Genomic DNA, 225,013 nt, shown 5'->3' with positions numbered 1-225,013 from the left:
GGTTGAAGCTGGCATGAAAACAAAAGCAGATACAAGTCACATCCTATTTTTTTTCCCCTTGAACCAAAGCAGAATCAAAACATCCTTTTGCTTTGGTCAAATTAAAACAAAATAGTCAAACAAAATACTGCTGTGAGTAAACAGAGCTGTTGACTTGTCACTGCAGCCCTCAACATCATCAGCTCTGTGTGAGCTGCAGGAGAGCTGTGACACTGGCATGGTGCAGCAAACCCCTCCTTGCCCATGGGCCACCACGTCCATGCCTGGGAGGGAAATTTAAGCAGAAAGAGTGTAGCCCTCAACCCTGAGTGTGCAAACCACACAACCCTGAGTGTGTAACCCACAACCCTGAGTGTGTAAATCACAACCCTGAGTGTGCAAACCACACAACCCTGAGTGTGTAACCCACAACGCTGAGTGTGTAACCACACAACCCTGAGTGTGTAACCCACAACCCTGAGTGTGTAAACCACACAACCCTGAGTGTGTAAATCACAATCCTGAGGGTGTAACCACACAATGCTGAGTGTGTAACCACACAACCCTGAGTGTGTAACCACACAACCCTGAGGGTGTAAATCACACAACCCTGAGTGTGTAAATCACAACCCTGAGTGTGTAAATCACAATCCTGCATGTGTAACCACACAACGCTGAGTGTGTAACCACACAACCCTGAGTGCGTAAACCACACAACCCTGAGTGTGTAACCACACAATCCTGAGGGTGTAACCCACAACCCTGAGGGTGTAAATCACAACTCAGAGTGTGTGGTTATTGTGTAAAGCCTGAGAGAGCACTGCTCTGATGTGTGGATTTTGCCAGAGCCCTGAAGAGGGGCTGCACTGGCCCAGCCCTCCGCGCTGCTGAGCCGTGCTGGGCCATGGATGAACGCAGGGTTAGGAAAGGCTGGAATTGCTTTCTCCTCCTTTCCACAGCTTCCAACCGTGCGGAGCCACCGTCCCACCTGGCGGACGGGGACCCGCACGGGCCGGGGATGCTCCCGGGGCACAGGGGACAGGGCACAGGGGTCATCCCCCGGAGGGTGGCACGGGGGGAGCCCGAGCAGGGCCAGCCCCTGGGCTCGGTGCTGCAGCGGAGCCCGGCCCACGGCCGGAGCCGGGGCTGGGGCCGCCCCCGGGGCCGGGGCCGGGGCCGGGGCCGGGGCGGGGAGAGGCGGCCGGGGCGGCGGCGGAGCGGAGCGGAGCGGAGCGGGGATGGCAGCGCCGCTGCGGGCGGCCCTGGCGCTGGGGCTGCTGGCGGCCGCTCAGCCCGCACCGGCCCCGGGACAGCGGCGGCAGGCGGAGGTACGGGCGGCACCGGCACCGGCACCGGCAGCGGCACCGGCACCGGCAGCGGGGAGGGCGGGAGCGTGTCCGGGCTCTGCGTCCCCAGCGGGTGCGCGTGTCCCGGGTGGCCGTGGAGGGGTGTGCGTGTCCCCCGGTGTGCGTGTCCCTGCTATGTGTGTCCCTGGTGTGCGTGTCCCTGCTGTGCCCACGTCCCCGTGCCCCGGCTGTGTCCCGTGTGGCCGTGTCCCCCGGTGTGCCTGTCCCTGGTCTGTGTGTCCCCGGTGTGCCCACATCCCCGTCCCCGTGCCCCAGCTGTGCCTGTCCCCACTGAGTCCATGCCCTCGGCATGCCCATGTCCCCGTTCCTGTGCCATAGGTGTGCCCAGGCTCTAGATGTGACTGTCCCTGGTGTGCCCGTGTCCTGCCAGGGGTATGCATATCCCTGTGTGCCCGTGCCATGGGTGTGTCTTTGCCCTGGGTGTGCATGTCCCTGGTGTGCCAGTGTCATAGGTGTGGCCGTGCCCCAGGTGTCACTGTGCCCCTGGTGTGCCCATGTCCCTGGTGTGCCCATATCCCTGTTGTACCCGTGCCAAAGGTATGAGTGTGTCCCCCAGGTCCATCCCCAGCACAGGTGAGTGTCCTGAGCTCCTGACCCCTGTTCCTGCCCGTGTGCAGCAGTGTGTGTGCCACAGGTGTGTGGCTGTGCCAGCTGGAGGTGGATGGGGCTGTGCCACAGGCTGGTGTTGGGATGCCAGGGTGTGTGTGTGGCCACCTGTGCTTGAGGAGCTGTGGCAGAGAGTCACAGGCTGGTTTGGGTTAGAATGGACCTAAAACTCATCCTATTTCACCCCCTGCAAGGGCAGGGACACTTCCACTACCCCAGGTTGCTCCATGCCCTGGCCTTGGGCACTGCCAGGGATGCAGGGACAGCCACAGCTGCTCTGGCACCCTGTGCCAGGGCCTGCCCACCCTCACAGAGAAGAATCTAATCTAAGTCTGCCCTATTTCAGCTTAAAGCCATTCCTCCTTGTCCTATCTGTCCTTGCTCTTGCCTAAAATCCCTCTCCAGCTCCCTGGGAGCCCCTTAGGCACCGGATGGGCTCTGTGTGTCCCTGGAGCCTTCTCTTGTCCAGGATGAACAGCCCCAGCTCTCCCAGCCCGTGTCCAGGTGTCCCCACAGGTGATGTGCACCTGCAAACCTCCCCATCTCCCAGCATTTGGTGCCCAGGAGGGGACAAAATCCAGCCCTTCCCCTGCCTGCCTCTCCCCAGGGCTGTCCCCATCACCTCTGCTTGGATTTCTCTGCTTGTCCTGCTGTCATTGTCACCCTGTGCCACCATCCATTCCTGTTTGTTTTGGGAGGACAAGGTAGGAGATCTGGCTGGTGAACAAAGGCTCATATTGGGGATTTCTTCTCATTTAGGCCTCGATGCAGTGTACATTTGTACAAATGCTTAATTTTCAACCCCAGCCAGCAAGTCCTGGTGAATTAATTGGGATTTTGAGCACATGCTCTGAGAGGAAAAGGGCACAGGAATGCTCAGAGGCTTGTTTTGAGGTGCAGGCTCCTTCTGCAGGGAGATGCTGCTTCAGAGAGCTCATTAATAGCTGTGCTTTTCCCACTGTGCACAAACCTCAGCCCAGCCCCTCGTGACACCTGCAGAAAATAAATCTGCACAGATTTTAATGCTCAGGAAACCAATAATTTAAAATTCACTTTAAAAGGGAACCAACTGATTGGGGAAAACTGGTTTAACAACCCAAACTGCCTTTCCAGCCCTCCTTGGTGACTTCTGAGCTGTTTTCCCTTGAAGCTTCAGAACAGATCCCAGGATTGTGGCAGATCCCTCCCGAGGGAGTTCTGGGCAAGGCACTTTCCTGTCTCCCTGCCTCAGTTTCCCCAAGGGGATGTGCTGTGCTGCCCAGGGACCTGGGGACAGCACACACACAATGGAAATGCTGGGACTGGGGAGTGGAACTTGTCTAAATAAACTGAGCCGTTAATTTTCTTTCGGGAGGAAGCTGAAATTCTCACATAACATCAAATAGTTCTGGTGATTTGTGGCTTTCAGAGCACTTCCAGGCTTTGCTTCTAAAGCTTGCTTTTGCTTTTTTTTTTTTTAATTTTTTTTAAAAAGCCACAGTTAGCAACAATATGTTGTGTAAACTTAGATGCATAAGACTGTCAAATGTCCAGTTATGTGCTTTTCCTGGCTGGTTTCCATGTTTTCACTGCATCTGTACCAATTGCAGTTAAAAAAAAAAAAAAAACCAACAAAAAAAAAACCAACAAAACCACTTTAAAAAATAAGGAAAAATCGAAAATTTAATTTGAAGCATTTCTATGTGAAATCACCTTATCATCTCCAGATAGGAGAGGGCCCAGTGTAAGAGAGCACATGGTTTGGCAGAGCTGTGTCTGGCTGGGCTGTGCTCAGACAGCAGCTGGGGGGTGGTAATGCCCAAAATTCCCTGATCCTGAGGGAATTGTGTAAAACACCCGGGGCATGTGAGATCTCAGCCTGTGGCGGGAGTGAGGAGCTGGACAAAGAAGCCCCAGATTTGTGTGAGAAGCTCCAGGTGACATAAAAGCTGAGGAGGAATTTGAGAAAAACGGGGAATGGGAACAGAGAGCTGGGCTAACAGACTGAATAATTCTAATTTTGGATTTTTTTTTCCAATTTTTTCCCCCTGTACTGCTGTTCTCCTCCCCATCTTGCAGTATGGGAATGCTTCCAGATATGTTTTGATATATTTGATATTCTCCCCCTTACCAAACCAAGGTCTTCAGATTTCTCAGATTTTGGGCTGGGAGATGCTCCAGCATTTCTGAGCTGCTTTGGGAGCAGGATGCTGTTGGGATGGACGCAGGATGCTGAGCACAGCTGGGTGGAGGGAGGCTCCTGGTACCACACAGACCCTGTGGGGCTGGGAGCTCAGCCCCTTGGGGCACGGAGCATCCCACATCTTCCTTCTGACACAAGGCAGAGAAATCCTCGTTCCTCCTCCCTGCTCTTCAGCCTCAGCACGATGGAGGGAGAGGAGGAGGAGGAGGAGGAGGAATTCCCCCTCTGCAGCATGGCTGGGCTCTGCATCGCCCCCATCCCGCGTCTCGGAGCCGCCGGCGCGGATGTGGCGAGCGGCCCCGGGTGCCCCGGCCATCCCCGGTGTGATTTCCACGCCGTGAGTCACCGCAGCACGAACAGCTCGCCTTTCTTCCTGCTTCTGCCCCAAACAATCCCCGCTTGTTCGGGCAAACCTCGCCCGCCGGGCAGGGGCCGGGGCCGGCGCCTTCTCCCGCTCCCAGACGGTGGAGGGCAGGACTCCTTCTCCTTCTCCTTTCTTTCCCTTTCCTTTCCTTTCTTTCCTTTTCCCTTTCCTTTCCTTTCCTTTCTTTCCCTTTCCTTTCCTTTCCTTTCCTTTCCTTTCCTTTCCTTTCCTTTCCTTTCCTTTCCTTTCCTTTCCTTTCCTTTCCTTTCCTTTCCTTTCCTTTCCTTTCCTTTCCTTTCCTTTCCTTTCCTTTCCTTTCCTTTCCTTTCCTTTCCTTTCCTTTCCTTTCCTTTCCTTCCCTTTCCTTTCCCCTTTCCCTGCTCAGACACCACAACACAACCAGGCTGTGTGACCAAACTGGTTTGTCAGCCCCTCTGGTATTCACAGGGGAAGCTTTGGCCAAGCCCAATGTTCTTCCCTGGTTTCCCCAAGAGTTTTGGGTCACATTCAGCAGTTTTGGTGCTGCAGCCCATCAGGGTGCTGAGGGCAAAGCTGCTTCCCAACGAGTTAGCACTGATCCATGGGTTGGTTTGGGTTGGAAGGACCTTAAATCTCCTCTCATTGCACCCCCTGCCACACCTTCCACTAGACCAAGTTGCACATCCAAACGATTAGTGAAACCAAGGAGGGGTTTTAGCTAGGCCAGGCTTACTGCTTCTCAGCTTTACAAGATGGAGTGTGAAAATAAAAGGAGTTTAGAGGACCCCAACTCCACATCTTTAGTGGCAAGTGGATTATTTGCTGCTAAAAAGTAGATTTTAGGAGTGGTTGGCAGGACAGGAGGTTCCTCCAGGGCACAACAGAGGAATCCCAGCGGGATGGGATGGGATGGGATGGGATGGGATGGGATGGGATGGGATGGGATGGGATGGGATGGGATGGGATGCTTGGGGCTTTCACCACACTCCATCCCCAGTGCAGGGAATCAGCTGAGGCTTCCCTGCCTTTCCACTGGGAGCACAGCCAGGCTCTGTGCTCGCTAATGCCCCTGCTCGTGTGTCCATAGATGCAATATTTATAGAGATACTTACACACACACTTAAACAAAGGCGGCGCGGGCTCTGCCTGAGGCTTTGCAGGGATGAGCGGCAGCAAATGAGCGTTTTTAATTGCTGTGCCATCTTCTGGAGGCAGCAGGGAGCCGATGGGCAGGAGGAGCCGCTGCTCCCTCTGTGACCACGCCAAAACACGCCCGGGGCCAGCTCTGCTGGTATGTGTGCTGGGGGAAACTGAGGCTGAAAGGCGGGAGGCTCTGTGCCCAGTTTGGCCGTGAGATGATGTGGGATGAGCCTGGGGATGCTGGAACCAGGGTTTAGGATCCTCTTGGGCTGTCTCATGGTTTCAAACAAAAGACTTTGAAGGGGCAGATTGTGGTGGTCTCACCTGCAATCATGCCATAAAACACCTGTGTCAGATTAAACCCTTTTCTGACCCAGAGATGGAGCAACTGAGAGGTGTTCTAAAAACTCTTACTCTATTTTCAGTCTCATGAGAAGGGTGAGACAATACAGATGTTACAATCCACACCAGCACAATCAGAAGCCAGCCATTTCTTAATCACAATACATCATAAGCACTTCTTGCCTTGTCTTTGGCAGGATTGGGGTCCCTTCCCTGCCCTGCCGGGGATGGAGGGGAGGGATGCGGTTTGTGCCCAGTCAGCAGGAGCTGTGTGAGGCTTCTCGGGTACTCAGGGGCTGGAAAGGAGCCAGCAGCGGCGTGGCTGCAGGGGAGGAGCCGATCCTGCTGTCTCCTTATCCCGGCTTCCAGGCACGGAGGGCTAATTGTGTTTGCCACCGGCTGCCTTCCACCCGGGATGCCTGTGGTGGAGGGCGAGGTGTTTCCTTGGCTTTAGCCGAGGCAGAGGTGATTTCCAGGGTTGTAACAGGCTCCACATCAGAGCCCTGAGATGGGGAGGGTCCCTCTGTCTCCCCCAGCCTCCTCCTGCTGTCCCCGCGGGTTCTCTGCTCCATCCCTGGCTCCCAGGCAGCCGGATCTGTGCTCCTCTCCCTCCCTCGTGCACAGGGGGAGCTGGGCATATTTCATGTTAATGCTTCTCTCGGTTTCCTGCTGTTTTTCTTTTCCCATTGTATGGAAAAGAGCATTTCCCCGTCTGGGGCAGGAGGGAGGGGGTTTTCCCAGCACGGCCAGACTTTGCATTGCAGCCTCGGGAGAGGTTGAATGGGCTGGTGCCAGATTCCAGCCAGCCCTGCCTGAGCCTGGCTGGGCTCTGGGGGGTTGTGCAGTGCTGGGGGAGCCTTCAGCACCGGTTTGGGCACAGGATGCTGTGGCAAGGGGCTCTTGGGTTCCCCTGGACCCCAAAAGCTCACTGGATTTGTATGCTCTGTGCTTGGATAAATATCTGACAGAGATCAGCACATCCCTCTCCTGCAGCTCCGTGTTTCCAGGACCACCATCACCCTTAGCTGACAGCAGATGTGTCTAGAAAGCATAATAGAATTTCTCCTGATGGTTTTGCAGCTGGAGAGTTGGCGCCTGTGTGTGAGAACCTCAATGTGGCACAGGCCAGAAACCACAGAGAAAATGCTGCTTTGCTTGGGCTTGCAAAGCTCAAGGAGCTCTGGGCAGGAATGATAAAGCCAGTGGCCTCTGTGCCTTCTGGTGCTGCTCAAGAGCAGCTGCTGGGACAGGGGTTGCTTTTTTCATTGTGCACCCTGATGTGTCCAGATGGGGTTTCAAGCCTTCATGAGATCATGGTGAGGAAAAACCATTTTCATGCTTTAATGGTGGGATTGTGTTGGGTTACAGGCATGGAAAGAGCTTCAGGTTGTGCTGAGTGAATGCAAAATTGTGTTAGAAAATGTTCAGACCATGATGTGAGAGCCAGGACTTCCCATCCAGGTGTTCAGCTCACATTTATCTGCACTGATGTCACCTCTGGCATCTTCACCCTGTAACTGGTGATTCACCATGGAACTGGTGATTTTGTGCTCCTGGAGGGGAACTTTAAGAGAATACAAGCACAGGGGGAAAGGATGAGATCCCTTCTCCTCTCCAGATACTCCCAGAGGGCTCCAAGCCACCCCATCCCCAGGATGCTCCTCCATCCCTGCATGCCCATCCTGAGCTGCTCCTGCTGGGTTTTGCTCCTGTTACCCCTGTGAGGGTGGGGATATCCCGGTGTGGCTGGGGAATGGCAAGCCCAGGCTGGATGGTAAAGCCTGGGCAGAGGTGTTGTGGCTTCTCCTGACAAACAAACCACTGCTGTCCCTGCCAGGGTGGCACTTGATTTCCCCTGACTCACTGTGAGGTGTCTGGGTGACCCTGGCCATTCTCAGGCTCCTCTTGCTGCAACCTGGCACTGCTGGGATGAGCTGCTGGTGCCTCCAGCTAAGACAGGCAGCTTTGGTGGGAAAAGCAGCCAAATTCTTTGTGTGGGGCTGGGTAAAGAGCGTGTCCAGGCAGGAATCTGTGCTGGTGCTCTGCCAGAGGGGGATGCTCCAGGTAGAAGGGGGTGTAAAGGAGGAGATGAAACTGGAGGAGATGGAACTGGAGGAGATGGAACTGGAGGAGATGAGGGCTGCAGAGCACACGTGGCTGTGCCTGCCCACGTGGGGTGACGCGTTTGGGGGTGACATGGGGATGGCTGTTCGTGGCAAGCAGAGGTTTGGGCAGGAGGAGGAGAGGGAGAGGCCCTGAAACACCTCGGGGCTGCCACATCCACAGACCATTCCTGCTGCCTGCCCGGTGACAGGGCCCAGGAGGAGCTGCTGCCTCCTCTGCCGGGACACAAAGGAGAGCTGGGTCACCCACAGTCAGGAGCAGCACTGAGAGGAGATCACCACTCCAACCCCTTCCCTTTCCCGGCCCCGAGATGAGCTGGAAGGGAAAACAGCTTTAAAAACACCCCGAGGGCCCCAGCCGCGCCCTCTGGGCCATCCCGTGGCATTCCCGGTGCTCAGCACACCTCTCCTCTGGTTTGCGGGGAGGGGAATCCGCCACTTTCGCTTTTTATTCTGATTATTATTCATTGCCGTAAGCGCGGCTCTGCTGCACTAACAGGATGCTGGGCGGCTTGTTTGTGTCCCGCAGACATCCCTGGCGGCGGGGCAGGCGGGCGTGGAGCATTCCTGTCACCCCGGCTATTAACTCCTCCAAAAGCAGCCCCAGGCTGCTTATTTTCTTTATTTTCTTTAACATACAATTCAAGCGCTGGAGCAAGTTCAGAGAGGCAATCTCCGTCCGTGTCGGCGGCCGATAAGAAGAAGAAGAAGAATGGTTTGGCAAAGCCGATTGCACCCTGAGCGTCCCCACTTGGCAGCAGCAGATCCTGGTGGGGATGGGAGAGGCTGAGCCTGGCCCCAGCTCACCCCGCACTAAATCGCGGCCACTCCGGCTTTGTTTGGATCCCTGCCTGGAGCCAGGGCGATCAGAGCCGGGTTTGGTCGCCTCTGGCTGCGGATGGGATGGCAGCAGAGGTTTCTGATCTCTATATTTCCTCCCACGACTCCATCGTGGCCAAAAAACCCTAAGAGCCAAATAAAATGGTGGGGAGGAGACACACAGGAACCTGTATGGGCACGGCTGCTTGAGGTGCAGAGCTCCCAGGAGCAAAACAAGCGGGTATTTAGGGTTTGCAGCACTGTTTGCCCTCTCATCTCCTTTCCTTCCCCTTCCCAAGCCAACACGTGCTCTGAGCTGCCCCTTTGCCACTTTTTCTTGCAGCTCTTCCTGAGAAATACGGCTACTCCAGGGAGTCACACACATTTACCTGCACTGATGTCACCGCTGGCATCTTCACCCTGCACCCTCACATATAACGGGTGATTTTGTGCTTCTGGAGGGGAACTTTAAGAAAATACAAACACAGGGGGAAAGGATGAGATCCCTTCTCCTCTCCAGATACTCCCAGAGGGCTCCAAGCCACCCCATCCCCAGGATGCTCCTCCATCCCTGCATGCCCATCCTGAGCTGCTCCTGCTGGGTTTTGCTCCTGGTACCCCTGTGAGGGTGGGGATATCCCGGTGTGGCTGGGGAATGGCAAGTCCAGGCTGGATGGTAAAGCCTGGGCAGAGGTGTTGTGGCTTCTCCTGACAAACAAACCACTGCAAAGCAAAACCAGGGGGCAGTTCGGGTTTGCAGCACTGTTTGCCACCTCATCCCCTTTCCCCCCTCTTCCCAAGCCAACACGTTCTCTGAGTTACACCTTTCCCGTTTTTTCTTGCAGCTCTTCCTGGAGAAATACGGCTATTTCAGGGAGCAGGGGGCCGGCACACACAGCCCTGCCGAGTTCAGCAAGGCGCTGAGGTAGGAGCCTCTTATCCAACGCTGCCCTCCAACCTCCAGCTGCAGCGATGCTGCCAGCACCCCGAGGGGGTTTTTCACAGCCAGAGGGGTCTTTTTGCAGCTGGAGGCTCTGTGTCTCACGGGCTGATGCTAAAGCAGAGCCAGGGAGAGGCGGGTCCGTGCCCGGTCCCCAGCTGGGTGCCGGCTGCTGGCACCCGGCTCTCGCTGCTTTATTCGCCTTTTATGGCCCGGAGCTCGCCTGCAATAAAATCTGTGGGAGGCCGAGCTTGGGGACGGCTGGGAGATGTCAGAGGGGGAGAGCTGCCAGCTCCTGCCTGGGCTTCTCCTAAGGACATCACCTCTGGGAGCATCCCGGGCTTGACTTTGTGCAAAGCCAAATGCAAAATTAAATGTGTAAGGCAAATTACTGGGGTTAAAAACGGAAAAAGGCTTTTTTAATATCCATTTTTAGGCTTCTTTGCCCCTGCTAGGAGGTTACTTACAGGTCAGATGTGCTTGCAGAGCCAAATCCTTCTTGTTTTACCAATTGGGTGAAGTTCTGATGCTGGGGTTTGAAGTTTGTGGGGTGAAAATCATGGCTTGAGTCAAACTCCTGGCACAAACATACCCAAACCCTGGCACCAAAACACACCCAAACCCTGGCACCAACATACCCAAACCCCCAGCACCAACACACCAAAACCTCTGGCACAAACATACCCAAACCCCCAGCACCAACATATCCAAACCCCCAGAACAACATCCCCAAACCCTGGCACAAACATCCCCAAACCCCTGGCACAAACACACCCAAACCCTGGCACAAACATGCCCCCAACCCTCGGCACAAACACACCCAAACCCTGGCACAAACACACCCAAACCCTGGCACAATCACACCCAAACCCCTGGCACAATCACACCCAAACCCTGGCACAAACACACCCAAACCCCACCACGGAGGGTCTGGACGTGGCTGCTGACATCCCCGTTCCCCCTGCAGGCATTTCCAGCGTGTGACCCACCTCCCTCCCAGCGGGGTGCTGGATGTCCCCACCCTCCATCAGATGGCCCTGCCCAGGTGTGGCACGGATGACGGGCACGGCCGCGCTGCCCCCGCCCGGCGCCGGCGGCGCTCGGCGCAGCACGGTGAGCACCGGGGCTCCCGGCGGGTTTGGGGTCTGGGATGCTCGGATCTCCCATCCTGGACTCGTGGGGAAGCTGCTGTGGGTGGGAGGTGCAGCCCCACTGGCGCAGCATCCAGCCCAGGACATGCTTGGAGGCTGTTTTTAAAGCAGTGATTAGAGATTCGACTCCCGGTTTTGGGGAATTCGGCTCTCTGGGGTGGTTTTAGTGCTGCTGTGGGAGCCAGGAGATCTCCCAGAGAGCACTCAGGTCACCATGGCCCCACACTCAGCTGGGCTGGACGATCTGGAGGGCAGGGGCTGGCACACGTGAAGTTATCCCCCAGTTTTGTTGATCTTTGGGACTTCTAATGCATATTAGGGACACAGCAGTAACCAAAAACCTGCCAGCACTTGGCTGCCTGACCCAAGAGTCGTTTCACCCATGTTAAGGGGTTTCACTCTGCTCCAAGCATCCTTCTGTGCTCCTGTGTGGCCAGGACTGGGCCTCTTGTCCCTCATGAGCTCTCTTTGGGCTTGCAGATGAGTAACTGGATTCCTAGAGAGCAAGAGGGCCGGGACCAGCTGTGCTCAGGACATGGGAAAAACGAAGGGGAGATTAGGAAAAGGCTCTGTGCCGTGTCAGGCTGTCTGTGCATCTGGCAGGGCTGGCCATGGACAGCCCCAGGAGAGCCCTGTCATCTCCTCCAGCCTCTGGATTTCCTCCCAGAGCCCCAGCATGTGTCCCTTGCAGGAGCCATCCTGTGCCCACGATGGGCGGTGGATGGCAGTGGGCAGTGAGCAGAGCTGGAAGGACATAGAGCAGGAGGTGGGCAAACAGGAGCAGCCAGAGCCCTGTGGCTCATGGGGCTCCTCTTTGGGCATCAAAAAAGTGGGTGGGTGGCAGGAAATGCCCAATGGCTCAAGGATAGGATCAGTGTGGTTATTGCTCTGGTGATCTGATGTCACAGCAGTGGGGATGGGACAGCAGCACATCTGTACCCATGGGCTGGATGGGAGACAGGAGGTGCCTGCAGGGCTGATGGCACTGGCCAGGAAGGCTGGGGAGGGCTTTGTGCTGTTTATCCTGCTTGAAGCAGGGATGTGTGCCAGCTTTGCTGGGAGGCTCAGCCCAGAGGCAGAGCCCTGGTGTGCTGCCAGCTCTGTTCCCCCTGTTTTCCTGCACATCTGGAGCAGAGGCAGAGGTTGGAGCCTGTCCCCACTCCCACGCCTCAGCACCAGCTCTGGCACCCACATCCCCCCAGGGCCCCACGGCTTTTTTCCTGCTCCCAGATGCCTCCAGATAAATGTAATCCCAGGGCTCTGGGGTCCCACAGCTGCTGAGGGGTGCTGGAGGAGGAGGAGGAGGAGGAGGAGGAAGAAGGGGCTGCAATGCTGCTCACTAACTATGTGAACTCTCATCTTTGCCCTCCTGTGTGTTAGGGGGGTCGGGGAGCTTAGGGGGAGTTGCATCACTTCTCCCCTTCATCCTGGTCGCCAGCTGTCCTTGTAGCACCAAGGCTCTGTCCCTGATGTCTGTGCTGGGACTTGGGTCAAAGCCCCAGCACAAACATCCCCAAACCACTGGCACAAACACACCCAAACCCCTGGCAGAAACATCCCCAAACCCCCAGCATCAACATCCCCAAACCCTCAGCACCAACATCCCCAAAACACTGGGACAAACACACCTAAACCCCTGGCAGAAACATCCCCAAACCCCCAGCACCAACATGCCCCAAACCCTCAGCATCAACATACCCAAACCCCCGGCACAAACATCCCCAAACCCCTGGCAGAAACATCCCCAACCTCTCAGCACCAACATCCCCAAACACCCAGCACAAACACACCCAAACCCCCGGCACCAACATCCCCAAACCCCCAGCACCAACATACCCCAAGCCCCAGCAGCAACACACCCAAACCTTCAGCACCAACATACCCAAACCCCAGCACAAACACACCCAAACCCCTGGCACAAACATCCCCAAACCCCTGCCATAAACACATCCAAACCCTCAGCACCAACATCCCCAAACCCCCAGCATCAACATCCCCAAACCCTCAGCACCAACATCCCCAAACCCCCAGCACCAACCCCCCAAACATCCCCAAACCCTGGCACCCTTTGAAGGAAGCAATCTGGGACAGATGGAGCCCCGCTCCCTGGGACAGATGGAGCCCTGCTCACCCTCTCTCCCTGCCCGGGGGTGGCTTTGTTGTGGCACAGGAGGGCGGTGGCCGAAGCGGCAGCTGACGTACCGAGTGGTGAACCGCCCGCCGTACCTGCCGCAGCACGGGGTGCGCCTGGCCGTGCGCGCCGCCTTCCAGCTCTGGAGCAACGTGTCCTCGCTGACATTCTGGGAGGCACAGGATGGTCCTGCTGACATCCGCCTCACCTTCTTCCACGGGGACCACAACGATGGACTCAACAATGCCTTCGATGGGCCAGGTGCTGGTCGCTTCCTCCTTGTAAGCGTCTCTTTGTGACGTGGGGTCTTCCCCCGCGGGGAGGAGGGCTGGGATTGTGCTGGGCTGGGGGTGATGGAGGCTCTGCAGTGTCTCCAGCCCAATTTGTACCAGTTTTCTGTCTGATTTGGGGTGTCCCCTCCCAACTCTGCAAGTGAGGTCTGCCTGCAAAACGGCTGAGATGTTCCTCACAGACCCTCAAGGAGCGCCACAACACCCTCCAAACATGGGCTCCTCAAAAAAACCCTAAAACTGATGCACATTTGGGCAAAGCAGAGCTGCATGTGCCAAGGTCCCTTTGATGGGCCAGGTGCTGGTCGTTTCTCCTCATAAGCTTCTCTTTTACAACGTGGGCTCTTTCCCTGCAAGGAGGAGGGCTGGGCTGCTGGTGGGCTGGGGGTGGTGGAGGCTCTGCAGTCTCTCACAGAATCACAGAATAATGAGGTTGGAAGAGACCTCCAAGATTGAGTCCAACCTATGCTCTAACACCTCAACTAGACTCTAGCACCAATTGCCATGTCCAGTCTATTTTTAAACACATCCAGAGATGGTGATTCTACCACCTCACTGGGAAGAGCATTCCAGTACTTTATTATTCTTTCAGTGAAAAATTTCTTCCTAATGTCCAACCTGTACCTTCCCAGCTGTAGCTTGAGACTGTGTCCTCTGGTTCTGTCAGAGACCGACCCCACCTGTCTACAACCTCCCTTCAGGGAGCTGTAGAGAGCAATGAGGTCACCTCTGAGCCTCCTCTTCTCCAGGCTAAACAGCCCCAGCTCCTTCAAAGGTTCCTCACAGGGTTTGTGTTCCCAGCCCCTCACCAGCCTTGTTGTCCTCCTCAACATCCTTCCTAAACTGAGGGGCCAGAACTGGGCACAGCACTCGAGGTGTGGCCCCACCAGTGCCCAGTGCAGGGGCAGAGTGACCTCCCTGCTCCTGCTGGCCACACCATTCCTAACGCAGGCCAGGAGCCATTGGCCTTCTTGGCCACCTCCAGCCCAGCTTGCACCAGTTTTCTGTCTGATTTGGGGTCTGATTTGGGGTCTCCCCTCCCAACTCTGCAACTGAGGTCTGTCGCCACATTTCTCTTCACAGAGAAAAGCAAGGCACCATTCTTCCCAAGAATATTTCTGGGTTTCACATTCTCTGAACCTCAGAGAAAGGGAAAACAAATCTTGTCTCATTTGCCGTGCCTGTGTTTGTGCAAAAGTAGAATGCAGTATGGAGATTGTTTACCCAAAGTGATGGTGTTTTGTTTCCTTGGCCTGTCAGGGCCAAGTGTGTGTCTGTGTTGGGACTGTGGGCTGACAGTCATGAGATTCAGTGCAGTGGAGGGCAGCTGAGTGCTTGGCAGATCCAGTTTAGATGTAATGTAATATAGTGTAATATAATATAGAATAATATAATATAATAAAGTAATTAATTAGCCTTCTGATGAGATGGAGTCAGATGCATCATTCTCTCCCCCTCATCAGGAGTGAAAATATCCATGATAGAGGTCTGCCAGCAAGGTGGCTGAGATGCTCCTCAAGGAGCCCCACAACACCCTCCAAACCTGGGCTCCCCCAAAAACACCTAAAACTGACTCACATTTGGGCAAAGCAGAGCTGCATGTTGTGGCAATGTTCCTCACTCGGGGCTCACCCAATGTGAAGTTTTCTTGACTCAGGGTCACCAATTGTGGGAATTTGCAGGCAACCCCAACATGGGAAGAGACAAGAATCTTGACTCCATGTTTCAGAAGGATGATTTATTATTTAATGATATATTAAAAGAAAATTATATATTAAAACTATACTAAAAGAATAGAAGAAAGGATTTCATCAGAAGGCTTGAAAGGAATGGAATGATAATAAAATCTTATGACTGTGATTGGCCATTAATTAAAACCAACCACATGAGACCAATCCCAGATGCACCTGTTGCATTCCACAGCAGCAGATAACCACTGTTTACATTTCATTCCTGAGGCCTCTCAGCTTCTCAGGACAAAAAATCCTAAGGAAAGGATTTTCCATAAAGCGCCGTGGTGACGTTATGGTCCCTGCTGGCTCTCGTGTCCCCAGGAGGTGCCCTGGCTCACGCCTTCCTGCCCCGGCGAGGAGAAGCTCACTTTGACAGTGCTGAGCGCTGGTCCCTGCACAGTGGCAAGGGGAGGAACCTCTTCATCGTGGTGGCCCACGAGGTGGGGCACACGCTGGGGCTGCAGCACTCGCCCGTCAAGAGCGCCCTGATGTCGCCCTACTACAAGAAGCTCAGCAAGGATTTTGTCCTCAGCTGGGATGACATCTTGGCCATCCAGAATTTGTACGGTGAGCCTGGCTTCTCTGAGCATCCCTGGGTTCCTGGAGGGTTGTTCTCTGGAGCAGTAGGGATGGGAGCAGGGGAGAGGACTGCTGCCACATGGGCTCCATTCCTGTGGTGGCTGGGGAGGAAAATGCAGGAGAGGGGCACAGGTGCCAGGGCCTCCAGGGCAGGGAAGGTTGGGTTTGCTGCCCACTTGTCTGCTGGTGCATGTTTTTTGGGGTACCAAGGGATTTTTGTCACCATCATGTAGAGTGGGATAGGAACCAGACATTGGGACAAGGAGTCTTGGGAGTCCCAGCCCTGTGCTTTGGGAAAAGTTGTTTCTTTGCTCCTTCTCTGGACTCATCACCCCCTGTTCCATCCCAGGAAAGCCCTCCAAGGGCTCGGCCATCCAGCTCCCAGGAAAGGTCTTCACTCACTTCCAGGACTGGAACACGGACCTTTACAGCAGGGACCGGCAGCAGAGGAGCCTCAGCACCTATTACTGCCACTCCTTCTTCGATGCCATAACCTCTGGTGGGTGCAGGCCAGCGTGACCCCTCCAAAATCTGCACCCCACACCTTGTCCCAGTGCTGCTGCAGCTCCCAGTGGAGGGAGAGCTGGGTTTGACTGGTCCACAGCTCCTGGCACTGGTGGTGTCACTGATGCACAGTGCACTTTGAGGGCACAGCAATGTGCCAGAAACAGGGAAATGCCCCAAAACTCGGGCCATGGCAAGGATTAATCACTGCAGGAGCTCAGCTGTGCAAGATAAGCCTTGAGCTGTGGCCAGAATTTATCCTCTCGTGCCTGGAGGGGAGAAAATGGATTCTGGAAGCTGGAAGGGCAGGAGGAAGCATCCAAACCCCAAAGCACCACGGGGCTGCACGGGGAGGAGAGGGGATCTGGGGAGCAGTGCAGGGTGGTTCAATAACATTTCTCCCTCTGCCTCACAGACGGGGATCACAACCTCTACATCTTCAAGGGCAGCCACTACTGGGTGGTGTCAGGCAGTGGCAATGCCAGCGAGCCCCAGGCACTGCAGCCACGCTGGCCCGGCCTCCCCGCCGGCATCGACGCCTGCGCCTGGTCCCGGAGCACTGGGAAGTTCTACTTCTTCAAAGGTGGGTGAGGGGGCAGGGACTCCCCTCGGGGCTGCCACTGCTCCTGCCTGCAGGGTGGCTGGCCAGGTCTGGCTGGAGCCACACAGTTCTTGTTTGTGTCCCCTCCCAGTGCAGAGCTGGGGCGTTGCTGCGCCCTGGGTGTGCAAAACCTGGGCTGGGTGCCCTGTCGTGGGTGAGCCACATGGCCCTGGCAGCCACAGCACCTCCTCGTGCCTCAGTTTCCCCATCAGGAGAGCAGCACTCACTGGTGTGTCAAAGCAAATCCAGGTGGAGTTGTGGGTGTTGGGGAGAAACTGCTCCCCAAAACACGAGGTGCAGGGGAGTGCGTGGGGGTTTCATGGGGCACACGGATCCCTGTGCTGTGCCTGGGGGCTGAGCTGCCCTGGGAGCTGGGATACCACCCATGAGCTGCCCCAGCAGCTGGGATACCACCCATGAGCTGTCCCAGCAGCTGGGATACCATCCATGAGCTGCCCCAGCAGCTGGGATACCATCCCTAAACTGCCCCAGCAGCTGGGACACCATCCTTAAACTGCCCCAGGAGCTGGGATACCATCCATGAGCTGCCCCAGCAGCTGGGATACCGTCCCTAAACTGCCCTGAGCTGTCCCAGCAGCTGGGATCCCATCCATGAGCTGTCCCAGCAGCCAGATGGGGAGAGGAAGGTCAAACCAAGCAGCCTGGCTGCCAGGGTCAGCCCCAGCTTTTAATGGGAAGCTGCTCAGAAAAGGGGCTTTGTGCTGCAGCTGGGTGAGAGCCAAAGCCCCTCTGCCTCCCCAGCCCTCACTGCTCCCTCCGTCCTCCCCAGGGCTGTGTCAGGCTGTGCCTTGTGAGCAGAATGGGGCTTTTGTCTGCCCTGTTGTGGGGACAGGGTGCTGTGGGGACAGCCAAGCCACCGATCCCCATCACAATTCCCGCTGCAGGGCTGGGTTTGGATGCCCCAGCCTCAGCTGGATCTGTTTCTGTCTGTCCCATTCACTGTGCAGGGCCAGGGGGGAGGCTTGCCAGAAGCAGCGTGGTGGTGGCCTTGCTCTGTCCCTGATGGTCCCTTTCCATGCCTTCAAACCCCAGAGCTGCCGTGCCTCAGTTTCCTCTGTGACCATGTTCAAAGGGGTCTGAGGATGAGGGAAGAGACTAAGATCTGACTCCACGTTTCAGAAGACTTATTATTTTATGATATATATTCTATTAAAACTATACTAAAAGAATAGAAGAAAAGATTCCATCAGAAGGCTGGCTAAGAATAGAAAGGGAAGAATGATAACAAAGGTTTGTGTCTTGGACAGAGAGTCTGAGCCAGCTGGGCTGTGATTGGCCATTAATTAGAAACAACCACATGAGACCAATCCCAGATGCGCCTGTTGCATCCCACAGCAGCAGATAACCATTGGTTACATTTTGTTCCTGAGGCCTCTCAGCTTCTCAGGAGGAAAAATCCTAAGGAAAGAATTTTTATAAAAGATGTCTGTGCCATTCCCCCCAGCCAGGCCCTCGGGGCAGCCCCGCAGTTGGTCACCAGTGGCATGGATGTCACTGACCACCACGAGGCCGGTCCTGTGGCTGAGTCTGACCACATCTGGAGCACCTGGGCTGCCGGGGTCCCCTCCGGGTGTGCTCTGACCCTCCTGTCCCCGCAGGTGGCCGATGCTGGCGCTACTCTGGCTCGGAGCTGGATGCGGGATTCCCCCGCAAATGCAGCGCCCTGGGGCTGCCCCGGCACCCGGACACCGCGCTCTACTTCCAGCAGCTCCGGCGCCTCGTCCTCTTCAAAGGGCCCAAGTACTTCGTGGTGGGCGAGGATCCGCTGGGCGTGGAGCCCTACTACCCCCGCAGCCTGCGGGACTGGGCAGGGCTGCCCCCGGGCACCGCCGGCGCTCTCACCCACCGCGACCGCGCCCTCTACTTCTTCAGGGATGATCAGTACTGGAAATTCGACCAGGATAAGCTGCAGGTGGTGGCCACCGGCAAATGGGCCACGCAGCTGGCCTGGATGGGCTGCTGGGATGCCAACAGTGAGCAGGTCCTGTTCTGAGAAAAGGGGGTCTGGACCTCGCCTGGATCCCTCGGGGTGTGACTCTGGTTCCTGTCTGAGGATGGCTGGGCAGGGACTGGCTGCCCATTGGAGCCGTGGGATGGTGCAGCAGTGACCCAGCAGAGCTGGGATGGAGCTGGGACACAGCCAGATGTGCCCCAGCCAGGTGTGCCCCAGCCAGGTGTGCCATAGCCAGGTGTGCCCCTGCCAGGTGTGCCATAGCCAGGTGTGCCATAGCCAGGTGTGCCCCTGCCAGGTGTGCCCCTGCCAGGTGTGCCATAGCCAAGTGTGCCATAGCCAGGTGTGCCCCAGCCAGGTGTGCCACAGGCCTGCAGGCTTTGGGACAGTATTTTTTATAACAGAGCACAGAAAAAAATCTATCAGCCATGGAGACTGCAAACACACCCATTTCTGTTAATTTTCAGGCTGTGTGTCACAGCCAGGTGGCCTGAAGGCTTTGGGACTGTATTTTTTTTTAAAAGACCACAGAAAAATGTATCAGCCATGGAGACTGCAAACACACCCATTTCTGTTCACTTTCAGGATATTGTTACACACGTTTTTCAAACCAGGACTGGGGTTTGGTGATACCTTTTGATATCTTTGTTGATACTTGTTGATATCTGTCATTTTCCCACTATCAGATGGAGAAGTTTCTCGCTGCTCTTGCTGTGGGGTTTGGATGGTTTTCAACAGCAGACTGACAACGTCTCCTGCTTAAAACTAAAAGAAAGGAGACATTTGGACAAAAAATTTGGGTCCATGTGGAGCTTTGCTGTTTGTTCAGACCCTGGGGTATGGAGGGTTGGGGATGCTTTGCTGGGCTGTGCTCACACCCCAGTGCTCTGCTGGAGACACCCCCACAGTGGGATTTTGGGGCTGAAAGCAGCAGGGTTTGGTGCAGGAGCCTCTTTGGGGTGGAGAGAAAGGGGGGGCTCAGCTGAGCTGCTGGCCACAGGCAGCAGGAGCTTTGGCTTTGGATGGGTTTGGGGTGCCTGGGTGGGTTCTCCTGGGCTGTGCTCACCTGGCAGCCCCCACTGTGTGCACAGAAGGTGCCTGTGCTCCGCTGCCTCTGCAAGGAATGGGATCAGGGAATTTCTGACTCCCTGGGCCCCACCCGGGTGATGAACGGGGGGTGACAAATGGCTGGGGGAGGAGGGGAAGAGGAGAGGGTGAGCAGGACAGAGGGACATGTCTGTGCATGCAGGACAGTGTGGCTGCACATTCCTCATTCCTTTCCCAAGGCAGAGTCCCCACCTGGAAACGCCTCTGGCTCCTGGGCAGGGTCACCAGCCGTGTCTGCAAAGGGCCCAGCGTGTCCCAGGGCTGGGGGATGGACCTCAGCTTCCTAGGGCTGGGATTCTGAGGCATTGGTGCTGGGCAAGACAGGGCTCAGCTTTATTAAATGATTTATTGAAGCCATTTGTGCCGTGGTTCTGCCAGGACTCAGAGCCCAGCCCTGCTCTGGTCCTGCTGTGCTGTCAGGGTGCTGTGCTGGGTGCCACACCAGGGAGCCCTCCTGATGCCAGCAGCTTCAAGGATTCCTCTTTCCCTCATCTTTGCCCTTTCCAGACCCTCCCTGCAGAGCAGGGCTTGCCCTGAGCTGGGTGCCAGGGCTGGTCCTTCCCAAGGGGTTTCAGTGGTACCCAGCACCAGCTGAGCTGTGGGTTTGGCAGGATGGGGAGCCAGCACTCCTCCCATTCTCCACAACACTTGTGATGAGCCCTTCATGTGCAGACACACACACAGGGGCTTCATCTGCCCAAAACCTCAGGGGACTTGCCAGGTTTCCAGAGAAACTCACATTTTCATAGGAATTGAATGACAATCAGGTGACGTGGCCTGCAGGGAGTCCCAAGGGCTTGGAGACCTGACAGCAAATAAAACCAACCTCTGGATGTGTGGTGTTGGGCTTTGTGCTTGTTTTCATGTCACACTTTGGGTTTGGGTTGTTTTTTTTAAAGCAAATCTCCAGTTTCCTGACAGGGCTGTGTTTCAGATGCCTGTGGGTGTTTGGGGTTGGAGAGGGGGTTGCTGAATTTTGGCCTCAGCTTTCATGCTGGCACGATCAAAGAGGGGAGATGGATCCCACTGAAAACTCACTGATGGTGATGAAAACATGGAAATTCTCTTTCTTACTTCAACCCCAAATTACTGAGGATTTTTCCACACTTTGGAATGTGTTAATAGGTTTTTTCCCCCAGGCTGAATTCATTCATTATCCCTTTTCCTGTCCCCTTAGGAGAAAGCCAGGCATCCCATGTGCTGTGTGACTGGGGGGCTGAGGACGGGACTACCTCAAATCCTCTCCCCTTTTTGGGTTTTCCATCTCTTCCCTGGCTTGCTGCCATGTGTTTCCTGGGGCTGTGTCCTGTGGGATGTTTTGGGGCCCTGTGATGCTGCAGAGGCATCCGGGGTCACTCTGCTGTGCCCCATCAGTCTGGGAGGGTCTGGGGAAGTGAACTCTCACCCTGAGCCTTTCAGCTCACCCCCCTGGGTGCCCTGGATGGAAATCCAGCTCCTCAAGGGTTCTTTTCTCCTGCTGGGCTCCCTGGCTGGGCACACCAGGCGAAGACTCCCCCAGCCTGCCTCACATTCCCCAAACTGAATAGCTGGGATTCCTGCATTCCCTGCCCCAAAATGACCCCGGCTGGACACTGAGCTGCAGTGGCATCAGCAGCTGCCTCCAGGGACAGGATGGGTCCCCACCACAGCAAGGAACCCCACAAAGCCCAGGAAAGGCTCTGTTTGGTCCCAAGGTGTGAACGCTTCCCTGGTAGATTTGTTTTTTGCAGAGGTACCTGGGTGCTGTGGCAGCTCTGCCAGGCCTGGCTGAGGGAGGGAGTGTCCCACATTCCCAGGGGTGCCCACTCATGAGCAGCTCTTTCCTTAAAGCCCCAACTCCTGGAGCCACTCCATCCCTGCAGGAGCTTGGCTTTTCCCAAACACCTCGCTGCCGTGGGCAAGGAGGGAAGGAGTTTGGAAAGGAGCACAGAGCAGAGAAAGCCCAGAGGTGGGTGTGAAAATGAACCCTCCTCACCTTGAGGTCGCCCTGAAGATGCACCTTGTGGCCCTCAGGTCACCTCACCTGTGGTGGAGGTGGGTGTAGGGGTTTTGGGAAGGGGGGAAATCCCCCTCGTGTGGCTGGGAGCAACCTGGGTGCTGAGGAGCTGCTCCCTAAGCTGAAGAGCTGCTCTCCAACCCCTTCCTGCCCCGGAGCCAGGGCCCTCGGGGGGAAAATCCACCCCTGGCATGGCTGGGGAGGAGCAGGGCTGTGAGAGAGGGGCAGGTGCTGAAGGGTTAACAGGGAGTGTTTGCAGCCAGTCCCTTGTCACCAAGGAGAAGCCATCAGCACTTGGGAAGGAAACAAAACACCCAGGAGGGCGATTTCCTCTCCCCAGCACCATCGCAGGGCTGGGGCACCACCAGGACACTGCCACCACCCCTGTGGCAGGGAGCAAGGGGCACCAGGTGAGTGTGGCTGCTGGGGAGGTGTGCTGGGGGCAGCACAGGGACAGCCACATCCCCACCACCCTTTTCCCTCGACCCCTTCCCAGTCTTATGGCAGAATGTGGGGCACCCCGGGCTCGGGGGCACGGAGCATCCGTCCCTACCAGTCCAGCGGGCAGTACCTGTACGCCATGAAGGAGGACCTGGCAGAGTGGCTGAAGGAGCTCTATGACCTCGACATCGAGGTGGGCACCTTCCTGGAGGTGCTGGAGACAGGGGCTGTGCTGTGCTCCCACGCCAACCACGTCACCCAGGTGGCAGGGGAGTTTGCCCAGGCGTGCCCCGAGGTGGCCCAGCATCTGCACCTGCCCTCCACCGGTGTCACCTGCAACCTGACAGCACAGCCTGGCACCTTCCAGGCCAGGGACAACGTCTCCAACTTCATCCAGTGGTGCAGGAAGGAGATGGGTATCAAAGGTAGGGTGCCAGGCCCCAGCTGTCCCATGTCTCTGTGTTCAGGTCCCCTCCAGCCATTCCATGTTTTGCCATGTGTCCCCCAAACCCAGCCCCACCCTGGCATGGGACAGCACTGTGTGCAGGCACCCCTGGGCTGGCATCCCTTGTGCAAGGTCCTCCAGGCTTGGCAGCAGCTTTGCAGGGTGCTGGCACGTGGCTGGAGGGTTTGCTTGGGTGCAAATACGCACAGGGGGAATGGCAAAGGGAAGGGTGGATGGCACAGTGTGTCCCTGCCAGGCACGGCACGATCCCAGCCCTAAGGACAGCAGGACTGGCTCTGAGCAAAGCATCTGTCACCCTGTCCTACCCCCATGGATGCCCAGGGAGGGGAGTGCCACAAAGCAAGACATCCTCAGGGCCCTCAGGCACGGAGTTTTGTGGCTTTGGGATGCCATGAAACAGCTGTTGATGCCCAAAAGGAAAAGCTCTTCCTCCTTTATCACTTATCCCAACTCTTGTTGAACCCAGCCATATTCCTGGTGGGATGGCTCCAGTGCAGAGCAGCCTTTTGGGTGGGTTTTGCCTCCATCTGTGCCCTCCATCTGCCCTGTCCCCATCCCCACGTGCCAGCCCTGGCTCAGCCCTGCCCTGCCCTGCCCAGATGTGCTGATGTTCGAGACAGAGGACCTGGTGCTGAGGAAGAACGAGAAGAACTTCGTGCTGTGCCTGCTGGAGCTGGCACGCCACGCCTCCCGCTTCGGGATGCGCGCCCCAACCCTGGTGCAGATGGAGGAGGAGATCGAGGAGGAGCTTCGGCAGGAGCTGGAGCTGCCTCCCCCAGAGCCCACCCTGCCACGGGGCCCCAGGAGGGCACCACGGGACCTCCAGAACCTCGACCAGATGGTACCGAGGGGCAGGGGGGCATGGGGGGCATGGGGGGCATGGGGATGGGGATGGAAATGGATGGGATGGGCATGGAGATGGATGGGATGGGCATGGAGATGGACATGGAGATGGATTGGATGGAGATGGGCATGGATGGGGATGGGGATGGAAATGGATGGGGATGGCATGGGGATGGATGGGCATGGAGATGGAGATGGGCATGGAGATGGATGGGGATGGGCATGGAGATGGACATGGAGATGGATAGGGGTGGGGATGGGGATGGATGGGGATGGGCATGGAGATGGATGGAGATGGAGATGGATGGGGAGGGGCATGGAGATGGACATGGAGATGGACTGGATGGGGATGGGCATAGATGGGGATGGGGATGGAAATGGATGGGGATGGGGATGGGGATGGAAATGGATGGGATGGGCATGGAGATGGACATGGAGATGGATTGGATGGGGATGGGATGGGCATGGATGGGGATGGGATGGGCATGGTCACCCCAGGACCTTTCCCAGCAGCCCTGGTGAGGACCCATCCCTGCCACCCTCAGGTGCAGCACCTGGTGAGCCGCTGTACCTGCCCTGTGCAGTTCCCCATGATCAAGATCTCCGAAGGGAAATACCGAGTGGGGGACTCTGACAGCCTCATCTTTGTGCGGGTGAGTTTGCTTCACCCCTGCTCTTGGGGGAAAAGCATCAGGAATTCTGCTCTGCTGCCATGCCCCCATTTCCACAATCCCCCAAAAGGGGCCCCTGTGGGAGTTTGGATCATTATTCCCAAAGCAGGGGAGCTCAGCCCTGTGATCGATGTAGGTATGGATTTCACCATCCACGTGTGTGGGACAAGCCCTGACACCCCACAGAGCCACAGCCTGCTCTCACCCAGCTATGGGATCCCTGGCATGCTCTGAATCCATCCCCGAGCCTGCCCAAAGAACTCAGCACACCACGAAGGACAGGGATCTTCCAAAAGGATCCCTCACCTTCCTTGTGGTGACAAAATAAACGTGTCGGGATGGCCGCAGGAGCTGGGCTATCCCACAGCCGCCCTTTGGGACACCTGGTGGCACTTAGGGCCAGCCCACAGCCGCCCTTTGGGACACCTGGTGGCACTTAGGCACCATCTCTCCAAGCCCGGCCGGGCGTGCCACCCCCAGGCTGTTGCCGGTGTCCCCTGGCACGGACATTCCCGCACAGATCCTGCGGGAACACGTCATGGTGCGGGTCGGGGGCGGCTGGGACACGCTGGAGCACTACCTGGACAAGCACGACCCGTGTCGCTGCACCTCGCTCTGTGAGTCCCCGCGTCCCCAAACCCCGCGGCTGCCTGAGGGTGAGGGGTCCGTGGCTGGTCTCGATGCTTCTCGGGGATGTTTTGGCTTTGGTACAGCCACGCCTCGTTGTTTTGCCGGGGAATGTCGGGTTTTGGGGACTTTCTTTGGTTTTGGTGGCCACTAGAGGTCATGGAAGACTTTAGGATGGAGCCGGACCCCAAAAGCCGCTTTGCAGGGAGCGCAGCTTTCTGCCGGCACCCTCGGGGGGCTGGACGCTGAGCCACGGCTGGGTGGGCTTCACCGGGGGTGGGCGCAGGGGACAAGGGCGCTGAGCCCCCCCTCGTTGTCCCCACAGCTCACAAACAAGCCTGGAAAGGCCGGAGCCCGCAGCAGCAGGTGCAGCACGAGGTGCGGCTGTGCCCGGCCGCCCGCAGCCCCCGGCCCGCGCTGCTGCTCGTCAGCCGCTCCCAGAGCCCCCTGCCCCCCGTCCCCTGGGGGGGCCGCGTCCCCCCTGCCACCCCCTCCCCAGAGCGCTGGGGTCGCCAGCCGGGTGCCAGCCCTCACCCGGAGCCCGCACGGCCCCGCAGGCTCCCTTCGGGCAGGTAAGTGCTGCAGAGATGCTTCGTGCTCCGAGCTGCCCGGCTTCAGAGCAGGTTTGGGAGCATCTTTAGAATTTTTGCCCCCTTCTGGAAGTGCCCAGCACCAGGCGGGACGGGGCAGGGGGGGGATGCAGCAGCTCCCTGCCCCTCTCCGCTGTCTCTCCCTGCAGGATGCGGGAGCCGCCCGCTGTCCCTTTGGGGAGGCAGCTGCCACCATCCCGCTCACCGGCCCGGTCCGGCTCCCCTGGGCTCGGTGCGAGGGGCCGGGCACCCACCCCCTGCCGGCTGAGCTCCCCGAACGGCGCGGGGGTCCCCAGGGCCCTGCACGGCACCAGCCCGGGGACATCATCCGGCCCGGGGACATCATCCGGCCCGGGGACATCATCCGGCCCGGGGACATCCATCCTTGTGGCACCGGCACGGGGCAGGCCCGCGGCTCCCAGCCCACGGACGGCACCGGCGCTTCCGAGGAGCGCCCAGCAAGGAGGAAAATCATCTGTGCTGGCTGCCAGGCCGCAGGAGACGGGGACAGCCAGCACAGCCACACCCCGAGCCCCCAGTCCCTTAAAGGTCCATGCCCCCAGTCCCCTAAAGGTCTGCGCCCCCTCCTCGCACCGGGATGCTCCAGGAGACTCCCGGAGCCTGAAGAGCCCGCGGGAAGGGAGGCAGGGAGCCCTGGGCCGGGGCCGACAGCCCTCAGCCCGAAATTCCTCCAGCCGAGCCCCGAAACCGGAGAGCAGCGTGAAACCCCCCCTCAAAGCCACCCCTCAGGGCCGTTCTGCAGGGGGGTGCAAGGTCTGCGGTGCTGGGGACGGTCCCCAGGGGACAGGGCAGTGCCACCCAGCCCCGAGCACAAGGGCTGGGCGCGCTGAGGGACCTCGGCGGGCAGAGGATGGAGCCGGGGCAGCCTGCGGCCCTGGCAGCGGGGCCGAGGGGCTGCGCGGATGCTGTGGGCACACGCAGCCCCCCGGCTATGCCAGGGTGCTGGAGGAGCTGTCCCGCGGCCCGCAGCCCCTGCGCCCCGTGGGGATGTGGAGCCAGGTCCCCAAAACAGCCGCAGGAGCTGCCCCGGAGCTCCCGGCCCCGGGCAAGGCAGAGCGGCCGGGGGTGGGCGGCCAGACCCCGCGGGCAGCCCGGGCCAGCGGCGCCGCCAAACCCCGGCGGTGCCTGAAGAAGCCCGAGCGGGTGCCCTCCATCTACAAGCTGAAGCTGCGGCCCAAGGTGCGTCCCCGGCGGGACCACAGGCCGGGCAAGCGCCCGTCGCGCATCCCCACCCCGCTGGGGCATCGCCCCCGGGGCCGGCAGCGACCCCCGGGCACCCCTCGAGCCCCCCAGAGCGGCAGCGCCCGCCCCGCGCCCTCCCTGGCGGACAGCGGCACCTGGCTGAGCGAGGAGGATGAGGAGGAGTCGTGGGTCTGAGCCCACCCCGATGGACGGACAGACGGACGGAGCCCTCCCTGCAAGGCTGGGAGCGATGCTGCAGATGAAGGTGGAGCTGCGGTGCCCGAGGTTTCCCCCCGGTGGGATTCCTGCAGCACAACCCCGGGGGTTCCACCTCATTTTCAGAGCTGCACCCGCTCCTTCCCAAGGGATTTTTTTTTTTCTGTCCTGGTAATCCTGCTAAGCAGGCGCTTTTGTACTGGTTTGGGTGGGAAAATCCAGCCCCAAATTGATGTTTTCTGCAGGGGGAGGGGTTTAGCCCCCCCTGAAGAGGGGACACCCCATCCTTGACATCCATAAAACACATCTCACATCTCAGTGCTCCCCATCTGCACAGTGAGCCCCGTGTCTGACAGCTCCCAGAGCCTCCATGAGTGCTGGGGGGTCACGGGAGGGGACCCTTGCTGACCCCCATGGTGGCTGTGGTCCCCTCTCGGTGCTGGATGTCACCATAATTCTCCAAGTTAGGGTCACAGCAGGCACTGCTGCGCCCCGAGCCCCCAGCAATGCTGTTTGTGCAATAGAAATGTGCCAAAGCTCCTCTATTTCCACATCTTTTCTGTGTGGGTGTGGAGGGAGGGAGGGTAATCCTGGTGTGGGCACAGCAAACGTCCCCCTGAGAGCCCCACAATGCCCAGGAGAGTCTCATTTTCCATGAGAGGATGAAGTCAGCCCCACTTCCCTGCAGAGGAGCCGCAAATGTGAGCGCTGGGACTCGGGGAATGCAAAACCTGCTGGCAAAAACACTCCTGAGGCTGGTACAGAACAAGGGGACAGACCTGATTTTTAATTCAATTTCAAAGAAGGAGGTGCAGGGCGTCACAGGCGGTGCAGACACCTCGGGAATCTCCAACAAGGAGTCCAGGGGGGAAAGGGAAGCCAAGTCCAGGCAGCTGGGATGCTCAGTGGGGCAGGAGGAGGAGAGAGGAGCATCCTTGGTGGGGCCGAACAGAACCCAGGCATCCCCTCCAGGAGCACGGGGGCAGGCACTGGCACTGCCCTGGGCACAGCACTGGGGACATCCCAGCCTGGGACAGGCCCAGGCTGCTCTCAGCAGCACCAGGGAGGCGTTGGGTGAGTGGTAAATCTGTAGTAAGGTGTGAGTAGGGCTGCGGGGTGCTCGTGGCTGCTGCCGTGCTCCAGTCCCTGTGCCTGGACAGCTGGGATCTTCCTGCCTGGGGTTCCCTGCCTGCACCCAGGGTGCCTCCAGCACCACCCACCCCTTCCTGGGCTCTGGGGAGAGGAGCTCTTTGTAGCCCTCGTTTTCCCGGGAGCTGGGAAATGCTGTCGAAGCAGTGAGAGTTGTTGTTATTACTAATATAACTTCCTCTGTCTATAAAGTACAATAGAATATAACAATTATATTTATAACCTTTTTTTTTTCTTTTTTTTTCTTCAAAATACTAAATAGATGCTATAAAAACCTGTAACTAATTGTGCTATAAACTGCAGGCTACGGGGTTATAACAAACAATGTATTGGCTTAGTTGTTGATATGTGTACGTGTGAGCACTTTATAAATGCTTTATTATTAGCATTTACCAAGGAATTTCCTTCTCAGACAATTTGGAGGGATAAAGCTCTGGCCAGAGATCGATAAGTGGACTTACATGTGTTAATAAATCCTGTCAGGATGAGCTTGGACAGGGAGCCAGGTTTGCCATGAAGGCGAGGGATGGTGACAAGTGCCACTGCCCCTCCTGGCTGAGATGGACTCATGCCCCCCCATTGCCTTTCCTAATTTTTTCCCTTTTTTTTTCTTTTTTCTTTTTTTTTAATTTTGGAGCAAGGGGTTCGATTCCCCAAGCAGGGAGGGAGGAGCAGGGTGTACCCCCAGCCCTGGCACAGGGATGGGGCAGTGAGAGGCACTGGAGCTCAGCTGGAGCTGCCTTCGATGGGAAGCAATTCCAAGAGCACAGTGGAGGAGCTGGGCCATGGACACCTGGCTGTGGTGGCACAGAGGGCTGGGTGTCCTGTTCTGCTGCCCAGGGCAGTGCTGAGCCCCTCCAGCTCCTTGTGACAGCAGGAATCACGGGGATGGTTTTGCTGGAGGATGGATCAGACGCAGATCCTGCCTCAGCAGGTGAGGATGGTGTTTCCCTGCGTCTCACAGGGACCAGCCATGGAGAAACCACAACCCTCTTGGCCTCTTGCTCTCCCTTCACCACCCCATCACCATTTCCTAGCAGGGGCTGCCCTTTGCCAACCCTGCAGGGCAGGATGCAGGCGAGCTGCAGCTCTGGTGCAAACACAAACCAGAAGATTAAAAAATAATAATTAAAAAAAAAAAAAAAAGAAAAGTGGGGCTCACTTTCCTATTAGGGATATGCAGAGAGAAAGAAAAAAAAAGCCAAGAATGCAGCTGGAAGTGCTGCTCCAGCTCCCTGTTGCTGCCGAGGCAACATCCCTGTGGGAAAACCCGGACCTGGTGGCCCTGCCGGGGGCACAGGGGGCACAGGGGGCACAGGGGGGCTGCCACCTGCCCGGGGCACCCCGAGGGCTGGCATGCAGAGCTGGTCACCTGCTGAGCCCAGGAGCAGAGGTAGCAGAGGTGTGACCTGCCCGGCCAGGAGCGTTCCCAGATTATTTGGTGTTCACAGGCTGGGGGGAGGAGAAGCCTTCCTGTGCTGGAGCTGGGGCAGAGGGGAGCTCAGAGCCCTGGGAAGGCAGAACCCAACTCCTGGGGATGTCAGGAGCAGGACTGGGACTTGCTTTTTTTTTTTTTCCCCCTTTTTTTTTGCTTTCATCCAGAAATTCCACCTGGAAATCTGACCTGACCGAGCCAAGAGACAGCAGCCCATGTAACGTGGCTGCTCTGCCCTCCACAGGGAGAAACCCCAGCTCCACAAGGGGAAAAGCAGAACTCCTGTTTCCCTGTGCCCCAGAGACAGAACCAGCCCCAGAACACCGGGCCACAGGTGCTGGATAATTCCCTTCCAGGAGCAGGTGATGAGGCAGCACCAAGCATTGCCCCTGTGCTGCCAGGGCAGAACTGGCAAGGATGAAGTGACAGCCAAAAATGTGGGCACATCTTCCACCCTTCAATACCATGCACAACCCCCTGGGATGGCTTTGGCCTCAAGCTCTGCAGGCTTGCAGAGAGCTCAGGGCCATCCCTCACCCCTCACTATTGCCCTGCACACCCTGCCCAAGGTGCCCTGTCCCCAAATGTCACCTCAACAACCCCGGAGGTGCCTCCAGCACAGCTCCCACTGCCCGGGGAGCAGAACCACCCCCAGGTTTGGGGGGTCCCGGGGCAGGGGGCTCACATGATGGTGCAGCAGAACCATCCCAAATTTTGGGCAGCCCCTGGGCAGGGCTCCCACATGATGGTGCAGCAGAACCACCCCCAGGTTTGGGGGGTCCTGGAGCAGGGGTCTAACAGGATGGTGCAGCAGAACCATCCCCAGGTTTGGGGAGGTCCCTGGGTTCACATGGTGGTGAGAACCATCAGAACCATCCCCGTGTTTGGGCAGCCCCTGGGCAGGGGTCTCCTCACATGATGGTGCAGCGGTTCCTGCGCAGCGCGCCCTGGAAGCGGATGGTGGTGTGGACGTGCTTGCAGCGGGCGCAGCCCACGCTCTTGAGGAGCTCGCTGAAGAGCAGCAGGATGTGCCAGTTGTACTTGGCCGAGCACTCGATGTAGCCGCACTTCCACGTCTTTTTCACCAGGTTGGAGACGTTCCAGCGCGGGATGACCCGGCCCCGCTGCAGGTCCCGCTTGTTGCCCACGATGATGATGGGCGTCTCCGAGGTGCCGATGACCCTGGGGAGGGAGGGCGGGCGGTCAGGGGGGAGGATGGCAGGGGAGGGAGCGCACAGGGACAGCCCACAGAGCTCAACCCATCCCAAAAGGCTCCTGGAGGCGCCTTGCCTTGTCCCCTTGTCCCTCTCTGTGTCCAGCCACCCCCCCCCCCTTGTAGGAATCTACAGAATCAGAGGGTTTTGGGAAAGCTGCAAAAGGTTGGCTTCAGAGGTAGTAGAATTGTGATCAGAGCTAAGCAGCAGCTATGAGATAGGTCAGCAGAAAAATTATTTAAACTGTAGAAAAGCAAAGACAAATAGAACAATGGTCTGTGTATTAACACTTGTCTAGAATAACTCCCTAAGCTACAGAAAAGTTTATCTAGCAAGATATTAGGAAGTTTGAAGCTTAATAATAGAGTTTTGTGCATTGTGTTTTAAAGCTTACAAGTAGGTCTTGTATTTGAAATAAGCAAGGATTGTTTAACCAAAGGTACGTGTGCTTATGGTGATTAGATAGAACTACTGTCAATCTGCTTTTGCTTTGTGTGATTGGTCAAAAAATTTTAAAGTTGTAACATTAAGTTCTTAGTTTGCTGCTTGAGATGTGAGCTGCTGGCATCTTCCCATTGCCATAACCATGTAATGAGGCTGATGCTGGAAAATGAAACAGCTCAAGGCACGTTCCACAGCAGCCCCATCCCGTTGGTGATTTGTACACAGCCCCCAGCTGGCGACACCCCCATGGCACCTGCAGCTGCTCACCCAGGGCCCAGCCACAGGGGACACCTGCCTGGCACATTAATGCACAGAACAATAGCCAGGATCAAAGCCAGATCCCAGCCAGGCTCCTCAGAGCCAGCCTTAACCCTGTTTTTTCTCTCTTGGAGTAAGAGTGAGAGGTGTGGATGTGAAGTGAAGTGAAGTGAAGTGAAGTGAAGTGAAGTGAAGTGAAGTGAAGTGGTGTTGGATGTGCTGCTGGTGTGGAATCTTACAGAGGGCAGCTAATCCTGTTTTCCTGGGAATTCTGTCAAGAATGAGGCAGGAATTTGCTCAGAGCCTTTGTTGGGCATTTTGCAGCTCATTTTTGGGGCTGGCAGCAGAGAATCCTCCAGCCCTCCCTGGGTTCCATGGAGCAGGACAGGGAGCAGCTGTGCCAGGAATGGCAGCAGAGAATCCTGGGTTCAGAGGAGCCTGCCTGGGCTCCTGCTCCTCTCTTGGTGTTTGGGCTCCCATCCCTGCCAAGGGGCTTTGTGCCAGTCTGATATCTCCTGTCTGATGCCAAGATGTGCCCCCTTGGTGCAGAACTCCCTTGCCAGGAACCAGGGGGCTCTGCCACCACCCCAAAGCCATCCCTACCTTGTTTCCAGGATCTGCTGGCGGATGGTTTTGATGTACTCGAAGCTGTCAAAGCAGCAGATGTCATAGACCAGGATGTAGGCATGGACACTCCGGAGCCCCCTGCAACACACGTCTGCCCACTCCTGCAAGGGGCACAGAGGGGTCAGTCCTGGCTCTGTGCCTGGGCAATGCCCTGCCCTGTTCTGGGCCTGGGCACCCCGAGGAGGCTGCTGTGGCACCAGGGGGCTGCACATTCGCCCAGCACCCACCTCTGCTCTGCCCTGGCCCCTCTGTGTGTGCCCCACAGCTCTGCAGCCATCCCCCATCTCCAGAGATCCCTTATCCATCCCCCTGTCAGTCCAGGAGAGAGGGAACAGGATTTGTCAGCCCCAGTTCCACTCCTGAGGGAGGATTGCAGCCTAATTCCAGACCAGACCTGAGCTGGGAGTGGGGCTGAATGCAGCCCCCTGCTCTGGGTGGATTCATCCTCCAGAGCTGCTAATTAGCTGTGCTAATTAGTGATGCACCCTGGTTTTTGGGGCAGGGTGGGTGAGGAGGATGCTGAGCCCCATCTGAGGTCTGAGGGTGATGCACCAGCAGCTCTGTGGCTCAGAGGGGAAGGTGACAGCAGGTCTGTCTGGGGGGGACATGGGGACAGAAGGGGAGCAGAGGCTGCTCAGGAACTGAGTCTGTGAGAGCAAGATGTGGATCCAGGGCAGAGGCAGGCAGGCAGGGGCCTCTCTACAGCCAAAATCTGGAGCTGGAAGAAATTAATGCTGTTAGGAAACCCTTGGGTTTCTGGGAACAACTGGATTTTTTTTCCTTTTTTTTTCTTTTTCTTTTTTCATGCCATGAGTGAAAATCTGCCTCACTTCAGGCACTTTCCCATCCCAGCAGTGGGATTGGGAATGGCAGCCCCTGCAGCCAGCACTGCAAAACCCTCCTGGGTGCCTCTGGAAAGGAGGAAGACTCTCCAGGGAGGAAAGGCATCACTTCTCCCTGAGCAAACCCCTTCAGGGCCATGAATCAGCCCTTCCCGAGTTTATAATCAGAGTGAGGTGGGGAAGGGGAGTTTTGGGATGTGGGTTGATCTCTGTCACAGGGGGCAGCAGGGGAAGGAGCTGGCAGAGGGACACAGGGGAGATGCTGGGGAGATGTTGGGGCTCAGAGATGCAGGAGGATGGAGCAGCAGCCTCGGGCTCCTCTGAGCCCTGATACACCTGGCAGCAAGGAGCTGCAGCTATTTCACTGTGCTGGGGGCAGCTTGCTCCGGCCCTGCCACGTCAGGGTGGTTTTCCTCAGCAGTGCAGGTTTCCTGGGATGCTAGAGCTGGAGAAGTGTTGCACTGCAGGAGCAGCGTGTCACAGAGCCACTGGCTCCTGCTCCCCTTCCAGGACAGCACTGCAGGGATGCTGCTCCTGGCACAGAGCTGAGTCCACGATGTTTCCCAGCAGACAGAGCTTTGTCCCTCTCCTTTCCCCTCAGAGCCATCCCTCTGATCACCCTCTCTTCCCTGGAAACCTCCATCTGTTCCCACTGGCACCTCCTCTGGGGTGCAGCAAGGCAGGGAGTTAATGGAGTGTGTGAGCATTGGCTGCTGTGTCAATAAATTACCCTTTGCTATTTTGGGCTCTTTCTCACGCTGACCTTTCCTTCCCTGCACTCACCCATTAATTTTTAAACCTTCTCCTCGCCCCTGGAGTGCTCATTTCACCTCCTGCCTGATGCTACAGGGACTCTTGGAGCACTACATGGCCCCTGTGGCCCTGGCCCTGCTGGGGACAGCGACACTGTGACTAATTGAGGTGGCCCCACGGGTGGCACTGCCCTCCAGCCACAGCTGGGAACCTCCAGCTCCTTTCCCCACACTGGTGACACGATCTGTGCCCCTGGGACTGGGGCTATGGCGTGAGCTTAGCATCTCCTTTTCCCCCATTAACTGCACCCAGAAGTTGTTGGCGCTGGTGGCAACGCTTTCCAACCCCACCCTGCTTTCTGGGGGGGTTTGGAAGCACCTGAGGGGGTGGAGGAGGAGCTGCTGGGTTCAGAGTTCCAGGAACAAGCCCAGGCAGTGCTGGAGGTGGTGATGGCCACTCCCAGGAGGGGACGAGCTCTGCCTGCCTTGGGCAGTGGGCGCCTCAGGCTCTGCTCTCCAGGAACCCCTGGGTTTCACCCAAATGTTCTGCTGTTGGTTCTGACTGGATCCCCGTGCTCCAGGACCCCAGGTGGATCCCAGCTGTGGGCAATGCCAGAGCCACACTCCTTGGAGGGCTTTGCCACCTCTCTTGCGTGTGTTGTCCCCAAACTTTAGAACTCACTTTATCCTGGACCCGCTCAGCAGGATCCACGGGGACACAATCCCTCATTTAGCAACCAAACCCTGCCACGGGGAGAGAAACATCCCCCAAAACCGGATGCAGAACTGGAACCCCACGGATTTTAACAGCAAAGCCCCACCACAGTGGGGGTTCACCACAGACCCCCAGAGGTGGAGGCGCCCTCGGGTGCCCCCCTACCTGCAGGGTGTTGACAGGGAAGGCGGTGATGGGGGGAAAGTCCATGATCTGCAGGTCGTGCACGTGGCCGTTCATGACCACGGCGGGCAGGTAGACGCGGCGGGCCGTGGTGGGCACGCAGACCTCGCTGAACTCGTTGTACAGGAACTGCCGGACTATGGCGCTCTTGCCCACGCCCTGGGCTCCCAGCACGGCGATCTTGAAGGTTGCCACCATCCCGCCGCGCTCCGGCCCCGGTGCTGCCCCCGCGGTGCCGAGGCTGCATATTCCCGAGCAGGGGGCCTCAGCCCCATTCAGGATGCATTTCCCCTCCGGGGCTCCCCGTCACTGCAAGGCCAAGGAGAAGCGCGTCAGGTCTCAGAGACCTCTCAGGGGGTGTTTTTTTTCCAGCAGGAGCTGACCATGTGCCCAGGGACCTTGGCACTGCAGGACCTCAGGGTCCCCCTTGGAGCCTCCAGCCCCAGCAGCCAAGGAGAGGCAGGATTTGAGTGGGGTTCATTCCAGGAAGGTTCTCACAGGCACATTCAGCCCTTTCAGTACCAGAACAAGGAAAGGCTCTGTCTTTGCTCAGGGTCCCAGGCTGTGCTGGGCCACTGTCACCAGCTGCCCCTTCCCGGTGCTGTCCCAAGCTGGAGAATCCATCTTCCCTGGGCTTGGACAGCCGGAATTGCCTTTTGCGGGCGGGGGGACATCGCTGTGCGCCTGCGAGCGACAGCTTGAGCGTTTCCTTTCAGCCTTTGAGCGGCTGGGCAATTAACTTGATGGGGACTCATTTAGAAGCCAGCTGACAGGGTGAGCCCGGAGCCACCGCTGTGCCGAGGCCGGAGGGGCCCCGGGGCAGGGCCCACGTGTGGGGGGACACGGGGGGATAACCCACACACAGGGACGTGGGAGCTGAGCCTGAGGAGCCCAAACACCGCTGGCACCGGGAGCTGTGATGGGGACGGCACGGGCGAGGGATGGGTCCCGCTCTCACTGGCTCTCGTCCCTAGGAAGCAGCTTGTGCTTTACCCCGAAGTGTGGATGCTTCGACCAATTTCTGATGCTCTGGCCCATTTTCCCTGCACCATCCTCAAAGTGCAGGGCAGCAGCGGAAAGTGTCAGGTTCAAACACCCTGTTGTGCCTGTTTGATGGAGATTATTTACCCCAGGGGGAGCCTGGGCACAGCGATTCCCGCTGCTGGGTGCTGGAGTGGCCAAACTCCCCGGGATCCCTTCCCTGGGCCGTGGCTCTCACCAGCATCGGGGACCCTGTCCCTCTGTGCTGCTGGCCCTGTCCCCCCGTGCTGCTGGCACTGTCCCCGGGGTGCTGGCCCTGTCCCCGTGCTGCTGGCCCTGTCCCCGGGGTGCTGGCTGTCCCCAGCCCCACAGTGGGAATGTTCCTGTGCCAGGTGCAGGGAAATGGGGGGTGCAGGAGCCCCCAGGCCCGACCCTGCCAGGGCCTTTCTCGGCCAGCAGACAGCACTGTCACTGCAGGTCCCGGGGGCCACCCTGCTGCAGGGACAGCCCCGTCCCCACAAACCCTTCCTCCTCACGGCAGCGTCCCCAGCTCCTCTGCGGGGCCGGAGCCTGGCGGAGCGACACAACTGGAAACCAGTGCCCGCAGGGCTCGCTGGAACTGGGGCACGGGCTGAGCCCCGCTGTGCCTCCGCCAGAACCTCATCGCCCTCTGTGCTGGCCCGCGGGGACACTGCACCCCAAAAACATCAGAGCCCGACCTGATGGTGCCCGGCCCTACAAGCAGCTACTGCGGGAAACTGAGGCACAGCAGGGGGACCCTTCGGGGCACCCCTCGGTGGGGCGGTGGGGCAGGGACCATCCCCGGTCCTCGGGCGCCCAGCACCAGGATCAGGCCGGGCTCCGCGGGCTGCAGGGCCGGGCGGGGGCTCGCAGGGGGCTCCGGGAAAGGCGGCCCCGGCCCCCGCTGCGACCTTGGCCACGCTGCCACGCCTGGGGCACTGCAAGGAGCAACCCCTGAGCCCCGCAGGGCGGGGGCGGGGGCAGCATCCCGCACCCCACATCCCGCACCGCACATCCAGCAGCCCACATCCCTCACCGCACATCCCGCACCCCACATCCCGCACCCCACATCTCTCATCCCACATCCCTCACCCCACATCCCTCACCCCACATCCCGCACCCCACATCTCTCACCCCACATCCCGCAACCCCTGTTCCCCGCACCCCCCGTTCCCCGCACCCCCCGCATCCAGACCCTCCCGGGGATGCTCCGGCCGCGCTGGGCAGCGCAGCAGCCCCGGCCCGCGGGGTCGCTGGGTCTGGAGGGGATCGGGGTTGCCGAGGGGGGATGGCACCCGCACCCTGTGCCGGCGGGCGCGGAGAGCACCGGCGCTCAACTTTCCCCCTTGTCCCCTCATGCCAGCCACCCCCGGCCCTGCCCAGCGGTAACTTTGCCCCCCCGTCCTGCCCTTCCCGGCGGATTCCCGTACCTGGCAGCGGCGGCCCGGGCCGGCGGCGCCCCGGCGGGCGGCGGAGCCATGCGGCGAGCCCGGCGCGGGGCGGGCGGCCCCGCTGCAGAGCCCCGGCCCGGCCCGGCCCCCGCCCGGCGCGGCCACACCGGGGGGAGCGGAGAGCCCGGCCGGGGCACGGCGGGAGAAGCCGGGCAGGGATGGAGGCGGCAGCGCCCGGTGGGATGGCGGGGATGCCCGGGCGGGAGGCGGGCAGCGCCCGGGGAGGGATGGAGGGAGGGATGGAGGGAGGGAGGCAGGCAGAGCTCAGGCAGGGATGCGGGCAGCGCCCGGGGAGGGAAGGAGGCTCTGCCCAGGCAAGGATGCGGAGGATGCCCGGGAAGGATGAGGGCAGTGCCCTGGAGGGAAGGAGGCAGCACCCGGGAAAGGAGGCAGGGAATGCACAGAGCGAGCCGCAGGAATCCAGCAGAGACACCGGCTTCTCCCGGGGCTCTGGGGAGGCGCCGATGGGAAAAGACCCTCCCATGTCCCCCCTGCAGTGTGCTGGGTGCAGCGGCGTCACCCCCTTCCCTCCCCGGCGCCCGGCGGCTCTGGGCTCCCGTGCCCGCCCCGGACGAGTCCCACGGGCCGGAGTCCCTCGGGGGAGGTGGGCAGGAGCCCTCCGGGGACTCTTGCCCTCCTCCGACACCGCTGCTCGCTGTGCTCGGGGCTCATCGCTTCACCTCCTGCCGTGCCAGCCCCCGGCCCGCGGGAGGGGCTGGGGGCTTCTCTGTGCCCGGGGGTCCCTGAGCCCAGGTGGCCGCAGCCCCCACCAAAGGAGGGACGTTTCTGTTGCAGTGTCCGCAATTTTGGGTCACCCCGCACGGAGCGTTTACCTGCGTGCTGGACAGAGGGAAGATGCCGCCTGCACCTCCAGGACCATGGTCCAGACCCCCGGGACACGCTGCTGATGGACTCCCTGCGCCCCCCTGCTCCTCGGAACAGCCCCCAAGGCCACTCCGGCTGCTGTGACACCGGCGAGCACGAAGGTGTCTGCACAGGGCTGGCGGCGATCGCACGGGCTCGGCCGGGCTCCCCCCAGCCTCGTCAGCACCTTTGGCTGGGGAAAAACATCATCTCCGGGGTGAGGAGGGGGTGCAGGGGCAAACACAACGCCACATCCCTCCGGGGGGACAAGGGGACGGCAGACACAGCCCCACGGCTGGGGGCACAAGGACGCTGGCACAGCCTTTGTGCCACCCTGGCACCAGCAGCAGGCAAAGGGGGTCACAGCCCTGGCAGAGAGCGGGGCGTTATTTCCCTGCGGAGATGCTCGCAGCAGGGCGATATTTCTGTGTCCTGGGGTTAGCAGCAGCCCGAGACGCTGCTCCCCTTCCCCGCACGGCCATGGAGCAGCGCCGAGCCCTGGAATGTTTCCGGCAGAGCGCAGGGACCGGGCTGCACATGAACTCTCCTGCACAATTCAGGCTCCAGGCTCGGGGCTATTTTTAGCGGTTCCCTCCGAGATGCTCCTCAGTTGCAGTTTTATGTGTGAAATTTAATATACGAGGAGCGGGGGGAGGGGAGTGGGGCTGGATCCCGGCACGTCCCTGCTGGCTGCGAGGTTTATCCCAGTCTGAGCAACACGAGTGCAAGGCAAACCTCAAATCATCCATCCAAGAGTCCCTGTGTCCTGATGTGCAGGTGGCAGCTGGGGACAGGCAGAGATGGTGGCTATGGTCAGCTCCTGCCTCAGCCAGAGCCAAAATCCTCCCCATAGCCCTTGTGACCCCCACAGCCCATCACGGGCTCAGGGATCTGCTGGCATGGGGCAGGATGGGTGTGAGGCCAGTGGGAGCAGCAGGGATTTTGGGGAGCCCACCCAGCACAGGAGGATTTGCCCCAGCTCCAGCCAGAGCAGCAAGGAACAGCTCAGGAGGTCCCTGTCCCACAGCATGGCCTCAGGAACAGGGAAAGTTGTGGGGACCAATCCCCCCTGGCAGTTCCCAGCTCTGGGAGCATCACCTGTGTCCCCTGAGCCCCACGGGTGATGCTGCTAATGCCAAACCCAGCTCCCAAGGGGTTGGTGTGTCCCTGCTGACAGGGAAATCCACAGCAAATCTGCAAACCCATAACAGCAGCAGCAAACCCCAGTTTGTTCTCGAGGAGCCTCTGGCAGAACAGGGAGGGAGGATGAAACCTTTCCCTTTGCCACAGGACATGAAGGGACAGCAGCAGAAAGGGCACAGCCCTGAGATCCCACAGCAATTCTTGTTCCTGTGGGGCCAAATGCTGCTCCAGGCCCATCCCCAGCAGGGAATGATGATCCCATCCCAAACCAGGGATGCAGGAAGGGACACAACAGCAAGATCAGGGACCCCAAGCCAGCCTGTCATTGTGCTTACCTGACATGTGCACCTGCTTCCAACACAAAACCATCCCAGAGCAGGGCCACACTGGCTGATATGGTACCTGCCCTCCACAGAGGGTGGAAGTTCCCAAAATCCCAGGTGCTGCTCAGCCAAGGCTGGGCAGGGTGAGGGAAAAGGTTGCCCTGCTCCAGAGCAAACCTGCTGCTTGTTCTGTTGGATTTCTGGCCACTTCAGGTACTGAGCTTGGCTCTGGGCTGGCACAGAGGTTTTGCAGCCCAACCCACCTTGCTTGAGATGGAAGAAGAGATGGCAAAGCCCTCTGAAAAACAGCACCAGTGCAAAGCAATCCAAACACACCACTGACTCCCAGGATTTCACTATTTCCCCACAGGAAAAACAGGTCACAGTACACACAGCCCCCCTGGAGCCCCAAAGGGGCTAAATGGGTACATCCATCTCCTGCTGCTCATCTGAATCTGTCCCTGCTGCCCTCTGAGATGAGGAGAAGCAGCTGTTGGAGCACCAAGGGAACTTGCAAGCCCCAGATTTGGGGAGTCTGTGTTGCAGAAGTGCCTGGTGGAAAAAGAAGCCTGGTGAGCAAACAATCTCCTTCCCACCAAATACAGCCTTCAGCCCTGGGCAGAGCCAGCATCGGGGGAATGGCTCCTCTCCCCCTTCCCACAGAGCCACACGCAGCCAGAGCCTCGTGGAAATGACTTTATTGACACGGAGGGCAGGGAAAGCCTGAAGAGCAACACGAACGGGAACACTCGAACGAGCGGGGGCGGAGGGAACGGCACCGACGAGCCCCGGCCCCGCCCCGGGCTCAGACACCCACCCCAAAAGCTGGGAAGGAATTTGGCAAGAGAAGGGGGTGCTCAGCAACCCCTCCCCACATCGAAGCTGTGCTCTCCTCCCTGCCCCACACAGCATCAGCGCCGCCGGCGCTTCCTTAATTGCTCTCTTAATGATTTTTACACTGCAGCCGCAGGGCTCGGAGCAAATCCCCTCCCAGCACACTGGGCCAGGCTCGAGGGCCGGGTTGCTCCAGCTCTGCCCCACTTTCTTCCCCCCAGCCAGAGCCCAGGGGTTCCTACACAGGGACATACCTTCCTCAGGGTCCTGCTGGAGCCTCTCCCAGGACACTGTGACCTTTTCCCAGCACTGGGTTCTTGGCTGCAGCCAGTGCCAAAGCCCTGATGAACGATCTCCCACCGTGAAACATTTACTGACTTGGAAAGTGGTGTCTAAAAGGACAACAGGGGGGTTGCTACACGCAAGAGCTTTGTTAGCTGGGGAGGAGATGTCCAAGCATGCTGGGGAGGGAGAGGCTGGTCTGGATTGGGGTTGGATTAAGCAGGACAAGCTATGGATGGAGCAGGGACATGCAGGAGGCTTTGCTTTCACTGCTGGTGCTGCAGCACTGAGTGGTTGCGATGGGGCGACTCCACAGCTGTGGACTGGAAGGGAAACAATCCTGGCTCTAAGGGACAGCTTGGAAAACAGGGGCCAGGGCATGGGGCTGCTTGGGACTCAGAGCAGGAACCTGGCTGGCTCTGGCCACTGTGCTGGGCACAAAGAGTGGAGCTGCCAAAGGGAGAAACCCTCCCATGACTGCTCCACCCAGCCCAGCTGAAGCTGAGTGCCCCAGGCAGGCAGGGAGCAAACAGTGCCAGGCCCAAAGCATCTCCCACCATGCCCAGCCTGGGCTTTGGGGGCAGCAGGGCAACAGGGAGAGCCACTCCACTCCCCTGGCATCCTGGGGCACTGCCAGCAGCAGCCCCTCGCTGTGGGGGCCTGGGTGATGCTGCAGCCCCACTGGGGAAGTGACAGTGCCACACCTGGATGTGGCACCACGAGCCTGGGAATTGCCAGGGCCAGCACTGGGAGAGGGGGGCACAGCTCAGGGATGGCTGAGGAGGCAGCTTGGCCTCAGCAGGCACAGAAAGAATGGGAGGAAGAGGGGCTGCACATGGGTGAGGATGCAGAGGCCATACCTGGAGCTCTGGCATGAGCCTTTTGCTCTAGGAACGGGCTCATTTCCTTCATTTCATCACCCCTGCCCTGTTACCCATCCAGGCCTGCAGCTCCTCACCACACAAAAGCAGCCTCACTGCTCAAATCACCAGCTGATGAGGCAGGGAGATGGCTGGAGTGAAAACACCATAGAAGCCAGCACAAGAGTAATAAAAACCCCTCCTTAGGGCTCCATCCCCCTCCTGGGACCCCACTGATGGCTCTGTTCCTAATTCCCCGAGGCTGTGCTCACCCTGCTAGAGCCCCATGTCCCTGCAGGGCTCCCAAGACTTCCTTGCAATCACCTTCCCTTTAAGCCAATTACAATAGAAAAACTCAAAAAAAAAAGGTATAAAAATATAAAATAAAGTGCAGTGTTATGTTTTCAACACTTTTGCCTTGTTTTAATGAGCAGACGTGTGGTTTTTGCTCGGTGTTTTTTCAGTTTTCCAATGAGCAGTTATTTTACAAAATCCAAACTACACCTAAAGCCATTTAGAAAACACTGAACATTGGCACAAAATGGGAGAGAAGCCCACGAGAACGGATGAGTGAGGGGCGAGGGGCACATGGGAGTAGTCTTGAAGCAGTGGTTACAAACTCCATGGACGCTAAAAATACCAAAGGGGTTTGTTCCCTATCATCATTAGCACGTGGATACTAATTGCTACCTTGTTTAATCAGTGCCTTTGACTGCAATCCTACACATGAATACAGCTGCTTCCAGTTAGGAGTGCTCTTCCCTGCGCTGGCGGTGAAGGAGGCTCTGGGGACCCCTTTTCCCCCCCTCCTTCTGCAGGGTGAGGCACAGGCTCCACCTCCTGTTAGTTTTTCAAGATGGCATCGTAGGCCTGGTAGATGTACTGGGACACTTCAGGAGCTCGGCATTTCAGGGAGAGCTGTGGAGAGGAGAGGAGAGGTTAGTGCTGGAATTCCTGCCACAAGGGAATGGATGGTTGGACATGGCTGCTGACAATCACACTGAATGTTTGTCCTGCTTTCTTCATCACCAACCTCAAAGTGCCTTTTCAGAGCTTGCTGAAAGCAGGAGGAAAACAAAAGCAAACTCCCAAATTCTCAGCAAATGTAGGTGGCCCCACGGGCAGGAGGAAAAAGGGGACATGGTCCCAAACTGAGACAAGGGACCTGTGTGTGTTCTCGGGCTGCAAATCACAGCACTAAACCCAAGGGCTTCTAAAGATCTGCTGCTCAGTCCTGATGGACACAAACTTGGCTGTCACTCCTCTCTAAAGCAAAGATCAGGCTGAGACCAGGCTTGCAGCATCAAACCTTGTGCAAACACTTTAAATCACCTTCCAGCGCTCACATCCACCCCGCAGCTCCCCAGACCACACATTTCTCTCAAAACTCCTGGCACAGCTTCCAAGAGGAGATAAATCCTCTAATACCAGAGACACACAGGTCCCTCAGAAGGGCAGTGAAGTCAAAGAGAAGAGTCACAGGGGAGCATGAAGCAGGACAGAGAGCACCTTCCCCCCAGCCCCGGGCTGGTGCCAGCACAGGGCCACAGACAGCCGGGAACACGGCGGGGCATAAATTTCCCCTTGTCTGGAAGAGGGGGAAGGGCTCCCTGGCAGTGCTTCCTTGCTAATATCTCTTGGCTTTATCTCTGGGTAACCTTGGCAAGGCACTGCTCGTTGCTGAGCAGGCACTGGCCCAGCTCACTGGTGGCAGAGCAGGGGAGTTCTGTTGCTCCTCACTTTTCCTGTGTTAGGCACTCCCTCCTCACCCCCCCAGCCAAATTAACAGCATCTCCCTCAACACAGAGAGAGGTGTCACTGTCCTGTTTCCTGAAAAAATCCCTTTGCCAGGATTTCTTCTCCTGGCAAGCTGAGAAGCCTCAGAGGAAAATGAAAACAACAATTATCTGATTGCTTCTCCTGTGTTTTGCTGCTTTGGAACGTGGTTTGGACACTGTTTACCAACTGGTCATTGTTTGACTGGTGCCATGTGAATTGTTTTAACTTAATGACCAATCACAGCCAGCTGTGTCGAGACTCTGGAAGGAGTCACAAGTTTTCATTATCATTCTTTGTAGCCTTCTGTCAGCATCCTTTCTCTATTCCTTAGTATAGTATAATTAATATAGTATAATAGTAGTATAGTAGTATAGTAAATATAGTATAATAGTAGTATAATTAGTATAGTATAGTTAATATAGTCTAATACAGTATAAATAATAAAATAATAAATTATGGTATAATAAATACTATAATAAATAATAAATATAGTATACTATTCAATAAATACACTAATAAATATAGTATAATAAATATAGCATAATATAGTATAAATAATAAAAATTAAAACAATAATATAATGTAATGTAATGTAATATCATATATAATACAATAGAATACAATATCATATATCTTATATCATATCATATATGATATATAATATATCATATAACATATCATATATCATAAAATAATAAATTAACCTTCTAGAAACATGGTAGTCAGATTGATCATTTTCCTCCTTCACCCTGGGTACCCACTGAACAGCCCAGGGAGGAAGGGCAGGAAGGAAGGGCCCAGGGTGTGGGTGAGCAGCAGGCTGTGCCCTGCCCTGTGAGATCTCACCGTGTAGTTGGGGTTCCCGGGCTGGATGCGCAGCTCAGCCAGGATCCAGATGCCATTGGTGAGCTTCAGGGACTGGTAGAGCATGTCCTGCCCCTCCACGTTCCTCTTGGCAATGGTGTAGACATTGTTGTTCTGCAGCTTGCTGGAGACAGTGTCTTTGGAGGGAAGGGAGGGGAAAAAAGGGCATCTGTTAGTTCAGATCCATCATCTGCAGAGACAGGAGAGCCCTGGGGAGCATTCCCAGGATGCAAGGGCACAGGGAAATGCTGGCTGCTTCCCTGGGGACAGGAGCACACATGACACAAGAAGAAAAAAATTCCAGTTCTCTCCATGGGCCCACCTCATTCCCTTCAAGCTGTGATCTCTTGGTGAGTATTTGCCCATTTCACAGGGCTCTCACTGCCCCGGTCACTCAGGATTTGATCAAGGTGAGACTTTAAAGGCTGCTCAGAGGGGAAGGGAACTCTGCTTTCTCTACAACCCCCATCCACCTACAGGCAGCCAAAAAGTCAGAAGATGAAGGTGGAAAAGAACAAAGATCACAGCCTGAGGCGTGCTCAGGTTCTGAGGTTGTGTCCCAGCCACAAGAGCTCCCTCCTACTTTGCTCACACACAGACACTTCTGGCCTAATCAATGTCCTACAAGGTAGCAAAAATCCTTTCTCTTTTGAAAAAAGTAATTACTTGAAAGGGTAAACCACCCCCCAGGCACTGTCTCCAGACATCACAGGGCTGTGGTATGGTTTTAACACACAGCCTGACCTCAGACCTTGCAGATGAGGTGTGATTTCAGCTGCACACCTGGATGGGTGTCATTGTCACACACATTATTTCTAAGGGACTTTTTGAGGAAACCAGAACAGGCAAATCCACAGAACACCAGGACCCAAACCAGCAGCCCCTGAATGCCAAGGAGTTCCTCAGCACAGAGCAAACATCAGGCTGTGGATGCCTGTAAAGGGGCACAGTCACACTTTGGGTGGAAGATCCCACACCTGATAAGCATCATTGGCAAATTCCCATTCCTGGTGCCCAGCAGGAGAAACTTAAGGACCCTTTATCTGTGCTGGGTCATTCAGAGCAGGCTGGGTCATTTATGACAAAAAATGAGGGACAGAAAGAGCCTTAAACCAACTAGCACTGAAAGGCCAGAGACTGGAAATGTGGGATCCATCTAAGGAGCACAGGGAGCAGGACAGCAGCAGAGGAGCAGCACCAAGTGACCAAGCAGCTCTAATCCATCCACAGGGTGCCAGACCTGACACCAGTGGACACCAGTCTGTGCTGAGGGACTGGAGAGAGGACAGCAGAGCCTGTTCATGCCCCAGGGAATGGTGGGAGGAGGAAGAAAAAGGCAAATCCACACCTTGATGCAGACACTGGGATCCACTGCCTCTCCCCAGGGCAGCCTGCACCCTTTGTGCACTCCTTTGCTCCCCAGGCTCCAGAGCAGCTCCCTGCAGGCCCAGGATGGTTCAGGCATGCAGCCACCCAGACACACTCAGATTTAGGCTTCCTCTCTTCCCCAGTTACTATGGAAACTGGCTGATATATGTAACTAATGAGATCTTTTGCTTAAAACCCCTCATTGCCTGTCTCCTCCTCCCACCCATACTCCTCCTCTCCACAATAAACTCAGCCAGACTTGGGAAATGGGCAGTGCAGAGCAGTCCCCTGCTCACAGGGAGCGTGGCTGGGATTAATCCATGCTGCAAGGACATCACCCACCAGCAGTGAAGCCCCAATTCTCAGATTCTTATGCTCCCAAGGCATCAACAGGAGCCTCCAGGCCCTTGGGAAGGCAAAGTGTCCAACACAAGCACAGGCTCAGACAGGACATCCTTGTCTGAGAGGGTTGCTGGTATTAAATGGGATTTTTTGGACTCATTTTGACAGGCTGTGGGTTAAACCTCACACCTCTGGAAGGTAGAACTACTGGCAAGGACTTTCTCCAGCAAGCCTGACACCTGCCACAGCAGCCTCCCCTCTGCTGGGAGATGCTGTCAGAGTAAAGGCATTCCCTGGGGAGCAGGGATGCAGGAACTGGAATGAGAAGCTGCAATTTTGGCTGCTACCCCATCACAGGGGGTGATGGCAGAGCAGGGGAGCTGTGTCTAGGAAGCTCAGCAGGTGAGACACAGCCACAGAGCAGCTGCTCTTACACCAGAATCTTCATGTGATGGCTCCTCTTGCCATGGAAACACCCCCAGCCTCTGCTGAGGGGCACACTTCAGAGCAGGAATGTGCTTGGAGGGGGATACAGGGAGGGAAAGTGAGGCAGGGAAAACCTTAGGAAGCCCATTTTCTGCTCCCCTGACCTCAGTTAACCTCCAAAGAGCACAAAAAGCCCCAGCAAAAGATGCCCTGCCTCAGCCAGAGCAATGGTGAGCAGCTGGAGCTGATGCTTGGCTGGCCTGACCCTCCTGCCCCCAATCTGAGCACAGACTGGGGGAGAGCTGAGCCCCTCTCCCCCCAGGAAGCAGCTCCCATCCCTCCTGTGCTCTGGAGTATCAGCAATTTGGATTTTGGAGATCATCAGAGTTGCTAAGCAACAGTGGCAGGCTGGGGCTGGCTGAAGGCAGGACCGCTAATGCCATGTGACAGCACAGCCTTTATTTAAAAAAATAAAGAAATGAAATAAAGCCAGGCAGATCTTGCTGGGAGCAGGGAGCTGAGCCCAGGCCCCCAGAGCCCAGGGAGGCTGCAGCAGGGCTGGGTGACTCTGGGGACTCTGCAAAGCACAGCACACAAGTCCTTCAGCAAAGCAGCACAAGGCACAGCTGGCCCTGCACAGCAACTTTGTTTTGTCTCAAGGTTTCTTCTCAGAACCCTCCTGAAGCACAAGGGAAGGACACAGGGAGCTTTGGCCATCACCAAGGCCAGGGAAGGCTCTGACATCAGCCCAGCTTTCAGGGCTGGTTTGTTTGGTTTGTTTTCCTTGTATTTTCCTTTCTGAACAGAATTTTTGACCTCAGTCCCACAGCCAAGCAGTGCACATGGAAACACAGGGAGGAACAACTCAACAGCTCACAAGTCCTTTGCACTGAAGGGACCCAATCCTTTTTTAACAGCATTTTTCTCCTGGGTAAAGCAAAGGATGAGCTCAAATCTTCTGCCCACCAGCTCAAGAACTGCACACCTGAACTCAGAGAGCCAAGATGAGCACCTGGCAGGGGGGGTGTGCACCAAGGACAGGCACAGCTCAGAGCCAACACTGACCATACCCCTTGTGTGACCTTTGTGGCAGTGTGCAGCAAGCACTCCATAGCAGAAAGTACAATTTAATGCTTCTATTTTATGCTGTGATAGCCCAGAACATCCCTGTGCCATTTCTAGCAGCACCTGAATGGTTCTGAGCATCCAGCCAAGAACTGCATTCAAATACCAAGCACAGGCTGATCCAGTGGGGAGGCACTTGGGGCAATGTTCTGACACTACATTTATTTCCAGGACATGTAATATGCACCAGTTTTGTAATTTATTAAACTATCAGCTACAAGATTTGCACACACAAAAAAACAACATCCCATGCCAGCTTGTGTATGATTTCCCCCCAGGTTTTTTCATCAAAATAAAATCCAATTTACCTTTTTTCTGGCATTAGCAAATTATCTGGGGGAGAAAAACAAAGTGACCACTGCATACCAATAAAGCCACATTCAACTCAAAACATGAAAGCTGCTGTTTCACACCAAATTGTGGATCAGTGATAAACAAATTAAACCAAAATTCCTGTGCTGAATAGCACAGCAACTGATGGAATACCATTAAATGGGAGGAAATCTCCATGTGCAAGTCAGCTCATCCTCTTTCACTCTGTGGGTTTGGGTAAGCAGTGTTTAGGAAAAAGAAAACCATTTAGCTCATCTGATTTGCATATCCTAATGTAGTGATCCTTTAGAATTTAGTCAAACTTAGCATGCTGAAAAAACCCAGTGTAAACAAGGCAAACTGAGCTTCAGTGCATGCTCAGTTACAGGGGAAACCTCAGCTGCACCAACAGCACCCAGAATATTTGAGCTATAACAGTTAAGCAATCTATTTTCATGCACTAGATTGATGTATTTTCATTAAAAAAAAACCCCAAATCAATTAATTTAGCACTGGATTAATAAGAAATGAGAATGCTGGGCTATAACCATGACCTTGTGTTTTTCATTATTTCTGAATGAGGCTTTCTCAAGGGAACTTTCCCAACCTCTTCCTAAGAGGCTGATGCACAGAGCAGCTCTGATGAATTCAAGATGTGCAGGGCATCCCAAGCACACCTTGGCCCCATGGAACAGCTCCAGAGGGACTTGTTCCTCCACAGCCCTCAGGAACAGCCTCAGGCCAGGTCCATCTCTCACCACTGGGGAACCTGAGCCCCGAATCCTGATCTAAGCACTCATCTCTCCCTGAGTCACTGGGGAACGGTGGGAATACCTTCAAAGGCCCAGGATTTGCTTTTTTTGGAAGCAAAGATGGTGGAGACACAGATCAGAGCCCAATTCTCACTTACAGGGACCTGCTCCTCATCCCACAGCCTGGCACCTTATGCTTGGCTTCTCTTGCCCTGCTCTGGGCTACCTGCAGCAGCCAAGACTTTCTGGTTGCTCAGTGCTTTGGGATGAGCTGCCAGGGACAGGAGCTTTTTTTGCCATCCCACCAAAGCTCAAACTTGTCTTGTGGACACAGGATGGATCTTTTACCTACAAAGGCCTGGGAGCACAGGCTGCCACAGAAGCTTCTCTGCTGTCTGTCTGTGTTTATCTCCTTTTTGTTTGAAGGAGGAAAAGCAATAAGCTGGAGAGGAGTCTGCAGTTTGCACAGGAGGTGCTGTAAGGTGACTGTTGCACGGTGACAGACAGCTCTGGATGTACAAGAAACTCACACACTGCTTTTCTGACAGATCAAATCCCAGCCCCCAACAAATCCCTGTTTCAAGTCTAACTCACTTCAGAGCCAGTTCCTGAGCTCACAGCACCATCCTGGCTCTTTCCTGCTCTTCCCTCTCCTCATTTCTTACAGGTACATCCCAACCTCTTGGTTGCACACACCTGCTATCATGTCTGTCACACTGCACATCAGCTTCTTCATCACCCACTCTTGTCATTCCCCAGTTCCACTGGGCAGTATTCTTCATTTTCACCTTCATTTCCTTATTTTTCACCTCTTTGATTACTCCTGTCTCAGTTCAGACTCTTTCTAGAAAGCCTCAAGTGGGTCCATTGCCTGCAGTTTCCTTGCAGCATCTCCCAAGATTCCTGCCTTTCCCTTAGTAAAATCTAAATAGGAAATAAGTGCTGGGTGTTTAGAGAGAAAGAAATTCAAATTTCAGTTTCTCCACTGAGGAAGAGCAGCACCCCCTGCTTGACTGCTCTGCAGGGCCCTCCAGGATGGCTGCACAGAACTTCTCCTGCTCCTCACACAGCACAGATGTGAGAATTCATGAAAGGAAAGGCTGTTTGCAGCTGGGAGATGGGGAGCTGGGAGAAGGGGAGCTGGGAGAAGGAGAGATGGGAGAAGGAGAGATGGGAAAAGGAGAGATGGGAGAACGGGAGATGGGAGAAGGAGAGATGGGAGAAGGAGAGATGGGAGAAGGAGAGATGGGAGAAGGGGAGATGGGAGAAGGGGAGATGGGAGAAGGGGAGATGGGAGAAGGGGAGATGGGAGAAGGGGAGATGGGAGAAGGGGAGATGGGAGAAGGGGAGATGGGAGAAGGGGAGATGGGAGAAGGGGAGATGGGAGAAGGGGAGATGGGAGAAGGAGAGATGGGAGAAGGAGAGATGGGAGAAGGAGAGATGGGAGAAGGAAAGCTGAGAGAAGGAAAGCTGAGAGAAGGAAAGCTGAGAGAAGGAGAGCTGGGAGAAGGGGAGATGGGAGAAGGAGAGCTGGGAGAAGGGGAGCTGGGAGAAGGGGAGCTGGGAGGAGAGCTGGGAGAAGGGGAGCTGGGAGAAGAAGAAATGGGAGAAGGGGAGCTGGGAGAAGGGGAGCTGAGAGGAGAGCTGGGAGAAGGGGAGCTGGGAGAAGAAGAAATGGGAGAAGGGGAGCTGGGAGAAGGGGAGCTGGGAGAAGGGGAGCTGGGAGAAGGGGAGCCAGGCTCTGAGGGTGCAGGGATCACACTCCTGCCCAGCCTCTCCCAGCCCAGCTGCTCCACAGGGCTCTGAGTGGCTGCTGGAGCTGTGCTAGGGCCCAGCTCTGGGAGCTGGGTATTTTTAGCTCCAGCTGCACTCACGTCACAGGGCTGGGATCAGGGAGGCTGAGGCATGAATGGTGTCTCAGCACTCACCACCTGGTGGGTGGGCTCAGGCTGGGCATGAATGACTGATCCCAGCAGATCCCAGCAGGGAGAACAGCTCACTCCAGGGAGCCAGCAGTGCTCCAGAGCTGTTCCTGTGCACAAACCCAGCCTCTCCTCAGGTCTGGTGAGGAGCTGCTGGGATCTGCAGAGTTTTGTGCAGCTCTGCCACGAGTGCATTGCAAAGCTGCAAAGAACACCACAACCACTAACAGCCCAAACTGAGAGCTTTATTGTGGTTACACATCTCCTGCAGGAGAGTCTTTGGAAAGGAACCAGCCCTTCCTCCACAAGGATCAAGTTCCTAAAAATTTTACTTGCAAACTTGCTTTTTTTGGAATAATGGATAGTCTTAAACCTATTTTCACTGGATTTAAACAATCAAAATTGTGAATCTTGAAAAATTATCACCCTACTGATGCACATGGCCAGGCACACACCCTTGCTCTGGTGTAAACTAGAAGATGGACTCAGATTTCACCCAGCCTATTCTGCCTCTGCCCTAGTGTCTCACTTGCCATGCTGTGAGAAGCCTGCACCCCTGAGGATGCTGGAATTCCAGCCCTCCATGGGTTTTGGATTTGGCTGATCCTTGTGCAAGCAAGGCTTGGTGCTCTTAGGATGGTCTGAGCTAGAGGAGGTAACTGCCTGTAGGAAATCAAGGTGAGCAGGCTGAGTCAGGGCTGCACTGCTTAAAAAAAAAGAAAAAGAAAATATAGAAAAAATACAAGGGGCTCAGGTAAGCACACAAGATTTCCCTGGTTTTCCCTCCTGCAAGCTCTTGGCTTGCCCCATGCTCAAGCCCAGGTGGTCAAGGAGGGGTTGCAGGTGAGGGCAGCAGAAACAGAAGCCTCGGTGGCTGGAAGTGTTTGGAATCTTTTATGAGGTGAGACTCACTTTCTGCCAAAGAGGATGGCAGGTCCTGGCAGGTCCTGCACTCCCCAAGCAGCCCAAGGGATGGGTTGTGCTCTGGAGAGGCTGCAGATCCCACTGAGAGGAACTGCCTGGTGTTCCCTGCTCTCCCTGAGAGCTGGAAACTTGTCCTCCCCTGAGCACCCCAGGCCTGGCTGAGCAGCTTGGCCCTGAGCTGGCAAACCCTTCTGCAATGGGGAGCATTCTGTCACTCCAAATTTCATAACATCCTCTTCCAGAGGGAGGAGGGGGAGGCCAGGCTGCAGGAACAGCAATCTTCCCAACCACATCCCCTTCCAGGCAGCACCTCAACACCAAAATGAGCAGCTTCCAGGGCTCTTCATCTCCAATCAGTGTTTCTGATTGGAGATAAAGAGCCCTGGATGCATCCAGGGCATGGCCAGGGCAGAAGGCAGCAGCAGCAGCAGCTCTGCAGTGCAGGGGGAGAGGCAATGCCAAGCTCAGTCAGGAGCAGAGGAAGGACTGGGGGAGGCACAGAGGTTGTTCTCATTTCAAACCCCACAGTGAAATCAAGTCATAAGGTCCAACAGCTGCTATTTTTCCCCTCCTCTTGCGTGCTCCAGCTTTTATATTCCAAAATAGTAATAATTATGAGTACAAAGAGACCCATGGTTTCTGTCTGCTATTGAAGCACGAGGGTGTTCATTGTGTAATAGCAGGCATGAGAGAATAAAAAGGTTACAGGGTTGGTAATCAATAGGGACACTTCTTTCATCTGTGAAACAGAGCAGCTTTTGGTAGAATCACTTGGCTCCTGTCCAGAACCTCCAGAACAGGAGCAGAGCTGCTGAGCTGGCCCCATTCCACCCTTTTACACTCCCTTATCCTTCAGCAGTAGTAAGGTCACACGTACAAGATGCTCACAGAGGAAACTCTACAGCCAAACAAACTGAAGGGAACCAAACATGATGAAAATGCATCAATATCTCAGCTAATATCAGCACACCCTTCCCACATGGCCTGTCCTCCTCAAACACCCAACACTCTGCAGTTTTTGTAGGGTTAAATCTTTCATAACAGAAAAGAAGAAAGAAGCTGCCAAAAGGTGAAGTGAGTGGCCCAGGGTGATGCAGCAGGGCTGGAACACTTTGATCACAACTCACAGCAGCAGGACAGGGCTGCTGAACAGCCCCAACACCATATTCAGCTCCATTTAAAGAGCAGCTTTGCAGGGAAGCAAAATATAAAAGGGAAAAACAAGAATACAAGGTCCAGAATGAAAGGAAGAAACAGACTGGTCAAATCAAAGACTTGGGATTTTTAGATGTGCTTTTATGGGGACCCAGCTAAAGTTTTTGACTGAAACAAGCCCTAGGATCCCAGGCTGTGCTATTCAAAAGTGCAATACTTACATCTTCATCAGCCATCAGCTTATTTTACTGAGGTGATATTAATAAGGTGATTTTTAATGGCAATACATCAAAAGTGCTCTCAGCATGGCAGAATGAAGCTACTCACCAGCATTCAGGTGACAGTCTTTAATCTGGAACTGAAGCTCATTTTCATTTGGAATATCCTTCCATGTTGCAAGGAAGACCTGGCGCTCTAGAAACAAAAAAATCCCCTCAGCACTGTGGGATCCTCACAGGACCCCAGCATTAATTAACACACCACAGAATATTCCAAAGTAGACACACTAAAGGGCTTTTGGGAACTTTCTGCCCTGCTGGGAACAGATTTATTCCTGGATTTACCTCAGTCTCTGTAAAAGCAGCGAAGCTTTGATGGATTTTGGATTTTGGCCTCCCCCAAAAGAGAGATAGTCTTTGCCATATGAGCTGTTTACAAGCCAAGAATATGCAGGATTTGACAAGAAGGAAGGAGATCCACATATTTAGGATTATGTTAGTGAAAGCTGCTTTTCTAGCAACTTCCAGCCAATTCAAACAAAACTTTTACAATAAAGGTGACTAGGAATACAGAAATTCCAGGGAAAATGGTGACTAGGAATACAAATAAAGTTATTTGTGACAGCTGATTCCTGCATGATTACAGCTGCTTGCAAGGTGCCATGTGATGTCATTCCTGAACCCAGTGATGCAGTTTAGGAATACAATAAAGGTGACTAGGAATACAAAAATTCCAGTGAAAATGGTATGGGGGCAAATCCTAGACCCATTCAAGTGAATCAAACCATCAAAAAAACCCCAAAACTACAACAAATCCAACCCAAACAAATACAAAAAAAAAAAAAAATCAGCTTCAAAGAAAACAGATCCACCTGGCTGAGAGAATGAGAGGAAGGGACTTGGGTTCTGCAGCTGGAGGACAATGGGGACAGGACAACAGGGACAACCAGACCAGACCTGCTGAGATGCAATGGCTTGAAGGTCAAGGCACAGGTGAAACAGAGCCAGGAGGCACCTGCAGCTCCAGCTGGGCACAGCCTGGCTGCAGGAGGCTCAGCACACACCCCAAAGCACTCACCCATTTTGCCATCCTCCACGAAAAGCACGTTGAGAGGGATGAGGCAGCTGAAGTAAAAGACATCAATGTTGTTTTTCACAGCCACCTGTCACAGAAAAAACAGGGAGGTTAAAGAGTCTCTCTCAGCTGGAAAAGCAAAGGGATCACACACAGTCTCATCACCCTGGAGTGCTCTCTCTGAGCAGAGGCCAGCTCTGAATGGGATGGTACTGAGCTCCTGGGCAGGTTCAGAAAGGACCAGTCCCCTGCTCCATTTTCACTGAAAGCTGCCCAAACTTCTCCTGTGAACCTTTCATTGTGCTGCTTCAGAGCCAGCTCCACTCAGGGGCTCACAGCAGCATCCTGGCTATTTCTGCTCTTGCCCAGTCTCTCCCTCTCCTCATTTCTTACAGGTACATCCCAACCTCTTGGTTGCACACACCTGCATGTCTGTCACACTGCACATCAGCTTCTTCATCACCCACTCTTGTCATTCCCCAGCTCCAAACCCCTGAGCAGTATTCTTCATTTTCACCTTCATTTCCTTAGTTTTCACCTCTTTGATTAGTCCTGTCTCAGTCCAGACACTTTCTAGAAAGCCTCAAATGAGTCCATTGCCTGCATCTTCCTTGCAGCATCTCCCCAGATTCCTGCCTTTCCCTCAGTAAAATCTAAATAGGGAATATGTGCTGGGTATTGATTCCTGGAAGAAGAAAGCCCTGCTAGAGAGCAATCAGGTAAAAAAAAAAAAAACCATCACTTGACAAAAGACTTAATTCTCAGTGTCATTAAACTCCACCAGCCAGGGAGTTTGCCCTTATCTGCTTTGCCTTTATCACACACACTTGCCATGTTCCCCACTAATCTCTGCTAACAGTTCTCCCCAGGCTGAGAGCTGCTGGGACAAGCAGGAGCAAATGGGAGGTCTGAGAGGTGCAGTGTCACAGCACAGCTCAGGAAAAGGCACCTCTGAGCTTTATTTCCATGCCTCTCATGCTCTCCCCACGTCAGCCCACACAGCTGGAGCCTGTCATGGGAGCACAGCTCAGCAGACACCTGCCTTTGCTGCAAGGAAGGGATCTTAAGTCTTGTAAGAAAGACCCAGAATTGAGGTTGTGTGGGGAATTTCAGGAGCCACTGGAGCTCCCACTTTGTTTGAAAACCCCCAGAGGGAGTTCTCCAATTTGTCACCATGAAACACAAACCAGACCATGCTAAATGCTGAGCCAAAGGAATAAATTTGCTGCTACAAAGATTTATGGCAAGACAAACTTCATTGACATTAATAATTCCATATATTGATGTCCTACTGGGAAAATCTATTGTCCTACAGGGGCAAGTTGGGAAGGACACCCACAAATGTTGGTAAAAACCAGAGACAAGTGGAAGGAGATCAAGCTCCCAAGCAAACTCTTCTGGCAATTGTGAGGTCCCAGAAGTGCAAAGAACTGCAGAAAGGTAAATGTGACAATCTGTGGTGTTTCTACTTTTCAGCCATCACTAAAGGTAGCAGCTTATATTTAATTCCCCCAGTGCAAACCAGCTTAAGAAGGGATTAGTCTAAAGCCCACTAAAACCACACAAATGATGGTGCAACTGAGGAAAAACCTGGGATTGGTTCTCTGTACCAGGGACTGGCTCCATGCTCTGATTGCTGGCGTCATGCTCACGAGTTGGAGTGTTCAGTGTTTGAACCAGAGGGGTAAAAGCAGATTGGTGGGTGGACTTCAGTGATTCACCACTGCAAAATATGATGGAACACACTGGGTGAGGAGCCAAAAATGCACTTCAGAGTCTGGGAGGGGAGAGCTGGGGGAGGGACAGCAGTGCAGCCATTCCAGATGCTGTGCTTGGATATAAGTCATGGAGATGAGCCAGGAGAGGGAAAATTTAGGCTAAATGTCTGGGAAAACCAACAGTGAGAATTATTAAGCAGAACTAAATTCCTCTGAGGATAAAAGAAGCTCCAGTGCTTGGACTCCCAGTTAAAATCAGCCTTGACAATGCTCTCAATAAGAGGAACTGTAGGAAAACAACAAAGCATAGCAGGGACTACACTGCACGACCCAAGATCTTTTCCAAGTCTGATTTAATGATTAATTGCCTTGCCTTAGAACAACAGAGATTACTTAGCTTTTGTAGCTAATTGTTGTTGCCATACAACAGCAGTTTCTTACAAGAGGGGCTGGAAAGCAGCTCCCTCTCTCCAGTCACGGTTTTAGAGGCACACTCCAAATTAATATGCCAGCCCTGTCCCTGCAGTTATAAGGATGCTATAAAAAGGTATCTGCTGACCTGCTTCTCAACTCTGCAGAAACACACTGAGTAAGCTGCTTTGGCTATCTCTGGAGAGCTACCCAATTAAGATGCTCTGAAGTGCAATTTCTTCCCAGTAAAGAAAAATCAAGCCACATGGAAGCCTTCCTCCCAAACTGCATCACTGGGTTCAGGAATGACATCACATGGCACCTTGCAAGCAGCTGTAATCATGCAGGAGTCAGCTGTCACAAATAACTTTTGCACACAGGGTGGAAAAGGCTCTCCTGAACCTACAGCACTGGGACATGACTGGGGAGCTCCTCAAAATGAGCTTCTGTTGTTCACCACCACACACTTCCCCCAAACTGGGCTCCACAAGACCTGGGCCATCAGAAGACACCTGGATGGGGAAACTCACACCAAGAAGAGGCCCCCTGAGTTGGTAACAGCTTCCCAAGGTCATGCTCCACATCAGGAGCACCCAGTGCCATCTGACAGGCTACAAAAGCAGATCCACAGCAGCACCTGCAAGAAGCTGAGCAGGTAATAACAATGACTTTCCAAAAAAATCCAGTGCTCCTCAGGTGGGAACATTGTCCTGAGACAGGCACTGACATCTGATGTGTGATAGCAGGAGCTGAGAAGCCTCTTCAGGTTTGATATGCCTGTAAAGAAACCTCTGCTTGCATTCAACAAATCCTCCAGTCCAGACTAACTTTGCTCATGACTCTGCTTTAACCTGCTGACCTGGACATGAACTATTAAATCTCTAGCTAGACCTTTAGCTTCAGACATTTCAGAGTTGAAACAGAAGCATTTTTAATAAAAATGGCTTTCCATTTGTGATCTTTTAGAGAGGGAAAAAAAAATATTAGTACCTTGTGAATTAAGTCAAGCAGCCAGCAAAGCTCTGAGGGATAGAAGTCAAAAGGTGGCAGATTTTCATGTGATGCTTGACTGTTGAAAAGGTGTGAGCTCACTAAAAATTGGCTCAGGGTTACAAATCACTTATGTCTTGTTCATGATCTGACTAGAGGAAGCAGCACCTCTAGAAGTAACCCCTGGAATAGATTTGTTCACCTTCCAGCACGAGCACCCTTCTGAAGAGCTTTCTTGCAGTCCAGCCCTCTGAGAGCCCAAACATGGTATTTTGGGGAAGAAGTACCTCATAGGAACAATGTCAAGTTATTTTCTTCAATAGTGTAGGTTTCTGATGCTTTAAATCTCAGACTTGAGCAACAGAACTGACTTTCAAAGTCAAGTCTGAAAGCAACACAGATGCTTTCCATCAGCAGCAAGTACACAACATACCCACTTGGAATCCCATTAGCACCTACACTAAATTAAGGATTTACTTAAGTTGGGTTTTGCTTCAGAGCCTGGTAACAGCCAAACTGTTAAGGCAAGAACAACTCTCCTCTGCAGAGCCTTTTTTTACCTCACCAGGTCATGGCTTGCTCTGTGACAGTCTGCTGCTCTGCCCCCAGGGAAAATTGCTCCTCCACTTCATTTGGTGTGACAGGAAGGGTGTGATGGTGTTCACAGGAGTCTGAGGATGAGGGAAGAGACAAGGATCTGACTCCATGTTTCAGAAGGCTTGATTTATTATTTTATGATGTATATTATATTAAAACTATACTAAAAGAATAGAAGAAAGGATTTCATCAGAAGGCTGGCTAAGAATAGAAAAGGAAGAATGGTAACAAAAGCTTGTGTCTTGGACAGAGAGTCTAAGCTAGCTGACTGTGATTGGCCATTAATTAAAAACAACTACTTGAGCCCAATCCCAGATGCACCTGTTGCATTCCACAGCAGCAGATAACCATTGGTTACATTTTGTTCTTGAGGCTTCTCAGCTTCTCAGGAGAAAAAACCCTCAAGAAAGGATTTTTCATAAAATGTGTCTGTGACAGGAAGGGCTCTCAGGATGCCAGGGGTGCCTGCAGCCTCTGCCAGCCACGGGTTTGTGCTTCTTCTGTCTGTGCTCTCCCCACAGGGCTGAGCCTGGAGCTGTGCAGGCACAGCAAGGGTTACAGCAATGGTCAGGGAACACAGACTTACTGGGAGGGGTTGTGCTCTCCTGTGCCTTGCTGCACTTCAAGTTCAAAATGTACAATTTATAAATGTGCTGTACCATGTGGCAGACGTGCTCTTAACCTCCAAACCAACAGCTTTCCACAGCTGAGTGAGGAACTGGCCACAGATGCCAAGCTGTGATCCAAGTCCTTAATTCAGAGTGTTCCCAGGAGGGTTCTTTGCTGAAATAAGACTCTCACAAGCAGAGACTGTTGAAGAATAACCCAGGCAACAAACCCAAGCAGCATCTTTCCCATCGAGCTACCCACAGGTGTTGTGTGGTGGCTGGTCAGGGATTCTCACCCACGGGCAGATACTGTGTCATTTATCAAGCAGACTCTGGAGAGTGAACATCTGCTGGCTGGAATTGCTGCTCACAACGATTCCCACAGAGAGCTGGATGTGTGAAATCTGTCTGCAAGGTCTGAGTGCTGTGTTTGTGACCTGAGCTCCATTAACAGCTCTGATGAATGAGAGCTCCAGCGGTTCTGCACTGCCAGACGCTGGAGCGTGGAGGAGCACAGGTGATGAGTTACAGCAGGAAGGATAAGCATCATCCACTGCATTAACAACACTGATATTTCCTCAGTGAAGAAGCTGCACCTTCCTCCTCTGTCTCTATAAAAAGGTTTTGCCAAACTCATTTCAAGCAACAAAAGTATCCTTCGTCTCACCCTGCACAGACTTCTGTGTTTCCAAGTGCCCCTCCTCAGGGAGAAATGCAGCTGGCAGACCTTTCCCCTTCCACACTCTGATAATTTTACTGAATTAAATAAAAAAAGCAGTTTGAAGCATTCCAGCTTTTTTCAGCTGCATGCTCTGTAGCTGCAGCAAGCAGGGCTGGCAGCTGCCAGCAGGATGTGACACACTGATGGTGCCTTCTGAGTGTGCATCCCAGGAGAGTGGCTCCAGCCTCAGGCAGGCTTGCTGCTGCTCCAGGACTGCCTACAGCTCATTTTCACCTGCACTGTCTCCTGCAAGGGGCTATAATCTCACAGAAGAGATGATCAAGTTTGTGCCATGACAGGCCAAGCCTGAGCTCTGAAACTCTGGCTGCAGGTTGGCTCCACTTCACCCATTTCCAGGATCAGGGGACCAATTCTTGTGTGCTCCAATGGGTATTCCAATTTCACAGCATTTCCTAGCGGTTAAAAAGCCAATTATTAGGAACAGTGGATCTCTTTAGCATAGAAAGGCTCTCAGCCCAGGCATTTTCTAACTCCAAATTTGACTTGAAGAACTACATGGAAAGAGTTAATATTCCCACCAATGCGAATCCCTGTTTTAGGAGGGAATAGCTGAAGGTCTCACACACATGGTGCCAAAGACACCTCACCCAGCTGGCATGGCCCTAGCAGCTCACATGTCACCAGCAGTGTCACTCACCACTGCTTTGGTTGTGAAAAGGCAACCCTGCAGGAGCCAGGGAGACCTGTACAACTCCCAGAGGTGTCTCAAACACCCAGGAAGGTCAACAGAGCCTTTCACAGACCTTTGGGCAAGGGCTTGTTGTTATTTCTTGGTGCCATAAGCACCAGGGAGCCCCAAAAATCCTGACAAGGCACTGCAAAGGTGTCCCCCACCAAAATTAGAAGCACACAAATACCTAAGTCAGATTTTCTGATTTAGGCACACTCCAAAGGCAGCTTTTTAATCTGACAGAAGTTAAAAAGATGAAGCAGAGAGCAGGGATTGGGGTTTGTTCAGCCCTACAGTGCTGTGTCCAGCCCAGCTTTACCCTTTGGATAAATCTCTGCTTGACTGGGGGTTAAAGCTGAGTCAACAAGTCATGAAAATGATGATGATTATTTTGGGATGCAGGGGAGAAGCCTGGCATTCAGTATCACACGATGCAAGGTGACTAGCAAACACAAGACTCTTCAGCTATATTTTACCTAAGTAAGCCTCTGAAAATATTTCAGCCCTCCTCATCTTCTTGCAAAAATGTCTTTTTTGTTACTTTGTCAAATATTTTAGTTTCTCTCCATGATTACAAATGTCAAGATTAAGTGAGCTGTGTTGGGCGAAAGATTAGAAATGGTAATAAAAATAACCTGAACAAGACATGAATTCATTACTTCTGAAATAGTTGCCTAAGGAATGTACAACTAGTCTTTGAAGTGTATAATTAACATGACAAAAAGTTGAAAGCTATCAGTTTGGTTACTTCAGGACTTATTTTTCTTGTTACTAAAAACAAAAAACTCCCACCAGAATAGGAGATGAACATAAGGTCCTCAGGTTCAAACCAGCCCTACATCTGCTTCAATGTTCCCTAGCTGAGGAGGAAAAAAAAAACCACATTAAGTAAATTCAACCTGATGAGTGTTTTGGTTCTTCAATGAACACAGGAACATTTGGATTCTCTACTCCTATATTATGCTATAAATTGTTCCCTAAGTAGGTCACCAAGGCGATTTCTGTTTCAAGACAAATCCTCTCTACATGAACCCACAAAACAAAACCAGAGCCTTGGCTGTCAGGGCCTTGATAGATCTCCATCAAGCCCACTGCTGTCAAAAAAGTAAGGGGAGTGCTCTTTTTAACTTGGCATCTGCTATCATGATTCAACTCTTTGCAGAGAAATATACTATTACTCCATATGGCAGCTTCCCCAATTGTAAAAGGGCAGCCAACTTCTATGGCAATGAGAGCCTCAGCAAATTAACAACTGAGTCTGGCACTAATGAATGCTCCACTGTCTCAATAGAAGGTAGCTGGAGGTTTCCTCACATGTTTTCTCTGAGCTTTGTTCTAGCAGGAGATGCTACAAGAAACAAACTGTGCTGCAAGCCCTTCAGAGATTTAATAACCCAAATACTTCACTTCCCTCCTGATCAAAGGAAGCAGCGACTTGAGAGTGCCTTGCTGAGAGTCCCCAGTGCTGTGGAGGCTGACTGGGACTGTCACCTCCACACTCCCCTCAGAGCAGGAGCCACATTTCACCACAGCTGACCCAAATGTCACCTCAGCTTCGTGACCTGGTTGCAGAGGGAATCCAGCTGTTCCAGAGGCTGGAAGGGCCCAAGAGGGTGGAAGGCAGGCCATGGAATTCATTCACTGTCTGTGCTCCTCCACTGCATGACTCTGCTTGGAGCCCAAGTGTGGGACTGCTCCTTTGAGTGCCAGAGGAGCTATTTCAAGCTGTTAGCCCAAAGACTCATCAATAAGTCATAAGGCCCAGAATGGAAGTCAAAAGAAGGGGAAAAAACAGTTGCTGAGACAGAATAAATAGTAACTTCCATTGCATCCTCTTAAACTAAAAAGAGAATGAGCTGCTTCACAATATTCTTCTCTATGGGCTGCTACACTGCAGGAATCCAACCCAGTTCCACCTCCTGGAGACCTGAGGTGAGAGAGGCAGCTGCAGTGCAAGGTAACTGCATTTTGGGATCCTGGGAAAATCATCCTAGAGGACCCAGAGGTTATAAATCCTTGAAAGTATTTAACTCCAGAGCAAAAGCAGGAGTTGCTGACCTCCACTCCACAGCCTGGCAGCAGTGGGGAAGAACCTCCTGATGATTTCCAGAGCACTGGAGACAGTCTCTGGCCCAAAGCAGAGGGGGAACATCTCCCTGGATCTGTCCTGTCTTTATCAGATTGACAGCCCAATGTGATAAAGAGGCTCCCCCAGGGAGTGCTGTCCCTGCCATGCACCAACACCCTCATTAATGAAACATTAGCTGCTGACACCATTTCTCCTCTGCCTTTCCTGGAACACACACTTTGCCTTGGATTAAGCTGTCTGGGGCAGGGATGTACCTTTGTGAAACAGGCTGGAATTTAAGAGCACTAGAGAAATATTAATCACTCAGCAGTTGCCATCTTCCCTGCAATTCCTTTAATTGCCTCCATTCTTACTGACAGCTCTCTCTGCCTGCTCCACCACAGGTACTTCCTCTGTTCAGACCTGCCCCAGTTCTTAAGCCCATTCAAACCTCATGCCCAGTTTACAGAACAGTGTAACTGCAAAAAAGCCCTTAATCTACACAGATGCAAGCAGTAGGTTTGAGGTGTTTGAAAAGCCATAAAATTCAACAAGTTTCCATTTCAGTTTTTCTGGGAGAAGCTTGGAAAAGGAAGAGGACTAAATTTTGGCCAGACTCAAGGCCCAGATCCATGAGGTCTGACTGTTTTACATGGTATTGTGTGATTAGAGTCTTACCTCACTGTTTTGGGCACCTGCTGAGCTCCCCCCTGCCCAGAACGAGACAATCCTTACCTGGAGGTTGTTCAGAGGCTCCATTTTCATGACTGGTCCCAGAGTGTTGAGGGGCAAGGAGACATCAATGCTTTGGTTTGGCATCAGAGGTGTGTGAATGGCCAGGGGGGTGCTTGGGATGACTCCAAAGCTGGGCAAGAGAGAAACAGAGGTGATGAGAGCAGCCCTGCATTGTCCAAAATATGTCCAAAATATAATGTTCCTTTTGTCAAGCACCACCTGCCTCATCTTCCCACTACTCCTGAGCTGCCCCTGCTGCTGCTCCAGGGAAGGAGCACAGCTCAAATGAGCAGACAAAGCAGGACAAGGCATGGGAAACTCACTCATTTGCTGACAAATTCACCATCCTGCCCCAGGACCCAGCTGCTGGGAGCTCTCCCATTACCCACAGGGCACTGGTCTATGTGCTGAGCAAGGAATGACCTGGACTCAGAGCCAGGTGCTGTTCCTCTGCTCCTGAGCACTGCAGGGAGGGTGCATCACACACTGCATGGCTGCTGCAGTGGCACAGGGAGCTGGACAGCCAGCCAAGGAGGAACATGTGCCTTGGAACAGCACTGCAGAACAAATGAATCAACACATGCAGCTGCCTGGGCCTGAATGACAGCACCTGGCCCAGCTGCCTGCTTGGAGGCTCCTTCACTGGGGATGTGTCCCAGCAATGTTTACTTGCCTGTTCAGTCCAAGGAACACTGAATTCCACAGGCAGCTCTGCTGAGCATGGAGAAGAGGGAAAACATCTCACATTGAACACAACCCTCCTGTACTACAGACCAGCTGCTTTCCAAAAGCAGATGGAAGCCCTGGTGTTTTGGTGTCACTCATAAATGCATTTCTCTTTAGCAGGATTCACCTTAGCTCAGAGGTCTCAGGAGGTTTGCAGGATGGATAGGTGTATGTTTTTATTTTATTCACTAAAAGCCTGGCTCTGCACAGCCAGCCACATTTATCAGGTTTGTCATTCTTTCAGAAACCAATAAATACCCCATTCTTGGTTCTCCTTAGTTTTCAGCTCTAGAAAGCTGAAATAGGAATATTCCTAGCAAGGGCTTAGCCACATGATTTGCCTTCTGCAGCCATTTCACCTTGGAGGACACAAACCCTCCTGTTCTCCCCAGGACTCAGAGGGGAACCAAACTTGCAGTTGGTTACTAAGGGGCTGTGATATTACAGCACACCAGAGCTTTAGATTTCTTTCATTTTTTTTTTTAATGCTTTATCCCAAGACTGCAGTGAATACCATTAGCAGCAGCAGGAAAGGAGGGAAAGGCAATAGAAACTTCCCAATCACAAACCTTAATATTCACACTTAAAGAACCAGCCCTAATGCAGCAGGCACAGTGGAAAGCATTGACAGGAGAAGAACATTTGTAAAAGAGTAAATAAATAGTTGTAGGTTGTATATGGAGCTTGTGCTGCAAGATGAAAAACTGCTGGTTTATTGTACAGTATTTAAACTTTCTACATCCTCAAAGCAGGTGTGGCTAAAATATAGCTTGATGTATGGGGGGAATAAAAAGAAAAAAAATCACAAAATGCCTTTTGTTCCAGGTTAATTTGCATGAAACATTCATATACAGCAGCTTAGCAAAACTCTCCAGAAAATATGGCAGTCCAGGGAGAACATTTACTAAGACTTATTTAGCATAATGACTTTTCTAAGTAAATCTTATTCGTCCCAAGAAATCCTGAATTTGCAGCAGTGAGATTAAAGAGATGGTTTCAGTGGATCTTCAGCAGAGAGAAGCCTTTTCCAGTGAAGTGATATTAAGGAATACAGAGAACATGTCAGTCACAAGGTACTCTTTGCAGCCTTGATAAGAAGTAGCCTGGTCCTTGCTGAAGATAGCACCCAGCAAACCACAGGATAAGCTCTCTGGAAAGGGTATTTGTGGGAAGACACTGTGGCTGTGCTGCCATGTCATGTCCTTTGGCTGAGATGGGTTTCCAAGAACAATCTGAATTCCATCATCCAAGCTCTGAACTTTCAAGTGGCTGCTGCTTCTGACAGAATTGTTCTGCTGCCTATTACAGGGAGAACATGTGCCACAGGCTCCCAACTTGCAGCTCCTTCAGCGACAAGCAGCTTTATTAAAGAGTCCTGTGCTTCCAGACAGTCTGAGGAGCAGCAGAGCAATTAAGTCAGGAGGCAGAGGCATCATGGGTTGATACTTGTGCAGCTCAGATCCTGCCTCTGTGTGCTCTTGCTTTGCCCAGGGCACTTACTGGCTATAAACTCACCAACCTGCCTAACAACTCATGAAGCTGCTGGAAAACTCCACTGAGGTGAAAAGGGGCAGATGCTGTTTCAGAGCTGGGAGAAGGATGGCACTGTCTGCTGCCTGCTTCCTCTCAGATTCATCAGTCTGTGTTTTCAGCCCTTTCACACCATTTTGGTGTGATGGAGAGGTCAGGCTGTATCATCCAAGCTATTTCCATGACTGCATTATACACCTAAGCACAAGCCCTCCTTAAATTTAGCATTGGAGGCACAAATTCCTTTCACAGGAGGATTCAATCTGTTGAACATGGAGCATTGCTAATTTTTCCTTACCTGTTCTTATTGAACTGAATGGCAAAGTCAGTCATGTGCTGCAAAGCCTTATTGGTGAAGTTCATCTCCATGTAGATGTGTCCCTGCCTGTGGCTGAATGTGCCTGAGATCTCCAATCCTTTAGCTTTCACTGCAGGCAGCCAAACCTTGAACACAAGAGATGTCATTCAGCATGGCCAGCCTGGCCTGAAGATAACAAAACAAGCAGAGTTTTCCAATAGAGCTCAGAAACCCACCTGGATTGGCACACTGAGCCCACAAAAGCTAAAGAAACACTGCAGGGAAGATGGGACATGGGGTGTTGAAAGGATGGAGCTCACCACTGAGGAATAAACTTGCTGCTCCTAATCCATATTTGTTCACAGCACCCATGGAAGAAATCAAATTATGACAGCATTGGTGTGCACAAGAGCAGGGACAGCCTGTGTCCATCACAGCAGAATGAGACTCACCCAGCCTGCTGCTGGACTTCTCTGAGGGCTGGTTGGGCTGTCAGGGGCAGGACAACTAAAGTCTGAACCAAATAAAATCACAGGGCTGATACTATTATCTGTTGGGTTCTGGATTCTCAAATCACCTCTGTGGGAAAAACCCAGACCCAGATCTGAGTGGTGCAAAATGAGCCAGTACTTGCTCAAAATTACTGGGTTTTTTTGTTTTTGTTTTTTATTTTTTTAAATATAAAGTACAATAATTGCAAGGACCAAAAATTTTGAGTACTGTCTGCAGTACCTTGAGATCCTCTGTTTCACAGGATGGTTTAAAATTACCCACCCATGGGGTGCTAATTGAGTGCTAATTTTTGTTTATTCCCTTTCAGGAGCCTGAGCCCCCTGTGGCTGCTCCACAGCCAGTTTCCAGAACCATGTTTTGTGTCTCATGATCCCTCCCCACTCCACGCTTCAGCCAAAGCCTCTGTGATCTCTGTCGCTGACAGAACATTTCTCTGCATTCCACTGCAGCACCATCATCCCAACCACATGATTTTATCTCCACTGTCACGTTGGATTCATCCAAACAAACAAACACACAAACCTGCTGGGAAAGTTGTTGCAAATTCTGTCTTGCCCTCAGTTTTCTGGGGAAGCTTGTTAAGAAGCAGGTCTGCAGGAAAACTGCTCTGACACAACTGAAAGTCTGGGATTTATCTAAGCCATTCTTTAGAGAAATGCTGTCACAGGTAAAATGAGGCAACTGGTAGAATGCCAGAAGTCTGTAACTAATAACTAACATTCCAACATGTGCTTACTCTACTTGGGAAAAGCCCAGGGCACCCCTAATGGGATTGAGTTGAAGTTTTAGCACCAGAAAGCCACAATAAATGGGCCAAGTGAGCAATGTCACATTTGTAGCTCAAGGGGAGGCAAGGAACTGGGGATGGTTGTTTTTCCTTACGTACAGACTTGGGAGCCACATATCCTCCAGGAGCCATCCCCATGCCAGATGAGAGCTCAAAGAGATCGTTGAGTCCACTGACCACTGCTGGGGTGGGAGAAGGGGCAAAGGTGGCTGGCACAGAGGAGGGAATGTAGGTCTGTCCCACCTGGAGGAGTCAAAAAGAACAGGCACTCATTAACATCACGTGTGAGCACTGCTTATTAAATAAACCATGAACTCGGGCAATATCCTAAATATTTTAAAGCCATTTGCAGCTTCCCCACTGATTTATCAATAGTGCTAAATTATGCATTTGAATTCCAAAGCTCTTGGCAGCTAATCCCTACACTCGGCTGTCACCTCAACCAAGCTTCCACATCATTTTTTATAGCTCCAGTTATCTATTCCCACTGTAGAGGAATCTTTCTTCTCCATATCTCCTTCTCATAACACAATATGCTTTGTGGATCTACCCTACATAAACCCAGGGAGAAGAGCAAATTGCTTCAAACCTTCCCCCAGCTACGTCAGTCTTGAGGAATCTGCAAGATTTTGCATATCCAGAGATAGCAAGGGAGTCATGACCGTGTTGTGTACTCCCACCCAAAGCCAGAGCTCTGCATGCTCAGCACTCGGGCCCTAAAGGTTCATTACATGAAGCAGAGCCTGCCAGAGGACAACCTTCCAACAAGAAGGGCAATCATTCCCTCCCAGGACCTAAATGAGGGCATCAAAGCTGGAATATTAACCTTTAGGTGCCCAGCTTCAGAAAGGACAGTCACACTCAAGTTACACTCCCAAATTCTCTTCCTGTGCTTGAGATCAGGATTCCCCAGGCAGCAGCCCAGAAACAGGCAGAGGGACCAGGACAGAGGTGCCTGCTGGGTTTTTGCTGGCCCAGGAGGGCAGAGACCTGGCTTTGTAGGTATGATCACCATGGGGAAGCACCTCCCATGTCCTGCTGTGGGTTGCCTGGCTGTGCAGGTGTCCTGTGCCACCAGCTCTCCTCTGCCCTCGTGCTGAAGGAAGGAAGGAAGGCCAGATTGGCAGGGAAAGGAGGAGAGAGAACGACTGCAGCCACAACAAGGGTCTCTGCAAAGCCCTCCCTCCAGAACTGAGTTTGCTTTTCTCACTCAATTACTGGATCCAGAGTCCTGGGAAGAGGGACTGGAGCTTTCTAGGGGACACCTCTTCTTGCTGTGGGTTGGAAGCACACTCCCTCCTGCCCACTGCATCTCCAAGCCACGTTTCATTCCCTTTCCACGCTCTTCTGGAAGAAGCTGCCATGAGCTTGAAGCCAAGGCTGCTTTAAGAGCAACTTGAAACTGTCCCATGTCCTGGCAAGAGCTGTAGGCAGGAGGACACCCCCAAAGCACAGGCACAGAGGAGGTGGCAGCACTGACCACACAGAGTAGGAAAACTCAGAGCACCTGACCCTGATGTCCAAAAATCCTGCATGGAGTTTGGGAGGAGAAAGCACTTGAGTTCAGGTAGGTCTGTGGTGACACTGGGTTAGGATTACAGGCCAGGCTTTGTGAGTAGGGATAAGCATCCTTGGCCTTTCAGCTGCTAAAGCAGTTGCACAAGGATGAGGCACTGCCAGGGTTAATGCTGCTGCTCCAACTAAAAGCTCTGAGGAAGAAGAGCTAAGCAGAGAGAGTGAACAGCTCTGGCCCTGGCTGCTCTCAGGAAAGCCCAGCTGGACTCAAATCCACATAGGTGGGGACCTGTGTGTTTCAGTTGCATTTCTCCATTTTCAAACAACTTCAGGGCTTTAAAAAGCACCTTCCAGCACTCAGTGGGTGAGCTTACAACTGAAAAACCCCTGAGCTTTGAGCAGCTTTGGAAATTGGGGAAAAAAATGGAATGGCACTTACTGCCGGGCTTCCTCCAATGCCCCCGCCAAGGTCACTGCCAAGCTGAAAGAGAGAAGGAGAGAGAGGAGAGGGAGAGGAGATCATTTCAGCCAAGTGTCAGCCAGCCAGCACGGACCACTCCTGCACAGGACAGATGGAAATGCAGTGCTGGGAAAGCACAGGGAGCAGAGGGGCTGCTGTGGGAGCAGAGTTACCTAGAGAATGCTGCTATGTGAGCAGAGTTACCTGCATTTGCAGAAGTTACTTTATCTGACTTACTCCAGCCCTGGGCTTGAGCTCTTCAGCAAAACCTGGAGTCTGGCAAGGAGCTCCCAGAGGTCCTGCCTGCTCTGCTTGCTGAAAGGTTTTGGTTTGAGGACAACTACCCCATGCCTTCACTGTGGTTAATAAGAATAAAAATCCATCCCTTCTTGTGCCTGTTGTCTGCACCAAAACCTCCCTTTTCCACGTTTCATGCATTGGTGCTTTCCCCTCAGCCCTGCTGCTGCCAGCAGGACCCAAGCAGCTCCACAAAACCCAGTGGGGTAACTGTGAAATGGCATAAAAATAAAACTGACAGGAAGGCTCACTTCCTGAAAGCTTTAGTTTTCTAGGGAACAGCTAGGAGCCATGGGCAAACACAATGCACCTTGGCTGTGTTCCTCAGACAGCAGCTCTTTTCAGCACTGAGGAAGAAAAAGAATGGGATCTGTGCTGCCTCTGACAACAGCTCAGAGAGGGGGGGCTTTGAAGATGCTCCCCTCCCTCAGACAGGGAAAAAACAGCTTCATCATCCACAGCAAAGAGATCTCACAGTGCACCAGGCTATTTCAGTTCCAATTTCTGCCAAGCTGCACAGTCACATCTGAAGTGACCCAAACAGCTCTCCAGAAACACTAAATCCTCTCTGGGGCTCAACTAGAAGCTCTCCCCTCACAAGTTCCCTTTACAAAACACCCAGACCACATTTCCAGTGATAAAGTCCATTTTTCAAATCTCCACATCATTCTGCACGCTCAGGAGAATTCAGAGATCAGGACAGGCTCCAAGGCTTGGCTACAAGTGCTGTTTGCAAGTACATCACCCCTGTGAACAATTAAAATGCATTTAACAGATAACCAGGAGCAAACAAGCACAGATCTGCAGAGGTTAACTCACTGCAGAGACATCTCCAGGCTTATCTGTGTCCCAGGCTTTGCTTCTGAAGACCAGGGTAATTTTTTTTTGCCTAGAACAGGGGTTTTTTGGGGTCACATTCAGACAAGGAACATGACCTGACAACATCCACAGGGGATGAGGATGATGCAGGGCTGAGGTAAGAGCCAGCCCCATTAGGAAAAGGCTGGGCTGGCAGACCAGAACATCACAGCTCACCAGAGATGGTCTCACTCTACTCTTCCATTTCATTAGTTTGGGGAGTTAGTTTGGAGTTAGTTTGCTCTTAAAAAAGCATGTGAAAAACTGGGTCAACAAAGGCTCTGGATATGTTGCTCAAATAAGTGCTGGTGTGTCAGAATATTGAACAAATGCACCATATAGCTGAAGCAAAAGCTCCCAGGACTGCCTATGCTTAGAGCCAAAAAGGCTCTGACCTTTTCCCTCTGCACAAAAAACTTGGAAATTAACTTTGCTCTGATCCCCTCCAGCCTGTTCCCTGAGAGATCTCACAGCAAATGTGTTTTATGCTGGTCAAGAGACACCATAAAGCTTCATACCTCTCTCCATCAGAGCACAGATAAAAAGGATAAATTGCCCTGAGAAGAGCAGCAAAGGTGTAAGACAGTGACTTACCAGAAGATAACTAGCCTCCATAAAACCTGTAAAATGTGACAAATCCCTGTGCTCCCTGGATCTCTCTCCTATTCCCAGGCACCTCTCCCTCCCCATGTCCTCACAGGAGCAACATTAACCACTCCAAGTGGGTGTTAGGAAAGAACAAATCACACACAATTTGCTTTTTGTTAAGAGGCCTTAAGAGCTTTTTTCCTGTGTGGGACTCAGTTTATCCCTACTTGAGGCCATGGTAGAAGCTGAGAGATTCCTCATCTTTTTCAACAGCCACCTCTCCACACAGCAGCCCAGGCTCTGGCTGTCCAGTTTTGCTCAGCTGACTTAAGAAATAACAGATAAATGTGAGTGATTCCAAAGTCAAAAGAAGGCTCAGTCAGAGACCAAAGGAAGCCAGCCAGAGGATGCAAATCCAATTAATATTGAGCTTATAAAATAAGGCTTATTACACTGTCAAGTCTCCCCCACTGAAACAGTCTGACAGAGCAGAGTTCTGTTCTATTGACTGCTCTCTAATCCAAGCCATGGTTTAGATTAATATATCACATCATTTACATCTTGTTACTGGCTCACTGAGGAGTAATAAATGCAACTATTACACCTCATCCCTATTCATAGTCTTGCATGCAGATGAACTTCAAGCTTTATATTGACAGGCAGCGAAGACTGGGGGAGAAGAAAGAATCCAGTTCATTCCCAGGTATTATTGTATGCACACAGGATTTCTGGTTCTGTTGTCTGCAGCAGCAGAAAGGCTGGTTTATCAAGCAGCAAGCATTTTACAAAGGGTATTATGGAAATGACTGAATAATTCTGCATAATCAAGCCAGATGTTAACTATTCTAGCATTTCCTACTACACTCATCAGAAGGAGCTGCAGGGTAGGAACCCAACCTCGAAGCAGCTCCTACACTGATGGTGGCTGCAAGGGACAGGGAATGACATATTGGGGTTCCTTGAGCTATCCACAAGTCTTCCATTTTCCCTAAATGTCAGCCCTTGGGGGGGAAAGTAGAATGTAGATTTATTGCTTTAGTTAAGACTTCAGTTCTCATAAAAAGGAGAAAAAAAGCCCTGACTGGCTCAGAGAATTTACCAGGAGCCTCTGTGTGTTTTCAGATTGGATCCACCATCTCTTTTCCATGGCAGGAAGCTCTGAGCTGCTGCAGCCCCTCTTTAGTGGCTGGAGGGCTCTGCAGAGCACAGCCTGAGCCTCTCCTGGCTCCTGTGCTTGGGCCCAAGCACTGCAGATGTGCTCCAGAGCTGCAGAAACAGAGCCAAGGAGCTGCAGCTCCTCCAGGTCCCTACAGGCAGAGCTGGCTCTAGCCTGACTGAAGAGAGAAGTGACAGCATTTCTACTGCACCAGAAGTTACAGGGGGGAAGTTAATAAAGAACTGATCAATTCCACATCAGATCCAGGCTGCCCTTCCCATTGCAGCAGCACAAAGTCTCTTTTTCTGTTTTTCTTGCCTGTCACCCTCCCATGGCACCGATGCTTTCCCCATTCAGGAACTGCAGGTCTGGTTTTCCTCCTGTGGGATGCCCAAATCATAACTTTATTCCAAACTCAGAGTGATGGAAGAGACTGTAACAGTGTGTGAGTAAGAAGGAAGGAGGAAGACAGAGAGAACAGGAACCAATTACCCACGGAGTGTCCTCTCCCATCTGGAGTGACAGGCAGAGTGCAGAAGGGAAGAAACAGAGATTAGTCAGGCATGAAGTGCTGCTGAAGCAATTCCCCAGGACTGGCAGCTCTGGTTAACCATTTCCATTTGTCTCATGGGCAGACAGACACTCCTGCCAGGAGGACAACCTGGATCTGCCTTACAGGAGAGTCAGGAACAGTCCCACACAGGAGAAGACCACGTTAATACAGCTGCCAGCCCCACTTACTGTGAAGGTGGGTGCACAAGGGCTGGCTCTTGATGGTCCAAAGGAGTTCATGGCACTGCAAACCCCTGATTCTGATCCTAAAGCTGCAGCCTGGAGAGCACAAAGCCTCTGCTTCAGGATGAAGAGCTGCCAGCTTCAGGAGATGAGCAGAGGATGGACAGGAAGTCTCAGCCCCCAGAGGCATAAAAGTTCTTCAAAGAGGAATTCTCTTTATTCCCTCCAAACCTATCCTGCCATAACAGCACCCAAGCAGCCACATGGGTTGAAAGAAGAGGCTGTATCAATAAAAGCAGTGCCAGCACCTTTTCCCAAACTGCATCAGCACCTTCACTTTGCACAAGTTGGCTCGGACGGTGCCGCAGCTGCTCTGCAGTTGGAGGCTCTGCCCTGCAATTCCAGCCCTGTGGAAGCAGTTATGCTGACTTATGAAGTGTAGCAGTGCTGGAGTTACTGCATTAGGAAGGGTTTATTTGCATCTTAAGAGCAGCTTGTAATGAAGTGACTCTGCTGAAGTGTTCATGTGATCCTGAGGGGCTACAATCACTTCTGCAAAATGACGTGAGGCTTTTGGAGCACCAAAAAATAACAGGGAGGGTGGAGCCAGGGACAAAAGCTTCAATAACCACTGCTCAGCAACTGCCTTGCCTTGTGCCCACAGCATCATCAGGGCTTCCAAAGGCAGCTGTGCATGTCCTGGACCACAATTCATGGCTTAACAGGGGACAATTGCCTTCTAGCTGCCTCACATCACAAGCAGGAGTCAAGCACCAGCTCAAGGCGCTGCCTGCACTCAGCAAGAGAGCAGCAAGGAACACAAAGCATTTACCTAAGAGGAATGGGGTGAGATGCTGAGAGCAGGGCTGCTGGCAGCCCCCTTGGGGCAGGTTAACCCTGGGAGAGAGCCCTGAGCTGCAGGACAGACCATGCCTGGGCTGCAGGGATCTCACTGCAGACACACTGTGGCTCACACAGAGGCAGTTCAGAGCCTTGTTTGCTGCTGTTTTGTGGCTGTTTGCACACCAAGCCAGGATGGCAGAGCTCTCCAAACCAGGGACAGCTGTGTCAAAGCTGCTGGAGGACAGGTCACACTGCCAATAGCACGGTCACCAGTTCCGCTGCACTTGCTGCTAATGCTTTGTCCTGCTGAGAGATTTCCATCAGCAACCAAAGCTGAATCCTATCCATTTTCATTCTCCAAAGTGTAAAAAACAAGCTGCTCACAAAGCTCTAGCAGTCCTATGACTGCTACAACAGCTTTGAATCAGACATGAATGAGTGACCCACCAAAATAGCTCCTCTGCCACGCCAGCCCTGCCCCAGCAATGGATTTGTGTCCTTTGTCAGAAATCTTAACAGATTCCTTTATAGCTCATCAAACCTGCACAGCCCAGATGAAAGGAGTCACTCAGCTCCTTGTCAAAGGCTGGAGGAGCACTCTGGGAAAGGATCATCACATCCACTGCAAAAATGGATGTTGGGGCTGACCTGGCACAGCCACTCTCACACTGTAGTGCCAGGAAAAGGTAAATGAAGTAACTTTCCTAAGATTATACACAGCAAATCACTTGCAGAGCCAGGAGAGGAATGTGGCACCCCAGGGCAGACTGAAGGTCACTTTGGGGCTTTTTTATAAAACATTGCTGAGTCCCTAATCAACTCCAACACTCCAGGGTGTTGTCTATTGAGGCCAGACTTTGAATTCTCCACTTGAAAGCAGCCAGCCAGCCAGGGAGGGACAGCAGCAGCCCCTGCTCACAGCCCTGTGGATGAGGCAAGCACTTCAGACTGCTGGAATAGGGATTTCCTCCCAGGCTGCTGAGCCTGTGGTGCCTGGAGCTCAGGGTGAGCTGGTGCTCAGCTCCCACCTTCCATCCCACTGCAGTGATGGAACACAGCCCTGAACAATGTGGAACAGATCTTTGGGGTCAGATCCCCCTAAATCCATCCAGATTACACAGAGGGGCACAGCCCCACCTGTGACAGCCCAAACCACCCTCAGTATTACAGAAAACTGTGGATATTCAGTGTTTATCAAACAGCTTTTCAGTTTAGGACATAAATCAACCTGACCAGCTGCCAGTCTCGAATCAATAATATTCGTGTAGATGAGTGGCTAGAGCATTAAATAAAATCCTTACATAACAGACAATCCAAGCCTGTCCATTCCTGCAGATTTACTGCTCTGCCCAGGGGTTTCAAGCCAACCTTCCTGGCTCCTGGCCACAGTGCCCTGCTCCCAGACAATGCAGGGGCTCCCAGGGAGCACAGTGTGCACACAGAGCTCTCAGGCTCTGTGGACTTGGACAACAAATGAACACACAAAAAAGGTTTAAAGGTAAAAATGTCATGTCAGCACAGACAGACATCCTGCAAAGTGCTGCACCATTGCACAAGAGTTGGGTTAGTGACTGTAACCTGCATGAAATTCAGCCACTTGAGGGAAACCAGCATCAAAAACCAGCTCTGCACCCAGCAATCTGCTCTCCCACATGTTTTATTTCTCCCCCATTAGTGACTGCTATGGCTACTTTACACTGTGGAGCTGGAGATCCCAAGTAGTTTTGTAAAGTGGGGTTAGTCACCATTTTATGGAAAAAGAAAACTGAGCAGAGAAGAACAAGATCTGGCCATGGTGGCAAACAAGGGCACAACCTGCTCCCTAGAAAAAAGCTCTCCAGAAATCCTACAGCAAGTCTGCTCTGCTTATAAGCAATCCTCTTGTACCAAAGGCCCTTTTTCTCCTCTTTTTAATTGTTAACACATGCTCAGCATCTGTGCAGGCATGTTACATTTAATGCCAATTACAGAACTCACTGTGGAGATAAAATAAGATTTACTCACTAAAGAAATTAACCTTGCAAGCAGCTGGAGTCTCACTAGTCATGGGCATAAATATCTGGCAGTGCTGAGGCCAATTCAAATGAACAATATTAATTTGGTGTTTGTGCAGTTTTACACCATTCAGTCTCTATTTAAATGCCTGGACGAAAAATAAAAGCCCACAGTTTAAGGAATGGAAATAGAATGGCATTTTGCTAAGTTAATGCTGCTGTTGGTCTTTCTGGGTCAGTCCCATTGGGACTTTCACTACAAGAACATCCCTCTGATGAGATAAGGGGGCAGAAGAGGGGACCAGCAGATGACACCGAGTGGGTGTGACAAAGTGGCTGAGCTCCTGCCAGCAGCCTCTTGCAAACCTCCAGCTGCCTCTGAGGCACTCACAGGACTGGGGCAATGTCACCAGCACAGTGTGTGTCAGTCTGCCCAACAAAGCAGGGCAAGAAATGCATTAAAAAAAGCTTTAAGGAGTAACAAAAAGGGAAATTACAAAGCAGAAGAATCCAGGCATTGCTGGCCCCCAGGTGTTTTTGATCCCTGGATAAGGGGGAAGATCTCAGCCCTTCTTCAAGGAGCACACTGGGATGTGTCTCACCTCCTTCCCACCCACACAAATCAGGCCTGGGGGATCTGCAGTTTGAGACTGATTTTGGCATGGCACAAATGTGGTTTAATATTAGCCTGAGATCCAAATGCCAATCCTCTTGGCAAGCCCAGCAGCCCAGGGCACTTCCCAGCAATTTGGGTAATACCAGGTTAGGGTTAACCCAGTTTGAGACTTGTTAAACACATGCCCACAGCAACAAACAAACACACTGCTCACATTCACTCACTAATTAAGCTTATTATCCTAGGCTCATTTAGGTTACAAAAGACCTCCACAGCACTCCATCAGCACTGCCAAGGCCACCACTAAACCATGTCCTCAAGTGCCACATCTACACGATTTTTAAGAGATCCCAGCACTGCCTTAGTGCCCATTGCAGGGCTTGAAAACCCTTTTGGTGAAGACAGATTTCCCAATATTCAATTTAAACCTCCCTTAGCACAAGTGGAGGCCATTCCCTCTCATCCTGTCACTTGTTACCTGAGAAAAGAGACTGACCAAAGGAAGGAAAAGCTGGAGTTTGATGCCACAGCCATCCAATAGAAAGCATCCACCTTCAAAAACCACACCAAGATTCAGATTTTTTTTTGCAGTCCTTCCCATCTACTCAGCTGAGAGAGCACTGGCCATGCCCCAGGCACAGCTACTCCCCACCCAGACAGGATCATTTTGTCAGATCACACTCCATAACCCCATGGATGTGCTTAAGGCTTGAGAAAAATATTAAGTAAAAGCCTGCTACCATTTCAACTAACAGCTCCACTGCCAGAGCAGGTCACAAAATTTAGCCCATTAATGCCAGCTGGGAGACAGCTCTTCTCCCAGAACCAAGTTTTACTTCTACTGCGCCCATTTATTTGTGTGACACTAATGAGGAACAAAGGGTTACTGTGAGAGGCCTGGAAGGCAGCAGGGAGGAATTTATGTGCAAGCCATGGTGTGGTACCCCAGCAGCAGCACCTTCTGCAATGCCTTCACTCCTGAAGTGCCTGTGCCAGGTGTGGAGAGGCACAGTTGGCAGTGCAGGGAGAGGCTGCAGAGCTCTCTGCTCTGCTCTCACTGTCTGCTTCCCCAGCAACTCCAGCTTGACCATTGTGCCAATCCCCAGTAAGAGCAGAGTCCCTGCTAGCCAAGGACCTGTGGTTAGAGAGTGCAGAGCCCACAGCACCTCTGCCCTCTGTGAGGGCCAGTCCCATTAAGGGTTAAATTGTTTCCAGCTCATTAGGCCATGAAGCACGGGAGCTGGAAATGTGTTTAACGTTTGCTTTAGTAAGCTTACTGTGGTTTAAAAAAATATGTATTTGACTAATAAGGATTTGTTGAATTGAGGATTGGTTCATCCAGCTGCCTCCTACCTCCGTTATTCAGAGCCTGACTCAGGCAGAGATAACCCAGCCCAACCCATCACAAACCAAACCTCAAGCAACCCAAACCCACTCCAAGTCTGAGAAGCACCCAACTATGTCCCCTGGGGCAGTCTTACTTGATCTGCATGGTGCAAACACACCTGGGAGAGCTTCCTCCCCCTGTGGGGAAGCCAGCAGGGAGCTGGGCATGTGTGTGCTGTGACCCTCAGAGCACAGCACTGACCTCTGCCCTGCTGCTGCTCCCTGCTCTGTGATGTTCTCCCTGCAGCTCCCTCCCCAGAGCAGAGGGGAGCTGGGATTGCTCCTGACCCTGTTAGTGCCAGGGCAGGTGCCTGGTGAGCAGCTCTGGAACAGGGAGGAGTGCCCAGAGAGCTCCCTCTTGACCCCACTGCAATTAAAATGTCACTGATATTAAACCAGGGCATGCTCTGGAGAACACACAAATGGGAAGACACAGGGTTACAGCCTGAGAGATTTAGCACTGAAATTCAGGAGGGCTGGGAATTGGGTGGAATAAATGCCTTCTTGAAAGGGAGCCTGATTCAAATAGAAAGCAGCAAAACACTTTCACATCCATAAAGCAACTTTCTGGTTTTCTTCTACAGGCAGAAAAAGCACAGAACAAATAGATCCACTGACCATGGGGATTCTACAGCATGCAGCAACATTCATTGTAGAGCAGGAAAAAGCCTGCTCAAAGTTGGTACAATAACTCTGGTTAAATCCTCCTGGAGTTTCAGGACCCAGCACTGGGAATTTGGCTCACTGAGCATTGAAAGCACAAAGCTCAAGGCTTTGCAGAGACAAGCACAGCTCCAGTTATCTCCCATCAGCTAAAGAGGATGTGCTGCTTACCAAGCTGTCCAGCCCTCCTCCCAGGAGGTCCACAGCACCCATCTGCATGGTGGTCACTTGGGGCACATTCACAGGGGGCCCTAGGTCCAGGTTGAGGAGGTCCCCCAGGAGGTCACCCTGGGATGGGATGACCTGTGGCTGCTCCAGGTTTGTGGTGGTGGTGGTGCCCACGGGGCTGTCACCAGCATCAGTGCTGTGGGGGGAGAACAAGAAGCAGAAAGGACAAATATCAGTCACCTCTGGTCTCCAGCTCAGGGTCCCAGCATGGGGAAACACAGCAAGAGGTGGTGCCAGCAGCTGCTGTGGCCACTGTCCTGCACCAGGCAGGGCTATGGCACCTGGCTCTTCACCACTTTGAGCACAAAGATTTTCCCTGCAGTGGATGTGGCTTTCAGCCCAGCAAAGGGAATCTTGCAAGGGGTGAACCCTTCCCACCCTGAGAATCAGAGACCCCCTCCAAAACAGAGAGCCATGGGTACCACATGGGCTACAAAACTGAAAACAACATTTCCTACTTCAGAATGAACCTAAAGAGATGATTTAAGGCCCATTGGGTCTGAGGATGAGATAAAAACACAGGGAAAAATAAATAATCCAGATTTTCTTGGAGATCTAACACTGATAAAACCCTTGAGCCCTTACTCTAACCAGTGCAAACTTCAGCACTTCACTCAGATCTAGATTAATCACCTTCTCCTGACCAGCAGCAAGGTCTATCAGTCTTTCCTAATTGAAAAACTCAATCCAAAATTGATTCCTCCCTTCTATCAATAATTTCCTTTCCTCTGAGTTAGCAGGCATGCTAATTACTAGTCTAGAAACACTCATTATACAGCTTCCAAAATTTATCATCATATGCAGTCTGGCTACCTTTTGTATCTTTTATATCCACTTGTCACTGAATTTGATAACAAAGAGAAGGTAAAAAATAACTGGAGAACTCACTACAATGTATTTATTCCTTAAATCCAGAGATGCTCATATTTTAGATAATTAAATTTTTATATCCTGTTTCCAGCAGGAACTGATAAAATGATTTTTAGCTCATGTTACTGCAGCCAGCAGTTAGTGCCCACAATTGCTGTGGGAATTAGTGTCCTGACAAGGTGTTTAACTCTGGGGCTGTTCTGCAAGCACTGCAGCTTCTGAGTAGCCAAAATTCTCTTATCCTCATTCAGCTGTTGAGGGGAAAGATTCAGTGACAGAGTGTAAGCTGCTCCCAATGCCAGTGCCAGGAGGAAAAGATGGAGTGCAGAGTGAATTAGTTACCAGGCAGCAGCAGGAAGGCTTGAAAGCTTCTTCTTTGCATTAAAAGCTTTAGAGCCCCAATAGCACTAATATTAGCTGTCCTTTCTGCTGCTGCTGCCTTCAGCAGGGAGAGTGCTGAGTGAGCTGAAGCACTCACTGAGGCATTCCTGAGGAGAGGTGGTGACTGTGATCCATCCACTCCCACCCCCAGGCTGGGAACAGGAACAGCCTCTCTGGGAGAGGCACATCACAAACCACTCTGCTCCTTCCCAGGATATAATCCCTCCAACACTCCACCCCTTCAACACTTACTCATCCTTCTCCTGATGGAGACACAGAAGTCCCTCCATGTCTTGTGTAACTGCTGCTGCCCCAAAGCCCAACAAGAAATGAGGAAAGGACAAAGCTCGGTTGGTTTGTTTGAAAAAAGCAAAACCCCAGACTTCCATTGGTAAAGAATCTCTTTAAAGAGATTCCTATAAAAAACTTTGCATTTTCTTTGAAAGAAAAGAAATGAATAAAGAATATGTGGGTTAAAAGGGGCAAAAAGACTTGATACAAGCTTTCCCCCTTACAGTCTTGGGTTTGGCCATGGGAATTGGAAATTTGGCCGTGAATTGAATTGAATTGGAAGTTTTGATTGAATTTGGAAGTTCACCCTCCAGCAGTTCCCAGATGTTGGAGTCACAAGGTATGCACAGCCTGAATCAGAATCCAAAATTCTCTGCAGCTACCTGTGAAACAGGGAAATAGAGACACCTGCCCAAGTCTAATCAGACTTGCTTGTCCCAGGAGCCCTGTGAACATCTTCCCAAATTTCCCAGCTGAACTATGGCTGAGCAGGGGTGGTGGGAGCCACCACAGGAGGAAACACTGCCAAGCCATCAGATTGCTCCCCACCCTCAGGACACATCTGCAGCTCTGTGACACTTGGGCCTGCTGGAGAGAGGCAGGAACATTTCACCATCTGTGAGCTGTTCAATGGGTCTTCCCATCAGCTGAGAGCTGCAAGAAACCTGCCCTACAGTGCTCTGAATGGAAAATGAATGAATCCAAATGCCATGTAGGGTGTTCTGCCAACCAAAACTCCTCTGGGTTTATAGCCAGGGAAGCACCACTCAAGGCAGTGCTGTCTTGCCCCTCTTAAACCACATTCACTGTGGACATCTCCCCATTCCCATCAGTCTCTACCACAAGGATCAGCTACCAGAATGGTCACTGGAGTGCAGGAGTTGTATAGAAAATCACTTCACTCACTGTTTGGAATTCTCTTTCACTGGGCACCCTCAACTTGCCTTAAACTGATGCAGAAAACCCCAATATTGGGGCCTCTTGAGGTGAGCTCCCACCAGAGAAGCCTGGTGTGGCATTAACTAACCCCACTCATTTTTAAATTTATCCCTGCATCAGCATGATCAGTGTGCAGCACGCTCTGCTGAGCATCCCTCAGACCTTCCCCCAGCTTGCACTGCTGACTGAGGCCTGGGGGTTTGTTTTTTGAGGCTTTTTGAAGCAATGGTTCTGCCAAAATCAGAAAATACTTAAGGTCAGCAGACTGAGCATGAGCAATGAGAGTCCAGCACAGAGACACTGCATGCAAGAAGATCATAAACTGCTCCTTCAAAAAGCTGAATTCTCTGAGCTAAATCCCCTAAAATGCTATTTGCTGTAGTGACCTGGAACAACAGTGTACAGGAAGGTTGGTAACACCAAAATTCAGCTCATTCTGAGACAAATCTTTGATTAGGAGAGGTAGGAAAGTGGTCACTGCTTTTCCTGCCCAACTGGTACATCTGTACTTGCTGATTCTAGGTCAGTGCAGCCAGACTTGATTTCATAGGCAGGGAGAAAACAACTCAGCTTCCCAAAGCCAGCCACCACAGAAATAGCTTTAGTTGCTAAGAATAGCAGAGAAGTGGTGTCAGAAAATAGAAAAGAAGCAGCATCACACACTGATTTATCAGTGCAACAGCAAAAAATAGCTCTCCAAATGTCACTTTGGGAATATTATTAAGAGGTAAGCCTGGCTACTCTGCCTCTTGCTGCAAAATACACTCATTTTTGTAATTAATACCATTAGTGCAAATAGCAAACTGTTCACCTGAATGAGGGAGCATGGGAACAGGCCCAGCAGCAACACAGCCCCAGCTGGGACTGAGGCACTGCCTGCTCCTGCAGAACTGACCTGCTGCCAGAACTGTGATCCAGGGAGGCACTGAGGCCCCAGGCAGTGAGCCAAAGCATTTCCCCCACCTCACAAAGGTCAGACAAACCATGTCACTCTACCCATCTTTTTTTGAGCCCTAAGAGGTTTAGGTGGCTTTTGCACTTTCCTTGCTTTACAGGCTCCAAGTGAGAAACGGAGTTTTATCAATCCTGCTCCATTTCATGTTGCAGCAGTGAAAGATCCCTGTAATTCCTGTTCCAGGAAAGTGATGCTGCATTCCAGGAGACAGGTTCATAAAGCTGAGCTGGTGCTGAAGCAAAGCTCCTACAAAATCTTCTTCTGAAAGATGCCTGCTCTCACTCTAGTCCTCCTTGCAACAGTCATCCAAAGCCTCTGCTTTTCTACTCAAATTCATGTCAAGAGCTCTTTTAATTCATGTCTTCTCAAAAAACATCCCAGCTTCTCCTCACACAGGAACTTTGATACTTCCTGTGTCTTCTAACCCAGGAACTTGGACACTCCATAGCCAGGATTACATTCTGCAATGAAACAGCCCCTTGAACAACCTGCAAGCTATCAACAAAATCCCTCTAGGATCTTCTAAAAGATCCTGGCATCTTTTGGACTGTTTGCTAGAAAGAAACCACCAACCCCTGATCCCCGGGCTGCCTGAGCTCACCTGCCATGGTGGATGGGCAGGTGCTTGCGGTGGATGCCGTGGCTGCCCTCCACGAAAGCGTTGGGTGGCTTGTGGTACACAGAAGCCAGAGACCCAATGTGGCAGATCAGCTCATCCAGCAGGGTTGGCTCAATCAGATCAGTCTCCTCAGAAATCAGGGGCTTTTCTGAGAGCACCACTTCCTTGGCAGTCACTGGATCCGTGGAAAGAAGGCGCCAGTAGATGTAGCCACGATCCCGCAGGTCTGGGTTGTCAGAATCCTGAGACAGAGCAATGCATCACTCACAGGTCTCAAATCAACTCATGCCTGTAATCACTTCATTCTTCTGGATTAAAAATCCCCAACCAGCCAGCAGCCACAGCCACCAATCTCAAAATGATGTTATAAACTGCTTGCTGAGATGAACATCTTAAAATTAAAAATGAGAACCAAAGCATTAATGGCTTCCTGCTCAGCTGGTCAGGGAGGAGAAATCCCAGGATTTACACCCCACAATTGCCCCAAACCACAGAGTTGCCAACTCCTTCCAAACTTTCCTGCCACTAAGTGTTAGGAGAAATGCAGAGAAAAGAACATGAGTGGTAAAGACTGGTGCACACGAAGAGCAGACACACAACACTGCATAATGATCCAAGATTCCTGGAAACATGACTTACCCAAGGCACTGCTGGACAAAAAAGATGCTGCAGAACCACATCTTAATAAGCCATATTCTTTATAGCAAAAGAGATCTTAATTTATCCTGCCTTTTAGTTATCTAATGAAGTATGGAGAGATGCTAATGATACACACTTAGGGTACTTCATCAGTTCTCCAGCTGTCAATAATACCCTTGTTTTATTGCAGATACTTTTGCCTCTGCATGAAGTGCTAATTATTTCTCTCCTCTTTGAGCAGCTCTGCCCAGAGCAGCAAAGTGAGTGGGGATGGTTTGCTGATCATGTTCTAGGGAGAGGGAGGTGCTGTGGTTTTACGTTGTAGTGAACTGTTCATGGAAACAAGAGCTCAGGTTTTTAATCTTCATTTCAGCAGAATAGCAGGAGAAATGTTAGAGGCTTTTCCTCCTGATAAAATTCCAGCAAAATATTGTACACCTCACTAGCCTTTCCTTGGCATTTCTTTTTCTCTTCTGTGCTCTCATTGCTGCCCTGTTAGAATCTGCATCTGCCATCTGCCTCAAGACATTCTCAAACCTCTTCTTGGAATGAGACTGAGCTCAGCTCATTTTGCTGGTAAGGACCTAAATTAATCTCTCTGTTGTCTCACACATTATCTCTGCAGAGCTGGTTTTGTTTGATGGGAGAATTGTGGACTCTTTACACTTTAACAATCCCTCCCAGACTGTGCACTCAGGATCAGGCAGGGTTTCTGCAAGGGCACACATGAAAGGCTACACTCTCCTACTTGCAGGCACTTCAGATTCAAGGCTGACTGTTTCTTCTCACAGCCAAAAAACCACACTGGAAACTGGTAAACCTACTGAAAAAAGAGGCTCAAATCTCTCCAAACTCTCCCCTCTCCAGGGTCTGCATGCACACCTGTGGAGCAACACAATGAACCCTGGCTAGCTCAGCTCCCCACCCATGCATCAGCAATGGGGATGCAGAGGTCTGAGACTCTGAGACCTCAATTCCTGTGTTTCTGCCAGCCCCAGCTGCTCCACTGCTATTTTTACCAGAGCTGGCTGGATGGAGCTGGCTCCTGCTACAGTCACACCTGCAGTCTGCTGGGCTGACAAGCCCTGAGACACTTAAAGTGCAACAATACCTAAGCTGGGGAAAGAAACACACATGTAATTACTCTCCCACTCAAGTGAAAAACACCATCTCTACCTAGAAATCAGACCTTGAAGCAGAAGGTTTTTCAATGTTTTACAGCCAGTTATCCTACATTGACTTATTATTCATATAAAATACAAAAAGCCAGACTGAATCAACATTGGTGACAAACAGAGAAACAAACCCAGACGCCTGTTACATTCTGAGGGTGCCATTAAATGTTCTGTGAGTCAGCACAGTGGGTTTTAGCACTTAGTACCTCTCTTCTGTTGGCTCAGGAAAATGATACAGCATGCCCTTGGCCCACTCCTCTCTGAGGAGCAGCTCAGATCCTGCCTAACAGCAGGTTTTGAAGTAAGAAAAGCAGGTCATGGGTTTGTTGCTGCTGACCAATGCAACTCCCCCAAAGGAATGAATAAAAGTTTGAAGTGCAGCAAATCCACAGCAATGATTTCTTGCAGCAAAGAGGATCAAAAAGGCCAGCTGATGATTGACTCCAGGTTTTCTGCTCAGAAACAATCACAGCCCATTCAGCTGGCAGACTATTTTTATCACTTGACACAGCAGGTCTGGAGAGGAGCTGGTTTTTTTTGGGCACTTTACCCCCGTCATTGGAGCCAAGGAGTGCAGAAAGATCAGCTGAGCTCTTACCCACCCCTGCCACCAGGATATCACCTCTGTCCTCTGGAACTACAGCAGTTGTGACTGCCAGCTCAAGCCCAGCCTTGCCTGCAGTGATCTGAGCTCATAACTCAGCATCTCATGCATAATGAATCCATGATCTTAACCCACTGCTACAGCCTCCAGCAAAGCTGCCACATTGGCTGACAGCATCCAAGTACAAAGGCAAAAACCCCAAAACTCAGTTCTTCCTTTTTCATAGCACTGCTTAAAGTTTGCTGTTCACAGAACAAAGTCTTTCTTGCCTCTGTTATAGCTCCAGATGTTTCACTGCAAGCCACCTTCAAGGAGAAAGAATTTTGGTTTCTTGATAATTCTACACTGACCCTAACTTTCCATTTAGTGAGTGAATGGGGAAGGAATTTAGATAAAGCAAGAGCTAAGAAGGAGAAAGCAGATTCCAGATGGTAACAGGCACAGAGCAGCTTTTACACAGAGCCTCTTTGGGAGAGAAGGGAACACCCTTGAATCTGATCTACTGCAAAGCTGCCTGGCCTGGCAGCTGGGAGACATCAGCCAGCAGAGTGTCTGCAGGGCTCTGGGTCACTGGATACCTTGGCTTACCTGTGTGGCCAGGCTGAGGACCTGCTGGACCAGCTCCTGTGTCTCAGAAGGCTTTTTCAAGAACAGCTTCACTATTGCAGTCAGGAGAGTGAGCTGCACCTAAGAGAGAGGGGCACAGGAGAGATTAGAAATTCCTTTACTGATATAAAACATGGCTTCAGTTTCCTCACAGCATGACACTGCTCTTTGCCAGTGAAACCCAGTACAATGAGATTGAAATCCTTGCCTGTTGCAAAACACTTTCACAGAGAAGTCCCTGAGCAGCAGGCTGAGGTTTGTGTCATATGCCCAGTACAGCCATTCCCCCAAGAAATATGCAACCTTTGGAACCCCCTCTTGTGCTTCCAAGATGGGAATTTTTGGAGACACACTAAAACTGCAGATTCCCAAGAGTTTTATGTTAGCCCAATATTGAAGCTTTTATTGACAAGTATTGTCTGAGCACTGCAATAACATTTACTGTCCATCCCATAAACACACTGCACAAAACACTACAGATAAAATGCACATTGCAACTTTTACCTGAGTACTTTCATCATGGAAACCCTCAAGGAAACTCTCCAGCAGCTCATCTGCATTGTCAATTCTTTCAGCATATTCACCCACAATCCAGATCATGGCAGCTCTGGCATCTGGCTCATCCAGGGAATCCAGGTTCTCACACAGAGTGGCAATGATGCTCTCATACCTGGTTTGTCAGAGTACAGGTGGATTACTGGGGAGAACTGGACTTGTTTCACTCCATTTCTGCCCACATCATTCTGCAGAGAATCCTGCACTCACGTCATGTTTTGTGTTTCTATACAACAAGCAGCATTTGCATTCAATTATTTTTTTTTTCCCTCCCAAAGCTGAGCACTGAGATCTCACAAGGTCTCTGCAGTTTAATCCATCAGCAAGACCACCCAGATGTGGAGTTTAAGATAAAGCTGCCTTCTGTTCTGTTTGCTAATGGGAATATTTGATCCAACAGTTCAAACCACGAGTCTGAATCAGATCCTGCAGCCTTGCTGGAGGCTCCAGCCTGGTAACTCTGAATTGGGTATTGCACTCCCCCAAGGCTTTACTGTAAACCAGACAATATCCCACAATAATTTAGCTTCCCTTACTCCCATGTCTGGGTATCCCCACAAGCAGGGAATTTCTGAGACTGACAGCAGAAATTGCCAGGGAAACCTGCAGATGTCCCATATTATTTTTTAGGTGATCATGAAGTCTCTGCTGAAAAAAACATTGCTGCAGTTTTGTGGCTGAGGAGACAAAATCTTACTGCAGAACCAAGAGAAGCTGAGTTCTGCCCAAGCCAGAAGGAACACCTGGTGGGAAAGGCCAGCAGTGCTTTGTTTAGCATAACCTGACTGGATCTGGGACCATGGGAGCCATGAACTTTCACAGCCCTGTGAGGACACTTGTACACTTCATGGATTTCTAGAGGGGATTAAAACCAGAACAGCCTGATGCTGTAAACCTGGCCAAATTTCCCTTCTGGCATTCCCCTGCAAGAGCTTTACTGGCTTTTGATCCAGCCTTCAGCACGGAGTGGTGGGGAAGGAAAACTTTTCAATTCAAACTAACAACAAGCCAGGCTGACACCTCATCTAGAGCCTCCTACCAAACCAGGAGGGGGATCACTGCTTCCAGGTTTGCTTCAGAGCCCTGCTGAGCAGAGAGCTGCTCTATTCTGATGATGGCAGCCAAGAGCTTCCAGAACACCCTGAAGTTTCCACCTACTTGTTGGGGTACTTGCGGAAGATGTCCCTGATGACCACGATGGCCTCCTGCACCACGTAGTTCACCTTGGTCTGGATGAGGTCCAGCAGGGTGCTCACACAGCGCTCTGCAGATTGCTGGAGACAGCACAAAAACACCATTTAAAAAAGCTCCTGCTCCCACAGCACTCACTGAGGAATGTGGCATGTGTGTGAGTAAAGGCCCAGAGGACAAGAGCTACAAACTCTGCCCAGAAATGAACTACAGGGGAACAAAAGGTTGCTACAGTGGGGACACCAGCTGGCTCCAGCTCCTCTAGAAAGTAAGAGGAGCAACTGTGCCAGCAGAAAGTTGGGTCAGCACACAAGAGAGCTTGGGAACATCACCTACACTGCTGTTTGTACCACCCTGGGGCTGGTACAGGCCACTGAATGAGCTCTCTGTAGCTTCCCATGCCAGGCAATCAGAGCTGGGAAAGTTCTGATAGGGACTGCAGGAAAGTTTCTAGCAAAGCCAGAAGGCAGGAGAAAACAGTGCTGTCAAAACCAGCAGCAACAGGTTCAGTATTTTTGGGGTGAGGTCACTAACAACATGTGAAATGCACAGCTAAAAACAGAAATTCAGCCGCTCCTACTGCAACTTTCAATTAATTAGTTCAATTCACAGGCACTGCAAGATAACAAAGACTGGACACTGTCATGCTCCAGGAGCCAGGAATGGAGTTAGAGGCAGATAATTCAGGGAGGTCTATTCCCAAACAGCACAGTGAGACAGGACATCACAGGAGCAACCACCTCCAGCAGCAGAGTCTCAAATAAGGGCAGTGATTTGGTTATTAGCAGAGCACACATGAAGCCTCATTACACAGCTGGTGATTAATGTGAGAAGCAGACTGCTCCCAACACTGCCTTCAGAACACTCATAAAGGATTCAGGCTGGAGACAAACACTGTGGGGCACAAACAACAGCAATGTAGGTGGATTTTTCAATTCCAGTGAGTTAACAGCTCCCTCAACTTACAGTGCACTTAAAGGCTGGGCAGGAGGAGGAGGAGTGAAATGGCATTTTAGTCACAGCAATCAGTTCTCTGAGAATGGGCAAAAATGTCAAGGACAAACCTCAGGAATTTGGGTCAGAGACTAAAACCTTCTGGCAGCTTCCTGCCCTCCTGGGTACCTCACACAGGGCCTGTCAGCACAGACAGGCTGACATGAGGATCAGCCAAGGCAGGATCAACACAAACCAGCACTTGCTCTGCCTTTGCAAACTGGCAGTAAGTCATAAAGCTCTCCCCTGAAATTCACACCAAACAGAAGAAAAATCCAATACAATTGGTGTCAGAGAGGCATCACATAAAAATGGGTGATTGCTGTAATATTCTTTTATGATACCTCTCCCTCCTTAGCTCAGCTTTATGGGTACTGTGGCACTACAGGGGCACTGAATGGCAACCTGACCATGTCTTGCTCTGATCCCTTCTGCTCCAGAAGGGGTTTGAGGCTGTCACCTGGAAGACACTTCCATTTCATGGGAGCTGACCATGGACCTGGCTCCACACACTCACCTGGCTCACAGTGGGAGCCCTGCTCAAAGTCCTTGCAAGAGAGATGCTTCAGAGCTTCCAATTTCACCTCCTCATCTCAGTAACTTTCATCTGATACTTTAACAAGTGACCTGATGGGGTAAATCTGTGCCACATCCATCTACAGAATCTACAGCACCAGCCACTGCTGGCAACAAGCACTGCAGCCCTGTCAGAGCCTACAACTAACAGAGCTTTAGGAGCTGTACAGTTCAAGGAAAAGCAAATTAAAGTTTTTCTTTTCTTTAGATGCTTTGAAGTGTAATTTTTTTCCAGGAAAAGCACAACATCCACTTTGAAATACACAGCAATGATTTTTAGCCAAAGAGTCCCTTGGAAAGTGAGCAGTGGTGGGCACATGCCCAGAAGAGCAGTCTCTCTAACAAAAACCATCTCAGCTCACCCCATCCCTTGTAAACACACAGCTTTTTGAAGGTGGACATCCTTGGGGACAGCAGAGCTCTGCAGACTGATAAAACAGTGCTCAACTCAAACAGCTTTTAAGTTGGAGTGAGGAAGGACAAGAAACCAATGTCAAAATTGCTTTGTTTTTCTGCAGAAAGCAAATGAAAGCCCACAAGATTATTGAAGTAGCACATATCACACTCAGCCATGAGCCTCAATGATTTCTAAGAACCAGGCTGCTGGCAGAATCTCTTGGAAACGAGACAAATATCCCTGTAAGATGGCTCCTTCTGCTTTTCTCCTTTGCTCCAGAGGAACCCCTGTCTTTACTGCATCCACTTCATTTCCTTTTCCCACAGGAGTGGTGCTTGTTTTGCTAAAAACCAAAGCATGGAATGATGGTTTCTTGTGATGTTGCCACTGGAGCAAACCAATTCACAAGGCAGACACGTGCAGTTACACCAGAGTTTGCTGTAGATAAACCCAAATTAACTCTGAGCTCAGCTAGCAATAATCCAGCAATATCCATGCAAAATGTTCTGACATCCCCCAAAACAATGTGACTGCTCAAGCCTGGGCAAAATCTTGTTACTCAGTGTGGGTGTTGGTTCCATATCCCAAAGCAGCACCAGGAGCAAAGGGAACACCACATTTGCTTTGTGGTGCACCTCTCAGCAGACAAATTTATTTCTGTCTCACTCTCCAAGGAGTGACAATTAGACAGAAGATAGGATCCCTAAAGGCAGAGCTGAGGTGCTCTGTGAATCCTCATTCATCAACAGCTCCTACTGGCTGTGTCCTCTGTCAAAAATCAAATTTCTGAGCTTTGGGAACTTGGGCACTGATGGCTGTGAGGATGCTCTCCCATTAGTCATAATTCACAGTGTAAACAGCCTCTAGTAAAAACACAGATGCACTGGGGACAGGGATTAACCTAGGGATGAGGAAAAACTGTCATGAGGTGTTCTATGTATCTCTTTAAATCTGGTTCTTGTCAGAGCAGGAAACAGATCTCACCCTTAGTAGCAGCAGTGCCAAAAATCAAGGTTAAAATGGCTAATGGAGAGGCACAATTACAATTAGAGGGTCACTACAGGGACATCATTACTAGTCATTTGCTTATCAAATAGGACTGGTGAGGTATCAGGGATGGGGAAAAATGTGGAGGATGAGGGCAGGAAAGGGTAAAAACTTCTAAAAACACCTTGATGCTGCAGGAATACACCACCCTCCTTGCAACTAGGACATGCACAAGGCCAAATCCTAGTGAGAAAGTCCCTGCTGAGAGCTAAAACAAATTCCCACCCTGCCAGCACAGCACTGCTACAAAAAGCACTGTGACCAGCTCCTTTTAAACTTCTCTGTAGCCCTTTTCCATGCTCAGGGGGGTTTTCTACAGTCACTGCTGTGGCTCCTGCCTGGATGCAGCATGGAAGGAGTGCTCTGGTATTTTGAAGTGCAGACATAAAACAGAAGCAGCAGCCCTTGCTCCATGGGGCCATGCTTCAAAGAAAGCCCCTGGCAGTGACAAACCTTTGAGAGCTGAAGGAAGGAAGGGAGAGCTGCACAAAGGGGCAGCTGATTCTCTCCAGAGGACAGAAGTTGGTGTCCTCTGTGCACAGGCTTGCAGTAGCTCAGCTGAAACAAGAGAATCCTGTGCACTGACACCACACTAAGCCAGGCATGATTAGGTTATTATTTAAATCTGCTGTCAGGCAATGCTCATGGGAACACACTTGAGCAAAAGCTAAATGAGCTCAGCTGAAATTAGAGCACTTTATGTGACATTCTGCACTCAGTCATCAGTTTACTGAAAAGTACCAACACCACAGCACAAATCTTCCCCCTCTTCACAGGATTTCTGAGCTCCTGACAGGCATTTCAGATTCACTTACAGTGAAATTAACAGACACATCACTAAAAAAACAATATTCTATTATGAGCACTTAGGTGGATGTTCCACTGGCAGAGGACATTTCAGACTTGTTTTGGAAAATTGCAGAGATTCCTGGGAACTTGTTTGCATAAGCACTGAGGTAAAAGAGAGCACACTCCAAATTAAGTTTACAAGTTATAGGGATGGATTTATGTAAGTAGAGTCACTCTGTTTGTATAAATTGCATTTAAGTGCCCCAAATCTCTGCAATTCTCTGTGTTCTGTTCTTCTGAAATGGAGGGGAGGGATGACACAAAATGCTTCATAATACTGAATTTCTCTATACAATATCTTCTTCTTCTCCCTTCAAAAGGTCAGGCCACAGCTATTAAAGGATTTGGATGGATAAGTGGTCATTGTTCCACTAAAGCAAATACAGTAAAATATTCCATCAAGGATGAATGACCTGCCTTGCTCTGCCTGCAAGATGAGAGGAGCACCCACCCTCCCATGATGTCCTTACAGCTCACACCCTGCTCAGGGCTGCTCTGCCCATAACCAGGATGCATCCAGGCCACTTGAGGGCCACCACTGAAATTGCAGCACCATGGAAATGAGGTGGCAAAGCCCAGCATTGTTTCTGAAGACAGGGAACCAGAGAGAGCCCCCAGGGTGAGATACTTGCCTCCACCTTGATGGCGCAGCGGCCGATGGCGCGCACGGCCTTGCGCACGAAGTCCACGTCCACCTCGGTGGCGTATTCCTTCAGCTCTGCCAGGACCTGTGGGGACACCACACCACTGTCAGCCCCTGGGGACACTCAGAGAGCAGCCCACCCTCACAGGTGATGCTGCTTGGGCACCAGCAGATGAGTAGGATATCCCTTCACAGCTACCACACACGTCCGGCCCAAGCCTGCCATCAGCCCACTGGTTTGGTTCTCCTGGTGTCTAATCCAACCTGGCCTAAGTTACACTTGGTGTAGGCTGGACAAAGTCAAAAGGTGGCCTGGTCTTGATTATTTTCAATCCCCCTGAACAAGAGCTGAGGACAAATCAGCCCTGCCAAACTTCAAGGTTTCTATTCCTTCCTGCACTGAAAAGATATTTGCTGTGTGCAAAGCTCTCGGCAACAACTGATTTTGATCCCTCCTTTTCTGTGCTGAGATGAACCTTTGGATCCCTGGTGAATCCAAACAGAAGATGCAGAGGAGATCTAAAGACACCCTGGAACATCTACACACAGATTAATAACAGCATGAAGATAATTCCCCTTGTAAAAGTAAGATTTATTATTTTGTCTCACTGTTTTGCTAATGGAAACTGATGAAGGGCTAAACCCAGGATCTGCTGGGATCTTACAGACCTTTAACTAAAAAGCTTTGTCTTAAATCACTTAGCTTACAAAAAATTATTTCAAGAAAAGACCATATATAATTTATATTCCCTCAAAAGCTCAATTTATTTCAGTTTCTCATGCCAAACATGACATCAGGGTTTTAATCGTGATGTCACAAATAGATGGTGAGGGAGAGGGGAGCAGCACAAAGCCAGACAGTCCTTTGAAAAATCTCTCATCCAAGCAAATTGCTCAGAAGAATGACAAGATAAAGAGGCCATGAAGGGCCAGACTGCAGACAGATAAATCTGCAAGGAGGAGACAGGACATCTGTGTTTTGAAGTTTTATTATTTCCTTGGATGATCTACATTGCACAGCACTTGGAGCACCTGCCTTTAGCAGCTGATGCTTCCCAAACACTGCCCAAGGCCAGGGCTGGAACCATCCTGGTGCCCTGGTCCAGGATGGGCACAGGGAGGGAGAATCTCCCCCAGCAGCACAGGAGGCTGTGGGTGGAAGCTGCTCCCAGGTCTCATTCCAGGACATATTCCTGCTAAAGCTTGTGCTGTTTTATGAATGCCTCCTCAGAAGCTGGAGAGATTCATTCATTAGTCTGCAGATCTCAGACTGCCCTCCAGACACCACTGGCTTTCATGCAAACAGCCCATATTATTGGAACATTATAAATTCAAATTGGTGTGGAGCCTACCAACAGTAAAGAGAAAATCCTGAATATGTTCACATAGAAACTGATTTTTGAAATATTTTCCATGCCCCCAGCACAAGAAGGGCATGAATTACCTTGCTCAGTTCCAAAAACCATCGAGAGAGAGCTGTAGGAGCTGCTTCAAAATGTCACATGAAATGAAATTGTTCTGTGACAATTAGGATAGGACAATAATAGCACTAACCAGAGGCATTAATCATTCTGCATTAGTGTTAGGCCTCATGGCCAGGGGTGCACTTCCTCCAAGGAAGGGATCTGCATTAAACCAACATCAAATACAAGAAGAATCTACACTGTAAAGTGAATCTCAATTCAGTTCAGCTTCAGCTTTGTGCTATTCCCATTGTGGAAGCAAGTTAAGCAAAAGCAGGATTTTTTTAGCTCTGAAGAGTGCCTGTGCAAGCGTTATAACAATTTCACTCACTTGAAATTCACACTGCAATAATGTTTGGCCTTTCTGAATGCCTCCCTTACAGGCACACCCCTCTCACTTGAAACAAGGCTCTCATTCCAACCTCAGCACTGGCAGTGACTCATTTGACAGGATCCATGAGTTCTCCTCCTGGAATTGTCATCAGTGAAACAAGATCCACCTCACGGTCACGATGCATCCATGCCACGCTATTAACATTTAAATTCTGGGGGAAACTCCAGCACCTCCCATTAAAGAACTCACAGAGCACTCCACCAGGCACAGTGATGCCTCAAAGTGATGCTGACTCCAGGGGTAGCTGCAAACACCCTCACAACAAGGAGCAGGGCAGGGTTTTCCCCTCCCAGAGCACTGCAGGAGTGCCCCAGCTGACCTGGGCAATGTTTGCTTGGGAGGCCAGGCGGATCATGATGTCCAATTTCTCCAGTTTGACATAGATGGGGTCGTTGTACTTCACAAAGAACACTTTGATCTCCTGCTTCAGGATTTCAGGCCTGCAGGGAACATAAATGCTGTCACTCAAGAGTGGTAAAAAAGCCAAAGTATGTTAACAACAGGTATATTTTCTTTAGAAATCTCCCCAAATATCCACTGAGAAAAAGAGTGGTGTCATTTTGTTCTGGTTGACCAAGGAGGTCATGGACTCCCCATCCCTGGAAGTGTTCAAGACCAGGCTGGACAGGGCTCTCAGTAATTTGGAATGTGAAACCTGCAGAGGAAGCTGGAACTGCATGATCTTTAAGGTCCTTTTCAAGCCAAACCATTCTCTGACTCTGATTTTATGCCTAGGATGTACAAACACCAATTTGAAGAAAGAAGTCCGGTCAAAAAGATTATTTAGATACAAAAATGCATAATTCAAGTCTTTCAACAGCCACATCTCTGCTTCCTCTGTTTGAGCTGCTGAACCAACCACGACAGGCAGTGAACAGCAATATTTTCAGTGAAAGAACAACATCCTTATCTTAATGCAAAACCTACAAATTCATTTCCACTTTCACTTCAAGATGCCAGTGCACAGTAACTCTGCCCTAACGTAATCACAAAGAGCTATCCAAGCTATCTCACCTTTCCAGCAAGGATCAGCAGCAATAAAACATGAACATGGGAGCAAAGTGGTGGGAAAAATCCCAAGCCACTGTGCACCAGGATGTCACCAGCCTGGTGGCTGTGTGCTGAGCAGAGTAACACAGGCACAGTGAGATCCTGCAGGTCACTGTGAACTGTTCCTGTTTGCCATTTTGATTTATAGAGGCCAATTCTGACTACTCATAAAGAGAAGGTGAAGAGAGGCAGGTAAAGAAATACTGCATGAAACTGGTATCACAAATATGCTGTAAAGGAAATAAGTTCAGGCTGCCAGAGTCATAAGACTGTTTAACCTGGCTCTCAAGGGATCTGAGCCTGGATTAAAAGAAATTCTGTGCATGTGGCAATATCTGGAGATCTGAGATAACCAGATGGCCTTTGACAATACAGGAATTAAATCCCCTGAGCCTTTACCTCTTCTGCACAATCAAGTTGATGTTCCTCAGGGCAACATACTGAACTTCAGGCTCTCCAGAGAGCAGGGTCACCAGAGGAGGGGCAAGTTTCTTCAGCAGCATGTTGTAATAGTCAGAGTCCTTGGGAAGGAGCTCCAGGAACTTCATCAGGACCTTCACTGCTGACAGCACCACTGCTGAGTTGGCATGAGACAGCCGGGGGGTCACCCGCTCACAGATGCTGGGGATAGAGGCACAAAAAAGGGTTCAAATGGATTTCAGGGGGCCATATATTTCAAATCTGAATTTAGGAGATGGCACATAGCTTCTCAGACACTGCTTGGATTAGGTTTTGCTCACAATGAATGGGCAAAGTCCTGTTTTCCTGAACGCAGCAGGAAACAAACAGGGACTTCTCTGACAGCTTCAAGTTTCTCTCCTGCCACAGTCAGCTCAGGAACAATTCCACACTCCCTGCTTTTTCCTGGTGGTATTTTCTATTTGTGTGATCTTGTCTGTCACTTACAAACATAACTTTAACAAAAACAGCTACTGGAAAAACACTTTAGCCTCCATATAGCCATTCAGAAGTGATACACGCTTCTGGCTTGCTTGGGGGGTTGCTGTCATTTCAACAGAAAAAGATTTCTGCTCCTCTGAATACACAAGAAAAGAGTGACCTAAATATCCTCCCAAATCCCACTTGCCATAATGGATCCTGTAATCAAACTGCATCCTAAACAGCCCATCCCAAAAAGAAAGGAAGTTTGGGTTCATATGGTCTTTCTTAAAGCATCTGTCAAGTTTCTTCCCACTCCCTCCTGCATGTTGCTAACCCAGAACAATCTCAATCCCATCTGTGCCTCCTGAAGTTTCCTTCCCTGCAAGATCTGCTTTCAGCCATGCTGGAAGGGAAGCAGCACAGCTCAGTGAAGAGCAGAGAAATCCAAATCAGGTTTGGGGCACCCCCAGCTGCCTCTGCCCAAGATCACCTGCATGTCCCAGCTGCTTCCTCTCTCTGTGCCTCAGTTTCCCCATGCACAGGGGAGTGATATTTTGCTGGAAAGGAGGGTGGCTTTCCCAGTGCTGTCTGACTCCAGGAAATCAACTCCACACAAAGGAGCAAAAGGATAAATCACTCTTCTGAGGAACTGGGACATGTTCACAGGTGCTCAGAGCAGTGGTTCCTCTGACAGAGCTGGGATAACACCAGGCTCACACCTTGGAGATCTCTGCAGGTTTCTAGCACTCATTAAGAGCTGTTTCTGGCACAGAAACAGAACACAAGGGGGAAAAAACCCAGCAAGGCTATTGGGAGGCTTCTTAGAAACAGTGCATCAAAAAAAGAGTCAATGAAGAAACCCATCAAATTCCAACTGCTCTGGCCAGGATTTTGTACGTGGGCTTGTGATCCTTCCTCCCCCTCCATCCCCACATCAGCTGCATTAAATACATCATCTCAGAGTCTCCCTGTTCCAAGTTACTTTTCTGGCTGAATCCTTGTTTTCTTAGGAACACAATCTGGCTTTTTGTGATTCTGGAGACAGATGAGGAAGAGGCTTGAAGTGCACAAACTATCAGCCCACTACCCAAACCCTAAAGTCTTTCTATTTAGGTTTAGTCATTGCAGTTAAAGGTAAAAGCACAAAGGTGAATTTGGAACAATGAGGAAGATAATTTCTTACCTTTATTTTCACTTCTATCATATCACAGACTAGTTTTCAGTTGGAAAATATTCCAGACCTGCAGTGCTTTGCAAACCCACAAACCTATAAAGGCTTCTTGCCTCTCAAAGCAGGAAAACCAAATAGGAAAGCTCTGCTTTAAAGCAGAAAATCCTCCAAACAGTGCTTCCACTGTTACAGGTTTGGTCTTGAGCTGATCCCTTCTTAGTAGTGCCAGTCCCCCCAGGAACCAGGCCTTTTAAACAGAAAATAAAATAAAAAAAGATAAACAGAGAAAATGGCACTGCAGAGGGAAGGGGCAGGATTCCAACATCAGCCCAGCTACCCAAAGTGGTTTTCCTTTTAAATCTAGTTTATCAAGTCTTATTTGTGCTGCCACAGTGTCCTGTTACCTTTCAGAGCTGCACCACCCCCAGCAGCCCCCAAGTGCCACCAAAAGCCACCGCACCTCTGAGCTTCCCGGTCATCCTTGGGGTTGTAGTTGGACAGACAGTCCAGGATGAAGATCTGCCCCCACTCTGTGCACTCATTTAAGGCTGTCAGCAGCTTGTTGATGTTCTGAGGGTTCAGATCCAGCAGGTTGCTGTTGGGGTGGGACTCACTGATCTCTGACAGGGCGGCCACAGCATTCGCTACCACCTGGGGGGAGAAAAGCTCCTTGTTAGCAGAGCAGGAGGGGCTGGGCAGGATTGATCCAGGGCTGGGGACATACAGGGAGCAACCTGCAGCTCCATCAGCTGCCACAGCAGTTACCTGGGATGTAGCACAACCTGCAGAGCCCAGAGCTTCACTGGGAGGAACAGGAACCCAGGACAAGGACATCACTTTGTGAGAGACTTTGTGGCACCCACAGGGAACAGCAGCACCCTGCAGGCTCCACATCCTGCCCCAGTTCCAGGGGATGCTCAGCTTTGCAGTCAGGGTGCCCAAACCTCCAGCTGCCCTATTTTTTATTTATTTTTTATTTATTTTTTATTTTTTATTTATTTATTCAGGAATGTGTGCCTCTTGCCCATTTTCCCCATGGCACATGGCTCAGCAGTGATCCAGAAATGAGCTGGCAGGTGCCTGGCAGCCTCCAGCTCTGCAGCAGCACTGGCAGGTCACAGTTTGAGAGCAAACAAAGCATTTCTCTAAAATGGGCAACTCCTGCTAAATTTTTTAATAAGCCATATTTCAATTTTCAGGCCCCAGAACATCCTTTTGCTTTATGGAGCCATGGTAAAGCAAGCATTCCAGCACAATTCATCCCTGAAAATATTCCTGCTGCATTTAGGACTATATAAGGTCTTCTCTTTTCTAAGCACAGATGAAATGAAGCACAGAGAGGAGGTTCAGGGTCCAGATTGACACAAACAGAAGTGGGAGTGCAGCATAAATTTCTAATTCCATACTCAAATTCAACAGTTATTCCAACAGACTCCATGGGAAGATTTTTTTTTTTAAATAGAACTGCAGAATATAGAGACAAAATAGAAAATTTTGCAGATGAGACTAAAGTCTTATTTGTTTCACTAACATGAAAAGGGATTTAAGATGAGTTTGACACAGAAAACTGAAATCCCCTATGAAAAGGTAATTTCAGGACATTTTACAATGTACATCATGTCCAGCCCAACTCCCAGCAAATATCTGCTCAAATGAAGATTTATAGTGTTATTTTCTATGAGATTAAGGCAAAGAAACATCTTATCTAAAATCATCTGATTGTCTGGGTGGCTAAAGATGCTTTTGATGCAATATAATGAAAACAAGAACAGCACAACCAGAACTTTCCCTGCTTTGTTCCCATCCCTGCTTGTCATTAAACCAATATATTCCAAAGTCATTGCACAGGCACAGTAATGTTGATTGTTCTGCATTTCACACCTAGAGGTCAGAGATAGGATTCTGATCCAAGATTTTATGAATTTCATTAGTTGAATGAGCCTTCTGTCACCAAAATCATTAGCAATCAGTGCTGCTGTCTTCTTGTACTGTTTAAATGAGGAACTTATTAAGATAGGCTGCTTATCCTCCTCATTATTTAATTTGCCTAATTCTTGAATGGTTAATGTGATACAGCATAAAACTGAAGTAAAAGATTTTTATTATCATTGTATTTTTGAAGTTACCAGTGAAGACAAACCTCAAAAGCCACTGAAAAATTCAAAACCCTCATGAAAAAGTACTTATAGAATGACAGTGCTTTGGGAAAAAAATTTTGAATTGACAAAAAATTTTACATAGCCAAAGCATCAGAGAAAGGGAGCTGTCAGTCATACAGAGGGACAGGAGCTCTGGCTACTGCACTCACACTGCCAGGCACTTTGCTGCAGTAATTGATAAATTAGTAACTAATAGAGAATTTTAGAATAGAACTGAGACTGCAGAACTCCAAAATCATTGAATCCAACCATTAACCCAGCACTGCCAAGCCCACCACTAGATCACATCCACAGGTGCCATATTCAGATATTTTTGGGCAGTTCCAGGATATCCTAAACCCTGTGCTTCCATTTCCTTCCTTGCTCCATGGAGTCTATCCCTGTGTTTGCCATGGGCAAAGGATGCACAGAAATGCTGCTCCCATGGGTGGAGAGCAGCAGCTCCAACCCAGAGACCAAACTGAGAATGAGATTTTGCTCTCAGCATCGTTTTGGGTCCCTGTCAGCAAAAATGCAAGTGTCCAGCTCAAAGCTGAGGATGGGACAGGAGGTGGCAATCCACTCCTAATTCCATTCAAAACATCCATGAGGAAGTGGCAGAAGGCCAGATGGGCTTGGGAACATGGGTTGTGGTCTCTTTGAGGGGCAGAAAAAGGACTGGGAGGGGTTGTGAAATATCTGGTGGCAGCTCAGTCCTGCCAGAGGAGCTGGGATCTACAATCCACAGTCCACAACTGAAGCTGGTCCTCACCCCCCACCTCAGCAGCAGCGACAAGGAGATAATTGAAGAAAAAGGGGATAAGGGAAAGGGTGGGGAATAAATGCAAGCTTTAAACAATATTTATTAAAAAAAGGACTTGCTGGCTATTTGCACTGAACATATTGATGTGTTCTGGTGTTGTGCTATGCCAAGGAAAACAATCAGCATCTTCAAGGCTTTTCACCCAGCCCCAGCCCAGCTGAAAGGCAAGCAGCTCTCAGGAAGCAGTCCAACACCAACACTGGCTGGAGCACACAGCCTCACCTCCTCCCTGGCACTGCCACTGCCTCAGGCAGCAACAGGAACACAGAGCAGCCCTGCACAGCTCCAGCACACAGCTCCTGCTCTGCCAGCTGCTCCCAAGTCAGAGCTCAGGTCAAGGACTGAAGCATCCCCCACTGAAAGTTCTCACTCAGGTATGGCAAAAATCCACAAAGAACCACTCAGAACCAATTCTGGTGTTCCATCACCTGCTAATCCACTGGGTGCTTTGGCACTCGTGGAAGTGCCACTGGAAATATTTACAAAGATGGTTTTTGGCCAAAAAAAAAATTTTAAAAAATCTGCAACATCAAAGCTGAACCTCAAGTCTTCAACTGGGTTAACACTTCTTCTTTAATACAGCAGCACAACATCAGGAAGCCCAACTACATTAAACAGCAAGAACAAAATAATCAGTTGCAAGAAGTTATTTTCTCTTTAAAAGAAAAGATGATAGAATTGCTGGGGGACATAAAAGTAAAATAAAGCTTTACAAATGGTATAGGACCAAGGAACTAGACAAGTTTCACAGGCTGCAAAAACCCCTAAGTTTCTTTAGCAAACAAAGTGTTCTCTGCTTTTCAAAACATGCCCCATGTTTATTTTGATGAGAAACCAACCAGTTGTGTACTTTATCCCATAGACTGGAAGAAGCAGACTTAAAGTACATAAAACTAACAGCTGGTGTAGTCTCAAGTTCTCAAAAATAATAAAAAACCAGAAGTCAACAGTAGCCACAGATATGTGAGCATAAACAGCTACTGAACAGAAAAAGCTTTCAAAATCCCAAGTTAACTCCACTGGAAAATGCCTCATTTGACTCACAATTAAGAATACCAACTTTAAGCTAAGAGCTACCAAATTATGATCTACCTAAAAATCCCCCAGAAAATAAAAATGCAGAGCAGATTGAAGAATTAATAATAATTAATAACAATAACAGGTCCCTGGCTTGCTGATGTAAATCAGTTTACCCTGGGTACACAATGACATTATTCAAATGCAGCCACAGCAACATCCCTTTGGAGCATGGATGAGCTGAATGACAATAAACCTCCTTTTGGCTGGAGGAATTTTGTCAACTTTGGAGGATTTTATTGAAGGAAATTTATTGGAATTTATTGACAAATTTGGAGGAATTTATTGGAAGAAATTTACTGAAAAATTTGGAGGAATTTATTGGAATTACCCAATACATTTAGGTTCTTGGAGAAGCATGATTGGGATGAGGATAATCAAAACCTCCCAGGCTCTTATTAAAAAATAAAAAAAAAAATAAAAAAAAAGAAACCAAGCCCAAACCTCTACACTTAAATCTACATCACAGCTTTAAGAAGAACCCAACAGTTTTAAATCCACCTCCAGACAAACTCTTTCTGCAGCCAGGCAGACCAGAGCCGACCTCCAGGGAAGCTGCAGAGGTAGGAGCGCTGTGATTTCCAAGTGATTCCTTCTGGCAGCTCAAACCTTCAGCTCAGAGCAAATGGTCTCAAACAGCACCAGGGAGGGAAGGGGGTGGCTGAAAACCTGCATGTCTGCCTGGCAGCCCACACAGAAAAGCTTTGCAGGGGCTGGGGGGACAGGAGGGAAGCTCGGCACATCCAGAACGCCAACCAGTCAAAGCAATCAGATTATTTCCCTAGCATCCCAAGCTAATTGGAAATTAAACCAAGTGTGTAATGGAGCTAATGAAATACAACGTTCTGCTGCTTGAAACAGGAACCTCTGGCTCGCCATGCCGCTAAAGTGAAGTGGAAATGAAGAAAAGGAGGAAAAATGAAGGGGCTGAGGGAAGGCAGCGCTCCCTCCACAGCTGGAGGCTCCTGCCCTCAAGGGAGTCCAGGCTGCAGGAGCTGAGTCTGAGGTGCTGACATTTCAGAGAGCACTCTGGGCTGGCAGGGTACATCTGTGCCATCAAGCACAGGCTCCCAGCTGGGAGATTCAGAGCAGCCATGGATGGGTGTCTCACAGGGCCACTCATTTTTATGACCATGCTGTGTGCCCAGAATGTCCCTACCAGGTGCTCTCCAGAGAACAAGACCCCCCTCATCCTGTTCACATCATCACTTTTTTCTCCAAGCCCTCCTTATTCTGCTTCCCTAGGAACAGGAACCATTCCCTAGCCCAGGAACCATTAACATTTCTTACTTTACAAAAGAATTCTTCCCTGTGAGGGTGATGAGGCCCTGAGGTTGCCCAGAGAAGCTGTGGCTGCCCCACCCCTGGAAGTGCTGAATGGGGCTTGGAGCAATATGGGACAGTGGAAGGTGTCCCTGACCATGGCAGGGGATGGAACAAATTGAGCATTAAGGTCCCTCCCAACCCAAACCCTTCTGTGATTGAATGATTCTATGAAATGGCTCAACCCTGCAAGTCAACCCATGAGCCTCTCACACTGTCAATGCTTGTTTATATGTATGGATTTAAATTAAAGCTCTGGGAGACTCACACATTCCCAGCTCCTGATCACATCCCAAAAACTGCCTGGGTGGGGAAGACCTCCTGGCTTGCTTTTTGCAAGTGGGCTGAATTTTTATGCAAGGGAAGTTAAGTGTTATACTTCCCACGGTGTGCTTGCCCTAACTGGGTTTTTTTTTTCTGCACTTCCCTGCAGAAAAATGGCACTTTGTGGCAGACTGGAACATCACTCCTGCTCTCATATCCTTGCAAAAATCAGGATGTGTGAGCTGTAAGGCAGGAAAACAAGCTTCCCCCAGCTGTTGAAACTCTTGTGGTAGGTGGGCAAGAAGCTGCTCCATCACAAGGGGCTTCTCCTTGGCACAGCTGAGCCCTCAGTGCAGGAAATTAAACTCCACAGGAAGACACAAAGGGTCTGCAGCTCCCTGTTCCCCTTCCAGAAATCACAGTGGTGTGATCCCAGTCTGGATCAGGCACCTACCAGACACATCAGAAAGGTTTCGCTTTATTTTTTGCAATTTTCCTTGCAGAGGCTCTCGCTGGCACCATCCAGTGGCAAATGGGCTGTCTCTGATCTGAGCTGAGAAAAAAGGACCAGCTAAGCACCAAATTCCTTACACAGCCCTAAAAAGGGGGGTGCAGAGTTCCAAAACATCACAACCACAACATTATGTGACAAATGGTACTTGTCAATAGCTAGAAGTGTCTGTTGCAATGGGAAATAGCATACAGACACGTCAACAAAATTCCCAGCACACTGGTTGATGTAAGGGATCCTAGAATCAGGATCTGTTCAGCAAGATTAATACTTTGGAAATTAGGCACATACTGGTGGCTGTAATTGGAAGGAGACAAGTCTCTGATAGATGAATTTGTCAATTAAGCTTTATAAATTATGGATCTGGGAAGACAAACTCTGGAGCCATGGAAATTCACAAATTACCACACTCCTCACCTCTCTGCCAGTACTGAAAACACAGGAGAAAAAAAAGCACAGCTTTGAGGGAAGATGCTCAAGAGCTGTATCCTTCATACCAAAAACCAACCAAACAAAAAACCCAAGTCCCACATGCATGCTTGAAATTCCCTCAGACCTCTTTAGGATGAAAACACCTGCTCAGTAAGTGAGATTCCCCTGCAGGAGCTCATTCCAAAGCCACAGCTGGTTTCAGCAGCACAACCAGGGGGTCACAGTGGGAAACCAGAAGCTGTGCCACCAGTCACAGGTGGCAGCTCTCCCTTTCTCCCTGCTCTAAGTCTTTGCTGTGCCTGCTGCCACACACACAGCTGGTTTCTGCACTGCCAGGCAATCCCCCACATTTCCTCTCTCTAGCATCCCACCACACATGAACACAGCCACTGCTCAGACAGGCTCCTCCACAGCTTCTCCCCATCTCTCTCCCAGCTTGTTGCTGCTTTTGGCTGCATAGTTTACCAGAAGTGTTGCTTTTCCTTCTGGACAGCCTCATGGAAACAGCACAAGCATCCATTAGAGAGCTCCAAAGTGCCACCACCACCACTCCTCAACAGCCCCAAGCAATGTTCTCATTCACTGCAACATATCCATCACTGGGTAAAAGAAATTCCACCCACAAATGCCATCAAGTGTCTCCCAGAAGGAAATATTATCTCTACTTGCAGCACAAACATTATAAAAAACCCCCAAACCACACACAGGATCAATTCAGACATGTTTGGAAGACTTCAAGATCCAGCCTGCATCTGCAGTACTTGGATTGAAAAGAAGAGGGGTATTTTTTTTTTGGCCACAGGACAGAAAGGGAATCCTGGAGCAGCCCCAGGCTGATGAGATGCTGCAGAGCCCACAGCTCCCAGCAATATTTAGCTCCACACTGGGATGTGGATTTTCAAGTCCTTACAACCTTCATGAGCAGGAATCATGAATTCATCCAGCAGTGACAGCTCACTCCTCCCACCAGAAGAAAACACCAGCTGCAGAGGGAAAACACAGGCCTGGGAGAGTCCCCATGAGGAACAAGTGACCTCCTGTGCCCAGGGAGAAGGTGCTGTTCCACTCCCTGCTGGATAAGACAATTCCCACATCCCTGACTGCCTCCCACAAAGCCCTTTTGGGACTCAAGGGATCACCAGTTTCTCACCAAGGGGTTCTTTTCTCAGCTTGAATAGAAAGAGAAGGATAAAACTCCTGCAGAGGACAGGCCCAGGAGGCAAAAGCTCTTTTTTGTCTCTAAACAGGCTCATTCCTCAGGACATCAGCTCAGAGACATTCTGCTTGCTAGCTAGCAGGAAAAATAAAAGGAAGATCATCTTCCTCCATAGGGTCACCCAGGAAGCTTCCACACATGCACTGGAGTTCTGGCAGAGGAGGAACCCACATCCCTTGCAGGAGAACACTCTGATTTATCTCTACAGGTTTTTAGTCTCATCTGTGAGCTGTGGAAACTCAATACTGCTGGAGGGAATCTGGATTAGATCAAGCTGGACCTTCCCACCTCCACTGTCAGATCTCAGATTCCCTTCTTAGTGTTAAAAGTAAAAAACCTCCCAGCTACAAGAGAGTTTAATTATACCCCACACACTTGGTGCATTTACTAATCAATTATGTGATCTCAGCTTACGCTGAGTCCCAAGAATGTTTCTCACAATAAATTGTGATGTAGAGGATATAAAACACAGGACAAAAAGTCTGTACAGTCCACAAAAACACAGAACAGCCACACCTGAAAAACCCTGGATCCAGCATGAGGAAGGAGAAATGCTACAGGAAGGAATTAAAAACTGAACAGCAAAAACCTAGAAAATAGCAGGGAGAAGGTGACATCAGTTAACTTAAGCCATGCAGATAACAGAGATTGGCAAGGAATCTATTGCATGGGTTAAAAGTTACTTTAGAAGGTCAAGGATTGAGAATATTTGGAGAGAAAGGTTGTTCCATTCAAATGTTAAAAGACCAGTAAGGTTTTATATGGATTTCCTCTCATGTTTTTCTGCTAATATTTACATTCCTGAAGAAAACCAAGTGCAGGGATAAAAAAAAAAAACAGGAGGGAAGTAGTTAGAAAATAAAGTGTCTAAAGATAGTCAGCTTTGGTTCTGCTTTCAGCTGCTGCCATCTCGTGGTCTGCTCTCCCTCTCCTGGGCTCAGCACCTCCAATGCTCCAAGGAAGAGCAGTCATTGCAAGGCCAGAACAAGACAGCAGCAGGAAAAAAAAAAAAATAACAAAAGAAGGTTTTTCCATGACTTCAGAGAAGCTCTGGCCACCAGTAGGTGTGAAACACTCCCACCTCTCTCCCCTCACTGTGACCTATTGCTGGCTGTGAACAGTGTTAGGGCACAAAGATTTCATTTTGGAACCATATTTTTGTCAGAACATGAGGATTATGCGAGAACAGGCTTCTGAGTTGCATTTTAGCCAGGTTACCAGCAAGAGAGGTGCTGAGGGCTGAGCAAGTGCAGCAGCCCAAGGCAGCCAGGCCCCAGCTTTCTATTCCTGCAGTCCTGCCTCTGCTGAGCTTCAGAAATGCAGGGTGAAAAAAGAAAGATTGGCTTAAGACAGCTCTGGGAAGAAATGAGGGCTCCCCCTCTATGGAAGGATCCTCTTCAGCAGGATCCCAACTGATAAAGGGCAGTCATAGGCACTTCAGAGCCATCTGGAAAATGAGATTAAAGACTTCTCCACAATCAAACTTCTGCAGGGCAACTGAAGCCTGCCCTTGTAAAGGGTTTTGGGCCATGGCCTGCACAACACAACTCAGAGAACTCTGCTGCCATGGCAAAAGCCACCAGCCCACCTCACCAGATACATCCCTATCAATATTCTGCTATTAGAAGTTTGAATTAATTCACCCAGGGGCTGCACCTTCACAGAAAATCACCTCATGTGAACTGAGGCAACATCCTGACAACAACAACAAAACAGATAAAGGGGAAAGAGCCCTGGCTGTGCACCTACAGCACCTCACCAGGACTTCAATGCCCTGAACATCCCCAAAGGCTGCTGCTTTATTAACACAGAATAATGCCATTAATCCAGAAATATAAGGAAAAAAAAAAAGAATAAACCCAAAATGTTTCTGAGAAGGTCACCTCCAACTTAGACATGCTTATGATGAAGGTGATCTGAGCCCAGAGAAATATGCACCCTGATCCCTGCACAATTATGAGGCAATTAGTGAACCACAGATGGAGATGTTCCTCTACCAACACCCAGCTAAAATGCTTAGAGCTTGCTCATGTGCTAGAGGCAACCAATTACAAAGCCATAATAAAACCCTTCTTGAAGACTATTTTTCAGCTGCAGCCTTTTTTAGCTCCTGCTCAAAATCCTCATTTCTCAGAAGAGAGAACAAGTGTGGATTTCCCATCTCAAGAATTCTGCTTCATTAAGTGTCTAATGTTGCCCATTTCCACAAGCCATCAAAAGAGGAGAAACATTTATAATATAAATATGAATGAGCTTGGCTAACAGGTTGCAATGATTGAGATGCACCATTTACAGAGGCATAGGCCATCAGAAAAGATCCATCTGTACCATTCCTTCCAGCAATCTTTTCTTTTTGATAGCCAATACTGATACACACATTTTACTTAAAAAGACCTTCTGGGCAGGACTGCATTCCAAGGAAAAATACCTTAATAAATATCAACTTGCACACAAATATAACTTATTTGGCAAACACAATTCAAGGTCATCAGGAAGTTTCACATGGAGAAAGTAATGAAGTGGATGGTTTGACCAGGAAGATGAACCTTAATTAGGGGTGGATGGTTCCTGTGCTTTTGAGGGAGCCACTGTGCCACAAAGGAAGGAATTTCCAAGAAGATCAACTTAACTAAAAGGTTAGTTAAGTTGAAATTTCTACTAAAATTTCTTTCTTTCTTTCTTCTAAAATTTCTTTTCCTGTTCTACTAAAATTGTAGCCAGATTAAATGTTATATTAAACCAGCAGCTGCCTAGACAAAGAAAGCACCTTCAAGTAGTCATCAATATTCACAGAGAAGCCTGGCATAAGAAAAAAAAAAATCAGGGAGGCAGATAAAAAGAACAACTTGTAAAAGAGCTGGATATCAGAGAAAGAGGTGTCTGTATCTCCTGAGAGACACCACCACTGAGACTGCTGCCTGTGACAGTCAGACACCTCGAGTTTTACTGTCTCTACAAAGTCTTACAAAGAGCAATCAGCAGCCTTCACTCTCCTGCTAAAGGGGGTGGCACCTTATCACCTGCACTTGGTTTATCTCAGGTGCCCAAAAACTACAGCAGAACAGAAATTCTGTGGTTTGACTCATGCACCACAGGAAGAGCTGTTAAACCTGCCCTAATAATGTGAGATTATTTCTTTAACCAGAGTCCATTCTCTAAAAAAGCTAAAAAAGCAGCAGTCACATTCATAAACTGTGAGTTGAAGTGAGCTGCAGAAGTTTTCTTCCCTGCTAAGGGTCAGGCTGATATTGGTATGCTCCCTGGGTTCCAGCAGGAAACAGGATTCAATGGAAGGATGATGCAGTGGGACACTTCAGTTCCTTGGCCACCACCTTTTAGTCACAAAATAATAGCAGGAGACACCTGGCTTGGAAGTGGACCCTTCACCAAGCATAATTAAATGCTGATTTAGTAGGTAATTTACTCCTGTGAAATTCCTGGTCATGATCTCCACCTCTCCTCTGACAACTCATTTAACTTTATTAAAAACATTAGCATTGATTTTCTTCACTCATTACAAGCCAGTGAATTTATCTGCATTAGCAAATTAATTCATCCAAACTCTTACTCCAAGAAGAGCCAAAGCCTGCAGGAAAGCAAGAGCTACAAGCTGTCACCAAGGCAGCACCATCACATATTTCTTGCTCTTCTGACTCACCTAGCCAGGAAGTTAAAACAGGCAAAAGCCCAAGCAGATCAAACAACAGAAGATACTCCCTGTTTTCTGAGGAAACAAGTGTTCCTTAACCAAAATCATCTCAGAACCTTTCACATTTATGATTTCCAAACAACACAAACTCAAGCATGTGGCACTCACATTCTCTGAACACGATTCTTTGCCCAGGATTTTTCTCCTGGGGAGCTGAAAGGCAATGAGAGAAGCCTCAGAGAAAAGGAAAGCAATTCTTATCTCATTTGCTTCTCCTGTGTTGTGCTCACATGTGAAATGTGTTTAAAGATTGTTTCCCCACAGGTGATTGTTTCATTGGATGTGAGTTCTGTGAATTGTTTTGACTCATTTGCCAATCAGGGCCAAGCTGTGTCAGGACTCTGGAAAGAATCATGAGTTTTCATTATTATCTTTTTAGCATTCTCTAAGTATCTTTTCTGTATTCTTCAGTATAGTATTCTTGAATATAATATAGTATTATAAAGTAATAAATTAGCCTTCTGACAACATGGAGTCAGATGCATCATCCCTGCCACAGCAATTTACAATAAAGCACCATGCTGGGAACACCTTACCATGGGATTGGAGTCTGCAATCAGATCCCTCAGGGAATCCAGGAACCCTTGGTCCTCCACCATCTGGGCATTGATGTCATGGAGCTTGGCCACACACACAGCTGCAGTTTTCCTCACGTAGGGGTCCTCATCCTTCAGGCACTTGCGCAGGGGCTCGCACAGGTACTCGGTGATTTTGTCCACGCGGATGCAGCCCATGGTGCGCACGGCCAGGGCACGGATCAGGGGGTTTGGGTCCTCACAGTCCTGCAATGACACAAACACACCTGCAGCAGCAGATTCCCTGTAACCAGACTGCTCTTACTTGAGCAGCACCTCTCTGATTGCATGCTAAGTGTCAGAACCCAGGAAATTCCTCTGGCTGCCCTGGAGGATTCGAGACCCTGCCAGGGGGCTCAGAGCCCAAGGCCCCTGTGCCTTTGATTTAGCCCTTGGAAAAAACAATTACCAACATTTATATGAAGAATTACAAGTCAAGAAAGTTTAAGTACAATAATAGTTAGTCACTGAGTGGAAAATAGATTTTTGAGGTTTTTAGAATGGGGGCCTGGGGTCCCAAGATGGTGGAATTTGGGCGTGCCTTATCCTTTTTCCTTGTTCTTCCTAGCCTCCATCTTCTGGGTGATGATGGCATTTTTAGATCGGTTTAGATTGTTTAGAGTAGAAACTCACTGTCTAACATAGGTGATAGGTATTGGGAAGTTATTGTAAATAATGTACAGAGTAGTTTTTAGTATAAAAGATAACACCAGTGTGCCTCATCCCGACCTGCCAGACAATATTCTTTCCAGAGAGGAAGACAGGGACATCCTCTCTGACCAGAAGAGCAGACCTCTCAGCTTAGGTCTTCTCACCTCCTTCTGCCTCAAGAATCAGAAAAGAAACTTGGAACCCAATCCCATTCCCCAGTGTCTCATATTTTATAACACTACAAGGAGTCTCCAACTTCTTCTAAGCACTGGGTTTTATCTTGCACAACATGAGAGTGGAATAACATTTCCTAGATAAGGAGAGGCAACCTGACAAGAGAACTAAAGGCAAGCCAGCAATCAGGCTGTTGTTTTTCCAGTGAACTGTCTCTCAGTTTCACCAGAGATAAAGGTTTTCCACACGGAGCACAGCTGGAACATTCAAACAGGAAGTTTGATATCCATGTCTCAGACACTACAAAGGCTGGAAGATGAAACAGATAAAACCTGTTTTCCAGTAGCAGAAGTTGGTAAAACAACAGAAGCAGCTTTCCCTGGAGCAGGCTCTCTCACAGCCACTCACAGGGCTGCTGAAGTCATCTCTGCAGTAACCAGAAGGAACAACTGAGAAAGGACTCAGAACTGGTGGATTCAGCACCCTCCTCTAGGAGCCCAGCCCCAAAGCAGAGATAAAGCTCCCAAAGGCCAAAGAGATGTGCTGGCAGGCACTGTGCTGGACCCTCTCCTGGTGTGCCAGGGGAGCAGGTTACCTTCACAAAGCTGTTGACAGCCATGATGGCCATGTCTGGCTGGCTTTTGGCATAGTTCATCAGGTACAGGTAGACCAGCTTCTTCAGCTCCAGGTTGTCAGTCTGCATGCAGTTGACAACATCAGGGAACAGAGAGCTGGATACACAACACAAGGATGGAATCAGAGAATTGTTCAGGTTAGGAAACGCCAGCAGTTCCCCCAGCACTGCCACAACCACGTCCCCAAGTGCCACATCTAAACACCTTTAAAAACTCTGTCAGGGATGGTGACTCCACCACTGCCTGTTTCAATCCCATCTGAACCTCCCTGGCACAACTGGAGGTTATCTCCTCTCATTGTCACCTGGGAGAAGGGACTGACCCCAGCTGCACCCTCCTGTCAGGGAGTTCAGAGAGTGAGAAGGTCCCACTTGGGCCTCCTTTTCTCCAGGCTGAGCCCCCCCAGCTGCTCCTCATCAGAGCTGTGCTCCAGCCCATCCAATGTCCTTTGTGTCATGAGGGACCCCAAACTGACCCCAGGATCTGAGGTGTGGCCTCAGCAGTGCCCAGCACAGAGGGACAATCACTGCCCTGTTCCTGACATAGGCCAGGTGCCATTGGCTCTCTTGGCCAGCTGGGCACACAGCAGCTCATGTTCAGCCACATCTGACCAGCACTCCTGGTACTGTTCCATCCTTCCAGCAGCTCTTCCTCATTCCTGGAGTGTTCCATGGGTTGTTGTGACCTGACCTCACATCACTGAGCCTCAGCCCATGCACTCAGCCTGCCCAGATCCCCCTGCAGAGCATTCCTGCCCTCCAGCACACCCACACTCCCACCCACAAAATAAAAACCAGAGGTTGCATGGCATGCAAAGGAGACAGTAACAGCACCAAGGAAGCCAGAAAAACTGAAGTTCCACTTTAAGCACCCCGCTGTTTAATGAAAGGTCACCTTCCCTTCCAAAGCAGTTTGCAATGGCTTTTATAATAATAATAATTTAACCTCTTCTACAGCTTTAACATAGGAGGAGGTGAAAATGCCATTTCCTAAATATGAACTAGGGAGTTCACCAAACAAGGAAATTCTACCATGCCAGCCCTGGAAATGAATCCACAAGAGGAAAAACGTTGCTTTAAAATGTTTTGGTCATGCAGGACACTTATGAAGAACCTGCCAAATTCCAGACTAGCAAAGTCCAGAGTGATTAGAAGCTTAAACACTGACAAGCTGAGCTTCACTCAAATGTCAAGCAGCCATCTGTAAACAGCCCTGCAGAATAACACAGGAAGTTACACAAAGATTCTGCAGCTCCCAGGTTTGCTGTGGGGATCTAAAGGTGATGGGTAAATGCTGCTGGCAGGAAAGATTAGGGTTTTTTCCCTTTCAGTTTATATGTTCCTTCATTCTATGATGAAGTCATGATGCTGAATTTGCAAGCTTATATTGATTTCCGTGGCAACAGACCAGGCTGCTGTGAATTCAGAATTACTGATTCTCTGCTGGGCTCCAGGAACAGGAGGGAGAAAGGGAGAAAGGATTCATCCAGGTTTTTCTGGTTCTCTCAGAAAACAGTATTGGGGACAGTAAATGCCAGTGTCCTTCAGCTGCAGTAAGACATAGGTTCAATTTTAACATCAGCCTTTTTAAAATGCAGCTTAAATTTATGCTGTGCCAGATAAGGCTAAGAAAAAGTTGAAATTACCTTTGTAACATTAAAATCCAGGACAGCAAGCAGCAAGAAAACATCACCTAAAGTGCCACACAAAATGGATGAATTCTGGGTGTGCTTTAAATAAAATGGGCTCTTGGCACTGAGCTAAACCCACACTGAAAACAGTTGTTTCTCTTGCTTTCAGTGACAGCAAGGAGTTTGAGACACCTGTGACTGAGGCACAGCACAGGCAGGGACACAGCCATCCTCAGCTGTTCCATGTGTCACCACACCTGAGTCCCAGGAAAACCAGAGCTGCCACAGGTACAAACTGCTTTTACCTGACATCCTTCCCCACAGTCATGGCTGCAATAACCTTCTTTACAGCTTCTTTCCTCTTCTCTTTCTTTTCATTGTTGAGTTCAGCCTTCAGTTCAAAAATCTCTCCTGGCAGAAGGAAAAAAACAAAACAGATTAAACCTCTCAGGAGAAGAAAAGGGTCTTGTTTTAGGGGTAATTCAAGAGTGAATTTTTGCTTTCTTGGCCTTTTATGGGAATCATAAAAGTGCTCCAGCTGCACTTGGAAGCTGTCAGACCTTGTGCAGAACATGGTTCAGTGAGAAGCAAAGCTGCAACACTCCAGGGACTGATATGACTCCACCTTGCAGAGGAAAATGCCACAAACAAGAACCACGCTGCGTGTGGCAGCTCTCCCACCTCCAGGACACCAAATCACATCCCTGGAGCATCTGTTTCTCTGAGGCAACCATTACATAACCAGCATGAAAAGATACTTGGAGATGCCAGATTCGTGCCTGCAAGAAACAAACTAAGCTAGGAATTTTGCCCAGACTTTTTTAAGTTTTGCTCATCATTGAAAGCTTCCTCAGAAAGTTGGAGTGGAGCCCAAATGCTGTGGTTCCTGAAACAGGACAGCATGTGTTTAGTCCAGTGGAAAAAAGCTAAAAAGAGAGAGCTACCCTGCATGAAACAGAGTCTGTCTGGATTCCAAGGCTCCCAAAGCAGCATTAATTCCTCCAGATATGACTGTGTAGAAAGCCAGTTCAGGCTGGGTCACCAAAGTGGCAATCAAGTTATAGAATAAAACAAGATGTGCAAGAGGCTGTTTATCAGGCCTGCTCCAGGCAGAGCCAGTGGTATGAGAAGGATAATGCTCCCAACAGACAGACAGATAGACAGCTTTCCTCAGGAAGGACAGCCAGCAGCATTCCCACTGGGAGCCACAGCCTGAGCACATGTTACAAATATCCAAATATCCCTGACAAGCTCTAGCACCAACTTCCCATTCCTACACTTGCTCAGAGCAGCAGCACTAATTAAAATTTGACACAGAGAGACTGCCAGGGACTCCAAAAAAGAAGAGAAGCTGCTGCAGTGCAGAGACCACTCGTCATCCCTCCTGCCTGAGGAAGAGCCTGGCATTACTCACCCAGAGCTCCTGCCCTGGAGCAGAGCTGAGACAGCTCCAGCTCTCACCCAGCCCAGACTGGCTCCCTGCAGCCAGCCCACAAAAACCTGCCTTCAGCTCTGAACTCTCAGAGTTACTCCTCTGAAAGATGTCAACTGCATTAGGTTCATTGATGAGCTCATTGTGAAGCTTAATGACACATAAATACATCAACAGTGTGGGTTTTTTTCACTGGCAGGCATTCAGAGGGAGCACTCAGCCATTTTGCAAAGGAGAGGTTAATGCAAACCATTTTCCACATCTGCTGGAGAATGATCAGGCTTAAATTGCACTCAGCAACAGTGTTTTGTTCAAGAACAGGTTAGAAAATCTGCCTGGGACAGTTTCAGCAGAACAAGCCCTGCCCTGAAGCAGCTGAATGGGTAAAGTGATCCCCAAAAGCCTTTCCAGGATTCCCATTTTTAAGGGCAGCAGCTTGTCCTGAGGTGAGGTAACCACCACACCTGCAGTGAAGGCACAAGAAAGTCAAACAGTGCACCTGCAGCTTTGGAGAAAATGGAAGCAGGAAAACCCTTTATGTTTGCTTGATGTATATATCCAAAATATTAAATTCCCCACATCAGCTTCATCCTGTGATGCCCAGATGAACAACCATGCCTAGCCTGGCACCTGTTAGCCCATAACCAGAACTTTGTCTCTGCACTCAAATCCCATTGCTTTGCTTTCTGATCCTTGAAAAAACAGCAATTTGGGTCATTTTGTGAATCACAAAAACGTGTAATACCCCAGCTTTGTCTTTTGTCACCATGTGACCTACTTTGGAAGTTTCTCCCTGGATGATTAAGAAGAGAAACAGGGACAGAGCTACCAGAAAAGCACACAAGTTCTCCTGCATGCAGTTAAAAAAGCTGTGTAAAAATAACCACCCACCACCTCCAATCCACTGCACCAGCTCAACACCAACCTTTTTTATTGGTTGTGAAATATTTGGAGTCCGTCATGGTTCCAGTTCCTTAAAACACCTGAGAATATGAGGAATAAAAAAAGAACAAGTCAGCTCCAAATGCAGTTTGGTGACAACAGCCAGTTTGTGAGGCAGGAACTCGAGCAAGGACGGTTGGTGAGTGAAGGAGGAAGCAAAAGCTTCACATCCACAGGCACGAGTTCCCCAATCTTCATCCTGCACCTGCTGCTGGTTTTACTTGGCAAAGGCAGGGATTTAAATGGCTTGGTAAAAACACAACAGTGGAGCTCAGCCCAGCTTCCTAAATTCTCAGTCACAGCAGGCAAAAGGTATTTTTTGAACTCCTTATAACCAGCAGATGCTGGTGTGCTCTGCAGCTGTCTTTCCTGGGTACACAGATTCATTTTCCAAGGAAAAGCACATCCAGTGTCTCGCCTGGCAGGAGAAGTCCATGTTTCAGACAAAGGAAACTGTCATCTCATCTCCCCCTAACGATATCTGCCTGTGCTGCAGCTGATGGAAGGCACAATTAACCCCACTTGCAACACCCACCCCCAGGCCTTTCATTGCTTTCCCTCCTTTTGTTCCCAGCAGATGCAAAACAGTGGTTTTTTTTTGAAAAGAGAAACCATTACTTTTCAGTTTTCTCAAGCTTGAAATTGAAATATTTCTCTGCCAAGATCTGACATCCCACCTCTGAGACACACACACAGAGCTCATTATTTCAGTGCTTCTCTGGTTTTTTTGTCTTTTTTTTTTTTTTTTTTTTTTTGTGGACAGGATGGAAAAATGCTGTTGGAGCAGCAAATGCTCAGCAGAGCCACAAGAGTGGTCTCACCAGTACTTCTCTTGCTCCACAGAACTAAATTAATGCCTTGGAATACAGGGATTGCCCAAACATATGTGGATATCCATAATTTCATTCTTACAATTGCTAGCTCTGTGACAAATATAAAGCAATTTTCAAAACAAGCAGAGGAGTGGGCACTTGTACTGCTTTTGATGAAAGTCTGTATCAATGCTAGGAACTATGACCCTAAAACCATCTCAAAAAGGATTTTATCATTTCTTTCCTCCTTTTTCTATCTTTTTGGCCCCAATTCCCCTTTTCTTACACATCCTTCCATGACCTTACAGGCTGCCAGCAAAGCAGTAAATCATCTGTTCCCTAAATGCTGCCTGTCTTGCCTCTAAACCCTGCAGGTCTTGCTGGCTCAGCAGCAAAAGGACCAGCACAGCTCTGAACTCAGGAGTGCCCAGCAGTGCAATCCAATTGTTCTTCCTTAACCCTTTCCTCCCTCATCCCTTCACCAGCCCCAATGCCATCACCATCCACCTGGATCAGCTGAACACCCCAGCAGTTGAATTCCCAGCAGCTGCTGAGGGGGACTGCCCCAATTTCCACCCTTTTTTCATGGGATCATCCTGTCCAGTTGCCAAACATCTGGATGAGGATCAACCTGTTGCTTTTCCCAGCTTGCTGGAGCTGCTGCCTGCCCTGTTTCCACCTCATCCAATTAGGCTGAATGACTGGGTTTGCTTTGATTTCTCTCCCTTTCTGCTCCTGCCAAGCCTGTGGAGACAGCTCTGGAAACACATTCCTCGTGCAGAGGAGGTTTAACCTCTTTCCAAAACAGAGGCTGGGTTGGGAAAGCCACAATGAGTGTAATTTTTCCAGCAAAAATCTCACAGCCCCTCCCTGAAAGCAGAGGCTGCTGTGGAGCTTGTATTGTAATTAAAATCAGAGCCTGTGTTCAGCTGCAACATTATTGCTGACAGAGTCCTTCAGGTTTGAGCTCAGCTTAAAAGGAAGACTTAAAATGTTTTTCTCTGCCAGAGTATTTGGCACAGTGCCATGCAAAAAGCACTGAATGTGGCCTCGATGTTCTTTGTTTGCATTATGTGGGGATTTGTCATCCAGGGTCACATCTCAGCTGAGCTACTCTAATACAGCTTTAGCTGGGGCCAGAGCAGCAGATTAGAAAGAAAATAGAGGGGGGGAGGAAAAAACCCAACCCAAACACCATAAACATCAGCCCAGTTGAATAAAGCTACACACAGAGAGGAAGGAACCCTGCTGCATTTCAGAGACGGTCATTAAACCCCAAGGGCAGCACATTATGTTGTTTTCCTCCTTTCAGATATTGTTGTTTTTATCCTTTCATATACTTGGAAACATGAAAAATCCTAGAAACACTCAGACAGGGCCAAGCACAGCTCATGGCTCCTCTGATGGATGCAAATGAGAGGTGCCTTAGGTGAATAACCAACCTGCCCTACTCCATGTGCAGCTCAGGAAAAAGCTCCTTTTCTCACAAGCACCCAGATTGCTGCTTCATGTGTGTCAGAGCTTGCTTTGCACACTGTTCAGAGACAGCCTGCCAGCAGCACTGGGTATTATCTCATCACTAACAATCTCAGCGTGCTTTACAGCAAATGGAACCAGATATTTCAAACACTGCTGTTTGTGTGACTGCAGAAAATGCCAGCTCCTTGTAAATCTAAAACCAAGGTAAATTAGAACATCATGAACAGCCTTGTATTTTCAGAAGAAAAATCTGCTTTAGACTGCCCCCTCCTCACTATTGTTCTGTGCTGAGACAGAAACAGGTAAGAGGTGCTCAAAGCTGACAGCAAAAGGCTCCTCCTGATCCAACCCCAGCAAATGAGAAGAGATGAGAGGGAGGAATGGCTCCAGAAAGCTCCAGCAATGCTCAGTGCTACCAACAGTGCCTTGACATTTCAATACAGACTGAACCAAAGCAGGATAAGCCTCCTCAGCCCAAACCCACACAGAAAACCTGACCCTGTGTCTGAGCAACACCTGCTTGACCCCACACATGATTCCAGTCAGCCTGACCCACTCCCCAGCACTGATCCCACACAGGAGGGGGGGAGGTTTAAGGGCCTTGGGATTAAGGCAAGCTCCTGGACATTGAAACCATCAATCCCTAAATCTCTCCAGTGATCCCTGGTTTAACTCCAGTGGAAGTGGTGCCACCCATTTTTCCTGGAAAGCCTCTCAAGGAGCTGTGTGACAGCCCAAGCGTGGCCCAGGGCCACTGGAGAGCCAGGAAGACAAACAGAGCAATGGAACCTGGATGGCAGAGGGGGAGCTGTGCCTGCAGCCCTGAACTTGTGCTGGCACCAGGATTTTGTTCCCATCCTGGGGACCAAACACCCCCTTGGTGGTGCCCATTCCCTGGAAGCCCCATCCCAGCCCCTCCCACACCTCCAGCAGGACTCCCAGCACCCACCCACCCTTCACTGGCATCCCAGTTCCCCCCTCAAGCCCCCTGCCCACCAGCCCTTCCCCCTCAGCACCATTCCCCAGATCTCTCCCAGTACGCCCCAGTCACAGGAGCATTCCCCACAAATCCCAGTTCCCCTCCCCAGCACTCCCAGTCCCTCTCAGCACCCAGCCCTTATCCCTGTTTGCTCCCACCTTGCAATACTCATTCCCATCCCACCAAGGCCCATCCCAGTCCAATCCTTCACCCCAGACCATTGTCTCCTTCCAGGACCCACTGACCCTGCTCCTCTCACCCCTCCGTCTCCTCTGCAACCACCTGCCCAGTCCTCCCTGTGGCCTCTTCCAGTACATCACCAGAGCCACTCCCAGTGCCTCACCACCGACTCTCCCATTCCATTCCAGTTCCCCCCTCCTAGTACCCCTCCCACCCTCCCAGTGCCCCTCACCTCCCCCAGTGCCCCCTCCCACCCTATCCCAGTTCCCTTTCCCAGTACCCCTCACCTCCTCCCAGTACCCCCTCCCAATGCCCCCCTGTGCCCCTTCCCACCTTATCCCAGTTCCTCCTCCCAGTGCCCCCTCCACTTTATCCCAGTTCCCTCTCCCAGTGCCCCTTCCCACCTACACCAGTCCCCCCACCCCTGCTCTCCCCCCGCTATCCCCTCCCAGCGCTCTCCCATCATCCTCCAGCCCTTCCCTGAGCAGTTTCTCTCCCCTCCCTATCCCAGTTCCCCCCAGTCCCTCACACCTCCTCCCACCATCCCCTCCCAGCACCCTCCCCACCCTATGGCGGCACCCCAGCACTGCCCTCACCCCTCCCAGCGCCCCCTCAGCCCCTCCTAATTTCCCAGCAGTGTCCGTACCCGCCCTGCCGCAGTGTCCCGCCGCTGACCCTCACCGTCCCCCGTGTCCCTCCCGTCCCCTCAGCCCCGGCCCCACTCACGGACCGGACTCACCGCTGCGGGGGCGGCGGCGGAACCGGAAGCGGAGGGGCCGGGCGGACTTGGATCAGCGAGATCAAACCCTCCCCACCCAGAGCGGCCGCGCCCCGCCACCATAGAGCGGCGGCAGCGGGCGGAGCGCCGGCGGCCCGCGCTTCCGGGAGGCGGGGCGGGGCCGGGCCGCGGCGCCCCCTGGCGGCGGGGCGGTGTGGCGGTGTCATGGCGGAAGTGGGCGCTCACCTCACGGCCGCCCCGGCCGGTGAGGAGCGGCCGTCCGTGTTCGAGGCGGTGGCCCAGGACAGCCTGATGGCCGCCGTGAAACCCGCCCTGCAGCACCTGGTCAAGGTGAGCCTGAGGGTGAGGGTGAAGGGAGAGGAGCGAGGGCTGGCGTGCAACTCCGGCCGCACTCGCAGGCAGCGGGACAGTTGTGAGCCACCTGGGTTGTTTGAGAATTAGAGGCGTCGTTTACTTCTGCTGTGATTTATAATTTAGCATTTTACTCTGCCTTCAGGTCCTTCCCTGTGAGGGTGGGGAGGCCTTGGCGCAGAGAAGCTATGGCTGCCCCATCCCTGAGGGTGTTGAAATCCAAATTGGACGGGGCTTGGAGCACAGGGATAGTAAAAGGTGCCTGGCTGGAACCAGATGATCTTTAATGCTCCTTCCAACCCAAACCGCTCTGATTCCTTTTGGTTTGTGTCCCTTTTGCAACAGGTGATTGCTGAGTCCAATCCTGCCCGGTACGGGTTCCTCTGGCGGTGGTTTGATGAGATTTACGTCCTTCTGGATTTGCTGCTCCAGCAGCACTACCTGGCCAGGTGCAGCGCCTCCTTCTCTGAGAACTTCTATAGCATGAAGAGGATCCCCATGGGAAACGGCAGACGGCAACCTCTGGCCACAGCTGGCCTGCCAAAGAGGCACCACTGGAAATCTTTGCTCCTGCTGGTTCTTGTTCCTTACCTGAAAGGAAAGCTGGAGAAACTGGTGTCCAGCCTGAGGGAAGAGGATGAATACTCCATCCACCCTCCCTCATCATCCTGGAAGCGCTTCTATAGAGCCTTTCTAGCTGCCTACCCCTATGTGAACATGACCTGGGAGGGCTGGTTTCTTATCCAGCAGCTGTGCTACATCCTGGGCAAGGCTGAGCATCATTCCCCCTTGCTGAAGCTGGCTGGTGTCCGCCTGGTCAGGCTGACTGCAGAGGATATCCAGGCCCTGGAGAAGAAATGGGTTGAAAGCACCTCAAGTCAAACACACAGGTATGGCAGAACCTGGCTCAGGTGTTGTTCTCCAGGGGGCTCTGTGGGTGTGTAAATTTAGAAGTGATGCTGCAAGGTAAAAGTGCCTTGTTCTCCAAAAGTTCAAGATGAAAGTTCACACTGACAAAATAGGTTCCAAAAGGGTGTCTATGTATAAATAAGGAAACCAGTAGCAGGGATTAGCTTGAAACGATTTTGTGGTAATAAAATTTCAGAGTTTGGGGGTGTTTTTGGGCATGCAAGCCTTTATTCTGTTCAGTCTTCCCCTGCACTTTTCCAGCAAAGGAGGTGCAGCAGTTGCAGCAATGTTGCTGAAAGGATTGAAAGTTATTTCTTTGATTTTCCTAAGCAGCAGCTAGTCATGGCTACACTGAATACCCTGTGAAATGGTGACCTGGAGTGAAACACTCTGTGCTCCAGGATCCTTTAATCCAAATTATTCTGATTTAGACTTCTGAAAAAAAAACTAGGATTTGGATTTCCTTAAAATAAAAACAAGAATCCAAAACATCCTAATAAGTGCAAACATAGGGACACAGTGACCAACTAATTTAGCATTAGTATGAAGCTGTCACTCCCCAGGTGCTTTTCCCCATGGTTTCTAGATGGATAAATGTGCAGCAGTAACCATCTTGGATCTTCCTTCAAATAAAAATCTGAAACATCCTAATGAGTGCAAACATGGGACACAGTGACCAACTAATTTAGCATTAAGGAGCTGTATGAAGCTGTCACTCCCCAGGTGCTTTTCCCCATGGTTTCTAGATGGATAAATGTGCAGCAGTAACCATCTCTCCCTGCTTCTCTCTGCTGCAGCCTTTCTTCTCGCGTGCAGTTGGCCCTGAAGAGGGCTCTGGGTGCCGTTGCCCTCTCGCTGTCCACCGGCCTGTCCGTCAGCGTCTTCTTCCTCCAGTTCCTGGACTGGTGGTACTCCTCAGAAAACCAGGAGACCATCAAGTCCCTGACAGCCCTCCCCACCCCTCCACCTCCTGTGCACCTGGATCACGAGCCCAGCTCAGCTGTCCTGCCCAGCCTGAAGTCCGTGTGCCCGCTGTGCCGCAAGGTGCGCGTCAACGCCACGGCCCTGGCCACGTCCGGCTTCGTGTTCTGCTACCGCTGTGCCCACGGCTTTGTGAAGGCTCACCAGCGCTGCCCAGTCACGGGCTATGCCACAGAGCTGCAGCACCTGGTCAAACTCTACTCCCCTTAGAGCTGAAGGGCTCCCAGGAGCCTCCAGCAGCTCTTTGGACATGCCATGGAAGGCTTCAAACAGCTCCTCGGTGAGCTCTGCAGCACTCAGTGGCTCATCGGCTTTGCTGCCTTTGCACGTTCTGGCAATGCTCTGCCCTTTGTTGATAAGCTGTTCAAACATCCTGGCAGTTGCAGAGGTATCACACAGCCCCAGCCTGTCAGCCAGCACAGAAATGCCTTAAAAGACAAGCTGAAAGGGAGAAAACATTGATTTGGATAAGAGGAATGCAGATGTGAGGATCAAAGACCAGCACTGGTGCTGCTGGAGGGCATGAGCCAGCAAATTAAAGAGGTAGGGAAATTCTCCAGGCAGGTTTTTCTTCCCTAGGCAGCTTCCCAGGCCCTTGTGCTGCCCAGGGTGAGCTCTGGCTTTGTCAGAGGTGGAGACAGGCTTAAACCTCTGCTCTTCAGCCTCCTGCATTTTCAGGCTCTTCACCTTGGAATTGAGAACATCATCCTCCTAATTCCCATCAACAGTTCCAAATTAAGACTTTTGACTGTTTAAGGGAACATGATGGACAAGAGGAATGTGACATTTTCTGCACAAGAGAGAAAATGACAAACCAGATTAAAACAAACTCCCAACTGATGAGAATGATTTATTGTTAAATAAGTCTTTGCATTAATTATTATCTGCTTTCATAAAGCAAAATTCTTTCTTGATTGAGAACCTAATTTAATTCTTTTCTGGTTATTGGAAAAACACTTTGCTCCTCTGGGGGCTCTATTTACATAAGAGAGACAAGACTAAAGCTGCTTTCATCTTTCCATGTGATGGTGGTGGATGTAAGTTTAGCATTTTGTAGGCTGGGAATCTTTAATGTCTGAGCATTACATTGCAATTATTCCAGTCCCAGCCATGTAGCACATTCATATCAGAACAAAACATCCTTCCACTGAACACAGGAGGAAAGAAAAGCTGTGTGGCATGGCTGGCTCTTGCTTGCCAGCTGATTTTTCAGATGGAAGGCTGTTTTCCTGACTCTAGGGAGCAGCAGTGCTCCAGATATCACGGTGACAGGGCTTAGAGAACACAAGAGCCAAGTTTCTGTGCAAAGTCCAGACCCCACTCTGGTCTTTCCAGATTAAGAGCTATCTCCTAACATTTAATCCACTGAACCAGGCATCTCATTTTCCCTCCACTTTAGCTCTGTTTCAGAAGATAAAAATCTCCAATATCCTCCTTCACTTCTAAGCAAAAGAGTAAGGTTATTGAATAATGTGGGAAAATGCAGTAATTTGAATCTTCCCCAAACCCCTAATAAATGAGATTTGTTCCTGATGTTTTATCATCTCTGTACACCTCCCTGACCCTTCTACCTGTGCCCCTGTGGAATAATAATAATAAAAACTGTCTCATTTCTCTCTTCTCCAGTAGGAATGGGGTCCATGAAGATACTCCTCCTCCTTTAGAGAGCCAGTAAGAACACACATGTCTTACTGGAAGACAAATCCCATCAAAGTGTGAGATTTTCTGACGTTCCAAATCACTTTTTACTTTTTGTTAATGTCCTGCTGACTCTGGTGCAACAGCTCATTTAATTAAGCATTTGACTGATGATTGCTTTTCAGGATAGGTTTGTTTCCCTTTTATCCTTCCCATACTTTCCAAGTTACTTATCTGCTGCTCAGGGAGAAGCTGGGCAGGTGTGGGACACTCACCCTCAGCACTGCAGGGCTCTTGGGGAGGTTCATCCTCCCTCTGATGCAGAATTCACTAACACACAGCAGTTATCTGATCCCACACTGCTCCAGGGCCTCTCCAGCTCCTCCTCCCAGGATTAATGCCCCTTCCTCTCCCCAAAATGTCCACATGCCAGGCCCTGGCTGCTTTCCCCTCCTGCACAACCCCCTGTCCCTGCCAAACTTGGATTTGGCCACCTCCAGGACCTGCACAGAACCATCCACATGGAAGCCTCCCAGTTCTGAGCAGCTGTAATTTCTCCTTTACACATTAAATTGTCCTGCAAAGCTTAGCTGAGTAACAAGCATCAAACCCACCATGGTGGCAGGCTCAGCAGATACCTGGAAGATTTCTTGTGTTCCTGGAGATGGCTGCAGGATGCCAGCTTGGATTTGACTCATTTGAAACCTCCTGTCCTTAGCAGCCAATTAATACTCATTTGTCAGGTTTCTTACCCTAAAACTAAGCTACAAAAGCAATTTGGGTTATAGAAAAATTCCCATTTATCTGCTTTTTAACTGCGTTCTTAAAACCATGATTGGCTAAGGATTGACAAGAGAAGTTTTTTCAGGGAGCACCAACTTTATTAAAGCAACCCTTGGACTTACATACTAATTTGTGATTTCTACAGAGTCATGTACCACATACACCCTCAGGATGCTTTGGTGTTGCTCAATACAATTTCATCAACATTAACAGCAGCACTGGAGTTGTTCAGTATCCACTGCCAGGACTTGACTTTGCAAGTCTTTAAAAAATTCTCTGGTGAACCTAAGGCACATTCACAGCTCATCAAGGCAGTGTTCAAAAAATTAGAGCATGAAGCAACTGAGATTTTGCTATTTCCTTAACAGAAACAAAGTAGCTTCTCCTGTTAAGGGAAAACCACTGAAACAGACTCCTAGGTGTATATTCCCCATGGATGCTTCTTTCTTCACCGGAAGAGAGAAATCAATATAAAGATGTCATCAGGACCTGGAAAAGAACAAAAAAACTTAGAATTAGAGAATAGCATCATCTCTTTTCCTAGGTCCTTCCCTCAACCCCAGAGGGGTTGCACTTCATGGAGAGTATTCCAAAAGTACTCCTGGCTTCCTTCTGGGAAGCACTAAATGAGAATACAGCTGAATGAACTGCTAATGTGAGCTTCTACAGGACAGACAGCTCAGTCTGCACTGCACTAACAGAGGAGACACGGTGGCAGAGGATCTGGAGTTTGTGATCCATGGCACACACAGGAGATAAACCCACATCCCCCCCACACTGCAAGCTCACACAATGCTGCAGCAATGAGTATTTGGGTTACTTTTCAAATCAAGGCTTTTTCTACCGTTAAGCTGCTAAAAACTCTTAGTATTTTTTTTTTTAGGGTGCACCAAAGTTTCAAGGACAGCAAAGCTGTTCCCTGCAGACGAGCTTAGCCTAAAGTAGCTCAGAGAGAAGATTAGGTGATCATGCCCTGGTCAGAGCAGAGACACGGAGTCTCGGCAATACCAGTTCAGACTATACTTCGCTCATCATTGCTTCTGGGCAAATCTATGTGCCTCCAACAAGGAGCTGGCTCCCAAGCCCCCCTAGGAGGATGAAGCCCATGGAGCAGGGGGCAGAGGTGACATTCCTTCTACAGCTGAGCAGAAGCTAAAGACAGGTCACAGACTGGCATGCCAAAGTCAGCAGAGCAGTACTAGGCAAATTCGAGAGGAAAAAAGTGCCATACCTATAAATGCTGCTGCAGTCAGTGTCTCTCCAAGGCTCCAGAGGCCTGGTTGGATCCCTCCCTTCCCTCATGCCACACGTTTATACTCTCTTCCCATCTCCTTCCCTGTACCCTCCCCACCAGGTCCCTGCAGCTCTTCAGTCCCCAGTTCCTCTGCCCGTGCCCATCCTACATCCCCCATGCTCCCAGATCTCAGTAAACCCCACATGCTCTACAGCTCGGCCGGCTTCGGGCTCCTCAACCAGCCCCCAGAGCCGCTTCCGCGTCCCCTCACCCTCCGTGTCCCCATTCCCGCACACTCCGAGCCCTCAGCTGCCCCACCGCGGTCCCGCATCCCCCGGTGCCCCATATTCCGTGTCCCCTGTCCCGTCCCCCTCACGCCGCTCCGCTCCCGCAGGCCCGGCCGCGCCGGGGCAGAGCCGCCCTCTTCGCCCCACCCATCCGCTGCCAACAACCAATCACAACGCGCGGCTCTGCCGGTAGGAGCCAATAGGATTGCGCGCTAGAGGAGCTGCGGGCGGTGCGAGCGTTTCCCGCCCTGAGGGAGCCTGAGGGGGGCTGAGGGAGCGGGTGGTCCCTATTAGTGTAAAACGGGTTTTCCGTCCGTGTTTAGCGAAAAGAAATGCCAATAAATGGCTTTTGCAGAAGTTATTTCCCCCCTTAACTTCAGCAACAGTCAGTTAGTAGAACCTAGTTGCTCCAAAGAGAAGCTTTAGCGGGAAACTTTGCCCTTCAATACCAATGGCATTTTGTCTTGGTGTCAGAGATGCTGCTTAGGTAAACCTGTGTAGAGGTAATGGAAAGTACTTTCGAAAGCCATGTTCAAAAGCCCTAAAAATGGGTATCCAAAACTGAAGGCTGGCAGAAAACAAACCATATTTATCACTGCAGAATGTGGCTCTCTTGGTTTGGAAGAAGAGCCTGATATCCCCTACATGTGGTTATAAAGCACCAGCGATTTAACTGAACCTGATTACATTCATTGAATACAGCTGGAATCACCCCCCAAATAAATCTGCTTTTAGCTTATCAAACCTGTTAGCTTAAAATTTTTAATCTTCCAAATTCAGGACACTAGAGACACTTTCATTTTTTTTTCCCCTTAACGTGCAAGAAAATACTATCCTCATGGTTCCTTTCAAAACCCAAAACCTCAGCATTTCATCATGCTATGCCTATTGTGAACATCACTAATATTTAGTATGATCAGAAATATTTTAATGTGCTTGAATCAATATTTAAATAATTATTGAGTAAGATTATATTTATTACATGCTTAGGGACTTTCCCCCAGGAACTAAAACAACAGTGTGATTTTTGTGTTGTCCACAGCGTGCATTAAAAATCTGTGCTTGAATGAAAATATTTATGTAATAAAGTTTAATGTGATGATGACTGGTGGGTTGCTTCTCATTCTGCTTTTTTCATAAATGGGATATTTTCAACATTCCCTGTGCCTTGGTGTGACACCTTTGTGGTGACTCTGCTACATTTGGGAGCACTGAATGGTTTGCAAGGAGTGAAAATTCAACCTATATTACCAATTACTCAATTTTTCCAGGTGTGATGCAAGACTTGCCTTAAATTCTCCTTTAGCTTAATAAAATCAGAACAGGAATTCCACATGGAACAAAGCAGTGAATTTATTAAGAGCACACCCACCATCCTCACACTTTGGCACACATTTTCCAATAAATGAACAAAAAAGCACACAGCTAAAATCCTTTTTTCTGACTACAGAATAGAAGGCACTTAACCCTCCCTCCCCATTCTACCATTGCTGGGAATTCCAGAAGTACCAGGAGCTGCAAGTGGTGACAGAACCAATTTCAGCTTTGTTGAGTTTCCTTCCAACAGCCTCCTGACATGTCTCCAACAGAACCAACTCTTTTACAGCTGAAGCTTTCATCATTATCAGCTGAATGGGGGCAGAGAAAGGATTTACACCATCTGGGAATTACTCAGATGGACACATCCCACATTTCCCAGGCAAATTCCCTCCTTTTCCTCATACACTTTATGATCCTCCAAAGCTGTCCCCATACTATTCAGTGCCTTGACAATGGCACTAGATTCTCCTCATGGCTCTCACTTTTCCATATTTCTCCATTTTCCCCCCCCAACACTCAGCCTTTTTTTGGTGCTTTTCATTCCCTCACGCCCGAGAGAGAGGTTTGATCAGCTCGTAATCCATGCACTTGGTGAGGCAATCACGTGCCACATTTATGATGTGCTGCTTCTTGGGGTGATCCTCCTGCTTCCCCACGTAGGTCAGGATCTCCAGGAGCTCTGACTCCACCAGCTTCTTGGCCAGCTCTTTGTCAGAGCAGATTAAGTTGAAGGCAATGACCAGTCCTCGGTGCTGGACCTCCATGTTGTCATGCAAGCAGAGCCTCTGCAGGATTTCAAGCCACTGGGTGGTCTGTAAGGGAAAGAGAAATCATTTGTACTGATCTGAAGAATATCTCAACCAGGAACATGACTTTGGCTTCCTTCAGCAGAAGAAAGGGCAGTACTCATGTCATTTATGATTATTTCATTTTTTAACTAAGGAAACCTGACTCCAAACATTTTAACCCAATTTTTCTTACACCTAAGTCAGAATCTTCCACATCACTGGGACTGTGATGGTGTTGGCAGGGGTCTTAGGATGAGGGAAGAGACAAGGATCTGACTCCATGTTTCAGAAGGCTTGATTTATTATTTTATGATAGATATTATATTAAAACTATACTAAAAGAAGAGAATAAAGGATTTCATCAGAAGGCTGGCTAAGAATAGAAAAAGAAGGAATGAATAACAAAAGCTTGTGTCCCGGACAGATAGTCTGAGCCAGCTGGGCTGTGATTGGCCATTAATTAGAAACAACCACATGAGACCAATCCCAGATGCACCTGTTGCATTCCACAGCAGCAGATAACCATTGGTTACATTTTGTTCCTGAGGCCTCTCAGCTTCTAAGGAGAAAAAATCCTAAGGAAAGGATTTTTCATAAAATGTGTCTGTGACACTGGGACAACATGGAATATGTTTCATATTCAATCTGCTGCATAATCTCTGTGAAAAGAATCTGACCAGAGTCTTGACACAGCTGAGATGACCAGGATAACTCCCCCACCCCAACCTTCTTGAGCTCCCCTGTTGGCTTGATTAATCATTTTATCTTAATGATCTCCAGAGTCCAATCAAGTGTGTAACAAGATAGGGTTCAGGAGTTCTCAGCCACAGCTCTTCAGACCCTCAGCCATGCAGGCTCTGGGTTCTCAGGGCATACAGATCTGTGCAGGGAAGGGACACACTTTGGGATCTCTAAAGCTCTGTAGGTTATCAGTCAAGCTTTTCTCATTTCCATGTGGAACAAGGTTTGGGTTTCAGGTTATTTATCAAAGCATGCACACCCAGGTCCCAGCTTCTCTAGGTTCCTCAGTATTGAACTAGTAAACTGCATATTCCTTTGGAGAGACTTCTTCACATCTGCAGGGTACGTCCCACACACTGCCCACAGCCAGAGTTATGGCCTCACCACTTGAGTCATCTTCGAGCAGAGTTTCTTTTGTGCTGCTGTCAGCATGGCCAGGGCTCCTGCTGCTGCAACCTGAACCTTCTCATCATCCTCACCACACAGCAACACCACCAACTTCAGCCGGTCATTGCCATCAGCCACAAACCGCTCCTGAACCTAAAAACCCCAGAGATACCCAGAGGTAGCACAGTTAGGGACAGATCCTCACAGGGCCAGGGGCATGCAGTCAGCTTGGACATGCCCAGGGGGGATTTTACCTCCTTGTTGACCACCAAGTTGCACATGCACTCAGTGGCTGCCTGTCGAAGTTGGTCGTGGTTCTCAAACATGTAGTTTTCGATATCTGGCAGGGCCTTCTCTTTGATTATCTTCAACCTGTGGCAAAGAGCAGTAAAAACCCCACATTACAGGTCAAGAAGTAACCAACTTATCAAATATTAACTGCAGGGAAGGCCTTGAAACAAATCAGTGTCTGGAGCTCATGATGTGGTTCATTCCCTTCTAATGCAGATGAAGTTCATGTCTTTGCTGTTTCTAAAGGAAAATAAACCACTCTCCTTTTCCTATCTCATCAATCTTTTAGCCGTGAGACCTTTGTAACTCTGCCAAAGGTAGCTCAAACTGACCAGTCTTCATAGTCCTACAAGTAACTCACACTCACTCCTGAGGAAGAAGGAAGGTTAAAAAGCAGTAAAGCTCACCTAAGTTTATCACTTCTTCCTGAAAAGTTTGTGAGACCTAACAGAGCCTCGTAGTTCTGGAGGCCATCTCTCTCTGTGTTCAGCAGGCTGACAAGGGGCCTCACCACCTCGTACACCTGGAAGAGAAGGCCTGCATTAGCAATTTTCATTTTGCTAAAGGAACTATCAATGCTTTTGATTTTATTGTTTTTAAGCTTACCCTCTCTCCCGGGAATGCAATGTCTGGATTGGAGATAGCAGCAATTTTTGCCAGAGCATGAGAAGCCTTTATCTTGCCAACATCTGTGCCTTCCACAGCCAGAGGTATCAGGGCCTGGAGACACACAGGAAAAACCATTCAGTGTTCTAAGAAGATTTACAAGACTGCCTTAACAGAGTAAACCAAGTTAAAAATATCCAGTAGCCCTCTGTGATGTCTTGCTTTTGCTCTCAAATAGACACCACAGGCTCACACCCTCACTCCAAGAGCATCACTTCTTTGGAGCCTTGCAGAGATGGGACTGCAGTGTCAGTATGGCCCTGGGGGGGACAACTTGTGCTCTTCTGTCACTGTCCCTCACCGGAGACACACCCCAGGCTCCCAGCAGACATTAACAGCACATCAGGAACTGTGAACATGAAAGTAATCACCTTCCCACCACCTTGAGCAACAATGGTCCCGCGGTCCTTGGGGTCTTCACACAAGGCAAGGAACACCCTGCAGGGGCACAGAACACTCAGTGAGACAGCCATGGGGGACAGCAGCAGCCAACAGACCTCATGGAACAGGGCTGAGGTTTTGCAGGAGTGCCAGAGACACCAGGTAAATTCCAGGTGCTTAAACCTGTGCCCACAGCACTCTATGAGGAAGCAACAAATGGCAGAGGAAGAAGTTTCCAGGTCTGTGAAATGAACTCTATTCCAGCCAGACCAATACAGAGGACTCAAAAATGCATTCCAGCAAAGCAGCTTGAAGGTCAGAACATGAATTTTTATGACACTTCTGAACAAAAACTTTGGCTTTAAATCCTTGCTTCCCACGCTCCCCCAAAGGCAGAATGGCCCACCCCAGGTGTCCATCCCCAAGGCACAGGGGCTGCCCAGCACTCCCAGCTCCCAGGACTGCAGTGAAGGCACCTGGCAATGAGCTCCTTGCTCTGGTCAGTCAAAATGGCACTGTCAGCCTTCACCATGCAGGCCAAGGCAGAGACAACCCCAGCCTTCAGCAACCGCTTCACCCGCTTCACCACAAAATCCTTCTTGTCCTGAGGAGGAAACATTGGGAAAGGATTAGCCCTTAGCAGCTGCCATTCTGCCATCCAACAGCCTGGTTGGAGAGCAAACAACTTCAGCCTGGAGGCAGGAGACCTGAAGTCTGTGACAATGGATACACCAAATAAAGTCTTTCTGAACAGCATCTCCAGCTGGACACAACCCACCTTTGGATGCTCCTCAGGCACGTGCTGCTTGGAGAATTTAGCCAGCTGCACCAGCTCTGGGACCAGCTCCTTGGTATCGTAGCTGTTGGTACAGTTCACCAGTGCAGAAGCCACAGAATACAAGATTGTTTTGTCACTTGCCTGCAGAGGAAAATAAAGCTTGTGTGAGGGTGAGAAGGGCACAGCAGGGAAACAGGTCTCTTTGGACTGCCAGGATGGTGTTTTCACTAGTGGAAATGTTCTTAGCTTTATACCCAGCTTCATAGCCCAAGAAAGTTTTCATGGTCAAACAAGGTGTTGGACATTATCAGGTGCTGTCAACACCTTGGTGCCTTTGGTTTTCAGGCAGTTGCTGACAGTGAAGGTAGGAGCAACCTCCCTCAGCCCAGGGAAAAGAGGAGGATGGTGGCAGCCCTGAGATGTCTCTGGGGCACAGGCAAAACTGAAGTTCTGCTGAACCAGAGGTGAGGGGTCGGGGTCACAGCTCCTTCTGACTGGAGCACAGTGCAGGGCTGGCGAGCTGGGAGAACTTGATGCTACCAGAAGAATGAGGGAAAAAGGAAAGGAGATGGACCTTGGCTAATTCAAACATAGCTTTCAGGGCTGGCTCATCTTCAACGAAGTCATCTTTCACATCTGCATCGAGGGTGAGGTAGGAGAGCCCTTCCACAGCCCATTTCCTGGTGCGGGCATCGATGCTGGTGTTGCACAACCACCTGGAAGAGAGAAAAACACTCACATCTCTATCTTGGGAGCCAGAACTAACTCATCTGGAAAAAGAGGGAGTAAAAACAGATATTGAGGCTGATTCAAGCCCAAATATGTCCTCAGGTTCTGCTGCAGCTCCTCAGACTGGGGATGCTTCCCCCTGAGACATGACCTTCCGCCCCATGGCCCAACTTGTGGGATGTAAATGCTGCAGGGAATGACAGACCAGGACAGCTCCTCAGCACTGCTTTGCCTTTTCCATTCCATGAGACACGAGATGCCTGCAGGAATGACCACCCATTCAGTCACTTCCTGACTAGATCCCACCTCCTTGGTTACTCCACCTGGCAAATTCACCTTCAGAGGGGACTTGTGCATATTCAAAGTAAGCGTTAATCAGGCTGTGCCACTCTGGCAAAGAGGGAGACACCAGACCTGGTGCAGTGAGGGAGGCAGAAGGCTCCTCTGGGTATTGAGGCAGGAGGAGCACATGGCTGCTCCAGGCACAGAGGAGCTCCATGTCCCGGTGCAATGGCTCTGGGGGCACTGTCAGCTGGCAGGCAGCACAGGAAATGAAGGCAATGTGTGGGCAGGATCTCGTGGGAGAGGAACATATTGTGCTTTGCAAAGATTGGGATAACTGAAGGAAGAAGTGAAGTCACTCACTTTCGGCACTGCTTGGCTAACTTCTCAGTGGAGCCCTCAGCAAACTGCCGCAGGCCATAGTCTGTGCCTCCTGCTGAGCCCAGCTTGCAGAGACCCTGAGGAGGACAAAAAGGATGTACCAGTGAGAAAGGCTCATTAATCCTCTTGTGTTGCTGCCCCAAAACAGCCTAAGCCCATCTCTCATCCCCAGAACCTCCCTCCTCTCCCAAGTCTGGGATTAAGCTGCCGAGTGTGGCAGGCAGTAGAGGCAGGGCTGCATCCTTACCACCAGAGCTCGGATTTTGATCTTCTCATTCTTGGTCTTCTTGTAGATCTCCTTCAGGAGTGTCACCCCGTTGGTGATGATGAAGGTGGCTCGGCTCAGCTTGGTGGAAGCATGGATGAGAGCTTCCACAGCCACCAGCTGGTCAATCTCCCTCTCAGACCCACACAGGGCAACCATCATCTCCATCACTCCCTTCATGCCAAGCAGCTTGTTGCCCAAGTCAAAGGGACCTTGCAGAACACCAGACACAATCTGGACAGCATGGAGTGTCTTATCCATGTCTTGTGGGTCAATTTTGCTCCTGCATGGGATAGAGGGAGCAGGGTATAGAACAGTAGCGGGGAGGGGATGTTTTCCCTCAGCCATGCTGCTGAATCACATTGGATATTCAGGACTGCAAATTCCTGTGACGCTGTGATCCAGCAGGATCTCAAGCAAGTCATAATCTTCCAGAACCCCAGCAGACTTCAACTGCCTGGTCTCACCCTCAAGAAGCCCTGCTCCTGCCCTCTGGGCCAGCTCACCCCAACTCACTTGATGTACTCCTCGCAGATCAGCCGGTAGTTGTCCCGCTCCGGGTCGCAGCGCAGGTCATCGTAGAGCTTATTCAGGAGGACAGAGGCAGTCAGCTGGGTGTTCTCTGTCAGTGGCAGGCAGTCAGGCATCTCAGGAATCTGGCCCACCACTTTCAGTATCTTTTTTAAGCCTGGAAATGATAGAGTGATATGGTTGTCAGAGGGGAGAGGGTCTGTGCAAAATTCAAGATACCATTTGTTACTTTCTTGCTGTGGAATAGCCAGTTTGGACGGTTTTCAATTATTTTGCAGCCTAATCACATAAGTCTTAAGCAAAAAAGACACTCAGATATTTACTGGGGAGGAGCTTCTGCTGGTGAGATTACAGGTTTGCAGCATCAGGCTTTTTTCCAGTTCTCAGAGTGAGATAAGCAGAACAGCATTAGGCCCCTGGCTGGATCTGTTATTTTTGTCAGAAGACATTAAACCTACTGACCTCCAAGGCTGGAGGCTCTGACTGAGGAAAACCCAGCCACTTTCAAGTGATTCTGGATGACTTAACTCTCTTTTTGCTGAATTATTATTAAATAACTTCCATCAAAATGGTAAAACACACATGCATTGGAATTACTATAAAAACACACAGCACACATTTTCCTCACCCTCATCCAGCTTTACAATTGATCAATTTATGGGTCCATCAAGTTCAGCAGGTGCTTATCCTGTCTAAAGCAGACAATTTATCCAAGCCAAATCGTCCTAACATTAGCAAATACATTGGAGAAACTAACCAGAGATATTAGGCAATCCTTCAGAAACTCAAAAATTCTTGTTCTTGTACACAGTTGATTTTCTCTTAGTACTGTTCCTTGCTAATAAGTCTAACTTTGCTCCAGGCTTGCATGCACCAAAAAAAGCCAGATGGGATTTATTTTATAGGAAGGAACTGGTATTTTATACCAGCTCTACAGGTATTCAGGCAAGAACACACAGCTCCACATGTCCCAAATCAGCACAGGATGGAGGGCAAGGACTCACCGTTGTCGATGACAAAGATGCTCCTGCTGTTGTCATGGTCTTTCAGGTCCTTCCTTGGTATGTTCTTGTTGAGGAGGTTGAGGGCTCGATCTCGCCCTTGCCCAGACACTTTCTTACTGACCAGCATATCCAGCAAACGCATCGTGATCATCCTCAAATCCTTCTTGGTGTCTACACAGAAGCAAAGCAGTAGCAGCCAGTTACAAGAAGTTACCTCTGCAAGCAGGTGAGCTCAGGCAAAACCATTCAAAGCCATTGTGTGGCTGGAACAGAAGTATTTAAGCTGCCCATGAGGATGAGAGCTGTGTGCAGGTTGCCCTCCTGTACAGCTGAAGGGTAAAGTCCCCACTTCAGCAAGGAACAAGGAATGAGGTGGAATCCCAGGAGCAGAGCCCTCCCTGCTGGCCCAGAGGGAATGAAGAGCAGGTGATGTGCTGTTACCTAGCACTAGAGCCTCCTCCTTGCCGTGGTGCTCCTCCTTCCCCTGGCCCAGTAGGCAGTCAGTGATGGTCTGCAGGAGGTTGCAGACAGCCAGGGAGATTTCTTCATTGTCCACTGACATCCACATGCAAATGCTGTCGATGCCCAGGTAATGGAGAATGGCAGTGGCCTGGCCCCAGGAAGGAGAGAGCAGGACAGTGTTAGCAAAGGCCTTCCCTCCCTGTGTCCTCTAGGCTCAGCTGGGAGAAAGAAATTATTTTCCTCAGTGAATCCTGACTCAGTACAAGTCAGAGTTTTAATCTTCTCCCACTGCTCACAAACAACACAAACTATTTCAACTTCCCCCTCCCCAGATGCAAAAGGCAATAGCAGTGAAGGTCCAAGCACCCTGTCCTTACCCGAGCCTTATGTCCTGTGCACATTCCTGAAAGTGTCCTCACGGCTGCCAGGATCAGCTCAGGATTTTTGGTTTCTATCAGCTGCAGCAGCAAGTTGACCCCATTATTCTGGAAAATCCTCTCAGCACCTGCTTCCTCCCGCCCCAGGACTATGAGGTTGTTTGCAGCCTAGGTGGGAGGCAGAAGAACCAGGGGTCAGTGGCACAGCCCAGCCTCCAGAACCATCTCTGGGCAGCTCTGGGAGATCCTGGTGGGAGCCATCTCCTGACAGATGCAGAAGATCAGCTCAGACCCCACCAGAGAGTTGATCCAGGTGCATTCAGGGACCAGCTCTGCTCTGCCCAAGAAGAGTGGGTCACTGCTTGGAAGGAACATCTGGAGGGTGGCAGGACCTCAGCTGACCCCCTCCACCTTCGGTATTTTGGGAGGTTGGGCCACCTTCCCTTGGCACAGGGGTGATTTTCCCTCTCTCTGAGTGCAGTTCACCTTCCAGCTCCTTCCCTCATCCTCTATACAGGGGAGGTGGGGAAGGGAATGCAGGGCTCTGCTCCCTGGAGCAGCCTCTGACATCAAACAGCCATTTTGCCAAGTCCAGGGCAGTTCTCACCTTTTCTCGCTTTTCTTTGTCGCTGTTCTCATCCAGCAGGATCTCAAACATCTTCTGCACCCTCAAGTCTGTGGAGAACTGAATGCGCAGCTGTGCCAAGAGGGAGAGCACAGGGCATCAGAAGGAGAAAATTGAGGAGCAGGTTTCCTTTTCCACTTCAAGAATACTCCCTCCCCTCACACCACAGGCAAAGATTTAATGCTCAATTTAATGCACAATTTAAGCTGAATAACAGGAGATGAATTTCTCAGCAATCAGCATCCATTACCAATCTCATGGGCACAGGCAGAGCCAATCCTAAACCTTGATTTCTGAGACTTCATAGGAGGTAGTGGTGCAAGGATTTCTTCACGGCACCCCTGTAAAGGTAACTGTGGCAACGTGGCAACTGCCAGACCCAGCCCAAAGCTTGTGCAGACCCTTGCCAAGACCTTGCCAAGACACTCAGGACCAGGCCAGCCTCTGGAGGGAGCTGCCACACTTTTTAATTTAACCATTCAACCCAACCCTCAGATTTACACACATCAAGTATGAACTTCCAGTCAATGGAGCCTATTTATCCCCCTATATTGCCACAAATTTCCAGTATGACCAACAATCCATTGATGCAACCCAGAGCAAGGATTTCCCACCCCTGGTCTGTGAATCCAGCACTGTTCCCCTGGCATTTACCTTCTCCTGGATGTTGGCCCCCAGTCTCCTGAGGGTCTCCTGGAAGTTTTTGTTGCGGGGTTCGAGGGTGGCACATTTCTGAGCATCTTTGAATGCTTGGTCTAACTTGCCCAGTTTCTCCAGGGCTTGGCTGCGACGGTACAAGGCTTTGATGTCCGAAGCATTGATGTCAATAGCTGGGAAAGGGATCCAAAACACCAGGCATCAGAGCTTGCTGCTTGCAAGTGGCCTGTGCAAACTGTGATTTGCTTTGTTGTTAGCATCAAACAGTGCCTGATTAGCACTGTTTGGACCAGCACACCGAATTGGAACATCACTTGAACTTCCAGGAATTCCCTTGTGGCCTCAGCACTTGGGTGTTAGTGGACATCAAGGAGTAAGGCCACAGTGTCCCTAAAGCAGATGTGAGAGCAGGCTGAGCAAGTGTATCCAGCTCTCCTCATAACAGCCCCCTCCTTACCTCTAGATGCATCCGAGGCTGCCTTGGCATATTCCTCCTGTTAAACCAGGAAGGAGAGATTTGTTAGCCATGGAATAGCAGGGCATGTCCCCAGTGCTGATGGACTTTGGGATCTCTCTGTTCCCATTTCCCAGAGGGACACCCCAGTGAAGCTCCAGCACGAGCCCAGAACATTTCATTTCAGACCAGCTGGAAAAACCCTATTCAAAAAATGGACAAACCACCCAGTCCACAGCCAGTGGGTGCCCTTGGCTGCCCTCCTGCTCTTCTCCCCTTGAGCACTGCCCAGGTGAGGGGAGCTGTTCTCACCTTTTTGAGGAAACAGGCTGCCCTGTTCCTGTACAGCACTGCCTGCAGCGCCTTGTCCTTGTTGAGCTTTATGGCTTGAGTGTAGCTTTGAAGGGCTTTCTCGTAGTCACTGGCCTGAAAATACTTATTGCCCTCCTCTTTCAGCTGAATGGGATCCTCCATCTGGAGAGCTTGAAGGAAAAACATCAATTTGTGTCCCATTTTCAACTGCCTGGGTCGCCTGCCTACTCCCCCAAGCTGAGTTCCACCATGAGACTGACATGTAATTAACACACATTAATAAAAGCAGCTTACCAGGACAAAGAGTTTTCAAAATGAAGACCTAAATTGCTCTTCAAGGCTGTGACTTCTCAGAAGCTTTTCCCACAAATGTAGATCCTTAGGAATCAATTAAAAAAAAAAAAAGAGAAAAGAAAACAACAAAAAAGGAATTAAATCTGCCAGCACTACGGAGTCCGTGTGGCTCAGGAAAGAACTCACTTCCCACTCCAAGTTTGGGCAGGACCTGGCAGCTCCTGCTGCCTGTCAGTGTCACCTGTCACCACAGCCTGTCCCCTCCTTGTCCCCTCGTGCTTTATATGCCTGGGGAGGGCTGGGAGCCAGGGCCAGCTCGGGGGGCACCTGGCTGCAGGCAGGCAGCACCCCTCTGCAGCAGGAGGGAATCCTCTCCCTCCTGCCAGGGCAAATCCCAGCTCCCCTCTGCCTGCAGAGCTGCAAAGGGTGTGGGGAGCAGGAAGGGGGAGGTTCATGCCAAAAAAGCCCACGGCTGGGATGGCTGACCCCTGTCACAGTGCTCAGACCCTTTTCCCTTTCTATTTAGGGAAGCATGAGACAGCTGAGCCTCGGGGACGAGTGGCCCCAGGCCAGCAGCTGCAGCAGTGCCCAGCACCTTCCAGAACTCCCTGGGATGGAAAGCTGACTGACACCCAGCGCTGCCTCCTCCTCCTTGCAGGACATTTGGGAGCCCATCCCACTGAAATCCCCCCCAGTCTGGTGCTGCCACCCACCCCACACGTGGTTATTCAGCAACACACTGACAGGGGCTGACTGGAACATACTGGAACTGCTGTGATGAGTGGCTCAATTTGAGTGGCACCAGGAGACAGAGCAGCACTGAGCTCCAAGAGAACCGAGCCTTTCAACCCAGCAGTCTCAATCAGGAATTCTGCTTTTTGATTTATCTCCCCCCAAACACAGGCCTTGCCTTCCCCAGTGTACCTACCAGCATCCCAGCTATAAAGCAAAGCAGGGACTGGCAGGATGGGGAAATGACTGAGGAGAGCATGAGCTGACCAAAACACTGCCAGGAGCAAAAATATCATTGTCTTTAATTGTGTGATCTGTGTTGTGGCTTGTGGCTCTTACACAGCAAGAATTAGCACAGAACTTCCCTGTTCTGTGGGCTCCTGTTTTATTCACTCACCACCAGCAGCACTGCCTGGTCCCTGGTATCCAGGCAGGAGGTGATTCCATTTCCATTTGTAAGCAAATCATCAACACCACAGCTGCAGACATCTCCATCCAGAGCAGCTTCCACATCTGTACCTGTTGGAGAATATGTCCAAGGTACAAGGACAACAGCTGTGGAAAGTGCAAGATGCCATCCCTGCCTTGGACAGACTCAGTGCAGCGGCTTTTCCAGCATTCATTTGGATTAACACACCAGAAACTCCTTCCAACATGGCTTTAGGTACTGGGCAAGGCTCAGCTGGCTGAAATATCAGTACTCGTGGGCTACAGCTACTGCACATCAGCCAGAGTACGGCTCCATTGTCACAAGCGCCAGCACTGCAGGTAAACTGAGTCACAAAATCAAAGGGCGGTGGGTGCCGCTGCTGAGAGCTGAGCGTGCAGGGCAGGCTCAGCAGCGAGTGCCGAGAGCCCTCTTCAGGCTTGAAAGAAAAACATAACAACAAATATCCCCAAAAACAGCTTTCCCAGAAGAAATTCAAGCCTCCAAGGCAGCCAGGGAGGGACACATAGCTCCCAACACCTGCAGGGCAGCAAAGACCCCCAGCCCTTCGTGCTTCTTAATTTCCCAGTGAGCATCACTGGCTGATGAGGCTGGACAAAGCCAATCCTGGGAATGTCACAGATCCAGTATGGTTTGGGTGGGAAGGGACTTTAGCGCTCTGCTGATCCCGGCGAGCGGCTGGGGACGGGAACCGGAGCGGGATGGGACAGCCGGGCCGGGGATGGGGAACCGGGCCGGGGATGGGACAGCCGGGCCGGGGATGGGGAACCGGAGTGGGATGGGACAGCCGGGCCGGGGATGGGGAACCGGAGCGGGATGGGACAGCCGGGCCGGGGATGGGGAACCGGAGCGGGATGGGACAGCCGGGCCGGGGATGGGGAACCGGAGCGGGATGGGACAGCCGGGCCGGGGATGGGGAACCGGGCCGGGGATGGGACAGCCGGGCCGGGGATGGGACAGCCGGACCAGGGATGGGGAACCCCAGCGGGATGGGACAGCCGGGACGGGGATGGGACAGCCGGACCAGGGATGGGGAACCCCAGCGGGATGGGACAGCCGGACCAGGGATGGGGAACCGGAGTGGGACGGGACAGCCGGGCCGGGGATGGGACAGCCGGACCAGGGATGGGGAACCCCAGCGGGATGGGACAGCCGGGACGGGGATGGGACAGCCGGACCAGGGATGGGGAACCCCAGCGGGATGGGACAGCCGGACCAGGGATGGGGAACCGGAGCGGGACGGGACAGCCGGGCCGGGGATGGGGAACCGGAGTGGGACGGGACAGCCGGGCCGGGGATGGGGAACCCCAGCGGGATGGGACAGCCGGGACGGGGATGGGGAACCCCAGCGGGATGGGACAGCCGGGACGGGGATGGGGAACCGGAGCGGGATGGGACAGCCGGGCCGGGGAAAGCAAACTCCAGCGGGACGGGACAGCCGGGCCGGGGATGGGGAACCCCAGCGGTGCGGGACAGCCGGGCCGGGGAAGAGGAGCGGCCCCGGCCCTTCCGCCGGCGGCAGGAAGCAGGAAGGGAGCGGGCAGGGCTGCGGGGAGCCCGGGCGGTGGGTGACCGTCGTGCGGCTCTGGTGGAGGTGGCTCGGCATGCAGGGTCCCCTTGCCCCGGGAGGGAGTCCCCCCGCCCGCTGTGCTCCCCCATCCCCAGCGCAGCGATGCCCCCGTGCAGGATTTTGGGCTGTTTGTCCCCAAATAATTAATTACCCACCCATCCCAAACACAGCTTGGGTGGCTTCTCTCCGGCTTCGGGGGCAGGCGCCATCCGTGGCTCAGTGTTGGGCCTGGCAGTGCAGGGTTGAGGGTTGGAGTTGATGATCTTGGATGTCTTTTCCAGCCTTAATGATTCTGTGAATCCCACTCTGCCATCTCCTCTGCAGGTCTCTGCTCTCCTCCCTCCCTCCCTCCCTGTGGAGATGGTGGTCCTGCGGGCTGGGCTCTGCCCTGGCCTCACTGAAGACATGATCCAGCTTCTCAGGGACAGTGGCATCAGGACGGGTAACAGGGGTGGCATCGGGGGCTCGGCTCAGGGAACATCATCCCCCGAGCATTTGGTGGACCTGTGTCATCCCACATCCTGGGAGGGTGGTGGTGGTGGAATATCCTTCTGTGTCCTCCTTGCTGGATTTCTTCTGGGTCCTCCTGGATGGGTACTGTGAGTAAGGGCTTCTCCAAAGGAGCAGGAGAGTGTAAGGATGTGGTAGGAGATCCTTGCAGAGACTCATTGAGGATTGATAAATTCTGGCTTTTTTATGGTATTTCAGGAGGGTTTGTACAGTCTTCCCTCTGAAAAATGCCCAACTTCTTGGAATGCTGCACCCTGGGCACCTCCTGCCCTTAGAAAGGAAGGAAAAGGTGCTGGGCAGCTCTTGAGCAAAACAGGGAAAATTTTTACCAGCTTTTCTCTCTACTCTGTTTTGCAAGAACCAATTTGTTCTGTGATGAGTGATGGGGAATCTCAGAGGACAAACTCCTCCACTCACAGTGTTGACAGAGGATCAGCTTTTCGGGATCAGCTGCCTTGTCCCTGCACAATCCCACAACTCCCCAGAGGGCACAGCCACTTTGCTTGCTGGTGCAGGTTTTGTCTAAGCTGGTTGTCTTCTGATGTTTGTGGTCTGACCATGTTTGGCTTCCAACCTCCTGTCTCTTGTGTTATTTGCAGTGGTGGACTTTGTGTCGTCAGACCTGGAGGATGTTGCCCAAAAGTGTTCCCTGTCTTACAAGGTAGAAGGTTCTACTCCTAACTCCTGGTACATTAGCCAGGGAGCTCAGAGCTGTTTGGCTCATGGGCAAGGATGGGCTTGGTCCTGGGAAGGTCTGGGGCCCTTCTGCAGCAGTTGGGCTGGTGCTCAGTCCCATTTCCAGACGTGCCTCTGCCCCCAGGCGCTGGTTGCAGTCAGACGTGTGCTCCTGGCCCAGTTCTCTGCCTTCCCTGCCAACGGAGCTGACCTCTACGAGGAGCTCAAGAGCTCCACTGCCATCCTGCCCACTGGCAGCCCAAGGTGGGGACCTCTCCCACCCACCAGCTCTGCCTGGGGCTGGGTTTGCTGCACAAGGCTGTGGTTGCCAGCACAAGCTGTGAATTTCATTCTCCAAACCATCCCCATGCACTTGTGTGCATTTGGGAAGGGGACTTTGCGGACAAATATCTGGGGACTGCTGCCTCCTGGTGCCCCTGCCATTCTGGCTGAAGGGGTGTTGATAATCCCACCTTGTGTCCATCCCACAGCCTGGACCAGCTGCTGGACTCAGGGCTGTACACGGGGGAGGTGATGGAGCTCATGGGAGCACCAGGCACTGGGAAAACACAGGTGAGTGGGGTGGAGGACAGGGGAGAGGACATGGGGTGAAGATGTCCCACAGAGGGACATGTGAGGGCTGGCTGACCCCCTGTCCCTGTGCCCCCAGGTGTGCCTGGGCATTGCAGCCAGTGTGTCCCTGGGGCTCAAGCAGCACGTCCTGTTTCTCGACTCCACGGGAGGTTTCACTGCCTCACGTCTGTACCAGATGCTCCAAGCCCGGACAGAGGATGAGGAAGAGCAGGCAAGTTCCCCTGGAGCTTGCTGTGAAACTCATTTTGCTCGTTTGCCTGCCAGAAACCCCAGAGATGGTTTGTCTTTACAGCTCTGCCTTTGTCCTCATGGGCTTTTTTGAGTCCAAACCTTTCCTTCCATGGCCTGGTGGGTGCCATACTCAGGACAGATTCTGCTCTTTGTTATTTTTCTTGGGAGAAGGGAGGGACTTCCAGGACTTGCAGGACTTTTCTCCCTGAGCTCAATCCATGTTGCTTTTCCCTCAGTGAAACGGGGGCAGTAGTGTTAATGGGGGGGAGGCAAATGTGGAAGAATAAGGGTCTGTGGCATGGTGTGAGTGCAGAGAGCTGGTGGCAGCTGGGGCAGGAGGAATAGGACAAGTCCTGGGGCAGGAGGAATAGGACAAATCCTGGGGCAGGAGGATTAGGACAAATCCTGGGGAAACTGAGGCTGTTTTTGTGCTGCAGCTGGAGGCTCTGCAGAGGGTGCAGGTACAACGTGTGTTCAACATCTATGAGGTGCTGAGAGCCTTGCAGGAGCTGAGGGATCGCCTCTCCCAGCAGGTAGGAGTGAGCCCTGGGGCCCCTCTGCCCTCCCCAGAGCTGCAGGGAGGGCAGCAGGGCTTGTGTGCCTGACAGGAGACTCCAGACTGCCTCGTCCTGGGGCTGTTGGAGCCCCTGTGCAGCTCACAGCCTCCAGAAGTGCTGGATTTGTGACTCCACGTTGCACCTGGTGCCTCCTTGCAGGTGCTGAGCTCCACGGGACCTCTCAAGGTGGTGGTGCTGGACTCGGTGTCAGCTGTGATTTCCCCTCTGCTGGGTGGCAGGCAGTCAGAGGGTGAGCTGTGCTGGAATGGGGCTGGGGCAGGACAGATGTGGATGTGACTGTTCCCAGTTTTTCCCTTGGGACTGGATAAAAGGGGAGTGTTTGCAGTGTTGGCAGCAAACACTCCAGCTGGCTGTGGCCATGCATGCTCATGGCAGTGGTCTGAAACCCACCCAGGGGAAGCACTGGAATCTTTGCCCATAAATTAAAACTTCTCTTGCAGTGTCAGAAATACATCATGGCACAGTTTGCAGAGCTCCTCTGAGGCCCAGGCTCCTCTTCTCCCAGAAAAGACCATAAATCAGAAGTGAGGATGCCAAGGAGCCCTCTCAAACACCTCCCAGAGGGTCTTGCACAGCTGGGTGGCAGCCAGTGCTGTCACAGGAGGTCCCCTCACAGCTGTGGGCTGCAGGAAATGCAGCTGTGAGCTGGAGAGATGGGTCCTGTGCCTGCTAAATCAACCAGGCCTGCTTTGTCTGGAGCTCCTGATGCTTTTGTAGGATTTTTTGACCTTCTTCTAAGATAGGAAAGGATGGGGAATGGTCCAGTAAGGTGTCCATGAACACAAGTGCTGGCCCTGAATCCAGTGCTGATGCAAATCCAGATGTCAGCTGCTTCAGGGTGCACTTGGGGCCTGATCCCTGACTGCCAAATGCTTTGTCCTGCTCCAGGTCTGGCCCTCATGATGCAGCTCTCCAGGGAGCTGAAGACCCTGGCCAGGGAGTTCAGCCTTGCTGTTGTGGTGAGTGTTGCTGTGCTTTGTCCTTCCTGTGTTGGTGTGTGCAAGGAGCCACGGGGAGGCTCTGGAGCCAGAGGCCTGAACCCCCCAGTGCCCTGCTCCCTGCCATCTCTGCTGCCTGCAGATCTCTTGTTCCAAGCATGGGACAGGACCTGGGCTGATCTGCTGCCTCCTGCTCTTGCTGTCCTCAGCCATTCCCTGGGTTGAGCCAGGCTGAGTTAAGTCCAGGCAGGTTGAAAGGCTGCTTGTGTTTATTTTTGATACAACACCATTCATTTAAGGGGCTGGCCAGCTTCCTGGGTAACCTCTTGGTCACCTTGCAGGAGCTGCAGGGCATTGCATCATCCCAGAGGAGCTGCCAAGGGCCCTGCTCTAGCCTTGCACAGCTCTTGGCCATTGCACCAGACAGGTGGGTGGGACCACAATTAACGTGTCTGAGCAGGGAAGGCCACTCCAGAAGATGGTGGTCTGCTGGAACTGGCACTGGAAGGTGTCAAGACACCCCATCTGCCTTTCATTCTGATCAAGTGACAAGGACAGGGTGTGGAAGGACATTTGGAGGCCCCGAGTTAAACCTTGTGGTGACTTCAGCACCAGGAGTGATGCAGCCTGCAGATATGGGAGAACTCCCTGAGCACTGCTCTGGGCAGTTACCTGGGCCGTGCTCAGAGGGGGTGGCAGAGGAGCTGAAGGAGAAGGAAAAACCTTCCTAGAAGAAGCAGCCTGGCCAGGATTCCCTGGTGACCTGCAGTGTGTCACTACACAGGGTGGCACTGCTGTCCCAGGCACTGCTGAGTGTGTTTGTGTCACTATGGAGTGTGACACAGGGCAAGCACCAGGACTCCATCAGAACCCTGTGTAGGCTCATTTATTAAAGCAACATCTTGCCTTTGTAGCTTTACAGGATATTTACATTTACTTAACAAACACATACACTGCCCATTGCTCATGAAAAAGAAACAAAACTCTCAATAGGTGAAAAGGAGGCACATCACTCTGTGAGCCAACCAAAGTCCAGATCTTTCTATTTTCTCTCTTTCTTCTTCTCTCTTTCTTCTTATTATGGTGATAGCCTTGGTACCTTCCTTGAGAGAGATCCCAGGCTTTCCTTATCTTCAGGAAGCCTTCACTGGCTCACAAGAACAGCACAAAAATGTCTTTCCTACATGTTTGTGCTGCAGGTGACCAACCAGGTGACAAGGGACAGCAGCAGTGGCCCACTGAAGCCAGCCCTTGGCCGCTCCTGGAGTTTCGTGCCCAGCACCCGCGTGCTGCTGGAGAGCAAAGGAGGCCCCTGGGAGAGATCCAGCACACAACGGGCAGCTTCCCTGGCAAAGTCACCCCGGCAGGTCAGGCTGCCTCCATCCATCCATGAATCTATCCATGAATCTGTCCATGAATCCATCCATCCATCCATCCATCCATCCATCCATCTCCATCACCCATCATCCATCCATCCATCCACATCCATCCATCCATCCATCCATCCATCCACATCCATCCATCCATCCATCCATCCATCCATCCATCCATCCATCCATCCCCCATCATCCATCCATCCATCCATCCATCCATCCATCCATCCATCCATCAATCCATCCATCCATCACCCATCATCCATCCATCCATCCATCCATCCATCCATCCATCCATCCATCATCCATCCATCCACCTCCATCACCCATCATCCATCCATCCATCCATTCATCCATCCATCCATCCATCCATCCATCCATCCATCCATCCATCCATCATCCATCCATCCATCCATCCATCCATCCATCACCCATCATCCATCCATCCATCCATTCATCCATCCATCCATCCATCCATCCATCCATCCATCCATCCATCCATCATCCATCCATCCACCTCCATCACCCATCATCCATCCACCCACCCATCCATCCACCATCCATCCATCCATCCACCATCCATCCATCCATCCATCCATCCATCCATCATCCATCCATCCACCTCCATCACCCATCATCCATCCACCCACCCATCCATCCACCATCCATCCACCATCCATCCATCCATCCATCCATCCATCCATCCATCCATCCATCCATCCATCCATCCATCCATCCATCCATATCCATCCATCACCCATCATCCACCCACCCATCCTCTGGCACTGGCCCTGGCTCTGTGGGCTGGGGCAGGATCCAGCCTGGCAGTGGGACAGCATCCTGTGCAGCCTGGCTGGGTGCTGCAGAAGAGCAGAGCAGAGCATCTGCTGCCAGCAGCCTGGGCTGGTGTTTCTAGGCAGGATAAATGAGTGGCACTATTGGATTTGCAGGGGATGTGCCAACAAAGGCAGGAATGATGAATCTGACTCCATCTTATCAGAAGGCTGATTTATTACTTTATTATACTATATTATATTAAAGAATACTAAACTAAAGAATACTGACAGGATACTTAGAGAAGGCTAAAAGATAATAATGAAAACTGGTGACTCTCTCCAGAGTCCTGACACAGCTTGGCTGTGATTGGCCAAAGAGTGAAAACAACTCCCAGCAGAATCCAATGGAACAATCACCTGTGGGTAAACAATCTCCAAACACATTCCACATGAGCACAACACAAGAGAAGCAAATGAGATAAGAATTGTTTTCCTTTTCTCTGAGGCTTCTCAGCTTCCCAGGAGAAAAAACCCTGGGTGAAGGGATTTTTCCAGAGAATGTGAATGGCACATGGCAGCACTTCCAATCCAGGTCACTGTGTTCCTGGTGTTGGTTTCACTCTCCTGATGGTGTGTGGGCAGTCAGGGTCCTGTGGAAATGGCTCTGACACCTTCAAAGCTGACTTCAGCTTGAGGCCTGCCTGTGCACAGGCAGCATGATAGAGGGGTCTCCTCCAGCCAGGTCTTATCAGCTCTTGGAGATCTGTACCACACCTGAGATAGCTCAGCCACCTCAGATGGCATAAAATCAGCAGGATGGCTTCTCTGGCAGTGCTGAAAACAGAAAAGTGTTAATAAAAGGCAAAATAACAAAGCTTTTTACAGAGAAAACACAAGCAGGGGCAAGAGGTTCTTGCTCCTGGTAAAACACCCACAAAAGTGATTTGTTCCTTTGTTCTCTTCTTTTTCTAGTAAATTGCTTAGGTGGGACTTTTTGCCTCTTGTCCAGTTGGCTATCCTTAAGTTTGAGGTGAACTCCCCAAGGTCCTATGAGGTGTCTTTTTACCTAATTGAGGAGAGAAACTTCTGGGCTTTTTTCCTTTTTAAGGAGACAAAGGATAATTTGGTCACTCCATCAACAAGGGGCACATTCCCACATCAGCACTGCCTGAGCCTCCTGGCTCTGAGCCTGCTCTGCTGCTTGATCCAAACAACAGATTTGGGTATGGTGGTGTTCTAGGCAGTGAAATGCATCCTGGCTGTGCTAAATGATGGTGTGCCTGGGGATGTCTCAGAGCAAGATGTTCTTTCTTTGCTAAATTGCAATGTCTATTTGTATCTCTGCATTCAGCAGACCCAGTTAAAACAGGGGCACCAGCAGCAGGCAATCCTTGGGGGGGATTAACTGGGACTTTTGGCTCTGAGACAGGAGATGGAGTGATGAAGAGTCCAGCAGTGTGAGGATAAGCTTTTCTCTGCTCCTCCTTGCAGCCAACAGGGATCCAGGTGGAGCTGGACATTGGGAATGGTGACGTGTTGGAACCGAGCCTGGTGACACCCACACAGGGGCTCTGATGGGCTGGAGCAGCAAATGCCACAAGGTTCAAGAGAGCTGCACCAAAGCAGGCAAGCACTGAAGGTTTTACAAGCTGGCTGAGAGTCCTGCAAGCCTGGGAAGGACCAACAAGAAAAATCTCTTGTTCTTCTGCCCCGTGGAAAAACTGAATGTGGGTTTCCCTGGAGACCTCTGTGCCTGCAGTGGCTGGGCTGGGAGGGCAGCAGGACAGGTCCTGTCCTTGCTGCAGGCTTCTCTTCACCCCCAGAGTGCTCAGGTGGTGTTTGGGATCAGCTGCCTTGTCCCTGCACAACCCCACAGCTCCCTGTCCTGGTTCTGCTCCCCCATGGCTCCCTGCCCTCTGGAGTTCTGATCAGCCTTGGGCCCACAGTGGGCTTGGTTCAGAAATAAAAGGAAAATACAAAGCTGTTGCACATTGCTGTGGTTGTTGAGAGCTGGAATTCAGTTAATGACAGCTGCTCTGAACTTAATTAAAATGTTGAGCAGGCCTGGGCTGCTGATGAGCAGGGATTTAATGAGATGCTTGATCTTCCCTTCTCCCCAGAGGAACACCAGGCCCTGTGGGGACCTGCTGGTGTTTTTGGGGCACAGCTGGGCTGTGCAAAGGCTTGCTGATAACTGATGGAGGTTCTGATCTGGCTCAGCTGAGGCAGATGGGTCCTGGCTGGCACCAGCTGGCCCTGCTGGATGCTCAAGGACCTATTCAATTGCATGTGGTGATGTTTAAAATAATCTTGCCCTGCTCCAGTGCTTTCCAGCTGCTCTTGTGTGCTCTTGGCAACCTCCTGAGGAAAGGGGAGGCTCGGATGTGGAGTTTCCTCTTGATCCCACATGTCTCAGATGCCCTCAGTTTAGGAGACCTCCTTGGCAGGTGAGCTGAGCCATGGTTTGCACTTCAAGGCAGCTGATGGAGAATTTGGGGGCTGGGACTAATTAGGGCATGCTCATTAAACTAATCACACAGCACCACAGCTGCTGGAGCACTCTAAGGCTGTGCTTGGCACATTAAATACATGTATTTTTTTTTTACTGAAAACTTTTAAAAGTTGTGTATTTATTTGCATTTCTGGGCTCTCCAGGCTCAGGAGGGGAGGTTTGGCTGTAGGGATTGCAGCCTGGTTGTTGGGGTGAGGAGGAAGAGGATGGTGTTCCTGTCTGCTGGAGACCTGTGCTGACGTGGCTGGATCTTACAAGCAGAAATTTACCTTATTAGCTAATTTCTCGTTAGTTAATTCCTTGCCAGCTCCTCTCTGGGAGCTGTGGATGAAGGGGTGGTGCACACACATTTTAATTCCTAATTTATCTCTCTGCCTGAGGTTCTGCAGGGGAAGCAAAGCTCTTGTAGGGGAGTGTGGAGCAGGGAAGAGCCAAATAGAAACCTCTGGGGTTATATTTGAACCAAGAGGGCTTTCCAGATGTTTCCTTCCCCTAACCAGCAGGATGAGGAGAGGAACAAAATGCTCTGAGCCCTCGTTAGAGTCAGCATGAGACCAACCACGTGTGCATCCTCCCTGTGATCCCTGAGAAATGACAGGAGGAATTCCAGCCTTGCCCAGGGAGTCACAGGGAGGTGACTCAGCAGGGACAGTGCCAGTCTGCCAGGAAAGGTGATGGGGTGAGCTCTGGGCTCCTTCAGAGCTTTCATTGGGATAATCCTGACTGGGGGGGGGTTTTCTCTCCTTGGCACCCAGCTAATGGCAGCTGTGGGAGTTTTTTCCCTTTTGGGAAACATTTGGGGGTTTTGTGTGGAAGCTCTTCTGCTCCCAGGTGTGCTGTGGGGTCACACAGAGGTGTGCTGTCACACAGGGGTGTCCTGAATTTCTGGCTGTGTTGCTGCAGGGGAGGTGTCGCTGTGGCTGCTGGCTGTTTCACAGTGTGGGGACAGCAGGAGAGTTCAGAGACTCTCTTACCCCGCCTGGAAAAACCTGACTTCCTGCTCAAGCTCATTTGCCCTAAATTTGCATAGTAAAATCAGGCTTAAAGGGGTTTCTGACCTAAATATCCTCATTCAGCCTTTCCCCTCCATGCTCAGACAGGCCCTCCTGCAGCTCTGTAATGCAGAACTCATTATATATATATATATAATGAGTATATATATAATATATATATATAATATATATATGTATAATATATATATGAGTTTTATATATATAGTACTCATAACTCAGGATATTATTTTTCTCTGCCTCTTCCCAATGCCCAAAACAGCTGGAAAACCTCTGGAAAGGCTTGGAGCAGGGCAGGGAATCCCATCCCAGGGCAGGCAGGGCACCTCTCACTCCAAGCAGCAGAGGTGCCTTTTGGCACTAAGGGCTTATTTGTCCTTTTGTACATGTTTTTATACATATAAAAATATATATTTGTATATAAAATACACATATAAAAACATATTTATATATATTTTTGTATATAAAATACACATATAAATGTGTGTTTACATGAATTGTGTGCGTGTGTGTGTGTATGGGCTGTGTGTCCATGTCTCTGTGAGTCTGTATCTCAGTATAAGAGGACAGGAGTCTCAAGCCATGCCAAGGGAGGCTCAGGTTGGACATTGGGAGGAAGAAAAGGTGATTATGGGATGTTTTCCATGCCGACTGATTCTGTGATCTCTCGGTGTATTCTCCCTTCCTGTGTGCACCCAAGGGACTCCCCCAGCACACAGGAACCCCACAGTGTTCTTTCCTTCCTTCTTTCTTTCTTTCTCCTTCTTTCTTTTTCTTCTACTTCTTCCTTCTCCTTCTTCCTTCTCCTTTCTTTTTCTTCTACTTCTTCCTTCTTTATTCTTCTTTCCCTTCCTTCCTTCCTTCCTTCCTTCCTTCCTTCCTTCCTTCCTTCCTTCCTTCCTTCCTTCCTTCCTTCCTTCCTTCCTTCCTTCCTTCCTTCCTTCCTTCCTTCTTTTTCTTCTACTTCTTTCTTCTTTCTTTTTCCTTCTTCCTCCTGTTCCTCCTCCTCCACCTGCCCGAGGCGGGTCTCGAACCCGCGGTTCCCGGGCCGCGGAGTCCTCCCGTCCGCCAGGGGGCGCGGCTGCCCCGCCCGGCTGCCCTGGGGCCGCTCCGTGCCCCGCGGGCAGTTGCCATAGCGCCGCCGCCGCCGAGCGCAGGCACCGGCACGGGTCCGCCCGTTCCAGGCCCGCCGGCCTCGCCGCCACCCGGGACGCGGCTCCTCAGGGGCCAGGTGAGGCGGCTGCGGCGCTGCTGGGGTCGGGGGCTGCCAGGTGTGAGGGGGATGCGGGGCTGTGAGGGCTGACAGGGTGTGGGGGGGAGCGCTGAGGGGAGCTGGCAGGTTCGGGGGTGGGGAGCTCTGGGCTGCAGAGGGGGCTGGCAGGTTTGAGGGTTTTGGAGAAGCTGGCAGGGTTTGGGTGTGTGGGGCAATGGGGGCTGCCAGGGTAGAGGAGGATGGATGGGGTGGGGTGGGCGCAGGTAAATGTGGGGTCCGTGAGGCCGTGGAGCTGTCACTGAGGGTTATCCAGGAGCTGTAATGGCTCTGGAGTGGGGTGTTGGTGAGTGTAGGGGGACAGAGGGCACAGGGCAGGGGGAATGGGGCTGCTGCAGCACCCGGGTTTTGTTTTGGGGTGATGGGGTCAAAGGGTTCCCTCGCAGGGTTTCCCTAATGAGGGGGAGTGGGACTCTGGTGCAGCCTCTTTTTTCGTGTTTAAGAGTGGTGATGAGTAACTCTTCCCTTTCTGAGTTCTGCTCCCACAGGGCCTCTGGGGTTTAGAAGGTTGTTCTGCTCAAATTGCTATGAGAGCTGAGGAATTCTGGATAAGCACCAGCCTTCTGTAGAGCTCTCTGCTCACATTATTGTCTCTTTGCGTTTTAGCATGTCCAAAGGTTAATTTGGTGTTAAAGACCCAAATAATTTCCTTCTCTGCTCAAAACTGGGGGCGTGCTGCAAAGTGAAAGCTGAGCCAAGTCCTTCCTTTGCTGCAGAAAGCAAAAGTTGAGAACATAAAAGTCCTCGAGTGTCCTTCTGAGCAGTTTGTTCCTTGTAAGCAGGTCAAGGTGTTTCCTGTGGGGGAAGTATTGACTCATCCTCGGGTTTCTCAGCAGTATTTTGGTGTCTGCAGGTTAATAAATGCCAGCTCTGCAGTGAGAGCAGAGTCCTGCCTGAGTCTCCCCAGGTGAAAAGGCTGAGGATGGACAGGCTCAGTGTTTGACCCTGTGATAAAGAAGCAGCTGCACTCCAGAAATAACTCAGGTGTTTTCCAGCACTGCAGGGACAGCTGGGCGTGCTCAGTCGAGCATTAAAGGTAGATAGGAAGGGTTTAATTTTCTGCTCCTTGCATTAAGCTGTGCTCAGGGTAATGTTTAATTGGCTGAAGGGGTTTATTTGTGTGTTTCAGTTGAGCTCACTTCCTCCTCTCTGACACACAGCCTGTCCTCTGTGGGGAGCACAGGATGCAAGCTCAGATGTTGGTTTGGGGACCTGTGGCACTTTTCTGTCCTTTCTGACCTCACTGTGGAGCTGGTGAAGAGCTTGGTGGATCTCCAAGGAGCTGTTTTAGCTCTCCATATCATTAGGATGGGAGATGATGGGTGCATTTTAAGGTGGTATTTTATTGGGCATTTTATTGTGTTTACACTCTGGGTTGTATTTCAACACTTCCAAGCTCAGATTTTGAGATAGATGATCATTAAGGCTTGGACATGATTGTATAAACAAAAAGAGTTTTAATCCTTTGTTTTCCCACTGTTCCCTCATTTTTCCAGAATTGAAAAATGGAGCAGAAAGCTGTGATGGGCTTTAAATATTTCCTACAATTCCAGATCCTTGGTTTACCTACCCCCACCCATCAAATACTGAATCTCCTTAACTCCTTTGTGCCCACAGTGATGGAGAGGGGGATCTTACAGTCCTTCTCTGTACCCACAGTTGGTTTTGGTGGCACAATTGGATCTAATGAACCAACACAATCACCTTTGGCTGTTGTGTTTCCCCTTGGGAGCTGGGAATCCTGGAGCAGGCTTATCCAGCTGCAGCACTCTGTGCCTGCACATCCACTCAGCTGCAGCCACTGAGCTTTTAATTAAAGGCTGATTGCCTTGACAGTGGTGCTCATGGGTTAATGCTTAATTGCTCAAGTTTTTGCTGAATTTGGGATCGTTTTGAAGTCCTCACTTAAGTGTTGTGTTTAATTGTAGGGTAGAAAAAGTAGGATGGCTTGCAGTGAGGCTCAGTCTTTCTCACTGGCAGGTACTATGTGATTTGGCTCCTAAAATGGGAGCTGAATGCCCTGCTCTGCACTGGGAGCACAAAGGAATCAGAGATGGGAGTTTTGGGGAGGTTAGTGGTCACTAGTTGAGTTTATGACTGAAATCTGTCTTCTTCACATCTTCAGTTTTCTGTTTACTGCTGTTGGTTTCAGTGTGGGTTTGTGTTGTTTTGTTTGTTTGTTAAATGGTGTCATTTTCACTTCTTGTGCAACTTTGCACCACAGCTTGTTGTTAGTAACAACTGGGATTGTAAACTCTTCAATCAGGCTGGAGCATGAGCTGAGCTGAGCTGCCAGTGCTGTTATTAAACCTGTGGTGTGGACTTGGGAGCAGTTTTTGCCTGGAGGGGTGGAAGCAGATTTCCATGGTGTCCTGCTCAGAGGGGCAGTGGAGCTGGGCAGGCTGCAGTTGGTGTCCTCAGGTCTTCCTGGGTGAAGTGCTCTCCTCACCTAGGCTGGGTTGGTTTTACTGTAGCAAAAAATGCTGTTTAATTAGGATTAGGCCACTTTCCTGTCCATTCCAGTGGGTTTTCATAGGATATGGAATCACAGAGTGGATTCCATAGAACCCACTATTCTGTTAGAGTGGGAAAACCTTAAGGATCACCTAATTAAAGATCCCCTGGCTCCATCTCTTCTCTAAACCTTCTGACCAGTCCTGATCTGAAGATAAGAAATCAAAACACATTGAACCAAGTACCTGTGCTTAATGAAACACGCTGTGGGCAGCAGGGTAATGAGAGCTGCAGGGAAGGGTGTGCATGTGGCCCTTTTTTGGACACAGCTGTGTGTGACCTGCTGCTGGGCAGGCACAGGGGACCTCTGGGCAGCTCAGAGAAATTGGTTCTTTTGTCCCAGCTCTGAGTGCAGCCATAACCCAGCTGTACCTGGATGATGCTGGAGTCTGACCCTGCTGAGGTCTCTCTCCCTACCTGTGCCTTGTGCTCTGAACTTCCATGGATTTTCCTGGTGCAGGTGTTCCCCCAGCCCTGCCCTGCTTGCCCATTGTGAAACCCCAGCCTGGCTCCTGCTCCCCACAGTGATTCCAGTCATTATCCCTGCCAGTCCCTCTCTGTGCTTTCCCATCCTGCTTCCCTCCCCTTCCCAGGGACTGTCCTTACAAAACCCAGGGCTGGGAGTGTGAACTTCCCTGAGCTGGCTTTGCAGGGGTGAGTGAGTGAGTGGAATCTCTGTTTCACAGGTGGGGACAATCCAACCCTGTCACTGCTGGGCTGATGTCAGGACCAGGACTCACCTGCATGCAAAGGTTTCTAACCCCCTGCTGGTAGGTGCCTCTCAAGTTGATTATTTAGTGTTCAAGCAACATTGCAAGGTTGAAAAATTACCCCCTTCTCTAAGAAACCAAGAGTGTGACAGTCAAATCAAGAATTCAGATTTTGTATGAGGTTTTTCCTTCTTTCTCAGCTGGTTTCCTCAGAACTGAGATGGCTCATTCTAACCTCTGAAAGGCCTTTCTGGCTTGTTCCATTTATGCTCCCATAAGGGACTTTCTTTAGAAAGAATTGTTGTTCTGAGATGCTGTTAATTCTTCTCAGTGCCTGTAAAATCTACAACTTCTTCACATTAATTGCTCTTGAGGTTTTCAGTTTACTCAAAAATATTAACCAGGCTTCTTTCTCTAATGCTCTCTGGCTCCTCTGCCAAATAGTCTTAGAATAGGAATTTCCACATTTTATTTTGGTGGAGATTAAAACATTCATTAAATGTCAGCTTTTTTTTTAATGCTGCCACCTTTTTATTTATATTCAGAAGGTTGTGGGATGTGCTTATAAGAATATACTTAAGGAGCATATGCTTTGAATCTTTCAGTTTAGGCTGATGTTAAGTGAGATTTGAAACTCATTAAATGTAATTTCAATTTAAAATACTCTCTTTTGGGAGCAGCTTGTTGCATGGTAACCTCTGCTGCAAGAAGGATGGTTCCTTTGGGCATTATATATTCTATATATACACATGGATGACTTCAAATTGCAGTGTCACAAGTGGCATCACTAAACCCACACCACCTGAGTTTTTATTGCTTTGGCTTTTGCCCAGATGAGTCAGGAACTGCATCCCACAGAATTCCAGACTGAAACTGATGTGATGCTACTTTTTGTTGATGCCAAAATACCTTGCTCAGAGCAAAATGACTGCTGGCACCAGAGGATGGCTGCCAGGTGTCCTTCCCCCAGGGGCTTGGCTTGCTGACATCCCTCAGATGAGGAATTCCTGTGTTTGAGGTCATCCTCCAAGGGGCTGCATCATGCATTGATAAGTTTGCTTCCATGGATGTGCTGGTGCTTCCCAGGGCTTTCCCTGGCCCATGGAAAGCTGCTTTTCTACTTGGAGAACTTGCCAGCAGTGCTGTCCCTGGGCATGGAGGGGGATAAGCAGCAGCTTCATGCTCTGCTGTAGTTTGGTGTTAAATAATCATGGCCAGGCTGGGAGCACAGCTGGTGCTGCAGCTCTGAGGCAGTGAGCAACTCCTCCTCTGTGGGATTGCCTTTGAATTTGGTTTATGTGTGTCTTAAAAAGGAGCTTTTATTCATCTGCTGGAATAGATTTCTTTATAGACACTTGAATTTGATAATCTGAGGAGAAACAGGCCTCTGTTCCCGAATGGTTTTTAAAATGACAAATAAATGGTTAAAAGAAGAGAAATCTCTGTTTAGATTAACAAAATGACTTTTTTCTTACTGAATCCATAAACCTCTTCCTATATATGTGCCTAGCAGTCTGGTCTAGCAGCAGAGATGGATAGAATGTCAAGCTTGATAGATTGTTGGAGCTGGTTTTTGGTAGTTAAACAATAATGGAGCTGTTGTGTGCTTGCAGGGAAACACTGAGCTCTGTGTGCAGACTTCAGCCTGGAGAAAGTTCCAATTGTTCCAGAGAAGGGAGAGTTCTAAAATGCAGCTTCTGTGGCTGGTGGCACAGCTGGCCAGATCCCTGCCTGTCCTGAGGCCCTTGCACAAGCATTGCAGGAGAGTTTGGAAACAGTTTATTTTTCAGATTCCAAGTAAAATGTAGATTTCCAAGTCCCCTTTGACTGTATAATCCAAAGAGCAGAAATCTCAGCTGGTTTTATGTAGGGGCTGTTTCAGGCTCTTGGAGCTCAGGCCCAGGTTCCTGCCTGTCAGACAGAGGCTGAGATTGCATAATCCATGCAATCCTGGTGTCTCTGAGATGGAAAAGCTGATCAGTTGTTGATCAATTGTTGATCATGGAATTCCTTGTCAGCTCAGCCACACCTCATCTGTCACTCTGCATCTTCTTGTGCACAGGGCTCTGGGGTAGGAGGAGCAAGATTTTGTCTCTAATGCAGAAGAGAAACAAGAGGGAGTTGAAACATGAATTTAATAAAAATAAAGCCCAAACCATCAGTGTCCTTTTTGGGAAACTACTTTTCTATTCCTGCTGTTATTTATACTATTTGTTACTTGCTCCTTTGACCTGAATACACATCACAGATGGATTTTTGCAATGGAAATACCTGAGGAATTCATTCTTCATTCTGAGTGAAGGAATTCCTGGAAAGAACTGAAATAGTTGTTCAGCTCCCTGCCAGGCTTCAGGAGTAACTTGGAATGCCTACAGGGTGTGCAGGGAGAGTGCAGCTGGAATTCAAAGCACCTAGAAATGACTGCTTGTGTATGGCAAAATAACACCCTTAAAAAGAAATGCTGCAAGTGTTTTGTTTCTATCTGACTTCAGAGGCACCTTACATCTGCAAATAACCTTATCTGATCACCCTGATACCATCTCTGGACTCTGCCATGGCTGAAAACCTATGTCAGGGTTTCAGCTGTGTGTGTTTCAGAGAGAACACACAACACATTTAATGCAGTTTTGCCATTTTGGTCCCTTGGAACCCTTAGCATTGCACGATTTCAGTTTGTTCAGCTCTTGCTGTGGTAAAGGCCATTTCTATCAGGTTTTCAAACAATGTGTTCAACTGCATATAATGAAGCCTTTTCATCCAGCAGAATGTAGGCCAGAGCCCAGGCTGGGTCATGAAAGGCTTTACTTTGTCTGAGGGAAGTAAGATGATCATTCTTGGAATGAGTCCTGTCTCCCTCAGTGCTGCTCTGCCCAAAGCCAAACTCCCTTGGTCAGACATTGTTCTGGAGGCCTGAGCTTGCTTTTTTACTTCTAGATGTGGCTCTTAATAACATCAGCTAAAGCTTTCACTGTTCTGGCAGGAATAAGAGATGCAGGCTTGACATTAAATCCAATACATGGTGGTACTTCCTAAAAATTCCCTTAATGAAAGAAAATAGGAAGAAAAGGGTATAAACTGTTACTGTCCACTTAATCAGCCTTAATCCTTGATATTTGACAAAATAATCTAAATGTATTGACAAAACCTTCTAAACTTCTAAGGGAAAGGGTTTTTTTACAACATGTACAAAAGATTTGAGATCTAAAAGCCTTGATGTTTTCCTAGCCTGCAGTTTGACAGCATGCTGCTTCCTTCACACCTTAAGTCCCAAGAATTTGTCTTTTTTGTTTTGTAGTGTTTTTTTAAAATGCCACATTTGTCAGTAAAGCTTTTATTTTTTTAAGTTGAAATGCCCCTTTAATTAAAAACAAGCTTCTTTTTCTGCATGTTGGCCATAATTTTCATTGTGAACCGGGAAAGAGTTCAAACAAACAAAAAGAAAAAAAAAAGCCACAAGAAATGAACAGGACTCACATTGTCTTTTGCACTTATGTCAAACATGAATTTGGCCTCAAAATCATCTTGTTTTATCCTTTTTTTTTAAATATTCTGTGTTGTAAAATTGTTAGGATGCTCTGCAGAATTGCAAGGGGGTTGTTCACTCACATTTCTTCCCTTAAGTGCCTCACTTCTATGAGCTCTGCAGTTCTCTGAAAGTATTTAATTCCATTATGAATACAGTACTGCTTTAAAGAAATGAAATATTGATTCCATTCCCTGATGGGGCATTATCTGTATTTTGCTTATGGAAGACTCAAGCACAGAGAACTGAAGTGGCCCAGACTCACAGAGCTGGAAACTGAAACTAAAAATCCTCACCCTGAATTGTCCTAGATTATTTATTTCATTACTATTCTGAAAATAACTTCCTAATGATATTTTTTGAAATTTGGAGTTTAATTTTTTTTTAATAGGATTGTGTGGTATCTGATTTTTTTTTTTTGTGTAATCAAAAATGGGTCAGTTTCTGCTGAACTATTGAACTGAGGAAAGCAGAGTTTAAAAGAGAAGAAAGGTCATGCTGATGGTATCAGGTCAGTGGTGGAAAAGATTGTGTCACAGGGAACTTCTTACTGGCAGCAATCCTGCCTGGTTGGGCTGGAATGTCAGATAAATTGTTGTTTGTTTGGGATCTGAGGACAGAAGTGAAGATCTTTTGAGGTTTTATTTAAAAAATAAGTATTTTTTGTTGTTAGAGGGCTGTGTGAAGGTACAAGACAGCTTACTGTGTTCCCAGCCTCCACGATAGTTGGTCTGGTTTCATTCTTCATGCCCCAACACCAGGATTTAGTCTAATATGGAAATCTTGTCTCTCATTTTACAAAGCAAAAAAACCCCCAGAATGGAAAGAAATGCTCCTGCCAGTTACAGAGAAGCAAAATGAAAATGTGACGGTGCCTGTGTACTGCAAAGGTTGAAGAAAAAACCCCAATAGAAGGTGAATTTAAAAACTCAACCAAAACGAAGTAGATTTATTGGTTTCTAAACTCCAGTGGTTTCTGGAGCACTGACTCACCATGTCTGAATGCCTGGGCTTGCCAAAGCCTGCACTGAAATGTGACCCTGCTGGCTTGGGCCATATATGGGAAATGTCCCCGTGTGACAAAGGTGGGGACTCCAGGAGCTGCAGCTCCCTGGCTGAAGCTTTCCTTACCTGCTGTGCTCTGTCTGCTGTGAAATCAATGACATCCTCTGGGTTGGATCCCACTGGGTTCCACCTTCAGCACTTTCTGTTGGATCCCATGAGTTGGGTGGCTTTAGGTGAGCTCTGCCATCCAAGGATGCCCCTCCTGCCCTTCTTGGTGCTGCACACAGGTGATTAAAAGGCTTGACAAAGAACTGAAATGTTCTGCCATAACTGATGCATAGAGCTGTGGCAATAAAGGAGAATTGCCTTTTTTTGGATCGTGGCTTTAGTTCATAGAGACAAATGTTTACTTGAATGGTTTGTGAGCTCTTGCAGAATCTCCTCAGGATGTGCCCCCTCAACTCAGCAACCAAAACCATGGGACCAGATGGCTGTTGGGTTTGTTCATGTTTCTGTTTGAATAAGGGCCAGATTTCAGGCTGCTGTGTTTTGGATTTCTCAGTCCTTAATGTTCTGCAGAGATTGAGGCTGGAGGGAGAGAGGCACAGCAGTCAAACATCGATGGTGGTGAAGGAACCCATGGAGAACCTTCCAGCCCTGGAAACAAACACTGCAGATGGTTGGAAATGGACTTTTCCACAACATCTGCCCCATGAATGCTGTAGGGAGTTCATGCTTGTCCTGCTGCCACACACTGGCTGCTGAGGCTTGAACTTTTCCTCAGTTTCCAAGCTCTTCTCCTGGGCTGCATGCAGGCAATTCTGAATTTCAAATGCTTCCGTGCTAAATGGAGGTTGGCACAGGAATGATATTTATGGAAATGCTTTAAGAGTACAACTTCAAAGTCCCTCTCAAAGTTCCACCTGTATTTAACTTCCTTCAGATGAGAGTGGGGTATTTTCCCTTGTCCACAGATAAGGTGACTAAACCCTAAACAAACTCACTTTTTTATGGCGCTGTCTTTTGTTATCTCAGGAACAAAACCAGTCCTCAGGTTTGTACTCAACATCCTGGACCTTTTTTTAACTGCTGACTAATTTCTAAGTATTTCTGCAGCCTGGGAGGGCAGAACTTCCCACACTGTGTCAGATGTGACGTGTGTGCTGAAGGAGAAGATCTGCAGCTGCATTTTATTCTATTTCAGCACCTAGTTTGGATTTGAATTCAGATTAATTTGGAATAGGCATAGCTATGAAATGAGTCTGCAGTGTTTGTACTTGTTATGATGTGCCTCAGTTATATACATCCAGATCTGTTTCAGTCCAGCCAAATAAAAATTATCTTTTTTCAGGCTCCAGTTAAATAGGTTAGAGGTTGCCTGCCAGTCTGCACAGAGCTGTGGTGCATCCAGTCCTGCTGCACGTACACTTTTCCACTTGTATAAATTCCATGGGCTTTAGGTTCATTTTCTACCAGCAGCTCCTGGAGTAAGGTGGGGAGAAGAGTAGGTTTGGAATGTGAGGAATTTTGAGACTGTATTTTGATTTTGGAGGGGTGAAATTTAGAAGTTTACTGGTTAAAAATAAACCCATAGCTTGGTGTGATAAGTAATTTCCAGGATTTCCAACTGGTGTTGTAATTTATCAGCAAACACTCTGAATTTTGGGTGCCTGAGACACTGTGATAGCCCAGAGTCTGTGGAGCTTTAGGGCCAATTGCAATCCCAGTTTCAGGGAAATGTAATTTAATGTCATTCTGGCTAGTCTTTTCCATCCCCAAATTTGAGGAGCTGTATCTGGGATAATGCACCTCTCTCCTTTCAAATGCCCCCTTATCCTTGTGCTTTATTCCAAAGCTGAACTGTTGGTGAATATGTAATTTATGCAGTTGTCATAATGAAACAGGATGTGTAATTGTGCCAGGGATTCCAATGGGAATAGCTTGATCTCTTTTTACCTGAAGTGGGGAACTTGAGATGTGATAAAAATATAAATTTATATCCTTTCTCCTCCCCTTTTTTCTCCAGCCCCCTGAATTCCCCCATTTAGGAGAGGGGTATCATGAAACCATCTACCAGTGGTTACCTTCTCCCCTGGTGCAATCACCTTCCAGCAGAGGGGATTCCAGGCTGTTCCCTGGTTAAACTGTGGATCTGCTCCTGTTTGTTTGCAATACCCAAACACTGAAGTCACTGGGTCCACAGCAGTGTTTGCAGCACAGCAGAAACTTATTTTCAGCAAGGTTCTATTCTGGGCATTGTAAAATGTGCTGAGAGAGGGAGGTATTTGTAGTGTGGAGAGGAGGAGGAGGAGGAGGAAGACTCCCTGAAAAGCTCCTGCTGTGCCTTTGGAGCCTCTTTCTGACTTCCAGGTGGGCACAGATCCAGGAAACCTCCCCAGCTGTCATGGAAGAGTGGCTGAGGTGGGTTTTGAGATGAAATCTGGATGGGATGGACCCTTCCTGGAGAAGGGCTGCTCAGGGAAGCTGCACAGTTATTTAAATGTTCCTGTTCTCATTGAGAATTTATTGCTGTCTATTGGAATTACAGTTTTAGCTGTGTCCCATGCAGCTGAATCCAGGAGAACCTGTGAGGAAAGGAATAAATGAAGAGAAAAATCCAGCATGGAGTTTTTTCTCCATATGAAAAGGACTGGTTGAGTTAGGAGGGGATAGTCCAGCATTCCTGGACTGCTCCTTGCTGACATTTTGGTGGAGAGCTTCCACTTTCAGTGGCACTTCTGGGTGTGAGACTAAGGATAGAGACACAGCCAGCCATGCAGGATGCTGGGAATGGTAACAAAACAGCACTCTGGAATCTTGCTTCTCCAGAGTGTCCTTTCTTCTCCTCCTGACTTGGTTCATGCTATAATTACAACTGACTTAACTCAGCCTTGCTGATGAATATCAAACCAGTGTGGAAGAGCACAGCAGCTTTTGGAATTGTTGTGCAGCATAAGAGGAGAGTGGAAGGGAGATAAGCCCAAGGTCATGGTATGTCCCTTGGGAACAGGTATGGGACTAAGGAGTTGAGATAGACTGGGTAAGAAAAATAATTTTCTAAAATCACATGATTTCATGAATGACTTTGTTTTGGTTTCTGTTAACTTGCTGGGAGAATGTCACTGACTTGCAAAAGAAAAAAGCAGTTGGCTTTCCATCTTGGCAGATGTCTTGAAACCTAATTATAGTTAATAGCAAAAAGAACTTTTTATTTAAATCTTTTTCAATACATAAAATGCAACTTTGGGTTAAAATAAACAGTTTACATTAAAATAATACTCACCCCAGGTATCCAGTTCCTTACAAAACAGGATTTCCAAGCTTCTCATGTTGAAATGGGGGAAATGTGGTGTTGTGCTACAGAGGGGAGGGAAAGTGGGCAAGAGTTGAGTTTGCAATTCCAGGTGCAAAGCTGGGAGTCAAGTGAGAAGGTGTCTGTTTTGGAATTAGCTTTCTGAGCAATGCTCTATAAATCCCACAGCTTTCTAAAACCAATTTCTCAATTTCAAATGGGAATTGCAGCTCTCTAGTTTCAAAGAGGTGCTTGAAGCTGGGATCCTTTGTGCTTGTAACAGTGCTGGTGGGATTTCAGGTGGAGATGTGTCTGTAAACCTCCTGAACATCATCAGCTGTTGCTGGCAGTACTGATAAGCACTGCTACAGCTGCAAAATGCTCTTGGAATACCTGCTGGATTTTTGTCATGTGTATAAGAACTCGTCATTTTCCTCTCAGCTAAGCCAGTTTTCCAAGGGCTTACCTGGCAAAGGGTCTGCTCAGTGTAAGCCAGGTTAGAGCAGCATAAAAGGGGCTTTGTGTGCACCATGGTTTCTCTGTGCCACGCCAGTGGGAGGTGATTTTTGGTGCTTCTCTGGGCTCAGCAGCAGCTGAGGGCGTTCCAGCAGAGCTGTGTGTGGCTGTGCTGAACGCCTGTGGCCCCGTTCCAGCTTTTTCCTGCTCTGCCTTGCACCCTGCCCCAGCGGGCTGCCCTGTTTACTCTGCTCAATGGATGTCACTTCCTTCATTAAAATGCTGGTGCGTGGCCAGGTCCCTTCCTCTGGGCTCCCAGCAATCCAGCTGTGCGCCACGCTCGGGATCTGCTCCTGCCTGCATGCTTGGGATCTGCTGAGCCCACACACCCAGGAGGCTTTTGGAGGCATCTGCAGGGTGCAGAAGCACAGGTGCAGCTGTGTTGAGGAGGGGCTGAAGATGGATCATTGCTGCTGGGCACAGGCTGCGCTTCCAGTGCCAGCCAGGGCTGTCCCGTGAGGAAGGTGTCGGCAGCGTCTGGGATGGGGTGCCAGTGCCAGCCTGCTCTGGGCAGCCTCTGGACATGAGGATGTGGGTGCTGTTCAAGGGCAGCCCCTGATGTGCCTGGCACTGCAGGCACTCCTGGGTGCACAGGATCACCACCAAAGGGACACAGAAGTCCTGGACGCCCTGACCTGAGCTCTCTGCCTTTGTAGCTGACCAAGGTCTCACCTGACGAGTTTTAAACTGACATCAGAGTTGCTGATCAGACTGGTGAGCAATTAAATGTTTGTCTTTGTTGCATATTTAGATGATTAGAGATGATGGGAGATGTCTCCAGGCTTTTGGAAGGCACAGCACAAAATGGAAAAGTGTTTCCTTCTTCCATAACACAATTTCTTGTGTCTCCCCCACCTGAATGCTCCTGTTTCTAGCTGTGATCCAGTGCTGGTATTTATTTACTCATTTTTTCAAGGTGTGCATGCTGTCACCTTGGGCAGGTGAAGTAGTACCTTTACTCATAAACATATTTTTTCCTATCCCTACATAAAAACCTGACAGTTTCAGTCCAGTTATTTTATACAGTAAATCAGATGTACATTCCTGGTGACAGATTTGTGTCCCATCTCTTCTTTTCTCCTGCTCTGTACTGGTTGAGACATCACGTCTGCAAATGTCATGCTCAGACTGGCAACCTGCTTCCTTCCCTTGTCCCTTCTGCAAGTGGCTCATTTGCTGACTTTTCCAGCTGTCCCAACATATGGCTGCTCCCATTTATCATAATTCAGGTCTGTGCCTGGAAAAAAGGCTGATAAAAATAATGCTTTGTGCATAAGTGGCATTTGAGCAGATTATTCTATAGCTCTGTTATCAAGCAAATACTGTTTTTTTGACCTTACTATGAATTCAGTTTGGACGTGGTAGGTCATTAGTGAAACTAATTTTAGCAAGGCATTTCTTATCAGTGCAGGTTTGTTGAAATAAAAAAAAAAAAGTAGTAAATTGTAACAATGAGCAATTGTGCAACACTATTAATGGAGCACCAAGGTGGTTAACTCATTAAATACTTCAACCATTTCAAACAGCATTCATCAAAGTGAGATCTGATCCATTTTGCAGGGATTAATAACAAAAATAGTAATTTTAAAAGAGACCTATCGATACATGAGTATTTTAAAGCCACACTGTCTCTTTCTGGCCTCTTGAACAATTTCCATGATCTTCAAACTACTGGAAGTGGCAAGAACAAATGATTTTGTGCTCAGCATTATCCCAGGGTTGGTGTGTGGTGTTGAAAGTTGTCTCACTGCTGTTGTGGAGGAGTGTTCTGGTTTGAAAAGGAAGTGACTTTTTTGGGAGGTTTTCATTCTGAGTTCTGTGTGTTTCTTTTATATAGTTGTAGGTTAATAAAGGTTTTTTTGCCTTTATTCCTGAGTTGGAGCCTACTTTGCTCTATTCCTGGTCCCATCTCACAGCAGACATCAGGGAGAATATATTTTCATGGGGCTGCTGGCATGACAAGGACACAGAGCCTGTGTTGGTGTGGAGCAGCTGCTCTCTGCAGGTCCTGAAGGCTGTGGAAGGTTCTGGAGGGGGAAGGGAAGGGGCAGTCTCTCCATGGGTGAGGGGCAGAGAGGAGCTGGGTGTTCTGATGGAGCAGCAGCTGATTGTGGTGAGCAGGGCAGGCGTGGGGCTGCTGAGCAAACAGCGCTGCAGGGAAGCTGCCCCTGCCAGAGCTGCCCTCTTGCACCTCCCTCCCTGCCTGGCGCCCAGCTCCATCTGCAGTGGCCTCGAGGGTCACCAGCCCTGCTGTTCCAGTGGTTAAAGGCCTCTCAGGAGCAGAACTACTTGCTGCTGTGGTTTCTTCTTGTGTGGGAGTGCAATCAGCTGCTCCTGGGAGCTCAGCTCCTTTTGATCCCTTGATTCAAGTGTCTCCTTGGTGCTGCTGCATTCCAGCTGCTGAATTCCTGAGCAGTCAGGAAAAGGAGCCAGGCCCAGTCCTTGAGAGCTTTATTATACAGAGCTGGAAGCTCATTGATTCTGAGATATTCCTTGGCTTGCTCTAGTCCCTTGTTGTTTGTACCCTTAGGAAAATAAAGGCAAATTTTATATTCAAACATAAACCACAGTTTCCCTCTGCAGCCACAGCCTAGCCTTTGATGAAATCCATTTATTACACATGCATGTGTAATAATTGTGTAATAAATCCTGTGTGGAGGCTGTGAGCCCTGATACTCCAGCTAGCAAGGTTATGGCAGTGGTATTGCATATGGAGTGAGAACCTGAGTTCAAACACTTTTTTAAATGAAGATGGGAAGTAGAAGAATCCAGGCCTGCATTATGAATTCTATCTTCAACTATGTATGGGAGGAAAACTTTGACATCACTGGTATTTCCTTCAGAATTAAATTAATGCAGAACTCTTGGCGTTGTGTAGAACGTGTTAATGAACTGGTGATGAAATGAATTTCACTCCTCTGTTTAAATCCAGTCAAGAGAGTCGTGGCATGCACAGCTTCATGCTGGAAAAAAAAATAATCAAATCAATAAAAGCAGTCCAGCAGAGCATGGTGGAGTGCTGGCACCACTTTGTCCATGGGAAGCACCTCCCTGCCATTTACTGGATTTCTTCTGGCTTTCCTTAAAGCAACTGCAGAAAGAAGATGAAACAGCCCCTTCCCAGGGTGCTGATTGCCACGTGGGTGGATGTGTTTGCAGGTCCAGCATGGACTGTTTGATCTTGTGTCTCCACCCTTGATGAAACTCCCTCTCCCTTGCCCTGGCAGATGCTCCAAGCACAACGTGCCCTTAGCATTTAGGGCAGGTGGTTTTTGGCTGCCAGCAGTCACTGCTGGGTGCCTGCCATGGAGCTTCCAGTTTGCCAAACCCAGCTCAGCTGTGTGGCTCGAGCAGTTGTTTCTGTGGCTGCATGAGGCAGTAGAGGCACCTTGTCCAAGGATAATGCTGCTATCAGCAGTGCCTGGAATGTCAGCTATGCCAGTAAGTCCACATCTTTTATTCAAGATGTTCCTGAAATCCATGCTGTCATTAAGTTTTCCAAGCTGTCACACTGTTATTAGCCAAGTTGCTGTAAGTATTTTCCCAACCCTGGAGCACAACACACAAGTAGCTTTTTCCACTGGGTGTTCTTTTATCTGGGCATTAATTTGTCACTTTGGTGGAGCTGTGGAGCTCCTTGGGTGCAGAACAGCAGCTCCTTTGCAGGGAATTGACAGGATTTAGACAGGGCAGGACTCTCTGGTTCTGACCCTCAGACTGCCACATCTGTAACATCCATCCATCCATCCATCCATCCACCCACCCACCCATCCAGGAAATGAGCAGTTCCTGGGCTGTGCTGACCACGTACCTCCAGATGGGTAAGAGAATAAATAAAGGAATAATTTTTCTGTAGCAAACATTGTAAGAGTTATTAAGGAAATGATCATCCTGAAATTCCAGTGAGGCATTCTGCTTGTAACTTGGAGTCCTCTATCAGTGGCAGTGCTCATTTCCTTGGCTCTAAAGCTGATCCTGTCCAGAACAATGGAAAATCTCTCTTGAAGCAGCTGCTGAATCTTACCTGTGCTTCTTGCTGCTGCCTTAGTGCAGCTGTAGGCAGCTACAGAGGTGTTTTGCATGTGTGCTCCTTTTTAAGGAGAAATGTTATGGATCAGAGGACAGTCCTGGTTGTTGTTTGTTTATGGGCATTTCCCTTCTGTGCTTTTGCAGTTGAGCAGGATTAAGGTTCTTCTAAAGCAACATCTGAGCTTTTTGTTGGCCTTTTAATTCCTGGCAATCACAGAGCTACAACCCCAGCTGAATGCTGAGCTCTGTCTTATTTTATCCCAGTTTGTGCGCTGCCTTGTGTTTTTCTTCCCAATGTTTGACATGTTGCAATGCTCCAGAGTGAATTAGTGGGCTGTCTTTTTCTAGGAAAACAGTTTTTGGGGGCAGGCAGTAGCATTTGTGTATTCTGTTATCGTGGGTGGCCTTCAGCTTGCAGGGGTCCTTGAAACAGGAAGGGAGCTGAACTCTGGGTGCAGTTTTGCACTGCTCTGGAGGCTGTGAATGCTTGTTGGGCTGTGCAGCTTTCATGTTGTTTAGATTTGTGATTCCTAGGAACAAATTAAACCTCCCAAAGAACGTGATTTCAAGTAGAAATTCTGTGTTTTTGCAAAAGAAAGGCTCTGTTAACTTCTGAGTGGGACAGAGAGCTGGAAATGAACATGCAGAGAGAAAAAGGGTAATTGTTTCTTTTATCTGTGCCGTCTGAAGTGCGTGTTTGATTGCAGGGCAAAGCTAATAGAGATGAATGATAGATTATTTCTGTTGGTGCAGTGCTTTCCTCTGTGTATTTATTGGGATCTCCTTGGCAGCCTAAGTGCAATCCACACTATTTATTGAGATCTGGTGTCATTTCCAGTGCAGCAATGAGCACATCAGCTCCACCACGAATCCATGGGGTGAATGTGTAGATTTGTATTGAAACTCTGCAATGTGCTGAGCCTGCAGGGAGGGCTCCTGGCTCAGCTCACACTGTGGGCTTTGAAAAGCATCTGTGCAGGACAGCAGGGACTCTGAGCAGCCAAATTCAGCCAGGTTCTGAAAGGATCAAAGATGCCACTAAAGCAACAGAGTGCAAAAGCTTCCCAATTCAAGTACATCAGCCCCAAAGTTTCAGCACAGCTTACAAAAAATTATTATACCCAATAACCTTTAGGATTCCCTTCCCAGCCCCTTTCCCTTGGGAATCTGCAGTTTCACAGTGGCAATACTTAGTGAGTAACAAGCAATGAATTGGCTGGGCAGCTGAGAGATGTTTTATTTCCAGAAGTTTCTAAAATCAAGCAGTTGCTGAACACTATCAGTGAGGGAGCTGATTTTTAAGACATAAAAGAAACAGTTCAGGAACTCCCATGTGAGAGTAGAAATGCAGAGGAGGCAATTTGTATTCAGTTTACCCCTAAGTGGTGACACATGGTGTGTGCTCCAGAAACTGAATGCCCAGATGAATTCAGATTTCTTTGTAAACTCCCAAAAGCAAGTTTATAGCAGTGTATTTCTGGAATATTGCAGCAGAAGTGGTCTGAGAAGACTTTGGAACTGAGCATTTTGCACTGGACTGTGTTAGGATTTTTGGTAAGTGTGTGTGTGTATATTTTGCATATAAAATTTGACTTGAAAAAAATAAACAAGTGATTTTGTGTCTCAGCTGCAGTTGTTTTCCCAAGCAAGTTACCAAAGCCAGTGTTTGATTTTCTTACATTACTGACATTGACCTGCTGTTCCAGTGGTGGTTCAGCCTTGTAATGCTGTAAATTCAGCCTAGAACTGCAGTGTGTGAAATCAGTGGCTCGTTTGTCCTTGCTTTTATTTCATCTTCTTGGATTTGTAGCTGTAAATCTGTAGAGGGATTTAGGATAAAGCTGAGGAATGGCCATCTATGATCCTGCTGCTGATTTTATTTAACTGTTCTGTGCCATCTAATTTGAGCTTTTGTGTTCTTTTCCTGATGCATTATTACATCCTGATAAGTATTGCAGCTTATGTGAAATAGAAACAGCCTGTTAGAGCAAACTCAGAATCTGATATAGCCAAGTGGAACATAAAATTTATCTTATCTTCATTGTAGTCTCTTAACTCTGTGAAGTCCCAGTAATAAAGTTCTTTTGATCTTTATTTGTCCCTTTTCACCAAAGCTGCATCATGCTGGACTGAGCGCGTGGGCTTTGTGTGCACTTGTCAGAGGAAGGATCAGCACTGACAAACACGCTGTTAAAAATGAACCAGGGATGGGCACTGACCTGCACTTGCTGCTTTGCTGTCCCTGGGCTGGCAGGCTGTGTCCCAGCCTCTGACAGTGTTTTCCTGGCAGGTACTATGTGGGCAAGCTGCTGTAACTGGTTCTGTGTGGATGGCTCCCCTGAGGAGATGCAGCCGCCGCCGGCAGCCCGAGCCCAGGCCTACTCCAACCCTGGCTACAGCTCCTTCCCCTCTCCCACTGCCTCGGAGCAGAGCTGCAAAGCCTGTGGGCTGCACTTTGACAGCTCCTCCAGCAAGGTGAGTCTGAGCCTGCCCTGCCTTCATTCACTCACAGACACACATTTTATACACAAATCCTCAGGTCTGCACATCCCATATGGGAGAACACAGCTCACCTTGGTGCACGGTCTTCAGCCATTCTGTCACAATTAATGGGTGTCACCCTGGTTTTTTAAGTTTTTCTAAGCCTTCTGATGTTTACATTCTTGTAATGAACTGTCTCACATACTTTCTGTAAATAACTCATTGTTTTGCATTCTTTTATGGTGGAGGAAAAATTTGATGGACTGTTGGTTTGTCCAGTGTCATTGGAGAGGGGGCATTGTCATCCTCCAATCCACTGCCACTTTTGGAAATCTATAAATGTTGGAGTCAGAATGAAACTTTCCCTTTTTTTTACCTTGGAGAGTCCAGTGTCCATGTCCTAGAGTGACAAACGTGACTGGAAATCCTTCAGCAGATTTCCTCAATGAAAAAGCCAAACTGCTGATAATCACTTAAAGGAGCATTAACTTGAGCATAAGTTATTCAATTTCTTATTTAAAAGCACTAATTTTCTTTAAAAATAAATATTGTGGCAAGAAGCTTAATAATGTTTGTGCTTTCAGTAAAGGAAGATCTTCCTGCCTGTTTTCCAAACTATTGTTGCTCAAACTAAAAGCCAGTGAAGTTTTTTGAGGGTGTGTGTAGAACTGCTGAGCAGAAATCGCCCCAGACCAAACCCAGATCAATTTTATCTTACCTGTAAACTTGATTTGTGGGTGTATAAATGCCAAAATAATTGGTACTACAAGACTTAATTTGACAGCAAACCCTGCCTGGGGCATTATTTGGTCATGGTGGGTCCTTTAATGCTGCTTGAAAATGTTCCAGTGAGGAAAATCGTTCTGTGTCCACACTCTGTGGCTTAAGAAGTGTCTGATCTATAGTTACTGAACTTAATGATTTGAGAATTTAAAAATAATGGTGGATTCTGGCCACAGCCTTTTTAGATTATATGGGAAAGTTCATAAATTGGTTTTCCTTGCACTTTTTATTTATGCATGAGGACACACATCTGAGGAATGGTGGGTCTTGGCAGAGCTGCTGCTTTCTGCTCCCAGGGCAGCAGGGGTGTAGATGCATTTTTGCACTGAGGAGTGCAGTAGCTTCAGGAATCAAACTCTGGTGACAAACTCTGGGGTGTGTGAGTGTGCTGGGGCTGCTCCTGGTGCTGGCTCAGCTCCAGTGGGGCCCTCCCTGCTCATGGCTCTGTAATTTTGTCTTTGACACTGTCCTCATTCAGCCACATGTCCTCACAAACACTTGTGGAGAGAGTTACCCTGGACCCAGCACTTGCTCTTGGGCTTGGTTGCAAATAGTGGCTGGAGATAATTCTGAAATGAAACCATTTCAGGCAGCCCTGTTTTCCCCAGTGTCTCCTAAAAACCTGTTCTGTATGAGCTGCCTTAGAGCAGTGTCTTGTACAGTGGCTCCAGCTGAGCTCTCTGACTCAGACAGAGAGGGAATGCTCTGGTGCACAAATTGTAGAGGGTCTGGAAACATTCCTGCCCTCAGCAGCTTCCTCCTTTTCCTGTGGGATCTGCTCTCTGTACCTGTGCTCATGCCCAGCTGCTGCAGGCTGTCAGGGAAATTGAGGTTTATATTCTGTATTCCAAAGGGAGCTCCCAGGCCTCCTTCCCCCTTCTGAGCAGGGATCTCTGGGGGTGACTGGAGCCCTGTGCTGCAGGAGGGGATGCTGGAACAGCTGAGGAGGGGCTGCCAGAGCTCACCCCTGAGGCCTCTGGGGTAATGAAAACATCCCTTGGAACAGCCTGGTGTGTTTGTGAGCCATGGGAACTCCTCAGTGCTGTTGCTATGGAGGGAGCAGTGTGTGAAATCTCACAGTGCTGCAAGGACAGCATGGAAAGCTGCATTCTCTCCTGGGAGAGGCAGCACCTTTGAACTGCAGTGTCCAGTTAATGTTTATTCTGAAATACAGGGGATAAAAATGAATTCCTTCTGCACTGGTGACCATGAGGATGGCCTTGATTGCTTTAACAAAGCCCAAACCCAACAAACCAGCAAACCTCCCCACAGAGAGCATTTCAGGGCTGTCTGACCATGCTGACTGTGCTGTCAGTGAGCAGCAGTCAGATGTGGCCTGACCTTTTAGGAAAGTTTTAATGTGCAACAACATTTGAAACAAATCCTTCTGAAGAGCACACAGTGCCTTGAATTAATGCTCTTCCAGTCAGAGTTCAGTGAAGTGTAAGAGCTGCTTCATGCTGAGATGTAGCCAAAATATCCATGTTTAAACACTTGCTGCTCAGATACAGGCTGGGGAGGTTTTTTCCTTTCTCTGAAGATAAATCCTAGTGCTGAGCTGCTAAGTCAGAGACATGCCAGGGTTTATTTTCACTTCCCAAATGTATCCTTTGATAACTGAGGCAGGATTACTGTTAACTGCAAGAACATGTTTGATAGAAGAGCCCTTGTGCTGTGTTTGCTTTGTGATACCTCAAGGTGGGAGTGCTCCAGTAGGGGTTTTCTGGCTGGTGGAAGGTCCTTGGCAATACAGGAGCTCCCTTTGGAGCCACTTTGGCAGCCTGCAGGCCATGGGGAGGCTTCCCCTGCCAGAGAAAAGTGGGGCTGCTTTGGGGTTTTGGGTTGTTTTGTGTAGTTTTTGTGTTGTTGGGGTTTTTAAATCTCAGTTCATCTGATTGCTGCCATGTCAGAGGTGGGGATTCACAGGGCAGTGTTATAACAGGATTATTTTCCACTTCTCTGCCTTTGTGCATTCGTTTTGTTCTCCTGCTCTAGGCACACACAGCCATCAGTTCCTGCCTCTGCCCTAAGAATTCCCCAAGGAACAGGATTGCTCCTGCAATCACAGGGTCACAAAAAGTCAATTGCATATTAATTTTTTTTATGGTGATGAAGTTAAGGAAAACTCCTCCAAACTGGATGTTCTGTGGAAATTGCACTTCCTGCCTTGCTTTGTGATTGGTGCAAGTTGCTTTTCCTTGGCAGGCCCCCAAACAGCAGGTTTGAGATAAGGTTTCAAGAGTTTCTCTCTGTGGTAGAAATGTTAAAGTCTTAAAATGCTTGAGCAGGAAATTGGGATTCTTTCCAGTTAGTGTCACTGTGAGTGTAGTACAGGCTCTAAATGAGAGGCCTGGAGATGGTAACTGGGGAGCTGGGAGGCTGAAAAGGGCATCAGAAAGAGCTTTTGTAAGCAAGTAGTGTATTTACACCTGTAAAACATCTGCTGTCTTTCAGCTGGGAAGTCAGAGAAGTTCTTCAATCACTAGAGCAGTTCATAAACCAGTTTTTGGTCTTTGAGTTTGTATTTATTACTTCAGCTCCACCTGTGTGTTTTCCCTTGCACAGCTCTGAAGGATCAGGATGTCAGGATCCCACAGAGGTGCTTGGCTCCTCTGAGACTGTGAATTGGCATTTTTAGCAGCACTGAAAACACTTCTGTCTTCCCCCAGGACTTTTTAACAAGCACATAACGTGGCTGTTCTGCTGCTATTCCTATTGGAAAATGTAGAATTTGCCTTTCCAAAGGGTTGAGCAGTCAAGTTTCTGCAGAAATCAGCATGGACTGTGAGTGCTTGGAACTTCTGAAAATCAAGCCCTGAGTGACAAGATCAGAACCAGTATCAAATATAAACATTTAACAACAGAATTCAATCTGTAAAGTTTTTAACTGTCTGGGGCATAACATTTCCAAAACTTCCAACACTTTCTGTCTAGCACTAACTGGTATAGAGTGATATTTCTAAAACTTCCAACACTTTCTGTCTAGCACTAACTGGTATAAAGTGTGCATATTGTTTTCAAAATAAGCTATTTTTGTATAAACAAATGTCAGATTCTTTGATGTCTGTGAGACCTTGCTGTTCCCTGTCCCTCTTATGGTGAAACCAAGATTCATTCTGTGATTGCAGCAAATTGGAGGGAAAAAATGAGGGAGGAACATCATTCATAGCAGGTATTTATGAAAGAGAAATGTTTTTAAGTAGTTCCTTCAGTGTTGGAGCTTCTTAATGCACAGAGCAATGTGCACAACTAGCTGGAATTTACAATGTGCACAGCTAGACTAGATGGAATTCACCCAAAGTCTGCTGCCTCAATCTCAATTTCCTCTGGCTTAAACTGCATGAGCAGGTGCAGAAAATTCCTGTCATGTGAGGGAATCTTGTCAGGATCTCACATTTCATTCTGGGTAAATGGAGTGGGAAAGGGGCTTCTCAAAGACTCAGTGATTGCTCAGGGATCATTCCTTTTTCTCCTCCAGGAATGTGGGTGACCACTTGGCACTTTTTCCTAGATGGGAGGTTTTGATTGTGCTTTAGGAGCAGCTGCTGCTTCCTTGCTGCCTGTGGCACCGTGTGCTGCTGGCACAGGGCAGGGCTGGCTCTGACTCTTTCCCCTCTCTCTCCCAGCACATCTGCTTGGACTGTAAGAAGAACTTTTGCACGTCCTGCTCAAACCAGCCCGAGGGTGGGCCCCTGCTCTGCCACCTCTGCCAGCGCTTCCGAGCCACGGCTTTTCAGCGGGAGGAGCTGATCAAGATGAAGGTGAAGGATCTGCGAGATTATTTGGCCCTCCATGAGATTTCCACAGAGTTCTGTCGTGAAAAGGAGGACCTGGTATTCCTGATCCTTGGCCAGCAGCCTGCAATTACCCAGGAAGATCAGATAAGAACAAACACATTTAATACCAGTGCCCGTGAACAGCAAGACTTTGTGAGTCACCCCCCAGCCAGCCTGGCCTCTCCTACCTCACACGATGAGTCCTCAGTGTCTGCAGATCCCATCTCAAGTTCAGAAGCTCAGGAACACCAACAGGTACAATCTCTGGCCAGAACCATCTTTTGCAAACTCATTCATCTCCATTTTTGGATTAACTGCTAGGATGTTGCATGTGGTTTTGCTGTGTAAAGCTGTGACTTGCTGTCACTGACTTTGATGTGCTGTTCATTATGGAATTGAATTTGGTGGGCAGTGCTGAATATCTTGAGCATTCACTCTCAGAACATCATCACTGCTCTGGGATGTGTTTTCTCTGGTGCTCTGCTCCACATTTCCATTGCCACAAGATGCTCCTGTGACTGCTTCCTTTGGTACTTGCTCATGGCTTCTGGCACGTGTTTGCAGGTGTAATTAAATAGTTGATACTGTTCTTTAATTCCTGTGCCAGATAACAAGGACAGCCTGAAGCAGGAGCTGATCAGAGGAGATGGGGGCTGGGTGAGGTTTTTGGTGTCTCCTGCACTCAGATCAGTAGAAGACAAACCCTGAGTCTGTTGCTAAGTCTTGGTTTATGATGAACCTGCAGTTCTGATGAACCTCGGCAGGGGCATTTGAGTTTAATTATTTTTTATTGACCTTGCTTTGTTTGTTTTTCTGCTCTCTGCTAAAGGAAAGTTTACTCAGTGTTTGACATCTGCTCCTTGTCCTGTTACAAAGTTAATGGGTGTATTCAGTTCACTGTGGGCCAGAGCTGTGAAAATGTGTGTACCTTCTGCTTCCTCAGCAGATTGATCTAGTTCAAAAGAAGAGTTCTCCTGGGAGAATGTTTTTTACATATCATTAAAAGGCACTTTCATTCCCTGTTTTTCTGGATATTGCCATTCCAGTTTTTACCAGCTCTGCTCTCTTCCCTCACTGCCCCATGATACATTTCAGCTTCTTGTCCTGACTTGCATGACATGGTGCTGCAGTTCAGGCTCTTTGATCCTGATTGTTATTCTTGGGCTCTGTAAATATTAACAAGTCCCCACTTGGATAAGTGGGATGGTAACATTACAGTCTCTTTGTCAGTAGGAAACCAGAGGGAGCAGTGGCTGCTGGGGGTGAGTCAGCTGAAATTACACTGCTCATTTGATCAAGAGTTCAAAGCAACTGCCCAGCTTCTCTCCTCCAGCCCTGTCACTGCTGCTCCTTCACTTGGTGTCTCTGTTTGCCCACTCTGTTTGCCCAGTTACTGTGAGATCTGAGCTGTCAGAGGAGGGTTCTGCAGAGCCTTGCCCTGAGAGCTCTGACATCTCCCCCAGGGCACAGTGTGACCCTCAGGGAAGGACTGTACACACACAATTACAAATTTGTGTATAAATTTGGTCTCCTCCCTATCCAGCCTGGAGTTCTGTACTGGAGCTTTATAGCTTCAGCAAGTGTTACTTTGTGTGAGGGCTGCCCAGGGAAAACCCTCTGTGAGTGTGCCTGGCTTGTGCCTCGTCCTGCCTGTGTCCTTCCAGAGGTCAGGGCCTCTGGACAGTGGCACTGTCCTGGAGTTGATTTCCCTCCAGAAACCCACAGCTGGTGAAAGCCTCATTTCCTCTTCCAGGCCAATGGTCACGTGCCTCCGAGCCCAGCCTGTGGAACAGCAGCTGAGAATGCAGCAGAAGAAGCAGCAGCAGAGGATGAGATACAGGTTTGTGTGTCCTGGGATGGGATGGGATGGCAGGGAATACCAGGTTTCCTGGGCTGGGTTTGCTACCAGATGTGAAAAGTAACTGAGAATGACCAAACCAAATCAACCCCTTCTGTGGCATCATCTTGTCCTCCACATACAGAAAGAACTGGTGTCACTTGGACACCATGGCAGAAATTATTAAGTTCTATCTCAAGATTTGTGTTCCTGGTAGATGAATTCAAAGTAGCCACTTCTCTGTACATCCAAACCTGAATCCCTGCTAACACACATGCTGGAAGTTGATTTTGATGACAGTTGAGGGTGTTGAGGGCAGGAATGATTCCCTTGTGCTCCCCCAGTCCAGTGACTCCGAGGATAACCTGGTGCTGGGCAGGAAGGCCTCCCTGTCTGACCTGACCAGCGTCGGGGACATCAACGCGCTCTCGGTGCGGCAGCTGAAGGAAATCCTGGCCCGCAACTTCGTCAACTACAAAGGCTGCTGTGAGAAATGGGAGCTGCTGGAGAGGGTCACTCGCCTCTACAGGGAGAAGGACCTTCAACATCTAGGTGAGAGACAGCAAACATGGGCCTCTTCTCCAGGTTTAGCCTTTTTATGGACAGCTGTAGAAGGAAGTAGAGCTTGGCTGATGTTTCTGGTGCAGCAGAGTGAGGAGGAAGGAGGGAGTGTTTTGTACAGAGCTCTGCTCACCACTCCTCTCTCTCCTGGGAGAGAGTTGTGGGAGCCCTGCAGCAGCAGCACAAGGGCTGTGCATCCTTCACCCTTGGTGTTGTGTATGCCCCCAACAGATCCCACTGGGCACTGCCTCACCCTCACAACACCTGGTGTGTGGCTGTACGTGACTGGATGTGCTGAGCTCTTACCTCTTGGCTCGTGGTACCTGACAAAGCCAGCAGGGAAATGCCCTGCCCAGGCAGGAAACTGCCACCAAAGAGCAGCTGGGAGATTCAGGATGTGCCCAGAGCAGTGGCTCCCAGGGCTGCCCAGCTGGGGTAGCTGGGGTTTCACTCCCTTTCCACCAGAGTGCTCCTGGGCCTGCACAGGTGGCTGTGAGGGGACACAGGTGTGTAGAGAATATATCTGGCTTGGTTTTCCAGGTGCCAGTTTGCACTTTGAGGGGATTTCTTGAAAAAAAACCCCACATATTTGTAAATTACTTAAAAGAGAAACTCCCTTTAACACTTTGATTTCATACATTTGTTTCTCAGTGCTGTCCAAAGTAGTGTTGTTTTCTTAAACACATCTCTCTAGGCTTTGTCTTCTATGGATGGCCCAAGATTTAAGACAGCAGTTTTGGGTTACATTCTTTCATTACCTTGTGCTTTTGATGCAAGGTATCCTTTTCTGTTCAATCCCTTGGTGATTGTGTGACAGCAGAGGAACTGGCACAAGAAGGGGCTGCTGCAGGTGCAGTGCTGGGAAGCCAAACTCTGCACACATTCCAAGGCTGTCTTAAAAATTGAGACATCCCTTTGGATCCCTTATCCCTGGGGAGCTTTAACTGTTCTGTAAGCTCAGTATTGGAGAAAGTTCTTGTCAGTTGTTGAACCTGTCCTGATCAGAGCCCAGGCTGAGCCTCCCTTGGTGAACAGCAAAAAGCAGTTTTGGTTCAGCAGCTCCCTCAGGGTTTTCAGCCCCTGCCTGGTACCACTTCTCTCCCAGCTTTTCAGACTCTCACCAAATCTCTCTCTTCTTCTCTTGCAGTTTTGGACACTGATGATCAAACTGGTGAGTGAGATCCTTAATCATGGAGTTGTTTATTGGGAAAAACCCTCCAAGATCCAGTGCAACCAGTGCTGCCAAGGCCACCCCTAAACCAGGTCCCCCAAATGCCACATCTACATGGCTGTTAAATGCCCTTAAGGTTGTTTAGGCCACCACTGCCCTGAGCAGCCTGTTCCAGAGCTTGACAACGTTTTTGAAAATCAGTATCAGGAGAAATTTCTCTCTCAACCTCCCTGGCACAACTTGAGGTTCATTTCCTCTTGTGCTGTTACTTGGGAAGAGAGACCCCTGTTGCTTCATTTGCCTCATCACTGAGAATCTCAGTGTTTTTTGTTTCCATCTCACAGAAATTACCGTGTAAAAGCTCAAACTTCTGCTCCTTGCCAGCCGATGGAGCAGCCACAAGGGCAGTTCCTTTGCATGCCTTGTCCCTTAGGGAATCCCTCCAGCAGAGCCAAGTGGGATCACACAAACCCACCCCACCTCCCTCTGCCTGACCCCTGCGTGCTCTCCTGTCCCCTCAGGTGCTGCTGGGTCCCCCAGCACCGAGGACAACCTGTGCAGGATCTGCATGGACGCTGCCATCGACTGCGTGCTGCTGGAGTGCGGGCACATGGTGACGTGCACCAAGTGCGGGAAGCGCATGAGCGAGTGCCCCATCTGCCGGCAGTACGTGATCCGCGCCGTGCACGTCTTCAGGACTTAGGGCCGGCTCTGGGCTCAGGCCTGCCGTGCCTTAAAGCCTCCGTGCTCGCAGGGAAAGGGCCAACATCCCTGCCAACAGCCACCTTGGAGATTAGCGCGGACCCTGCTGCCAGAGAGGGAAGGAGGAAGCCTGGGGAAAGTGCTCTGCTCAAGCCATGCCCGACTCTGCTCATCCCACCATCGTGCTTTACACCACAGTGCCTGGACTCCTCGGAGCTCATTGCCAGCAATCATTAACCACCTCCATCCCAGGATAATTTGAGGACAGATGGATGCCCAGCTTTCCACCAGGAAGATCAGCTCCAGAGGCTTTGTATTTTCCTCTGAATAATAAAAGTGAACTGGGGTCTCAAAAAGTGTCCTTTGTTTTGCTGCTCAGGCTCTGCCCAGCAACAACTTGATTTTCGAAGATTGAAATGTCACTGTGCTTGTTAATTTTACTTTTATTTTTAATTTAATGTTGTTATGCTTGCAGGACAGGCAGACCATCCCTGCTTTCCCTAATTCCAGAGTAGTGCAATTGTGGAAAAATGTGTAATTTTATATCAAGGTTGTCTTTGTATTATTGAAAATTGTTGGGGAGGGAGGCTGGGAAGGCTCAGCCTTGCCCTGCGTGCTGGGTTTTTGTTTCTGTGCCAGAGGGAGGTTTCTGGTTTGATTTTTGTCAACTTTAATTTCACAGCACGTGCCAGAGGTGGGGCTCAGACTGAACTGCCCCCACCTGCTGAGGGAGCTACAACTCCAAGGCTTGAGCCTTCCCCAGGGTTGGTGAGGAGACCAGAGCTGCAGAGTAGTGAGGACTCCACTGCTACACAATCATATTGAAGGACAGGTGACTTTTTCTTTTTTTAGAAGGGAATCATGGAAGAAAGCCTTTGTTTCCCTTGGATCCATGAGCAATCTCCACTGCAGATCAGCTTCCCCATCCTCCCCAGGGCTCAGTTTGACAGTTCTGTTACCTTCCACTGCCTACAAAAGCAGTTTTGTCCTTTCTGCTGGTGAGGGTAGGGAGAGGCTGTGGCTGATCCCTGACAGCTCCTGGGCTGTGTGTTCAGCTGGAGGAGTCTGGCAGTTCCTCTGGAGGTGATTTTCTGGTGTATTTTGCCCTCAGTGGCCTGCAGGCAGCCAGGGCTTCAGTGCTGCCCTCAGTGTCCCTCAGCACGGGTGGCACTGTGCCCAGGCCCCTCTGCAGAGCTGTCCTGGCTGCTCTGGCTCTGTGTTCCAGCCTGGCTGCCAGCAGAGAACAGCACAGAGCCAGGGGGGCTCTGCAGTGACTCCCCTCAGCTCCTGGGCAGTGATGGCAGCAGCACAGTCACCCCTGTGCTCTGCAGCTCTGAGTGCAGGGGCTTTGCTCTGGGAGCTGCAGCCAAAGCAGCACCTGGGATGAGAAATCCATGGCTCAGGAGGCAGCAGGAGAGAGCCAGGGATGTCTCACTGAGGGGGTCTCAGAACTGCACCAAACTGCAGCAGCTGCTGCATTGACTGAACTCAGCATTCTGAGCCCTACCTCTGTCCCAGGTCAGGCTGTTCTTTATTCTTTGACTAAAGGTTTAACAGATCCAGCAGGAGAACACAGTGAACAAGTCAGTGCATCCTGACAGAGAAAAGGGCAGCTAAGGAGTGACTCTGCTCTGCAGAGAGCACAGGGACCTCCAAGAGCTGCAGGAATACACAATGTGCTGAGCAGCCTCGTTTAGGAAATCCACTGTGAAAATTCATGTTGTCATATTTTTCAATAAACTCAGGGCTGGGGGAATTTAGCAGGAAGATGATGATTCCCCTATGGACAGATGTACTTTTCCTTGTTCAGGGTAGGCTTATTGTCTACAGCAGTTAAATCAAGCTGCAGATCAATGCCTGAAATTTTAGGGATGAGAAGATCCACCCAACCCTGTGACTCCAAAATGTGCTTTGTGAAGGGAGGACTCTTCTTGTTTCCCTTGTAAAAATGGATTCTTTACTTATGGATATGAGTTGTTTTTAAAGGAAAATCAAAACCTGGAGGAAACTGATTAATGATCCAAAGGAATATAATGTTCTGAACTAATAAAGTAAATGGAAATATTTATGTGCTTTATGTACACTGTACATTGTTTAAAGATTTTAAAACTTAATATTCTACTTGAAAGGGCATGTTATTCACTATTAAATCCTCTGGTACTATGACAGTTCAACTTACTAGTTTTGGTACAGAAGTTTGGTTTATAATTTTATAATAAAGTTGAATTGTGATTTAGTTAACTTTGTTTCTGAATCTGTTACAAGCAGAGATCGTACAGCTACTGCTGAAGCTCAGCCAGAAATTGGGATCCCAGGTGCTGAAATGCTGGTAGTGGGGGGTACAGAGGAGGTGGAAAAAAAATTACCTGACAACACAAATGACCTTGGCACCACAGCCAAGAGTCCCACGGAGCTGCTGCTCTGTTCTCCTGAACAGGAAGAGAAGAACCTTTGGAAAATAAGTCCTGACAGCAAAGGAGAAGCTGCTTCAGTTTTATTTATCTATAAAAATACCCAAACTTTAAAAACCCAAGGAGACTAAACCAGCACCTGGATAAGGGTGGTGGTCTACAGTATGGGCAGGAAATGGGATTCAGCAGTGACATTTCTTCAGAGAGCTTTTTAAATTCATTCCATTAGGGCTGCTCTGGATCGCTGTAGCTACTGAGGGCACTTCCTGTCTATCCACCCCTCCATGGAGGGAGGGATCTCCCGTTCCCTCCCCTCCCCACTCCCACTGCCTGTGCCAGCACTGCCCCCTGTGCTAGCACGGCGCCACCAGCCGGCGCTTCCGGATGCACTCCCAGATCCACCTGGGAGTCACCCGCTGCGCCCCGGGGTTGTCATCAATGTCCCCAAGCACGTGGGTGGCCGAGGCCGTGTCAAACTCCTCCACCAGGTCCCCGTCGAAGGCGATGAAGTAGCGGCGGATCCGCGCAAAGTCCGGCACCGAGGGCGCCAGGTACAGCTTCACCCCCGTGAAAATGTCCAGCAGGGGCTGCTGGGGAGGAAACAGAGCTTGGGCAAAGCATTCCTTGGAATGGAAATGGAGCTTGGGCAAAGCATTCCTTGGAATGGAAATGGACACAGGCACTCCTTGGAATGGAAATGGACACAGGCATTCCTTGGAATGGAAATGGACACAAGCACTCCTTGGAATGGAAGCGAACACGGGCATAGAAATGGAAATGGACACAGGCATAGGAATGAAAAAGGAACACAAGCATTCCTTGGAATGGAAGTGGACACAGGCATTCCTTGGAATGGAAATGGACACAGGCACTCCTTGGAATGGAAATGGACACAGGCATTCCTTGGAATGGAAATGGACACAGGCACTCCTTGGAATGGAAGTGGACACAGGCATTCCTTGGAATGGAAGTGGACACAGGCATTCCTTGGAATGGAAGTGGACAGGTGTCATGGACATATTTTATGAAAAATCTCTTTGCTAGGATTTTTTCTCCTGAGAAGCTGAGAGCCCTCAAAAAAGAAATGTAACCAATGGTTATCTGCTGCTGTGGAATGCAACAGGTGCATCTGGGATTGGTCTCGTGTGGTTGTTTCTAATTAATGCCCAATCACAGCCCAGCTGGCTCAGACTCTCTGGTCAGTCACAAGATTCTATTATCATTCCTTTCTATTCCTTTCAAGTCTTCTGATGGAATCCTTTCTTCTATTCTCTTAGTATAGTTTTAATATATCATTTTCTTATAATATAATATATATCATAAAATAATCAATCAGCCTTCTGAACATGGAGTCAAGATTCTCCTCTCTTCCCTCATCCTGGGACCCCTGTGAACGCTGCCACAGACAGGCATTCCTTGGAATGGAAATGAACACAAGCATTCCTTGGAATGGAATGAACAGACCACAGCTGCCCCAGCCTCCCCCACCCCACCATGGCTACTGTCTGTACCTTTTTTCCATTGTCCTCCATCTCAGATGCTTTTCTCTTCTCCCCTCGTCTCTCCTCGGATTTTTGAGGGGATCCAATGACTCCTTTGCTGTCTAAAAACAAAATTTTTTTTTGTTCATGCATGTGCTCTGTCCAGATACTGGTTGTGTATTAATGTTGGGGGAAAGAGTAAACAGCAGAAGGGAAAAGTTGCCTCCCCTCTTTCTGGAAAATCCCTGAACTACTCTCACTAGTGAGACCCATTTTTCTACTGGAAATGGTGTGGGGCAGCCTCCTGCCCCATTCCCAGGCTGCTGCTGCCACCTGCCCTCCATGCTGTCACCACTCTGTCCTCTGTGCCACTGCTCAGCAATCTGCTTCATGTTCCAGCTCAATTCACCAGGAAATCACCTCCAGCCACGTGTCCCTTTACACACACGAATTCCATCCAAATCAAATTAAACACTGGCTCATGGCCAACAGTCTCACACCCAAGGGCTGTGACCTGCACAAATGGGAGCAGTGAACACCAACCTGAACAGCATCATCAGAGCTGTTTCCATCCCTCTTTTCCCAATCCCAGGACATCTCAGAGCTGTGGCTACTCAATTCATACAGGGCCAAAGCAAGGATCTGAACAGCTCTGCCCATTATCCCTGAGATCCATGTGAAGGGGGGATCATCAAGCCTCTCACAGAGGGCAAGGGCCCAGAGCCAGCCTGCCCCAAGCACAGAGGACACAGCCCCAGGCTCCTTCCTGAAAGCACCATCACCTTACACCTTACCTTCTGCCTTCTGGGCTTTTGCAGGTGACTTGCTTGGGGGACTCTTAATACTGCTGTGAGGGGTGGAAGACCTGGAATTCCCATCATTCTCTCCACTGCTGCCAGCTGTGGACTCATCTTCCTCCCCAGCTGTAACACTGAAATCAGCCTTCTCCTTGGAGAGCTGGTACAGCTCCTGCCCAGAGAAACAGCACAGATCATGTCTGACACTGGAGATGAGCTGTGAAGCACAGACTGCTCTGGTGTTCTCCCCCTGAAGTGTTTGCTCAAAAGCCTTTTCTTCCTGCACCCCTCTGCAGTCATTTTCCTGTCCCAGCTCCCTGCATTCCACCCCTCTCCTGGCATTCAGGGAAGCCACACAGGGAGGAGCAAAAGCCACATCCACATCATCTGCAACAGAGCAAGAGCCTGAAGGATGAGCAGTGCCCAGTGCTCACTGTGAGAAGGGCCCATCTGCAGAGGGGTTTGTTCCTCTCTCCTCCCCACGGGGATCCTGGCAGGCCCTGGGGGCTGCATCACTCCTGCTTTCCATGGCACAGCAGCCCTGGCAGCTGCTGCCAGCCAGAAACTGCAGCACAGAGCTCCTCCAGGGCTGGCACTGGGGTGGTTGCAGCCCAGGGGTCATGGCCAGTGCCACTTGGCCCCTGTGCCCCAGGATACCCACAGGCACTTCCCAAATGCCTCTCCCAGTCTCAGCAAGTGATGGGAAACTGAGTGAGCATGGAGAGAACAAAGGTCTGCCCAAGGAGGTGCTGAAGTCATCGTCCTTGGACGTGTTTAAAAAAAGCCTGGATGTAGCACTCAGTGCCATGGTTTAGCTGCTGAGCAGGTGTTAGGTCATAGGTTGGACCTGAGGACCTCAAAATGTCTTTCTCAAGAGAGTTCATTCTGTGGTCACCTCTGAGGAAGGCAACTCCTCACCCTGCCACAGGAGCTGATGGAACCAACTGCCCACAGAGGCTTCTCTGACTGCTCAAGGGGCCTGAGAGCCTCCAGCAGAGCAACCCAGCCTGAGCCTGGCACGAAGGGAAAAGGGAAGGTGCCACGACAGGCAGCAAGTGCCTTCAGTGCATGCTGTGATTTGCAGCAGGTGCCTTCAGTGCATGCTGTGATTTGCAGCAGGTGCCTTCAGTGCATGCTGTGACCTGCCTGAAGCTCAGCCTGGTGCCAGGAGCTGCAGGGCCCCTGCTGACCCACCTTGAGCTGCTGCAGGTTGGTGGCTGTCTGCCAGTCCTTGTCATCCCGGATGCGGGTGCAGCGCGGGAAGCGGATGGAGATCCCGTCAGCCGTGTGCGCCTCGGCCTTGGAGAACTCGGCCCCCGTGATCTCCCACACCGGGGCTTTCTGAGCACAGGGAGGGAGGAAACCAGGGAGGAAACCATGTCACACCCAGTGCTCCCTGAGAGCCACCTGAGAGAGCCATGTCACACCCTGTGCTCCCTGAGAGCCACCTGAGAGAGCCATGTCACACCCTGTGCTCCCTGAGAGCCGCCTGAGGGAGCCATGTCACACCCTGTGCTCCCTGAGAGCCACCTGAGAGAGCCATGGCACACCCCTGTGCTCCCTCAGGAACCTTGTCACACCCTGTGCTCCCTCAGGGGCCATGGCACACCCCTGTGCTCCCTCAGGAGCCTTGTCACACCCTGTGCTCCCTGAGAGCCACCTGAGGGAGCCATGTCACACCCTGTGCTCCCTCAGGGGCCATGGCACACCCTGTGCTCCCTCAGGGCCCATGGCACACCCCTGTGCTCCCTCAGGGCCCATGGCACACCCCTGTGCTCCCTCAGGGGCCATGGCACACCCCTGTGCTCCCTCAGGAACCTTGTCACACCCTGTGCTCCCTCAGGAGCCACCTGAGAGAGCCATGTCACACACCCTGTGCTCCCTCAGGGGCCATGTCACACCCTGTGCTCCCTCAGGGGCCATGGCACACCCTGTGCTCCCTCAGGGGCCATGTCACACACCCTGTGCTCCCTCAGGGGCCATGTCACACCCTGTGCTCCCTCAGGGGCCATGGCACACCCTGTGCTCCCTCAGGGGCCATGGCACACACCCTGTGCTCCCTCAGGGGCCATGTCACACACCCTGTGCTCCCTCAGGGGCCATGGCACACCCTGTGCTCCCTCAGGGGCCATGGCACACCCCTATGCTCCCTCAGGGGCCATGTCACACCCCTATGCTCCCTCAGGGGCCATGTCACACCCTGTGCTCCCTCAGGGGCCATGGCACACCCTGTGCTCCCTCAGGGGCCAGCTCAGAGAGCCTCACCCCCACTCAGTCTCCACCCCAGCACAGCTCCATGTACACAAAGTGACCTTCCTGGTCACCTTTGCTGTTCAAACTACTTCTTCTCTAAGCCTTCACTGACACAAAATGCCAATTTCTGAGCACACCTTCTCCTTCAGGCATACAGAGCATACTGACACATTCCCTACAGCAACAGCAACTTTTGGGTTGCAGTTGTGTTTCAATGCTTTAAAGTCAGATTTCTCATATCTCAAATTTAAAGTAAGCTCACTTCTGGAAGGGATTTAATGCACAAGAATTTTTCCCAAAACTGCTGCAGGTGTGATTTCTTCATGAAGCTCTTAGCCTCAAATGCACCTGCAAGATTGAGAGATAAAAACTTGTGCTTAATTTCCCATTCCAACTATGAAGATTTATTTTGTAACACAGACAACTTCTAAGTTGTCCTTCTAATGGATTTATAGAAGATTGCAGAAGAAGGGCTGGGAAATGTTAAATGTGAAATGATTATGAGAGCACTTACCTTTGGATCTGGGACAATGAAGTCTGGGTAGTAGATTTTGTTAATTTTTAGCCACCTTGGAATTTTACTAGGATCCTATTAATTAAAAGCAAAAAATTCACATTATTGACACTTATCATCATATACAAACCTAATTTTACAACAGAAACTGCTGAAACACAACCTAGAAGTAGATCAGCACAGAGGTATCACATTGCCTTTGCATGGATGGAACTTGCACTGATCTGCAGCCATTTCTCTCATCTAGAAAATCACAAGTATTGCCTGAAACACAGCCCTCAATTCCTGTCATTTTGTGTGTGAAACAAGAACAGTTGCTCCAATAGTGATTCATGTACAATTACCTTTTTTTTTTCAAGATTCTACAACCTTGATGCAAATGGCCTTCAGGATGTCAAGGTAATATTAAAATTCAGCTGTTTATTTGTCCAGTGTTGAAAAGCAAGATAAATCACTGACAGAAATCTTAACTCCAACCCCAGGTTATGGAGCCACAGACCAGAGTCTGACTGAGCATTTCCCTCCCACAGCCCCATCTAGTGACTGCCTTTGCCAATCACAACGTGCCCAAAAATCCAGATAAAAAATTGGGATCTTCCCAACAAAACCTTGTCCTAGCAGGAAACAGATGGTGCCTGGCTTCCCACTCAGTGTCTGGGTACAGATCCCAGCAGTGCCTCCTGCAGGAGCTGGCTGCTCTGACACCTCACTTGTGTCAAGTGGCTGATGAGCTTTAACTCTGATTCATTCCTGCCTCAGCACCTCCAGGGCAGCTGAGCATCCCTTGGCTCTCACCTTGCTGATCTTCACCATGTCCAGCTCTGTCTGCAGACGTGCCAGGGTGGCGTCATCGTGGCCACCGGAGCACTTGGTCACCGTGCACCACTTCTCACTCTTGGGGTCATAGCAGCCCATGAGGAAGATGGACATCATCCCACCTGCACAGGACAGCAGGGCTCACACCTTGCACAGGACAAGCCACAGCTCTTCTGAGCCAAAACCCTTTCGTGGCTTTGGGGCCTGGGCTTGTGATGGTTGCAGGGCCACTCACAAAGCTGAGCAGAGCCCCTGCACTGTGCAACAGTCCAGCCCAACACCTCCAGCTCTGGAGCCACAGCAAGGACAGATAATCACTGCTGCAGCCACCCTCATACTGGAGGCCTGGAACAGGAAAACTCTGGGAGTTCCTTGAGCAGACAGAGCTCTGACTTAAGCCAACTCCAGACCTACCTTTACTGCCTTGTCCATAGAAAGCCCCCAGCACCACCAGGTCAGCAGTGTCAGCCATTGCCCCCTCGTTGAGATAATCCTTCTTCACCTTCAGCCAGTGGCGTTTCCCTGGCTCATAATTACCCTGTGCAAGGGAAGGCAGAGCCCCCTCAGAGAGATCCCCTGGTGAGCAGCACCTCCTCAGTCAGCCCTGGCGTTTACCCAGCTCAGCAGCTCCTGAGCACAGCAGGAGCAGCAGCTCGGACTGGGTGTTAGCACTGAGAGGAACCCAGAGATGTTTCTGGAATACTCAGTGTGTGATTCTGCCTCAGAGCTGACTGTTGTCATTCCCAAATTCCCAGGTGACACCAGTACAGAGTGAAGGGGAACTTGCCTTTATGTCCTTCAGCACCAGCCCTTCCAGCCCCTCGCGGATGACCCGGGTGATCATGTCTGCCAGATCTGAAGCTTTCTGCAAAGGAGAGGGACCATGCTTAGCTCAGGACTCTAAAAAGGGCTGAGCTCTTCAGGGTTTGTGTTTGGAGCAGTGGGGCACCAAACTCAAAGCAGCTGCAGAGAGAGGAAGAGGTACTTTCACAACAGTTTTCAAAAGAGAATCCTGTAAATGGATCCTGTAAATGGATAAATCTTCTCTTTGCTGCACACCCAGTGACTAAGCTGGGAATATATCCCAAAAAGAGAAGGTTTGTCTGGTTAAAAAATACCCCTCAGAGACGTGGCTGCCCCACTGGCTGTGTCCCAGTATGTCCCAAGTCAGATTTGCTCAGCCAGCAGTGCCTGCTTCCTTCTCCACCCAACTGCCTTGGGACCTATGAACCACCTTCTGCCCAAAATGTCCAAGCCTTCTCCACCAAAGCCAAGGTGCCACAGAAATCAGCAGCAATGGGGAAAAATAATGGGACATCAGGCTTGTGCATAATCAAAGGAAAATCCCAGCATGCTGCTGCCTAAATGCAGATTTTAGCAGCCAGAATGTCTCAGGGCTGTGTGGCATTTGAAGATGCCAGTTTGGGAAGTGGCACAGTCTGGCTCCCTTCAATCAGGCTGCAGTCACAGCTCTGCACTGCACAGCACACAATGAGTGACAGCAGGATTTAACTCCTCCTAACAGGGTCAGAGTGACAATGGCTGCAAAATCATTAACAAGCCAGGAAACCTGAGGTATGCAAGTTAAGATTATACTGAAGGGGTTGGGGCCAGGAAAAGATTGGAATACAATGTTGGCTCAAGAAGCCTTGCACACAGAGCAGAAGGAGAACCATTTTGCCAGGGTGAATTTGCAGAGTTAATCATAAAAAAAAAAAGCCAAGTGCTGGAGGAGCAGGGTCAGGGTGGTAGGGGCACTCTGGACTCACTGTGACATGTTTCATCTCTGAGAACAGGATCCTGTTGGGGATCTCCACCATGTTGTCGTGGAGGAACTTGCGCCGTTCACAGAGGGGCCTAGAGCAGGGCATGGACAGTGAGGGACAAGCACCAATCCCAACAGGAACATTGAAAAAAGCTGCTGAAGTCATTAAATCATCCTGGAGAGCTCCAGAGAGGACAACCAGTTCTTACTTTCCTCCAGGAAGTGACAGGATGGAAACTCCCATGTTAACAGTGTTGAGAGGATGTGAGATGAGCAGCTGAGATGCAGCTGATCCCAATATTTTGGAGAGCAAGAGGAGCTGCACAGAACAAACTCCTTGGCCCAGCAAGGTCCCTCCCATGCTGCCCTGATTTCCCAGTGAGTGGCCAGTCTGACAGCCCAGGTGAACTGGTCTGTCTGCATTAGTGGGGTTTTCCAGCCCAGGTTTTGCAGTTCATCCCAAGAAACCAGGCCAGCCACTCTGCCCTGGCAGCCATACCTGTCCATCAGGCTGATGTCATTGAAGTAGATGCAGTCAAACACAAACAGGCAAACGTTGGCATCCTGGAAAGCAGCTTTCTGAAATACAATTAAAACAATTCTGCAGGCACAGCAAACAGTTTTAGCAAAGTAATAAAAGGATGGATTTTAATCTCTGTAATATTTTAGGTATGATAAGCTTATACCTCTTTTAAAAGAAGCATTCTGAGAATTCAGATTTACACTCAATGTGTCCAAGCACAAGCTGAGAACATAAAAAAAATGTTCATTTCCCAGGAATGGAAAATAATGCTAAAAATATTAATGGTTTTGGGCAATGCAACATCTGTCACTGCTGCTGCAAAAAACCCACCACATTTCTACAGAGAGCAGATTAATGGCTACTTTTAACTAAAGCACTTATAGTTTAATTTTCATTTTCCTGTCCTTTTCCTCACCCCCATTCAGTCTAGACACAAGCACTACATAACATTTGCATGGAATAATCACTGCCTCCCTGTGGTCCCCCAGGCTGCCATACATTGCTCAAGCTATGAGAAACAATGACAGAATTGTAACATTTTTCAAAGATTTTTTTAGTGTTATTGAAATTAAGTTCTGTTAATGGCCTGCCAGGGATCAGTTAATATCAAATCTAAAGTATTAGAGCAGTAGCTTTTCAATATCAGCCTTCTCAATAATCTTATTTTTTTCCCCAGATGCTCTAACAAGCACCAGAGCTCTGAAATTATCATGTGATAACAGATTGTGTTTAAGTCAGCAGTGTAACATCCTCCAAACACAAAAACCATTTTTATTTAATTTTGTTTTTACCTTGTGTACACCAAGAGTCCCAAAAGGAAGTGGCTTGCCAGTTTTATTGTCAATCAGGAGAACTTCTGAATCCAGAATCATACTTTGCCCACCAGGGAAAGCCTGGGGGATGAAATCCTTAAAATGGGCTACCTTGGGAAAAGAAAAAAAAACAAAAAAGGAAAATAACTGGCTGAAGAGAGAGATTCACCCCAATGCAGGTGTTCTCTCCACAAGTACATAAGGCACATGGGGCACATCTGCACTTCTATGGTACCCACAGCAGTCTACAAATAGAAAAGTGAGGCTTTAATAAACAGAACCAAGTCACCCAACTGGCAGCAAGGCTCCCAAAATGCAGTGCATAGAGAGGATTCTACAGCAGACAGATGAAATTTAATTCCAAGCTCTTAATGTGCACCAGAATTAAATTATTCGTTTTAAGTGTTGCTTTTCCACATTCTACCCACCTATATAAATTAGGAATGAGAAGGAAATCTCCTTGCCTATAGAAGGAAACTTGGCAATGCAGAGGAGCTGGCACAAGGGGTGAGGCAGTGCCCAGGTGCTTACTTTGTGAGGGAGCACAGGCTTGAGGCTCCTGCTGAAGTAGCTGAAGTGATCCCCATTCTTGTGCACCTGCACGCGCTCGCCGTCGTACTTGATCTCGGCGTACATCCCGTTGGGACACTTCTTCATGGCATACTCGATGGACTTGCAGGCCTCAGCCTGGGGACAGAGGGGCCAAACCCCAGGGGACACATGGAACATCAAGCTACTCTTAGCCAAGTTCATGGGTGAGCTACAATGAATCCCTTTGTAGAGCTTTTTGTCCAGATTCTCTATTAGTGAGTCCAAGTTTTCCTTAATTATTCACTTACTAATATCTGCATATGCCCAGATAATTACAGCTTTGCAGTGCTTATCCCCTCCCAATGCTTTAAAATGTGCACTGTGCCTTCTGTAGGAGTGTGCTCAGCCCACAAGTAAATATTTAACTCTGCTTTGTTCACACAAAAAGCCAGACTTATTTGAATCTCTAATCCACTGGAAAGCCTACACTCTTTCCAGAGAAAGGATCAACTTCTGCAATGACAGCAAACAAAAAAGATGGAGAGCAAGGCAAGGTTTTAGCTTGGCAGTTACTGAGTATATTGAATACTTGACCTGGTGGTAGGAGATGCTTTCTAAACTGGCATTAAGCAACCCTGAAGACTGCACAGCCACTGCCCTGGCTCCTGAGCCTCCCAGGTGGGGATTAAACAACCCTGAGCTCTGCACAGAGCCAGCCCACACTGCACAGTCACTGCCCTGCTCCTGCCCCTCCCAGGTGTGGGTTAAATAACTCTGAGCTCTGCACAGAGCCAGCCCACACTGCACAGCCACTGCCCTGCTCCTGCCCCTCCCAGGTGGGGATTAAACAACCCTGAGCTCTGCACAGAGCCAGCCCACACTGCACAGTCACTGCCCTGGCTCCTGCCCCTCCCAGGTGTGGGTTAAATAACCCTGAGCCCTGCAGAGCCAGCCCACACTGCACAGCCACTGCCAGCCCACACTGCACAGCCAGTGCCCTGCTCCTGCCCCTCCCAGGTGTGGGTTAAATAACTCTGAGCTCTGCACAGAGTCAGCCCACACTGCACAGCCACTGCCCTGGCTCCTGCCCCTCCCAGGTGTGGGTTAAATAACTCTTGAGCTCTGCACAGAGCCAGCCCACACTGCACAGCCACTGCCAGCCCACACTGCACAGCCAGTGCCCTGCTCCTGCCCCTCCCAGGTGTGGGTTAAATAACCCTGAGCTCTGCACAGAGCCAGCCCACACTGCACAGCCACTGCCAGCCCACGCTGCACAGCCAGTGCCCTGCTCCTGCCCCTCCCAGGTGGGGTCTCTGTCGGTGCCTGGTTGTCAGGAGGGGCCCAACCTACCAGCATGGGCTGCACTGGGGTCATGAGTGAGGCCTGCACACTCAGGGTCTTCTTCAGCCCTGGCACCTTCTCTGCCTCCTGCTGGTTCTGCAGCACCCTCTCCACCACGTCCTGCAGGTTCCTCGAGGCCTTGAACGCCTCGTAGGCGTTGGGATCCAGAGCGTCCAACCTGCAGGGCATGGAGAGAGGGGGAGCATGGATCAGCCCCAGGGCTGCTGCTGCTGCTGCTGCCTCAGGAAATGAGCATTTCTGGGTTCCTGTCACTTACACGTGCTTTGCTCCAGCATTCATTTTCAAGTCATGCTTAATTAGCCTGATGATGCACTTCAGGTCGTTGCCTGTACACCTGAAGGAGAGAAGATTCAGCAAAGTTGTGAACTGAACTTTGCAGCTGAAAAGAAGAAATTCACCCAAGTCTCTTTAAAAAATGGCCCTCCCTTTGCAGAGGGTTTAACCAATCATGTTAACAGTGACACCTCAGAGACACAAGGGAATAGCCAAAAAGCTTTCCAGCATCTTGATGCCAACATTAACTCTGCCTCAGTGTGTACCTTCCAAAATTTACTTCATTAATGCATCAAGAGTAACTGATTGGAAAATCCTCAGCCTCAGATCAACACAAACTGAGCCAGACCAAATATCTTTGTCTAAATTACTTGAAGGCTTTTCCCAACATGCTTAAGAACAGCAACTCAATTAACAGCTAAGCACCATTAGGGTGTTGTTGCAAATCATTTGTTTGATTGAAGTGTCCTGACAGGCAGGGACAAAGTTCTCTAGCATGAACAAGAGCCATAAAAGCTCTCCACTGCTGTCAAGGTGTCTCAATCACACTGCTAACAGCAGCTTACAGATGCTAATTAAGTTCAGTTTCAGTGGCTCATGATTAATTTTTCACCTACTCCAGCTTGTAGAGAACCACTCCAGTGTTTGGGCAGACCTTCAGAGGCTGATTCCTTCCCTCACCTGCGACTGATCTGCTGCAGGACACTCTGCTGGTCATCCTCCTTGGTGAGCTTGGACAGCTGCATGAGGAACTCATCCACCTCCTGGATGGTCAGGAGGCTCTTGGCTGCTGGGGGACAGGTCTTGCTCTGCTCGAAGAAGATCCGTATGGTCTCAGAAACATCTCCCTGTCTCCAGAAACAAAACCAGGGTGTGGATGAGAGGCATGGCCAGAGAATGGGTTGCCACTGGGGATTCTGCATGGTTCCAGTGAGGATAAAGGACAGGAGTGATGCTGGGATTGCACAAAGAAATTGCAATCAAACACTTAAAGAAGCTGCCACGACACGTAAAGCTGCTCAGCTGTTTAATTTGCCAAGAAAGGTAATTAAGAGTACCAGCATCATCTCATGGCTCTATTTTTCACTGCTTCAGCAGCACAGACCCTTTATTTCCTCGGGATAAATCCACTTGCAAATCCAAGGACATGGGACAGGCTAGTGATGTCACTAGAAGGCAGTACACAGCAAGGCAATGAACAGAGATGAAAAAATTACCATTATTATCTAAATCACCCCTTTTCTGCACCTTGCAGTGAATCAGAGGGTGCACAGTCAATCACCAGCTCCTGTGCACAAGTACTCACTGCACAACTGAGCACCTGCAATTGTAGCAGCTTAATTGTAATAACCAACTGCAGCTGCCAGTGACAGGTCTGTTAATTGAATCCCAGGTTTTGATGTGTGATGGTACAAAAAGAGTAATATAACTCAGTTCTGTAGCAATGTGCCAGACAAAGGAGCTTAGACAAACAGATGCAGCCCACCTCGCCTAGATAATTTTAGTCTTGCTTTCTAAAGCTCTGCCAGGTGAATTCTTATCCTGCTTTCCATTTAAACATGATTTTCTACAGGTTCCAGATGGCAGAAAATGCTATGAAAACTGCTAAAGCCAAGGAAAACCAAAATAAATCACCAGCTCCCATTCTAACAGTCAAGCTAAGGAGTAAAAAACCTAAACCATTCCAGAATTTCCATAAGCAAAGAGCTGAACAGCAGAAATTAAGGGAGCTGCTGTCTGCACTCACCTGCTCCAGGTCCCGGACCATTTCTTCCTGGTTGCAGTTAAAAATCCTGCTGAACAGCTTTACAATCTGCTTATCATTCAAGTTGTAAACTATTTTAATGACACCTGGCAACAGCATCTTAATGGTCAGGTATACATCACCATGAAAACCATCTGGAAAAAAAAAAAAAAACAAACAAAAAACAAGCACATTACAACAGCGAGGATTTATTTTTTTCATGTCCAGGCTCTGGTTGGTTGTGTCCATTTGCATAATCCTGGGAATAAAACCCACAGGTGGGGCTTGTAATTCTTAGGGAAAATAGCCACAATTTGCCTCTAAATTGGGCATCTACATCACCTAAGTGAGGCATTTTTGTCTGAATTTGGTATTTGTAGAGTTCACTTTTCAAAGATTACCTCCACAGCTCAGAAACCACCACAGCACAAGGCTGGGACCACACACAACAACCAGACTTGAATTTCCCCTTTCCTTTTGAGACCAGCCTTTGAAGCTGCTTGTGAAAGAGCTGAGAATTCCCAGCTGGAGCCATACCTCCTGCAGATCCCTTCCTGAGGAAGTCCTGGATGATCTGGGTTTTGACATTGTAGCTGGGTTTCTCAGCCACCATGGCGCAGAGCTTGCGGAACTCGCGCAGCAGGCAGTCCTTGTGCTGGGGGTCACACCTGGCTGCAGACAGGCTCGGCTTCTGGGCACACTTTGCAGGAGAATCTTCTGAACTCTTTGGCTTGGCTGCATCAGACACATCACAAGTTGGTTTTGTGACAACACGGAGCAAGTGTTGAAGTTATCTCTACCTGGCAAGGTGGGAACAATCCCAGCATGCTGGCAAAGCTTCAGAATTAAAATTTATGACTTTTGTAAAAGGCTTCCAACTATTTTTACCCTTCACATTACACCAAAATTTCCTAGATCTTAATTCTACCAGAAAAATATGACTAAATATTGGTGAAAATTAATTTCTCCTTGAAGGTACCTCTGTTTTATCAATATTTTTTCTACTTTATAGACTTTTGCCCTTCAAAGCAAGACATTTCCCTAAGGTAATTTCTAAAATTGGGGGATACATCCCCATCATCCCCTTTTGTCCCCTAACACCAACCCCCTACAGAAGCTGATGTCTTTGGCTGTGTTGTGGCTCTGGGCAGTATGGAGCTCCAGGTATGTGCCAGGTCAGTCAGAGCTCACAGATGGACTGTCCTGCTGGCAGCTGCTCCTCAGGACAAGTTTTCCTTTCCATGAACACAAGTGAGAATCCCTCAGCAGTTCTTTCCAGATTTTGAGCTCCACATGGGATAACTTGAGCCTACACCTTCAGTTTGGCTGCAATGAGCCAATGGATGTAGGGATGGAGTCAGCCTGACAATGTGGATCATGGCAGAACCTTTGTCTCCTTGGGAAAACTGGAAATCCAAACATCTTTCAAGATGTTCTTTCAAGCACGGACAGCTTTTGACAAACCAGAATTAAAATACCTAAATCATCTATAGATAAAAACCTACCAATCTGAGCCAAGCTATAACACCTCTTGATGCAGAGATTAAAAGAAACTGATTTCCCAGAACCAGTTTCTTAATTCTTACCAGAGAATCCAGAGAATTTCTTTGGTGGATCTTTTGTGGTCAGCTGTCCTGTGGCAGTGAGTTTTGCCTGCACTATCACCTTTTTCTTTGGGGTACCTCCAGTCTTGGAATTGGCTTCTGGAAAGCAGAAAAGCAGAAAGGTTCAAAGAGGCAGTCAGGAATAATCTCATACATCCCTCACCATACTATGTAGCTTACAAAGCAAAAAGCCTTACAAGGAATAGCAATTGGAGGGAAAAAAAAAAAGAACCAGATGTTTGTAAGATAACAGAAGTTAGAATGTGGAATTTATTGAAGATCACAGAAAAAGATGGAAAGAGAAAGTAACTGATGCTTCGTCATGGGTTTTATTTGCCCATGAATTAAATCACCCAGCCTTGTCCACAATCAGTTGTGACAAAAGAATCAAGGAGTGTCACTGCAGAAGTGACCATTTCTTCCCTTTCCTACAGGGCTGAGACAGGGATTGGAACAGCACCACACACTTCGTCCCTAAGCCACACAAATAAATCCATGAGGATTTCATGGCAAAGGCACAGCTGGGTGATAACCTCTGGCATAACTTGAGAACAAGGAGAAAAGTGACCCTGGCACTGTCTCATGCCTCACCTGAGATGTACTTGTTGATTGTTTCTTTCTCCTCATCCTGCAGCTCTTCCCACCCCTCCAAGTCTGTGATGTCTTCAATTTTCTTAGTGGTGGCCCGGGCCTTATCCAGCTTCTCAAAGATGCACTTGACATGGTACCACTCCTTCATGTCCCCTCCAGACTCGGTGAAAGGATTTGGAACAATCTTCCCAATGCGCACCATCCCCTTCACGATCTTCTCCTTGCATTTCTTGCAGCCCGCGGTGCCTCGCTTGGCATAGTCCACGCAGTACCGCTGCTCCGCCATGTCCCCGGCAGCCGCGCAGGCCGAGCGCAGCCAGCTGCCCAACAGCAGGGACAGGGGAAACGCGGGCTGCGGGGATGGCACAGGGACGGGCTGGAACAGCAGCTGGCACCAGCACCCGCGCCTGGCTCCGGCACGGCGGGACAACGGCCTGGGCACGGGGAGCTGCGGGCGAGGGCAGAACAGCGCTGTGCCCCTGCCGAGAGCGCGGGCAGCGTGTGACAGCGTCCTGCCGCCCGTGGGCATCCAGTCCGTGCTGAGGGTGCTGCGAGCGACACAGGGGACACTGAGCACCCTCCGCCCGCCGGGACCCCCTCAGCCTCCTCCCCGGCACCCGCTCCGCAGCAGCCTCCATCGCCACCGCTCCGCTGCCCCACACCCCGCGCCCTCACGGCCCCCTCACCGCTCCCAGGTCCGCTCCCGCCCCAGCCTCGCCCCGAGGCCGCTTTCCCGCCCTGCCCGCCCCGGCCCGACCACCGGCTCCTCCCGCCGCAGCAGGCCCCAGACCGCCCCTCCGCCGCTCACCGAGCTGCTCACGTTGCCGCCATCCCGTCCCCCGCCCCGTCCGGACGCCGGGACCCCCCCCCACCCCAGCCCCTCAGGCCGGGGCCGCCGCCTCAGCCGCCACCGCCGGGACACGCGCGCGCCAGCCCGGCTTCCGTAAGGCCACACGCGCGCGTGCGCGGCGCACCGGGCCCCGCCCTTTCCTGCCCGAACAGCGGCCGAGGGGGCGGGCACGCGCAGGCCACGCCCCCTCGGGCCGTCTAGTCCCGCCCCCAGCACGCGCCGGGAGCGTTTTCCCGCCTCGGACGCGGCTGAGGTGGCACCGGGAGCGCGCCCGGGGCCGGAAAAGGTCCGTGCCCTCAGGCGGCACCGGGAGCGCGCCAGGGACCGTGCCCTGAGGCGGCTCTGGATCCGTGCCCTAGGGCGACACCGGGGCAGCGCCTGGGGCCAGGGAAGGTTGGCACCGGGTCCGTGCCCTGAGGCGGCACTAGATCCGTGCCCTGAGGCGGTGCCGGGACAGCAGTTGGGGCGATGGAGGGTCTGTGCCCTGCAGTAGCTCCTGTCTGTGCCATGGGGCAATGAGGATTCTGCACCCTGAGGCAATGCAGGGTCTCTGCCCTCAGGCAGTCCCAGGTCCATGCCCTGAGGTGATGGTTGGTCCCCACCACAGGGGTGACTCCACTGCAGCAGTGTGCCCTGCCCTGAGGTGATGATGTATTCCCAACCTCCCAAAGTTGGCTTTTCCAGAGCACTGCACCAAGCTGAGGGAGGTGTGAGCCCTGTTCCTGGCTGAACCATGCTAGCTCACCAAGAGTGCTCACCAACAGCTTTGAGGTGCTGTTGGATCACCTGGCCATAGAAATGGTCCCTCCAAGAGTTCTAACGCTGTATTTGTGCACTGAGCCACTGCCTCATCCCTCATGAAGCTGCCCCTTCAGGAGTGCTATGCCATGTTGGTGCAGGTTTGAGATGCTGCCATGTAACCCCACATTCCTCTTCACAGAGAAAAGCAAGGCACAATTCTTCCCAAGAATATTTCTGGGATTCACATTCTCTGAACCTCAGAGAAAGAAAACACAATTCTTATCACTTGCTGTGCCTGTGTTTGTGCAAAAGTAGAATGCAATATGGAGATTGTTTACCCAAAGTCATGGTGTTTTGTTTCCTTGGCTTATCAGGGCCAAGTGTGGTGTGTTTGTGTGTGTCAGGACTGTTGGCTGACAGTCGTGAGATTCAGAGCAGTTTTGTGCAGAATAGATTCAGTTTTAGATGTACAGAATAATAAAGTAATTAATTACCCTTCTGATATCAATGGAGTCAGATGCATCATTCTCTCTCCCCTCGTCGAGGTTCCCTGAAAATTCGATACTGCCATGTCCCCTGGGCCCTCAGTACCTGCACAGGCCTGAAGTGCTGCCCTATAACCTCCTGAAATTGTCCTTTGCACTGTGTTTGTGTGGGTTTGAGGGGCTGCTGCACCACCCCAGGCTCCTGAGAACAGCCCTTCATGCCAGTCCAGGTAACACACACCTGCAGCTGGCTCTCTGCTGGCGGCAGCCACCCCTGTTCCTCTGATGGAAGTGCTGTTGTGCTGTGCCAGGAGGCTGCTGAGGAGGCTGGAATGGATGCAGCCCACAGCTCCACTGGATTCCTGCCTTCATCCATGGAGAGGATGCTGTGTGGGTTGACATGGCCAAGTCTCTGACCTGCTTTGCTGTACCTCAAAGGCAGAGTATGAGAAATAACGTACAGAATTTGCTTCCCCAGCCACATATCTGTCTTTTTGCTGGCCTCCAGCTGGTTGCAAAGCAAGCCACAGGCAGTCTTCTCTTCTTCCCAGCACATCAAACAAACCACACTGTTTGGAGCTGGGAGTGAGTGTAACAATTGTGTCTGGTCACAAAACTGGGATGAAATCTGACATAGGCATTTCTGATCACTGGGATCTGGCTGTGAACAGACAGTCTACATTCATTTGCAATATTTCACATTGCAATATTTACTCACAGACAATGCATTCATTCAATCCATGACCTCAGGGTGGAAATGCACCTTTCTGTCCCTCACGGCCCAGAAGTGGAGGAAACCCCAAAACCAAAGAGACAAACAGGCTCCTCCAACCAAATCCAACTGGGAGCTTTGAGTCACAGAAGAGGAATTGCAGAAGGATTCAGAGTGCTCTTCCTGCTATGGACTTTATGTGGAAGGCACCCAGACCACCACCACACTCCAGATTTTTGGCTGAGTGCATTCAGCTCCAAGACCATGCATTTGGCCGACTTAGATTAAAATTTTAATGTGATTTGATTTTTAGTAGCTCAAATCACTTTCAGAAATGATTGACAGAACCAGCAGTGACTGGGTGCCTCAGTTTGTATGAACACTGGGATTTTAGAGGAGAAGAAAACAAAACCCAGGTAAAGATGAGGTGGAAGATGCTGTGATGTGCAGTGTTCAGACAGAGCCTGCTGGGAGCACATGGCCCCATGGTGAAATCTCCCATTCATTGATGAAAGAGACATAAAGGCAAGGGCTGACACTGCAGCACTTCATGATCAGGTTAAAATAATATATAATGAATAATAATATACAAGAAATAGCAATATATAATAAATAATAATATATAACAAATAAGGCAGCTGAGCAACCTGGCAGTGGTGGGATCTGCTTCCCTAACTCTGTGTAAGAGTCAGCTAAATGAGCCAAACTCATTTTAGCAGATGACTAAAGGCAGAGCCTTCAGTCAGCAGAGAAACGTTTCAGAGGCCTCAGTGAGGGTGAGATGAATCGCTCCTGGCTCTTTTCAGCCTGCAGGGGGTGTGGATGGCAGCAGGGACAGGAGGGGAGTAGGAGGCTGCCCCTCTGCAGAGTGGTGCAGGGACCGGAGATTGATGGCCCGGCAGTGAGACATGCAGCGAGCACAGGCAGGTGGCAGAAGGCTGCCACGAGAAACCGGGAGTTTTAGATAAATTTCCTCTCTGAGAAACACACACAACTGCGGTTTGGTTGTTTTGGAGAGGCCTGGGAATAACAGCAGCAAAGCTGGTGCACTATTAATGCCAGCTCTCCTCCTCTTGAGCAGGAGATGAAGACTCTGCAGCCTGGAGCAATAATTCTGCTGATTTTCTAATGTGGCTCCAAAGGAATTGGTGGAAAGTTGAGCCTTGATTCTTCATAGAATCCCAGAATGGTTTGGGTTGGAGAGGACCTTAAAGCTCATGCAGGTCTGCCCCCTGCCATGGGCAGGGACATCTCCCACCATCCCAGGCTGCTCCAAGCCCTGTCCAGCCCAGCCTGGAATGCTTCCAGGGATGGGGCAGCCACAGCTTCTGTGGGCACCTTGTGCCAGGGCCTCCCCACCCTCACAGGGAACACTTTCTTCCCAATATTTGATGTAAATCTACCCTCTTCCATTTTGATCTTGTTATCTTTTTTTGTGGCTAACAGCTCTGAGATGGCATTAAGAAGTGATAAGAAAGTTTCAAGTGGCCTATCAGGCCCTGATTTTGGTCATTGCTCCTAAATGTTCCCTGCAAGCACTTTCTTCCCCTGAAATTGCAATGTGAATCCACTTTTGTTATTGTGGGTGGGAAGGTTTGCAAGGGGAATAATTAAAATTACTTTGGGTTTTAGAGTCTTGTTGAAATAAACTCCTCCAACTCCCCCTTTGGCCAGATGTACCTTCCAACAGCTCTGAGTAGAACAATATATCCAGTGAATATATCCACAGAACCACAGGACACAGAGTTCACTGAGGGAAAACCAGGAGACTGCTTAGCCAAGAATCAGGGAGAAATCACTGCTGGAGTCTCCCTTGGTAGCAAATACAGGAATTGCTGAGCTGAGCCTCTTAACATAATGTGCTCTCTATGTAGAAGGCAGCAGTGACAGAGCAGCAGAGAGCCCCCAGGAAAGCAGAACTCTGTTTTAAGTAGTTTATTCCAGTAATACCAAGAAGATAATGCCCAAAAATTCAGATTTAAATGTTTAAGTCTGTCCTTGCTTAAGTAAAGAGGCCATCAGGAGTTCTGTCAGGAATTAAGATATATATGAAAGCAAAATAATGGTCTTAAGTTTTGCTTTTAGGGTTTTTCCTCAGTGTTAAGAAGCAAAAAAACCCAAATGTAGCTTCATCTTAAGCTAGGGTTGGAAATAGTTCATAAAAAAAGTTCACCTTGTCCACATCTTCTAGGGATATCTTAAATTAATGGAGTTTGAACTAAAATTAAAGTTTCCTTGCAAGACTTCTGTCAGAGTTATATTCCAATGAATCCAATCTTCTTGGTACTGAGAAAATGTCTGGAATCTCACTAGAATCAAATAAAAGGAGGGAGATATTTAGAATTTTAATAACCCCAATGAACAAATATATCTCCTTCTCTGGCTGCTAAAGAAGATACTGAATCTGTACATGTGGTTTTATTAAAATACAAGCGATAAGAGAAATGGAAAAGATTATAGGAAACAGACATATATACACAAAATACATTTGGCAAAAAGGGAAGGCATGTCAGTTAAATAACAGATCAAGAAGTCATGTAAAATGGATTTGTAGAGCTCAGTATTAGTCACTTATTTGCATTTATGTTCCTTGGTAAGTCTGACTTTAGGAAGGGCTTGGAAAGGAGAAGCTCCATGGTCCAGTCTGAAGGGATTTGCATTGTTTTGGTTGGAGAAGTGGCTTGCAAGGCTTCCTTCTGCCTTGTGTGGGGGTGGAGAGTTGGAGCTGGGTATAACAGGAATTAAATCTTTTACAAGCCTCTTTCTGCTCCCTCAGTTTGGTGGGGAAAGGGGAGAATATAACCAGTTGTCAGTTTAAAAAACAATTTGCTGTTCTTCAGGTCCCAGCTCTGGGAACAGTGAGAGGGATTGGATGTGATCTAAGGTGTAACAGTGAAAATCTGAGGGAATCTCAGAGGAACAGCTGTTCCTGCCCTGCTGCAGGGCATGGACCAGGTGTTCCCAAAGAGATTCACCTTTCCTTCCCTCCTGTTCTGCTCTCCAGGGCCTGCCGTGATTCAGCGCCTGTGACACGGAGCCACGGAGCTCCTCTGCATCCCTGCTCCCATTGCAGTGACATCCCTGCCTAGGGCAGTGACAAAAAGATGACAATGAATGTGGTGTTATCCTAAAATTGGTCTCTGCAGCCCTCTGTGGAGGAGACAGTTTTGGAATGTGAACTTTGTCCTTTATTCCAAACATGGCAAAAGTCTCTCTCTGCCCTCCCTCTCACCACATCTCAGCTGTCTTTTTGAGGGAAAATTTTGACATTTGCTACGTGGACGTTAGGAATATCAGAGTGCAGAAAAACAAATGGGAAATTTGTCATTTCTAGTGCGGATTGCCCAAAGAGTCATTTAACAGCCACCAAAATAAAAATGTGTCAGATATTTCCAAAGGCACTGAGGAGATGCTCATGCTCATTTGCTATTAATACTAACGAGAAGTGAGTGTCCAAATCACTTGGACAGGTTTTGGAAAATCTCAGCTAGATACATGTCTTCCTGCTGGAAATTACATTTGACAGGAGGCTTCTGATGCAGGGAGAAGAAGGGGCATTGGAGGCCACGCTCTGAATCCATTCTATTTCAGTTCAGGAATCTGCCAAACGTGTGTTAGACACAGAGCTGGTACCTCCACCTTTATTCTGCTGGCACCTAATAGAATATCCTTTATTTTTCTGCTTGCTGCATATGCTGTTAAATTAGATAGAGGTATTTGCAAGGTGAATGACAAGTGTAATTGGCTATAAATGCTCCATTTAGAGAGATTGCAAACTATGTTTAAGTTACACCCAAGTGCACCTGTACTTGAGATGCAAAGTCATTCAGCTCCCACAGCACCTTCATTATAACCATACTTCATCCTCCCACACAAATAGATTCTCAGGAAAATAATTTCTCCCCAAATGTACATCTGCTGCGAATTATCCTGGCATCATTACACATGCCAGGGTAGTGAACACAAATCTTATCCTCTGGGGTGGTGCTGATTGAAAGATGACACCTAATTTTGGAAAACAAAGGAAATTTAAAATAAAAGCTTGGCAGATATTTTTTGGGGGAGTTTGTTTCAGAGCATTTCCCAAATTAATTTCTGTTTGCCCGGAGAGGATTTTTTTCAAAATTTTAATTGAAAATTTCAGCTGTGAATACTTTAGAATGAAATTGAAACCACAGTTGATTTTTTTTTTAAGTGACCTTGTCAGGCAATGACTGTTGCTAAAACCAGAGATCATTGTGATACCATTCTTAGAGACATCCAAAATAATTTCAGAAAATCATCAATGTTTTCAAGACAGACCATAAAAGGTTTTTTGTTTTTTTATTTTGGAAAGACTTCAAAGCTATTTAAAGGCTATTTTAAAATGCAAAGAGCATTTTATTAAAACACTTTCAGTCTTGCAAAGGAACACTTGTGACCAGGAAGAAAATGATGCAATTAACCGGTGCCTACCTTGCATTGTCCCCTTGGATCTGGGCTTAGTTGTGGGGTCCAAATCACTGTTTATTCTCTTAACAGCCAGAAATCTTGCAGGCTTCAAATTCCCAATTTTTCCTCTCTGTTTGTTCCTTGTTCTAACTGGCAGCTGGGTATGACTGGAGAACAGACAGGGCCGAGCAGCTTTAACTTCTTTTTGTGTCCCAGAGAATCTCTGTTCTTCGGTACAAAGCAGTCCCAGGCTGCTGTGCACTTTCCCCCAGGTTCTTTCAAGCCACATCTGTCATATCTGTGCTCCACAGCTGCTCTGGCCTGGTGTCACACATCCAAAGTGAAATGAAAGAAACTCCTGCACGAATCCAATATCGGTTGTGCCCTGCTGCCTGCGGTGTGGGGCTGGGCTGTGCCTGATTGCAGATCTAATCTCACCCTGATACCTGAGGAGCAATAATGAAACTGCTCCATTTGGTCCTGCCCAGGGAAGCTGAGGGATCTTTTTAGCTAAATGAAATATTAGCTAAATTAAATATTAGCACTTCTTGGGCTTTCCACAGCCCAAGATCAAGTTTTGGAAGGCAAATGGAAATTCAGTTACAAGGTGACTTCTGCAGACCCCAGCTCCTGGCCTGGGCTCTTCAGCACATTCTGGAATTGTCATCTCTGGGTTTTAACAGAGCTCAGGAGGCACAGACAAACCTCTGCTTGGAGGGAAATTCTGCTTTTTAATGTCACAGGACCTTTCTTGCTTTAGTGCTAAACTGTGTTATTTCTCTTTGAATCTTCCCTGAAGTCGTTCTGTGATGTTCCCCTTTGCTGCGCTGAGGGCTGGATGCGTAATTAGTGACTTGTGCTACTCCCAAAAGCTGCAGACTAAACCTTAATCCAACCTTCACGTTGATCACCCTGCCACATCACTTGAAAGCGCTTATGATCAAGGAACTGCAGTTCTCGGAGCCAATTCCACATTGGAGATGACTTTTATTGGGGAGACTGGATGTTAAAAAAAAATTAAACCGGTCCTCATTAGAAGCTGGAGACATAAAAGTCTCCAGAGCCAGCCTGAGAGTGCCACTGCAGAGCTGTTTATGCAGCTATTTATGCAGGGAATAGCTCCCCTGGGATGGGCTATTTGCTGTTGCTTCTGCTCAAAGAGATGCCAGTGCTGGAGCCAGGGCTTGGGGTTCCTGCAGGAGCCAGCCCTAATGATGGCAAAATGCTGCCTTTCCCTCTCTGGAGGGTGCAGGCGTTGTCACATGGCCTCTGTCTCACTCATGTCACCCCGGGGCATGGGAAATGGGATATAAACAAAGCCAAAGTGAATGCAGAACCTCTGACCTATCTGCAAATGTTTCTTCTGGGGCTGTTTGTTTCTGTAATTCCTCAGAGCACGTTGGGGGAGGCCGATTTATTGCTGCCTGGGTTATCTTATCCCTGTTCTTTCAGTGAAATGGAGCTCCTGTTTCTTTCTGAAGGGTTTTGGGGATGAACTGAGGAGCTGCCACTCAGCCTCTGTGTGTCTCCAGCCAAATAACTCCACATCCACTCTGTTGCAGTCAGAACCACCAGGTCCTTCCCTACACGGGGAAAAATCAGGGCCCAGCCTGTCCCTGTCCATGGGGTGCAGCAGTTCCAGGTAGAGGGGCTTTGCTGAACTCAGGAGGTTCCTGCTGGCCCCTTTCTCCAGAGAATTGAGGCCCCTTGGCAAAGCCCAGGCTTCCCTTCCCTTCCCTTCCCTTCCCTTCCCTTCCCTTCCCTTCCCTTCCCTTCCCTTCCCTTCCCTCAGATTTCCCCCTTCATTAATCCAAATCTGGATTCTCATTGCAATTCACAGGAGTGAAAACAGCAGCCCATTGAAACAAATACATTTAAAACACTTTTGTGCCTTGGTTGGCATCTGCTGTTGGTGTTTTGGGGAAACCACTCCGTGTGCAGCATCCCCTCCACTCACAGGGTCACATTTCCTGGCTGACCCACCTGGTGAAACCCAATTAACCCAATTAAGGGGCTCGTGCTGTTCTAAACACCTGGTTCTTTGCCTGGAGAGAGGGGTGTGGTGGTGCTCAGGGAGTTCTGTTCCTGAAGACATTTCTCCCTCAGGATGGGAATGCTGAGTGCTGCTGTTGTGGAACTGCACCCGTCTGATCAATGAGTGTTCTCTAAGCCAGCTCTAATTGTCTGATCTAGATCAGGATCTTTCCCTCCTCACTTCCAGGGGTGTTTTTAGACTGGTTGGTAAGCCAGTGCTATGCCAGGACCCCAGAAAAGCTGTAGGCTTGGAGAGTCTAGAGGGAAGGGGGATGGGATCTGCCTTGGGAAGGGGCTGACAGCTCCTCTGAGGTGCTTGGATCTATTCCACACTAATGAGAGTTTCTCATCTGACTGAACTGCAACTTTGCTTAACTGCTGTCCTCTTTTGAAAACCTATGTGTTAAATTACACAGAGACAATAGTTCCTAAAAGGCACTCCCCTAACCTTAGTTTCTTCGCTAAATTGGATGAATCCAGTGAAATGTCTCTGAGAAACAAATCTTTTCTAAGCCTGCACTCTATTCTTCTTAACCTCTCTGCCCTAAACAATTTCTGAGACAAGATGAATGCCAGCCTGTGATGATCATTGTACATATATTCCACTTAAGCATTCACTTGGCTGATAGCCTGGAATAAGTCACTGTTGGGGGTTAAACAACTTCTGGGGCTATAGATAGGACCTCATTATGCAAAGTGATGAGAGTTATCATCTCTGGAAGCAGCTGTGGAGCTGCTGTGCTCACTCCACAGAAAGTACAAGAGCTGAGGTTACCTGCTGCTGGAACCTCTCAGCTGAAACCTGAAACAAGTGGGGTAACCTCTCTCCCACGGGGCCCTTCCACACTTTGCCTTGGTTTTGCTAGTTTAGGATACCATTTTCTGCTAGGAAATGGTACTGTAAGGATTACAGTACCACTCCCTGTAAGGATTATGTCGTTGCTTTGAGATGCTTTGAATTACAAATGCTGCCTTAAATCTGGTCAGGACTAAGGCACTGCTGAGAGCCACACCAAGGCTTTGACAAACCTTTCAAATCAGAGGCTTCCCATTTGAATTTCAGATGTGCCCAAGGCTCTGGAGCACCAAAAGGCAGTGCCTGAACACGTGAGGTGAATTATCCTGCCTTGGTACTTCTCTGGGATAACCAGCAAGGCTGTTTCCCTAGGACTGTGCTCCTGAAGTGATCTCCACCTCCCAGTGTACTCTCCATTATGTGGTATCATTGAACCAGCTTTGGAAACTCACATCTCTTTTAGGAGTGTTCTGAACTGAAAATTTCTTTGGATTCAGGATCCAGGGCTTTAGCAGACCCTGCTATGGGCTGTCAACAAAGACTTGGTTTGGAAATGATAGAACCAAGAAAATCAAACAAAAGCAGTTGTTCTATTAATTCATTAAATAATCTTACTAGGTTTTTTTTTTTTTTTCCTGATAAGAAGTTTCTTTCCAAAGACAGATAAAAAGTGTGCCTAGCCAAGTTTATCCTCAAGTGGGACTGGGAGAGAAATCTGGATTGTTGGTTTGGACTTTCACAGTAAGGGGGAGCTGCTCTGTCATGTTCAAAGAACCACAAAATGATTAAAGATTCTAAACTTTTATGCTGCATACTTGAATGTCTGTGTCCTAGAAAAATCACTAAGCCAAGTAACTTCTTTTTGGACCCATTTGGAATGCTGAGGTCTACAGGTTGGATTTTGAAATCTCTGTGAAATGCATAAAGTCAGTTTAGATTAAGAATTTAACTCACCTGCACTGTGAGCTTAGAGTTGGCTGGGATGAATAATGAAATGATTGGATCACTCTTCCCACACAACAAGTGACACTCTCATGTCTGTGCTTGGAATTCAGAGTGGAATAGGAAACTTTGGAAAAGGAAAAAAGGAAACTTTTTTAGCTGAGCTTTGGTCTGCTCTGACTGTCTGCATTTCTCTGTGAGCTGTCTTCCTTCTGAATTAATTTGAATTCCCAGTAGATCTCCAAGCTGGTGGTGTTGTGGCATCCTGGGCTTGCTTTCAGATATCCATGTGTTGGATTAAGCCATTTCTGACCCACAGATGGGGCAACTGAGAGGTGTTTTAAAAACTTTTATTCTATTTTCAGTCTCATGAGAAGGGTGAGACAATACATGTGTTATAATTCACGCCATCACAATCAGAAGGCAACTGTTTTTTAATTACAGTACACTATAAGCATTTCTTGGCCTATCAGCTTCAGCCACACCATGCTGTAAATGCCTTAAAGCCAATCATCTAAAATTACCCCTCATGAGTCCTACTCCAATGCATCTTTCAGAGTTCTATTTCTCCAAAGTAGCTCGTCTGATTTGCAAGGCCATCCTTTGAAACTTGTTTCTGGTTCCATTTCTCTCTCTCCTGTGCTGTAGTTCCTGTGTTGGGCTGCTCCCTCCTCCTCTGCATGCAGAGTGAGCCCTGAAAAGCCATTGACCAAATGCTTCCAAGCAGTGCCAGGCTCTCTCAGGACTGGTGTGGAGCAGAATGTCACTGTCTGCTCAGGGCTTTGCTCATAAACATGCTGAGCTGTGTGCTGGAAATGGAGAATTCATTCTCTGAGGGGTTGCTCACTGCCTGCATGTAAATAGACCCGTGGAGGGTGCTGCCAGGACTCCCCAAAGGGCTCTGTAATGTCAGGGATCTTTCCCTACAAATCCTGGGACCCTCCTGCAGATGGAGTGGCTGCCAGGGCTGTTCTGTTTTCCACCCCCAAGGGGATCCTTCTGCAAGTCCTCCTCAGCCTGTCCTTGCTTCAGGGCAAAACCCTGCTTGATCAAGGTGTCCTTTACCCTTTTAGGACCCTACAGAGGTCCTACCTGCTTCTCACCTGTCCCTGGAGCTGCTGCATAACTGAAATCATCGAGTTGTTCTTGCAAACTGTTCCCCCTTTTCACTTTAATACTTCAAAGAATTACTGGAGCTCGTAATATTGATCTATTCACTTCCTATCCTTTTAGAGCTGCCTATATAATTCCTGATCCTTAAATCTGACAACTGTGTCCCCAAGATGACTGTTCTTAATGTTTAAATGATTGCTACCTTCCATCAAAACAATCTAGCATTAAAACTGGAAATACAGTGCAAAAGCAGTAAAATAGTGTGTCTGTGGATTAATTTCTGACTACCCTCTCAGTATAAAACCAATGTCTGGAATATAACTTGATTTTAAACTAAAAGTACATCAAAGCTCTCTGAGCATGAACAAGAAATCACCTGGAAATAGTGCAACTACAAGGAAAAGTGCCCAAATTTTGTACATTTCATGTATCTGAAACGGCATTGAAAGAATTATTTCAGAAAGAAGGAGGGGTTTATGCTTTTATATAGATATCAAAGACACAGAGGATTCCAAGAGTGCTAGAAAGAGCAATTAATGCACCAGGTCTTTCAGTAATGCCATTTCTTCTCTGTTGAGCAATACAGTGTTTAAACATTATTTTAAATTTTTTTTTAGTGGATCTGTGTTTCCATGCTAAAGCATTGTATATAATTTGGAGATACAACTCCTATAAATGCAAAGAAAATTTCCCAGCTGCCTCTCCTGCCTGCTCTGCAGACCACCGAAGAAACTGCTAATGCAATTTTAATTTATAGCTCTACCTTCTCCTCAAGCTCTGGGACAAAGATTCCCTGAAGTGCTTTAGAGCAGAGGTCAGGCTGCATTTCTAACAGAGCTGTGAGGAGTCTCTGCTCTGTAACATAAACCCCACACCCTTTCCATCTCCACAGCCTGATGCAGCTGGGAGGCTGCAGCTTTGGGAGGATGTGCACATCACATCTTCATAGGGGTGGTAGATGCTTTGGACAGCCAAATTTCCAATTTTCTGCAGTTTTTTTTTCCCTGCAGAGCCATCCCTCCCACATGGGAGGTGCCTTAAACAGCAGCCCAAGCTGCCTGCCATGATAAGGAGCCTTCTGCCAGGGCTGAAACTCTCACAGCCTCTCTGCCTCCATCCATTAACAGCTACAGCCTCTCCCAGTGCACTTCCCAGAGCTTCTGGCTTTTGGCTTGACATGTTTGTCCATTTCTTTGTTAGCTCACCCTGCAGAGACACCCTGAGCCAGCCTTGGCTGTTTGCTCAGGCTTCTCAGAGCAAATGTCAAGTGGTTTGGAACCGGCTGCCTTTTAAGTAATAGTAAAACAGGTGTGAAAATCAAATGCAGCAGCTTTTGAGTCTGGGCAGCTTCCTGAGTAGGATCTTCTAAATTTCCATGCTCTGAGGCAGGTGCTTTTTAGCAGTGTTCCTGTTTAGCTGCTAGTCAAATCTCCAGACAGTTCTGTGATAAATACCTGCCAGTCCTGCATCTATCATCCCAAATATGCTTGGATTGTTTGCTTGCACAGATGGAGCACGTTGGGTGTTTGCATTTGGCTCAGACCACATATGTTACTTGTCTGATTCTTATTTTCTATGCAAAGAAATGAGATTTGAACCATTTGTATTTCCGTGCTACCTTCTCCCAATTGCTTCTTTTCCTCCCTCTTTTCTTTCCAAGATGCATGACCTCTATACAATTCCATTTTCTCTCTGTTTTCACCCTATTCCACCAAAGGAATGTGCAGACAAATGTTTCAAGGAGAGAAAAGTGAGGTACTGTAATTCACAATTTTAAATGGAATTCATGCCATGTCTGGAGAATCACGTACTGAGGTGTCTTTCTTCAGATCAAGATGAATTTTTAGTGAACAATCTGGAATGTGTCTGGCTCACCTAGTGGGGCCAGGTGTCACAGTAACACTGAAATTTTGGAAACTGAAGTGCTGAGACAATATTGGGAGTTGTTCACTGCGAGTCAGTCACAGAAAGTGCAACTTGGTTACATGAAATGTTATAAAAGCCCCTTTTCCAAGTGCTTAATGATTTTGGGAGCTTAAGCTCACACCATGCTGAGTTTACCAACAATCTTTTGATTAATCTCTTTCAGGCAAAGCACTGATAGGTAAAGCTGAGAAACATGCAACAGGCAGATCTCAGATTTAGGACTGATGGTCTAAAATCTGTCAGGGCAGGAAGGTGCCCTGTTTGTGCTGCCCTCTTGCAGCATAAACACAATGCTCAGCTTTTCCAGAGGAGGGCTCAGTGGGAATTTCTGTAAAACAAAGAAGAATGAATTTTACAGGTTCTCCCTTACAACAAAAAGGAGTTCACGGAGATTTATCAAATGTCAGGTGAGTAATTCAGCTTGGAAAAGCTGGTTCAGAAGGCTGCAGCTTTAAAGCAGAGTCAGTGTGCCAAACACAACCCTGCTGGCAGATTTCAGTGACCCTGCCTGAAACTTCAGCTCCTGGTGGCCACTGAAGTTCTGCAGGGAGCAAACTCTGCCTGCACGAGAGCTTTGCAGTGTGGCAGAGAAATCCAACTTCAGCAAAGCTCCTCCACTTGCCACCTGCTCTCCTTTTCCACTGCTGCAGCTTTCCTGGCAGGGTTTCCAGGGGAGCAGTGTGACAGGGTTGTGCACACAGCAGCACTAACAGGGCTCTTGTCCCACTGCTGGGCTTTTTTTTGCACCCCATTTTGGCATCCTGGCTCACCCTGTGAGGGTAGACACTGAACCTCAGTCAGCCACTGGTCTGAACTACTCCTGCAAAGCTCTTCTTAGAGCAGACTGGCAAAATAAAATCCTCTCTCATCTCTCAGCTGCCTTATAGACATGGTGTTGTTGGGGCTGCCCTGGTGTTGTCAATCTTGTTTGAAGCAAAACATGAAATATTGTTCTTTGCCTTGCTGCTGAGGGGGCTGCAGGATAGAAAAGGACAATTCAGCAGCTTGTCTCCTGCCTTCCACGTGTAACCTGCCTCTTGGAAAGCTGCTGGAAGTGCCAGACTGGTGCTAAACCATTATTCTCAGCCATTATTTCTTCCTTGTGCTGGTGGTAGGAGAAGGTTTTGCAAGAATCTGCCGCTTGAGCTTTCAATTTGCAAGAACAGAAATACTTTTATATAATATATATAAAAACCTTTATATGAGGAGGGAAGGGAACCTGCACTCACCTTATGATGGGAGGAATTTGCCCTTCCAGCAGCCTTGCCTGGGCTCTTATAACAAGATAATTATCTCAGTGCTGTACTTCAGTTGTGGCCACTTGCTGCCTCTTCAGATTTTATCTTCTTCCTTTTGTATTTTTTCCCCCCATTGCTCTTTAACGTTTTAGAGAAGATTTTAATTTCTTTGTTAGTCTGAGAATGAGGAATGGCACAGAAGGAGTTGGTAGCAGAGAGGAAAGCAGGGCTCTGGTCACATCTTTCATCAGATGAGTTTCAGGTGCTGAGCAGTAATGTGGTGTCAAAATACCGAGCAGTGAAGCATTAGGAGGATGTGTCTCAATTTGTTTCAGTCCTCTGGAAGCTGAAAGGAAATCCCCTACTACTTCAGATCCCATCATGAAATAATGGCATTTTCCTCTTCTGCCTCCCTCCCTGCTCCCTGGGGGAGAGATCATGCAGGATTTAGATAACCTCCATTCACGTGGCATAATGATATTGTAAGGGAGAAGATTTTAAAAACAAGCGGCAGGCAGGCCTGGGATCAGGCTTAGCTCACTCTCCTTGTGTTGATGGGTGGGGAAGATGGTTCTGGTTTTGGAGAACTGCTCCTCAGTTTTGCTACTTTCCCACTCAGTTCAGCTCCCTCAAGGCTTGTGATGTCCAGTTTCTCCCATTCCCTTGGTTCCTGGTTTCTGAAATGTGGAGGGAGAGAGAGAAGAGCAGCATGACTGTGTGACAGTGTTCACAGGGGTCTGAGGATGAGGGAAGAGACGAGGATCTGACTCCATGTTTCAGAAGAATCAGAATCAGAAGGCTTGATTTATTATTTTATGATATATATTATATTAAAACTATACTAAAAGAATAGAAGAAAGGATTTAATCAGAAGGCTGGCTAAGGATAGAATAGCAAGGAATGATAACAAAGGCTCTGTCTCAGATTCTCTGTCCGAGCCAGCTGGGCTGTGATTGGCCATTAATTAGAAACAACCACATGAGCCCAATCCCAGATGCACCTGTTGCATTCCACAGCAGCAGATAACCATTGGTTACATTTTGTTCCTGAGGCCTCTCAGCTTCTCAGGAGGAAAAATCCTAAGGAAAGGATTTTCCATAACAGATGTCTGGGACATGACTGGGTGACCTGACAGGCTCCCAACCCCAGGAGATGGCAGAGAGCCCTGTGTGAATGTGGAGTGTGAGAACCCTGAGCTTTGTTCCTCTCTGTGACCATTCCTTCCTGGATTTCTTGCTCCAGGTCCTGGACACTTGCTCCTGTCCTCCTGGACTCCTGCTGCCTGACCTCACTGCTCAGCACATGAGATGCCCTTCTCTCACAGCCTCTTCTCTCTCCTGCTTCCCTGGATGTGGCCAGGAAGGAAAAACAGGCTCTCCTGGGTTTGTGAGGCTGGCAGATGAGTCTGTAGCCTGCAGTGCTCTGGGCAAGAAGAAGAAGTTCCTTTTGATTAAACATGGGCTGTGTTGGTAAACCAGCAGTGGATGAGGGACAGCTTGAAACATTTGGATCCTCCAGGACTAGATAAGCATAATTGAGTATTTGGAATTAGCAAAACTGCAAGGATCAAAGCAATCTCCTGGATGGATAACTAGATCAAAGGAGAGACTTTAAAGGAGAAAACATGGATGTTAAGTTCTCCATCTACACTCTATAAATACAAGATGCCAGCGGTAAAGAGGATATAGGAATAAAGGGAGCTTTTGCACATTTCTCAGCAGGAAATAATTTAGTGTCTTACTAGTTTGATTTTAAATTATGATAAAATAACAGGCACAAAACTCCAGCACAAACAAGGTTCTCCTTTTAAAAGCTAAGTCTGAATCCTTATTAGGATATAGGATAAAATCATAACTTCTTCCATAAATTTACATAAAAGAGCAATATCTTGTTTCTGCTTGAAGAACACAATTTACCTGACTACACAACAAACTGCAACATAACCCAAAATCTATCAAGGACTGTTACTTGGCCTCCATTTAAATCATTCCCTGACATCCAGATAGAATCAGAGAATACAGATTTTTCTCCAAGCACAAGGGGCCCAGCAAAGCACACAACAGATTGGAAACGTGACTGCTGCTTGTTTTGTGTGTGGCTGCTCAAAGAATGTGGCATTCTGGATGAAAAATTGAGATGAGAATCTGCCAGGTTTGCCTTATCTTTCCAAGGGGAAGATGCTGGCTTTTAATATTGGTTGGTCTTATCTCAAGCAGCCTGTGGATGTGGTTGTCCTGCTTGTGGATTGCCTGTGATGCTCTGAGCAGGGTGTTTGTCCTGCCTGTGATGTGAGCAGGGTGTTTGTCCTGTCTGTGATGTGAGCAGGGTGTTTGTCCTGTCTGTGATGCTCTGAGCAGGGTGTTTGTCCTGTCTGTGATGTGAGCAGGGTGTTTGTCCTGCCTGTGATGCTCTGAGCAGGGTGTTTGTCCTGTCTGTGATGCTTTGAGCAGGGTGTTTGTCCTGTCTGTGATGTGAGCAGGGTGTTTGTCCTGTCTGTGATGCTCTGAGCAGGGTGTTTGTCCTGTCTGTGATGCTCTGAGCAGGGTGTTTGTCCTGTCTGTGATGCTCTGAGCAGGGTGTTTGTCCTGTCTGTGATGTGAGCAGGGTGTTTGTCCTGTCTGTGATGCTCTGAGCAGGGTGTTTGTCCTGTCTGTGATGTGAGCAGGGTGTTTGTCCTGTCTGTGATGCTCTGAGCAGGGTGTTTGTCCTGTCTGTGATGCTCTGAGCAGGGTGTTTGTCTGTCTGTGATGCTCTGAGCAGGGTGTTTGTCTGTCTGTGATGCTCTGAGCAGGGTGTTTGTCCTGTGATGTGAGCAGGGTGTTTGTCCTGTCTGTGATGCTCTGAGCAGGGTGTTTGTCTGTCTGTGATGCTCTGAGCAGGGTGTTTGTCCTGTGATGTGAGCAGGGTGTTTGTCCTGCCTGTGATGTGAGCAGGGTGTTTGTCTGTCTGTGATGCTTTGAGCAGGGTGTTTGTCCTGTCTGTGATGCTCTGAGCAGGGTGTTTGTCCTGTCTGTGATGTGAGCAGGGTGTTTGTCCTGTCTGTGATGCTTTGAGCAGGGTGTTTGTCCTGCCTGTGATGCTCTGAGCAGGGTGTTTGTCCTGCCTGTGATGCTCTGAGCAGGGTGTTTGTCCTGCCTGTGATGCTCTGAGCAGGGTGTTTGTCCTGTCTGTGATGTGAGCAGGGTGTTTGTCCTGTCTGTGATGTGAGCAGGGTGTTTGTCCTGCCTGTGATGTGAGCAGGGTTTTTGTCCTGTCTGTGATGCTCTGAGCAGGGTGTTTGTCCTGTGATGTGAGCAGGGTGTTTGTCCTGTCTGTGATGCTCTGAGCAGGGTGTTTGTCCTGTGATGCTTTGAGCAGGGTGTTTGTCCTGCCTGTGATGTGAGCAGGGTGTTTGTCCTGTGATGCTCTGAGCAGGGTGGAGCTGGGATGAGAGCAGAGCTGCAGCCTCGGGAGTGCCTGCAGAGTCCCTGGGCTGTGGAATGAATTTTCCTGTCATATCCTGGGGGATTGAACTCCCACGCTGACATGTGCTTCCTGCTGCAAGGAGTGCTAATGAACAAATACTTCTGCAGTTAAATGAGCTGTTTCAGAGGGTTGTAAAAGCAGCTTTCTGGGAGGAGAAAATGAGCTGAGCAGTGCTTTGTGCAAGAAGGAGGTGCAAATGGTACATGTCTGCATGCTCAGCCTGTCACCCTTACCTGCTGTGTGTGTGGATCTGGGGGTATGTAAAGGATTAGGCAGCTCTGAGGATCCCTGTGATGGACTCTGCTGGGCTGGAGGCTCTTCCCTGAAATCCTTTTGTCAATCTGGCCCCTCAGGCCTATCCCATAAGGATGTGAAAATCCCGTGACAGTGAAGAGCTGGGTGTTGGGGACAAGATTGACTTAACTTTAGTGAAGAGGCATTTAGAACACCATTAATGTTGCCTCTTGCTACAACTGAGTTCCCTGCCTGAGGCTTTCCTTCATTACACTTTGGATGGGAGACAGGAAAGGAGCATCCAAAAGAGCAGCCAGCGCTGCCATGCTTGGCTCCTCTTCTTTTCTGAGCAGATAAAGCTGTGAGGAAAGAAAACATCTTTTATTGTGCTCTGCTCTTTCTCCAAATCCTGTGATCAGTTAACTGCCAAGCACTTTCCAATCCAACCAAATCAATTTGCAAACTTTCCCTAATACTATCAGGTAATCTGCAAGCTGTTTGCTCCCTGCCTTCTTGGAAGGGCCATTAATACACAGGATAATGGATACCTCAGGGAAGCCAGACATTAAGTTAATAATTAATGTTTACAGAGGCCTAGAGGCAACTGAGTGCATTTACCTCCATGAGGATATTGAAATTGCATTACTGTAATTTCAGCTACCTCCCCATAGTTGGCAATCAGAGTTGGGCTGGAGCCTGGCTCCAGATGAGCTGTTCTTAGCCTGGATTGCAATAAATGAAGTGTTCCTGGGAATTGCTGGGCTTCCCTTGCTGTTCTGTAGTTTGTGCTGATGCTGAGGGAGGCCTGTGGGACTGATCCCTCCTGACAGGCTCCTGTGGCCTCTGCTGTGTGTGGGCTGAGTGCAGGGGGACCAGGCTGGTGTCAGTGAAGTGCTGATCCCGCTCTGGCTGCTGAGGACACCACAGGGAGTTTGTACAAGCCCCAAAGAGCCTCTGTGAGTGGGAAGGGTGGATCCTAAAGGGATATGGAACCCAAAGCCCAGCCCTGGTCTTCAGCCAGGCAGGGAGGGGGTGTTCACTGGAGGTATCTCACAGACATGGTGAATTCAGCCTTAATCCAGTCAGGGTCTGGGACATGGATGGATCAGGCTCCACCTCTAAACCTGAGGAGCTGGGACTTTGGTTGGCAGGTCTTGGGGAGCAGTGTGCATGCTTTACCTCTGCAGATCACAAATTAATTGTGTGTGTTTCTTGAAGAACCTCCCTTTTTCATAGGTTTGCCTCTAACTTTTCTTTCCTTTTTCTCTGCACATTCTGCAGTTTGATCCATTCCCTCCAGAAGCCCTGGCTCCACTTTGTCCCATACCCTGTGTGTGTTCCCTGTCCTCTCAGCCCATGTGTCTGCTGCCTCTGAGGTTTATTTTCTGTGCTCATTTTGTCCCATTTCCCTCAGAATCTGTTTTCCTGTAGCAATTTCTCCTGTTCCAGAGCCAAGCTACATCTCAGAGTGCTGGGCTGGGGCTGGAGCTGACCCTGCAGCTGCTTCAGGACAACACTGAGCACATCCTTGTGCTGGGACAGTCCTGGGACATTTGGGCACAAAGGCTTTAGCACAAACATCCTCACATGTCAGGGAAAACTGGGTTGGGTATAAGTCACATTTGTTGGCCCCAACTCCCATGTTTGGACAAATTTTTACCAAGTACTGGAATGTTTAAAATAGCATTAAACAAATCCCCCCTTCAACTTATGAGTGTTCATCCCTGAAGAGTCTGCCTGGGAAATGTGTTTAATTCCTAAAGCCATTTTTCCACTCAGAACCTCTTCACTTTGGGCAGGTGAACAGCTATGCTGAGCTGCTTGTCTTTCATCCAGTCTCCTGAAGAGAGGTCTTATCTGGCTGCAAGGTGTAATTTGTTTGAAACTGTCCTCACTCATCAATCCCAATGATGTTAGCTCAGTGCTTAAGCCAGTCCTTTTATTAAGTTCCAGGGGTTTTGTATTCCACAATCCAATTGTGCATTATTGATAAAGTCTTGAGCAGGGGATTACTTGAGCCATGAGCTCTGTGGCACATTAGTCACACCTGAGGCTGTGTTTTTCAGAGGGATGTCTGCTCCCCTGCTCTCCTCTTTAGGCCTGCCTGGCTCTCCTGCTCCTCTGGAGCTCTGAGGTTCCTGACTCCAGCAGAACTGCAGGATCAGAGCAGGGAGGTGACAGTGACAGCAGGACAAGCAGGGCTGTGACTGTGGTGGTGTTCACAGGGGTCCCAGGACGAGGGAAGAGAGGAGAATCTTGACTCCATGTTTCAGAAGGCTGATTTGTTATTTTATGATATGTGTTATATTAAAAGAAAATGATAAGCTAAAACTATACTAAAAGAACAGAAGAAAGGATTTCATCAGAAGGCTAGCAAGGAATAGAAAAGAAAAGAATGATGATAAAATCTTGTGACTGAGCAGAGAGTCCGAGCCAGCTGGACTGTGATTGACCATTAATTAAAAACAACCACATGAGACCAATCCCAGATGCACCTGTTGCATTCCACAGCAGCAGATAACCATTGGTTACATTTCATTTCTGAGGTCTCTCAACTTCTCAGGAGAAAAGATCCTAGCAAAAGGTGTTTTTCATAGAATATGTCCATGCCATGTGACCTGATGTGTGACTCCTAAATGACACATTTTCCCTATGGATGGGCTGTGATTTTCACATATCAGTTATTTATAAGTCTAAGAAAATGGGAAAACAGATCTTTTCCCCCCAGATTTCGGCAAAATGATCATAAAGGCATTGAAGCTGGTGAGAGCCTTAATCTGCCAGCTGACTGGTAGGTGTGTGTGTGCTGGTTAAAGCCAGGCTGTGTGCATCCCTGCACCTTCCCAGCAGGGCAGGGCACATCCTTCTGGAATCATCTCTGCCACTACAGACTTGCTCACGAAACAGCATCAGCCAGAAAATGGAAACCAAATTAAAGCACTTGTTGTCTTTGTTGCAGAAGAAAAGAGGCCTTTCTTTCTGCAACAAATTTATGTCTTGGGTTTTCCATGACTACTTGATATATTTTTTAACCACTGTATAACTGCCAGAAACAAGGTATTTACAACCCCACTGTGCAACTCAAAATAGACTTGAAACCAGTTGGTTCTTTCCTCTGAGGGTTTCTTAGCGTGGTTTGCAAAACTGTGCAGTGAAGTGTGACCTGTGCTGGCTGGTTTTGCTTTCCCTGCCTCGTGTATCATCACCTGGGCAGGACAGTGATGATGGAGGGGTGGTGCTCAGGGGATGTGCTCCTGCAGGGGATGTTAAAGCACATTTTACAGCCACACTCCCCTTCCTGTTTCATGTTTCTTGTCACACACTCAGTGCTGCAGCATTGCCTTCCAGACACACCATAAAGGCTGGAATAAAAATGTCCCCTCTGTTTTTCCTCCAGGCTCTCTCCTCTCCTGTCACTGAAGGGGGAAAAGACGAAATAAAATAATTTTAAAATTGCATTCTCCTGTGCAATGTCTCAGTGGGCAGGATCAAGGCACAGCTTCGTTTTTAGAAACCACAGGGAAGGGTGGGGTGGGTGTGACAGGAGAGCTTCCCACTTCACCTGGGGGGCATCTGACACTGACATATTTCCTGAAAAACACCTTTGCCAGGATTTTCCTCCTGAGAAGCTGAGAGGTCTCAGAAACGAAATGTAAACAATAATTATGTGCTGGCTGTGGAATATGGTCTGGAGATGGTTTCCCAGCAGGTGCATCTTTGTGGACTGTTTTTACTTGATGACCAATCACAGCCAGCTGTGTTGGGCTCTCTGAGTCTGTCAGGGGTTTTTTATTCTTCATTCCTTTCTAGCCTTCTGATGTCTCCTTTCTCTTTCTTTAGTGTAGTTTTAGCGTAAAATATAATATAATATAATATAATATAATATAATATAATATAATATAATATAATATAATATAATATAATATAATATAATATAATATAATATAATATAATATAATATAATATAATATAATATTCCTGCAGGTCCCCTGGAAGCTCCTGGAGCTGTGTTAGCTGGAGCTGTGTCAGGCTGACATTGCTGTCACAATTCACATGCTAAAAGGCCTTTTACTCCCCCTCCCTGCCCAGCCTCTGTTATTGAGGGCTGGCTTTATAAACCTTATTAAAGGCTCGTCTACCAAAGCCCTTGGGGGCTATTTGGCTTGATAAAACACCACATAAATTGGAGTGGCTGTTGATTTTGGAGCCCTTCTTACGAGACAATTGCGTTTCCAATTAGGGATTTCCTTCTCTTACATGCACAACATGGTTTTGTTTGTTTTTTTTTCCTTTGCAAGATGGCTTAAAATGCCTGCCATGTGCTGATAAGCCCTGTGCTAGACCTTTTGTCTTCTCCTGCTGCATGTGTGCAGGCCAACGTGCACAATGAGGTAGATACAGCTCCCCAAATCCACTGCCAGCCATAAAAAAGCTGATCCAGGACAGGACAGTGCTTGTTCTCCCTCCCCAGGAGCTGTGGGGATGTACAGAAAATTCAGTCATCCAGATGCTTGTTGAACACTGCCAAATGTGGAATTACTCGGTTTATAGGTGGCCTCAGGAGGGTGAGAAGGTGGATTAGCAAGGCAGGAGTGCTGGCAGAGGGCAATGCCAGCTGGCTCTTGTGGCCATGGGGTCTCCTTGGAAAAGGCTTGGCCATGGGGGGATCCCACAGAGCCAGGGGAGCAGCAGTGAGGGGCAGGAGGCACTGAAAGGCCCCCAGGCCAGGACCTCCCTCATCAGAAATAACTGCAGGATCACAATGAGATTTCTGGTTGTCCTCTCTCTTTGCCTCTTCATTTCCATCATTAATTACACTTCATCAGAATGGGGTTGCAGAGATCTCCCCCCATCCCATTACCACAAAAAGGTACAAGAGAAATTAAAAAAGCCAAGTTTATCAGAGGATATAATCACTTGGGATAACATGAGTTGTCACTTGGGGGCCTGAAGTGATTTCTTATCTGTTAAAAGCCCACAACTGCCCAGGAAGCAGGCTTTGCTGATGCTTGCAGATTTTGAAGGGTGGAGGAGAGGTGGGTAATGTTCTGATCCTTTTTTAAAAAGAGCAGGAGATAAAGTTTACTCTGGAGTCTGTAACATGCTCCAGCACTCTTGTCCTCTGGTAGTGGCCTGTGCTAAAAGCACATCAATAAAATTGCTGATGCTGCTGGTAAGTAACAAGATAATTACCAAGGATGGGGAGGGGAACAGAACTAAAAATCTGAAATGGTAGTTAATGCCTTTCCCATTAAGTTACCAGCCTTAAATACATGGCTTACTGCATCTCTAACTTTAACTGCTATAAAATGGTACAAATTGGAGACTTAAGGGATCATTAGAAAAATACACACCGGCTTTATCTTCGTGAATAAAAGTGATGCAGCACAGAGCTTTTTCTTCTGTGGGTAGGCAGATGCAAGCCAAGACAAGAAGAACCCTGTTCCCAGGTAGTGTTTAAGAACAGCAAATCCAAAGGTTTGTGCTGTCTGTGTGGTTAAAGCCGTGTCTTCACCTCCTTGATGTAAATAGTTCTTAAGATAAAAGATGAAGCTCTTCCGAGAATATTTTGCCGTTCCCTGGTGACAAATCAAGGAAATGTTTTGTGCTGATTAAGCCACTGTCAGCAGGTCAGCCATCTCGGGGAGCTGATTTAGAAGCCTCTTAAATAAATCACCTCTCCTTCTCACCCCTGCCCATCCCTCACTCAGCTGTGTCCCTGCCCTGGAGGTGCAGATGGGGCTCTGAGTGCTGGAACCTTGGCTGTGACCCTCCCCTCACCTCTGGGTGAGCTCCAGCAGCAGAACCTGCAGGAGCTGCTGTCTCCCAGCTCCACTGCAGAGCAGCTCCTGCAGAATGGAAAGGGAAGAAAATGTCTGTGGTATTTTCGGGGTCCCCTGTCAGAGGAGAAATGATGAATCTGACTCCATGGTCTTAGGAGGATATTATATTATATTATATTATATTATATTATATTATATTATATTATATTATATTATATTATATTATATTATATTATATTATATTATATTATATTATATTATATTATATTATATTATATTATATTATATTATATTATATTACATTATATTATATTACATTACATTATATTACATTACATTATATTATATATACTGTACTAGAACTATACTAAAGAATAGAGAAAGGATACTGACAGAAGGCATAACAAGATATTAATGAAAAACTTGTGACTCTTTCCAGAGTCCCAACACAGCTTGACAGTGATTGGTCATTAAGTTAAAACAATTCACATGAGACCAATCAAACAACCACCTGTTGGAAAAACAGTGTCCAAACCACGTTCCAAAGCAGCAAAACGTGGGAGAAGCAAATGAGATAATTATTGTTTTCCTTTTTCTCTGAGGCTTCTCAGCTTCCCAGGAGAGGAAATCCTGGTGAAGGGATTTTTCAGAAAATATGACAGTGACAAATGTGTTCCCACAGTGGAGGTTTGGGTTTTCCTGCCCTCATGTTACTTGTGGCTGTTCAGGTTTCAGACTGCATCCAGCTTTCAGATGCAGTGAAACTGTGCAGCTCCTCACTCCAGAATGCCTGGAAGAGTATCCTGATCATCCTTTGAGTATCCTGCTCTCCCTGGCAAGTCTGAAAGCCAAGTGTCTCCCTTCTGTGCTTTATTTCCCCTCTACCAATGGCAGAATGTGCATGATCCCCCCTCAGCTGGGCTGGCTGCAGGATGGCTCTTCCAGGTGGGAATTTCTCAGCTCCCCCAGGCCTGGCTGCCCTGTTTGTGCCTCCAGGGCTGTGCTTGCCCTCCTGTCAGCCCAGGGCAGGCACAGCAAGCATTTGCTGGCAGTAAAACACCCCTGGCTCCTGACAAAGGACACTCAGAGCTTCAGCCTTAAGGCTGAGAGGGCTGTGCAGTCACTACAGTGACCTCAGGTGTCAGAACCCAGCACATCCCTCTGGCTGTCCTGGATTGCCAAGATCCCTGCCAGGGGGCTCAGAGACCCTGGCACAGAGCCCAAAATGCCCCTGTGGGTTTGATTATGACCCCTGGAGCAAATTACCAACCTTAGATGAAGATCAGGAAGCCACAATAGTTTAAGTAGAGTATTAGTGAAGTTATCATGGGGTGAAAAAGTAGATTTTGGGGGTTTTGGTATGGGGGTTCAGGGGACAAGATGGAGGAATCTGGGCATGTCCAGCCTTTCTCCTTCTTCTTCTTGGCCTCCATCTTCTGCTGTGATGGTGGCACTTTTAGATTGGTTTAGAGTAGAAGCTCACTGTCAACATAGGTGATAAGTATTAGAAAGTGATTGTAAACATTATATATGTAGTTTTTAGTATAAAGACATAACACAGCCCTGGGGCAGGCAGAGTGCCTGGAACTGTCCTGCTGGACAGACCTCAGCAGGGCAGGAGAAAAATTTTTATAGATAAGAAACAATAAACAACCTTGAGACTGAGAAATGAAGAGCCCTGACTCCTTCTTCAAGCGCCAGGCTGGGAAAAGAGACTTTCCAGCTTTTCTTGGGGTCACTCTGACCAGCCAGAGATCCCAACACTCAGGCAGCACCAGGAGAGGGAAGGGTGAAGAAAGGACCTGTCAGAGACCTGGGGGGGTTTTATTACAAGACATTAACCAAGCAGAAATTCTTTTATCATCATTAACATTCTCAGTCCAAAGATGATCAGACCCAGGAGCTTTAGACCAGATCAGGGCTCTGGATCATCTGGCCATTACAGCTTTTGATCCTGAGCCAATTCCATCCTATCTCTTTGGCTAACAAGAATCTGAGAGGCTTTTGCTCTGTTTTCAGAGCGGATGAGATGTATCACCAGTGCTCCAGCTTTCCTTTTCTCCCATTTCCTAAACCAATAAATATTTCTCATAGATGGGCCTAATGGTCTAAGCATAACCTGGCAGCTCATGAAATATTTCCCTGCTTTAATCAGAATCCTGAAGCAAACAAGGAGGGAAATAAAAAGCCAATAATATGCTTGGTTGTGTGCACAAAAGTAGAATGAAATATATGAAGCTGGTAATGGCTCTGCTGTCACATCTTAAAAACATTTGCTTTGACTTGCATAAGTGTCAATTCAGCTTGCACTTGACACATTATACCATGGATAAAGCTGCTGGCTTTTAAAATCAGGTCTTTAAATGAACGTAGAGATACTCTAAGTAGCTACTCTGTATTGTTGGGTAATGATGTATGTAGCACAGAAAGCTTTTTCTCTAAAAGCACAACTTTTAGGCTGCAATTTTTTTCCCTGCTTTGTCTCTGCATTAGGGAAGGAGCCCAGGAGCGCATCCACTGTCATGACTAAAGGCAGATCTCTTTAGCCAAGGTCACAACAAGCTGGACTCCTTGGCCATTTTCTGGGGAGGTTTGTTCAGCCAGGCTGGCTGGGAGGAGAGCAGAGGAGCTGGGGGCTCTGTCCTGGAGGAACAACTGCAAATCTGCTAAACCTGTTCACTGAACAGGTGCTTAGATCACCTGAAAAGCAAATTTCACTCCCTGCCCCAAGCCCAAGGTCATAGAAATCTGGTATTATTACCCAGGAATATCCTTTAATTTCTCCACTGGGATTCAAATTGACCAGCAGCCTCCCACCACCCAGAGAATTTTCTTAACTCTCTCCCCAGGATGACTGAGCCAAACAAAGCTGTGACTGTGTTCATGGGGGTCTGAGGATGAGGGAAGAGATGAGGATCTGGCTCCATGTTCCAGAAGGCTGATTTATTATTTTATGATAGATATTACACTAAAACTATACTAAAAGAATAGAAGAAAGGATTTAATCACAAGGCTGGCTAAGGATAGAATAGCAAGGAATGATAACAAAGGCTCTGTCTTGGACTCTCTGTCCGAGCCAGCTGGGCTGTGATTGGCCATTAATTAGAAACAACCCCATGAGCCCAATCCCAGATGCACCTGTTGCATTCTACAGCAGCAGATAACCATTGGTTACATTTTGTCCCTGAGGCCTCTCAGCTTCTCAGGAGGAAAAATCCTAAGGAAAGGATTTTCCATAAAAGATATCTGTGACACAAAGCCTCCTGTCTTCACCTCCCACCCTGTCTGCCCTCTTTACCTGCCATCCTCTCATCCTCCACCTTTGCCTCCTTTTGCTCCTGAACCTTCTGCATTTCCTTTCTGCCATCAAATCTGACAGATCAACAGAACTTTTCTCACACTGAGGTCGCATCTGTCCTAGGCTTGCTCATGTTTTTGTGCCAGCCCTTTCTCTGTTGTCATGAGAGCATGTGGTAGCCCTAAGATCCCCTGTCCAAATGCACCACTGGCCCTTCTCTGGCTCTGCTGCTCATTTCATTCATAGTTTCACTCTATTTGCCCCCTGGTAAGTTTTTCCTTTATCCCACCCTAGAACTTTTTAGGTTTTCTAGTCCTCTTCCTATTTCACTCCCTCTGCAGAACAAGAAGTGGTCTCTGTGCTGATGCTCCACTTCCATTTCTGCTTCTGCATTGCACCTCCACTCCCTGGAGCCCCTCCTGGAGGAACAATCCTCCTTCCAGAGGAGCTCCAGACCATCATTCCAGCTCCTTCCAGAGGAGCTCCAGACCTTCATTCCAGCTCCTTCCAGAGGAGCTCCAGACCATCATTCCAGCTCCTTCTGGAGCTCCCACAGCTCCAGACCTTCATTCCAGCACTCCCCTTTGAGCCACCTGTGCTTTCCTTCTCTCTGGGCTGCAGAAATCCAACTAAAGGGCACTTGAGTGCTGTGTCCTTTGTGTCCCCACCTGTCAGGGTCACAGAATCCACATCCATGTGCAGCTGGGTGATTTCTGCATTATCCCAGATCTCTCCTGAGCAAAAACCCCAGGCAGGGAGCTGCAAGTTAATGCACCTTGCTCTGGGCAAGGCAGTTTACCTTACAGCTGCTTCTCACGACTTCACAGCCTCTAATTTTCTTGTCCTACCGCCTTGAACTTTATTTACTCTGGGGACAATTGGAGGAGATGGCTTTGAGTGTTTCTCAAACACGGAACAGCAAGAGCTGGGCTGGAATGTGTGAATTGCTGAGAGCCTTAAGTGACAGCTACTGTACTTGTGACCCTTGGGTGAGGAAATTAGAGGCTATGAAACGTCTGGAAAGGCTTTCTGCCACATTATTTACTTTGCCCAGGTTCCCTAAGGCTCGCTCAGAAATGTGCTTCTGAGCACTGCTCAGTGCTCACATGTTTACAGTGCAATGGAGTTAAAGGCACTGGGGATTTGCCTCGCTGCTGGAAAAGCTGGGTGGGAAGCCAGGCTGCCTTGAAGGCTTTTTTAAACAGGATTAGAGCTTTTCAAACTCGAGAATAGGAATGGGAGGGCTTTTGCCACGCTGTTTGATCAGTGGGAAGGGGTTTCCATGCCCAGGATTAGCTGTTATCCCGCTCAGGGCCAGCCTCACGACGTGTGGGAGGAAAAACAGATGTGGACTTTTCCTGTGATATTTTTCTCTGTTGGCAGCTTTAGGATTTCCAAACTGACTCCTCTCCCCTCAGAGAGGGCAGCAGTCCCTAGATAAAAAAGAGGTACCAAGTTCAGAGAGGCTTTAAACAGGAATTTTTGTCTTCATAAACCAGTCCTCCTCCCTCTGCAGATTTCTGCATCTTCTTGGAGGGCTCCAGCCCTGCAGGTAACTTTTATCACTTCCCCATGGATGCAGAGGACATTTTTCTTCCCAAATCCTGGGGAGGATCTTCTTTTCCTCCATGCTGAGAAATGTCTTTGCACTCAGCATCACATTCCAGCCTCCTTGGGAAGAGGCTTTCCTTGGGGAATGTTCTGGTAACCAAATTCCAGGGTCCCTTTCTGAACATCAAGGTGGTGTTTCAGTCTTTTTCCAAATCAGCTCTAAAGGAGGGAATTTGGGAAATTCCTGGTGCCAGATTTACAAAATCTGGGAGGTGGAGGCTGATTCCCTGCCCTGCCAGTGGCTCTGTGACCTTGGCTAAGTCCTGATCATAATGGAGGTGGCTGGGATGTGAGTTTGAAATGTTTTTGTCAACAAAAAGTGATTACATAGGCATAGGAAAAAAATAAATAAATAAGTGACCCAGGAAATTTTGTCTTTTTTTTTTAATCTACCAGTACCTGGAAGAATAAAAAAATTCAAGGAAACTTGGCTGGAGTCCCTATTCACTTAATCCTTTTCTCCTTGACAAATGCTGCAGATTCTGTATGCTGGAGGATATTCTTCAAGAGAAGCCTGGCTGTTAGTACATTAAGAGGCAATTTAATATTGAATGCACACTGCAGAAGCAGAGCCCTTGACTAGAAAGCAAACAGGACCAGAAAGGGGATACAAATAAATAGAGCAAGCACCAACCTTTTCCCAAGCCTCACCTTAAATTCCCTTTCAAATAAAGGTAAAGCTGATTCCAGCATTTCCTGCTTGAGGAACTCCTACTACTTTATCACTGTGGAGATGCAAAACAAGCTGAGCTCAGGTGCTCAGGTGTGCTGCTGACATCCTCAAAAACAATCCTCAGGTGCTCTGGTGTGTTGCTGTGGCCACAGGTCCTGCTCCTCCTCCTCCTCCTCTCAGCACAAGCACAGCTGGGTGGGATTTTTGCTGTCCTGCAAAGCCAAATGCCTCAGGTTTTCCCCATGATTTTCTGCTGCCTAATTCATACAGGGATAGCTGTATTTTAATTGTGTTTTGTTTATTTATTATTTATTATTAGAATAATTTATAATTATTATTTTATTTAAAATATTATATTTGAATGTATATTAATATAGGAATAGCTGGGATTTGCTGGTTTTTTTTAGAGCACCTATTTCCTGTGAGATGGTTTTCAAACAGGTTGGGGCGAGGGGAGAGTTTGCAGCACAAATATTGGATTTTTGTCCTGGGAAGCTGAGAAGCCTCAGAGAAAAAGGAAAACAATAATTATCTGACTTGCTTCTCCCGTGTTTTGCTGCTTTGGAATGTGTTTGGAGGTTGTTTTACCCACAGGTGATTGTTCCATTGCATTCTGCTGTGAGTTGTTTTCACTCTTTGGCCAATTGGGGCCAAGCTGTGTTGGGGCTCTGGAGAGAGTCAATGAGTTTTCATTATTATCTTTTTAGCCTTCAGTAAGTATCCTGTCTGTATTCTTTAGTATAGTATTCTTTAATATAATGTAGTATCATAAAATAATAAATTAGCCTTCTGATAAGATGGAGTCAGATTCATCATTCCTGCCTTTGTCTGGGGGGAACCCAAATACAATAGGCTGTGTTTGACACTTTTGGGCTCTGTGAAGTGCAGGAGAGTTGTGTCCCACCCAAAGTTGTGTTCCAGCACTGCAGAGCCTCAGGGCATGGTGAGATTTGAGTAAGTTCAGCAGTGAATGTCACAGTGTGAGGGCTGGGGACAGCTTCTCCCTTCTCTGTGACTCTGTGGCACTGCAGGTGCCTCGAGCTTTTCCATCTGTTCCCTGTCCCCTTCGTTGTTAGTAGCTGAGAAAGGGTGGACAAGCTTGGGGAGACTGGATCAACCTTTGCTTGTGATGGGAACAGGTAGAGGAATTGGCCTCCCCTCCAGAATTCCCTCAGTGCCAGGAAACTCCTGTGAGGACATTGCCTTTCCCTCTCTCCTCCTGCCTGGGAGCGGGAACAAATTGTCCAGCGTGCTCTGTGGGTTTAACTTCATTACAGAAAGTGTTCCTGCTGAAAGCCAATGTCCTTCACAGGTGCTTGGGGAGAAAAATGCCTCTGGAATAGCCCATCTGGTGCGTGGGGTTTGATTAGTTCCCTCTCCCCTGTCCCTGCCCTCATTACTGGGAAATGCCCAGCTGCTGTTCGCAGTCCATTCCCATAATAACGCTGCTGCTTCATCAGGGGCAGCCTCCACCTCAGGAGAAAGCAGAGAGGATTTTTTTTTTCTTCCTGTGAAGATGGGAAAGGAGGAAATTACGGTGGGAAATGGTGTTTTGTTTCAGAGGAAGGTTTGGGAAGGGAGGACTGTTGTTCTGTGCTCACAGGGGTCCCAGGAAGAGACGAGGATCTGACTCCATGTTTCAGAAGGCTTGATTTATTATTTTATGATATATATTATATTAAAACTAGACTAAAAGAATAGAAGAAAGGATTTCATCAGAAGGCTAGCAAAGAATAGAAAAGGAATGATAACAAAATCCTGTGACTGACCGAGATAATCTGAGCCAGCTGGGCTGTGATTGGCCATTAATTAGAAACAACCACATGAGACCAAT

The 225,013-nt window shown here is 49.5% G+C and overlaps 9 protein-coding genes, 2 long non-coding RNA genes and 1 other non-coding gene across 24 annotated transcripts; 6 read left to right on the top strand and 6 right to left on the bottom strand.

Annotated features, from left to right (window-relative positions):
* Positions 1–1,171: 1,171 nt before the first annotated feature.
* On the top strand, positions 1,172–20,730 carry MMP28 (matrix metallopeptidase 28). Its single transcript, XM_054647118.2, has 8 exons — positions 1,172–1,307; positions 9,747–9,826; positions 10,809–10,954; positions 13,163–13,384; positions 15,468–15,713; positions 16,075–16,224; positions 16,645–16,812; positions 18,450–20,730. The coding sequence occupies exons 1-8, from the start codon at positions 1,218–1,220 to the stop codon at positions 18,842–18,844; spliced, it is 1,497 nt and encodes a 498-aa protein (XP_054503093.2). The 5' UTR covers positions 1,172–1,217; the 3' UTR covers positions 18,845–20,730.
* Positions 20,731–22,173: 1,443 nt separating this feature from the next.
* Positions 22,174–27,501, top strand: GAS2L2 (growth arrest specific 2 like 2). 2 transcript variants are annotated; one of them, XM_077188683.1, is made up of 7 exons: positions 22,174–22,315; positions 22,413–22,771; positions 23,412–23,653; positions 24,201–24,308; positions 24,847–24,943; positions 25,279–25,525; positions 25,693–27,501. In XM_077188683.1, exons 2-7 carry the CDS (start codon positions 22,414–22,416, stop codon positions 26,939–26,941), a joined length of 2,301 nt encoding a protein of 766 aa, XP_077044798.1. In that variant the 5' UTR covers positions 22,174–22,315; position 22,413; the 3' UTR covers positions 26,942–27,501. The 2 variants fall into 2 exon arrangements, with proteins under 2 accessions (XP_077044798.1, XP_077044796.1); XM_077188681.1 differs by having other exon boundaries at positions 22,402–22,771.
* A 228-nt stretch (positions 27,502–27,729) lies between these two features.
* Positions 27,730–38,150, bottom strand: RASL10B (RAS like family 10 member B). 2 transcript variants are annotated; one of them, XM_077188684.1, is made up of 4 exons: positions 37,868–38,150; positions 34,564–34,890; positions 32,066–32,190; positions 27,730–30,728 (listed from the first exon to the last, which is right to left on the bottom strand). In XM_077188684.1, exons 2-4 carry the CDS (start codon positions 34,777–34,779, stop codon positions 30,458–30,460), a joined length of 612 nt encoding a protein of 203 aa, XP_077044799.1. In that variant the 5' UTR covers positions 34,780–34,890; positions 37,868–38,150; the 3' UTR covers positions 27,730–30,457. The 2 variants fall into 2 exon arrangements, with proteins under 2 accessions (XP_077044799.1, XP_054503123.1); XM_054647148.2 differs by lacking the exon at positions 37,868–38,150 and adding an exon at positions 37,014–37,145.
* On the top strand, positions 37,073–41,775 carry LOC143695540 (uncharacterized). The gene is made up of 2 exons (XR_013184859.1): positions 37,073–37,211; positions 37,830–41,775. It is a non-coding gene; the product is annotated as an uncharacterized LOC143695540 (long non-coding RNA).
* Positions 40,047–117,480, bottom strand: AP2B1 (adaptor related protein complex 2 subunit beta 1). Of its 4 annotated transcripts, none has more exons than XM_054646768.2 (22): positions 117,346–117,480; positions 113,140–113,197; positions 111,088–111,193; positions 109,113–109,248; positions 107,654–107,899; positions 96,085–96,275; positions 93,971–94,192; positions 92,841–92,961; positions 90,654–90,749; positions 86,127–86,242; positions 84,918–85,083; positions 84,396–84,494; positions 81,372–81,631; positions 77,278–77,470; positions 67,950–67,991; positions 66,095–66,238; positions 64,696–64,841; positions 62,142–62,271; positions 53,606–53,690; positions 52,637–52,723; positions 43,966–44,120; positions 40,047–42,258 (listed from the first exon to the last, which is right to left on the bottom strand). In XM_054646768.2, exons 2-22 carry the CDS (start codon positions 113,174–113,176, stop codon positions 42,184–42,186), a joined length of 2,853 nt encoding a protein of 950 aa, XP_054502743.1. In that variant the 5' UTR covers positions 113,177–113,197; positions 117,346–117,480; the 3' UTR covers positions 40,047–42,183. The 4 variants fall into 4 exon arrangements, with proteins under 4 accessions (XP_054502743.1, XP_054502744.1, XP_054502745.1 ...); XM_054646769.2 differs by having other exon boundaries at positions 117,337–117,422; XM_054646770.2 differs by having other exon boundaries at positions 117,253–117,351.
* PEX12 (peroxisomal biogenesis factor 12) lies at positions 117,378–121,227 on the top strand. Its single transcript, XM_054646878.2, has 3 exons — positions 117,378–117,675; positions 118,042–118,586; positions 119,403–121,227. The coding sequence occupies exons 1-3, from the start codon at positions 117,550–117,552 to the stop codon at positions 119,794–119,796; spliced, it is 1,065 nt and encodes a 354-aa protein (XP_054502853.2). The 5' UTR covers positions 117,378–117,549; the 3' UTR covers positions 119,797–121,227.
* An 856-nt stretch (positions 121,228–122,083) lies between these two features.
* LOC129129271 (uncharacterized) lies at positions 122,084–123,563 on the bottom strand. The gene is made up of 2 exons (XR_008535410.2): positions 123,239–123,563; positions 122,084–122,496 (listed from the first exon to the last, which is right to left on the bottom strand). It is a non-coding gene; the product is annotated as an uncharacterized LOC129129271 (long non-coding RNA).
* Positions 122,950–123,047, bottom strand: LOC129129431 (Z30 small nucleolar RNA). The gene has a single exon (XR_008535432.1). It is a non-coding gene; the product is annotated as a Z30 small nucleolar RNA (small nucleolar RNA).
* Positions 123,564–124,863: 1,300 nt separating the features above from the next.
* On the bottom strand, positions 124,864–135,343 carry UNC45B (unc-45 myosin chaperone B). The gene is made up of 20 exons (XM_054647017.2): positions 135,254–135,343; positions 134,960–135,129; positions 134,651–134,687; positions 134,191–134,366; positions 133,519–133,608; positions 132,912–133,079; positions 132,514–132,682; positions 132,073–132,243; positions 131,054–131,225; positions 130,520–130,820; positions 130,255–130,349; positions 129,455–129,596; positions 128,881–129,021; positions 128,579–128,706; positions 128,093–128,159; positions 127,662–127,775; positions 127,463–127,578; positions 127,019–127,136; positions 126,762–126,917; positions 124,864–125,660 (listed from the first exon to the last, which is right to left on the bottom strand). Exons 2-20 carry the CDS (start codon positions 135,119–135,121, stop codon positions 125,394–125,396), a joined length of 2,790 nt encoding a protein of 929 aa, XP_054502992.2. The 5' UTR covers positions 135,122–135,129; positions 135,254–135,343; the 3' UTR covers positions 124,864–125,393.
* Positions 135,344–136,884: 1,541 nt separating this feature from the next.
* RAD51D (RAD51 paralog D) lies at positions 136,885–146,329 on the top strand. Of its 3 annotated transcripts, none has more exons than XM_077188775.1 (11): positions 136,885–137,059; positions 138,328–138,445; positions 139,113–139,174; positions 139,334–139,452; positions 139,680–139,761; positions 139,859–139,993; positions 140,451–140,546; positions 140,730–140,820; positions 141,480–141,550; positions 142,729–142,896; positions 145,170–146,329. In XM_077188775.1, exons 1-11 carry the CDS (start codon positions 137,018–137,020, stop codon positions 145,251–145,253), a joined length of 1,068 nt encoding a protein of 355 aa, XP_077044890.1. In that variant the 5' UTR covers positions 136,885–137,017; the 3' UTR covers positions 145,254–146,329. The 3 variants fall into 3 exon arrangements, with proteins under 3 accessions (XP_077044890.1, XP_077044891.1, XP_054503043.2); XM_077188776.1 differs by lacking the exon at positions 136,885–137,059 and adding an exon at positions 137,854–137,997; XM_054647068.2 differs by lacking the exon at positions 136,885–137,059 and having other exon boundaries at positions 137,854–138,445.
* Positions 146,330–148,322: 1,993 nt separating this feature from the next.
* RFFL (ring finger and FYVE like domain containing E3 ubiquitin protein ligase) lies at positions 148,323–177,611 on the top strand. 5 transcript variants are annotated; one of them, XM_077188567.1, is made up of 9 exons: positions 148,364–148,431; positions 149,324–150,540; positions 151,671–151,754; positions 166,350–166,534; positions 170,950–171,354; positions 172,853–172,939; positions 173,281–173,488; positions 174,645–174,668; positions 175,190–177,611. In XM_077188567.1, exons 4-9 carry the CDS (start codon positions 166,355–166,357, stop codon positions 175,369–175,371), a joined length of 1,086 nt encoding a protein of 361 aa, XP_077044682.1. In that variant the 5' UTR covers positions 148,364–148,431; positions 149,324–150,540; positions 151,671–151,754; positions 166,350–166,354; the 3' UTR covers positions 175,372–177,611. The 5 variants fall into 5 exon arrangements, with proteins under 5 accessions (XP_077044680.1, XP_077044681.1, XP_077044682.1 ...); XM_077188566.1 differs by lacking the exon at positions 149,324–150,540 and having other exon boundaries at positions 148,335–148,431; XM_077188565.1 differs by lacking the exons at positions 149,324–150,540; positions 151,671–151,754 and having other exon boundaries at positions 148,323–148,431.
* A 236-nt stretch (positions 177,612–177,847) lies between these two features.
* LIG3 (DNA ligase 3) lies at positions 177,848–193,798 on the bottom strand. 2 transcript variants are annotated; one of them, XM_054646985.2, is made up of 20 exons: positions 193,656–193,798; positions 192,848–193,395; positions 192,239–192,355; positions 191,190–191,387; positions 190,656–190,807; positions 189,590–189,756; positions 188,892–188,969; positions 188,624–188,792; positions 187,274–187,429; positions 186,722–186,853; positions 185,907–185,986; positions 185,412–185,499; positions 184,430–184,507; positions 184,057–184,180; positions 183,622–183,764; positions 182,827–182,901; positions 181,254–181,400; positions 180,057–180,231; positions 179,293–179,384; positions 177,848–178,371 (listed from the first exon to the last, which is right to left on the bottom strand). In XM_054646985.2, the coding sequence occupies exons 2-20, from the start codon at positions 193,374–193,376 to the stop codon at positions 178,135–178,137; spliced, it is 2,937 nt and encodes a 978-aa protein (XP_054502960.2). In that variant the 5' UTR covers positions 193,377–193,395; positions 193,656–193,798; the 3' UTR covers positions 177,848–178,134. The 2 variants fall into 2 exon arrangements, with proteins under 2 accessions (XP_054502960.2, XP_054502962.2); XM_054646987.2 differs by having other exon boundaries at positions 177,848–178,368.
* Between the last annotated feature and the right edge of the window lie 31,215 nt (positions 193,799–225,013).

The sequence above is a fragment of the Agelaius phoeniceus genome, chromosome 20, assembly GCF_051311805.1.
Source record: "Agelaius phoeniceus isolate bAgePho1 chromosome 20, bAgePho1.hap1, whole genome shotgun sequence".
Lineage (NCBI taxonomy): Eukaryota > Metazoa > Chordata > Aves > Passeriformes > Icteridae > Agelaius > Agelaius phoeniceus.
Note: the sequence above shows the minus strand (reverse complement) of the source record. Positions and strands in the feature narration are given on the sequence as shown.

Bases quoted from the DNA above. Each gene is read 5' to 3' on its own strand.
- AP2B1 (XM_054646768.2), bottom strand. From the start codon at position 113,176: ATGACGGACTCCAAATATTTCACAACCAATAAAAAAG. The intron at 109,249-111,087 runs GTAAAAGCAGTT...TTGTGTATCCAG, and splicing joins ACTGTGGGGAAGGATGTCAG to CTCTCTGTTCCCTGATGTTG. The intron at 84,495-84,917 runs GTAAAAGTTGCA...CCTCTCTCTTAG, and splicing joins TCCATGATGAAAGTACTCAG to GTGCAGCTCACTCTCCTGAC.
- RFFL (XM_077188565.1), top strand. From the start codon at position 166,355: ATGTGGGCAAGCTGCTGTAACTGGTTCTGTGTGGATGGCTCCCCTGAG. The intron at 166,535-170,949 runs GTGAGTCTGAGC...TCTCTCTCCCAG, and splicing joins TTGACAGCTCCTCCAGCAAG to CACATCTGCTTGGACTGTAA. The intron at 174,669-175,189 runs GTGAGTGAGATC...CTGTCCCCTCAG, and splicing joins GGACACTGATGATCAAACTG to GTGCTGCTGGGTCCCCCAGC.
- MMP28 (XM_054647118.2), top strand. From the start codon at position 1,218: ATGGCAGCGCCGCTGCGGGCGGCCCTGGCGCTGGGGCTGCTGGCGGCC. The intron at 10,955-13,162 runs GTGAGCACCGGG...GTTGTGGCACAG, and splicing joins GCGGCGCTCGGCGCAGCACG to GAGGGCGGTGGCCGAAGCGG. The intron at 16,813-18,449 runs GTGGGTGAGGGG...CTGTCCCCGCAG, and splicing joins GAAGTTCTACTTCTTCAAAG to GTGGCCGATGCTGGCGCTAC.
- GAS2L2 (XM_077188683.1), top strand. From the start codon at position 22,414: ATGTGGGGCACCCCGGGCTCGGGGGCACGGAGCATCCGTCCCTACCAG. The intron at 23,654-24,200 runs GTACCGAGGGGC...TGCCACCCTCAG, and splicing joins TCCAGAACCTCGACCAGATG to GTGCAGCACCTGGTGAGCCG. The intron at 25,526-25,692 runs GTAAGTGCTGCA...CTCTCCCTGCAG, and splicing joins CGCAGGCTCCCTTCGGGCAG to GATGCGGGAGCCGCCCGCTG.
- PEX12 (XM_054646878.2), top strand. From the start codon at position 117,550: ATGGCGGAAGTGGGCGCTCACCTCACGGCCGCCCCGGCCGGTGAGGAG. The intron at 117,676-118,041 runs GTGAGCCTGAGG...CTTTTGCAACAG, and splicing joins CCCTGCAGCACCTGGTCAAG to GTGATTGCTGAGTCCAATCC. The intron at 118,587-119,402 runs GTATGGCAGAAC...TCTCTGCTGCAG, and splicing joins ACCTCAAGTCAAACACACAG to CCTTTCTTCTCGCGTGCAGT.
- RAD51D (XM_054647068.2), top strand. From the start codon at position 138,262: ATGATCTTGGATGTCTTTTCCAGCCTTAATGATTCTGTGAATCCCACT. The intron at 139,453-139,679 runs GTGGGGACCTCT...TCCATCCCACAG, and splicing joins CTGCCCACTGGCAGCCCAAG to CCTGGACCAGCTGCTGGACT. The intron at 139,994-140,450 runs GCAAGTTCCCCT...TTTGTGCTGCAG, and splicing joins CAGAGGATGAGGAAGAGCAG to CTGGAGGCTCTGCAGAGGGT.
- LIG3 (XM_054646985.2), bottom strand. From the start codon at position 193,376: ATGCCCACGGGCGGCAGGACGCTGTCACACGCTGCCCGCGCTCTCGGC. The intron at 188,793-188,891 runs GTAAGTGACAGG...CATGCCCTGCAG, and splicing joins AATGCTGGAGCAAAGCACGT to GTTGGACGCTCTGGATCCCA. The intron at 187,430-188,623 runs GTAGGTTGGGCC...CTCTGTCCCCAG, and splicing joins CCCCAGTGCAGCCCATGCTG to GCTGAGGCCTGCAAGTCCAT.
- RASL10B (XM_077188684.1), bottom strand. From the start codon at position 34,779: ATGGTGGCAACCTTCAAGATCGCCGTGCTGGGAGCCCAGGGCGTGGGC. The intron at 32,191-34,563 runs GTAGGGGGGCAC...TGCCCCTTGCAG, and splicing joins TCCCTGTCAACACCCTGCAG to GAGTGGGCAGACGTGTGTTG. The intron at 30,729-32,065 runs GTAGGGATGGCT...CTCCCTCCCCAG, and splicing joins CAGCAGATCCTGGAAACAAG to GGTCATCGGCACCTCGGAGA.
- UNC45B (XM_054647017.2), bottom strand. From the start codon at position 135,121: ATGGAGGATCCCATTCAGCTGAAAGAGGAGGGCAATAAGTATTTTCAG. The intron at 130,821-131,053 runs GTGAGTTGGGGT...TATCCCATGCAG, and splicing joins ATCTGCGAGGAGTACATCAA to GAGCAAAATTGACCCACAAG. The intron at 125,661-126,761 runs GTGAGGCCATAA...TTTCCCTTACAG, and splicing joins GCTCGAAGATGACTCAAGTG to ACCACCCAGTGGCTTGAAAT.